The sequence below is a fragment of the Cryptomeria japonica genome, chromosome 3, assembly GCF_030272615.1.
Source record: "Cryptomeria japonica chromosome 3, Sugi_1.0, whole genome shotgun sequence".
NCBI classification, from domain to species: Eukaryota; Viridiplantae; Streptophyta; class Pinopsida; order Cupressales; family Cupressaceae; genus Cryptomeria; species Cryptomeria japonica.
Genome location: NC_081407.1, coordinates 195,397,714 through 195,686,071, shown reverse-complemented (window position 1 = coordinate 195,686,071; position 288,358 = coordinate 195,397,714). Strand labels below are relative to the sequence as shown.

Below are 288,358 nucleotides of genomic sequence, written 5' to 3'. Positions count from 1 at the left end.
GATGCATGATCAACCACCCCAGTCACAATGATGGCTCCACTCTCCAAGTCTCTAATAATAACTAAATCAGGTGTGAACTCCATAGTTTTCCTTGTTACCCCATGTGTGATTTGATAGATGGAAAGAAGATTATTTGTCAAGTGGGGTACACACAACACATTATTGAAGGAGTTATCCCCAATGACAATAGATCCTTTCCCAATCACATCCATGTATGTATGATTTCCCATCAAAATCTGCGGCATGTGGCAAGGCTCAAATGTAGAAGACATAGACTGCGAAGATGCCATATGATGAGAAGCCCCTGAATCTAGAAGCTATCTCCCTGAATCATGACTTGTAGTAGCACAAAGAGCTTGTCCCTTTCCTTTATCTATCCCAAAAGAGTGATCCTTTCCTTTATCCTTGGAAGAAAGAGCCGATGTAGACATTCTAGAAGGTAGGTTGATTTTGTTCTTCTCAAGAAGATTGTTTAACTCATCAATATCCTTCTTGAAACAATGATGTTCATCATGTCCTAACTTCTTGCAATATCCACAAAAAAGATTGTCCTTATATGATTTCCTCTTAGGTGAGAATGGTGAATCACCTTGTTGTGGAGAGGAAGATTGTGCTCCATCTTGTTGTGGTTTTGACTTAGGTTGCTTTTGATTGTTGCCTTTTCTTTCATTACTTTGATTCCCTTTATTAGCCACCAAAGCTTGTGACTTTGAAGATTTGAGAATCCCCATCATGGTCAACTTAGATTGCTCAAGTATCAACATCTCCGTGAATGAATTAAATGAGGGAGAAGTGTATGAGGAACCTTGAGCTAACCTATGGGTGTGAAAGCTAGATACAAAGGCTGCATACTCTGAAGGAAGCTTGTCCAACAAGTTATAAACCAATTGAGCATCCTTTTTGTCAATTCCATAATCCTTAAGCTTTTCTCTTAGCTCATTTTCTTTTGTGACATAATCTTGGATTGTATCAAAATCCTTGGGATCCAAAGTTGTGAGTTCACTATCAAGTAGCCCTTAATCTCATCAACTTGACCATACAATTTTTGAAAAATATCCCAAGCCTCTTTAATTGTGGTACACTTATCAATGTGAAAAATGAGGTCATCTGATACATACTTTCTAAGAGTTTCAAGTGCCATAGAATTCTTAGTAAGTCATTCAATTTGAGCATTAGGATCAACCTTAGGATCAGGTGGTGTTGTAATAGTTTCATTTACATAATGAATGAGTCATTTTTCTATTAGTTTACTCCATGCCTTAATGTTCCATGATGCATAATTATGAGGAGTTAAAGTGGAAATTTAGGAGAACCCATAGCACCAAAATGAAAAAACACAAGATAGAGAGAGGCACAATCACACAAGACACCCCCCCAAAATACTCAATTAAGAAACCCCCCCCAAAATGGTGATTTGACACTTTATACTTAGTGCGTATACAATGGACCACTTGCAAAATAAGGCAAATTGGACTTCTGATTTAAATTTACAACTTCTCAAAATGAGATATAGGAGACTTCAACAAATACTGCTAGTGATCTAAACTGAGATCCAAGCGAAATACAAGTACCAAATAGGCCAAAAAAATGACCAAATACTGAAAGTATAATTTCTACTCAAAATCACTACAAAAAAATGATAGATTATGTAAGTATACAAAACATTATGCACTCTAAAAAAAATGACACCTGAAAAGGAGTCCATATGAGCCCAAACGAAGCCTCCAAAGTTGTAAAAATTGAGATTTCACGATTTCCAAAAAACCTGTATCCAAAAATCAGAAAACTCCTACACCATTGTATAGATCACAAAATTCTACCCCAAAACAAAAAAAATTGCTCGAAAAAAGGAGTCCCGATGAGTGAGATATTGTTGGCATTTTTGATGTTCATGTTGTGTTTGTCATTGATGGACACACACTTGTATTAAAATCCTCTTTATATGTGTGAGTTAGAGCACAACTGGTATTTGTTCCAACCAGTATGTTGTATTATAGTCTTTAGACTATTGATGTTTTGCAGAATGTGTTTACCGGTCTAAAGCGGCATGTCGACCCCAAGTGATTCGTGGATACCAAGCGGTATGAGGGATTAAAGCAGAATAACACATTTTTACCACTCTTCATTTTGACAAACCGGCAACCGATATTTTGTATGAACCGGTAATACTCTGTGATGAGCAACCAATCGACATTTTGTGATGAGTTACCATCCACCAATCGTTTGACGGTGTTGACTCTCTGGCGGTGCTTTTTGTGTCGTGTTACTAGATATGTCCAGATGCATTGAACCTAGGAAATTGTATTGTAATCCTATTGGACCCACATGAAATCAGATTCCTTATAAGGACATCATGTCTAGGGTTTTGAGGTTGTTGTTGTTGAGGTTGATGTTGTTGCTAGGGTTCAAGGTAACTGAAGAGTTAGAGAGAGTATGAATGTGTAGAAGACTGAAGTGATGCTGTAATGCATTAAGATCGAGCTATCAAGGATCTAACCAAGCAATCTGTGCTATTTGCTAGATCACTCACTTGTTGATTACTCACATCTTCGACAAGTCTATAGCCCTTAATCGGGTAGGCCCAAAAGCCTCTTGTAAATCCTCTAACAAGGTGGTTCACATCTGTGGATCTAAAATCCTCTAGCAAGGTAGTCTTTAATTGGACTTATGTCCTAATAGAGGTTGAGATTCCTAACAGGATCTGTTCTGGTAAAGAATGTTGTAAGACCTTAACCAGTCTAACCTTAACCGGTCTGGTTTCTATTCTGCAGATAGTTACTTGTGAGTTCCATCTCACCGTGGTTTTTCCCATTTGGGTTTCCACGTCAAAATCTCTTGTGTTATGGTGTTTGTGCTTCTGTGGGTGAATGCATTATCAGCTATTTGGTTTGCATGTTTGTTAACCGGTTTGTTTGCTAAATTGTTTTACCGGTTTATTGTCAATCTTGCAAAGTGTTTAAGTGCAAATATTTTTGGCATACTAATTTACCCCCCCTTCTTAGTATTCATCAGATATCACTATTTGAAAATTGCCTACAAAATTATATTTTTTGAAAAATTTCCGCCCCAGCTTCAAACTTCAAACGCCTCTAGATTTGGCCTCCGAAGTCTGATTTAGATGAAACAAAAGGCAAAACTAACTTTCTTGGACCTCCTCAATCCAATGGTGACCTCAGATTTGACCCATAAAGCTTCAATAATAACCTGCAATAGAAAGCTCCAAAATGCAAACCCCAAATAGCATCAAATTTCTCTCAATTAGCAAACCAATGACACACTAATGGCTTTGATACCATGTGAGATTTTGCCAAGATCAAGAGGCAATGGAAATCACAAATAAGAGAGAATAAAATAGATGATAGAAATAAACTGTATTCTATCAAGATGAAAATATTGATCAACTGGATCATTAATTGTTGCATACAATAAATATGAGCCTACTTATATAGGTAAGGCTATATGGCTATGTGAGCACACAAACATGACATGTGGTTCAATAAGAAACAAGGGTAGGTAGGAAATAAGTGTGGGTAGGTAGGAGAAACAATATAATATTCCACATCAGGTGGATCACCCACTGAATGTCGAATGTAACAACAAGATAAGTCCACAAAAGGTAGAAATTATCCTACACACACTATTCCAAAGTGGAACAAACACCCAAGTGTCTCATAACCAAACTACTATGAGATGCATTTCCTAAGTAAACTTAAGCAAAGTGTAATAATATCCAAGATGAATAATTATTTACACCAACATATACAAATGTTGAATATATAAAAAAATTGGTCCTTGAATGAACACAACTACAACTATATGTCTCTATCGGTATCTATGACTGTGGCAAATCATCAAAATTGAGCCTCTTTGAAGCAGTACATGGCTCTGCAGGTGGTTGCACAAGGACAGTTCAAATGTTGAATAAAATATATTTTCTCAATATAACATCAAAATAACTAAATACTGAACTCTAAATTGTTTGAAGTTGAAATGTTGATTACCTCATCTCTGTCTTCTGCAATTGGATGAGGCTGAGGATCCATGGGAAGTCCTAAAGGGGGTTGTATTTGGTAAAACAACATTAATAACAGTTAATAACATATATGTCAAATAAAACATAATAACTAAAAATGAATAGACTAAAAAAATAAAGCATACCAGAGCTTCAGATGGATGTGCTATGGTCGTAGGAGGCAAAGTCATAGATGAATCAATTACAATCATTTCCTATATCCATGGTAAGCAATCCAAAAGGAGTTAACAAGAGGGTTTCAACTCCGTTGTGAACTTAGTGAAAAGGAGCTGATCTAAGACAAACATACCTTTCGGGACATCTAATGAAATGGAATGGTAGAACATCAGTAGGAAGTTTGGAAGGGGGCTATAATAGGTTAAAGACAACTATACAAGTTAATAACCCAAAGTTGTCGACAAACTAGATAGAACAAATATTTTTAACATATGTAGAACAAATGCACACCGAAGCCTCGTATAGTTCTTCTTTAACCTTAGGAGGCCTAGTCGAATCTGATGTAGCTACTACCATTTCCTGTATGAAAAATGATAACATATGATATAGACATAAAAGGATTTAGTTATTTCAAACAAGCATGAATGCAATCCAAAGTGAATATGAGGATATCACCTCTTCCCTTTGCTGAACCTCATTGACATCAGGTGCATTCATTAATTCTGTAAACCCCATATGTTTCTGTATATAGAACAAATAAATGAAGTGCATTTATCAATATCTACATATACATGTTTAATCATAATACATTTCAACAAATGAATTTAAATTGTACTGAATTACCTTCTGTCGTTTGGGTGTTAGGGAGGATATCTTTTCGTACCTCAGAGTGCTAGAGGATGACTTTCTCACACGAGATGTCCTCAAGGCAGGTGGGGTAAACTAACAAAAAAAAATTAATATAAGGGAAAAGAGCATGCATTTAATATATCACCTAAGTCAAAAATATATAAATCTAAATGGTACCGCATAGCTATCTAGGCCAAAGTTAATGGCCGAAAGCGTGATATCATCAAGTTGGGACATCTCAGCCCCTGAGAAGCCCTATAAAACACCAAGTAATGATAGATATATATTAGCAAAAGATATTTTGAAACCAATATATTATTATATTTTTAACAAATTTACAAATCTTTACCTTTGGTGGTGAAACTACCTGTGACCGTGGAGTCGACTGAAAAGTATGTGGTGTACTCCCACCGCCTATTGCACCCTGCAATGCATTTTATTTATATGTCACTTTAAATTGTTCTAAAAATAAAAATTCATTTCTTTTTATAAGATTTAGTCACTTAATTGATAACATCTCATAAACAAAATTAAACGCACCTGTGTTCGATGGTGAGGGAACAACATACTCATCAGGTCATTGGTGAGGGCCACATCCTCTGTAGTAGAAGCATGGCATCTACCCCCACAACATGTACATGAATGAGATGTTGAACCATCCTCATCCACGTCAGTGTCTACACTAGAACATACACCTTGATAGGTGGCACACATATGTTGAATGGGCAGGCCCGTGCCAAATGATGCATGAGGTGACATTGATGGAGGTGTCACAAGTGCTGGTACATCCTTTTCTCTGACCAACTATGTGCCATGCTGAACAATAACATCAGTCAATGATGCAGCCGCTTGAAGATTCTGTAATTCCATAGACTCCTTCAAGGATATAGGGACAATGACATGAATCATGGGTTTAGGAGTTGTACATCTCTTATGCTATGGCTGTACCACCCTATGGGCCCCAGGTCTATCTTGCACAGAGCCTCTCCCTCTACCTTGAAATTGTCGGATGTCAAAGTAATTCGACTTCTCACCGAGGACAAACTCACAATACAACTTTCTCAAAAAATATAGAGGCACCTCCCAATTATTACAAGGTGGTTGGTCAAAGACCATATACCACCTATCCCAAAAAGATTCTTTCAACCTAGCATGAAGACACCAATGTATAGGAAACTGAGTCGTATTTAGTTCTAGGTTGTTACTGGTAATAGGATTGGTGAAAAGAGAACATATGTCAGCTTTAAGTATGCCCTTTTTTTCACTTGATCATATGACAACCCATCCGCATAAAATGCTAGACATCTATCCCTCCATGAACCCCATTTTGTAACCTCCCTAGATACCTCATTTGCACTATTGGCCATTGTTTCTAGCATTGTGGTGAGGCTTGAGTGGTGCTCAAGACTAGAGGACCTCAACCTATTCACCAATATAGAGATTTGGGTACTATTTTGTGTAAGGTGATTGATGAGATCCTCTTGTGTGACATATACATGATCTAATGGAGGACATGGAGGGTTTTGAGGTGGTGGTGGCTGTTGAGGAGTAACATTTTGAGGATTTTGTGGTTGTGGAGCATTGTCTTGAGGGTTTTCTTGCTGCTCATGTGCAATGTTTATAGGGTTTGCTTGTGTTGCTTGTGCAAGAGGAGGTCTTTGTTGTCTATTTCATTTTTGGGGATTGCTTGTAGAATCTGACATCAAATTAATAAAAACAAAACTTAAATCAATTAAAAAACCCTACTTCAATTTAAATGCAAACAAAAATAATCAAACCAATCAAATCTTACCTGTTTGACGGGGTGCCATTGTTGAAAATTGCTCTTAATGTTGGAAAAATCTAAAATGACTCCAAATCCGTGCGAGTTCTGTGGTTTTTTGGCTTCCTCTTGCTACTGTTCCACAAGTTTTGGCATTGAAAATGGCTAAAACCTGCGGGTTACCAAAAAATATAATGTTCCTCAAAACCCGTATAAAACATAATGTTCCTCAAAACCCGTACGGGTTTTGAAGAACTTTTTATTTTTTAATTGTTTTTGGCTAGGCAAGCCTAGCACATTTTCGAATTTTCAGAACACACACGGGTTATGAAAAATTTCATTTTTTTTGCATGTGGCCACTTTTCTGTTCACCATCTTGGTGCACTTACCCTATATATATATATTGTTGGCAAGAGACACTGTATCACTAGAGATTTGTGCATGAGAAATGATTTTAGGTTGTCATTGATGGCAACTCAGATTAGATATTCTATTTGATATATGCAGATTTGTTCTACTGGAAGTGTGAGAAGTTTGATATTCATTTATGCTTTTAAGTTTGGAAGGTGAAACATAGTATGCGACAAAGTATGGATACATTGTGTAGATCTTCATTTTGGTTGCATTGTTTTGGTTTTGGTGATAGAGTTAGTTGATTGGATGTTAGAAGTAGCTTATTTCACAATCCTAGCCTTTGGTATTGATTCTCGGGCAAGATTGAAGATACGGTAACCAGTAATTCAAGAAGAACGAAGTTATTTTGGTGTAATGTGTTATGCAGAATCTTTGGGATGATTTCGGTGATTAGTTTTGAGTTCGAGGTGATTGGGCTGACATGTGCGAAGCTTGTTATCAATTTGTTTAGGTCCACATATGGATTGGTAATCGGATTGAACCGACTTATGGTTACATGTTTCATGTTGTGTGTTATACGGTTTTTGGAAGCCAACATGGGAATTGATTTATTTTGTTAATGCGGATATATAAGACCAATTCATTTGAGCATTTTGTGATATGGTATGAGTCTGGGAAGATCGTAAGAGTGATTGTGCAAATTTTTTATGTGTGTGATTGACGGTTTTGTGCTTCAGTAGATGATTGAGAAGCAGAACAGAGCAGAGAGATAGAACAAAGGAAGAAGACTATTTGCACTTAACCAGAATTGGCGCAATTTGGCATATGTAGATTCTATTCTCCAATTCAGACATTCTTGTTATCATTGGTAATCACTTGTAAGGCAATGAGCCTTCCTTTGAGTTGTAGTCCTCTTTTGTAATTGAGTAATGAGCTCTAGGAAGTGTGCCTAAATGCATGTGCATTCCCCTCTTGTAATATTATTATACTCTTGATCGTAGTATTATAATATTGCGGGTTCCAATCCCACCACGATTTTTCCCTTTCCAGGTTTCCACTTAAAAATTCTGGTGTTATGGTTTTGTGGCTATTTGCTTTCAATTTCTGCACTTTACTTTAATTCATTTGTATCTGGTGGTTTAAGAATCAGGTTAAGAAAATTGTGAATTACAGAACACTGATTCAACCCCCCTCTTAGTGTTCATTGATTCTAATATATATATGTATATATATGTATATATGCATACATGTATATGATGATTCATGTGTATGTGAGTGTTAGATTGTGGTGTGGGATGTGTGTGTAAGTGCGAATATGTGTATAAGTATGGAAAGCGTGAGTGTAGTTACAGTGTTAGAATAATCCCTTATCAGATCTGCAGTAAGAAGTTTGATTGATAGATTGAAGACAATTTTGTAGTAATCCCTTATCGAATTTGCTGCAAGCAGGTGGATTGACATATTGAAGACAATGTTGTAGTAATCCTTTACTAGATCTGTTACGAGTAGTTGTGTTGACAGGTTGGAGAAAGTGTTGCAAAGATCCCTTACCAAATCTGTTGTAAGTAGTTGTTTTATCTAATCTTATCTTTGAACTGACCTCATGCATTTGAAGATGCAATTTTCCTTAGTTCACTTATTTGTATTGCAATGAGCATTCCAACAGTAAGTCTTGTTGTAATTAAATAGTAAGCAGTGTTGTAATTAGGTAGTGAGCTATCTGATAGTGAGCCACATTTTGTAAAAACCATATAACTAGTTATATTATCTTGAGAGTTAACCCTCTTCGTGGTTTTTCCCATTTGGGTTTTACACGTATAAAAATTCGGTGTCTATCTTGTGATTATGTTTTTCATTCATTCTGCACTTGCTAATTCACGTTGGTGAGAGAAATTACTAAGGTTAAAATCAGTGGAAGGTTTTTTTATTGTTGTGAGAATACTGATTCACCCCTCTCTCTCAGTATTCTAGACCATTCAACCATTCAACACCTTGATATAGTTCAAAATAAATTTAATCATGTCTTCATCTGTAAACCACATAAATTCACTCCAAACATCCAAATCCTTACTCTCTCCTGCAATCTTTCACTTGACAAAGGATTTCCCAAATTTTTTATTTTCTCATGATTGTATTCTTTGAATTGCACTTTTTTCAAAATTTCAAACACTCTTACTATTGGATTATCCTACAAGTGATTTCTTTGAATCCATAGAGAAAAGATGTGATAAATACCTTTTGTGAAAACTTTTCTCTGAGTCTCCTACTCTCCAACTTGTTTTCTCTTTAACTTCTTCAACACACAATGCACAAATTGACCCAAAAATTAGATATTTACCTTGTTTGGTGTACTTAGGGTTTCGCCACCAAAAACTATCTTATCATAGTGACATCAACCAATCTTTACACTTTAGCATACACAATCCACTGGACCATATAACAACAACAACAACACCAACAACATAACCTGTCGCATGCATTTCTTTCACTCAAGGGGGTACAAATACTTTTTTCTGTAAAACTCCCCTTAAGACGAAGCTACCAGATCAATTTCCAGAGGAAGAAGCACCAACACCAGACTCAGGTGCAATAGACTCAGGTATTTCTTTCTTTCTTTATACCATAGAATTATTCTTCTTAAGTTCATTGGATTTCACCAGAGCACTCACATTCCTACATTTGCTAGCAAAATGTCCATACTTGTTGTAATTGCAATATTTTACATTCCTTTGTCCTAAATTCACTGATTTTGCTCTAGATCTGCACTAATTAGCTTTATGACCAAATTTATAGCACATGTGACAATAACCTTGAAAGGTTTTATTCATAAGTGATTCATTTACTCCATTTCAAAACTATCTATAGCCTCTACTCATGACTCGATTGTTGCATTATTAGACTTGTGTCCAAAACTTCCACATGTAAAGCATTGAATATTCTATTTTACATTGCACCTACAATCTACAACTTTATGTCCAAAATAATTTCATTAAAAACAATAGCCCTTAAATGATGAATACCTTTGAGCATTAGGTTGCTGAATCAGAGGTCTATTTATAGAAAGTCCAGGATTTCAGACTTTGTTTGAATCTCTAGGTTTCTTCTTAACTTCCAACTTTCCTTTTCCTTTACTTTGATCATTCGATCATTCATCAAAAAATCTAATCCTTCCTTATCCTTGTGAGATTTTTGCGTGGATAATATTTTGTCCAATTATGCACTGCTTTCATTGACTTTTTCTTCAACTTTCAACTTTCAGCTTCAATAACTCTTGTTCCAGCTTCCTATTTTCTTCAGTGTTTAGATTGATTATATCCTTCAAGATTTCTTCCACCTTCCTGCTTTATTCAACCTGCAACTTCAGATTCACAATAGTCTCTTTCGCTTGCTTTGATTCCTTGTTAACATCTTGATGCCTTACTTTGAACTTCTGGATCTAATTTCTTAGCTTTTGCACACATTCATTTGGTACCTTAACATTCTCTTTCAAGTCCTCATTCTCAGATTTGACACTCTCTAGATCTTCAAGGGTTGTCTTCAATTCTTCATCCAAATAATATTCTCCATCTAGATCCATAGGAGCCATCTGTTAAAATCAAGATCTTCCTCAAGTGGTTAAGCTAGCAACAAGGGATCATACTCTAATCAAACCAAAATACTAAGAGGGGGGTGAATTAGTATTCCCCAATAAGAAAAAAATTGCTTTGATAATCTAAAACTTATCTTATTCAAGAAATAAAATATGTAATAGAAGTAAAGTGCACAACATACACAACCACAAGAGAGACACCATATTTTTATATGTGGAATACCCAAATGGAAAAAAACACAAAGAGGGTTAACTCTCAAGATAATATAACTAGTTATATAGGGTTACAAAAAGAGTCTCACTATTGGAGGGCTCACTTTCAGAAAGAAAAGAAATGAACTAAAAAATTTGCATCTACATATGCATGAGATCAATTCCAATTAAGCTTAGACAACACACCAATTGTTTGCAGTAGATCTAGTTAAGAAAACTCTACAAAATACTTTACTATATGCTTGCTCCAAAACACTGTTGCAATAGATCTATCCTTCTCTTTTACTCATTCAACATCAACTTCTTTGCTTTGTCAATTACCATTGCAATTCATTCACCTTATATTATCTCATATATCTCCCTTTCATACCATGCCTCAAGAATAGTGTGATCATACATATATATGGGTGTAACAATGAGAATATTTATCAAGTCGACCTCAACAATATTTTCCCAAATGATATTTCAAAAGTCAATTTACATTCTACAATCACCAGAGCTAAACATTAACATAATCTCTTAAGGTCACGCTGACCCAAAATAATAATATCCTTGACTTTCCATAATAACACGCTACCACAACACAACAATCATGATCTAACTCAACATTATGAGGTTAAAGACATAAACAATGAACCATCAAAAGATCATTATCAGAAATCAAGAAACCAGAACATGAATTGTTGCTCAATATTGTGTAATCGAATACACTTCAAGAGAGAAAAATTCAGAGCATGAATTTTGGAGCACCAAAATCATGAATACAGTAATCTCAACTGATGACAACAATCATATAAAAGAAAATATTCTACCATATCTACATCAAGACACAAATGCGGAGGACTGCACTTTTGGGATAAGCCCACTACATACAATCAAACTACATGAATGATTGAAGCACAAAACCAATTTCCACAACCAACATCAAATCTCTCTCATCATGATGAATGTATTCTCATACTGACAATATATATTTTTGAAGCAATAAACATGTCTACAACATATCATCAACAACTAAGATCTGCCATCTGCAACATACATACCTATCTTCCATTATTCTGCATCACATCATACATACATATCTTCTATTTTTATGCATCGCATCATACATACCTATCTTCCATTGTTCTACATCCCATCTAGAGCAATATGGATCACCAAGTTTGACATCAATGACAACTAAGACAAGCATTTCTTTAAACAACTTGATTACTATCGCCTTACCAAAGATCAAATAATAAATCTCAACCTGGTAGATGTTCCTGATGACTTGGTCGATGATGGTAATGTCCTAGATCCTATATATGAAAGAAATAAGATTTCTTATACTCCTCTTCCTCTTATATAATGGTCCCAAAAGGAGGTGGTTTCCATAAGAACTAGATTTCAAAGGATTCTTGCAAATACAAATGTTTGGCTAACACAAAAGGAGTCTAGTTGAAGCAATTTACCACCAGATCAGAGGATGGTACTATTAGACCTATTGGAAAAAGATTTGGAGATAAGAACAAAGAATAGGAAAGATCCTATTGCTTTTCCCAAAGCTCGCAAATACAAGGTCATTGTAGGAATAACTAAAGGGAAGGAGTGGGAATTTTTATTTTATTTTAAAAATTGCCCCATAAGAGAAAGAACATGAATCGGAAGAAGGGGAGAATGATGATGAGCCTATTGATGTATACCCACTAGAAGAGGAACAACAACATCACAAGGATTAAGAAGAAGAAGAATTTATTGAAGAGGGTCTACTAGAGATCCCAAGGGGTGCTAAACCTGAGGACATAGAGGAGCATTTTTCCTAGGTATCAAGTCTTGTCTTAGTTGCTACATCTTCACAGGTTCATGTTTTTGAGTTCATACCATTTGGGTCCACTATTTCATGTGTCAGATACTCCTAGTGTGATTGTTCTTATTGTGTCTTCTTCTACTACTAATGAAGTTGTCTTGGATACTCCTCAAGATAACATTGAAAATGTATTTTCCACTTTTCCAAATTTTTTCAAAGTGTCTACAACCATATTTGGGGACTTTGACAAATTTATGTCAGATATGGGGTCCTTACCCAATGTGTCAATTGTAGAAAACCCATCTTCTGTTATTACTTCTACTACTCCTATTGTAATCACTATTGCTCAAGGCCAAGGAAATACTTCTCAAACATTGGTTATGGGTACCAAAGATGACCCCATCCTGCCACCTTGGTTGAATTATAACACTCCCAAGAGGAAGAAGAAAACTATTTCTCCTAATAAATTGATTTTGGTCAGCTAGTGTTTTTCAAACCAAAGATCGTTAAGAAAGATAAAACTATCTCAAGGGTTAGGGTGGATAATTCTAAGAACAAACATGCAGAAGTGATAGAGTCTCTTCTCGGTAAATATATATATGAATTCCAAGCAAAGGACTACATAATAAAAAGGATTGAACTTGGGAAAAAAAAACCATGAAGGTACAATAGAAGATGCTCAACCAACTTTTGATGCTCTTGTGGCAAGATATAATAAAGAAAAGGACAAGAAATATAAGCTTAAGGCACAAGTGGAATAAATCACCTTTTTGTTAGTTAAGATAACAAAATTTTCAGAAGTAATCGAGCCATGACTTCATTGGTTGATGAGCAGGTCATAAAACAAGTTGAGTAGGTTACTTAATGGGGTAGAGAAACGAGTGAATGGGTGGATTGGATGCTCAGCCAAGGAACATGCCTTTTGAGTTCTGCTTCCAAGTTGATTAACAATATGGAAAGTATTAAATCTAAATTGGATGCGACATTAAATATATTCTTATAGGAAATGACTACACATGAAAATAATTTGGATTCCTAGTCAAAGATTAAGGATTTTTCTTTAGATGTTTTGGTTGACAATGATGTGATTCCTTCTAGGAAAATGTATGTTTAGTACAAGAAATTGTTAAAGCATTGTATAGAAGTTCTAGAGAAACTAATTGAAGATCTAGAGGAAGCAAAAAGCCTAGGTGAGAAGACAGTGAAAAGGATTATTGACAAGATTTATGAACTTCCTTGTGATTTACTTGATCATGATCACAAGTTACTACCCCTAGATCCAGCCATACAAGAGTTCAGTTTGCTTGTTCAAGCCAAAGTTGAAAGAGAAAATTTCACTCTTTCCTCAATTGACAAATTGATAGAAATCCAAGTTATCTTGGATATTATAGGATCTATCTTTAAGAAATCCAAAGAAAACTACTCTAACTTGGTAGACTCAATCACATGAGCTCAAGTTATCTCAGGCCATGCTGATGAACCAGAGGACTCAGAAGTACAAGCCACTCTCTATAAGTTTGAAGGTTTCTTGAAGAAAAATGGAGATGATGATGTGCAAGATGAGTCTCTAGATACTTAGTCATTTTATGCATCTCTAGTTTAGAGGCATTTTGTAGTTCCAATTGACACTTCAGGTGTCTTTTTGTATATACAGTTTTGCATGTAGGGTTGCACAAGTCCTAAGTCAAATCAAATTCTACTTTGACTTAATTATAATTAGTTTTATTTTTCTTAGGTTCTCTCTCAACCCCTCCTCTATAAATATGATGTTTCCCTTTGTAAATCAGATCTTTTAACTTTATGCAACTAGACTCTACCGAAGTGAAGAGCAAATTGAAACTTTTTAGTTCATTTGTAATTTTTGCAAATTCAATAAAAAAGGGAAAGAATATTTGGCATCGAAACTTTGAGTTGAATTCATTGTGTTTCTTAGTGAGTGTTCTTATGTAATTCTTGTTATAGATTCTAATTTGATTGAGTAAAAGCAGTGTGTAGAAGCATTGTTGGAAAGTAGAGTAAATTTAGTTTTATAAACTTTGTGTTACAATTCATATTTTGCAAAGTAAAATTTGTAGGTGGGTAACAATTTGAAGAATTTGAGCTTTGTTTTCTTATTAGAGTAAATGTTTATGTAATTAGCAATATAAATAATTTGAGCTTTATTTTGTTATTTTGGAGAAAGTTCATAGTTGGGTTACATACGTTATTCATAAAGAGATTGATAAAAAAGAGAATGAAATGGTGTAATGCCCAAGCTTATAATAGGATTAATAATTAGAGTTTTGTTTTGAGATAGTTAGAGTACTAAGAAAAGGAGGAACCTTCCCTTACAAGTAGGAGAGATTTAATCTCACAAACTGTGTGTGAAATCACCATTTTGTAAACCTCACGAGTTTACAAAATTTTCAACCAACAAAATAAAGTCATTTGAACTTGCATATATGTTGGGGCTCTAACTACTAATCATAATGAAGTTTCCATACAAGGTAAGCAAAATGATTTTGTCTTCCAATTCTAACCTCACCTCCATCCCCTTAGACACCTTCTACCTCATTGCAAATTCTTCCAAAAGAGGAAGATGAAGGGAAGGTGGCCCATCACATACAAATGATAAAGTTCTTATAACCATCTTAAATAATTTCACCTTTGCAAGGGGGAAAGAAAGCAAGGATTGAAGATATATGCTTCCATTTTATGTCTCTTTTCTCTCTCCATTTTCTTGCAATGGTGGCTCTTAGAAAAGTGACCTACAATTTAGATGTTGTGATGTCTATTCTTCTTAATACTCCTTTACAAGTATTGTAAGTTGATGTCCAGTCTTCATTCATCATTTTTTCATTGGCCTTTTCAAGTAGACATACAATATTCATTAAAAAATTGGCAATGTGTCTCATGTCGTTTAGAGCTCTCTTGACATTCACCCATTATACACAAATAATTTCCATGGCTCCAACTTAACTATTAGAAATTTAAGACCACCCACTCAATTACTATTTGCTTGGGACATAATATTATTTAGAATAAAAATATTTGAAACAATAAATCATTAATTTTTCCATTAAACACGATAAGTAGTTTTATATTTGACAATCATAAATAATAGAACTTAACGACACAAATTACAATTCTATAATTTTCATTTGTATTTTTAACTCCTATTAAATTTAGTATAAGAGAAATTATATACACTATTTTTTTAATTAGCCTAATAGATCTCACAAAACTATATAAATGCCTCAAGAAAGTTTATAATCAATATGAAAAATTCATATTTTATATAGTGAAGTGTGTACCTTGAAAAAAATAACATATATCACTACTATATTTTTTAATTCTTTAAAAAGGAGTTAGATATTCAATATTAAGAAACCATTTTGAGGAAACATTAAAAATTAGAACTATTCAACTTTAATAGATTGTAAATAGCAAGATAAAAATATGTGTGGAAAAATTTAATTTATAATGTCAATTGTCATTCCAAAGATGACATATCTTCTCTATAAGAAAAAGCAAGTAAATTAAAGATTCTTTCAATATCTTAAAATTTAGAAATAATCACTAGGCATGTACCACTAGTAATCCTTTTGACTTTTTTTGTAAATCTAATCTATTCTCATATATTCAATTTAAAAATGACACCCATGGATTCGATGATGTATGAGATTGTATGAAGAAAATTAAGTTTTGAGGAAACAAAATCACACTAACAAACACAAATTAGGAAGGAGATCTAAGTAGTTAGAGCTATTCAAACCTCACACCAATTAGGTGTATACAAATTAGAGTCTTCATGCTAAGCTAACATTTCTTGGCCTAGAGATCCCAAGAGTGAACTAAATATGCCCATATTATTATTTTTATGAAAGTAGCTAGACTATATACCTTAACCATTTTGTAACTCATCAAGATTTACTATTTTTTAATTTTGACAAATTTTTTAATGTTTATGCTAATGATTTCAGAATATAAGTTGTAATTATATCTTGTATCTACTGGATGATTTTGATAGATTGGTCATATTTTTTTTTTTTATATTTTTAATTTAAATAAAATATCATCCTAATGATGATGTTCATGTTGTAGAAGGGTCTAAAAATATTTTCTAGATTACATTTTTTCCTACAAGAAAAATATATGATATAATGTCTTATTTCTTTGATGACACTAAATTACACTAGAACTTTCTCCCTAACATACTAAATTATAATGTCCTTTTCTTTAGCTGTTGTTTTCTCTGCTAGTCTTTTGCAGCTTTTCTTTCCATGTCCTGTTCTCTCTAATTTCTTTCATGCTTATCTTCTCATTTTGTAAGCGGGTTTCAGATCCCTTAAAACCTGATTTTCCTTAATAAAAAACATACTTATATTTACAATCCATTCATATTTCATACTTATATATCACTTCTGTCTCACAAATTCAATTAATAAAAAATAGATCTTCCTTCAAATAAATACCAAATTTATTTTATTTTCACATATAACCATGATTGGGGGAGTAAGTAGTCAACATAGTTACATGAGCTAACATGTATTGTAGTTTATATTACATCATCACCTTACTTTTTGATCCAAAGCCTTTATAGTTATTGGTTTTCTAGCTATACATGTTTTACTTTAGAATTATTTGCCAACAATTATATATATAATTTATTTTAAAATTAAATTATTTATTAAGAATTTGTGTGAAAACTATTTTTATTTTAGTTTGAGACTTTTCAAAAATTATTTTTATTTGTTTAAAACATTTAATTTTTTTTTTTATTAATAGTTATTTTATTTTACTTTAAAACCATTTAAGCTGTTTTTATAAATAAATTTGGCAAGGGGACCATTCTCATTAAAAAATTATAAGAAAAAAAATTGTCAATTGTTTCATAAATGGGTTATTTGAAAAGATTTTTTAAAGAAATATATTATCTATATTATTTGATTACATGCCAAAAAGGACTACATACTACTTTATATTAACTATATTGTACATAGAATGACTACCAAAATGAACATTGTGTTATGCAATTCATGTTTGTAGAACCTCTATTACTTTTTCATTTTTATTTTTTTGTATTAATAATAGTATAATCTAGAGTACATATCAACAAGTTCAGCACATCACCAAGATATACAAAATAGACAATTACTCTTTTTAGCCATATAGGCCATCTACCCTAAATTTGTTGCTCCTATACAAAATGCAACTTATAGAAAACATACATCATTGCATATTCATAAGCATATATTGAGGAATACAAAATTTTATCAACTACATCATATTCCTTTGTGTATCATATGTACTTAGCAATTCCCACTGTAACTAGGAAATTCAAAATAAACATCAAAGCAATATAAATTAGCCAACCAGGAAAGCTAAATTGCAATGAAAAAGATCCTAATACATTCAATAGAGGAAATGAAAACAAGATTTAAAATTGAAGCAAACCAAAGCACATGAACCTCTTCATAACTCCTCCATTGTTCTTCTTTATTCTTCAAATTGCGTGGGTGTCACCTACAAATGCAAATGAACAGCAAGCAAGATGATTGCAAGAAAACAATTTGAAAGAACCAACATAAGATTACTCAAAGCGTAGTTGTTGAAAATGAACAATGAAAGCTCAATTTATAGAAAAAATTGGATTGATTGGATGACTAAGATTGAAAAGATTTTTGGTTAAATGGACAAACTTGATTGAGTGCACAACAGAGCTGCCATTCAGGGAAGAATGAAGATAGAAGAAAGCAAATGGGAAGATATTATGAGAACAAATAATAAAATCTTTAATTATCTTCTCATAAAAAGCATATTTTTGAAGATGCATACCTCATTTTGGAATTTAAAATTAAGATTAATGAGATATTGTCAAAAAGATTGATTTTTGAAAGTCAAGAAAATATATTAGTTTCCAAATTCTAAAATTAGGAGGATTTTATGAAAAGATTTAATACTTACAAATTATTTATCTCCATATAAGAAGATAAAACAGAAGAATGAAAAATAAAATAAAAGCAGGGAATATTCTCACATGAGGATAATTAGAGATAATTAATAGATCTTATTTATTAATTATCTCCTCACAAAAAACAGATAAAGATGAATTAATAAATAAAATTTATTAATTATCTTTATTTTGGAGAAAGATAAATATAATAAATTAATAAAAATGATTTATTAATTTATTGCTCATATTTATGAATTAGTTAATTAAATAAGTAATTATTTAATTAATGGACAAAGGGGACAAATAAATAAATTATTAAATTTATTTATTTAGGACTTAGAAGAATTGTTAGTAAAAGGGGGTTTGATTAATTGATTAAACGTAAAAGGCACTATGCACATGATATGTTAAAAAATAAGAGATACAGGTGTTGACCATTTTTTAGTGTCTACACTCACTCTTACTATATGATTCCTAGCTTCACCACCTAATGGGAGGTGAAACCATAGAGACATCCTCATTTCAAGTTACTGCTTCGATTCCATCAACACTATCTTCTTTCATATGACCTCTCATACCATGCAATGGTTTCTTTGCCTCTCTATTTGTTGTTGATTTATCATTATATTTTTGAAACTCTTTTAGCTCATTATGGAAGGTGGGTTTCTCCATCTATTTGAATGTCCAAGTGTACCCATGCTTGACTTCCTCTTTATGCACTCTAATAGTGTCATCACTAATTAGCTTCTAAAACTTGTCCTTTGATAGTTCCATGGTAATTGTTACCTACATAGCAATATTAAAATCTGTGAATCTTTTAGTTGACTCGGTAAGTAACCTCTTGACCCCATTGAACTTTTCATCATTTCTTGACTTCCATAAAATCTATAGAATTTTAGAAGAAAGAGAAAGCCAAAAAATATATATGTTTTTAATCTAATTTATTCACATATTCTGTAAAAAATTCTAGCCAGTTAGCATAAATATTTATATCCCAATTAATCATTCTAGTACAAAAAAGATTCTAGATTTCCTTTGCAAAAAAACAGTCAAAGAATATTTTTTTGATAGTTTCAAGTTTCCTGCCAATAGAGCATAGATCTAGGTCAGTATTATTAACTTTATAAGGTGAACTTTGTAGGATAAGAAACCATCTGAAACAAGCCTTAGGCTCAAGAAAATTGGACCAAAACACTTTGAAGCATTTTTGCCATTGTTTCTTCTCTTGATTGACATTCCATCTATTATTAAGGCAAAAAAAATATTGACATTGTTAGTTAACATTTTGTCAATTACTTTAATTTTAGTATTGCACAAAGGAGTTCCATCAATCCATTTATAACTTTGAAACTACTCAGTATCTTGAATGCACTCTAGAGGGAATTCTAATCCTTTACTAGCTTCCCTTAGGATAGTGTAAGTCCTCTAGTCAAAATATGATAAATTACATTTATAACTAAGGGAGGACCAATCATTGAGATATCCATTCTTAATGATATTGTTTAAGCATTGAATACCTAGTTGATTCCATTTCTTAGAAAAACACCCCTAAATTAGAGCAAGGGGTTTCCCTGTATGTTCCAAGTTCTACCATATAAATCTATGGACACACATCTTCTTCTTACTATCTTGAATGAACTAACAATTAATAACCTTTTCCTTAATCATTTCTCATGCCTTCCACAAAATTCTAAATACTATAGATCATGTAAGAGTTATAGCACACTTGTTGGAGAGTAGGTCACAGATAGATAGAGAGTCCCATTTTTTTGGGATTTTTAGGCACAACAAAATCTAATTATGTTCCTTTGTTTTTTGATCCGTAAAACATATATTGTATTAATTCTTGAAAAGATTTACAATCAGTTTTTAAGCCCTTAATCTAATACTATTCCTTACTAGCACTTTCCATGGTTCTTACCATTCCAGGGATTTGACAATCCACTTCACAACCAAGGAAATTCCATGTTTTTTTAGATCCTTAAGACCTAACCTCCCATGGCATTTGTCCAAACAACACCAATCCCATTTTAATGAAAGCTTCTTCCCTTTACCTTTCCCATTTGACCAACAAGAAACATCTAATATTTTTTTTAATATCATTCACTTGATAAATATTGAATAGATCGGAAATAACATAGTGAAGGCTATAAGAAGATGAGATTTTTTGGCAAACTTATATCCTATAACCTAGGGACAAGTATTGCTTGTTCCACCCATCCAAATTTTTATCAATCTTGGTCTTGATACACAACCACATTTCTTTCAAATTAGGACTGACAACAAAGGGGATTTTCAAGTACCTAACTTGTTTATTGGGGACCCCCACTAAAAGTACATCTTGTTGAACCAAACTGGAGGTTCATCGGTCCTTCCAAGCATGATGGATTTGGAACTAGAAACCTTTTCCCCAGAGGCTAGATAAAAAATATTGATTAGATTTAAAACATTATCTTCTTCCAATTACAATAATATTGCAGTATCATCTCCAAACTGATAAGTAGATCATCCTTGTTAGGGTGTGTGATTTGATTCTAGGGATAACATCTTATTCCCTTAACAAGTAGTTGGAGATTTCTTTTCCAAGAGGTGGGGCAAAAGATATCCTTAAATGGAAAGATATCTAATACTATGTTGTAGGAGAAGCTTTCTAGTTATTGAATCTAATTTGCAAGAGGATCCCTCTATGAATCCCTAAATGACGAGCTAGTAAAAATCAAATACAATTCGAGGAAATTGTAAATTAAAAAAATTCAAGGGTTAAAGGTGAGATTTAAAATGAATTGGTTGAACAATGGCGACAAAGGCTCTAAATTCTTCTTTAACTACATAAAGAAGAAAAAGGCTAGGGATGAAATTGGTTCAATATGGCTTGAAACAATGTATGTGATTGATTCTACTTAAGTCATATTAAAATTCTAGACCTCCTAGAATAATCTTGTCTCTTTTGACTTGACAATAATTTGTGTTAAATCCCAAGAGCTTTAAAGAAAGATCATTCCAAAGAAAATTCTTGAGGATGATTATGACATTCTTGTTAAAGACATTTCTAAGGATGAGAGTAAATTCTATTATAAATTCAAGAATGATAAATCTCCTGGTGTTGATGGACTTCCTAGTGAATTTTACAAAATAAATTTATTGAATCAATGGAGACCTTTTGATGATCTATTTTGAAGCTTTTAGTAAACATTATTTGGCTAGTATTATTAAAAAGGGAACCATCAAGCTTCTACTCAAGGAGGGTGATAAAGCTCAAATCAAGAATTGGAGACCCATCACATTATTGAACGTTTCATATAAAATTTTAGCAAAGGTTTTGGCTTTGAGGCTTATTAATATCCTCCCCTTTTGTTAGCAGCACCTCAACTATTTATACTAGAATGAATATCATGAACCTTGATAGAATGGGTCCTACTCATCGTGTGTCCATTTTGAACCTGACTTTCACCCCTCGGTCTGTTTTGCAATGAGTATTGATATGGTATCATCTAACTTGCCCCCTACATGCTCTCATGTTGGGATTGTGCTCTCTGGTTCCACAGTTGGGTTGGTGCCCTTAACGAGTTTTGCATCAATGACTGATACCATAGTTTCATCTAACTCCCCTTATTCCTTTCGTGCTACGATTGTGCCTTCTACTGCTATTGTTGGGTCAATATTACTTGCTCCCCCAATGTCTAGTGTTGGGGTCCCTCTTCCAAGGCCTTCTATTGCTGGTGGATGAAGCTTTTCTCATGTTGTCATACTTCCTCCCAAGGGAAAATATCATCATCTTACTTGTGCCAAGACCTCCCTTGTTGTGGTTTGTGGTCAAGATGTCGTGGAAAATTTGGATTTATACTAACATTCTAGGTTGGTGTATAGATCTGATAGGTTTTGGCCTTCTCTCTCAGACCTTAATCATTGGGTGATTGATTCTTGGAAACCTTTAGCTAAGGCTAGCATTAAGATTTTCCCTTATGCTAAAGGCTTTTTTGTTACTTCTTTTGTTTCTTTTGTTGACCATGATTTGGAGTTGATTAAGATATAGGCTTGGGTGATCATTCTCTCAGCCAAACCATGGACTAAATCCTTCAACCCTCTTACTGAACCACTCACTGTGCATCCATTGTAGGTTTATATTCCCAACCTTCCCCTTCATTTTTGGGAAAATTCTTGTTTTGAGGCCATTGGCAACTCTATTACCCACTTCTTAAAGGTTGATGATCCCGGTTCCTCCATGGGTCTTTCTACATTTTCCCACATTCTGATTGATATTGACATATCCAAAACTCCTCCTGGGGATGTGGTTCTCATGATTGGGGATAGGCCATCGACTCAATTGCTAGATTATGAGGCCCCCCCTTCCATTATCGTCATTGCTTCTCTACTAGTCTCCTGGCCACATATTGTTCTCTCTCGTACTAAAAAGGCACTACCACTTGGTGGAAAGATGCTCATGATGATCACCTGAATATCCTGGCTTCTGTTTCTTCTTCTGATAATTCATCATAGGATGGTGATGATTCCTCATAGGATGATGTTGTACCTCTTGCTATTAGTGTGGCCTCCTTGGGCCCCGTGCATCCTCCTTCACCTCATGCTACTAGTGTGCTCCTATCTGGACCTGTGGACCCTTCTCTACCTATTGCTCTTGTTCAGATCCAACCTTTAGTAGTGGATTTGTCACTTGGTCAACATCCTACTCCTAGTGTTGACAATTATACTAAGGGGGTTCCTCTTTCTCCCCCTTGTGTTGGTGTTCCAAATGATAGTATGGCATGAATTATCATTCATTGACTAAGGAAAGATCATTCTTCCTCTTTTTCTCAAACTATTCCGTGAGTTGTGGGCGAAACTTCTACTTACCCTTGAGGTGGGTCACTAGCTAATCTGCTAGTGTGTTGTAAATGGGTTGTTTGGCCTTTTCTTTTATAGGTTTATTCTTGACCAATTATTTGTAGCCTTTTTGGCTTATCTTTTTAAAGGGTCAACACCATTGTTGTGCTGCATTTTTAATCAAAAATACCCAAAATGGTTCATTAAGGGTGGTTATTTCTTGGAGAATCTCACAAGCAACTATTAAGGTATGAGGCGGGCTAGAGCTAAGGATCAAGAAATCAACATGTTTTTACTTGATTTTAGGAAGGCCTATGATAGGGTTGAGTGGTCTTTTGTTATCAAGACTTGAAGATTTTGGATTTCTTGCTAAAATTTGTCAAATGGTGAGAACCCTTTTTAATGATTCTATTGCTCAAGTAGATATAAATGGTTACTTCTCAAAACCCTTCCAACTGCAAAGGTCAATAAGATGGGGTATCAATTGGCTCCTACTCTCTTTTCAATTACTTTTGATGCTATCTTTTATTTATTAAGAGATAAAACTAATGGAATGGATGCTAATGGTCTCTCTTCTAAATAAGGATAAGGTATTGAACATTCAATTCATTTATGATACTATAATTTTTGTACAATTAGAGAAAAAAATATTTGAGAATTTAATGTACAAACTTGATATCTTTTTGTCAAGCATTTGGTGCTAAGATTTCCAAGAGTAAGTTTGTGTTGCTAAGCTAGAAACCATCCCTTCGTAACTGGTTTAGGTAGTTTGAGTTGAGTTGGGGTGGTCCTAATTTGCAGTACCTTGGTATCCCATTTGTTATCAATCCTTCACTTAAGTTAATATTGGATAGGATGAAAGGTAAAATTGAAAACAAAATTTCCAAATGGAATAGGTACTCTCTCTCATTGGTTGGTAGAAATAAAGTATGTTAGAAAATTCCAACATCTTATAGCTTGTACTGTTCTTTTGTTTAGTCCATTTGTAGATATTAGGTCAATGAAATTAAAAATTAAATAAAAAAATTTCTTTGGTTGAATGGGAAAGGGAAGAGAAAAAGGTTTGTTGGACCAAATGGTATTAGTGTTGTTTAGACAAAGGTTGTGGTGGTATGGGTTTGAAGAATAGGAAATTGCAAGATATTGCTCTAGCTGTTAAATGCACTATGAATTTGATCATGAGTAATAAGCCTTGAAAGATATTAATAAGGAATAATATTCAATTGGTTGTTCCTAAACAAGATAGGGTCTAGAGAGGCGTTCATCGTCATGACACTTTATTTGGTAAGATTGCATTTTCCCCATTTGGCTCTATTTTCTTTAAGAGTATCTAGAAATATTAGGAGTTTAAAAAAAAAATATTTCAATGGTGCTAAGGCATATGACAAGATTAGTAACAAAATGTGTAGCTTAAAATCTTTATGGTGGAGCCTTCAATGGAAGAATAAACCTTTGGCCCTCGTTCAAAGATTCTTTTCTAAGAGTTGGGATGATAAACACATTAAATAATTTGGCAACATTTTATCTGATAATAAAATCAAGTCCTAAACCTCTCTTAGTGATGACTTCAACCTGCCTTTCTCTCATAAGAGAACCTATTCAATCCTAAGGAAAGCCTATGATTTCTTTTATTTTCTTTCTAAGCTTTGTTTTGAGTCATACTCCAAAAGGATTTATTACTCCCTCACTAACTCTTGGGACGTGTCTTCATGCACCTTAACCTTAGTCATGAGTAATGAATTAAAATCCTCAACTGTTCTAGGTCTTGTGTGATTGAACCAAAGAAATCCTATTTCAAATGGTTATTCCTTTTAGCAAACTCCATGTTAATTTAAAACATACTCAATCTAATGACAACCTATATTATATTTGTATAATCTTTGTAATGGGTAGGATAGTAAATGTATTTTTTCTTTGCAAGAAATCTTGTTTGGACATGTAAAAGGCTTGAACAAAAACTCCAATCTTATTTGGTTATTATTGTCTAATAATATTATTTGGGTTATGTGGAAAGCAAGAAATGGGGATTGTTTCCAAGGTAGAAAGAGACAACTTACCAATAGTTATTAAAAAATCATCTTTAATTCCATTGCCATATAAATTTCACTTACACTAGAGGTGACTAAAGAGTTTTAGGCACTTTGTGATACAAGTCATGTCAATATTCAATTGTCTGAAGTTGAAAGTACCAAATAATGGCCCTATGACAGAGAGGTAAATGAACAATTTTTAAAAGATTATTTAAAGTTTTAGGAAATAAATAAGAACTATACCTATGTGGTGCAAGAGCACCCAGTTTTGGTTGCATTTTCAAAGTTTTCAACAATTTTGGTGTGATTAGGTTAAAATGTGTGTTTTCTCAGTTTGAAATAGCATCCCATAAGTGCATCGGGATAACCTACTCTGATGGGTTGTTTATTGTTGAGTCATTGGGTATCAGAAGGAGCCAATTCAAGTTACCTCAATGACCCGATGAGTTAGCATTGGCTTGGAGCGGAGCCATCGGGTATCGACAGAAGTAGTTTCAAGCTACCCCAATGAGAAAACATAGGCATGTAATATTATTATCGGCTATCGGGGAGAGTGGTTTCAAGATATCCCGCGAACCCGATGGAAAAGTGGACCGACCAAAGTAACTCATCGGCTATCAGAGGGAACGCTTCAATGTTACACCGATGACCCGATGACAAAGCATAATGGTTTCTTGTTATCCCGCGGACCCAATAGGAAAGTGCTAGTTGAGGAAAGAGTTATCAGGTATTGGGAGGAGTGTTTTCTTGTTACCCCGATAACCTAATAACAAGGCACAAGCGGAGGAGGTCGACTTTGGAGACATCGGTCATTGACAAAGAGCAATATCATGCTACCCAATGACTCGATGGAAAGTGTGAAGCAAAAGTGTGAAGACGTTGGTCATCAGTAGCTCGTTTTGATGTTACATTGAAGACCCAATAGGAAGTGCGAAGAGTTTGAGGTTGTCATCGGACATTGGTAACCTTGTTTGGATGTTACCCCAATGCTCCGATAGAACCTGCCCGATAGTTGCCACTGGAAACCGTTGGTAACGAGATCAATCTTGTGACAAAACATAGAAAAGACCCAATGGGAATCTGTAAAAGGGTTGTTGTTGTTGTTGTGGTTTTGAATGTGGATGGTTGATTGCCACGAAGAACACATCTGTTTTCCTGAATAATAAAGAGAAGTCTATATTTTTGGTTTCCATTCAGTGTTTGATTCCTATTTGTGAATTGCAGTAATGTTTTAGAATTGTTAAGTTCACTTATGCAGTCAATGTAAATGCTTCATTTCTCTATTTTGTGAGTTATTGGGTTGAACCCAGAACAAGCTCAAAATCTGTAAATAAGTTTTCCTTTTTCATTTTTGGTTCTTTGTTTGTAAATAATAACAACATGGCTTTGGCTTCAAACTCCACATGACCATTGGAGGTGGTCAAGCAGAGCCAATCATGTACAGTGGGTTTTCATTTGTGGAAGAGATGGCATTAGCTATTCCTGTAAACTGTCCCTAGGCGATCTTGGTGATAGTCCGACTAGGTGTCAGTAGTGTGAAGGAGATAACTTGTAGGGGAGGAATCTATTGATAACTGGAAGAAGATCCAAAAGGCTATAAACCCTGGAACCTAGTCATTTTGTAACCGAAAGGTGAGAGTTTTCCAAACCAAACATGAAGGATGGTTTTGCAGAAAAGAGAGAACAAGTGTTGACTGTCCTGCACCCTTGCAAGAATATAGTAAGCAGGCTTACCTTATGATCTTGAGGAAGGTGAAACAAGAAAAATACTGGTAGGGGAGTACATAGGAGAAGACTACGGGCCCTAATAGTGAATAGGATTACACCATCAAAGAGCTCCAGTTGGTGATAAATTAGGACTCTCCCTATCACTATGATATGTTGCTTCAAGACACAAGGCTTAAAGAAAACAATAAAATTACTGAGGATGATCCAGACCTAGAGGCTATTAGACCCAATGATAATGCTCCTAAAATCTATCAACCCATTGGGTCCTATGACATAGACAAACATACTGAAAAATTATAATATTTAGAATGTTTCTAAACCATACTCTAGCTTGTATGTAATTTTGTGGATTTGTACTTGCTCCTAGATTGGGTTTGTTTCTTGTGAGAAAATACTCTTCAATGTAAGTTACATTTTGATTAGTAATCTATAATCATTTTAGAAAAAAATTCTTATGATGTAAATGATTCATAATGTCTTTAGTATTGTATAGTACATATTAAGGGAAGAAGACTTAGTAGTTGAGTATGTAACAATAGTTGTGGGGATATTTTTTATACTTTGATCTATTAATAGAACATATTGTTATTATTATTTAAAATTAAATTAGAAATCACACCTTGGTGTGCAATGGGTACGCTGAAAAGGCATAGAAGGTAAATTAGGGAAATTTTTGGTCTATTTTTTTTGCATACATTTATGCAGTATATGGTGTCAATTGGTAGGACATTTAGAAAATGATTTTGTTTGTGCAACAAAGGTCTCAATAGAAAAGTGATAGCTTCAAGTCAACTATGCATCTAATTATAGGTCCATCCAAACACAATTTTAAAAAAGACTTTGAATAAAAAGATAAGTTTTCATTACCAACATGCTCATGTTATGTTTATAATGGGGAGAGAGGGGGACAAAGGGGGAGATATATAAATACAAAGAAGGATAAATAGAGAGAGGAACAGGGAGAGGAAAGGAGAAAGAGATGAGGACAAAGGCATAGATGAAGATAGAGAAGGAGAGGGATATGGAGAGAAGGAGATGGAGTGATAAAGAGAGAGGGGAGAGAGGGATAGATAGATAGATAGATAGATAGATAGATAGATAGATAGATAGATAGATAGATAAATAGATAGATATGGAAGCGATAAATATATAGAGAGAGGGAGAAATAAAAAGATAAATATAGAGATAGGGAGTAATAAATAGAGATAGGTAGACAAGGAGAGATATAGGGGTAGACATAGATAAAGAGAAGATGGGATAGAAATAAAAGGAGAGATGGAAGAATAAATAGGAGAGATAGAGATATAGAGAAAAGGAGAGATATAGAGGTCTAACAAGAGGGAGAGAGATGGAAACATAGCGAGAGGGAGAAATAGCAAGAGAGATATACATAGTGAGATAGAGTGATATGAGAGATATAGACATAAGGTGATATAGAGAGAGGGGAGAGAAAAGATATATAGAGACAAAGAAAAAGAAAATAGAGATAAGACCATAGAGATGAAGAGAGTGAGAGATAAACAGTGGGAGATAAGGGGATAGAGAAAGAGAGAGATATAGATATATTGGGAAGAGAAAGAGATAGATATATAGAGAAATATATGGGAAGAGAAAGGGAGAAAGAAGTAAAGATAGAGAGATAGATAGGGAATATGGATGGAGTGAGGGAAAGAGGTGGGGAGAGATAGAGAGAGAGAGAAAGGGAGAGAAATATGTAGAGGGGGAGAGGGAGAGGTGAGGGGGAGAGAGGGAGAGATATAGGTAGAGGAGGGGGAGAAATAGAGAGAAGAGGGGGAGAGGGGAATATATATATATATATATATATATATATATATATAGAGAGAGAGAGAGAGAGAGAGAGAGAGAGAGAGAGAGAGAGAGAGAGAGAGGTAGTAGTCTCCACCATCTTGGGTTGCATTAACAAATATGACAAAGAAAAATAACAACTTAAGACCCGATATAGAAAACTATCTACTTATGTAGAGTACCTTGTAGGCCTTCTGGACTTGAATGCATGTATTCTTATGCTTCTGGTAGCATTAAACAAAGGTTTGTAGATTGAAGGGTAGATGGGAGGAGTGGTTCATGCCACTAGAGCTTCAAAACACTTTTCTATCACAAGGGAAAAAGTTTGAGCAAAGGAGCCATAAGATGTATTCTTAATTTGTGAATTATCATTAAATGTATTCATAAATTCAAATTATCATCAAATTTTTTATAATTGGTAGCTATAATTGAGAGAAACATTGATTTACACATCTCGTTTTAACTGAATATTAAGACATACATTTATACTATTAATGATGAAGGTATGGTACAAACATAATATATGTTTCCATTACTTAATAATCTAGATGAATATATTTTTCATCCTATGATTTCCTCATATTCTTAATTTGTGAATTATCATTAAATGTATTCATAAATTCAAATTATCATTAAATTTTTTATAATTGGTAGCTATAATTGATAGAAACATTGATTTACACATCTCATTTTAACCGAACATTAAGACATACATTTATACTATTAATGATGAAGGTATGGTACAAACATAATATATGTTTCCATTACTTAATAATCTAGATGAATATATTTTTCATCCTATAATATATATTGTTGGCAATATTGCATTATAACAGACAATGAAAGATTGTTGGCATTTCATAAGGATATTGAGAAGGTTGTTGATGATTACGGATATAACTGATTAAAGATGTTTACTATTTTGATATTATTATTTTGTCATTGATGTCAAGAAATTGATTTTCTAATTCAGTATGATGTTGCCATATCTTGAGAAGTATGATTTAAAGAATATAAAGATGTCAAGGAGATTAAGCGGTTACCTAATTGTTTATAAATAGGAAACTGTTGATAAACAATGTATGCGGGCAAGTGTATGCATAGGGATGCTACATAGTGATTACTGAGCACAGAAGCTTGAAGACTTGTTTGAATAACAGAGTATAGAATCCCAACAGATAGATAAGATTAGTTCTATGCTTAGATTGTATTGAACAAATAGGAATCTGCTTTAGCATTTTAGATGTGAAGTTGCAGATAGAGTTTTATTACTGTTATTGTGTGAAAGTGACAGAAAATCTCTTAACCGAGTGGACTTAACAGTCTTATTTGTAAAACCCTCTAGCAAGGTGACATTCTGATTGAGTGTTTGAAATCCTTTAACAAGGTCACTTCTAACAAGGTGAAGATCCTAACAGATGTGAGGGAAATCCCTTAACCGGGTCACATCTAGCAATGTGTTTGTAATCTTTAACAGGATTTTCTTTTAACCAAGCATACTCTAGAAGAGTATATTTCTTAGTGGGTCTGAAATCCCATAGTGGTTTTTCCCTATTTGGGTTTCCACGTTAAATCTGGTGTTATGAGGTTTATGATGTTTATATGCTTTTGAGTTTGCATGTTTGACAGTTTTGGTTATATTACTGATATATATGTTACCGAGGTTGAATCTGATGTTTTTATGGATGATTAAGTTTGTATGATTCACCCCCCCCCCTCTCATCTTGTTGGCTATCGGATCTATACTTATATTAAGTATTAGAACTATCAATTCGTATCAAAGCTTTGGACTCCAGAAGGAAAAGTTTAAAGGCACTTGAGTTAAAGATCCAAAGATGTATAAGAGGGATGCACCGAAGCTGAACAAGTCAAGTTTCTCTACATGGCAAAAAAGGATGAAGCTACATCTATCAGGAGTTGAAGAATATGCTGTATACTATCTGGAGAATGATTTTGTTACACCGAGCACCTATCCATTGACTATGGAAGAGATAAAGGCAAAGCAAGAACATATTCAAGCAATGATTGAAATAACATCTGCATTGACCGATTCAAAGTTTAATGACCTAGAAGGCTGCAATGATGCAAAGGCAATGTGGGATAAGCTCATATCAGTATATGGAGGAGATGAACATGTTCAAAGAGAAAATGTAGATATCTAAGAGGACAACTTGAATCTATGAGGATGAATGAAGGTGAGAACATAACTCAGTACAGTACAAGACTAAAGGAGATTGTCAATCAAATCAAAGGAGCAGGTGGAACTATTGAAGAAAAGGATATAACAAGTAAGTTGTTGAGAACCCTTCTACCAGCTTATGCAATCCGAGTCTCTGCAATCAATGAATTGAAGTCTGTACCTAATATGCCAGTTTCTTTAGATGCTACTGTTGGTAAGCTACATGCATTTGAATTAAGTAATTTTGATAACAGTGGATCTTCGATAAATAAAGTTGAATCAACATTTAGTTCTTTTCATCTTGATGAATCTAATGATTACAATGAAAGAAAGTATAAGTACTCTGAAGGAGAGCACAGTGGAGCAAGTGAAAGATTTCGCAAGAACATGGAAGAAGTACACAAACTGTATGAGAAAATCAGAAAGCAAGAAGAGTTTGAAGCACTACTAGCCAAAAGGTTACCGAGAGGCAAAGGTAAGTATAAAGGAAAACTACCTTTGAAATGTTTCAATTGTGATAAGATAGGACATATGGCTTCTAACTATCCTGACAAAGATTTTACTGAAAAGAGAGATTATCGAGATGACAGACAGAAAGATAATCATTACAAAGGACACCGAGACTTCAGAAGAAGAGATTAAAAAACATGCTTAATAGCTGACGAGGAATCCAATGATGATAAATCAGATGATATAGATATAGAGGAAGTAGTTTATGTGGCTATCAAAGATGGATCAGATGAAGAAAGGTATGAAGAAAAAGCCCTAATATCTCACATAAACACTAATGATTCTTGGATTATAGATAGTGGATGCTCACATCATATGATAGGAGATAAACACAAGTTTGTTATATTAGAAGATTATGATGGAGGCTTTGTTAGATTTGGTAATGATGCACCATGTCCGGTAAAAGGTAAAGGATCTATAACACTTCTTGACAATGCAAGATGCAATGATGTTTATTGGGTTGAAGGTTTGAAATACAATTTGTTGAGTGTAGCACAGCTAAACAACACAGGTTACCTAATAGAATTTCAGAAAGGAATTGTCAAAGTTCATGACAAGAATGGAAAGTTAGCTGCTACCAGGACACAAACAAAAGGTAACACATTTCACCTTGACTCAACTCGTAAAAAGTGTTTGTATGCAAAGATAGATGATACTTGGTTATGGCATAAAAGGTTTTGTCATCTCAATTTTGATAATCTGATCAAAATAAGCAAGAAGCACCAAGTAAGAGGTCTACTGAGTCTTGAAAAACCTAAGAATGCTATGTGCTGAGGATGCCAAATGGGTAAGATGACAAGATCAAGCTTTACAAGTAAGTCTTACACTTCTAAGGGAATTTTAGATCTAGTGCACACTGATCTTTGTGGTCCTATGAAAGTTCAAAGTTATTATGGTGATAAATATTTCATATTATTTGTGGATGACTATTCAAGGATGATGTCAGTAATGTTTTTAAAAGAAAAATCAGAAGCTTTTCAAATGTTTAAATGGTACAAGGCAAGAGTTGAAAATGAAACAGGAAGACAACTAAAATGTCTTAGATCAGATAGAGGAGGAGCGTTCACATTTGATGAGTTCAACTTATTTTGCAATGATCATGGTATTAAAAGACAAGTCTCTGCACCGAGAACTCCACAACAAAATGGAATAGCTGAGAGAAGAAATAGATCTATTGTGGATTGTGCTAGAACACTGATGATTGAAAAGAAGGTGCCACAACATTTTGGAGAGAAGAAATAAGCACGACAGTTTACACCTTGAACCGAGTTCAATTGAAGAAAGGTACTTCGAAGACACCATATGAAATCTGGTATGATAAGAAACCTAATGTAAGTTATTTTAAAATCTTTGGAAGTAGATGCTATGTCCACAAAGATGATAGAAATGGTAAGTTTGATCAGAAAAGTGAAGAAGGAACATTTCTAGGTTATTCTTCTAGAAGCAAAGCATTTAAATGTCTGGTCAAATCATCTAACAAAATAGTAGAAAGTGCAAATGCGAAAATTGATGAATTTGCAGAAATAAATGATGAAGGAAATTCCAAGGAACCAGAAGACTATTATGAATTTGTCTATGTTCAACCGAGAAGTCTTACCGAGAAGATTGTTGAAGAAAATGAAGAGAATATCCAGTTACCAAGTGATGAAGAAGATCATATAGAGCCTACCGAGCCTGTATTAGCCAAGTATGTCAGAAGACACCATGCACCAAGTCAGATTATAGGAGATAAGGATGATCCAGTGATGACAAGGAACAAACTGAGACAGAACACATGTTTGATATCTGAATTTGAATTGAGAATAGTGAAAGAGGCATTTAACAGTGAAGATTGGATAAATGCTATGACAGAAGAGATTGATCAAATCAAGAAGAATGACACATGGACACTAATCCCAAGACCAAAGGACAAAAATGGATATCAAATTTGCATTTCTGAATGGAATATTAGAAGAAGAAGTTTTTATTGAAAAACCTAAAGGATTTGTTGAAGACAATAATAAAGATCAGGTATGTAAATTGAACAAAGCTTTATATGGTTTGAAACAAGCACCTAGAGCATGGTATGAAAGATTGCACTCTTATTTGATTAAGATTGGTTTTATAAGGACAAGTGAGAACAACAACATGTACATGAAGAATGATGAAAATGGAATACTGATCTCAACCATATTTGTTGATGATATTATATTTTGTGGAAATGACTCTTTATGCAAGAACTTTGGAAATGAAATGAGCAAAGAATTTGAGATGTCATTAATCGGTGAGATAAAGTATTTTATAGGTTTACAGATACTGTAAATGAAAAATGAGATTTTCATTACTCAATCCAAGTACATTAAGGAAATCTTGAAGAAATTTGGAATGGAAGATTCAAAACCAGTAAGTACTCCTATGACTACCAACTGTAAATTATCAAAGAATGATGAATCTGCATCTGTTGATGAGACACTTTACCGATCCATGATTGGAAAGCTACAATATGTTATTCACAACAGACTAGACATAGCACATGCAGTAGGTATAGTTGCAAGATTCTCTGCAGATCGTAAGGAAACACACATGACAACAATCAAAAGAATTTTTAGATACTTGAAAGGCACTGAGGATTATGGCTTAGTATATCAAAAAGGAAATGATTTTGATTTAAAAGCTTATACTGATGCTGATTGGGCAGGCAACATTGATGGCAGAAAAAGCACAAGTGGAGGAGCTTTCTTTTTAGGAGAAAGACTTGTGAGTTGGCCTAGCAAGAAACAAGGATGTGTTTCACAGTCAACAACAGAAGCTGAATACGTTGTTGCAGCATTGAATTGTACCAACATTGCATGGATCAAACAACTATTGGAAGGTATAAATGAGAAAGTTACCGAGCCAGTAACTATATTCTGTGGCAATACTAGTGCCACTAATATTTCAAAAAACCCTGTTATGCACTCTAAGACAAAGCACATCTCTATCAAATATCATTATCTTAGAGAAGAAGCTCAAGAGAAGAAAGTGGTGTTGGAGTATGTTAGCACAAAGGAACAAATAGCAGATATCTTCACCAAGCCACTACCAAGGGACACTTTTGAATATCTCAGAAGTAAGTTAGGGGTCCTACCCCTATCTTCTACTCACTGACTGAGTTCGGGGAAAGCATCAATCCAATGACTCTATTGAATATCTTTTAGGAGTTGATGCTGCATTACACACTTTAGGATGTTTTCTAAAGGTGTACAGGAATTATTACAGGAAACAAAACAGGGAACAGGAATTAAAGACAAAATGCTTTGACCGAGACTCAGTTGATACACAACAGCAGGAAATCACTTCATACAAAAAGAAATTATGTTTGAGTTCTTTACTTTTTGGCATTGTTGTCAAAGGGGGAGAAGACTAAAGACTAATATAGGGGAAGAAGACCTATCAGGGGAGAAGACTAAAAGAAAATTGAGCAGACTACAGATTGGAAAGAAGACTAAAGAAAGAGGAGAAGTCTAATGTATGGGGGAGAGCATTTCAGCATTTCAGAATCACAACTATCCAAATCTTTTAAAGGTCAAATCAATTGGTTTTGCCATCAATGCCAAAGGGGGAGATTGTTGGCAATATTGCATTATAACAGACAATGAAAGATTGTTGGCATTTCATAAGGATATTGAGAAGGTTGTTGATGATTATGGATATAACTGATTAAAGATGTTTATTGTCTTGATATTATTATTTTGTCATTGATGTCAAGAAATTGATTTTCTAATTCAGTATGATGTTGCCATATCTTGAGAAGTATGATTTAAAGAATATAAAGATGTCGGTAAAAGACACAGGAAAGAATATGATGAATAAGGGGATGAATAAGGTATTCAATGGGCAACTACTATCGAGTCAGACAATGATGAGATCATGATGTTTAGATTGTTTTAACATCATACATATGTTGTAAATTGTGAAGGTTAATACTATACTATGTTACCAAGCAAAGAACCTAGTCGGTAAACCCTAAGGTTATTGCTATCGGTTAATGAAGGCAGAATCTCTATCGAGTGAAGTTTAGTATTCACCAAGTTATAATCGAGTTGCTACCGAGTTGTAACCGAGCTATAACAGAATGCATTAAATGTTTGCATGCGTTATTTAATGAAGGAAGTTGATGAGCTAGAACTGATTAAATGATTGGTGAGCTGTGGATGAATTTTGTTAATGAATCTAAGGCAATGGAAAGTCGGCATGGAGATCTACAGCGCAGATTGAACCGCAATACCCTAGCACAAGTTCCAAGACTAATATGCAAGTTCCAAGGCGGGGTAAAACATTTTCAGATCGAAAGATGCACTGAACCTGGACAAGATTGAAGATCTGATGGCTATGATTGATCATGGGAAATGTGATCAAGGAGATTAAGTGGTTACCTAATTGTTTATAAATAGGAAACTGTTGATAAACAATGTATGCGGGCAAGTGTATGCATAGGGATGCTACATAGTGATTACTGAGCACAAAAGCTTGAAGACTTGTTTGAATAACAGAGTATAGAAGCCTAACAGATAGATAAGATTAGTTCTATGCTTAGATTGTATTGAACAAATAGGAATCTGCTTTAGCATTTTAGATGTGAAGTTGCAGATAGAGTTTTATTACTGTTATTGTGTGAAAGTGACAGAAAATCTCTTAACCGAGTGGACTTAACAGTCTTATTTGTAAAACCCTCTAGCAAGGTGACATTCTGATTGAGTGTTTGAAATCCTTTAACAAGGTCACTTCTAACAAGGTGAAGATCCTAACAGATGTGAGGGAAATCCCTTAACCGGGTCACATCTAGCAATGTGTTTGTAATCTTTAACAGGATTTTCTTTTAACCAAGCATACTCTAGAAGAGTATATTTCTTAGTGGGTCTGAAATCCCATAGTGGTTTTTCCCTATTTGGGTTTCCACGTTAAATCTGGTGTTATGAGGTTTATGATGTTTATATGCTTTTGAGTTTGCATGTTTGACAGTTTTGGTTATATTACTGATATATATGTTACCGAGGTTGAATCTGATGTTTTTATGGATGATTAAGTTCGTATGATTCACCCCCCCCTCGCATCTTGTTGGCTATTGGATCTGTACTTATATTAAGTATCAGAACTATCACATAATATATGTTTCCATTACTTAATAATCTAGATGAATATATTTTTCATCCTATGATTTCCTCACATTAATGACATGTGTGAACAAGTATAGATGAAGCATTAGGAAATTATCACTTGTTTCAATATCATATACATGCATATATAAACACCATATAAAAATTAAGTACATAAATAACAGGTGTTTTTTTTTTCATTTATCTTATCTCATAAAATAATCTCCCAAATCTTCACATAAAGACAAAAGATGTCAAGTGTGATTTAAAAAGTAATAATTTGCAAGCTCCACTACCTAAGTGCCAAAAACCTATGTGGCTACCCATCCTCTCCTTTCAAGACTTTTTAAGATTTAAACTAGATTTTTTGTACATTATTTGGCAGTAGCGGACTAGACGAGAGGGGGCTCATTTAAGAGATTTTACATTCACATGGTATGGTAGAGGGCAAACAGTTAGGCCATAAAAGGGTAGAGGGACAAAGGAAGGGTACCATGTCAGATCACAAAAGCATTTCAAAAAGGACATTCAACAAGGAATATTATTAATTAATTGCATTTCGAAAAGGACAATACACTAGTCTTTTTGGAATCAAACGCACTAGACCCACCAATTTACGAACATACCTTCCATGGCTTGCTTGATGTGTTGGCTTTCTTCAATGAAGAACAAAGGAAAATGCACAAAGAATATTATTAATTGCAAGCAGATGGTTACGATTCATTCAATCGTCTTGCATGCTTTTCTTCAGATTCGAACCATGGAGTTTAAAATATAGATCATTCATCTTAATATAAAAGACACCTTCATCATAAAAATTTAATAAATATTTAATTTATTATCAATAACTACTATCTAATTAAAGATTTTAAATTTTACTTAACGTATACTATTGATACATTGAAATGTATCCAACAATCTATTAAACAATACTAAAAACAAGAACTAATGATTAAAACCTAATTCTAATATGATAATACAATTCATTTCAAATAGATATTACATCTAAAAATATAATGGAACTAAAATAATTAAATCTCAGAAATATTTTCCTTGCATTTTATATTTTCCATACTTTAGTTATAGTAGAAAGACCAAGCGTTCAAATTCCTTTAGGTTGTAATTGGTTGGATAATCAATATTATTTTATGAATGTGTATAGAATGTTCTATGTGTTAGTTGTTTAGTGGGGTCTTCTTGAAATAAAACTCCTTAGTATAGTAATATGTATTTGCATAAAGTATACGGATAAAGATAATGACACCACATATGTTTTAGATGATGGGGAAAATACCATTCGTAACAAGTAAAACTTACTTCTAATATGTTAGAATTAGAACTAAAATAGTTTCTCTTTTTAGTGAGATATATGAAAAAAAGTGTTTTGTAATTTTTTTGTTAATTTAGTTTTAAAATTTGTTATTTCATTATTCAAAATTATCATTAGTATTTTGGCTGAAATCTTTATTTTTTTTGTTTTAAGTATTATTAATAGAATATTGATCATCTAAAAAATCTATATCTAAATACAATAGCATATTACTTTATATGTACTTATGGTTTCCATTTGATTTATACTAATCAATATATTTAGATGAGTTATTTGCTTCAAACATAATACACAAATCCTAGCTCTTTCACATGTCAACACAATCTAGATATCATGATAATTAAGCCTTGCAAACTAAAAATCTGCAATACACGCCTTGAAATTGTTGTCTAAGAGCAACATCTAGTATAATATTGTGTTTCTCCTAATATAAAGGTAACATCGTAATATTTACATATGAGCAATAGCCCCAAAAGCTCATTATGAAGGAAAAAATGTAATCCTAATATGATGCACATAACTCTTTATAGGTGCACTTTTTTGCTACAAACATGTGTCTTTGTTGTCATTGATGTCAAACCTATCATTGATGATTGTTGATGGTCCGGTTGTTGGTGGTTTGTTTGGATGTTGGTTTGATTTGGATGTAATGCGATGATAGTATGGATGTATTATGGTTCGGTAGTATTGTGATGTTGGTGCTAATGGTTTCTGGTACAAAGGTGATGTGTAACATAAATGTATAGTGCAATATTTTGCTTGGTAGTTTTCTATCCTTTATGTTTGATTGTATCCGGTTTTTGGTTCGAATGTCTATCTAATTGGTTATATGCTACAGAGTTATTTACAAATTGATGTTGTGATTTCTAGATGGATTTGGATGATGACATGGGGTATTTCCAGAGGAGTAATGCTCCTTGTTTAGTCTAGAAGTAGTGGTGTTAGCTTTGCTGACTATTTTGGTGAACAATATCATAGTTTGGAATATGTGTTTGCACTGGATATGTTTCAGATGACTATGTTGATTTTTGTAGAAATATTTTTAGTAGCTTGATTTTAGATTCCCAGTTGATTGGATAAGTTGTTCTTGGGTGACATTATTTCTTATAATTAGTTTTAGTATTGTTTCAGGAGTGTGCAAAGGTATGTGTTGCTTGCTTCGTCTTGATATTGATTCAAGGACATTATGGATCAATTATTATTATTCCTAAGGAGTTGTATTTCTTCTATGGTGGATGGATTACTCTATTGTTGGGTTTGGATTAAGATATTTTGTGTAAGACAGATTGGTTGTACCATTTTGGGTTAGTGTGGTCATGCATTATGTTTATATAATTCTTTTAGGATGGTGAGTTGACATGGTGTAGGTCCTTACATGATTTTGTGTGTTTTGCATTTGTTGTATCGATTATTTTGGGTCAATGGTAATATACGTGCTAGATCTATTTGTGGCTGACCTTATGAAGGATAGTGTTGATCTGGATGGTATATAATGAAGAGTTCAACTGGGTTCTGGTAACATAATGGTTTGTAGATAAGTGTATGTGACTATGAGTTGATTTGTGGTGTGAGTTTGAGTGAAGCATTGGTTTGGAAATATTGTAGAGTAGTTAGATGAGTATTGATCTGTGAACTATCAACCGCATATTGATAGATGCTATTTCCTATGTAGTTCAATCTTTTCATATTGTATCTAGACAATAATTTTTTGTATCTTACCCTAAAGAAGTGATCTTCATTTGGGCAAGCCCTTCTAATGTATCTTGCCCTAAGGTAGTGCGCCCTAGCCTGCAAGTCTAGAGCATTCAACTTTGTGGCTTGTGGCCTAAAATATTGTAAACAATGAACACATATTGTGAATTATAATCTCACCATGGTTTTTCCTAATTTGGGTTTTCCACGTAAAAATCTTGGTGTTCTTGTGTAGATACACTTGTTATTTTCGTTGTTTACTTTCATGCACACTGATTTGAATGGATGTCATGGTTTAAGTAGTTTAATTAGATCAAGTTTTAGGGTATGTTGATTCACCACCCATAAGACTTTGGTAGTGTTCAACAATTAGTATCAGAGCTTTCGTTGCTAAAGAGACAGATTAACCGTTGAGGTAGATCTTGGATTTCCAACACTATGTTTGGAGAAGAATTGAATAAAATGGATGCTCCTGATCAAAATGACGGGGATGATGTTTATGTTGTGGTTGACATGGAAGGTGAATTGAGATTTTCTTTGGCAGACCTGGTTGACAATAGAGAAAAGCTTAAGAAGGTAGTGAAGAGGGGAAAACAGATTTGAAGGTCAAATGATCAAAACATAACGAAATAAACATGCAGAATGCTAAAATATCATTAAAAGACCATTTCACATTGCTATTTTACCTTCTCCTTCGGATTGAGCTTAATGAAGTGAAGGCGCCCCTTGATAATGCTCCACTTGATGTGCTCCTTTGATTGCTGGATTTGGATGGCTCTCCAATGTTGTGCACAAATGGAATGGATTTGAAAAATGATAAGGATGAGATGATCAAGTTGCCAAGATGATTTCCTGGGCTCAAAAGGGCAGCATAAACTTACTGGATTTCAAGATGTTTTGAATGAAGGGATGGAGCCCTATTTTATAGGAAGAGGAGAGGAAAACAGACGGCTAGGATGAATTCGAGATGAAGGGCTAAGATTTACTTGTGAGCTCACACAAGGTCCAAGAGAGGGTCTGGAGACCAAGAATTATGCCTTAAAGGCATTTCGTATCTCCACACTCCACAAGATGCATTGGAGGAATTAAAAATTCTCCAAAAAAGGATATCATGGGGATTGGAGGAATAAAAAGGAATTAAAAATTCCTTGGGAGAGGGGATGCCTAGAGGAATGTGTGATTTCGAAAATCTTACATTCACCTAGGAAAAGAGCATTTAAAGCTAGTGGCTAGATGAAAAGGACAAAGAGTTGACTTTGTGACTAATCATGATGATTAACCATTAACGACTCATTAGGAGGGGGATTAGAGGAAATGTTAGGTGGGATTAATATTTGTAGGAGAATTTGACTAGGAGAGAGAATGAGTGGAGGGAATAAAAAATTAGAAGAATAATGTTAAGTGAGTTTAGTGAGTTTCTAGAAGAATGAATTAAGAAGATGATTTGAAATTAATTAGCTAAGGGGAAGAATTGTGAGGATTTGATTTTTTTAGAAGAATAAAGAAAGGGATTGATTTATAAATCAATCATATGCTATAGTGACAATATTAATTATATTTAATTAATATTGAGAGGAATTTGAATTAACATAATTAATTAATTAATTATGCGAGGAATTAAAAATAATTAAAATAATTATTTTTAAGTGTCTACAGGTAGTTGAAAATATTTCTTTCTTAAGAAGGCTGATTGATAAGGGAAATAAGGTCATCGATGAATTTGAGACAAAGCTTGATGAAAAGACTAAATATTGTTCAAGACTCGAAGAAGAGGTAACCAGACTTAAAAAGGAATTGAAATATGCAAAGGATCAGATTGAAAGAGGTGGTGTTCTTGTGTAGATGCACTTGTTGTTTTCGTTGTTTACTTTCATGCACACTGATTTGAATGGATGTCATGATTTAAGTAGTTTAATCATATTAAGTTTTAGGGTATGTTGATTTACCCCCCCTAAGAATTTGGTAGTGTTCAACAATTGGTATCAAAGCTTTAGTTGCTAAAGAGACAGATTAACCGTTGAGGTAGATCTTGGATTTCCAACACTATGTTTGGAGAAGAATTGAATAAAATGGATGCTACTGATCAAAATGATGGGGATGATGTTGATGTTGTGGTTGACATGGAAGGTGAATTGAGATTTTGTTTGGCAGACCTAGTTGACAATAGAGAAAAGCTTAAGAAGGTAGTTGAAAATATTTCTTTCTTAAGAAGGCTGATTGATAAGGGAAATAAGGTCATTGATGAATTTGAGACAAAGCTTGATGAAAATACTAAATATTTTTCAAGACTTGAAGAAGAGGTAACCAAACTTAAAAAGGAATTTAAAGATGCAAAGGATTAGATTGACAATGGGCCGAAACACAGAGGTGGTAGTGAAGTGCTAGATGTTGTGATCAATTCTAAAAACAAAAGTAAAGATAAAGGTGGACTTGGCTTTGAAGAAGGTGAATGTTTGAAGAAAGACAAGATCAAGGATGGTTTGAAGAAATCCAATAGAGATTAAAGAATTTCAATTCAGACCAAAAATCAAAAAGTGTTAGGAGACCTTCTCTCGTTCCCTCTATGTATTCATCTTTCAGTGGTAATTATTTGACATGCAATGGAATTGGACATAGAGCTAGTGAATGAAAATATCAAATCAAAAATCAACCGTTTAGTGAAAATTGTCACTATTACAACTTTGGACACAAAGTAAATGAGTGTAGAAGTAGGTTGAATTGGAATGCAAATTTAGGCTTTGGCAGAAATGCTCAACACTTCAATGGATATTGTTATTTGCAATGCATATGGATATAAAGCTGTTGAGTGGAGGACAAATAAGAATTTTGGAAGAAGTAGACCTTAGAAAGGTTCGATATGCTACAAATGTAATAAGATGAGACATTGCGAAACATTGTAGAAACAAAACTGAGAAATCTAATGGTCCAGAAAAAAGAATTGATATCAATAAAGAAAAGGAGAAGATGAAGATGGCATGGGTGAAGAAATTAAATAATAAGATAGAGGAAAATATTGAAGATGGATCCACACCTACTGTGGGTGTTGAACCCTCTTCCGGTAACTAACTCAAACAACATTGTTTGAGGGGGAGAGCTTAATGCAGATCTTTTGTCCCCTCTTAGTTCAATATTGGGTTGTTCTCAGCATGAAAGATTCTTGGAAGGTGTTTTTGATGGATCTTGAGTAGTTTTGGTGATCCAAAACTTTTTTCGTGGTTTCAAGTGTACAATGCATTATCTTTGAAGACCTTTCAAAAGCCCTAAGTGGCGATTATATATTGATTTTTTGAATTGATTTGTGCAATTGCGATCAAAGAGTTGCTGAGTGTGAAGAGGTGCAAAGGCATTCATTCAAAAGGTATTTCTCAAAATTGTGATCTTTCAATGACAAATTCTAGAATTATCAATATTTCTAGTATTTTCGAAAATCATTCGTTTATTTTGGTAATAGGAGACCCTATTGGTGGATTTTTTTGTTGCTCCTGATAAACTTTTGCATAGAGAGGATGTCTATCATTATATTCATGTTCCTTTGGAAGAGTACAATCATAGCAAGATTAGTGATTTTAAAATAATTCATCTAGTTGGTGGTGCATAGAGACTTAAAGAAGGCTATGCTAGTCTAGGGCATATAGGTTTGGATACATGGAGAAATTTCCCTTTGTTTTATGATGAAGAGATAATTAAAGATCATGTTGATTAGAATTCATGGAGATTTTATATGATTGGATCAACCATACTTGATCTCTAAGGATTCCCTAAGGGATGCGACCGGATTGTGTTCCTTTGGAAAGGTACCTAATCTAAAGGTAGTGAAGAATGAAGAGGTGAATAGGTTAATTGGTGTTGTATCAGATAAGAGATCTCTTAGAATTGATAACATTGTTGATATGGAAGTTAGATATGTGACAATGAGAATTTTGTACAAGGTATATTACAGGAATCAAGAAGGTCCACCTTCTTATATTGTAATGTATATAGCTTATCAAATGGTGAAGAAGAATGTTGAATATGATTTATGTGAGCTTTTGAGGTGTCAATTATTTGACAACCTTTGATTGACAAAGGATGAGATGTAGCCCTTCTAGTATGGTTCTCTTATTGTTTGCTTGGTTTTCTACGTTCTTAATGCATTCCCTGAAATGAAGAATGTTGTATGGAGAAGAAATGTTAATGTTGGTACTCAAATTAAGGAGTATTTGGATAATTTGAGTGATAGTGTTGTGGTTTGTCATAAGTTCATTGTGGATGTTCGGAAAGAGATGGGTATGAGGAATCAAATTCCTCCAAAGATCGTGGAATGGTATAAGGATGATATTACTTTCTTAGTTGATAAGGATAATTATTTTATTGAAGCTGTTATATCGAGGACTTCATGGGTGTTAAAGTTTCCCTAAGAAGTGTCAGAAGATGAATGTTTAAGCATTATAGAGATGCTTATTAAAATGCCTAAAGACTTGAGTGAAGAAAGATTCGAGACATATGATGAGATTGTGGGGATGTTTGGTGAAAAGAAAGTAAAGTTGAAAGTGTATCAAAAGGCAAAAGACCTGGGAAATCATTTGCAAAGGCTTCTTCCTCTATATCTAAGGTGTTGAAATCTGAGCATGTGAGTCTAGAAAGAATGGAATGTGTAGAAGTTGTAACTATGGAAAGTGATTATGAAGAAGTAAGAAAGGTCAGTGTGTACATGGATGTTATGATTGAAGAAAAGATCATTTCTTCCCCTACTCATACTAAGAAAATCTCTCTTGATGTTGATAAGGTGCTTAGCTTGATTGGTCGACCTACTGGTCTAAAAAATGTTGGTGAGTTCTATCTTCATGTTTTGACATATGATCAAGACATTATTGAACATGCATGTGTGACATATTTTCTCTAGAACAATCTTGTTCCTAGTAGAATTATCGATTGAGCATATCGCTTCAACTAGAAGTGTTAACAACGAATTGAGTGAACCTTGTACAAAGACAAATTTGACAAAGAAAATGACCTAGAAGTGCCTAAGGGAACATCTTAATCTTAAACATGACTTTCTTGAGTTTAGGAAAGTGATGTATAAATTGTTTGAGGTGGCTTGCTGCCACAAATAAATTTAAGTATGAGATAGACTCTATTGAGTCTCATCTTGTTGAGTTAGCTCATTCATTTGATATCTACAAGGATGCAAATGGTGCAATGAGATCTAAGGTTTGAGATCTTCACTTTAGTTGCACCGAAGGTAGAGACAAAGAGATGAGTATATGAAATTATTCTATGGTCTTAAGGATGTGATGGAATTGTGATTATCTACATTTATCAAGTTATTGGTAGAAGCTGAAAAGGTAGAATGAAGTGTGATGAATGTAGATATTTTTGACATTGCAGTCACTCTGGGTCTTCAGTGTGAATTTCAAAGTAATATTCTTTCAACCACTATTCGCTCATGGAACTCTTCTCTTGTGGGTTTGAAGAATCAATTCAAAGATATTTGGCCCGATAGCCATGACAATTTGTATGGAGGTACCTGTATTCAGTTTCTTTCTTTCTATTGTTTTGTTAGGGAGTTACAATTTTGATCAGTCTATTTTGGAAAAAAAGTTACCCTTTGCCTTTGATGTCAAAAGGGGAGAGAGCTTGGTGATAGGGGGAGAAGTTTCTAAACAAAAATATTTTTGTTTTACCATCAATGACAAAGGGGTAGATTGTTACACATATGTGTTTTTGTTGTCATTGATGTTAAACCTATTGTTGATGGTCCGAGTGTTGGTGGTTTGGTTAAGATTTAATGTGATGATAGTATGGATGTATTATTTTTTTTTAGTATTGTGATGTTGGTTTTGATGGTTTGTGGTGTAGAAGTGATGTATAGCAGATATGTATGGTAGGGTATTTTGCTTGGCAGTTTTGTGTTCTTGATGTTTGATTGTATTTGGTTTCTGGTTTGGATGTCTATCTAATTGATTATATGCTACAAAGTTATTTACAAATTGATGTTGTGCTTTTTGGATGGATTCAGATGATGTCATGAGGTATTTTGTGGGTATTTCTAGAGGAGTAATGTTCCTTGTTTGGTCCAAAAGTAGTGGTGTTTTCCCTACTAGCTATTCTGGTGAACATTATTAGTCCAGAATATGTGTTTGCACTAGATATGTTTCAGATGACTACGTTGATTTTTGCATAAATGTTTTTGGTAGCTTGATTTTAGATTCTTAATTGATTGGATAAGTTGTTCTTGGGTGACATTGTTGCCTATAAAGAGTTTTGGTATTGTTTTAGGAGTATGCAAAGGTATGTGTTGCTTTCTTCACCTTGATATTGATTCAAGGATGTTAAGGATCAATTACTATTATCCCTAAGGAGTTGTGTTTCTTCTATGGTGGACCGCTTATTCCGTTGTTAGGTCCTAATTGAGATATTTTGGGTCCATGCGGTTATGCATGCTTTGTATAGATTTTTTTTTTGAGGGTGAGCCAACATGATGTAGGTCCTTACATGATTTTGTGCATTACCCATTTTTTGTATCAATTATTTTGGTTCGACATCTATTTGTGGCTAATGTTATGAAGAACACTGTTGATCTGGATGGTATATAATGAACAATTCAGTTGTGTTATGGTAACAAAATCATGTGCGAAGAAGTGTATGTGACTATGAGTTTATTTGTGGTGTGAATTTGAGTGAAGCAGTGGTCTAGAAATATTGCAGAGCAATTAGATGAGTATTGATCCATGAGCTGTCATCTGCATATTGATAGATGCTATTTCCTATGCAATTCAATCTTTTCATACTATATCTAGATAATCATTTTTTGTATCTTGCCTTGAAGAAGTGATCTTCAGTTGAGCAAGTCCTACTATATCTTGCTATAAGGTAGTGCACCTTAGCCTGAAACTCTGGAGCAGTGAGCTCCCTAGCCTGTGGCCTAAAATATTGTAAACAATGAATACATATTGTGAGTTAGAACTATGGTTTGTCCCCAATTTGGGTTTTCCATGCAAAAATATTGGTGTTCTTGTGTGGATACACTTGTTGTTTCAGTTGTTCACTTTCATGCACATTGATTTGAATGGATGTAATGGTTTAAATAGTTAATCAGACCAAGTTTTAGTATATGCTAACTCACCCCCCCTCTCAACATCTGATAGTGTTCAACCCTTTTACCTTGTTATGTGTGAATCTATTTAATCTTATATTTATTATGATGTTGCTTGGGCTAGTTCTATAACTTCTTAGAGGGATGCAATATATGAAAAAATATTGCTATAATCAATATACCCAATGCAAAGATACAAAATTTGAATCTCTTACTCTTGTAAAATTGAATCATAATTTAATAGGCTGGTTAAAAAATCCTAATAAAATATAAGATGGCCTGATATGGATAACTTCAGTACTCAATTCCTCCACAACACAACAATGATAAAAGAATATAGCACAACACACACACACACAGATATATATATATATATATATATATATATATATAGAGAGAGAGAGAGAGAGAGAGAGAGAGAGAGAGAGAGAGAGAGAGAGAGAGAGATTACTTTTCTTATCTTTTAGAGTATACAATTTCTATTTTTTTTTGTGTAGCATACATGTATCTAAAATGAGAGCAAGGTTTAAGTGTTAATGTAGATAGAACACATGTATCTAAAATGTGAGTACAAGTTGTAAATATGTGGAGAGACCATACACATGTTGTAAATCAATATTAACTTCATTGTGTATATAAGCTTAGTGATTTTCATAGATTAGTTTTAAACCTAGATACCTGTTCCTTATAATCCTAGTAGATAAATTAAGATCTATATTATCTTAGTGAATCTTAAGGTTAAATACTAAATATCTCAGTTTATTTATTTTTTAAATATAGATATATACTATATGTTTCATATGTGATTGTTTATTAGAGACTATAGACATTTATTCATTGGAATATAGTCATGCAATGAATTTTGAGCATCAATATTTTTTATCACAACCTATGATCCATCATCAAGTTGACTTGGAATAATTTTTTTGTCATCATGATGATGGATCAGGAAGTGTAATCTATAGCATTGACCTAAAACATTATTACATGTTTATGTTGGCAATTTTTAATTGGTATTGTTTTGTATAGGCATTATGACAATGGGATTCATAAGAACATATTGACCCATAAGGACCCATATATTAAGGGGAGTGAAATTGAATATAGTTGACATTGATAAAGGTGACACTTCAATCAACCCACCCAAGAATTACATTGGCTATAAAGTCCAAAATTATGAATAGTGGATATATTATGAATGTCCTTATAAATTCTACTAACTTGCATGAAATAAAGAAAAATTGTAATAGAATGGAATGGGCATAAAAGAAATGAATGGTGTTATGCAAGTTGTAGAGGATAATATATTCTCATTAGAGTAGCTACAAAAATTTAGGGCCTCCCTTCTAATAGTTTGATTGTCTATTAAGACTAACCACCACAAAAAGGAAGAGGCCATTGATTATTCTCTCATGGAGGAAAGATGAAAGTAGTATAGTAGTGCTAAGATATGGCTCAACTTGGTCAATATCTTGATGTTATTCAATCAAAGTCACACATACCACACATCAAATCCTTCAACAAATTATGTGTCAAGTACGTCATGGTACAATATTGTCTACAAACATCATCCAAGTTTGTCAATTAAGATTGTTGAAGGTTTTAATAGATGCTCGTGTAGCGAAGGGAATTTACTATCCCAGGGATGATGAATCCTTAAGAAAAAATCCATCCTCTGATACCTCACTTGAACTAGCTCTAAGGTGAGCCACGAGATAACAAAATTATGCTAGGGCCTTAGAAAGTTGAGAGGACTCCCTAGACGACTCTGCTAAGCCTTTGTCCTTGGGATGAGTGCACAAAGATGGGACACCAGTGCGATGCACTGACGTCCTATACGAACAGAGCATAGAGTCAAGGTAGAAAAATCAAGACGAGCTGGCATAACTTAAGTAAATGCGAGAAGAAATAATGAAATAAACAAATAACATGAAATACGTATTAAAGTGGTAAAAAGTAAAAGAAGGAAAGGAAGTCTTACAAAGTGTCCACACTATGAAGCCTATCACAAGATGATTCCTCCTCATGATAATGTACCTACACACATGCAAGAAGGAAAATATTGGGGGTTATGTTTTGGAGTTTACCTAAGTCAGGCCCCCATTTTGGTGTTTCCACCTCCACGGACAACCCAAATAAAAGCCACAGGGAAAATAAATGATAAAGAGAATTGGAAAATAGTGTGACACTAAGGATAATAATATATAAAATGAAAGGAGAAAAGGATAAGTAAACTCCCCTTTCCAGGATGCTTATGAATATGATGTCATGAGCTATTTGTGAAGCTACAATAGTGAGAATTCACAAGAGAAACTATGAATGTTGTGCAAAGAGATTTCCAAGAGATCCAACCTGCAACAAGTATACTCAAATGGCCAAAAGGTCCCCAAAATGCTCTCGAACAGGAGAGATATAGGCCTTGGAAGGGAAACTGATGTTGGTGGGTTCATGCAAAAGCGTTACGATTCCTTCTAGGTATAGGCGTAACACTCAAATGATCATTTGCAAATTGTCAGATTCATGGGACGATAGTGCATCATGCGGACATCTCCGTACCATGCCCTAGTCCCTGAAAGTGAGAAGTTGGCGGAGTTGGAAGAGACTAGTTTGGAGCTAACAAGGCAATCCCGAGTGGACAAAAGGACAAAGGTGGCGATGCCTGACCTTTGATGACATGGAGGAAGTCACCATTTGTCGCGTTGAATCACAAAGGGAGATATTTTTGACACTACATTTTGCCTCCACTTTAACGAGCATGTCTTTGTCAAGAGATGTGAAGCTAAACTAGAGAAGATAGAGAGTCACGATAGGGAGATAAATTTTCCTTAATTAGACGAGGTTGCCCCCAACAAGAAGCAGATGGGATTTTGAATAGATATTGCTAATTATTACATCACAAACATGCTAGCTACAGTCTAGCACATTGGGTGGTGAGATAAAGGATAGATTTTAAAATTGGTAATATATAAGATAGCGTAACGGAAACAAACCTTTGGAGGAAAGCCCCTAGTTATGAAAAGATATGAGATAAATGACTAACGTGATATGAGATACGCTGGTATGGATAGAAAAGTGCATTATGATAGATAGCCATACAATAGGAAGAGATATATGCCAGTATGGATGACCATATGATAAGGCGATGATATATGCCAGTATCGATAGCCATATGATAGGGCGATAAGATAGATAGATTTTTGTCGGCATGGGTAGCGATACACTAGATAGCCATGTGATTAGGTGATTAAAGATAGATTTGGTAAGTAGTAGATTCGCCCCTACCAAGGCAAACAAAAGGGATAGATCAAATGATTTGGCCCCCATCTAGGCAAAAAAGATAAAGCAACAGATAAAGTGGTTTGGCCCCCACCTGGGCAAGCATGAAAATATGATCAAGAAATGCTAATGTAAAATACTAAATGACAAAAGCAGATTATGCAAAATTGCAGATATGATGGCCCCCCCTTAGAATGATATGCATGAAAGACATGTTATTCTAAGGAGAAGAGAAGGTGTGACACATCAACATAACAAGATGTTTTTGTGGAATGTCACTAGTAGGTGGTGACACATAAGTATCCACAAAATCAATACTGAAATGCAAGAGGACAAGGGGATCCGATAGGATGACATCAAAACCCATGGTAGTGACAAAATTTATGTAATAGATCTGAAAAATAGGTATATTGTCATAGCGCCAGAGTTCTCAAATCTGAAGAAGAGCACATGAAGAAAAAGATAAAATAAAAATTTGGGTCAACATGGAAGAAGGCAAAAGATGCCCCCAACACTTTGCATCGTCCTCGAATATTGAAAAAGCAAGATACAACAAATAGAGGAAGTAGAGAGACAAATAGAAGATGTACGATATAAAATCTCCTATATCCAAGAGCCTACAGAATAACTCTGGTCCTCAAGGAGAGCACAACGGATAAAGACAGTCAACCTCCCGTATCCAAGTACCTACAAAGTAACTTGGGTCCTCCGAGAGGGAACAAACATGAAATGCAAGCACGAGGGAACACAATCAAGCACACACACACAAAAAGAAGGAGGGAAGAGATAAATAGCCTAAGATCATCATCCTCCCAATCTCTATCATAGGGAGGAGGATGAGTTCGAAGAGGGACAGCAACAAGAGCTTTACCAAGCGCCTCACTAACAGTGAGGGCAAGGGACGAAGCAACAACAATGTTCGCATCCACAAGCTTGAAGGAGGTAAGATTCAATGATTGTGTGAAGATCGTAGACAAGGTCGGGATGTCCTCCAAGGAGTAGAACATGCAAGCCTCTGTAGAAGAAGTGGGTGACTCACTTGGAGAAGATGAAACAAGGACATGACTGCTAGCCTCTGGAAGAGGGCATTGACAAACTTAGGAGAAGGCGGGGCCTTTTCAATCACACAGACAGAAATAGGAAAATCGACAGGCACTGAAACAGGCATAGAAGAGGGTGAAGAACATACCTGCGAGGATTTTCATCATCGGAACTCTGGAACAAGACCCTGGTCAAGTTTGCATTTAGGTCACATTGGAGAAGCAGGTCTCCTCTCAATCGTAGCAAGTCGAAGGACTCCAGGAAAGCTTTGCTACTGAAGTGGTCGTGACATAGGAAGAGCAGATAAAGCTGCACTAGACAACACCTATGTATGTAGCATATTAATGGGCCAAGACAATGGGGGTATATCTAATAAAGAGGTGATAAGAGGTAGCTCTAGAGAAGGAGCAATGAATATCTATACCCATTTACGGGGAGGTTCATCAAGAGGCCTCAAAGTAGCTGGAAGAAAAAGCAAAGAAGATGCAAAAATATGAACGCTAGGCGAAGAAGGAGTTAATGCGATAGGGCTAGGTGTCGCAGATACAACAACAGCCTGCAGAATGACATCACGCTCTCAAGCCATGACCCATCGATAGTGTTTATGCTCGTGCACATGCTAATTACGATGAAGATGAGGGCCACCAACTGAAGCCCAAGAGGATTAATGAGCATCAACTCCATAGGAGAGACCTCTGATTCCATGTTAGGGATAAGAGAAGGCCCAACTGATGGAGCAGGAGGTGCATTTAGAATAGGCACAAGATTCACGACAATGGGTGCCCTACCCCGCTTCCCTCGAGGAGAAACCAGGGGAATGAAGGGTACCAACACAGACTGTGAAAAAAGAGCGAGCAATGACAATTGAGTATGAGAAGAGTGCTTCCCTTTCTCATAATGAAAGGGTTGATGGATATCAACCGTGATTTGGAGCTCGAAGGGAGGACGGGTTGCAGACTTTGACAACATAGGCACCTTTTCTTTGTTTGCGTTAGGTGCAGTCGCAAGAATAGAAGACACCACTGGAGTTTGCGCAATCCTAGGAAGATATAGATGTATATTTGGAGGAGAAGGCTTAGCCTTGACCCCCGACGATGAGGGGACATGAGGTACCACCCGATCCATCACTGGAATAGATGGAGTAGAAGTTGACACAGGGAGAGGCAACGAAAAACTAGGCTACACCAATTTAGGAGTTGACTCCCTCATTGTATTGATAATACACATGATACATCAAATCACCATAGGGAAGCATGGGCCCCACTAATACAGGCTAAAAATGGTCTAACAAAAAGTCCCCGCGAGCTACCAAGGGTAAATATCCAGTGTCCTAAATGACATGTACCAAATCCTCATTGGGAAAATTAAGGAATTTATGAATCACTGATGGGCCCGCCTCCATATAAATTAACCAAGGAATACCTAGCTTAGCTTTGAAGAGGTATGATCCAGGAATGATTACAAATGTAGAAGATATAGCCTTAGGTCCTACAAGGACCGTTAAGGTGATATTACCCAAAGGAGGGACAAAGAGCCATCATGCATTCTAAGGGTTGCTTGACACTCATCATATGCAGGCCTATGCCAACCATTCACAATAGAGTCTCCTCCATAATGACATCGACTATGCATGATGGGTCAACCATCACACTTGTGACAGTTTGGCCATTCAGTTTGGTAGGGATGTATAAAGGAGTAAGCTATCCACAATAAGGGGCATCCAAAGGGGTGAATGACAAGGATAGATCATACAACTTTCCCCTTTGACTAGGAAGCGAGAAAATAGGAGTGATGGTGACCATGTTCACAAATGGACCACCATTTGAAGAAGGATTTGATGTAGAGATAAAATTTGTTGAATGTAGGGGAAAGGGGTCGATATAGATTTGAAAATTCTTGTTAGGTTAATAAATAGATTTGTTTGACTTATGTTTTCACGCATCAACTTTGATTGCACCACTATCAATGTGGTCTTGGACTATGTGCCGAAGATGATAACATAGCTCAGTGTCATGACCAGGCACATGATGGAAGTGATAGAACTTTGACCCATCATACTATCGCGGATAGGGTCTACTATCAGACAATGGTTTAATCTCTAGAAGGGTTATTAAGTTATCTTTTAGCAACTGTTGCATTATGCTCAAATAAGAGTGATTCAATTTTGTGAATACCCTATTTTGTTGTGATCCTTGTGTGGTAGCTATCGGAGGGATAGTCACAACATTAGCTACAACTTTATTCTTCCTAGACCCTTCCATGGATGTTCCTGCAAAGGACCCACCGCAAGGGTTCAAAGTAGAATCTCCGAACTGCAACATGGTGTGCTGATAGTCCGTAAGCGTGGAACATGTGTAGTGTCATAAAATTGTGACCTTGCAATTTTTAACCACATTTGGGTCTTCACATTGGCAAAATGAATCCCTAAGCCTGACTGGAGACCCGAGACATGCTCATACCTCTCGAAACATGCATTTTCTTGCACCCCGCACTGACTGTTCTTGCTTTCTGTCCTGGATTAGGGTAGGACAAGGGCGTGACTCCCCTATCCTTGCCCTATTTTGGCCCCCCTCCACTTAAACATTACATTGGGCTTTCCAATCATGAGCGGGAAAAGGTTTTCCTATGTTGGCCTAAGACGAAAAATTGGTTACAAACCCTAATTGACAAGTATATAAGGAACATTTTCCCCTCCTATTGAGGACAAGTAAGTGGATGATAAGTGAAAGTAAGGTGAACAAGCATTATCGTCAATCGAGCATTCAATCATTGAGCATCTCCAATCTCCTTTCAAGGCTAGGTGTTACATTCAAGTCAAGGATTCAACCATTGAAGAGGAGATCTCTTTTGACATCCTACTCTACATATCCTTTCAAACCACACTATCTACATTTAAATTGCATCCTCTCTTAAGGTGAATTCTGCTTCATACATTTCCTTTCATTTACTTGCAAGTATTTTCATCATTTGTATAATTCCAAAATGGGGTTTGACCTAAAGGTAAACCCCCAATCCCAACAACATTTTCTCTCTTTTCTATGTGTAGGTTGTAGGTGCGTAGCTGTATTTGTAGGTTTAAGATTCATTTTTAGAGATAGAAAAACCCTTTTCGGCGAGTGGATTTTTCGGAGGACCAAGTACACTTTCAACCCAATTCCAACAACTTTTGCTCAAATTTATAGGGGAACTTCGTCTCGGCATTTTACTGCTAATTCTAGGTGCACAACTTAATCTTGCATTTCTATCTCAAGTTATAATATTTTTTTACCATCTTTACACTTAGTCTTAAATTGCTTAATTCAACTTGTCCATTCTAAAAGAGGGGTTACTTTACTTTTCAAATGCATTGTCAATTAACTTAGCATTCAATCTCTTTCCATTGATATTGGATCTAGTGAATTCAACCCCCTCTTTCAATGTAATGTGCGTAAGAGGTTGAAGAAGATACTTTGTGAAACTTTCACTCCTTTCTTGAGTAGGGTAAAGCTTTCCACTTGATCTCCTCATCACCCCTTTATCTCCATTACAACATGTTAGCAAAGTTCTGATATCGATTAAGAGATAACGTTTCCATCAATTTTGGCTATAGATTACCGATAAACATCCTTTGTAGATCACTATTTGGCAGGGCAAAGGGGATTTTGGTAGAAATCGATTGATATCTTGAAATAAAATCTGAGACCTTCTCATTGGGTTTTTGCTTGTAATGAACAAGGTTAGCAATAGTGACCTTGCTACCAATGTTAGCCTGAAATCATCTAAGGAAAAGGTCCACAAGCTGATCAAAGGTGCAGATAGAATGGTCTAGCAAAGAGCTATACCATTCTAACGTAGTACCCTTAAGGGACTATGAGAATAGTTTAAGCAACACAAATTCCATACTATGATAATCGTTTCACATAGTCATGATATAATCGATACAGGCATTGAGGTCCCCATCACCATTGAAACTGTCAAACTTCAGTGAAACAGTTGCAGGAGGAAGGATAGTGTTCAAGATGGTGATGTTGAGGGGACTCTTCCTATAATATGCATGCATGGATGACTAACCAAAGGTGGAGGCTAAGTTGGTTAGCTGTAACTACAACTGACCCATATTTTGTAAGATGGTGTTCAAGACTGGATTAGTAGGAAAAGGAGGTGGAGGTGGGCTAAATATGCCACCACCTCCACTCAAACCTCTAGAAGGACCAATGCCACCGATAGATGTAGTGCTAGTGCTAACCGTATCCATCTGAGCTATAATAGAGAAAAGGTTGAGCCACTAGAAATACCCATATAGCCCATGGGGGTAGATGAAGCAGTGATACTAGGAATAGTAGGTTCAGGATCAACCATGTACATTGTCGACCCAAGCATACCAAAACTCAGGTGAGGTCCATAGGTAATGGACTAGCCATCCTGAGGAGGAGCATCAACCAAAGGCATATGATTTTTGACAATCATAGATAATGCCCTCAACATCTCTAGGCCTATCCTGTCTAAGATCAACATGTCTCTCAGTATGTTGACGACATTTCCATCCCAGGGGAGGACATTCTCTTGATTTAGGAAACACTCAAAGTCTCTCAAATTCTGCTCAAGCATGTCAATTTTCTCAAAATAAATAGTGAGAGCAAAGTCATGATCAACAATAGGAGGAGAAGATGGAGTAGAATTTCTCAAAGAATTGATCTGAGAGTTGGATTGCGAACCAAGTGGAGATGAGCCCTCTGTCAAAATGGAATTAAGATGAGAAGCGAAGAGATCATTTAGGTCAGACACTTGATCATTGAACATTGTGTTAGGTAAAGGACTATAACGTTAGGAGGAAAACTCTGACCTAGATGACCTCCTAACTACGACTCATATGGCAGTCTGGGTTGTAAATCTCATTGACGAGTGTTCCGACACTAAGACTACACTACAGGGACACAAGGTGTTCTGTCTTCGGATAGAGTCTTTGTTAAAAGATGAAACTAGACTAAGCACAAATGAGCTATGCTATATGTAAATGCTAAAACAAAGATGTAAACCCCCCCTTTTTTTTAATTTAAGTTTGATTTTAACTAAATTAATGCAATGATCTAAATGAAAAACACACAATACAAAAGGAAAGTTGGTTCACATAGAGTTCACCAAAATGTAGCGGAGGGAATTTGCTACCTCAAGGATGATGAATACTTAAGAAAAAATACACCCTCCGATACATCACTCGAACTAGCACTAAGGTGAGTCAGGGGATAACAAAATTATGCTAGGGCGTCAAAAAGTCGAGATGACTCCCTGGACAACTCTGCTAAGCCTTGTCTTTGGGATGAGCGCATAGAGTTGGGACACTAGCACGACACACTGATGTCATGTATGGACAGAGCATAGCATATGACACAAATACATTTGGTGTAGAATTCCGACGGAGGTTTCCAACAGAGAAGGTATATTGTGACCAAATTTGATTTTTTTTTGAAAAATGCCCAAATTCATTGGAATTCCAATGGTAATTTCACATTTGGTTTCGACAGAGAAGGCATTAGCAATGAATTTTTTTTTTTTCAAAAAAGTGGCCGCTTTCATTGAAATTTTGACGACAACGAGCATTACTTAAAAACAAAATAGGGCAAGTCATTTGTGCATTCAATCCCGCGCAGGCTTCCGCGTTGACCTCAACCCCTGGAAAGATCAAACAACACACTCACCATTCAAGGTAATTTCGCACACTCACCATTCGAGGTAGAATCTTCACCTTCATTTCAGATTTACATAATATGAGGAATTGTTGAATCTTCACCTTCATTCATTGAATCCTTGAATTTGCATAATATGAGGAATTGCTTGGGTATAATCTTCACCATTTGAGGTAGCTAAATATTCACCTTCATTCATTGATTTGCATATATGAAATTTCGCACACTCACCATTCGAGGTAGAATCTTCACCTTCATTTCAGATTTACATACTATGAGGAATTGTTGAATCTTCACCTTCATTCATTGAATCTTTGAATTTGCATAATATTTGCATGAGGAATTTCAGATTTACATAATATTTGCATAATATGAGGAATTGCTTGGGTATAATCTTCACCATTTGAGGTAGCTAAATATTCATTGCTTGATCTATCCACTGCATTTCACAACTACCCATTCTTTTCTGTTCCTAGGTCAACATCATAAGAAGTCTTTTAATGTTACCCCCATGCCTCGACTATCGATGTTCAGTCTTCCCCTTTCACCACCATGAATTCTATATGGCTCAGAGGGCAATCGACCTCTCTTTCTCTTTTCTCTCTCTCCCACCCTGCCCCTACCATGGCACTATGATGTATATCCACTTTTCGTTCCCCGTCATCTTGCAATCCTCTTCCTTCTCCCTATTTCTTGGTTTCCTTGTATTGATGCACCATGATAGGGGTAAGAGGTTACAATAGGTTTCCCTAGAAGCCATCTCCTCTAGGCCCAAGGGTAGTATGCTTTGTAACCCCTTTCCCACACACAACCATCTAGTCCCCTTATAGAGGTGACATACCTAGAGGAATGCCTCATCACCGTACCACTCTTGCAAGCCTACTTCCCTTCTACCATGGTTGGAAGTACTCAAAAAGTATGAAAGATTCTAGTATCAGACATATACTTAGCATAAAATAAATAAGTTGGAAAATTTCACAAATTAGATGCAATTTAATGGCTATTGTGGATATAATTATAATAGCAATGTATTTCTCAATCATTAGTGTGTAGAAGAATATTCATTAATGCAACATCCATTCTATTATATACAAAGGAATTCATACCAAATAGTATTGATTAATCAACTTGTTTTATATTCAGTGCCTTATCAAGTATTAAGTGCTTGGTTTGATGATCTTCTAACTATTGGGCATGCGTTACTTATATCTCTTCATTGGGTGTAGAAGTGGTGACCACTCAATAAGGGGTCACTGTTGGAGTGGTGGTGTCCCCTCCTAAACCATGATGCCTCCTCCTAACAACTGGCATGCCTCTTCATATTATTACACACCCTTAATATGTTATCACTCTTAAATATTCACCTTCACTAGAGATTAATGGTGAGGGTTGATCTTTATTGTCTTTAATCCATATAAGCTTGACTATATTAAATCAATGATTTCCTCCATGAAATTGTGAAGTCTTACCGTGTAAGACAATTTTATCATTTGGACCTTCTGTGAAGAAATGTTAGTTGTTCAAATCAGCGGCATCATAGTCCTCCCATCCCAAATTTGCTTGTCCTCAAGCAACTTTAGGTTTAGATGATCAAATATATCAGCCCCCTCCCAAGGTTTGTAATATTAAGACAAGTTTTCTCTCATCAATTGTAATCATGAGACAAAATAAGGGCAAAATTTCCATATATTTTTTAGAAGCATGCCACACATCTATGACCTTAAACAAAATGTTCTCTTCTGAATAAATTCTTGTTTCCTTTTATTCTCTTAGTTGTTAAGCATCATTCTTGAAAATACATTGAGCATGAACCAAGTACGAAGTATACACATGCCAATATATGTACTATTATTAGATCCTTCTTATTTAGTAGAATGCATTCACTCTTTACTTAACAATGAAACCTTGAGTTTCTATGAAGAGGTTTCTTTTTCAATATTTATGAGGGTGTTGTGATTATTGGATTGGTTCCTCCACAAAAATCCATTCATTAATTATCCCCTCTTCTTTTGATGGGATTCTCTTATGGTCTCCTTCACCATATCTTTCTTTTTTTCTCAGGTTTCCTTTTGCTTCTTAATAAGACATTGCCTCTATTTTTCATAGTTGGCCTCCACATATATGTCCTAATTCCCATTTTTCTTTCCATTTATAACATAATTTATTTCTTTAAATATTTCTTGCATTACATTTATGCTTGGGTGCCCATGGATATTTGCACATAAAAACACATCTTTCCCTCTTGTGTTTCATCTTGTTTACAAGTGTGTCATCTTTCCCATTTCTTCCTGCAATCAAAAGATAGACCTTTCTTCCTTAGTTCTTCTCATTTGTTATGAGAGAGTTTCATATTCTTGTGCTCTTCCTTCTCGTAGAAGTGCTTATCTCTTGATTCTATTTTCTTAGAGTGATCCATTTACTTTGCTTGGGTGGAATCTAGCCAAGTGGCTTTAAGGATTGTCTCTTGGAGTGTAGCTAGATCCAAGGAACTTACTAGACCTCAAGTGACATGAAATATTCCTTCTTTAAATAGGAAAGTGAGTCTCTCCTTAGCTATTCTGGAAACCATAACAACTAACCTTTGGAATTTCCTAATGTAGTCTTCAAGGGTTCCCTTTTGCATTATTCTTTAGTTCTTTGATTTTTTTGGGGGAAGAGTTTGGTCAGATATTTCAACGAGTCTTTTCTGTAAGGCATTATAGATCTTTATACCTTCATGCTCTTGAGAAATTAGGCCGTGATATCACCAATCATGTGCCTCCTCTTCTAGATATAGTATGGTGAATGTAATGGCAACTTTCTCTCTCATGAGGCAAAGAGTTAGGTACGTCTCTAGCTTTTGTAACCATGCACGAGAGTAATTCTTCCCGATCCATCAAAGTTTCAGATGAATGATTTTTCCTTTTTATTTTTTATATCTTAGTTAGGTTGGTTATTTCTCCTATGAATATTTTTTTTGAATTGTATGTCTATTACGAAAGATAATATCAAAATATGATTTGGTACATAGTTAGTAACCAAATTGGTCACTCATTTATAACACAACTAGTAATCCTTTCATTTTTTTTCTACATCATATAGAGCCACATGAAACAATTCAATCCATGATAATATATACTGTAGTGACTAGATCGTGAGTTTCCATGAGCCATAAAACATAAAATATTGTCAAGGCACAAATAATTTTCAATTCCAAAACTAGATAAAACATCAAACTAGGTTAAACATCTTAATCTTCTTCATTTTCTTCTTGTTTATCTTTTTGGTTCTTTTCTTCCTCTTCAACATCTCCCTCTTCATTAACCTTCTTATTTCCCTTGTCTTTATCCACCTTCTTCGGCTTTGTTCAACTAGCCTGATAAGAGTCAAATGGCTATCCCAATAAGGGGGAAATTCTTTCCCAGCTAGTTGTATCATAGTTCTGATGTATTATTTCAAGGTCCCTGACTGCTTCATCCCTTCTCTTTTCATATTGATGTTCCTTGCACAACTTTTTTTTAAAATCAATTGTACTCTTCCTGGAATTTCTTGTCAATCTATCTTAAATTCCGTGGACAAAAGTTTGCTTCTTTTACATCTTCCTTATAAATTGTAGTCCCTCCTTCAATCACATTCATGAACCTTTCAGCCAGTAGCTTTAACCTGAAAGCTATTTGTTCCACAATTAAGATCAAAGTGAGTCTACATATAAACTAAGTAAGAACCCTCTCTTTCCTTTAGTATACATGCCCATTCCTTCTCTTCCATAGCGACCAATGGATTTTAGTAGACACCAATATCCAAAAAAAATTAGAAACCTTATCCACACCTTAAACAAAGCCCAAAAGAGTTTTAGACCAGCAAGATTTAGTAATAGCCTTATACCACATTTTTCTTATCCAATATTGCTAACATTCTCAAAAATGCTTTGTGTATGAGTAAGGATATTATACAAACCTTTAGCTTTAATCGTGAGAAGAGGGATCCCATCAACCCACTTAGTTTTAGGGTTGAAGTCACTTTCATTAACATTCTTGATAGGTCGTTTAATAAATTGAATATATTTAGTCAATGTAGAATAAGTTCTATTACTCATAATTACTCAAATTGAATTCTTCCTGAAGTAGTTCCCAAGTTTTTAATTGACTATTTATGAACAATTTTTCTGTATTAGTCACTTCAAGAGAAATAATTCCTTGACAATGAAGATTTAGACTTACAACAAATAGAGAAACCTATAAAATATAAAATAAATGAATAAAATACAAATAGACAAATACATGAAAGACACAATTTACCTTGTCTTTTACCTTCTCATCTCACAGATTGAGTGGAATTAGAGGTATCCTTCATCACTCGATTTTTTCCTTTAGTGTTGTGTAGTTGGGAGGAATGTGGTTGCACAAACTATATGTGGGAAAAACGGGTCTATGAAACTCAAAAGGTGAAAAAGTGGTCTCAAAGAGGTTTGCTCACACACCCACAGGACTTCTTGGTGCAAGTTATGGAGTCATGAAGAATGACTCAACTTCCCAAGGTTGGTTCCATGGTTCTCTATCTCACAAGGTCCCTCAAGCCAATGCCTTTGCTCTCAGATCACTGAGCAAAGTGACTTAGGGATGGTTAATGCAAGAACGAGGGATGCTTTAGATTGATTTAGTTATGAAAATGCATCCTAAGCTATGCATTATTATACAAATGCAACAAACTAGATTATAAGATGACAAGATTAGTAGAAACACTATCCTAACATGATATACTAGTTGATGTTCTAAGATAATGATAAAGAAAATACTTTAAAAATGCTTATTTAGACTATTTCCTAATACAAAAGAGGCTAAATGTGTTGATAAAATTGAACATAAATGAGATACTAAAGCTTGCATGGATCTTTAAAATGGAGGAAGGAGAGCTCTATTTATAGTGAAAATAGGGCAATGGATGACCAGGATTGAAAGAGTTAATCAAGGGTCAAGTTTGAAAGTTGGCAATCCATGTTTACAATTTTCACCAATGAAATGGTGACAATTGTCAACATAAGACCAGTTGAGAGGAGAGGTAGGAAGCATTAAATGCTTGAGAAGACCTCATGGTTACCCTAGGGGGTAAGGGTTAAGGTTAGGTTAAGATTATCCATTGGATAAAGCTTTTACCCAAAGGATAAACTCTTGTGCAAGGGTTAAAGAGATAACCATGGTCAAAGCAATGAATGCTTGAAGAGACCCCTGGGTTAGATGTGGGTTGAGTTTAGAGAAAGTCTCTAATCATGCTGGAGGGTTGAGTTAACCATTAATGGTTTGGAAGACTTTCAAAGTTAAGTTGTTGAAGCCTTTAATGGTTTTCAAAGACTTTGAGGGTTTGAGAAGTGACTTCCCCTTGCTTAGGGATGTGACAATATTTAGGAGATGGGTTAGGCTAATTTAGAAGTGATTAGAAGAGTCTAGAAGGGGGTTTATGAGGCAAGTGGGAGATGTAGGATTTTGCAAGTGGATGAGGAATAAAAGGATTTAATTAAAATAAATTTTTTTATTTCAATTTAGTTGCAATTTGGGGTAAACTATTAATTAAATATAAATTTAATTAAAAGTAGAGAGAAGGGGTTTAATTGAATAAATGATTTATTCAATTAAATGACATAAGTGAATTTAACTAAGTAAATTGAATAATTTACTTAATAAAATAGAAGAATGTAGGTAATTTAATTAAATTAGATCTAACTAAATAGAGGAATGAACATAAAATATTCATTTTAGGAATATGGTCATTTTTATACGTCTGCATTTTGCCCCTCTTTGAAGTGACGTGTGTGCACATGTTAATTCAAAGAAAATGATGTGTTGTCAAAATTTGATTATGATCAGTGTGATGTCGTTTTAAGATTTTCATGTTGTGCCCCAAATTTGATAAGTGATGCCCCAGATTTGATAAATGATGTTTGATAATGCCCCCTCGGGAGATGAATCAAAATTTGAAAAATTTGATTTAATTTGATAATTTTGTTTCCATTTTAAAATTTTGTCAATGTGGAATGTGAAAAGTTGATTCATCTCCCGATAATAATGTTTGTTAGGGTTAGACGGAGACCACGAGCAAGATACATGCCCCATCTCCAAACTCTAATTTCAATTCACCCTATAAAAGGGGAAAAGTGCATTGTTTTGTCTCATTTGTGCTTGTTGGCCTTGGAGAGAGAGACTTTTGGAGAGAAACACAAAATGCCGGTTCCCTTCTCTTCTCATCGATTCGAGCGCGTTCGGAGGTATCGAAGGCCTGCCGCGTATGGACCACCGGTAAGTCAACCTTTTTGACCCCTTTTTGATTTTTTATTTTGTCGTTCTTGTTCATGTTTTTAATTTTGTCATGTGGATTTTACATTTTAGCGCGTCGAGGTTGTTTCGTAGCGCATACAATAAATTTCATAGCGTGTAGGGTTTGTCAAGTTAAGTAGCATCCGAAAGATATAAGGTAGCGCATAGGTCAACTAGATTAGCGCATAACAATAGTTTAGCGCATTAGGTGTACAAGGTAGGACATTGAATAAAACGGGTAGTGCATCGGATAGACCTAGCGCATAGGGGGATGAGGAGGTCGCATGGGTAGGGCTAGATAGCGCGCCGATGTACCCTAGCACATAGGGTTAGATAGGTAGCGCAAAAGTGGGATAGGGTAGCGCATGGGGTAGTTTCAACGCATAGGGTAGATTAGATGGCGCATTGGAAGAAAAGGAGAGCGCATAGGGTTTGTCTAGCGCATAGGGTAGGTTGGGTAGCACATGAAGAGCACAGGTTAGCGCATGAGTATATTTTTAGCATGTAGACAAGTTTGTTTAGCGCATAGGGAAAATTTTTGTGGTAAAGTGTGATTTTTTGGATGAAGAAAATTGGTAGGTTGAGTTTAGTTCTACCAAGATAGGTGCAAATTGTCCGTCTATGTGTCTGCTGTCATAAGTTGTCCAATATAAGTTCTGACATAACTTGATTGGATTTGCGATGTTTCAAGTTATTATAGATTTGATGTGGATTTAGATATGATGTGAAACTTGATTTAGATTTATTCAAAGTTTTCAAGTTTTGGATATGAATGTGTTGGATATGAATTGCGGAGCTTGAGTTATGTTACAAGCTAATATGATTTGAAAACTTGAGTTGTATTACAAGTTGATATGATTTGAAAACTTGAGTTGTATTACAAGTTGATATGATTTGATGGATTGATATGATGTGAAACTTGATTTAGATTTGTTCAAAGTTTTCAAGTTTTGGATATGAATGTGATTTTGATATCTATGTTTTGATGAGGAAACTGATATTGGACTTGTTTTGCTTTTTGACAGGAGCGTCTTGGAGTGGTGCAGTTGCGTGAGCATTTTCCTAGACCATGGGCATTGATACCACGATTGACACAGGCTAACAGAGACATTATTGATATGTGTGGCCTGACCTCCTTATTAGATATGCCTCGGTTTATTGTGAACCGGGGGTTATTGACAGCGTTGGCTGAGAGGTGGCACAGTGACATGAATACCTTTCATTTGGCTACAGGTGAGATTATAGTGATGCCAAAGGATTGCTACCGGATTCTTTGGATTTTCGTGGTAGGTTCATTGCTACCCTATGAGCAGTCGGAGGAGCGTGGGATAGAGGCACTGCGCTGGATCTTTCAGGATGATATAGTGTGCGGATACGAGATCCCTTGGCAGGAGTTTTTGGATTTGGATTATGCTCCTCTTCCATCAGTACTAGCAGGTTTCATAGGTGGGTTCTTATGTCTGAATTGGAGGTCGAAGGGACTGTCCGTAGGATGGGGATTGGTTTTGGAGGAGATGGTGACACAGGGCTGCCGATTTGCATGGGGGTCGGCTATGTTGGCCCACTTATACAGGGATTTGCATGAGGTGGTATATTTGGGGTATGGTAGTTTATTAGTGGGAGTGACACTGTTACAGGTATGGTGTTGGGAGCATATTCCCATAGCTAGGCCATTGGTGAACAGAGATAGGCATGTCGGGTGCGCGTATGCATATGAATATCAAGGGATAGTTGTCCAGCGTAAGCTGGGCAAGCTAGAGCACTGGAGGAGGGTTCTAGATGATATTGATACGATCGTCTAGAGACCCTATACAGGTTGTGAGGTATGGGCAGAGGATGGGATGGAGATGCCTTATGTCTTCATGACCCAATATCTGATAGGGCGGACGCCCTTTGTTATTGAGAGATTTCTAGCCACTCGAGTTTTGTGACAGTATGGACGACAGCAGGGGATACCACAGAGGACCTGCTTATATGCTTGACGGAGGTAGGATATATCGGATTGGGGACCCACTCTTGATAGTGCGGTGGCGGTAGAGGAGTTCATTCAGCTAGCTGGCCAGATATGGGACTAAGTCCCTGAGATATTAGATGTGGGCATGACGAAGGAGTTTGCCAGATTGTTTGCAGCTCGTGCAGTGGCCAGGATATTAGATCCAACGGAGATGCATCTCGCTTTTGATGATGATGAGGAGGAGGGAGGTGGTGACAGAGGATTTGATGATGGGGGAGATGATGGAGGAGAGGGCCAAGGTCGATGAGGGAGAGGAGATCGGGGGAGGATAGGAGACAAAGGTAGAGGTGGAGGGGATAGAGGGATTCAGGTGGAGAGAGTGGTACGATGGGCTATGATGGATAGAGGGAGAGGAGGCTTGGCAATTATGGAGGGGGTTGAGGAGAGAGTAGGAGAGGTGATAGCAGTGGTGGGAGGGATTGATGAGTTGAGATGGCCATCTCAGAGGAGGAGGACTGATGTGCTACCCCCACCAGTACCGAGGTCAGGGGGAAGGATGGGGAGTACTTCTTCCTAGGTGCCCCTTCAGATTCGGATCCCGAATCATCAGGAGGATGCACAGATTAGGGCCCTACACCTGTCAGTACAACAATTGCAGGCATAGCTATTGGTACAACAGCAACAGATCACACAGCTGACCACAGAGTGGGATACAGTTTTGGAGCGGTTAGGCCGAGCTGAGGAGCTTGTAGGGAGTTTGTAGAGAGCAACAACATGTGGCCCAATGAGAGACACTTTGAGAGAGTTGGCTTTGAGAGCCAAGGAGACAGAGTACTATAGGAGGCACTATGAGGATGCAGTGCCCAGGGAGCGCCAAGTTCCGAGTTATATAGCCTCGAGATCGAGTCAATCCTCAGAGATGGGGTTGAGGACAGAGAGCAGAGGCGTGATAGGGCCTATTCGGTAGGATCCACCTGGAGATCCAGGTGCTGGGACATCTGCTGCGAGACCATCACCATCTAAAGATAGTCACACTTGAGAGATGTTGTCTCTATTGTATTTTGATCATCTTGTTGTGTTGGGCACATATATGACATATTTTGTACATTTGATCATTTTGATATATATATGATGATGCAATGCTTATGTGATTTTATATGTCATGAATATGATGTGATAATGTAGGATGTATGAGATGTATCTTGAAAATGAGACGTAGGATATGATATGATATGAGATGTATCTTGAAAATGAGATGCATGATATGCAACTAATTTATAATATGATATGCAACTAATTGTAAAATGATATGCAACTAATTGTAAAATGATATACAACTAACTTAGCATCCTCATTCTGCATTGGTCATCCTGATATAGTCACATGTTTTGCTTTCTTTTGGAGATGTCATCATTGAGCATTGGTTTGTTGGGATATGTTGAAAATCTATACAAGCATAATGGTATAATTGAACCATAATGACCTGAGAAAAATTTACATGATTTTTGACATTGCAAGATAGCATAAGCGTCAAGGTATAAGTGAACCAGGACGACCTGAATGTTGCTTGCGGATAAACAGACAAGATTAAACCATTTGTATGTGCAAAGTGAAATCATGTCTTCAATGATGTGCTTTGAATCATGTCTCGAGACAAGTCTTTGTACAGTACAAGTGATCGCCTCCCAGATAGAAGACTAAAAAGATATTGGAGTCCTCGTTACTTTCTCTAGCTTGATACATCGTTGAGAAAATGTAGAGGATCCAATAGTTCAAAAAGACTTCAAATGCAAAAATAGTCAAAACTTCATGCAAGATGCAAACATTTGTTACTTCAGAAAATCATCCATCATGTGTTGTGAATCCGTTAAATGTATCCGTGTTTGATTCTCCTCATGTTTTGTTGAATTTTGGTTTTGACATGATTTGCCTAGTTTGCTGCAATGCGTGATATGTTGATAGGACATGATGCAAATCGATGTTGCCCCTAGCTAAATGTATTGCCCAACGTGGATATGTACAGTGATTACCAAGCCATGGTGGGATATGATGAAATGATTTGTGATAAACAAGGACAGTGACTACGCTAAGTATGTCCTGGATAATGCTTAGTTTGATAAAGGTGTTGGTCAATGGCTGATAGGACTTGGATGCATTGATACAAAATCTTGATAAGAATAGATGGAGGAGCTATCCTCTCACAATAGCACCTGTTTGCCAGGTTTTCACCATTTGTTTTTATTGCATCTTTTTCTTTGCTTTTTCTAATTTTTTTGATTTTATTGCATTTTTACTTTTTTCGTGCATTTAGACTGCTCAAGTGCAGTATTTCTTCAAATGAATGTTGTTGGTGGGTTCGTCAAGCACATCTCCTTCTGAGGTAGTTAGTTGATAGGCACCTAATCCATAGGCTGAGATGATGACATATGGACCCAACCAGTTAGGTTCAAACTTCCCTTTCTTTTCCCGATCCTGTTGATTTCTAGGATTTTCTTTGAGTACTAGATCACCTATTTTGAAGTTTCTAGGGATGACCTTGTGGTTGTAGCTTCTGCACATGCGTTGCTGATATTCTTTGAGATGAGTGTAGGCACCTTGGCATATTTCATCTAGAAGTTCAAGTTCTTGCAGTCGGTTAACTCGATATTCTTCATCTGGAAATAAGCCTTTCAAAGAGACTCTGAGAGATGGAATTTCTACCTCCAGGGGTAAAATTGCTTCTGATCCATACACCAATGAATATGGTGTATCTCCTGTCGATGTGCGGATGCTAGTTCTATATGCCCAAAGTGCTGGATTGAGCTGTACATGCCAATCTTTGCCTGCATCATTGATTGTCTTCTTTAAAATTTTCAATATCATTTTGTTGGATGCTTCTGCCTGACCATTTCCCTGTGGGTAGTATGGTGTAGAGAAACGATCTTGGATTTTGAATCATTCACATAGTTCTCTCACATCTTGATTTTTGAAAGGTCGCCCATTGTCTATGATGATGGAACTTGGAATGCCATATCTGGAGATCAGATAATTAAGGATAAAAGAGGCAATTTGTTTCCCAGTCACTGTGGTCATGGGGACTACTTCAATTCACTTGGTAAAGTACTATGTTGCAATGATAATGAACTTGTGCCCATTTGACGATGAAGGATGAATTTTGCTGACTAAGTCTAGTCCCCACTGACAAAAGGGCCAGGATGTTGTGAATGACTACAGTTCTTGTGCTGGTGCATGTATAAGATTGCCATGGATTTGGCATTTAGGACACTTCTTTGCAAAGTGATAAGAATCTTTTTCCATTGTCAGCCAGTAATATCCCATTCTTAGAAGCTTTTTAGAAAGAATAGTACCACTGGAATGTGTGCCATAGATACCTTCGTGAAGCTTGTGTAAAGCGGAGTCAAATTCATTACGATCAAGGCAACGAAGAAGAGTACCATCTATTGGCATTATGTGAACCAGTATGAGGACATAATGACATTGTATGCTGTCATTGATGTCAATATGCTGAAGAGAAGAGAACTAGTATAACACTGTGAACTGACATTTGTGCCAAAGTGAAGCAGTGTGTTTGTTTAAGGTGAACCGACATGTGGTTATGGGAACCGGCACATGGAAGCTTTGTATGACTACCGGTTGGTAGTCTCAACTTCAGGGTTTGTGGTTTAAGTGCTTCAAGCCTATGTGGCTCAACCAGTGACTTTGTGTGATGAGTTAGCATTGTAACAAAGAAAAGATCATGTTTCCACGTCAGCCTTATGCGTATGAAGGATCTTACATGAAAGGAGATTGTTCCCATCTACCTTGGGAATGTGCGAAGCCTGTAAATGGTGATAACGCGTGATGGGTTATTAGCCACCATGAAATCGATGGAAAACGAACGATGGAGAATGTCTTGAGATTGGATCAAGATTGTTGCATTTAATGCAATATGCTCAATGGTCAGGATTGAATTGTTTGAATTCCTTAACCTAACAGGTTTAGGGTTTAGGGTTTATGCTACCGACCTATCTGTTTCCTATAAGGTCGATGTTGTGTTTCTTTCTGAGGTTGTTGGAAAAAGTTGTATGTGTGTATCCAAGTGAAGAGATACATGATTCTTGCCAGACCAGAAGAGAGAAGTGATACCTGCAGAGTGTAAGTGCAGAAGGTGAAGACGAGCTAAAGCGGATCTGCATTGGCATTGAGTATTGTTACTAGATCATTGTAATACCTATTGATCTCTAACCACTTCAATAGTTGGGAAATCCCTTAATAGGGTAGCTTTAACTGACTTTCTGTAAATCCTTTAACAGGGTGACTCAAAACCATTGAGTTCTTGAAATCCTCTAACAAGGTAACCTTTAACAGGGTTTAACCCTTAACCGAGTATTCTAGCCATCGCTTAACCGGGTGATCCCTAACAGGATCGGTTCCTAACAGAACCTATTGTATCAGTCCTTAACCAGACAAGGCTCCTAATAGAGCGGACTTCTAAAGAGTTCAAAAATAGCTTGTGGGTATTCATCCCCACCGTGGTTTTTCCCAGTTGGGTTTCCACATGAAAAATATGTGTGTCATATGTGATGTCTTTTTCATGTGATGCTATGTTGTTTTCTATCAAGCAGTGAATCATGTTGATCTAGCTATATATATATATATCTTTGATGATAGATTACCTGCTCATGCACTAGGGTGAAATGGAATGAAGTATTAGATTGTATGAAAAGATAAGTGTCAACCGGTTTATGCTTGTCTCAGTTATTCTGGGTTTTGCCAGTTGTACTCTGTTCATGACCGGTGTTACTATTTGTATGCCTAAGCACAGTGTCTGCTAACAAACCGGTTTTGGATTGTGTTTTTGTCTGTACTGATTCATCCCCCCCTCTTAGTACTGGTTTGGTACTATTCGTTCATCATTGAGTTATCACCATCTAGACCTCGACAGTACAAAGTATCAACAGTAAGGTTATAACGGGCAACTTGTCGGATAAAGTTACATTTTTAGTTTCGGGACAAGTCAATGGGTAGGATATTGGTCTTAAGATACTCATATATTGTTCCATATAAGGGGGAGTCTGAACCAATTAAGGCATAGATGACCTGGGATGTGGAATTGTCATAGGCTGGGGAAAACAGTTTCTCTACCAGGAATTCATAATGAGACTGTTGCTCTGGAATTTGCAATAGTGAAGTGATAGTAGCCATTGCATCGGTTGCTCTGTTGTCCAACCTTGGTATTTGTGTGAAGCTGATGTGTACAAAGTACTATTTGAAGTCATCCACCATTCTTTTGTAGGGTAGCAACTTGTCATCTTTTGTCTGATAGTCATCATTGATTTGATTGATAACTAGTTGTGAATCTCCGTAGACCTTTAGTTATGTGATTTTCCATTCTACAACTATCTTGATTCCTGTGACCGGTGCTTCATACTCAGCAATGTTATTTGTGCACAGAAACATAAGTCTGTATGATCTTGGTATGGTGTGTCCTTCTGGAGTGATGAATAAAATGTCGACACCTGAGCCGTGTTGGGTAAATGATCCATCAAAATATAGGTTCCATTGTTTTGTAGAGATAGCAAGAATGTCCCTGTCTGGAAATTCAATCTCCATTGGTTGTTTACCAGGTAGTGGTGCTTTTGCTAGTTGATCTGCTATTACTTGTCCCTTGATAGCTCTTCGCTCCGCGTAGTGGATATCAAATTCACTGAGAATCATGACCCATTTAGCCAATCAGCCTATAAGAGCTGCATTCCTGAGTAAATATTTGAGAGGATCAATTTTTGCGACTAGCTTAATTGTGTGAGCTAGCATGTAGTGGTGAAATTTTTGAGAGGCGAAGACCACAGCTAAATAGGCTTTCTCAATAAATGTGTAATTGAGCTCATAGCCGTTCAATGTCCTATTGATGTAGTATACTGTTCGTTCCTTGCCTTGTTGATCTTCTTGTGCTAACAGTGCCCCCAGAGATTTATCTGTTGTCGAAATGTAGACAATAAGTGGCTTTCTTGCTATCGGTGGTACCAGAACTGGCAGGTTCATCAGGCATTGCTTGATTTGATAGAAGGATTCTGCACATTTGGCTTCCCATCTGAACGGTACATTTTTATGTAGTAGATGATTGAAGGGTAGACTTTTATCTGCTAGTTGAGTGATGAATCGCTTGATTGATTGGAGCCATCCTTGTAGAGATCTGAGTTGGCTAATATTCTTTGGTGGTGTCATTTCCATGATGGCTTGTACCTTTGCTGGATCCACTTCAATTCCCTTTTCTGAGACTATGTAGCCTAACAATTTTCCTAATGTAACCCTGAAGACACACTTCTTAGGGTTGAGCCTGACTTGGAATTTTTCCAATCGTTCAAAAATCTTTTCTAAGATGCTTAGATGTTCTACTCTGGTGAAGGATTTAGCTAGTAAATCATCCACATAGTCTTCCATGAAGGTTTGCATCATATCATGAAAGATTGTTGTCATTGCTCATTGATAAGTTGCCCCAACATTCTTTAAGCCAAAAGGCATGACATTCCAACAATATGTTCCCCAAGGATAGGTGAATGTTGTTTTATCTTGATCTTCTGGAGTGATCTTGGTTTGGTTATATCCTAAAAAACCATCCATTAGTGATAACATTGCATGGCCTACTGTGAGGTCTACATTTATGTCGATACTTGGTAAAGGAAAGTCATCCTTTGGACAGGCATTGTTGACATCTCTAAATCTGTGCATATTCTAATACTGCTATCTAGTTTTTAAACTGGCACAATGTTTGAAATCCATTCAACATAGTCAATAGGTCGAATAAATCCGACATCTAATAGTTTCTTTAGTTCAGCTTTGACCATGAGTGCCACATGTGGATTCATCTTACGCAGTTTTTGCTTAATTGGCTTAGCTCCTGGAGCCATAGACAAGTGATGCATGATTAATTGTGGATCAGTTTCGGGCATATCTACATATGACCAAGCAAAGTTGATTTGCTTTTCTTTAAATTTTTTTATAAATTCTAATCTTTCTTCCTCTGTTAGAGAATCTGTCAGGTGTATGTTTTTGGCTGCTTTTGTAGTGCCAATGTTGATTGATTGATTGGACTCAATCAATATGGGTGATCGCTCATGATAATGTTCAGGAAGAGTGTCAAGTCTCCCATCGTTAGGTGCCTTAAAAAGGTTTTCACCCTTAGATGTGTCCTTTATTTTTACTTTTTTGTGATCCATAGCTGCCATTGACTAGTTTTCAGCATTAGATCCTTTATTTGGTTTCTTTTTGCGACTGAGAGACTTGGCACCCTCCTGATTGCAGACATCGCTATTCTATTCATTGGTAGAGTCTGTTTCCAGGTTGATGGTACATAAGTAATGGAATGGATTCATCATTCAATAAAATTGGTATATCATGAATTTTGGGCTCGTCCCAGTCTATGAGGTCCAGAAAGACAAGTGGTAAGGAATTGTTTGGTGGATCAAGTTTTGCTGCTGTAAGTGTCAGGATAGAGGTTTCATTGTGATTGGTTTGGGTGTTAAAGAAGTCAAGGATTCCGTTGAGGTCTCCGATGGTATCATCTTCTATATAGACTTGTTCATAATGTTGTTGCTCGCTTTCCTTAACGTCATAGATATTCTGTGGTCCAGATTCAAGTAGTCTAATTTATGTGCTATGTTCTTCTTGAGAAAGGGATATAGAACTAGTATTTTCAAAGGTATCTTTAGTAGCATTTGAGCAGCTACCCCATTCATATTCATTGGAATCAATCTTAGAGGTATCATCCCAGATTCTATTAGTGTTGTGAACTGGTATGTTATATGGTGAGAATAGGTTTTTGATGATTGAGACAAGTTTAATAGTTTTCTCTGATTCTGTGTCAGATCCTGCTTCAACTTTTGTATTTTTTCATATACTGTCCCTCCTTGGGGAGGAATGATGTTATCAGGAGATGATACTGCTATGTTGGATATTTGCTCTTGAATATGATTGACTTTTGTAGATGTTGTCTTCTTGTGAATGATGGACTCCCCTTGATGTTGCTTCCTTTCTTGATGTTCACGTTCCTTACGGATTGTCTCTGCTGACTCAAATAGTGCTTCTTGCCAAGATTCTTCTTTGTACTTCTTCTTTGCTTTCCACTGAGGTTTTTGATATTTGTGTGGTACCTTCTTTGGTAGTAGAGTGAGTTCAAAGCCCAATCCCTTTTTGTCTTTACTAAATTGTGAAGGAGGATCCAATGGTTCTGTGACACCTTCCCGACGCTTACCAATAGGTCCTTTGCCATTGTATCCCATTTGCTGCATTATTAAGTAGCTTTTTCCATATAGGTGTGTGGGTATAGCTACTTCCACAGTAGCTACTCTTTCTTCTTCCTCATCTTTGTATAACCAACTAAGGATATCCTTTTCCTCAGATTCATGTGCTAAAGTGTCGAGTTGATTGAATGTGCCATCGAACTTGGTGATGGGCTGAGTTGCTTGATGTGTTGATGTTGTAGGTAAACTATGAGATCTAGGTGACGTGGGTAAGTTAGTCAAACACATGGGTTCCAAAGAGTATTCCCCCATGCCTTGTTCTTTGATTTTCATTTTCTGCTTGAAATATCTAGGTAATGATTTAGACTTCTCTTGTTGAAGATCTTGTGCTGAGGAATTTTGTTTCTCTCTATTATGTGGAACCAAACTATCCTAGGCTGCCCCCATTGCATTACAATATTGAAATGAATTGTGATCAACAAATATAGAAACCTCCTGCCCATTATAGGGGAATTTGACACACTGATGATACGTAGAAGGCACTGCTTGCATTTCATGTATCCAGGGTCGACCTAATAAGATATTGTATGTGAGGTCTATGTCTAAGACCTGGCACATAGTATCTCTTTGTATCAGTCCGACTTGAATCGGCAACACCACTATTCCTTTAGAGGATCTTTCTTCATCATCATATGCCTTTATAGTAATCTTTTTGCATGGATCAATAGATTCCTCTGAAAAGCCTAATACATGGATAAGTATTAAGGTACATATATTAAGTCCAGCTCCTCCATCTATTAATACTCATTTTACTCGGTGTTTATAGACTATGACTTCAATATGGAGAGGAGTATTATGTGGATGACTCAACGAGATATTATCGTTCTTAGAAAAAGTGAGATTATGAGGCCTTGTCATATGAGTGACCATGGCTTGGAATTTGTCAGCATCCAGATCTTGAGGTACATTTGTTTCTAATAGCGCTTGTTCCAATATGTCTTTGTGTTTTGGTGAAAGTTTCAGCAACTCTAGTATAGATATTTGAGCAGGAGTTTTGCGCAGTTGGCTGACTAGATCATATTAAATTTTGGGTACAGTGTTTGTATTCGACGTATGTCCCTTTAAGACATAATTTTGAGTTTCGGTTGTTACGTTGACAGATTCATGATCACGTTGATCTTAGATTGTGATGACATTGACTTGATTGTCCTCAGCTGATATATGATTGATGGTGTTATTGTAGATGTGATTGATACGAGCTCCATGTGTATCATTCAAGGTTGAAGCTCCATCCTTGTTGTAGTTTGGAAGAGGATTCTTCAAGGCTCTATGGTCACCATTTGTCTTGAGACCATCGACCGTTAAATCACCTCTATCAATCATGTCCTAAACAATGTTTTTCAGTCTCATGCAATCATTTGTTTGATGACCTTTGTTGCGATGAAAATCACAAAAGTGTGAGTCATTCCACCAAGGTGGTTTGATTTGTGGTTCATAGTTGCTGATTGCTGGTAAAGAGATAATTTTGTTTGCCAGGAGTTCTTTGAATGCTGACTCTAGTGATTGTCCCAGTGGTGTGTAGACACGTTTTTGAAAATTGTTGGTGTTACCTCATGAATCGTTATTAGGCCCTCGATTTGTGTGATTGTTTTGAGCATTGTTGGCGTTGTTGGTGTTGGGTTGACCTTGATTGGTATTTGGTGTGTAAGTATTACTGCCTTAGTTAGCACCTTTGGGATTCTTTATAGCCTGAGTATTACCTGATAATGTGAGCACGAGTTGCTTAGATTTTGGATCATTTGATTCATTGCCTCCTTCATTTCCATTGTTTTTGTTTCTGGTCCAGAATATGGATTTGTCCAAGTTGTTGTTGTTTTGGTTATTGTAATGGGATGAACTTGTTCCTTCTTTGAAGAATTTTAACATTCCTTTCTTGACACATGCTTCTTCCACTTGAATTCCATTCTCAATCAATTTAGCGAAAGATGGTATGCATTGGAGCTTGAGTCTGTAACTCATCTCACCATTCAAGTTGTCTATGAAAATTTCCATTTTTTCCTTTTCAGGGTTATCTCGAGGATATCTTGAAACCATATGCCGCCATTGTTGAAGGAAAACCATGAATGTTTCATTGTTTTTCTGTTTGGTGTTACAGACGTCTAACATGGTGATAACATGTTGAATGTTATAGAAATATTGAGTTATGAATTTGTTGACCAGTTCATCAAATGATCTGACAGGAGGTGTGATTTTGGATAACCATTCCATTGTTTGTCCTCCCAAGCTTCTTGGGAATAACCTCATCAAATAGGTGTCATCATGAGAAAATTCAAGACTCATTGTGCAAAATTCTCGAACATGATCACAGGGATTTCTTTTTCCATCATATTTGTCAAATTTACGAACGTCTGAGTTTGGAGGAAAAGGTATCATGTTCAATCTTCTGTCAAACGGATAAGGACAAATTTCATTTAATGAATACCTTACTGTTGTCCCTTGTTGTATGTCCTGCATTTGTCCTTGTAACATTTGCATTTGTTGAATAAGGGCAATCAAAGGCGCATTATTTTGCTGAGGGAAGAGTTCTTCCCTTGCATTAGTTCTAGGTTGAAATGGTGTATGGAATAGAATGTTTTGCTCAGGGATGTTTTGTCCTCCTCATTGTCGTTCTTGATATTTGTAATGTTGAGATTTTGTTCTAAACATGTCTGTGTCAAAGTCTTCAGGAAGTTTAACCCCTTTTCTTGTGAGCATGAGTAGGTATTTTTCTTTGTCATTTTCCATGAGTCTTTCCACAAGTTTTTGAAATGAAGCACTTTCTTGACATTCTTGAAGAAGTTCTTCAGAAATTTCGGCATCCTCTATATTCGGATGCTCGAAAGGATTTGATAATCTCCGATTCATGCTGGATTTTGATTGCATTTCACTTTGTTTGTTTTGTTGAGAGCGAGTAACAATAGGCATCTAGTAGAAGCTTTCTGTGACAAAAGGAATGAACTCTTCTTCAATGTTTTGTTCAGGGGTTTGTGGTTAAAATCTGGGGATGTTATAAGTGATGCACTCGTTGGGAAAGAATGCTAGATTGATCTTTCCTCCATGATTTATTTGTTGACTGAATGCGGATTTTTGACAAAATGCTCTAGTCTTCAAAGGTTCCTTGTCAAATTTGTTTGATTTGTTCTGAATATATAATCGTACATGATGAAGGAATGTTCGATGAGATACTAAGAGTTGACAATTGATGTATAAAAATTTACTTCTTTTGGCAAGTTTCGAAGAACTTGGTTGCTGTTTCTTCAACTTAATGTTACGATAAATATTCTTTCTTTTCAGAATATGAGGATTAGTCATGCACAAGAGATCAATGGTTTCCTTTGAGTTGTTTTGGATTTAGTTTATCTTGTTTTGGAAACTTAAGCTTTACTTTATCAAGTGAAGGTTTAGATGCCCCCTCATGACAAAGTGTGTCAAATGATACGGAATACGAGCTTTCCCAATATGGAAACTCAGTTTGACAACTTGGAGTTTTTAGAACAAGTGTGTTTTTGGGATGAAAATCCATTTGATTGAAGGACCTATTTGATATCTGCGATGATGTTTCCTGATTTTGATAGGATAGATATGCTTATCGTGCGACCAGTTTTATATTTTGGACAACTTTTGTTTGATGAGAAACTTACTTTGGAAATAACTTTTGATACTCTGTTTTTGGTATTCTGATTTGATGAAGCTCAGGCTGATGAAAGGAGGTTTCTAAAATTGTTTTCAAAATTTGCCAATTTGACCTCTGTTTTGCCCCCTATTTTTCTAATTTCTGTCACACGCTAAAACAGAGATGCGATGCACTATAGAAAGTTCTCAATGCGCTAATGAAAAGACCCTACGCGCTATGCTACCCCCTTCTACGCACTAACTAATTTATATTGTTTAACTTTGTTTCAATTTTTGCTCAGAAGGTCATGTGCTAATATGGGCCTTCTACGCGCTAACAGTTAAACTTTATGCGCTGAAGGTTGACTTCAACGCGTTAAGCTGATGCTTCGACGTGCTATACTATTTTCAGAACCTGTTAACTGCTACTGTTGATTTTAGGATTTTGATGAAGCATTACTGTTAAGACTTTACACGCTAAAGATAAGATCTAATGTGCTAAAGTATGGTTCCAATGTGCTAAGATGTTGTTCTTATGCGCTAAATTGCCCTGACTTGATTGCTTTCTGCAATTTTAGAGTTTTTGCCTTGAGTTTTTTAGTGATAGATGATTTTCTGAAGTAACCAATGAAAGCATAGCACCAAAGAGACAACAATTTTGCCTAATCTAAACAATAAGTGTATGTTTGGCGAGGATGTGTTTAAATCCCCAATGTTTTTAATAGGTTTCAGATACAAAGAATACACTTCAAAAAGACTCTTTATTCAAAGGTCATAAGCAATATCATAGCTCACTAGTCTCGATACTCCGTCAGCTCAAACAGTCGTGTCACCCCCTAGGGGGCGCCCTTTTTTTGCCTTTTGCCAGAAATTAACTCAAAGTGAATTGCTTCACAATTGAGTAGTTATCTTGGGAGATATGTGGTGAGTGATCTTGGGGGCAGATTCTTCCCCACCCTTGCACTATGATATTACAAATGTCTAGTTACTGACTCGGCTCAAAGTTTCTATGCTAAGGTTCGTAATCAAGCTTCCTATTTGATCGTCAGTGATAAACTCCCTCAAGAGGCTTCCCAACCTTTAGAACAAAGGCTTTACGTATCTTAAGGATACTGGGGGAAGGCTAATCACTGCGCGCAACTATTGAAAAGGACTTTCCTCGCTTTCCACATTTGATTATAATGGGTTGGAACACTTGGTGTCAAAGCTGTTTCCCACTTAGGTTGTTCCCTTCACACCGGCCAAAAATGGCTTTAAGAGTTTTTCAACCCCTCGGGAAGGCAGGCCTGCTAAAGGATTTAAATGTTGTATGACTAAAAGCGTAAGAGTAGTCTGACTTTTTGATCACCCAATTAAGGGGAGAGCATATACCTTCTACTTTCGAGACAAGGAAAACAAGGTTCTTTTTACCTTTTAAGTCAATGATTTTCTAAGATCTATATGGAGATGTTGCTCCACAAAAACATGGTGTTTATTTCAACCTTTCATGGAAATGATTTTTTGATCTATTTGAAAAGAAAAGGTCAACAAAGTAAATCCGACGTTTCGTCAACAAAATAAATCGATTATTGGTCAACAAAATAAATCGATCCAAAGGGGAAGATCTTCCCTCTTTGGTCGCAAATGACCTTGGGACTTTGTGTGATTCTTTACTTTGTTAAAACCTAAAATGGATCCTTTTATACACCAAAGGATGGTGAAATTCTTTTTAAGCCCTTTGATTTTGCAAAAATGAAAATTTGTTTTGTTCTTTTTAGAACCCAATTTGAGAATTTTTCTCCTAGAAAAGCAAGAAAAGATTGTTGTTGTGGTTCGTTTTACAACCCAAAGTAAGGTGAGTTCAATTTTATCCAGCAAAAATTAAAATGACTCTAAATTTTAACTAACTTAACTAAGTTAGTAAAATTTAAAACTATTTTAATTTTACAAATAAAATCCAGCTCTACCTACAAGAAATTGTCAGAGTCCTGCAAAAGGTCCAATCAAACAGTTAGAAAAATCCAAGTTTTGGTGGACTTCTACAAATCTAAATTTAAGTTCGGTTACAATTTTGTTTTTGTTTTATGCCTGTTATGCGCTACAGGACAGACTGTATGCGCTACATGATGAGTTGGATGTGCTATCAAACAAACCTGAGGCGCGGCTCTGTTTTCCGAATGCGCTGCTCTATTTTTCAGATGCGCTGCTCTATTTTCCTTCCACGCCGAGACCTATAGGAAAAGGTCAATTAAAATGATGCACTAAGCTAAGGACTTGACGTGCTAGAGTATAAACCGCACGTGCTAAACAGTGTACGGGATGCGCTATAATGTTAGCGAGATGCGCTAAATAATATTCTCCATGCACTGATTCATGTTTCCCGTGTACCTGTAAAAGTGCTTATTTTTGAAAACCGATTTGATTAATGGGGTCATGGGTTTGGGCCCCACGGTGGGCGCCAAAAATGTGTGCGGGAAAAGCGGGTCTATGAAACTCAAAATGTGAAAAAGTGGTCTCAAAGAGGTTTGCTCACACACCCACAGGACTTCTTGGTGCAAGTTATGGAGTCATGAAGAATGACTCAACTTCCCAAGGTTGGTTCCATGGTTCTCTATCTCACAAGGTCCCTCAAGCCAATGCCTTTGCTCTCAGATCACTGAGCAAAGTGACTTAGGGATGGCTACTGCAAGAATGAGGGATGCTTTAGATTGATTTAGTTATGGAAATGCATCCTAAGCTATGCATGATTCTACAAATGCAACAAACTAGATTATAAGATGACAAGATTAGTAGAAACACTATCCTAACATGATATACTAGTTGATTTTCTAAGATAATGATAAAGAAAATACTCTAAAAATGTTTATTTAGACTATTTCCTAATACAAAAGAGGTTAAATGTGTTGATAAAATTGAGCATAAATGAGATACTAAAGCTTGCATGGATATTTAAAATGGAGGAAGGAGAGCTCTATTTATAGTGAAAATAGGGCAATGGATGGCCAAGATTGAAAGAGTTAATCAAGGGTTAAGTTTGAAAGTTGGCAATCTATGTTTACAATTTTCACCAATGAAATGGTGACAATTGTCAACATAAGACCAGTTGAGAGGAGAGGTAGGAAGCATTAAATGCTTGAGAAGACCTCATGGTTACCCTAGGGGGTAAGGGTTAAGGTTAGGTTAAGATTATCCATTGGTTAAAGCTTTTACCCAAAGGATAAACTCTTGTGCAAGGGTTAAAGGGATAACCATGGTCAAAGCAATGAATGCTTGAAGAGACCCCTGGGTTAGATGTGGGTTGAGTTTAGAGAAAGTCTCTAATCATGTTGGAGGGTTGCGTTAACCATTAATGGTTTGGAAGACTTTCAAAGTTAATTTGTTGAAGCCTTTAATGGTTTTTAAAGACTTTGAGGGTTTGAGAAGTGACTTCCCCTTGCTTAGGGATGTGACAATATTTAGGAGATGGGTTAGGCTAATTTAGAAGTGATTAGAAGAGTCTAGAAGGGGGTTTAGGAGGCAAGTGGGAGATGTAGGATTTTGCAAGTGGATGAGGAATAAAAGGATTTAATTAAAATAAAATGTTTTATTTCAATTTAGTTGCAATTTGAGAAATTGAATAAATTAGATTTATTCAATTTGGGGTAAACTATTAATTAAATATAAATTTAATTAAAAGTAGAGAGAAGGGGTTTAATTGAATAAATGATTTATTCAATTAAATGACATAAGTGAATTTAACTAAGTAAATTGAATAATTTACTTAATAAAATAGAATAATGTAGGTAATTTAATTAAATTAGATTTAACTAAATAGAGGAATGAACATAAAATATTCATTTTAGGAATATGGTCATTTTTATACGTCTACACAAACAAGTAGCATGATATTGAGATTATGATAGATTGGATAAAAAACAAACAACATGTAGGTAGAATAAGTATGTATAGATAGAAAATCTGACAACATACAAAACGGAGAACAAGCTAACCGGTTAAAGGATCAACCTTTTGCGGGTATAATTGATGAGTTTCCAGTTCTCATTAGAAGATAGAGTAGGAGAGGCCATTATCAAACTATTTTTGTAGTTATCAACCACACCCCCTCTAACAGTGAGGTAGTTCCAGATAGTTACTTAAATTTTTCATGTTTTATGTTAAGGTCTTTAGCTAGAAAACCATCTTCCTTTTCTACTATTTTTTTTGTCTATTGTGTTTCCTTGCACATTTACAAATGTGCGTGAGAGTCATCTTGAACCAGTTCTAGGGAGCTATTTAGCAGAGGAAGCTTCATAACATTAGAGTTTGTGTTAATATGTTCCAAACGTAAATGTAAATAAAAAATTGACCAATATACCTCAATTTTGAAATGCTTGGCATGAAGTTCCACACAAGCCTTAATGTTTCTAGAACATGTTAGTGTATGCTTTCATCATGGAAAAACATAATTTAGTTGATCATAACTGATGTAACAAAATTGTATCTTTGAATGCCTTGTTCCTTGATTATAGATCTATGCTCAATTGAAAATTTGGTAGATGTGGGTTGGAGTTGACAGGGGTTTGAAATGAGAAATAGAGTTGTATCTATATGAAACTTGCACCTTTTCAAATTGAACTTTTGGAAAAGTCCAAATTTGGAGAGAAAATTCCTACTATTTGAGAATCCAACATTCATCTTTCAAATTTTAGGTCCAATTTCCATGAATAAGGGTTCCCAAGACCCTAGTCCTAGAAAATTGAGCCATGAGGAACATTTTGAATAAGGGAATGAACCAAATTTATGGAAACATTCTCAAACCTAAGTACAATTAGGCATAAATAAGGCACAAACACTAAAGTGAGTCCAAACCTAGTGTATATTTATAAATAGATACAACTTATGATGCAATATTTAGCCCCCTCTTAGCAAGAGTATGAAATTATGCTCATGTACTCTTGGGAAAATATGGAGAAACCAAATATTCTTTCACCAAGATATTGAAGAGTCAAGATGACTACAAGTTTGGAAATGTGGTAGCTCCCAAGACATGATATTGTCAATCCACAATATTGAGATAAAAGGGAAGTACAAAGTGAGTAATATGAGTAACATTGGTAACACACACAACGAATGTAAAACACAAAGTTATGACATTTAGAACTATTAAGATTCATATATTCTCACTAGGAACCATATCAAAAAGACAAGGCATAGATCTAGGACTATTAAGATCCTTATATAGTTACTAGGAGTCATGTTAGAGACACATAAAAGCATAATACCCAAGATAGTAAGATCCTCTAATACTTAGTCATAGATCACATTCTAACAACAAATAGAAGGTCATAGCTTGGTAACCTAACTAGTCCATGAGTAGTAGGTCAAAATGTTATCAAAGCTAGGTTAGGTTAGGAGCCCCAAGAACCTATAATGTGTCTTATAATGGGTGTTGAAAATAATCTACACTCAAGTGAACAATGGAATGGTAAGAAATGGGGTAGTAGCTCAATGGTAGAGAAATTTATTAACAAATAGAAGGCCTTAAGTTGGATTCCTAGCTATTTTATGAGTATTACCTTAACATTTTCATGCGTAAATAACATCTACTCCCACCTCTACCATAGATCCAACTTCCACCATTTCTCCTTCCACAACCTCTAGTCACCTTCATGTACCAAAGCCACTAGTGCTACACCTTTAGTACTTACATCCTCCACTTATCATCCACTATATGGCTTATTTATCAAATTTATTTCTTCTACATGTAAAAGCCATATGCACAAGATGGAATGACAATTGGTAGATGTAAAAGCCATACTCCACAACCTTTTCTAATATCCTTGCTGCCAGTGACAAAATGTGAGGCTGGTAACAAGATGCGACATCTATCAAAGAATAATAGAGAGGAGATTTCTAACAAGATGGCAAATCAAACAATGTAGGAAAGCATCGATTAAAAATAAATACAAGATTGCAGTTTATAAAGTTTAGTAAAAGGGGCAATGAATAAACATAACACTACTTTGGAAGGCTGCAGAGATGGTGCATGGCATAATATAGAGACATGCTATGCAAAAAACAAGAATATAAAAGATGCAATGTTGAGCCATACAGTAGGGTATGATATCCATTAAAGTGTAAAGGCTTTGAAACTCTACCATAAATATAATTGCCATGTGTTTGATCAAATCAATAACTATTAAAAAAAATGAAACTCTAGGGAGATACATTAAATGTGAAGAGGATTGATGTGCATGGAGATTGTTAATTGCATATTTGAATAAATATTTAATTGTAATCTTTATGTTAGTTCAATTTGTGTGCAAGATTTATCCTCTTTGGAAGATTCCATACCATTCAAATATTCATGTATTGGGACCTAATTGTGAAAGTTTGAGGTCCATTGGGAAAAAAGTTGTCATTTTGCCATGACAACTTTTGCATTTCTTGTAGCAAATTCTTAAAAATATGGTTGGAAAGTTAGTTTATGGTGGTTTGAGGTTGTAACCCACTTGTATGGGAATAAATAGGCCTTTGGCATGCCATCCAAGAGTTTTGCTTAATGAAATTAGGGTTTTCTATGCATTTTTCGACATTTCGGTCTGATTCTCTTTATTTTTCATTATAAAAATCATCATAATTTGATGGGAAGTCAATTGGATGTGCTAGAGAAGCAAGTTAACTTCATTTTGTCTTTTTGTGGCATTGAATTTCATTGTGTTTTAAAGAAGATATCATAGTTTTTCCAAAAAATGTCAAAACCCTGCCTAGTGTTTACCGAGAGGAGTAAATAATGTATAGTTTGGTCTCCCATGCATATAAACTCACCCAAATGTGTGGGAAGACCTGTGTTCATTCTATGTATCATATTATGTTGTGCAGGGCTCCAAATTAGATTTGGTACATGTTTGCGCATGAGGATAGTCTGATATCTCTATGTATTAGACAGTAAAAGGCAGTAAGAGTGAAGAATTTGGTGGGAAGACCAAGTGATTGGTATTTTGAAGTGGTTGATGGCAGACACTACTACATTCAAAGTTGATTTCCAATGGTCGTTTGTCGGATTTGTGATGAATTTTTGTTGGAGTGCTGACAAAATCAATCGTCAAAAACTCGGCATCAGATTGGTTGACGATGCCATGCCCGTCGGAAATACGACAATCCAATGGACTCTACCGACGGTCAAAGAAGTCATCGGAATCAGTAGATTTCATCGCAAAGCCGACGATGATTTGGAACTTCGCACCGACGGTGATGCTGTTTATCCGACGCTTGTGTCGTCGATCCATTCGGAGACATCGACGACCGTCTGACTACGAAGTGTCATCGCACGTACAACATCCTCATCGGATGTTTATGTGGTTTGAGTGGGAAGTGCGATGACTCCAAAACATTTCACCGACGAGAACATTGTATGTCTTCCGATTACATCATCGTTCGAAAGCTTGGTATTCGTTGTAATTTCGATGATGATAATTTTTATCAAATTTTTTTTTTTTATCTAGTCATTGATATGTACAGCGAATGATATTCTATCCCCATCACCTACCAGTAGGGGCATAGGTTTGAGGATAATATGAGGCACATGGTTTCAAGATAATATGATCAGGTGCACCATGGTTGAGATGGTCCAACTCCCTAGTCTCACTCTATGACTAAGCTCATGCCATATCTAAATCAAAGACATCTCAAATACATCGTCGGTGGAAAGCTGCAAAATGCCATTTTCATACATAAGCAAGACATACACAATTGGGCACAATCACCAAGAGAACGATAAAAAGTGTGTTTGAGATCATTGTCCTAATTCTGGTGTGGTCACGAAGAGATCACCGTAAATTTGTCAACCTCTTCGTGACCACACCACAATTAGGACAATGATCTCAAACACACTTTGTTCTCTTGGTGATTGTGCCCAATTGTGTATGTCTTGCTTATGTATGAAAATGGCATTTTGCAACTTTCCACCGATGATATATTTGAGATGTCTTTGATTTAGATATGGCATGAGATTAGTCATAGAGTGAGACTAGGGAGTTGGACCATCTCAACCATGGTGCGCCTGCATATGTATATAGTTTTGTGTATTCATTAAATATTTTCATTTAATTTTGAGTATTTTGGTTAGCAAATCAGGGCTGCACTTTACATTCTTGTTGTTATCCAATTCACTTACTTTAGATCCATTTCTTTCTTCAGATTTGGGGTCTAGAGCTCCTCCCTAAGTAGAGATTGTTGTTTTTGTCTCCGCTGCTTTGGTTGGAGAGTTTCTTGCTATCTTTGGTAGTTAGACCACAGAGTTCAACATTTCTCAGATTCATTAAGCTTTTTATTTGTTGTGTAGTGTCTTTCTTGATATGCTTGATTAGGATAGTGTTTAATCTTTGATTTGCTAACCCTAATGACTAACATTTATTTCTTGTGCTTCTCTTCATGTGTGTAGCAATTAAATAGGTTTTTCTAACTATCCTTCTTTTTGCAGAGCATCATATACATATACATATTATGTATATATCTATATATCTACATATGCATATATGACCAAATCCTATATATCATTTGGTTTGATTTTATTATTGGTTGTTTTCACATATGATATTATTATAATACCTAATGTTATATCCCTATTTATTTTTGTTATCCAATTTTCATTTATATGTCAATTGCATTTAATAGGGGTTTTTTTGTTGTTAGCATCTTCATGCTTTGAGTCTAAATTTTAATATCCTGAAGCTTATTCCAGTCTTTTCTAAGGTTCTAGGTCCTTGTTGTTTTGGAAATCTCATTAAAAACTTTAGAAAAGAAGCACATTCATGTGACTTCATGAAAGCAAAAGTTTTTTCCAAAATAAAATACTTTGGAGGGAAGGTCATTCAAGTCTTCAAATGCATTTTCTACATGTGACCAATGATTAAGTTGAGTATGAAGGAGTCAAACTCGGGTTTGACATAGCTGGACTTGGGTTTTCATGCAAATACCCTATTAGGGAGAGGGACCAGTAGTTGTGAGGGGTAACTTTGTTAACATGTAGCCATCAAGTGGAATATCCTAAGACCTCCAATTTTTTTAGAAATGTAAGATGGACATATAACTATCTAAAAATTAAGGTTTGAAGGTGTGACTTTGTTACCAATTTTTTGACTTCAAGAGATAAAAAATAGAATTATTATATACCTCATGTCTTATCATGAATTTAGGAAAGTTTAGAGAAATGATTTATTAAATACCTTGAAGGTGTCTATAAGGTTGAGCTTATTTAAAAGGTTGAGATTTCACAATGCAAGGTTTGGAGGGAAAATAATTCACTTGAAAAGGCATTTTAATTCAAAAGATGTAAAGACAAATAAAATTCTTTATTTATTTACAAAAGTTTTCTAAAGGCCTCCTTCCACGTGATTATCAAGAAAATCAATTGCATGCATAGCTTGGAGGGAAATAGAAAGCTAAAAGTATAAGATTTCATGTGATTTTAGGGTTTGCATTCTGTTTCAAATGAAAAGAACCATTTATAGCCAGTTTTTAGAAGTTATGCTAGGGTTCAGTTGGGTCTCAAATCAACAAATTGGATAGGTTCTAAGGAAATGCCAACTCCTATGATAAAACCCTCCAATTGACTTGGCCAACTTATAGAGTGAACCTATTTGGTTACTAACTCTCTCACTTTAGGCTCTGCAGGACCTAGGCGGGTATACCTACTCACTAGTTGTTCCTTCAACTAATGCTTTTTATAGCAGATTTAGTGTCTTGATCTGACTTCCCCCTATCTCAGAATGACATCAGTTCCTAGAATGGAGATATAGAAGATGAGTTCAAGATTTTTTTTGTAGAAGCTATTCGATCTTGGTGCCTGAAATTTATATATACACTATTGCTAATTTACCCTAGAATTCCTACTCAACTACTCCTATTATTCTTTATGTGAAAGTATGAATTGATGGGTTGTGTTTTATAGATGACCAGTGCCTTTCTTTGTTGTTTGGGCTACAGAGTCTTTATATTTCTTTAGGACTTATTGTGTAAACTTATGAGACAATTTTAAAACCCACCCCCTCTCGATGAGTCTATCAATTACTGTTTCTTATGAGCTCTACTTGGATGTCTTTATTGTAAATTGCTTGAATGGATTTAACTCTAACCTTAAGAGACCATCCAAGGAAGAAATACGAGGAACAATTACAATTCGCAAGTAAATCTTTTATTCAAATTTACAATATGAAACACGGAGTTTTACTGGAAGAACACAAGTAACCTTATCTTCTTTAGATAATATCACAAGCAACTGCCTGCAGAAAAATGCAGTAATCCGCAATGGTTCGAATCCACTTCTAGGATTCACTAAAATGCTTCATTTCAGTTTTCTACCTTATTGTTTATAGGTGGAAAGCCTGAGGTTCAATGTCAAACTTGGTTGCTCTAATACCATATGTAATATTCATTAATTCTATACTTAAAGAAAATAAATTGTGATCTATATTAAGATAAAAATTTGAGCATTTCAAAATAAAACATAACTACTTCAGTTGAAGGAGAAAACTAACTAAATGTTCTTCAACATAATAAGAATCTAACTAATTTATCTAAAAGGAAGGTAATCTTTTAACAATAAAAAACATTGAACAAATATTATTAAGCTAATAAATATGAGAAAGGAATTCAAATGGCAAGTTTCATTTTTGAGGGAAGAGATAAAGGTTCAGAGGTTACAATTCATTTAACTTTCCAACTAAAACTTTTTGTATCAAGCCTCGACATAGTTTGGAATAGTGATAGCATCATCAAGGGCTTCTTCATTCAATCGTAGACTTGCCAGTCTCCCATGCCTCTTGGAAGAGACCCAACCCTTCATGAGGGTGCATTATAAGGATTGGGTCTCTTTTACATCTGGCCATCTAATCTTGGTGTTCAAAACCTACATGCAACTAGTCAGTCACACACTATAGGTAACCCCTAACTACTATGACCATCTAACTAGTAGGTGTATCTAGTTCATGTGATCTAACAATCACTTAGATAAAGCATCACCATCTTGGCCAAGGTTTTAACATTGCAAGCACCAATGCGTTGTTAGTGTTCACCTCCCTTGCTTGACTTGTACATCTAATTCTTGAGCTCAACAAACTCACTAGTTACCAACCATCTTAACAAGCCATTTGATTAATGTGTACTAACAATAATGGTTATTAACGACCATCATATGATAAATAGCATACACTTGAGCCAACTAACTCACTGGTTTACTAACCAACTATCTAGCGAACTGCTTAATGTCTACTAAGAATAGCGGTCATAAATGACCATCATAAGATAATTAACATACACTTGAGTCAGATGATTTATTGGTTACAAAACTTCTAGGCTTAGCTGATCCAATTCGTTACATAACAGTCTCATTTCTACTGACATTAATGGTTTACAAGGACCTTCATGGGATTGTGACATAACCTAACAAGCCAACTGCTACAAATCCCCTATCTCTAACAAGCTTCAACTGTCATCATGAAATTAAACCTAATACAACATCGGTTCCCTTATTTAGCTAAATTAACACATCATATTATGACTCAACAAAAAATACGATTCTAATAATTTTTTTTTGTCTTTGTATATTCCCCAAAGTATGCATCTAATTGATGATAAGAATCCTTCTTCAGGTCTTGCAACCATGGAGACTGGTTATAATCTGATTATAACCGATGTGCATTGATTCCAAGATGAACCATATTCAGTTGAACTATGAGTTAAGAGTGGAAAACAAATAAACATAGAATAGCTGCAATACTCGGCTATTATGCCTTCATGGGCTAGCAATCATATTCTATAGTGAATGCTCCGAGGTTGCTACTCAACCATACTATGCACAAGATATGAATGCAGTATTCAATTTTCTTATGAATAAGGTAAGACAATGTATTCGATGAAAAGTAATAGAATATCGTCATGATTTATATTTGTGAATAAATTTATCTTCCTTAAGTTCAAGACTTGATAATGAATGAGTAAATCATTTAGGCTCTACAATTAAATTTAAAAAAGAAAGATCATGAACATGCAATAGCTATACATCAGCTACTCAAGGTGGAATTTACACGGCTATGCAAGACAGAATAATCACAGTTAGGCATGATAGTATGTTCACAGCTATCAGAGAAAGATTCTTTTCAATTCATTTTACTTTTTCTTTTAATGAGTAATATTTCCACAGTCAATTAGTGATACACGATTAAAAACTGCATTTCAGTCGGATATGAAATAGATACATACCTGATGTGAGAGGAAACAAGGAAGGAAATACCCCTCGAATGCAATATTTGCACGACTATGATAGAAGAGAATCTAGAACAGTCTTTGTTTCCTCCTTCTTTCCCCACTACTAAAAGTTCACATATGCAAAGGAAAAACAACTGATTATATTATATATATTCGCCAAAATAGTACAGTGGTAAGCCTGAGGCTATAATCTACTCCTTTCTCTAAATTTCCTCCATATTACAAAAACTCCCTCCTTTATATGAGAGTATACATTATCACCAAGCGTCGTGGCTTTTCAACATATAACTGTCAACTAACACTTTTGTTTCGAACATTACTTCGACTAGGTATTTTCTCCCTTCATCGAAATACTGTATTCAGTCATTGTGGTTGTCTCCTCACTGATACCTGTCTGATATCCATTGGGTTTTTATGTCGAAGAAACCTTGGGCTTCAGTGACCTCCTTTATTTTTCCACCGAAATACCTCTTCCATCGATATCACTATGCCCCGTCGATGAATGGATCTATTGTCTCACCGAAGCCTTTCTTTATCCTCTCTTGTCATCTTCCACCAATAAAGTTATATCGGCGAAACAACGCATATCGGAAACATGCCTTTTAGCCTCCTCAAAACCTATTTCCTCATTGATATATATCTGATGTCCATCGGGTTTCATGTCGAAGAAACCTTGGGCTTCGGTAACTTCCTTTATCCTTCCATCGAAACACTTTTTCTATTGACATCACTACACTCCTTCGATGAATGGGTTTATTGTTTCATCGAGGCCATATTTCTTTTGATGATTTGTTTCCACTATCATCTTTCATCGATGAGCTCATTAGTAATCTTCCTTGATAAAGTTGCATCGGTAAAACCACACATATCGGTAACATGCCTTTTAGCCTCCTCGAAACTCATATCCTTATCGATATCTTTAATCGATGTAGCTTCCTTCTGTTTGATCGATATCATTCTTTCGATAAGAACGATTCTTACGGTAAGTTTCCTTCATGTTGCGCCGATGGTATTATTTCCTCGAAATCCTTTTCCCGTCGATGAAAACAGTCAAAGAGCATCAAAGTTAGCATCAAAGCTTCTGGAGAGAAATTGTCATAGTCATAACAGTAGATATCCACATTTGGAGGTAGGGTTTTCAAAACCCTATTTTAGAATTTTTAGTATCTTATTGTTTAAATCATGCATTGGATACGCCTACAGTAATGATTCAAGAAAAAGTCGGGTTCAAGGAGAAATTTGATTATCTATAAAAAGTAATATAGTTTCAGCTTTGTGTTATGACAACATCTATAAGTTTGTCAATGCTTTCTTGCTCACCATAAGGGTTCCACATATTATTTAAAAGGGTTGATTGTCTTGCTAGATTTTCTTTTTCCTTGAAGTGAGCAAATCCCTAGGTCTCTTTTGTTCCCTAGGATAGCTTAGAAAGTACAGTCATGCAAAAGTCATTTAGTGAAATCATCAAGAGTTTTTAATCCCAAAACAAATCTCAATCATAAATAGAAAAGGTGCAATAGTAGGATTGACACAAACTAGATAAAGATCAAGTACGAGAAGCAGTGAGCAAAGTCTTTTACATATAGGGTAATAAAAGTAATGAATAGTGGCCCAAAATTATTCAAAAGGTCAAGAAATAGAGCAAGCTCAAGAGTCAAATTCAAAAGACAAAGACATCATATGATCATTGAGCAGTGATCTGAAATGCAAATTATAGCAAGGTATTGTGACTATAAGATAGAAACCATCCTGGGAGCCTCCAATATATCAAAAGTTGAGAAAGTAGCAAGCTTACTGTACAAAGACAGTGATCACTATAAAGTTGCAGTCAAGTTCAAAGCATTGATTTGTGGGAACAAAGGGTCTCATGAAATATCATGACAGTCATAATCATAATCTAAAGAGTAGTCAAATCTTCAAGATAGATTGGTGATAGTGCAACCATTCATTAATTGTTTTGGACATTTCAAGATATGTTTTCCTAATAGATGGTCAAGTATAGAACAACAACACTCAGAAAATACAGCCGAGAGAGATTGTAGTCTACAGTAAAGCCAGTAGGTAGTCATACCTAGTACCAAATAAAATGATAGTAATCAAGTCTATTGAGTAAAAAAGAGCAGGGTATAATTTTCTAAAAGGTCTTTTCAAACCTTAACAACATATAACACGTTATTGTTGCAGCATTGTCAAAACTTGACAAGAACAACACCTTATAACCTCAAGAGGCATAGCAGTCATAGGGCAACTCATGTCAAATGTGTAACTCAATACAATAAATAATCTTAGTTTGTAGCCCTATAGCATCATAATGCAGTCCTTGACAAAGTATGCATACAAGAAACATCTAGTTCTATTAAGGCACAAGCATCAAAGTCAGTGGTTATGACAACTAGTCAAAAACATCAAGTACAAAAAGGTTAGTCTCAGTCACTAGAACACAATTTGCAACATGCATTAGGAGTTGTCCTCCTTACAAATAGTGCAACATTAAAAAGGTATTATCAAGCTACAACCACAATTCAAAGAAGAAGCTTACAAAGATAGGACAAAGCTAGGTACAGTCATAAGTCAAGGCAAATACATAGTTGAAACTCAGTCCAAAATAGTGAAGAAGTGCAACAAATGACATGAGAAGTCTAAAGAAGTATCATAGCAATCATGAGTCAAGGATTAATGAAGAGTTTTTTTGCATCCATGATACAATCCTTAAAAGCATCCATGATACAATCTCAAACACACTTTTTATTGTTCTCTTGGTGATTGTGCCCAATTGTGTATGTCTTGCTTATGTATGAAAATGGCATTTTGCAGCTTTCCACTGACGATGTATTTGAGATGTCTTTGATTTAGATATGGCATGAGCTTAGTCATAGAGTCAGACTAGGGAGTTGGACCATCTCAACCATAGTGCGCCTGCATATGTATATAGTTTTGTGTATTCATTAAAGATTTTCATTTAATTTTAATCAACTAAAGAGAAATATTCATGACTTACAAGGATGAGGCATATTCATTACTTACAAGTAATAAAAAAACTTACAAGGATGAGGCATATTCATTACTTACAAGTAATAAAAAAACTTACATGGATGAGGCATATTCATAACTTTTGTAGTCCTACCTTGGATATCAACACTAGAAGCAACTCATATTGTTCGTGTACAGACAAGACAATATGGGAGTTCATTATACCCAGCAAATTGTGGTTTTGTTGTTCGTGTTGGCTCTGTTGGACCCTACAATTAAGATTCAATATACATTATTCAATAAGATTAACTGTGCAACATAATGAAATATTGAAAAGTGTATTATCTTGTTGAGCTTCGCTTGGTTTCGAGAATAGTTTAATATTCTCTACTTAACAGGGCTAACCACGTGAAGGTGGAAGCTCATTTGGCCCCTTCCCCCCTCCACCCCTAACATCACTCTAAATTCTCCGTTAACATCTTATAACATTCATTCATTCTTTCTTTCTACCATTAATAAAATATAGCATTCATTCATTAATATCACATAAAGTTCATTAACCCATAACATTGATTAACATTAATTAACACACAAAATTCATCAATATTAATTAACACATATCATCCATAACCATTAATTAGCACATAATTACATTCACTAACACATAAAAATCAGTCATTATCAAATAAGTTAGATTACAATCATTTCTTTCTTTGTTTTTTCTTTGAAGCTATGAAAAGACTAAGTGGAACATCGGTTTCTTCATCATTTCCCCCCTTTGCAGATGTTCTGCCAACTGCTCGTGATCTTGATGTATGCCTAGTCCTATACTGAGGACGAGGACACTGAAGCGAAGGGGGGTCCTCTGTAATAACAAAGAAATGGGTTAAATTCAAAAAAAAAAATTATTATTGTTACAAGTATTTCATTAATTTAGAGAACATAATTGTTGTGCTCTTTACCTGATGGGGCCACATCATTTTGTGTAGCCTCAACCTCAACATGCTGAACACCCTCTAGATCATCTGGAGTTGAAATACTAAAGGTTAAATTAATGTTGAACACCAATTGCAATTCTATTTGTTTAAAGCAATAATAGTGGTCCTCTTTAACTGACTGGAGAACATCACGTTCTTGATGTTGTGTACCCAGATCATGCTCCACTTGCTCATCACCGACTACATGCTCTAAAATATTAACAAAAAAGGTTACATTAATTACTACTCTAATTACAAATTAAGATGTTTAATTGTATTAATAGCTAAATAAATAAATTTGAATAGCAAATGAATACCTCCACTACTGGGATGCACATCCGGACCTTCATGTGCAAGTGGTGTTTCACAATTAGCAGGCTGCATTCCAATGACATGCACATTGTTATCATTGCTTGCTTATTTAAAACAAATATAGTCACTTTATGTTGGATCTCAACAATCAATTAGATTATTGGTAAAGTATTAAATTTGAAACAACTTCCATTTAGCATATTTACTTGTGTGATGGATGCACTCGAATGTTGTGTATTCCCACTCAATTCTCGTAGCCAATCAACCATGGTTGAATAGCCTTGCTGGTAGGCAATTCTCTTGTCATCTTTTGTGGGTGCTCTATTGAATTCAGAGCCTTGCATTTTTGCTTGGTACCGTGAATTTTTCTTGCATTGTTTGGTAAAAAAAAAAACGTTTGCAATTTATTAATATTTTGATGCAATATTTCGTTTACATGAGATACTTACAATTCATGCAACAAGTTTCATGTAACCACTAGAGCCGAGTTTGTGTTTCCCGTGCTTTTCTTGCCTTTCCTTGGTTGCCTTTGATGTGTCACTCAGTCTATAAAAAGTTTGAAATATGTTAGATTATATAAATATAAAGAGTAATTAACTAGTACATAATTACACTCTTAATAGTATCCCGTACCTTCTTCTGGCATCTAGTGGTGTATTTCCTTTTTTCCTTTCAATTTTCTCTGACATCCAAAATTAGGTCCTTCCACTCCCTCTCTGGAATCATGGGGGGACGCTCGTACTTCAGGTTCCTCTCCAAATGGGTCCTGTATTAGTCCCTCACATACTTTAGATATGTGCCATCTTTTTCAAGGAGCTTAGTTTTGTCAAAGGTGTCATTTCCAAACCACTCAACCATTTGGTTTGTCAATTCATCTTTTAACCTTTTTTCTTGGTCATTCCACCTTTCAAAGCAAAAACAAACCTGTTAGATTCATAAATGAACTGAAGCTACATTTATTACACTTCAAGAAATGGATCAAAGGAAAACTATTCTAGCAATGATATGAAATCAAAAGTGGATTAGGGTTAGTTCACATATGATGTACCACCTTTTACGTATGGTGGGCCCAAATATCTGCAATGCAATGTCACTAAGATGTTTATAGAAAATATCATTGCCTGTAAAAAATTCATGGGATCATTAGTCCAAAATGAGTGTTCATAAAGTAAATTACAATTAGAGTATATATAATAATAATTTTAAAGTACCTGGAACATTTTGTATCTTTAAGGGAATCATTTCTTCGTTGCTCACCACCAATGTGGCCTGCAACGTTCCCATACTAGCAATACGAGAAGATCCAGGAAATGATGATATGTTATCAGCAGTAGTCACCTCTGGCACATCCTCATGTGCATCTCCTCCTACAAAAAAATGAATCCACTATGAAATGGCATTAGAATTCAAGAAAGAACGCTTGAAGGGAAATAAACACATGACAAAAGATAGAGCAAAAGAGGGATCTACCAACAGTGGGCAGGCCAATATGATGTGCACTACAGGATGTTTGCATGATACGTGTTGCCGACATTGCAGTCAGTAATACAGGTGAGGGTAACCTCTAATGAGGTGGCAGCGACATTTGCACAGTAACATTGACAACACCTAAAGAATAATACATTAAATATATCAAACATTAAATATATGAAAAGTGCAAGAATTGTAAACAAGGATGAACCTTTATTTTGAAAATTGACAGTATCAAGTATGATGTGTTTTGGGTACTCAGAGTGATAAGCCAAGCAAGTGATAATACAAGAAAATCGTCATCACCTGAAGATCCTGCAATACCCTGATTGTGGGAACGACTTTGATGAGGGCGGATAAATTGTTGTAAAAACAATACGTACATATTTTAGTTAATGACATAAAACAGAATAAAATATAAACCATTATTGAACTTTTGTTATAATTAAAGCTTTCATTACTGCTTACTTGCAAGTTTTCTGCTGTCCGAAGCAATAATTCCACCCTCTCTCGTATCTCATCAGTGATAGTATGCACGGCTGCCAAATCAACAATCTCTTTTCTAATTTTTATAAGAGGCATTTTAAAGAATTTCATAAGGTCTGTGGGATCTTCAGGGTCATCATCGCTTAACCCTAATGATTCCACATCCCTAGAAAGGTGCTTAGGTACTGCAAATCCCTTTCCCTTTCCCCGAACATCCGTCTATGTCAAGAATATCATTAACAATTATAAAATTAGTATAAATCACTAAAAAAAAGAACATAATAATGTAACAGTTTGCTTCTATCCAATTTGTACAATTACAATGAGGTTTACCTGCTTGGTAGAAGTGTCGCAAGCTACATCTCTGTCTATGATATGTGATGGATCCATATCGGCCTGTGACAAAGAAAAAATATAAAAAAATGTTAGCGAAATTAAACCAATAGACTTAGCAAAAAAACTTCATAATAAAATGGTATATTGGATTCATTAATTGGAGGTTGGTCAATTTAAATGGTATATAGTACGTACCACCCCTATGATATTAACTTTGTTTGTATCTATATGATTCAAACTGTAATTGATTAGAAGCTCTTCGCCTGCACTTATTGATTTTATCGCACATACAAATACACGATTTTCCTCGCGCACCTCAAATATGCAATTGGGTTGTTTATTAGTTGACCCAGGTCGCGTACTATTTATAAAACCTGCAATATTCCTTGTTGCTTTTGGCCGACCATCAATGTATACAGCCACTCATTTACTTTGATCATTATTTTTTGTTGTATATAATTTGCTAACAGTGCATACCTACGCATACTTTTTTTATATTTAACAATCTGCATCCAATGTTTGTAATTGTAACAAGGTCCAACAAACTCCATCAATTCTACAACTCTATTGTAACAGACCTTTATGCCATCCATGGAAAATAAGCCTAAATCATGTAACGACGAAGGTGCTATGCAATATATCCTATCGTTAACAGAAAAATCGGTGTTTATTGGAGGAAGTTCCTTGGGCACCCATTGTTTCTATAGATGTTTGTACCTCAGTGGCACCTCAATGTCACTTTTTGTCTCATCATCATAACAACATGACCCCCCTTGAGCAAGGAAAAATTTCATGTGTTTATTGAATTTTCTTCTAATCTTTTGACCTCTTATTGATCTCTCTATTGTAGACCTACTACATGTGTCACTTTCATTTTCTATTACTGCATTTCCTCACTCGACGAAGACAGATCTGACAAATACCTATTTGGGGGTACCTGGACTCCATGAAATGAGAGAGTTAATTGGTAATGAGAGAGAAATTTTGCAAATGAGGGTAATGTTGATGAAGAAGTCAGCCCTAAAGTTGATTTTGGGATGAAAATTGGAATAAGTCCAACTGGGGCCTCAAGTGTTGATAACTGTATTAGATTTGCTGCTAATGTCGAGGTTTGGAAAACTGAGGAAGTTTGTTTTCCAAGTAATTTTAAAAAAATAAACTGTTTCTATAGAGTGTATTGACTAGTTATACCTGTCCATCCATGAGACTGTGCATGAACTTGAAACCCCCCTATTTGCCAATAAAAATGCTGACCTACTTCCACACCAGATATCTCGTAGAAATAATTCAGCATGTTAATAGGAAATTGTAAAATATCCATATTACCCTTTATATAGAAAGATGAACTTCAAAAAGAAATGATTTTGGTTCAATGACCGATTCCTCAATTATTTACACTATCATCAGTCAGGCTACGAAATAAAATAATGGAATGATTATTTGATTGATTAAGAAGATTTCTTTATTTCTATCAAAATAGATTATCTTAATCTATTCTATAAGATTTGGGAATAGTAGCCAACTTAGTTATAGCTTCTCTTTTTTTATTTTTAATTCAATTTTTATAGTACAATTCTCTACCCGCGCAAATTGCTAAAATTAATTTATTTAGGATCAGGCGGATTGGTCCTCTACCATCATCATTGGCTGGGATTGGGATATCCACGAGATCTGGGTCACAATCTGTATCAACTAAGCAAATTGTTGGAATACCCAAAGTTCTACATTCCCAAATAGCAGTATATTCTCCTTTTTTATCGAGAATTATTACAATATCGGGCAATTTTGTCATGTATATAATACCCCCTAGATCTTCCTGCAATTTGTTCAATTCTCTCTTGAGTATTGTTGCTTCTTTTTTCGTAAATCCATCAAATCCTCCCGTATTTTTTTTTTTCGTTAAATTTGTGAATTTTTCAAGTCTTGCTTCTGTAGTAAACCAATTAGTTAACATACCCGCGAGCCATTTTTTATTTACATAATGACATCGACCTGCTAAAGCAGCTAATTTAGCAGCATCAGCTGTTTGATGTTTTGTACCAACTATCATAAATTGTTTTCCTCTTTTTGCTCAATCAAACACAAAATCACAGGCTTCTGATAAAAAACGAGCGGTGTAAGTTAAATTTATAATATGATTATCTTTACGTTCTTTAAAAATGTAAGGTACCATTTTAGGATTCCATTTTCTGGTCTCATGACCAAAATGAACTCCTACTTTTACCATCTCTTTCAAATTGATGTTCCAATTTTTTTTCGTCATTTTTGCTTTTCTTTTTTTACTATGTGTAATATCTACATTCCAATGGAATGGGTTAGATTGCTTGTCGTAGCGTACTTGGTACAAGTATTCATTTCATTTTTTAAATGAAATCTAACAATTTGCTTTGCTCGTTTTGATTTTTTATTTTTTATTTTTACTAGTTTCTTTTTTATTTTTACTAGCTTCTTTTTTATTTTTACTAGTTTCTTTTTTATTTTTACTAGCTTCTTTTTTATTTTTACTAGCTTCTTTTTTATTTTATTTTTTTTGTTTAAGAGATAAAATCGAGACTTGATATTGATGCTCAAAAAAAAAATCTTCGACTTTATTGATAAATAGACTTTTTTTACTCGTTCTCGAATTCATTTTGCTCCATTTTACCAAACGGTTGAATCCAGTACCGACAGGTATCATTCCCCTGAGAATAACATTTTCCTTCAAGCCCTTCAACCAATCAATGCAACCTTGAAGAGCAGATTTAGCTAGGACCTGAGCAGTCTCCTGAAAACTCGCTTCTGACAGAAAACTTTGAGTATTCAGAGATGCGTTTGTCATTCCCAATAAAATGGTTCGATAGTTTATTCTTTTTTCTAGAGCGCGATCCATTCTTTGTACTCGTGATAATCCAACGAGTTCTCCGGGTAAAAAAAGACTACCTAGTCCATTTTCCCAATTTTTATTTTCGGACCTGTCGACATCTACAACTAAAACTTTCGATGTAATTTGGCGAACAATAATTTCTATATGTTTATCAGAATTTTGAACCCCCTGGGATCGATAAACCCTTTGAATTTCATCGACTAACTGGTTTTGACTATCCTCCATAGTCATTCTAACACTGGTGAATGACCCCCAAAAGTTTCCAAAAAACATTGCTAGGTACTGTTCAATTTTTGAAATCTTTTTTTTCGATTTTTTGATATTGAGGTATTTGAGCGGACTTCTGACAATTGTTTAACTTTAGGAAGACCTTGAATTATATCATCGGATTTTAATCTTTCGTATAACAGAGTTAATAATGTATCTCCTTGGTAAAGAATTTTCCCATAATAACTATTAAGAGTTGCTCCTCGAGTACCCAAATAGGGTTTAGCTAATCTAATGACGAAAGATTCCTCATGAACAACTACAATTTGACCAGATCCTTGGAGTTGTTTATCTTCGGATATCCATATACTTTCGGAAAAAAATTGTCCAAGGCTGACTACTGGAAATGTTTTTTCAAAAAAATTGGATAGGCAAAAGTACAAATTCAAATTGAAGAAATTGAAAATAACATTCCTGCATGAATCAAATTTATAGATTTCCCTCTTTTCGTCCATAAAATAGCATTTAGCTAATTGGAAATTATTCGAGTCATTGTTAGAAATTGAACGTTCAGTTAGTAACACTTTTTTATAAGTCATGAAATGAGAGTATGGGAAACGATTAGCAATACTATGTAAATGACCCAGGAGACCTGACAATTCAATTCTTTTTTTATTTGCATCCAACTTTTTTACTGTATTAATAAAAATTGGGAAAATGGACTAGGTAGTCTTTTTTTACCCGAAGAACTCGTTGGATTATCACGAGTACAAAGAATGGATCGCGCTCTAGAAAAAAGAATAAACTATCAAACCATTTTATTGGGAATGACAAACACATCTCTGAATACTCAAAGTTTTCTGTCAGAAGCGAGTTTTCAGGAGACTGCTCAGGTCCTAGCTAAATCTGCTCTTCAAGGTCGCATTGATTGGTTGAAGGGCTTGAAGGAAAATGTTATTCTCAGGGGAATGATACCTGTCGATACTGGATTCAACCGTTTGGTAAAACAAAGCAAAATGAATTCGAGAACAAGTAAAAAAAGTCTATTTATCAATAAAGTCGAAGATTTTTTTTTTGAGCATCAATATCAAGTCTCGATTTTATCTCTTAAAGAAAAAATAAAAAATAAAAAAGAAGCTAGTAAAAATAAAAAAGAAGCTAGTAAAAATAAAAAAGAAACTAGTAAAAATAAAAAAGAAGCTAGTAAAAATAAAAAAGAAACTAGTAAAAATAAAAAATAAAAAATCAAAACAAGCAAAGCAAATTGTTAGATTTCATTTAAAAAATGAAATGAATACTTGTACCAAGTATGCTACGGCAAGAAATCTAACCCATTCCATTGGAATGTAGATATTACACATAGTAAAAAAAGAAAAGCAAAAATGACGAAAAAAAATTGGAACATCAATTTGAAAGAGATGGTAAAAGTAGGAGTTCATTTTGGTCATGAGACCAGAAAATGGAATCCTAAAATGGCACCTTACATTTTTAAAGAACGTAAAGATAATCATATTATAAATTTAACTTACACCGCTCGTTTTTTATCAGAAGCCTGTGATTTTGTGTTTGATGGAGCAAAAAGAGGAAAACAATTTATGATAGTTGGTACAAAACATCAAACAGCTGATGCTGCTAAATTAGCTGCTTTAGCAGCTTGATGTCATTATGTAAATAAAAAATGGTTCAAATGACCTTGTTTTAGCATTATAAAACTATTATCATGTTCAATAACAGTTCTATCAGGATCATTTTTATTCAATCATAGTCTGTACCATTTGACAACGAACAAAACTAATTTGAAGGAATTAAAGTCACACTCAAGTATATCATCCAAAATGCCATAGTATCGATTTTGAGACTGTTGAGGATGAATGTCATTTCTTGATGAAATATTTGTCACCTCAAAGACTGCAGTAATGCCAGAATCACAAGTTTTCTTCGTGTCATCCAACTTTTTTTTGCGAAATTTATGACCACTGCAACACATAGCATTGTGGTGTTTGACTTGCGATATGTCAAACATGTAAAATTTATTGCATTGTGAGTTGATAAACATATGGGTGATTAATAAATTTATACGTACCTATTTATCTCTTAAACCATATGCTAAATCAATTTCCCTTTGCGTAACATTGGAATCTCCATTACGATGTACTTCTTTAACCAATGAAGCCACACCTTCCCATGTTAACGTGTGTCCAGCATGTTGACAATGTTCAATCCATACCGTCATACAATCAAGGTTGTTTGCAATATACAAATGTAGTGCATCCCACTCTCGACCAACTGTACAAAAAATAAATAGACATCTTACAATTGATTTATTTTGAAGATTAAGAATTAATTAACTACAATTCAATCTACCTTTCCCCGTCAAGTACTCCCCTTCAAATTTGTTAATGGTGTTGGGATCCCAAATGCGATCCACGTGGATCTTTGCTGCAAACTTAGGAAGATATTCAGAAATGTACACCATAGTCTGGCATACCATATATCCCTCCACCATAGAACCCTCAGGATGTGCTGTTTGTCGAATCAAAGCCTTAAAAAATTTCAAGTGCCTCTCAACCATCCACATTGACCTAGTGTGTATAGGTCCACATAATTCAATCTCCTCAACTTGGTGTATGAGGTAGTGTTCTTGTGCATTGAAAAAAGCTGGAGGTAGACACTTTTGCATTTCACACATTAAATGAGGAATTTTTCTCTTCCAATATATTATATCATCTTTGTGGATTTCTTTACATGACAACCACCTACAAGGTATTGAAGACGCAAAAAAATATATTACATAACAAGTAAAACAAATCGCAAATATAATATCTATACAACGAACTAAACAAATATCACTACTTACCTCATGTATTTTCCAAGATCATATATGACTTTCTTGACATTATTGTCGAAGTCGTCTGGGAGAGATAGAGGTAGAACGTACTGCAACAATTATAAAATTATCTTTTCATTTTTTTCTAACATAATGAAAAGTACACGTACGCGCGGTACTTAAATACATACTAAAAACACAAGAACATGAATTAACTTAATGAAGGTATGCCAATCATGTGTTTTCATCCCTGGCCCAAATTCACTTTTCTTTGATATTAGATTGTTTATGTTCGCAGCAAATCCCATGGGAAATCAAATTTTTTCGTATGACTTCTTTTATAGCATTGCTTTGCTGGTCCGTTAATAACCAAGGAAGCTCACTTATATTAATCTGGTCTCCATGGCTATTTGATTGAATGACATTTATCATTGCATGATTGGAATCCTGAATGTCACTACATATTTTGACAATTTTTTCTGTCACGCCTTCCATCCAATATTTTCCATTCTATCTCTGTTATATTCTTTCCAATATGCATACTATCAAACAAATGAACAATTTGTAACTGCTCGTAGTAGGGCAACCTACTAAATTGTCAAGGATAACTTTTTAGTCCCTTAGGAAGGTGGTCATTTATGCCTTCACGGCCTTCATGATCATCAATCACATCATCAGTAAACAAAACAAAAGAGAAAAGATGTTTTATGACAAACCAATAGATGGAATGACATTACCTTGACGATTAATTCTATTATATTCCAACTTCCACAGGTGAGGTGTCATTCTTCGTGGCTTTGATGTATTCTCTTCTTTCCCATTGAAAAGATGTTTTTCAGTATTTCGATACTTATGATTTTTGTGGAGAAAGTGCCTATACTCATCAAACACCTGCTTTCCTAAACTTTTTGAATGACGAGATTTCATCTTTGGACCACAAACAGGACATGCAAATTTTCCCTTTGTTTGAAGACCTACAAGATAATATATAATTGGATTAAATATGATAATTTGTTGAATTATAATGTTCATGCACAACTTAAACACTATAACATACCACAAAAATGTGTTAGCCTTGGGGCATCGTGTATTGTCCATAGAAGCGTCACATGGAATTGAAATTATCTTTGTCCTATTGGTCTAGAGATGTCATACATAGTGACACCATTCCATAACTCCAACAACTTGTCGATAAGAGGCTCGATATATACATTCATATCTTTAACTTGGTACTTACCTAATCGAATGAACAAAAACATTACATAATTATTATGACCATTTTACTGCAATATTTATAATTAAATTTAGACAACTATATTTAAATGATAAAATACCTGGAACAATCATTGCCAACATTATGTGCTCCCTCTTTATTGACATCCATGGAGGAATGTTATTGTTGATAACAAAAACAGGCCACACTGAGTAAACAGGTCTCATCTCTCCAAATGGATTGACACCATCCACTGCCAATGAAAGCTTGAGATTACGAGGTTCTTCTTTAAAGTGTGGCCACTTTTCCTTTATGTCCATCTATGTTGAACCATCCATAGGCATTTGAATAATTTCATCTTGACTTCTATTGCGTGCATGGTAATCCATAAATTGTACCAAGCTAGTGCACTTGAATAATCGTTGCATACGTGGAATAATGGGAATATAGCGAAGAACCTTGCGAGGAACCCTTTTTGTTATTTGATCTGTTCGATATCTATTGATATGACATTCAGGGCATTTAGTTCAAAATTCATGTTGTTTGTGATATATAATATGATCATTGGGACAAGCATCTATTGCTTGATACTCCATTCCAATATCTTTCATAACGGTAGATAATTCTCGGTATGAGCGAGGTAGAATATTTGATGGTGGTAACAAAAACTCACCTATCAATCTACAACAAAAAATATAATTTGTTATAATAAAGAATATTAATGGTACAACATGATTCATAGTTTATTATGACATATATGACATACCTTAACATACGTGACATTGTTATGTTGGATAAATCATTCATAACCTTCAAGTTCACCAACAACAATACAACGGAGAGAAGATTTGTCTGCGAGCCTTCGTAAAGGGCCTCAGATGCCTTCTCAAGTAGAGGGACATCATGAACAACATCAAGGTCATCTTCACCATCATGATCAGCTGTGCGAGTACTAAATGAGTCATGGATCAATGTATTTGTATCATTATCTTCAATTGTGTTTTCTGGCTCATGATCGTCATCTTCCATGGGATCATTATCTTCAGCTTCGATATTCACACCTCCATGTTCATCCACTTCGAAAACCATATTCTCAGGGTTGTGTTGATCCATACCATGTGCTCTGGGGTGCTCGACCTATATAAAATTGATAAACATAAATAAACCGCGATCATGATCTCATCATCACGTGATTTATTATGTATATAAATTGTCAAAACGATATAATGAAAAACTTACCAATGGATGATAATCATGTCCACCTTCAATGTGACCATGCAACGTAAAATGTTTCTTCGTTGTTTTGATTAGAAGTCTTCTAGTCTTTAACCCCTTACAAATTTTGCATGGACAATAACATTTTCCATCACCTTTTCTTTTCAAGTTAGACCACAATCTAGCAATTGTCTCCTTATTTTGTTGTTCGTTGATATTGTCTGACATGGTCTTTCTTCACAGGCAAAAAAATAGAAATTATCATCATTGAACAAAGAATCTTATTGAATTTAGATTTCTAGTTTGCTTATGGTACATCACACAACATGGAAAACAAGAAATACTCAATAAATAACAGGATTCATTGATCTAGTATTATCACAATCTGCACTTGGCCTTCAATATTTTCTCCTCCTAACACTGTTTATCCATTACCTATCAAGTACAGAACTCTAAAACCCATGGCTATTAAAATACATAAGACAACATTGTAGCATCTTATAATCATCTGTTATAAAACCAAACACTTGGGAGTGATTGTTTTGTTTGTCACAGTCCAGGAAAACGATGTTTATTGGATCCTTGAATAACTGACTAGAAAGATTTTTTATTCCTTTTCTTTTTCCTTCTGATTTTTTCACTGTCACTTCCATCCTCCAAGTTAGATGCCCTCGCCCTTTTCTTTCTTCTTGTTTTTTCATACTCATTGTCATGCTTTGAATTTTATATCTTTCTTGGTGACTCCTTACTACTCTCACTGTCAGTTTCACTCTCAGAATCTGAGTCTGATGTATCAGAATTTGATGAGCCTGATGAACTAGAAGAATCGTCATTAGAGGTAGATTCATCTGACTCAGGAATAGACTTTTGTTGTTGCATTACAAGCCTTGGCATATTCTTCAAATACTCAGGTAAACTCTTAGTGATACCATCAAGACCAATAGAAGTAAAGAAATTGATAGAAAACTGTAAATTTTTGGGATTGTCCTTTGGAGAAATTGAATCAAAAGACTCTTGCACTGTTGGATCATTCAACCTTTCATTAAGAAACAATATACCAAGCTGCTCTACCAGCTCCTACAAGAGAATCTTCATAAAAATACGGGAAGAGGAAGTAGTATCTTCCTCTGTCAGACGTATATAAGCAAGACAATGCCATGGAAGAGCACTTGTGCTAAGTAAGTGGGCAAAAAACTTTGCAACATTACGCAGTTTATTTGTTTCTAGTCTGTGTATCATAGAATACTGTTGTACAAAACACATCAAAAAATTCCTCATAAATTTTATTGATCATACATAATCTTTGCCCAAGAAGACTATAATAACAAAGGTATGTTCTCTCTTGACCAGGTTCAAGCTTGATCTTTAGTAGCTTATGACCAGCTTCCTCAAAATCAACACTTGACATGATTGTCAAATAAATTATACATCTTAAATTGACCAAGTTTGTCTTTGTCTCATCCTGTATTCTCAGTGCTTCCTCACCTTCCTCATCATCATCATCATCATCATCATCATCATCATCATCATCATCATCATCATTCTCCCCTTCCGCTTCATTTGAAGAAGCATCTCCAAGGATATCTTTCTTCAGTTTTTCATAGGTTGCCTCATGCTCTAAGAAATCAGGATCTAGCTTGAAAACATCCAAACTAGCTTCTTGATCAAGTTCAACTTATAGGAAAACTTCATGTGTTAACTGGTCTAGACGCACAGCTAGATGACCCTCGAACTTAGCTTTGCGAATTGCAAAAAGGCCTTCAATTAAAAACTGTACTCGTTTGTCAATTTCCCCCCCATGGAGAATACCTCTAAATCTTTCAAAAATCCCATAGAGACCTTTGGGTGAAAGGTCTTGCAACAAAGAACCACATTCTTTCATGAACCCAACAACAACCTCTACACTGTCATCTGTGGGGATCTCTAGTAAAAGGGTGAGAAGTTCCAAGGCAATGATCTCATGTGCAACTTGTTGATTCACTAAATGAGCTATGAATTTGGTTGTTGCTATCAACATGTGCTTGTCATTGCGTTTGTATGCCCTCTTAAGCTGCAAAATAATTCTTTGCAAAAGCAGATTGCCAACTTCAGGAAATTTTGTATTTACCACAGCAACCAATGTAGAAAAAACATCTGTAAATCTAGGGGATGCCATTTGGGATTTCATACAAGACATACAAAATAGACCCCTCCCATGGATGAGATTCTTTGCAAACAACTCTGGAATGATGTTCTTGATGTTAGATGCATTTACCTTGTTTACTAACCCATTGATACTCTTCCGAAGGGCATCCCATGTCATGCGCTAGTATTCCACACTGCTCTTGTCTTCCACATCTTTCATCATTTGAGCCAGCTTAAATGGGGGAATGTAAACACCCCCACTTCTTCCAACACCCTTCTCAGCTCCTCTTACAACACCTTCGCCATTCCCCTTCTGAGATGGAGCAGACACAACACCAGAAGTTTTCACTTCCACTACCTCTTTGTCCCTCTTGTTTCTAGAAGCCCCTTTACCACTTAATTCTTGCTTATTTATGTACATAAACCCATCAGGAAGCATGAGTTTTTGCATATAAGCTCGCCCAAATATTTTATAGTTATTTTTCATCAAGATTCCCTCAGGAGCTGGCAGATCCTGCTTCCATACTTTAATTTTGTTTTCTCAAAGGACAATCCTAAAAATCCATGCATTGCAAACAACTTTTTACACCTATGTTGTTTGTGGTGGCGTCATAGAGAGTTTACATCAATAAATGAAGAACATGCCAATGCTTTTAATGCAGCAGTAGAAGTCTATCTCTTATTCAATATCTGTAGTGAAACCCCCATGATCTTTTGTTGGAGTAGAATTTGTTATATTCTAGAAAGGGTCTTGTCCTTTGTTGATGGGATATTCATCTACCTCAACAAATAACTGTTCTTTTCTCCAACAAGAAGTGGAACTAAATGAAGATCTAGCACCATGAAATGAATCCTCAAAAGGATTACTATAGTTAGTTTTGGTAGATAATGATCTGGGTAAAATACTAATGTGACTTTACGAAACATTATGTACTAACTTAGCATACTCTAACAACTTTGGTGCGACATGCTACATCCAATTAAGTCTCCATAGGTATCTCTATTGTGTTTATGGATTGGGATTCAATGTACTCTTTTTATACACAGATTTTACTTTCAACTGAGGAGGTTTGTATGTACTTACTTGTCTTTCAATTGTATCCCTATTTCAAGAATTTCTTCTATCAACAAATCATTTGTTGTAAGTTGTACAAGTGGAAGATTGAACATGCCTTCCATGCTAGCCTTGTTGATACGTTCAACACCATCTTGTGCAATAAATCTTTAGAACTCCACTATTTCATTGAAGAGTGAATAGTAGGGACAATCTGGAACACTTACAGAGGTTTTGTAAGAGAGATAAATAGACCTAAATATTATGGCTTAATAATGATCAATAGGTAAACAGATAAGAAACTCTCAATATCAAAATGACTTTCTCAATTGTCTTTACTAGAAATGGATAGATTTGCTAATAATGGCTTTATGACTGTATGTCAATTTTAGACTCAATCCAAGAAGAGCTAGAACTAATATGCGATATCTAGATTTATGGTCTCTATAATATAACAATCCCATAATTATGTTTCCATGCATCTATACCACAACACAAACATCATGCTAGTGTTCAGCCATATCAATTGATATCCTAATTATAGAATGTGAAATATGCACATAACTATGAATAAAGATTAAGAAAAACAAAGAAAGATGTTTATTGCAAACATAAATGACTAATGGACAAGAATTGAATTCATTGTAGATAGTTTTGAATATCAAATTCACTTATTTGTGTGCATTTAGTAACTCATGTACTTGTGGCCAACCATTTATCTCTTCCATAAATTAAACACTTATTAATAACATTAAATGGCTGAGTAATTATGTTTTAGTTGAAATTGAAAATAAAATATTTTATTTCAGGACAACTCACACTATTCCCTATCATATTTTAGACTCTCGGTTTTGTTAGTAGTGGTTTGATGTCTTTGGAGTTGATCATTGCATTTCTTTAGTTACGTTTGCCAGCGTACTCCCAGCCTATGCCAAAATGGGAGCTTTGGAACAGGGTATGGACATCCATCAAAGCATAAAAGATAGAGGAATTTTGTCAGATGTAGTTGCAACTGCTCTGTTAGCATGTATGTAAAATGTGGAAGCATAGACAAGGCACGGGAACTATTTGACAGATTGCCTCAAAGAAATGTGGTTTCCTGGACTGCAATGATTGTCGGATATGCACAAAATGGATTTGTTGAGAAGGCTTTACAAACTTTCAAGCAAATGCAATCGGCAGGTGTAAAGCCAAATTCCATGACCATTGCTACTATCCTCCCTGCCTGTGCCAAAATGGGAGATTTGGAACAGGGTATGGACATTCATTGAAGCATAAAGGATAGAGGAATTTTGTCAAATGTTGTAGTTGCAACTGTCTTGGTAGACATGTATGCAAAATGTGGAAGCATAGACAAGGCACGTGAACTGTTTGATAGAGCACCTGAAAGAAATGTTGTCTCGTGGACTGCAACGATTGTTGGATATGCACAAAATGGATTTGTCAAAAAGGCTTTAGACACTTTCAAGCAAATGAAATTGGAAGGCATAAAGCCAAATTCCACAACCTTTGCTAGCATCCTCCCTGCCTGTGCAAAAATGGGAGCTTTGGAACAGGGTATGGACATCCATCAAAGCATAACGGATAGAGGAATTTTGTTAGGTGTTGTACTTGCAAATGCCCTGCTTGACATGAATGCAAAATGTGGAAACATGGACAAGGCTCGTGAATTGTTTGATACGATGCCACAAAGAGATGTGATCTCATGTGAACAATCAACATGCCCGTATACGGGAGGAAGGGATTGCTGCTACAAAATTGAACGCTCACTCCTCAATCACAGTTCTATGGTTTTACGAGATTAAACTAGGGCAATTAACCACCACATGTATATTTTTTGCAACATGAAATTAAAAACTAGGGTAATTTGAATCTATCTCCTGCACGGGATTGCAAGCAATGCCACAAATGCCTTCGACGCGGGTTTGATGTTCTTGGGGGTTGAAGTTGACACGAACGCCTACGTAGGATTGCAATGCACAAATGAATTCCCCTCTTCTTCTTTTTTAAGTAATGGTCGTTGTCTTCGGAATCACGACGAACTCGAGCACTTTTTTGAAAAAAAGAAAATTCTCATTGCTAATTCCTTCTTCGTTGAAACCAAATGGGAAATTTCCGTTGGAATTACGACGAATGTGGGTATTTTTTCAAAAAAAAAAAGTTGGCCACAATATACCTTCTTCGTCGGAAACCTCAGTCGGAAATCTAGTCCAAATGAATTAGTGAGAGAGAGGGGTGAGGGGAACCTATGCAACCTTTGAAAGGGTTTTTTGGATCAAAACCAAATGAAATAGATTAAATTTCTATGACTGTCCTAAGGGTATTAATTGTCACGGTCATAGATTTACTAGTGATATTGTTTTTGTTTTCACAGAGTTGTGTTTGTAAACCCAAGTGTGGACATGTAATGGAGTCATGAGATATCTTAAGGCTACATCAATACTTAACAACATAGTGTGTAGGCACCTAAAATATGAAAGGACTACATATTGGAAGGAGACAATCATCCATACTTATCACAAGCTTCTGCAACTCATGTAGACTCAAGGTGAGTTGCAAAATGACCATCAATGAGTGTTAACCCTGTCTTCACAAATTATGATCATTTTCCATGATACTTGACCCTATCCTCATGGTGTTGGCTCAATTCATATTATTTTTCCCAAGCCTAGAAGCCAATTAATGTATCCAAGGGTGTCTAGAAGAATGGACTGTATGATCATTGACTTTGTATGTTGAAACCATTATACATGCCCCTACCTCTGCATCATACACATGAGTCAAGGATGATAGTGTGGTGTGCAAACATCCTATATGGATAGGACACAAGAATCTGTACCAGATAGTGCTAGGTGAAATGTATTTAATTTATTAGACTTACAGGGACATGTGGGGAAGTTTGCGTGTGTGATGATGCCATGAAAGGTCTGATATCCCTATGTATCAGACTGAGAAAACCCGTGAAAGACAAAAAAAAAATGCATTGAGAAGGCAAAAGGCTGAATTGCCTAATGTTTGGTGTTGAAGTGATGTGTGGGGACCCTGCCAAGTCAAATACCTTGTTGTAGTTTGAAAGGGTGGAAAAAGAATAAGCATTTAATTTACTGTCCTAATAGACCATCCATCATAACAATGATTACCAATGATGTGTGCATTGCTAAAAAGGTTCTAGAGGAAGGCTCTTTCTATTGTAATACCAAGTGAGTGTTCATAGACCTTGTGTAGGGTCCTCCAAGCCTAGAGTAAGGAGTTCGAAGCCTAGATACATTGATTTGGCCTTGTGGCCATCAATGAGTGTTGACCCAATAGGAGAAGTCTTGAGACTGATAATTTTGGAAGTGTGGAATTGTTGAGAGCCAACACTTAGGTGTGAACCCCATCTTCACATATTATGATTAGTTTCCATGATACTTGACCCTATCCTCATGGTGTTGGCTCAATTCATATTAGTTTTCCCAAGCCTAGAAGCCAAATTAATGTATCCAAGGGTGTCTAGAAGAATGGACTCTATGATCATTGACTTTGTATGTTGAAACCATTATACATGCCCCTCCATTGAGGGTATTGAGGAAGATTGGGATCAAAATAGTGTGTTTTGTTGAAGAAACATGATGTGAGAAGTTTGATGCAGAGGCAAGGGTAGAACTCAGTATTTCATATTAGGAAAACAACCACATTGATTAGGAAAGTCAAATAAGGTCTCTCCAATGTTTAGGATACACAAGGGCAACATTAGTCATGTAAGTATGCATGTGCATGGGAATGAATAGTTACTTTCCTTTTAGATTGATTTTGACAGTATTGAGAAGATCCTATAAGGATGACTATCACCATACTCTCGATGACTTCACAACATTGATAATGAATTCACATTAGACACTCATGGATTACCCCAATTAGACATTAGTCAACTTAAGATATGATACAAGGATTGCATACCACAAAGCCATTAGCATATCACTCGCTCTAAATCACCACAAAGCCATTAGATATGTTTTGAGATGAAAAAGAAGAGTTAAATGGTTTTGGTTCAATTTGCATAATTTCTATGTTCAAGTAATTTAATTTGGTCTATTATACTGAAACGTGATTTCATAACTAACATTTCAACTTCTATATAACTAGTTCATAATTTAAAGGAGTATCAAGCAATAGATGCTTGTCTCAATGATCATATTATATATCAAAAACAAAATGAATTTCGAACTGAATGCCCTGAATGTCATATCAGTAGATATCAAATAGATCAAATAATAAAAAAGGTATCTCGCAAGGTTCTTCGTTATATTCCCATTATTCCACGTATGCAACGATTATTCAAGTGCACTAGCTTGGCACAATTTATGGATTACCATGCACACAATAGAAGTCGAGATGACATTATTCGACTGCTTGCGGATGGTTCAACATTTATGGACATAGAGAAAAAGTGGCCACACTTTAAAGAAGAACCTCGTAATCTCAAGCTTTCATTGGTAGCGGACGGTGTCAATCCATTTGAAGAGTTGAGATCTGTTTACTCAGTGTGGCTTGTTTTTGTTATCAACAATAACATTCCTCCATGGATGTCAATAAAGAGGGAGCACATAATGTTGCCAATGATTGTTCCAAGTATTTTATAATTTAATAGTCATCTACATTAAATTATAAATATTGCAGTAAAATGGTCATAATAATTATGTAATGTTTTTGTTCATTCGATTAGGTAAGTACCAAGTTAAAGATATGAATGTATATATTGAGCCTCTTATCGATGAGTTGTTGGAGTTATGGAATGGTGTCACTATGTATGATGTCTCTAGACCAATAGGACAAAGACAATTTCAATTCCATACGATGCTTGTATGGACAATACACGATGCCCCAAGGCTAACACATTTTTGTGGTATGCTATAGTGTTCAAGTTGCACATGATAATTATAACTAAAAAAATTAACATATTTAATCCAATTATACATTATCTTGTAGGTATTCAAACAAAGGGAAAATTTGCATGTCCAATTTGTGGTCCAAAGATGAAATCTTGTCATTCAAAAAGTTTAAGAAAGAAGGTGTTTGATGAGTATAGGCACTTTATCCACAAAAATCATAAGTATCGAAATACAGAAAAACATCTTTTCAATGGGAAAGAAGAAAATACATCAAAGCCACGAAGAATGACACCTCACCTGTGGAAGTTGGAATATAATAGAATTAATCGTCAAGGTAATGCCATTCCATCTAATGGTTTATGTCATAAAACATCTTTTCTATTGTGTTTTGTTTACTGATGATGTGATTGATGATCATGAAGGTCGTCAAGGCATTAATGACCACCTTCCTAAGGGACTAAAAAGTTATCCCTGACAATTTAGTAGGCTGCCCTACTACGAGCAGGTACAAAATGTGCATTTATTTGATACTATGTATATTGGAAAGAATATAACAGAGAGATTATGAAAAATATTGGATGGAAGGCGCGATAAAGAAAAAATTGTTAAAATTTGTAGTGACATTCAAGAATCCAATCATGCAATAAAAAATGTCATTCAATCAAATAGCCATGGAGACCAGATTAATATAAGTGACCTTCCTTAGTTATTAACGAACCAGCAAAACAATGTTATAAAAGAAGTCATATGAAAAATTTGATTTCCCACAGGATTTGCTGCAAACATAAACAATCTCATATCAAAGAAAAGTGAATTTGGGCGAGGGATGAAAATGCATGATTGACATACCTTCATTAAGGTAATTCATGTTCTTATGTATTTACTATATATTTGTATACTGCACATGTACTTTTCATTGTATTATGTTAGAAAAAAATGAAAAGATAATTTTATAATTGTTGCAGTACGTTCTACCTCTATCTCTCCCAGACCACTTCAACAATAATGTCAAGCAAGTCATATATGATCTTGGAAAATACATGAGGTAAGTAGTGATATTTATTCAATTCATTGTATAGATATTATATTTGCGATTTGTTTTACTTGTTATGTAATATATATTTTTGCGTCTTGAATATCGTGTAGGTGGTTGTCATGTAAAGAAATCCATAAAGAAGATATAAAATATTAGAATAGAAAAATTCCTCATCTAATGTGTGAAATGCAAAAGTGTATACCTTCATCTTTTTTCAATGCACAAGAACACTACCTCATACACCAAGTTGAGGAGATTGAATTGTGTGGACCTGTACACACTAGGTCAATGTGGATGGTTGAGAGGTACTTGAAAGTTTTGAAGACTTTGGTTCGACAAAGAGCATATCCTGAGGGTTCTATGGTGGAGGGATATATGGTATACCAGACTATGGTGTACATTTATGAATATCTTCCTAAGTTTACAACAAAGATCTATGTGGATCGCATTTGGGATCCCAACCCCATTAACAAATTTGAAGGGGAGTACTTGACGGGGAAAGGTAGATTGAGGAAAGTGAGAGGTAATTATAAGATGTTATTGTATTTAATTAATTCTTAATCTTCAAAATAAATCCGTTGTAAGACGTCTATTTATTTTTTATATAGTTGGTCGAGAGTGGGATGCACTACATTTGTATATTGCAAACAATCTTGATTGGATGACGGTATGGATTGAATGTTGTCAACATTCTAGTTGCACATTAACATGGGAAGGTGTGGCTTCATTGGTTAAAGAAGCTCATCGTAATGAAGATTCCAATGTTACGCAAAGGGAAATTGATTGAGCATATGATTTAAGAGATAAACATGTACGTATAAATTTATTAATCACCCATATGTTTATCAACTCATGATGCAATAATTTTTACATGTTTGACATATTGCAGGTCAAACACCACAACGCTATGTGCTGCAATGGTCATAAATTTCGCATCAAAAAGTTGGATGACATGAAGAAAACTCATGATTCTAGGATAACTGCAGTCTTTGAGGTGACAAACATTTCATCGAGAAACGACATACATCCTCAAGAGTTTCAAAATTGATACTATGACATTTTGGATGATATACTTGAGTGTGACTTTAATTCCTTCAAATTAGTTTTGTTTGTTGTCAAATGGTATAGGCTACGATTGATTAAAAATTATCCTGATAGAACTGTTATTGAACATGATAATGGTTTTACAATGGTTAATACAAGGTCGTTTGAACCAGTTGGGGATGAGCCCTATGTTCTTCCAAGCCAATGTGAGCAGGTATTTTACTCAGAGGTTCCACATAAACCGGGTTGGTCATTTGTTGTTAGACATGATCCAAGAGGAAGGCCGATAAAGTATAATGTGATGGAAGAAGAAGATACCGAAGAAGTAGAAGATGATGTAGATGATGATCATGATCGACAGTTACTCGATGAGGATGATGATGATGATGATGATGGTGATGGTGATGGTGATGGTGGTGGTGGTGATGGCAATGGCGATGGTGATGGTGATGACGATGATGAAGACGATGATGGTGGTGATGGTGGTGGTGGTGATGATGATGATGATGATGATGATGGCGATGATGGTCATGATGATGAGTTGGATGAAGAAAAAGATCAGTGACATGAATGAAATGCATGAGGTATACGATTAGTATATTATCTATTTAATATTTATTTGTTGATAAAAATTTATTTGACTTATATGGTTACATAATTAATTCATTGTGTTTTGAATTATAATGCCATTACATAATTAATTCATGATGCACCTTTTAATGTTTTTAATTTATGTTCCGCCTCTACAAGGTCCTGATAGTAGAACTATGCCACCCCGAGGAGATGGAGATAGGGAGAGTGACTATTTATGTGACATTTTTTAAACTGTGTTTATTTATAGAATTTGGATTGTTTATTAGCTATGTTATGGATGTTGATTTAAAATACATATGTGATGGATTACATGTTTATGATGATACATGTGACATTTTTTGGATTACATGTGACATTTTTTGAACTTTGTGTTTATTTATAAAATGAGGATTATTTATTACCTATGTGATGGATGATGATTTATGATACATATGTGATAGATTACATATTTATGATGACACATATGTGATGCTTATGATGCTCAATTAAATATATGATGATACATATGTGATGCTTATGATACATATGTATTTATTGTTTATCAACTTACAAGTGTAATGCTTATGATGCTCAATTGATGGTGTTGATTTCATGTATATATTTTGTGTGATGTTGTCACCCTTGGTGGGAACAGGTCATTGACTACAGACATCGTCAACCCTTTAGTTGAAGATCCTGCATAGTCTACATAAAGTAAAGGTAAGGAATTAAAATTTTTACAATGATTATGATGACAACATATTTTTTTTATTTAATACTCTTTTTGTCTACAAAGTTCATGTTGTTCATGTTGTGTACTATGTAACTTTTAGCTAACATAAGATAATTGAATTACATGTGCAGGAACTTGAACCCCTTTGATGAGGATCCTGTACAATCTCATGGATCGACAGGTATAAGTCAATACACCCTATAGAAACAATTTATTTTTAAAAAATTACTTGGAAAACAAACTTCCTCAGTTTTTCAAACCTCGACATTAACAGCAAATCTAATACAATTATCAACACTTGAGGCCCTAGTTGGAATTATTTAAATTTTAATCTCAACATCAACTTTAGGGCCGACTTCTTCATCAACATTACCCTCATTTGAAAAATATCTCTCTCATTACCAACTAACTCTCTCATTTGATGGAATGAAGGTACCACCAAATAGGTATTTGTCAGATGTGTCTTCTTCGAGTGAGGGAAATGCAGGAATAGAAAACGAAAGTGAGACACGTAGTAGGTCTACAATAGGGAGATCAACTAGAGGTCAAAAGATTAGAAGAAAATTCAATAAACGCATGAAATTTTTCCTTGCTCAAGGGGGGTCATGTTCTTATGATGATGAGACCAAAGGCGACATTGAAGTGCCCTTGAGGTACAAACATCTATAGAAACAATGGGTACCCAAGGAACTTCCTCCAATAAACATTGATTTTTGTGTTAACAATAGGATATATCGCATAGCACCTTCATCGTTACATGGTTTAGGCCTATTTTACATGGACGACATAAAAGTCTATTACAATAGAGTTGCAGATGAAGTTTTGGTATGTCTTCATGATTATTCTTGTTCTATATTTGATTTTAAAAATGTACAGTAACACTAAGCACATATCTATCAAGAAAGCCACTTTATGCAATGTCAAAGTACATAACTCCCAACACAAATGACATTTGATTTTTCATTTTGCTGATAGTTTCAATTAGTAGGAAGGGATGAGTCGTGACGAGCAAAAGACTTGCTCATTTGCACAGTTTTATTATTTATGTACCAAACACAATTTTGAAATAATTGATGGGAAGTTCTTGAATGGCAACTGGATTCTGTGCCTGAAAGGACTTCCATGCCTTCGACAATAATCCACTTATTACAAGAATGCAGTGGTAAAATTTTGGATAACCACTTTAATTCATTGCCATAAAGTGTCCATCATGGCCCAACACTCCACAAAATAAAAGGAATGCACCTATACTTGTTGATAGGTAGCTGAATAGAACAAGAAAAGCAAGGACTGCTAAAAATTATTATGTTTCTGTTCCAACACATCATGAAAACAATTTCAACTCCAACCTCGTGCAAAAACAAAAAGCATCTAAACTCTTGAAAGCAGCAGAATGCAATGGCGAAATCTTCAGCATCTCAAAGAGCTTTGCTTTTGTTTAGGCCGCTGTTCTTTTTTGCCAGAGTTAGAAGTCTGCAACTGCCGATCATTCATTTGTGTATACTCAGGTGCAAGTTCTTCCAGCCTTTTTGAGACCTGACATAAAGAAAATAATTAATAAGAAGACAAACATCATTATTTAGCTTTAAATTATGGAAGTCATAATTTCAGAGCCTGCTACTAAAGGATGGCACGAGCACTTGATGTTTTATAAAGGTTCTCTAAAAGTAAATACAATAGTGAAGTATAAGGGTTTCATATGATCTTGATTTACGTCTTTGCTTTTAATTATCTTAAAACATTTACCAATTTGGGCATACAAGAAGAAATACTGAGTTCAAAGAAAGAAATATAGTATGCAAGTAAACTAGCAAATCCCTAAGCCTGATGGATCTTGCCAGTGAGTAGCAGGCATTAAGGAACAACATTATTGGATACTGACAGGCATTAAGAAGCAACGTTTTTGGATATGGGGAGACAACAGGGACGGGCAGCACAGACCATGCTGATAGCTAGCACGAATCTATTGGTGATATCAGGAAAAGTATAAAAATTTTAACCCTACATAATTGTTAATTGGTTATTGATGGAACAAAACTGCTTTTGAGCATTCAGAGGAGAGGGTATCATGCAATCCAACAATAGCTCTAGAATAAATGGCAACTATTTTAATAGTCATAATGCAGGAAGGACAAGTGGATGAATAGAGCTTAATTTAATAATGCAACCATGTACTGTCCAAAGGTTGTAAGCAGAACTCAATAGTCAAGGCATATAATATAATATTATAAGGCACGTTCCTTTAAAGTGTAGAAAATTGAAATCACTGGGGTATATCTTTCTGAACCAATATTTTGCATACACAGATAGAGAGAGACTAACAAGACACTATTATTCAGATAAAATTTTCTTAATGTCGTAGGCAAGGGAATATTTGGCTTTATTCTGAATAATAAAAACATCATACGAACTACAAATAGTTGATTTTCTTTGTGATTTAGTAAAGATATCAAGCAGAAGAACACAAAAACACACAGAGGGATGAGTCTACAAGTTGAAGATTGAGGGGAAAAAGAACTGTGCTAGCATGTTGAATATTAGCAACGCAAAAGTAAATTGTCAAACACAAGGAGTAGATAAAACCTTGATTGAATATGCCAGTGGTAATAGCGTGTCAGGATTCAAAGCATCCTCTGGGAAGTTGCGCAAAGCATGTACTAGTTTCTCGAAAGGCAATTTCACCTGTGCATTTAATGGACCATTTTAAGATCAAACGCATATGCCAGTTCTCCAATGACAAAGAAATCATCCATTAAGAAAATAGAAAGGTTTTGAGATTTATATGGTACCCACCAAATCATCTTGACAATACTTCAGTAGTGCCAACCCTACTTTGAAAACAACTTTCACACCCTGTAACATATAGAATGCACCGAATTTATAAATGTCAGAGAATACTAAATTATAATTGGAAAGGCACTTAAAAGATAAGTTGAATTTTACATATCAGAAAACTACAAATGCTTCACACAATTTCCTGCTTTACCCTTAACATATGTTGATGGCTGTTTTTTTAAATAATTTTATCCATAATGTTAATCCAAAAGTAAATACAATATTTTTTCTTCACTAATGTGCCTAATAAGTAATATATTATTATGAATACAAATTCATTGTATGTCATGGGTGTTAAGATTTAAGGCCCACAAGCACATGTGCCTTACTTTTCATTTGATTTTGACACCTGACCATACCAACAGTAAAATATACCATATAGGATAAGGGTTAATGAGTGGTGGTATCTACATGGTCAAGGCTCCATTTTCTTGCAGCCTCTTGCAATTAAAATTCTCTCCAAGTATGAGTCTTTTTATTTTTTATTTTTATCGTTTTTCATTTGATGTTATAACTTATATATTATATTAAATTATTTTTATTTTATAATTTATGTTTTAAATTTTAAGTTTTGATTCTTGAATTATTAAATCATATATTGAATGTTGTATGCAAACTCAACAGGTTGCAAATTCTTTAGCTGAGTGTTATTGGAGTACATACTCCATCCACTCAGCCAAGCGCAACCGTTTGGGTGCAAGAAAAGTAGAGGATTTGGTTTGCAAACACTCCAACCTTAGACTCTTGTCACATAAGAAACCTGAATACAATGAGGGTGTGACAAAGAATTGGGATCTAGCCCTTGAGTGTGCTGATTTAGATGCTCGAGTTGTACAACTTGCCCAAGTCTCTATAGATGAGGCAACTTCTACACTTGACACAGCTAGTGGGAGTGGCAATCCAATGGATTGTGGTTCAAATGAAGTTAAACCGAGTGTTCACCTTGATGCTTCTGATGAGGAAATATGAATATTACATATCAATTGTAATTTGAATTTTCATTATGTAATGCCATTTTGAGACTTGAGTATTATCATTTTTGCAAATTATGAATATGATATTACGAGGTATTGGAATATTCTATTTATTGACAATTATGGATTTGTGAGTATCATTGTTCTTATAATTTATAACTTTGAAAACACACACACACACACATATCCGTACCCGTACCCCAGGAAAAAATTGTTGAAACCTTGTATCGAATTCCAATTCCCGTACCCAAATCAGCAACTTAGGTTTATAAACATAAAATGTTTGAGTTCTTTGCATGAGATTGATTAACTCCTGCTTGTGTTGTGTTCACATGATTTTTGAACATGCCTAATATTTCTTTCAAAATTACAAAACTGTAATTGAGTTGAGAGAGATTTTTAATTTGTGGAATAATATGTATTCTTCTGCTCCTTGGGGATGTGTCCCCTACAAAAAATGACCCTGTCCCTCTAGGGGACATTTTGAGGATGTAGGGACAGGTAGGAAACATCCCCACCCCATCCCCTATAGGGAATGTTTTGGGGCTGCAAGGATGAGCAAGAAATGTCCCCACCCATCCCTTTTTTTTTGAAAAATTTAGAAATGTCCAAGGGATGACCTTTTTTTAGGGGATGTTTGGGTAAGACATGACAGCTATCCATCCTCTATGGTCTAGACACTTTTTGAGGCCTTTCTTTTAATAAACACAATTTTGGAGAAAAAAGGGGGTAGGAGAGCCCACAAGGACCCCCGCACCCTTTCAAAATAAACCTAAAACTAAAACAGCTCCCGAAACAACTAAAAACAAAATAGAATCATTTTGACATTTTCCAGTTTGTGAAGAGAAAGAAGAGCAGTGGTGAGAAGAGAAGAATAGTGGAAAGAGAAGAATAATGGAAAAAAGGAAATAGAACATCAAATCCACATCATTTGAGATAAGCTAAACCATCTATAATTCGTTGGTTCAAATTCCTTCACATATTTTTTCGATTTTTTTAGAAGTTCCAAATGCATAGGGAGGGATTTTTTGTTTTATGTTTGCACTTGCGGCTATACCTTAAATTTTTAACAAAGAAAAACATCGAGCAGCAATGGGAGTAGAGAAAGTGAAAAGATTGAAGTTGAAGTATGGTTGCCATTGGGGGTTCTTTACGGACTATGGGTTCAAGTAATCCATTGGAATGCCCTTCTAAATTCCTCAAAACCTATGCAAAAGACCTATTAAATCCCCAAAAATCTCTTTTACAATTTGCAACATGCATAGACAAAGATGACAAATATCCAAGGGGGAGTACTAGTATGGCTGTCACTTGTGCAAGAAAGACCATAGGGGCAGATATACGAGAGTTTCTTCTCATCTTTGTGCATAAGCAGACTAAGGGTAGAATGCTGTGAGGCTACAACCCTAGTTGAGAAGGCCAAGGTAACTAGATTGCACATGGAGGGTAAGGCACAAAATAAAGGAATTTCAATGGAGACTATGCAACCTAGTGTGTCATTATCTACTGAAACAATAGATGCTGAAAATCAAGGGAGAGGGTTTTGCTTCTACCAAGAGAGAGAAAATAACTACTACCATTGCAGGATTGTTTAATGCACAACCATGAGAGGTGGCCAGGTCTTCCATTGCTGATATTTTTTATGTCTGTGCCATAGCATTTCATGTGGCACATTCTCCCTATTTCAAGCAAATGTACAAATATGTAATAGTGGTTGGTCCCTCATTTTTTCCACTTGGAGAACATAAGCTAAGCACCAACTTCCTTGATAGAAAACATTCTAAGGTGTGTGTGTTGATGAAAGAAATGAGGAAAACTTGGATATAGGATGGTTGCTCCATCATCATGGATGGGTGGACTGATATCAAACATTAGCCACTCATCAATATCATTGTCACATGTTCAATGGACACTTATTTTCTTAGAGTTACTGATTATTTAGGAAAATAAAAAGGATGAAAACTTCCAATTTCAGATTTTGAAGGTGTGATAACCCCCATGATATCACCTGCAGGGTTAAGGATATGGTAAAGGAATAAATTGAAATAAATAATCTAAAGGAAATATATTTAATTTATTTAATAAAGGGAAAGTTATTTAAATAGTTAAATGGAAAGGTATTTAAATATAATCTTGATATGTAATATCGAATATATTTAAAAGAAATGTATATATTTAAAATAAAAAAAAGAGAGGAAATTATATTCTTTTGAAATGTAATTAATATTTAATATATTAAAAAGAAATAATGTATGAAATGCAATTAATATTTAATATATTAAAAAAGAAATAATATATTATGCAATTAAAAATTAAAAGGAAATATGTTATGAAATACGATTAAACTTATATTTTATATATTAAAAGGGGGGGGACGTAGGTATCCCGAACGGACTGGGTACCTCCGCACGAAGTGGTGTGTAGGTAACCGCAGCCTAGGCTACGGTTACCTCCGCACCCCTTCATGCGGAAGGGGGCCCGTGGGGACACAACCCCTCACAAACTATAAAGGGAGGCTGCGGTCAAACGAGGAGGGAAGCAGCAGACAGGAGGGAAAAAGGAAGGGTGACGAGGCACTGCAGAGAAGGTTACGGGCAGACAGGTAAGGGATTGGGTATAATAATGGTTGTTGCATTAATATATAAAAAAATATATATAAATGCTATTCTATATATTATATAGGTTTATAGGAATAGTATGTATTAATAGATATAGAGATATAAAGATAGGCAATGGATTATTATATATATTAATAGGAACAATTAATATATATACATTAATAAATACAAATGCATAAAGATAGACAGTGACATTATATATATACGTTAATACATAGAGGAATAGATAACATATATATATATATATATATATATATATATAGGAAGGAAGAACTTGTTGTAAGCATATATAATGAATGATTCTTAAATAGTAAAGAATGATAGGAAAAATACATATCAGGGTAATAGGAATGTATGTTAAGGAATACATGTGAGTAATGGTTAATGAACATTTTATGAATATAGGTAATGAATACAAGACTATGTACATGTGGATTATGAAATAGGAAATAATAAATGAAAATGCAACGGAATGTATTATGAATGAAATCGCATGAGGGAGGCTATAGGGAGGAAACTCTCTTAGTCTAAGGGGGGATTATGATAATCCTTAGGGCAGTATATATTGAATATCTATATGCATATATATATGGCTTGGTTGATTAAGTTCAACCAAGAAGAGAAGGATCTGGTCAATCCCCTTTGAGGACTTGGATGATGGAGGCATCGTCCAAGCCAAGGAAAGGCAAGGGTCTTCCTTGGTTGGCTTGGGTGTAAGAGGTTATACCCAAGACAGGACTCAAGGGTCGAACCGATCCCCTCTAAGGACTTGGATGATGAAGGCATCACCCAAGGCAAGGCAAGGCAAGGGTCTTCCTTGGAGGGCTTGGGTGTAAGAGGTTACACCCAAGACAGGATTCGAATTCATCTTCGATTTCCTGGACGGCTTGGGACCAAGGGGTTCCAAGAAGGCGAGCTTCATAGCCGCCTCAGGACATACTTTCGTATGGCATTCGTATCCTTTTTATTAGATGAAAATTATGATTATGTTAATTAAGTATCTATGTTAGATTGCAGTTTAGATTACTTATATATATATATATATATATATATATGTTGTTGTGTTCTAACAATCTGTTTTGCAGGTTAATGATCTCTAACTAGTAGGGACATTACAGAAGGATGGCATAGAAGAGGTTGGAGGTTTTAATGTGTACACGTGGTGACCGATTCAGTGCATGTATGCAAGTTAGTTAGCTTGATGGCGGGCGGTGCTTACAAGCACATTGTTTCGACCCATGTGTTCATGCATTGAATAACTCATTGAAGAACATTGAGAAGATAGAATAGGTGAAGGAAGTGGTGGTTGAGATACCGAATACTTCATTTTGTTCAGAGGATGGTTGAGGTGCAAAAGCATCTACAATCAATGGTGATTAATTTAGAGAGGGGCAAATGGCCAAAGGCAAGCACATCTAAAGGAAGAGATGTGAAACAAAAGATCCTTGACAATGATTGGTGGTCCAAAATGAGGTAAGTAATTGCTAGTTTTATTATTAAATTTTTAAGAAGTTAATTTATTAATGTTTCTAACTTGTAAATTATTTTCATTCTTTGTACTAGCATTCACGTTTTGTCATTTGATTCTTATATTTTTAATCTTTTATGAAATTTTAATGTTTACAACTTGTTTGCACTTGTCGATACGTTTGCTCCTTCATTGAACTTCTTTAAGTCATAAGATATGTCGATACAAATTCTCTTAGCCTTGGGAGAGATTTATGAGACATTTTATAACAAGCTTGGGCAAATGAAGCAAGTCATTCATAGCGGTGATCCTACTTTGGAATTTTATGTGTGTTGGACCCATTATTATGTGGCGATGGAACACAATGAACACCCCACTTCATATAGCAAGCTATGTTATAAATCTCAAATCGTATGCAACTATCCTTGGAAGAGAGTGCCTCCATCTCATATAGAGGTGAAAGAAGGGCTCATGAAGGCCCTTTGAAAAATATACATTGATGAGGAGTCTTCAAAACTTTGCACACAATGACTAGCTTTTGCCAACCTCCGTGGTCCAGCCTTCAACAAACTAGAGGCATGGATAAATAGAGCTATATCCAATTAATCAAGAGGAAAAACCTTACCTCCAGTAGATTGGCAAGTTCATGGCCATACATAGTACCTTTAAGCTACGAGATCAACAAACCATTGAGTATTGCCAAACTGTAGCCTCACATTGAGATGTTTATCTTGAAGATGCTACACGGATTGATTAGGAAGCACAAGTGGGATTGCTTGGGGTTCCATTGGATGAGGCAACCCCTCATAATGAGTGACTTAGAATTGCACTTCGATTTTGATGTAGGTCTATTGGAGGAAAATGTTGATTAGGGACAGCTACATATTTTCTACGTTTGGTCATTTTGTAGCCAAAAGTTGCAGCCTTTGGGCATTTTGTTGTTATAATTATATAATATGTATGCACATTGACAATTAAAGCAATTAAATTTTGTCAATTTGTTTGTCAATTCTCATATGAAATCTTAATTCAAGATTAATGTTAAGTATTAAGGTTCTATAATGTCTATGATGAATGCTTTAAGCCTTTAACAATGTTACCATATGAATATTTTAAATTTCCTTATATTTTTATTTTATTTTTATTTTTTATACTTGTTTGCCATCCCCTTAAAAAACCCATATTGGAAACGCATCCCCTCGTCCCTTGCCATCCCCACTCAAAAACTTGGGGGAGCATAGACGTATTCCGATAGAACAAAATGGTTTATCAATTAGCAATGTGGCATTTTGCATAAACCTTGTGTTATGTTCCTAAGGGCCGTATTGAGTATTTTGGCATCCTTGATGTTTTGAAAATGAGGCTTACAATAGGAATGGATTGCACATTCCATCCAACCTAGCTGAGATGAAGTAAAGGGTTGTGGAACACGAGAGATTAAAACTTTACAAGTAAAATTGAATATGGTTTTAAATATGAAATAAAATGTAATCAAGGTTACCCACACTTTAGTATTGAATTTCCTTATGGGTTCGTGGAATGACCACAAGGGGCATTATTTCCAATCCTTCAGTATTGGAATTGTTGTTGAGAACTCCCTATTGTGGTGGATAGAAGCACACTTCCAACTCCACATGGTTTTAGTGCCACAGTGATATCATTTCATAGTTCTATGTTTAATGCATTCTTCCTTTGGTCCATTGAATAATTTGCGACCAATTGATGCTACTAATTCCCATGTGTGTGCTTTTAGATGGTGTTATGTATGTAATGTGTACGATATGAGTGCATGTCCAACTTACCTTGTTTTGCATGTGTGTTTGACTACCCATATTTGATGGCCTTCTCATCTAAAGTGATAGGCCTCAAAATCCAATGTGGCTAGGTGGTAGACCAATCATTGTTGGTGGCTAGTCAAATCTTTGGTGATGCATCTTGGAGTTCACGCAAGGCTTCTAAAAGCTCCAGTATTGGTTGTAGCTTTTCATTCTTGTCTATAAAAAAGTTGTAAAGTGAGGTCATTTGTGATGAGCACACGGTTATATTAAGAGGTGGGGAGGGGAGGGGGGTGGGGTGGGTGGGTGTTTAATTTGTATAACAACTTTTTTTATCAATTTAAATTTTATCAATCACAATAGCATCATTTACTTAATTTCAACAATCATGCACATGAGAACACAATAACACAATATTTACGTGGAAACCCTTATGGGTGAAAACCACAAAAATTTACTTTCTTACATTATGATCTTACAAATTTTGTACTTAATCTATTAGAGGCACCAACCCCTCATTCAGTTTGTGAGAACATTCCCACCAGAGGCACCAACCCCTCATTCAATTTGTGAGTGCTAACCCACTAGAGGCACCGACCCCTCATTCAAATTTCCACCTTATCAATGTTGCTTCAACAATAGATGATGGATAAACTTTTTCTCCACAACTTTTTCTATGAATCTCTTCTTCAAACTGCTATAATCTCTTCCGAAAATCTGCTATAATCTCTTCCACAAATCTGCTATAAATTGATCATAAGCCTGCCACAAAATGACCACAATCTCCTCTTCAAAATCTGCAACAAACTCCTCATATTATTCTCCTCAAACCTAAGATAATATTCTCATACTCTTCTTCATTAAATCTGCAATCTATCTTCTTAAACTCTTCTTACCAAATCTGCTGTCTATCTTCTCATCAATGGTCCTTGGTGCATATGCTTTGTTGTCTTTGAAACACACACCACACACTCTTCTCATCCATTTCCAATGTCTATATATATACCTTCTCATCTCCTTTAGAGACATCTCCCTTCATATCAAGTAGTCACAATTTGAAAACTAATCGCACTTCTTCAAAACAAATTACTCTTCTTTAAGAATCGTACCTCCTCTTTGCAATCTAAAAAATCGCCCCACTTGTATAATTCATACTCTATTTTGGCCAGCATATTAATAAATCACATTGCTTGAAGATATTAAATCACACCTCTTGGCTATAACAAAATACATTTTCAAATTGTACCACCTCATTATATCATTATCAATGTCTAATCAAACTAATTCTGATCACTGTATTTGCTGTGTGTTTAGTGTAAACAAATCTTGTTTAAATCGCCTTTGCTGCATCTATTTTACTGTCATATGAATCGGTTTTGTCAGACATAAAAAACTGATTGCTGCTTTGTCTTTCTTCAAAATAGATTGCCATCTTTATCATGATCACTGCTATTATTATAACTGCTATCTCTATCATGAGGCATATTAATCGTTGCATCTGATCACTCCTCGCTACTAGAGATTGATGTCTTAACATAATCTTAGTCTGTCCATAATCATGCATCGTCTATGTCCCTTGTAAAACATTCAAATCTGCAAGTGGTAACAGTGAGCATGAGTTTTCTCCCACATGCTGCATGCAAACATGTATGCCATATTGTAGCTCACAGATTGGATCAGACTTGAACTTATCCATGCGCTCTTCTTCTGTTTCACCACAAAATCCTGATAGGATTCTCCATAACCACACTTACTGCATGAGCTGAGATAGTTCTAGTACTGATCCTTATTTCTCTTTTTCTTGGAAACATCATAGAACACAATTTACTCAATCCCATGAATATGTATCCGCTAGATCCCATGACTAGATCCAAGATATTATTGGCTTTGTTCAATCTGCTCTTTGTAACGATTTCCAACAATCGCTTTGACATCAATGATAACAAACCTTGCCAGTAATCTCCTCACGCTTTCTCTGACATTAATGATAGCAATCCTCATTTATATGGCTTTGACATCAATGACAGTTTAAAAACCATGTTGCAAGTTGTAATTGCAATATTGAACTATCCTTGTAAACCATGTATAATCCATTCATGTTGGGGATGTGAATATCTCATTGTAAGCATTTAATGTGGTTTTTGTATTTGATTTAGTAGTATGATTTGCAATGGAAATCTTTTGTAACAAGAAGACGTCAATATATGTTACTTAAGCCCAAATATATGTTTTTTCTTTCTTTTTAATCCAATTAGAAAGTGTAAATGTTATTTTTTTCATTTATAATTTATTGCAGCTTACTATTCATTTATAAATTGATCCAGATTTTCAAGAATAATGCCTACCCCAGTTAGAAAGGATCCTAGTTGGAAAAATGCTATCCCTGGGACAAAAAAATGTGAAATAATATGTCTTCATTGCAAAACGAAATACAAAGGGGGAGGTGTTAATCACTTCAAGTATCACCATGCACACATACCATGTCATGATGCTAAACCATGCACATTAGCACCCCCTGATATGTGAAGTGCAATGTCAACTTGAGACTTTTGAGCAGCAAAAAGAATTAAAAAGAAGGCAAAAGAAAGAATTGGCAGCCATTGGTGGAGAGAGTTCTTCAATTCCTCCATTTCTTGGATCTATGAGTAGTGGCAGACTGGCAATGGTAGTGCCAGTGTAAGTATTGGGCCTTGGAATCGTAAATCTTCATCCAAATTATATTCATATTTTGTTTCACATACGACTCTAGGTACCCAACTATCACTTGAAAGCATGGGTTGAAATAAGGACAAGCATGGCGATACAAAAAGTGTGATTGGATATTTCTAGTTCCACTGCACCATTCCATTTCATGCAGCCAGGTAATTATTATTATTTTTGTTTTAAAATACATAGTTTGATTTCTACGTCTATTGATTTTTTTGCTTTCAAGAGTATGTGACATTGAAACTTTTAAAGTTAATACTTATTTTGTTTATTTCATTTGTTTTAGGTCTCCTTATTGGCAAAATATGATAGATCCCATTTGCAGTGTCCCCATTTTGAAATAGGATTTAATAATAAAATTAAAAGAATAAAAATAAAATTAAAATTAACACAAAAGAATAAAATTAAAATAATTAAAACTTAATTAAGTATAATGAATGGTCAAAAGGCATGAAATGAAAAGTTGTGACTTCCTCAAACATGAGGTATAAAAGGGAGAAGATAACTTCATTTGAAACAACAATGTTAATCTACAATTAGAAGTGCAATTCTGGGTCAAGTAGTAAGATAGGGGACATGACCTTTCAAAAGGATGTCTCTTTCCAAAGAGATGTGTCTCCTCAATTAGATATGAGGGTATTGTTGATGTGTTTTTTATGCACATGCAAACACAGAATAAAATACCCAAAAGTATCTTATCCTCTCTTGAACAAAGTTACTCAAATGCTGAAGATTCGCATAAGGATCACTTGAGACAACTCCAAGGTTTATAAATGTCGGGTCACGACGTGTGGATAGGCTCGTTGGTTTGATGTGATTATGTTGGAACCACGAGGGGACTTATGTTGAATTGTTGAATGTTTGAATTGCTAGAACTTGATCACTTGATGTTGCAATCTTGTGATGCTTTTTATCCTAAGCTAGTATGAGTTGAAAAAAGGACAAAAGAGAAAGGGTTGAGGAATTCTATTATAATGCCTAGAATGCAAGAAGATGGGTGAAAGATTCGATGGAATCCTTACTGGGCGAGGTCTCACCATCAATTTGAACAATTTGACAGAAGCTCAATGCAATCTTCTAAGGTGAAATTCAAAGATATTCAAATCATTACCATTTACCATTGATTACCATTCAAGTTAATGCGTAAACAATGGATGTATAACAATTCGAAGTTAAGCTCATATCATTCCAGTTGACCACACAAGGAACACTTACAATCAGCAAGAGGCTAGTGGTATGGACTAAACGGATTCCATATAAATGCATTCAACAAGTTCTTCCACTCAATCTAATCAACATGAAAGTAAATTGAGAGGTAGAAACCATGAGACTTGTTGAAATAATACATTTCACCATAACTTCAATGAAAAGAGTATCTCGTTTACAAGTCTTTAACAACAATTCCTTCTTCTAATCTATTCTAACTTCTAGCTTCTACTAAACTATTCTTGAGCTACTAACTCTTCTTCTATTCTATTCACCATTAAACTATCTATTAACCTTTATAAATGAAGAGCTTTAGCCTTTTATAATTCTCTCAATACGATTCAATGGCTCAGATCAATTTGAGATCAATGGCCGAGATTTTACAATGAAAACCCTAATTAGGGTTTGTTACAACAAACTCTATTATGGCCAATGAAATAATTACAACATTTTGACACGACCAATAGATAGTAAGGGTAGGTGCCTCGAAGTTTGTGCCATCATGGGCGAGTTAGGTACATTGCATCTAGACGTGTTGATGTGGAACTTCTTGGATTGGTGTAGTGACTGGAATGATGATTAGGATGCCACTTCAACTCGCACTTGTAGACTTGGTAGATTATCATGAATGAATATCATTATCCAGCTTCAACACTGATGATGATGATCTTCTAACTTTAATTAACTCTTCTGAAACTATCCTCTTGAATGCCTCAATCATGGAGGTGCAAGGTATAGATTTTGAGTTCCTCTTCATTTTGAAGTATTGATGTTGCCTTGGAACGAACTCTTGATGGCATAACTGCTTCTCTACTTTGGAATTCCTTCTCTGTGACTCCCTTCATGTTGTTGGTGTTGTGGATCATGTCCTCGTGTAAGTAAATGCTTCTTGTGTAATCACCTTCTTGTGCTTGTCTATGAAGTTTCCTTGAGGATATCTTCCTTGTATCTTGATCTTGATATTGAAATTTTCTCCTCGAGACACTTGTTTTGATCCTCCTCTAACGTGATCCCCTTGATTTCTTTCTTCATCTCCTGCAAAACAAACAAATGAGCATCAAACACACGATATATAGCCTCTATAATCTCTTAATTTGATATGATTTCTGATTTCATGTGATTTGCAGGTTTGATAAGAGAAAAACCGCTCTCATGAAGGAGCACATGAAGTTCACTCCAAATCACATGCACTTGAAGTTACTCTCATATCTCGCCTTTCATCATCTTAACTCAAAATTATTCTTTTCTAAGCATCAAATCGGCTCAAGGCAATGATCTTATAAGCAATCTCACATCTTCTCTTGGGCAAATGAGGCAAATTCGCTCTCAATTAGGAGCACCCTAAGTGAAATTCGCTCCAAAACCCATGTACTTGAAGTTCATTTCAAATCAACACTCTAACTCTCCTTTGCCCACTTACACTCATCTTCACAACTTCAATACGTCTAAGCATGCTCAACATGAGGTCTTAGGAGGAATTTCGCTCTAAGTCTTGAGCACATGAAGCTCGCTCCACAAGAGATGCACCTGAAGTTCGCTCTAAGAGTGGTGCACCTGAAGTGGATTGAAACTTGATACTCAGTGATTTCTCGCTTACTCTCCTTCATTCCACCCATTCGAGTTTGTAGAGACTAGGCTTAATGTGCATTCTAAGATCAATTTCTCTTTCAATCAAGGGCATTTGAAGTTCATTTCGCTCCAAAAGAGGAGCACTTAAATTTTTGGCATACTTAGTTAAATTTTGCCTCTAGAAGTCACCTCTTATTTGGAATGCATATACGCCACTTGATGATGAAAGAAACACTTGAATGGTTGATTGGGCTTGATTAACGGTTTTTGTTGCCCGGAATAATCATTATGTTATGTTGTCATATTATGTTTATGTTGTCGTCGGTAATAATGAGTTACGGCGGTCAGCTAGTTAGCCGACGAGTAGGTAGTTGGAGTCGCGACAATTGTGTCGCACCCCTTCGGCTGTTATATATTGCACTACCTTTCCTTCTTAGAGAATCATCATGATAGTCGTGTCAAATGTAATGTTATAAGCACTTGATGTACATGGACTGTTGAATTAATATAGAGACTGGTTATTTAATGTATTTCCATTATGTTCTGTGCATTTACTTTCTGCATTTAACCGTTTACCCGAGAGGGCAAACATTTGGCGCCATTGCCTAGACGTACTCGGGAATGGAAGACACGGATGGCGCACAGACACAATGGGCCTACCCGTTGGTGAAATAAACCCAGAGGCCGACGAAGCGCGAACAGAACTTTACACAGGAGAAGACACGGCAACGCGAGAATTTTCAATTTTGCTCCAGGTAGCCATTTAGATCTACGTCCGACGAGAGGCGGCAGAGGCAGAAATCCCACCAAGTGTCGTGTGGACAGCGCTGGAGGTTAGCCCGGCAGTAAACCGGTTGATGAACCACCTCCCCCGATTGCTTGCACAGGCATCGTTGGCACAACCGGCCCGCCTGGAGGAGATTGCCTAGGAAGAGCGACGACAACAAATCCTGCAACGCTACGAAGAGAACAGCCGACGGGAAACGGAACGAGATGGTGCCAGGCCAGGAGGGAATTGAACCTTGAACTTCTTATTTTCAAATAAAAGTGTCATTGACACGAGTTGTATTTGAGCAGATGAATTAATAAAGACATGTTTTGATTTATGTATTGTGAGTTATGGGAATGTGCAACAATTAATGCCAAACCTATTGAATAAAGATAGAAATAAAAAACTAGAAATGAACGAGTGGGAGGCCGCGCAGAGGGCCTTGATTCTGGAGCAGCAAGTAGAACGTAGACGGAGGCTGAGGCAACTTGCCGAAGGACGACCTGTCGAAGGGGGGCCCGAGGGGAACCAAGGAGGTGTCACGGAGGGTGCAGAGGCCGACGAAAATTTCTACGCGTCGCCAAATCATCGTAGGACGTGGAGCCACGAAGAGTTTTTGGAAGAAACAAGGTTACGGCAAAATCTAGTCAAGAAGACTCGGGATCAGTTTAGAAACTTATCCCTTACGCCACGGAGTGAAGATCACCAACGGGAAGTAGGAGTGGGCGCATGTGAGAGCGAAGGGGAGGGCAACCGTACGGGTGTAGGTGCCACACACAACAGGCAAAACACCGTACCTCCAATCGTCCACGCAGGACACACCACCACCGCCACCGGAGGAAGCAGCGCAGGGCCACAGACACAGACACAACCGCCACCAGGAAGACGACCAGGTATGGCGAGTAAACAAAAATTGCCAAAGTTCACAGGGGACGGCAAGGAAGACCCCTTACGGCACTGCCGTACATGTGAAACCATTTGGTCTGCCAACGGAGTGACAGACCAGAATGACTGGGTACAGCAGTTCCCAGCCACGTTACGTGGAGTTGCCATAGATTGGTACTCCAATGTAGATAAGCAAAAAGTGGCCACGTGGGCCAACCTATAGAAGGAATTCACGGAGGAGTTTTGGTTGCTCCGTGATGACAACGAAATTGTAACAGAGATATACAGTACCAAACAAGGTACCAAGGAGACAGTACAGGCATACAGCAGGAGACTGAAGGAATTGCTGGGTAAAATGGAAAGCCAACCACCAGAGGGATTGAAGAAACGATGGTTTGTTGAAGGATTGAAATCCTACCTACGAAAAAAGATGAAAATTGTACCCCCGACATCATATGACGACGCCTATAATAGGGCGATGGACCTAGAGAGTGAATACAAAACATCAAGGAAGAAGAAAAATAATAAATATTCATCTGACGATGATGAAGATTCTGACGGGGAAAGCAGTAGCGGTGGCGAATCGAGTAAAAAGGTGCACGCTCTCCAAAAGGAAATGGAACGAATGCTGAAAGAATTCAAAGCCATGAAAGGGAGTACAAGTAAGATGGAAGAAAATGACGTGCGGTGTACCGACTGTAGGAGTGACGGACACACCAAGGGGTCCTGTCCCAAGAAGGCTTTCTGCGACATTTGTCAAATTGCGGGACATATGACAAAGGAATGTCCCTACAATATGAAAACCAGAAGCCAACAAGTTCTCTTCACGCAAGAGCAGCCGGCCGTCGGAACTTCGCAAACCAACACAACGGCATCATCTGGAGGTTACCGGGACAACAGACGCGGTGGCGGAAGGAATAGCAACAATAACAATAACGGAAGCCATATCCAGTATGACGCCAAGGGCCGGCCAGTTATCCAATGTAGGGCTTGTAATCAGTGGGGGCATTTCGCCTGTGATTGCACGAAGGAAGCCACCCCTCAGCACCTCTGCCGATGGTGTGGGCCAGGCGACCATGAGGACGCAAATTGCCCACAGGCAGGGGTTAATCTCCTCAACATTGAGAAGGCTGAGAAGACTGGTGAGAAAGAAGTACTGGCGATCACCCGCGCCCAGACGAAAAAAACCACTTATCCCGACCCCCGTACGGAGAAGGAGAGATTACGAGAGGCAAAGGCCAATATTGAACATGAGATAACAGCTGAACGACGGGACAATGAGGTGGCGAGTACATCATCCCGTACAGAAGCAGAAAATAACATCATTGGGCAAGTACTGTAGATGGAAGTACCTATAAGGGTAAAGGACCTTCTAGAAACAATGCCACAGTTAAGAACCGCCATTTTTAATTCCATACAAACCACTGCGCAAGCACCTTTGCGTGCCACACGAGAGGAAGTTCCGGTCAGCCCCTCAGCTGACCCAATGTTGTTGGCCTTAAATAGTGGTTGGCATCCTGCTATAGTAGAGATGGGAATTCTTGGGGCTATCCTCAAAGACACCATCGTGGACAGAGGTTCAGGGGTGAATGTACTGCTAGAGGATACGTGGAAGAAGCTGGGGAAGCCAACACTATGGCCACCCACGTTCAACTTGGTAGGTGCAGACCAGCACGGCATCAAACCACTCGGCACCCTGATGGCCCAGCCGGTCACCATCGGCACGCAACCTTTCATACTAGATTTTGTGGTAATCCCACTCAAGAAGAAGGGGTACGATGCCATCTTAGGTAGAGGGTGGCTAGTTACAGCAAAAGTGAACCACGATTGGAAAAAGAACACCCTTTCTATGGAGAAAGGGGGGCGGAAGTACACCATTGATCTGAGGACCCAAGTTGTTGACGAGGAACTGGCATCATCTTCGGAATCGGAGGGTGAAGGAAAAGGCTACCCGAGGAACAAAGTACAAGGCTACAAGGAGCCCAACGACGAAGGGATTCTCAAACTAGGAGAATGATCCGAGGATGAGACAAGGTCATTGAACGGGCTCTTCCACTGGCAGATGGAGGATTACGAAATGTTCCAGAGCTACAGGCTCGAAGTAGAGGAACCAGAGCAACCAACAGAGGTGTACCTGCCGGAATATAGAGAATATTGGAAGGGAGACGCCCCAAACCCTAGCGACGTAGATAATCCGAAGAGTGTCGGCAACGATTGGAACCCTGTGTGGAAGGCCGCAGCCTTCAAAATCTTTATTATTCTTCTTCTTATGTACGGGAAGGAGACCGTGGTCCCTGTAGAATTTGTGGTTCTAGGTCTTCGGATGGCCATGGAAAATAAACTTGCCACCAATAGGTTCAAATTGAAACCCTACCACGAGAAGCACGCAGGGGACCCAAGAGGCCGAAAGGACACCCGAGAGTCCGGAGGGGGACCCGAGAGGATGGAAGGGGACCCGAGAGGCCGGGCAAGCGACTCGCCAGGCACAGGACCAAAACGGGAGACTCTCGGGCGAGGCAAACCGAGAAGGATGAAGGGCGATCCCAGAGATAGGGGACCCAAGCCGAAGACTCTCTAGACAACTAAATTAGGAAATCGAAAAAAAAAAAAAAAAGAGAGTACCGTATGGCCGTACAGATCCGTACGGCAGTTGACCGTACGGCTGAAAAAAAGTTATATAAAATAAAATATATAAAAAAAAAAAAAAGACAAGAAAACAAAAGCGCCACGGTGGAAACACCGTACGGTGGGACCACTGGCGGTGGCGACACCGACAGTGACCACCGTGCGGTGGGCCACCGGCAGTGGTGACCATCGTGCGATGGTGACACCGACGGTGACCACCATGCGGTGGTAACACCGACGGTGGGACCACCGTACGATGGACACCACCGGCGGTGGTAACCATCGTCGTGCAGAAAGGCCAAAACACAAAAACGCAAGCAAAGACTAAGACGCGCAGCCACACAACCACGTAGCCGCTCCGTCGTCAGTGGTCCGCCGTATGGTGGAGGGGTGTTGACGACATGGGAAAGTGGCCGCACGATCGGAGGTGCCAGTGCTGTTGTTGATCGTACAGGGAGGTTGTATGGCTGGGGTGGCATCGGGGACATTACAGTGCAAAAAAAAAAACGACGACGACCAGATTTAAAATGATTCGATGACATCTAGAGCCTGGACACTGAAAATATTGGAGTGTAGAAGAAGGGTTTTGACATCATAAAATATCACAAAAATGATGCGCGCCATGGACTTTCGTGGGGTTCTGAAGGTTGTAAATTGGTGTTGGCGCTGCCCCCGGACCCCGCGAGGGGCACTGCCCCAGACCCCACGGGGGCGTTGCCCCTCAACCTCGCTGGGGGCGTTGCCCCCAGACCCCCAGTTTATTTTTGAGCTGCAGAATACCACAAGAAGTCCGTATTGTGAGAAAGAAGCCTACAGCTAAGCATTGGAGGGGAAGCCATAAGCCGTAGAGGGAGACGGATTTGGAGGTTGCGAACAAACAGAGTTTGAGGGAAGGCATTGCAGGTCTGCGCGACACCAGGGAGTTATTCAGTTCAATTATCAGCTCGTAGCCTTTGTGCCAACGGGTTGTGGCCACCTCCAAGCAGGAATGGTATGCTTTGAGGAACTTGGAGTATGTTTCGGCTGGACGTGCGGTTGCCTTGGTGGATGCACAGAGGGCTCGGGAGGAGCTGACCACCAAGTTGGAGGCAGTACTAGCGTGAGACTTAGTTCAGCGTACCCAGGAGTTGGATGCCGAGAGGGCAACGCCGGTGGCTATCGAGGACAAATTGGCTAGGGAGACAATATCATTTGAGTAGCAGTTGGTGGAGGCTGAGACTGAACCGCGTGTTTTGCAGACAAGTTTGGTTTAGGCACAGGAGGACTTGGATGTCAAAGGAAGCAATAATGGTGAAATCCGCACTTGAGCATCGAATGGTAGCAGAAAAGGATTTTCAAGCGAGGACGCAGCAGGTGTATGAGTTCCGGGCTCAACTGGCGTCAGCAATTCCTGCAGTTCTCTACCTTGGTTTTGTTTAATGTCATCTCTATTTTGTATTAAGTCGTCCGGAGAAGACTTCTTTTCTTGGGGGGATGATGTTGCCCAAAATAATCATTATGTTTATGTTGTCGTCGGTAATAATGAGTTACGACGGTCAGTTAGTTAGCCGACGGGTAGGTAGTTGGAGTCGCGACAGTTGTGTCGCACCCCTTCGGCTGTTATATATTGCACTAACTTTCCTTCTTAGAGAATCATCATGATAGTCGTGTCAAATGTAATGTTATAAGCACTTGATGTACATGGACTGTTGAATTAATACAGAGACTGGTTATTTAATATATTTCCATTATGTTTTGTGCATTTACTTTCTGCATTTAACCGTTTACCCGAGAGGGCAAACAGTTTTTCCATCAATACCTCTTTATTTCAGCCCTCACACAAGGCTATCCACCTGACTCCTGGCCTCTTGACCATCTATACCTCTTCAATGCAAAGGCTAATAGCTAAGGACTCTACCCTAGAAAGCAGAAAAAAAGTGGGGGTCCCCATTTGCAATGGGGCAATGTGTGAATACCTCACAACAGGTATAAAAAGAGTAAGCAATTAATATGGAGAGGGGGGTATGGAGAAAAGGAAGAAAGAATGGAGCATGGGGATTAAGGAAGGATTAATGGAAGAAGAAAGGAATGGGCAGAAAATAAGGAAGTGACTTTTAAGGACAAAAATGATGAAAGGTCGTAACCTTTTGAAGGGATGGTAATTGTGAAGGGTTGTGACCCTTGCAAAGGGAAGGCATGATGAAGGGTTGTGACTCTCCCTCACATTGGAAGTTATAAGGGGGAGAAGGTTTCATTTGAGAAGGGGAATGGAAGGTGATTCCATTTTAGAGCAGACAAAAGGGCAGAAAGGAGGATATGGGATGCCATCCTAAAATGCAGAATTCTGAGTGTAGGCAGCAGACACATAAATATGTTATCAGCAGATTTGGAAAGGGGAGTATATGCAGTCATCGATGGCATAGAGGATTTGATATATCTTAAGACATAATCTCAGGCAATCTGTCTAACTATTGTTGTGTGGTATGGTCATTCTGTGCAAACCCTTAAGCGCTCTAGCAATATTATATTTATCTGTTTCTGCACATCACTGTCTGCATAGCTACTTCAGCATCTTTATGATTATTTACATATTGTTGACATGACTATTTATTTATATACATCACAGCAAATATAAATCAAACCATTATATTATGTAGTTACTTCATGTAATATATATATCCTCATACATTCTGAGTGTTTTCCATGCTGTGATAGAAGGAAGAGGGTCTGCCAGAGGGGTACGGTGATGAGGCATTCCTCTATGGTACGCCACCTCTATGAGGGGACCAGATGGTCCCATGAGGCCAAGGGGGTACAATGGGTACTGCCCTTGGGCCTAGAGGAGATGGTTTTCAGGGCACCCTATTGCAACTTCTCTCTCCTATCATGAAGCATAAGTATAGGGGAACCAATCATAAAGGGAAGGAGTAGGTTGGCAAGATGAGGGGATAACGAAAAGGGGAAACCTCACTGGGTAGGCCATCTCATCTGGATGGTATGGGCCACATGAGGTCAATAAGGATGGTATATCCGCTTGTGGGCCTAGGGTAGAGGGTTTGAGACAACCCATCGAGGTCACTTTCCCCTATGCTCTCCTGTGGTTGAGCCTCCAAGACATTTAGAGTATTTTAATGGATGAATCACTAATTCTGTTACTGATTATGATCTAAATATATATAGATTAAGTCTTAACAATGCTGCTGTGAATTCACTAATCTGATCTCTGTTCTGCTAATCTGATTATTGTTTTGCTATGATTTCACAAATCTGATTTCTAGGATTATTGTTGTAAGAAGTTTCTAATCTGCTGCAGGGTTTCAATTGGGTGAAAGGTATTTCCTAAAACCACTTATCCACTTGGAAATTAAGAAGTTAGGGAAAACTTAAGGCATACCCAACTAGGGGACATCACACCATTACTGTTTGTGGTGCAGGGTTCAAAGCCTGTAATGATGAGGAGATGAAAGGTGCTATTTTGACTCAAAAGGTCGCTGATGTTAAAGCTACAATTGATGAGCAGTGCGAGATATGGAGGAAGAAGGGTTGCACCATCATGAGTTGGACTGATAGAAGAAGTAGAACATTGTTGAATTTTCTTGATTCTTCCTCAGGTTATTGTACTTTGTAAAGTACATTGATTTAGTGATTTAAGATTTTTTATTTTTGTTTTACTGAATCACTGTTTAATTTTCTTTCTCAAGGGGCAGAGTGATCTTTAAGTCAATTGCTATTTTGAGAAACACAAAAAATGTTGAATTCCTTTGTGAGGCCTTGGAGGAAATGTTGACCGAGGTGGGTGAGGAGAACGTGGTACAAATGGTTATAGATATTGCAGCAAATTATGTTGCTGCAGGTAGACTTCTTATGGATAGTCACCCCTCCTTATTTTGGACTTCTTGTGCTGCTCATTGCCTTGACCTCACGTTGGAAGATCTTGGCAAACTTCCTTGGATCAAAACATGTATAGAGCACACAAGAAATATATATATATATAAAAACCATACTTGGGTCCTCAACCTTATGAGGAAATTCACAAGTAAGAAAGAGTTGGCTCGTATAGGAATTACCAGCTTTGCAACCAATTTTATCGTGTTGCAATATTTGCTTCAGACCAAGACCGCTTTGAAATGCATGTCTGTAAGTGAGGATTGGTATACATCATCATATACAAAGACCAATGCAGGTTGACGTGGTTGATTGGGTTTCTGATGAGCAAAGTTTTTCACAATTGGCCAAGGAGATTGTAGATGTAACTTTCCATTATATTTTTGTTCTTATTTCCATTTCATTTGCTTATTTTTGTTCACACTTATTTATGTTCATTGTTAATGATTCACAATGATTGCAGTTCACAGAGCCTTTACTATTTAGTTGTTCTCCTATGAGTTGCTAATGGAGAGAAGTCTGCAATGGGCTATATATATGAGGTTATATGTAGGGCAAAGGGGGCCATTAGATTTATTTATTCAGGGGTTGAGACTAAGTACTGTCCCATATGAGAGATCAGTGATCGACAATGGAACCTTCAACTTCACAAGCCTTTACATGCAACTGCCTACTACCTTAATCTGATATTCCAATTTAGACCAGATTTCAAGGCTGATGAGGAGGTGTTGAGTGGGTTCTACACAATTGTAGAGTGAATGTCAACTGGTTCATCAGTTGAAGCATAGATAGTCCTTGAGATTGAGATCTCTAGGCTTGCACAAGAAGACCTCTTTGCATGGAACATATGCAAGTGAAATTGGATAGAAATGCATCCAAATAAAAATCTATTAAAAGCATAACTTAAATTTAAAAATTAAACTTTTCTTAATAACTTAATGTTGAAAGTGAAATGTGAAACTCAAAGTTATAGAATAGAATTGATTTATATTTTTTCTCATTTCAGATGTAAGATGAGAGATGTTTGGTGCGGAGGTGCCAAATCTATAGAGGATTGCAGTTCGTGTCTTGAGCCATCCTTGTAGTGCTTCAAGATGTAAGCACAATTGGAGTATGTTTGAGCACATACACTCCAAAAAGCACAATAGGTTGTTAGTGCAAAGGTTGAATGATCTTGCGCATGTTTATTACAATCTTCGTTTCCGTCATAGATAGATCTTAGGCATTGACTTGTCTCCTATCACTTTAGGGGAGGTTGATCTATAGAGTGAATCACCAAGGTTGATGATCTTGTTTTTAACAATGATGATTTGGCATGGGTTGATCAGGTGAATCAAGAGGCAAAGGCAATAGCCATGGTAGAGGAGGATAGAGCATAGGGAAACCCATTGGATGGTGGTGTGGATGTCATTGAGCTTGAGACTGCAAAAACAGGCAAATATCATGGCTGTGTCATCATCCAAGACCTATCATATACACACGTAGGAGGACCAAGGTACTGAGTGATATAGGCTCCTCTAAGCAATACACTTCTAGCTTTTGTTTTGATATTTGTTTGGAACTTCTAATGCCATGGATTTCATATTCCATAAGTTTTGTAGACATTTAACACTATTTATATATCTAATGTGATATTTCCTTTAGCTAAAATTTACTTTATACTTATGTGATCAATGTATATTTGTGTATGCGTTCAAAGTAGCTTCTATTTGATGAGATTATTGTGTCTTTAAGGTTTATTTAATAAATGGCGCATGAAACAAGTTTCAATCCTTAAAAACCAGCTTGCCGAGTCTAGCCCGAATCTGAGTCTTGTAACAGCAGTCTAAATTGCATAAACCTGAAAGCATTAGAAAGACAGAGCGAATGAAAATTAGATTCTTTAAGAAGCTGATTTACAGCTTTCCTTCAAAGGAAAGGGGCATTTAAGAAAATGTTCTCTGTTGTTAAAGCATGTGCCCGCTGAAGACTTTTAAATATAAACTTATGGCAGGCTCATATTGCTGAAGAGCAAGATGAAAGCAGCTTGTGATAATGTCATCAGAATTGCTAGAAAACTAAGCATAGAAAATCAAGGCAAATTTTCTGTAATTGATATATAGATTATAAAGGAGAATGAGAATAAAAATTTAGAAATGTGACCACAATTGACAATCCACTTTACAATGAAAACTCAAACAAGGATGTTTGCTGGTACAACTGGTAAATTAAATACATGAAGTAATAATATACATGACAATGCATACCAAACACGGCAGTAAAATATATCTTTATTCACACATGCAATTATTACAGGGAAGAGACCAGAGATGGTCGGCCAAGGATTCCAATAGATCTGACTATCTCGTACTACCTTACTTGGCGGTACACAACATATTTAAAAGGACCTGACGGTTGCCGAGAGGTACAAAACCGTCAACCAACTGACACCTAACTACCGAGAGTGACAACCCAATTAATACAATTAATTAATACACTGTCAAGTAACAGAAATTATCAAACATAACAATATGCATTTTATGCCAACTACATTATCCCCCAAAAAAGAAAAAGTCGTCTTCCAGACGACAAGTAAACATCAAGTAGTGCCTCGAAAGACTATTGACAAGAGTGTAGGCCAAGACTTGTACTGGACAACCCCAACATGTAGTGTACCTGCCAGATCAAAAGCGGGTTTGGGGTCAACACCCCCAATGGGGTCAAGGGGCAGCACCCCTTGCGGGGGTCTGGGGGCAGCGTCCCCAATGGGGTCGAGGGGCAACACCAAATTACGACCTTCAGTTCACACGAAACTCCATGGCGCACATCATTTTTCTGACTTTTTGAGATGCCAAAAATATTGTTGAAGTCAAACAATAGTCTCCAGTGAGAGTCTATCCTGCACGACTCAGGTGGCACCTCCATGTACAGCTCCCAACTTCCTCTCCGATGATTATTTTCTGCAATTTCTGCCTCAAAGACATACAGTGTACGATATGGACTATGTACAGACCACCTCTCTCTGTACAAAAATCCTTCTTCAGTTTGTGCGTACACAATCCTCTCCGTCCACCCCTGGCAGTACGGAATCTCTCCTGCTTGTTCGTACGAAATTTCTCCTATTTGTCTGTTCGTCCACCCCTGGTAGTACGGAATCTCTCCTGCTTGTTCGTACGGAATTTCTCTTATTTATCCTTCCGTCCACCCCTGGCAGTACGAAATCTCTCCTGCTTTTGTTACAGCAACGTCCTTCAGGGTAGCGTGTCGTACTACTCCCTCGGCCGTAGTCGTGACATGACATACCATTCCCTCAGCTATTTGTCGCACCAGTCCCTCGGTCGTAGGGGTAATCTATTGTACCACTCCCTCAACCGTAATGGTGACTTGTCATACCACTCCCTCGGCCGTAGGGGCATTCTTCCGTACCACTCCCTCGGCCACAAGGGTATCCTCCCGTACCACTCCCTCGGTGATAGGGACTTCTTCTGTACCTTCGCCAACCTCTTCGATCGCCCTGATTTCCAACATATTACAGCTCGAGTGGAAGACCTCAGTCCTCCATCTGCCAGTGAAAGAGTCCATTGAGGGAGATCGTCTCATCGTTAGAGCAGTCTTCCAACTCGAACAGCCCTTCGTCATTGGGTTCCATGTCTTTCCTACCTTCATTCATACCTAACTCTCCACCCTCAGACTCTGAGTCGAAGGATGCCAATTCTTCACTCACCGCCTAGTTCCTCAAGTCAATAACATATTTACGCCCTTCACTCTCAATGGAGAGTGTGTTCTCCTTCTAGTTATGATTTGCCTTCGCCATGATCAACCAACCTCTTCCGAGGAGGGCATCATAGGCCTTTTTCTCCAGTGGAATGACGATGAAGTCAAGGAAGAAATGTTGGGTGCCAATAACAACTTTTTGTGCCATAAGTGTTCCCAAGGGTTTGATACCATGTTGGTCGGCACCTACAAGTTGGTGGCCAGAGGGTTGGTTTGCCTAGGCCCCTCCATGTTTCTTTCGACAATACATGACTCTAGAGCCACCATCCACGATGGTATTGGTCAGCTTTCGTCCCATGATCTCCATTTCTACTACGGCTGGCTCCCGATCAATACTCACAGTGAGCAACATGGGATTTGTGGTCGATGTCCTAGATGGTTTTGCCGGCTCGCGGCGTTCCTGGCCAATGATATTGTCGCCACTACATTTGTGAGGGCCAGTTTCAATTGTGGCATAGTGTGCAGAAGGTCGGAAACCAATACTGGTACGGTAGCCTACAACATCTGTTTTATGATAGTTTTATCGGGCTCCGACTGTGGTGTAGTGGCGGCATCATGTGAGGCCCTTCGCTCCTCCGCCATCGCCCGTTCAACATCAACCTTTGCCTCTCGAAGTCTTTCCTTCTCCGTACAGGGATCGAGGTACATTTCTTTTTTGCTTTGTAACCTCGTGATTGCGAGTACCTCCTCGTCTAGTTCTTTGACGTCCAACATATTTACCCCTTTTTGTTTTGGACAGTTGGTGTCTTCATGGTCACCTGGTCCACACCATTTGCACAATGATTGTACGTTGTCTTTCTTGTTTTGGCAGTCTCTCGCAAAGTGTCCCCATTTGCTACATTGTCAGCACTATATGATAGGACGTCCTCTACAGTCATACTGTATTTGGTTTCGCCCTCGTTGATTTTCATAACCGCTTGGCAATACATTTTGTGATTTTGATGGGCTGGACTCTGCCTGTGTGAAGAGTACTTGTGTACTTCTCATCTTCAAATTGTACGGACACTCCTTGATTGAATGCCCCAACACTTGGCAAATCTCACAAAACATATTTCTAGGACAATTACCTTTCGTGTGCCCCTCACTTTTGCACTCAGTACACCATAGTTCATTACCTTCTCTGTTGGTTTCTTTCTCAGCCTTCAATTCTTTCATCATTCTCAACATATCCCGTCGAAGGGCTCGTACGGTTTTGGATTCTTCGTCACTGTTACCTTTGGTGCTCTCATCATTGTCGATTTTCCTCTTCTCTCAAGAGGAGGTTTTGTTTTCACTCTCGATTGTAAACATCGGCGTATGAGGACGGAGGCACTACTTTCATCTTCTTGCGCAGTGAGGGTATCAATCCCTCAGTGAACCACCTCTTCTTCAATCCGTCAGCTGGCTAGTTCTCCATCTTGTTCAACAATTCTTTGAGCCTACGGTTGTAAGCGCGTACACTCTCATTTTTGCCTTGCTTGGTATTGTAGATCTTAGCCACAATCTCGTTGTCATCCCTCGGGAGTTTAAATTCCTCCTGAAAGGCCTTCTTCAGATTATTCCATGTTTTGTGCTGGGCGTCGAGGTCCCTGTACCAATCAATTGCAATCCCCCGAAGGATGATCGTAAAAGCCTTCAACCAGTGATCTTGGTCATCTTGGCCATTTGCCTCCCAAATGGTTATGCATGTTTTGCAATGTCGTACGAGGTCCTCCGAGCCGTCTTCCGTGAACTTCGACAGTTTCTGCTTCTCTTGGGTGTTCAACATTGTTTTCACTCGAAAGGTACGTGTGTATTCACCTTGTGTGCCGGACCTAGGTGGACTGTTTCAACCGCTATGTTCCAATGCTTTCCCTGCACTCTCGGCCTCTACACATCCACCTTCAGTGTCCCCAACACTCTGAGTACTTCCAAGTGTGTCGAACCTGAGTGAACTGTTCTGACTACTACGTTTCGGTGCTTTGCTTGCACTCTCAGACACGTGCGTCCTCTACACGTCCACCTCCAACATCCCAACACTTCGAGTACTTCCAGGCTTCGACTCGTCTTTGTGCTCCCTCCGGCCGAGGGTCGGCAGATCACCTAATCGCTTGGTCTTGACCACCCTGTGGCCTCTTCTCACCTTTAATGGGATCTACGGACATGAATCACTCAAGGCTGACCCGATTTCTTTTAAGGCAACGACACCAAAATGTTTGCTGGTACAACTGGTAAATTAAATACATGAAGTAATAATGTACATGACAATGCATACTAGACACGGCAGTAAAATATATCTTTATTCACACATGCAATTATTACAGAGAAGAGACCAAAGATGGTCAGCCAAGGATTCCAATAGATCCGACTATCTCGTACTACCTTACTTGGTGGTACACAACATATTTAAAAGGACCCGACGGTTGCTGAGAGGTACAAAACCATCAACCAACCGACACCTAACTATCGAGAGTGACAACCCACTTAATACAATTAATTAATACACTATCGGATAACCAAAATTATCAAACATAACAAATGCGTTTTATGCCAACTACAAAGGATTGAACCAGAACAGCTGATTCGGCTCTGTGTGTCCTGAACTCCCTTACAACATTGAACTTTGGTCAAAGCCTCAAGGTATGGTCCTCCAGATACTAGAAAGGGAGATAGCACACTAAGTCTTCTCAAATTGCTTCAGTTCTTATGAGCTTATTGATTGTTTTATTGTTTTCTCACAGCATTCATTTTTCATCCAATAAGGCATGCTTCATACTTGGTATGATGGTTAAATATCTTTTCACTTCAAAATTATTTATGCACTTATCAAGACTAGGAATCTTTGGAATCTCTTTAAAACATAATATGGTTCTCATTTCAATATAAAACAATGATTAATAAAAAGTGCATTCATATCAGATGGCTAAAAGATAAAAGTCCATGCAATTAATATTTATAAAAGGTTAATATTCATTGAGAATAAAATACAATGGTAACAATACATGCCCTAGAAATTAAAAAACTAGATTCTCAGACAAAATAAAAGTCTTTATCCACTAGCAACACGAAATTAATGTTGTAGTCAAATACTGGGGAATGACAGTGCTTATGGGGGGATGCATAAAACAAAGCAGAAATATGGGACACAAAAGCCTTTCAAGATCATGTTCTTGGTACAATTTAGAAACGTAAGCATCAAATTTTAAAACAACTAACATCATCATTTAGTAAGGAAAAGGATGATGTTGGTCCAAATGTTAAATTCTTCATCATCGTCATAATAGTATAAATATTATCTTATTTCACAATTTCAAAAAAATAATAAAAAGGCCCAGTAAATAGATACATAGCTCAGAGTCTCAGACATTAGTTCAGATACAAAGAGAGACACTCATGAGTTACAATTCTTAGTTGAAGTAAAATTAGCCACATTGATAAGTTATACAATTATATCTTTCTTGTAATGTAGTTAAACTAAATGAAATAAAGCAAAAACAGGAGATTTGGTAACAAACCTCATGAAGAAAAACATCCCAAATCCGAAGAGCTAATGGAAAAGGGAATGAATAGGAGAACACAGTTATAAACCACTGGCTTGCATACATGCTTGGATTTATCATTTCCTGATCAAAATGTGCTCCTAGCCTTGGCAGTTGTTCCTTAACCAGTTTTTCAAACTGAAAGAGATATTGTTGTACAAGAGGCAGTCCAACCTGTTTCACAAAAATGCACGACAATAAGGCATAGAGAAAACAGAATACAAGTACACATTCAGTGATATCTATCAAGGGATCATAAATGATAATCCACAATTAAAACATCCTTCCTAAAACTAGAACATTCACAGGAACAATAACCATACAAAAGGAGGTATAAACTAGCCAAGGAATAAAGAAGCAGGATAAAGAATAAAACAATCCAGACCATTTATGGAAGGTGGGTAGCCAAAATTAAAACCAGAATTGAGGATTTCTAGGAAGGCCCAAGGGTTATTTCATCATAAATTATACACATATATGTATCATTGTAAGTTGCAAGTTCCAACATTGTAGGTAAGAAGGGAAGACATGCATGAATAAAAATAAGTTACATACAAGTTACAACCTATTTAACTCACATAATCATACAAATATAATGATATTCAATTTTTATGGTTCTACAATTTTATATATGAGAAAATGCAGTCCATAAGTCCAGTAAAGATTATAGATCAATTGTACATTTAACTTTTTGTTGGGAAAAAAAATTGGAATCAAATTAATTTTATTAAATTAAGTCTGTTCATAGACAGTTGATTCAATTTTATACAAGCCACACAACTTGATTAAATGCACACTGCAAGGCAGTAGGAATGCACAGCAAAGTTGGTTGATGAAGTTGATTGTTGGTTTAACTGACTATCTTTAATGTTATAATCAATGCTAGATTTCTGGATTAGATTGTGTGATAGTTTTTGCATCAATGTTTCGGATCACAATCCGTGATCCATCATCTTATGTCTCCTTGCTCTCTACTATCCTGACAATGGATCACAGAGTGTGATCCAAAACATTGATGCAAAAACTATCACACAATCTAATCCAGAAATCTAGCACTGATTACAGTTATGGATTGTGGAAATCTGATATCATTGATCTTTGATGTTTTTGCATGATATGAGGAAAGAACTGCTCAAGTTCCAAGCATCTCAGAATCTAAATTACATTTTGGCCAAATCACATAATGAATTTGCTAACAGATTTAGTTAAAACATCAGTGTTAGAAGTCACAATAACCGCTAAACAAGAATTGCCTGATGCAAAGAGAAATTAATGAAAGCAAATCGATACAAATATAATTAAGCATTTCAAACAAAAAATAAGCTTGACAAATGGCACTAGAAGCGAGCTATAATTGAGCACTTGGGAAAAAGATAAATGTTTTCCTTGAAGCCAAGTGGTACAAATTTACACTTACTATGAAGCTAAGATTGAGGTGGAAAGAAATTACTAGGAAGGTATAAGAAGCAGTAGAATGCACAGGTGGAGTTTATATAATGCAGTGCTGAAGTCATATATAGCTTCAAAAGGCCATTGGTGTATTCAGTTAAGATTTGAATCCCCATCAACTTCAGTTGGATTTACGGGGTTTGCTACTCATGCACAAGGGTAACCAGTACTGACTTTGTCGACTCTATCAATGATATAAGTTACATTTACAGCTCAGGATTCATCTTCACATATGGAGCTACCTCCTGAGTCTACTCCTATATTTGAACAGCATACCAGTGCCTAATGGGTATTACAGGGATGACGACTGATTTAAACAGGAAGAGATGTAGGCAAAGGTTTCGATTCTATGTTATACTTTTCTTATATTTGTTCATATATCTTGTCCACAAATTAAAGTGCATGGTCTAAATAAGAGGAATGATCAAACAAAGCACAATGTACTTAAATGCCTTATGGCTTATAGTTTTATTTGTCATAGTTATAACTTATAGTATGCCAACATACAGAATGGTATGCTTATCATTGTTCTACGCTGTGTCTTTGACATTAAGCCTTTGTGGATCTCCATTAGCATGAAGACCTGATTGTAAACTTAGTTACATGTAAATTGCTAAGTAGCGATTAAAGCATTCATATTTTCCTTGTCTGTGTATATCTGTGAAAACCCATTCTCACATTGTATTAGATTAATTAATTACTACATAATAGAATAAACTACAGAGGAAATATATAGGTTCTTAAGCTATGTTTTCTATTTGTAATAGTTTTGTTACATATATCATCAGATTATTCACTTAGCATAATTGTTACTGTCAAACTTAAGTACAAGATTGTTTTTTGTAACCCTATTGGTGACACTTTGAGTAATTTAACTTTGAATATATAACAATCCTTCCTAATTATTTAAATCAGATCACTGTATTGATTTCGACATTTGGTATCAGAGCTTGAGAAAGAAGCAGAGCACCACTGCATTCTTCTCTAGTTCTACATCAGTGTGAGGAGCTCAAGACCACTCTCAATAGAAGATCATTGTCCCTAGATTTCTTCAAAACACAGACTTCTGCTATATCAAAGCTGGCACTTTAATAAAAGGATTTATGGAAGGAGAAAAGAGAGTGGCAGTGGACACAGTAGATCCAAAGAAATCTGCAGTGATTTGCACAAATTCCTCCTCCTCCTCCTCCAATGCAGTACCCTTACAAAAAAATCACACTAAAATCCTTTTCGCATGTTTGGTCAGGTTAATTGTCAGTTTGACACATAAAGATGTTGAATGCCAAATTGTGCCATTGTTGCTTGTATTTGGCTTGAGTAAAGTTCATTGTTTGAGGGAAGTGCTAATCAATTCGTCAAGTTGATTAAAAATATTTCTTCAGAAGAGATAATGATGGCTTGAAAAAGGTGGAGGGCTCAAATAATCATTAAGCAATTAACTTGAATGGCAATGACCAACATAGAACTACCTATGATGAGTACCCCAGGTTTACAAAATACGAGACCGTTGATTTTGAGAGGCAAACAGAGGAGGGTGTAGCAGAAGTAAGAAGTATTGGATCAACTTGGATTAGTCAACATCATGGAGGGACAGTTATAAAATGTTGTAACTTGCATGCAACTACAATTTTTTATGATGATTTTCAATCATCATGAGATTCATATCATAATATTGATTGTTGTATTTGCTTGTTCATGAGACATTGTACCATTTTGTTTTCAAATATAATAGAAAACACTTGCCCAACATTCTATAGACTCATTTCATATGCTTTGTAACTGTTTTTTGCATTAAATTTATATTTTCCAAGGAATTTAAATATATATTTTTAACTTGTTGAGGTTTTGGCAAGTTTTTACCAAATTACCAAGTTCAAGCTTTTGAACCAACACCTTATTGCTCCAAAACACAACACCCCCCTATCTCTCCACTTACACAAAAAAAAAATCCTTATTACACCAAAAAGACAGAACTACTAATTTGCCTATCAAAATTATCCTAGTGTATTTTTCTAAACAAAGATTGCTGTAATATATAGGATTTTACCTTCTAATTACTTAAGTCTCTACATAAAATCAGTATATCAGTCCTCCTATGCACTCCATTTAAAATATTAAGACATTAAATGTTTTGAATGTAAAAGATTTACATCAAATCCTAGAAATGGATTTTACTTTTGCTGGATCTGCAGATGGAAAAATATTTGTTAATGAAATTGACACTGGATTGCAGGATATTGCTGATGTGTATAGAAGATCAGGTATCTATGTTAATGGGCCATAGAGAATCTATTTCAGCTCCACCTTCATGATAAATCCATCATGGCTAGTATCTGCTGCAGAAGATTGCAATTCATATTGTTTGTTTCAGGAAGAACTTGAGCACTATTAGTAAACTTGTTTGTTTGAGGAAGAATTTGATAGTGATAAATTTTTTTGGGGGGCGACTTGTTATACGGTGGTTTCATATATGATCCACTTTGACCAAGTTCCCATGCTTGCTTTAGGTTCCTCCCCTAGTGCAAGCACTAATAAATTTCCTAACATTTAATAAGTGCACTAGGGGGGGAATTTCATAGTGCATAAATTTATGCGAATTGAGCACTAATAAATTTCCCAACGTTCCCCCCCTAGTGCAAGCATGGTAAAAACTTCCACACTTTCAACTGCAGTATGCCCAACTCTTATGGCTCATGATCTTGATTCATATGAAAGGCATGTGTCATCACCCTTCCATGGTTTTCATATAGACCTCATATGTTTTCTAGGATTACTACTAACCTTTTGAAAATCCATGAACTACATTACACTAGTGTTTTTGTTCATTACAATATTTAATATATAAGGAAATACCATACACATGAATAGAAATGGCCACTGTTGTTGATAGTGCCACTTGATCTCAAACAACAAAGGAAATTATAGAGTTGAGACTACTCCTTCAAGGCTAATGTTTACCTTAATTAATGTAAACACCATACCAGACATATTCATAGGCAAACTATTTAGATGTATTGCTTTGACATCATCATCCTTTACTTTCTTATTAATGCTAGCTGGCTGATTTAGGGGAGAGTGGAACTTACTTATATGATCTGCCATGTTTGCACCTTTATCCATCTTCAATCCATGGAGTCTGTGCCTCAATGTAGTCTTGGCACTTTTTGCTTCAGATCTGAAAAGCTTGTTTAATGACTCCCAGATCTCTTTTGTAGACTTCATGAAATCTACATGGTGTAGGTACGCTTTTGACAAGCCAAGGCCAATAGTTCTCAATGCTTTTTTATTTTGATAGTTCACTTGGCAAGATCATTTGCATTAGTTGGAGGGATTGAGTTAGGTTTGACAACATCCCAAAGATCTTCTTCGATCAAGTGCAACTACATTTGCATTTTCCAAGTATGAAAATCTCTACCTTCATATTTTTCAATGAAACTTATACATGACTAACCCTTAATCAAAAGAAATTAAAGATGTCAAACTCCACTGATAATTCACCTTAATTATAACATTTTAAACATTGACAAACTTAGACCAACTTAATAATAAAAAAAAATTAAACTTCAAAGTAAAATAAAATTCCCAATTGATCAAAAACACATCCAGCAGCTACTAAAACGCCTCTTTTCTTCTATTAACAGCTTTCACATTTTAAAATAATTTTCTAAATGATTTCTGGGTTTTCTTCTCCTATTATTCACCTTTCCAATGAAATTTGAATTTTTGTGAATCTGTTCCAAACCATTTGTTCAAACGCCCTTGTCAGAGACTTCACAAAAGTTGCAAAACATGATCTCCTTCCTTCAGATCCCTCACGCCTTGTCAATTTTTTTTATTATTCTCTTTTTCTAGGATTTCAAAGTGTTAAATAGCTCAGCAAATTTTCAATTTAAAAGTGAGAACACAATTCTTGAATAGCAGCAAGTAGAGGAAAATACGACATAGTCTTAGCAAATTATATTTGACCAAACATAGAATTTCAATGCCTTCTAGATACTTAGCCGCCTCTTTCTCCACAGGCTCTCAACTCTCCATCGCTGGTCATTTCTCTTCCCACTATTCAGTAACTGTCTCCAGGGGATTTCTGGTGCTTGTGAGCTCAGCAAAAATTTTCAATCAGATTTGATGATCATAAATCCTGTGCTGATACCATGATAAATAGTATTGCTTGTATTCACCATACCAAACCATCCAGGACAATACATTTTTTTAGGAATGAATCATTCTAAAATTTCCCCCCTTGCAGTTTTACCTAATTCTAGAATTAGTGAGTTGTTAAAACAACTCGTAACAATTAACAAGTTAAGCACTAACAAATTTCCCAACATGCACCACCTTATTGGAAAGAGAAAAAAAATTGTAGAGACATCACTAAAACCAATTAGAGATTCAGGGATTAAAAATGCAGTGTCCATTGTTTTTGAAGGCAACTGATTGAGGGGCAAGTCAAGAATGCAAAATTCATTTCCAAAATCCTCATTGAGTCCATAGACATGGTCAGTGTTGTGTTGTGCAAGTCATTATGGACAACGAAAAAAATTGCAAGGTAGCAAGTGCTTTGGTTGAGGAAAGCTACGTGCATGATTTTTAAATACCATGTACTAGACACTCCTTGTTAATGCAAACAATTCGCACTCAAATAGAGTTGGTGAAAACTATATACACTAAGAGCGAGGATATTCAAATGTTTTGATAAATCATCATATGCCACAAGGCATCTTAAAGACTTGCTTGAATTTAGAATTGTTTAAGGTAAATTTAATTTATGCCATATTTACTTATATTTTAATGTGTTATTAGCATTTTTTACACACCATTAAGTTGTTGAGATCCAACTTGCATCACACAATCGTTTTGAGATGACTTGTGAAGGTACAAGAAGTGTTGGATGTCATGGTCATTAGCCACCAATGGAGTATTTAGAAGCAGCCAAGTTCAAAGAGAGCCCAAAAGGTCAAGTCATTGATCTTGGATGATGATTGGTGCATTCATGTGGACTATGTTTTGAGTTTCACCGAGCTTGTAATGAGTATAATCAAGTTTGTTAATACAAATGACCATGTTTAGGGGAAATCTATGATGGCATCAACTCTATGATAGAAAAAATAAAGGTAACAATAGCATAGGAGACTGAACTCAAAGAAATATTTCTCAAAGTGTGGAAAAAACATTCATGAATACTAAAACAAGATGAACACACCCTTGCACCTCCTTGTATATGCATGGTCCCCCAAATATATAGCATGGAGGGATACTTTCTTTTCCAAGGAGAATGCCACCATATAGAGATAGTGAAGTTACTAATGTGTACCAGATAGCATTCCAAAAAATATTTTCAGATCCAAAAGTGGTGGATAATGTTAGAAAAGAATTTGGCAATTTCATCTCAAGACAAGATTATAGTACTTGTACTCTTCAAGATCAATACAAGAATGATTCTCCTACATGGTGGTACCTCCTTGAGCAAGATTATTTATTCCTCCAGCCTCTATCAAAATTCTATCACAAGCATTTTTTATATTTTAACATTCTTAGTACTTAACATTTTTTGCATTTTTTAATTTTTAAGTAGTACCGAGTCACTGACTCTCTCCAATTTTAATAGGTTGCAATTTGTTCCGTTGAGTGGTATTGAAGTGCACAATCTTTAATCCACTTAGTGAAGCATCACTAGTTGGCTGCAAAATGCGTAGAAGACTTAATCAAATCCAATCCAACTAACATCTATCACATAAGGAAGTTGACTACAAGGGGTAGTAAAGAATTGGGATATAACCCTTGAGTGTGCTAACTTGGATGCATCCCTTGTAGAGCACTGCACATGATGTACCTAGTGAGAGTGGCACTCATTAGCTTGTGGTTCAAATGATGTTGAACCAAGCAATGACTTCAATCTAGATGCTCTTAATGAAGATTGAAGACCAATATAGAGTTTTTAGTCTATTATTTTCAAATTTTATAATTGTAATAATTTTCATTTGAATCTTGATTCTTGACTCTAGAGTCCAAGACATATATAATATAAGACATAGTATTGGAATTTTTAACCATCAATTGACTATTACTATCATTTTTATCACTATCATTGATCACTTATGATCAATTCTGTATATATATATATATATATATATATATATATATATATATATATATATATATATATATATATATATATATATATATATATATATATATATATATATATATTATCGAAATCGTGTACCAAAACTGGCACCTCAGCCCTAACCCAATTAAACTGTGATTTTTAGAAAAAATCTATATCTTTTGATTTGCTGATTTATTCCGAAGACCATTTTTGCTACTTTGAATGAAATAATCAAATATCAGATCACAACTGAATAGATTCTTCTTGATCTAATCTAATAAATCTTGGCTCCATGTTCCATCTCCTCAACCATTGTCACACCACATCTTCTACAGGCCTCAAATCAGAACCACTATGATAATGCTTGTAAAAAAAATTTTTAGGATATAACACAAAAATCAGCAGCAATGCTTTAATCCATTCATTCAATCATCATACATAAATAATACAAGGTTGAAAAGGGGTATTTAATCACCTGACAAACAACCAATACTAACAAATAATTTAGTTAATAAATTAACTAGAAAACCACAGGAAATATATGAGTGAAAAGTGGAAAGACTTTTTGTCTTCAATGAACGGGCATAATTGAGAAAGGATGATTGGCAACTATATGGTGAGTAATGAGAAACCATTGAAACCTTCAAAATTATATGTTCTTCAATCAGCACCAATCATGACACAAAGTTACTTCAAAGACCTTGGCACAAAATGCATAGAATTGCTCCAAGTGACCCAGAAAGATAATGAATAGAAAGTGAATGGCCTTCTTTCTCCAATGAATGAAAAGAGGAGAACTTCAGAAACCATCGACAAATCATGGCACAAATTTCAAACTTCCAAACCCTTGGCACAAATCCAGTCGGATTCCAAATAATTTGCAAATGGAGCTTACCATACTAATGTAATCTCTATATTCTCATTGAACAAACAAAACTTGAGCTAAAGAAAAATGAGCCCAAATATACACATCGATAAAATATGATAGGTCACTATAAACAGTCTTCACATTTAATCCCAACGAACAGTAAAACACATCTTAAAAGATAAATGAAATTAATAACATATTTGAAATTACACATATTGATACATGTGACAATTTATATACGTATTTATGCATCCTTCTTTGCTGGTTAATTTTTTATTTTTAGCATTTACTCATTTTCATATTTATTGCATGCATTTATCTACTTATATACATTCTCCTATTTCTATTATATAATTTCATCCTTTTACAATCATACACATTCATATATTCTTTCTTACACATATATAGTTCAATAATTTTATTTATCAATTTGCTTATTTATTAATATGTATATATTCTTTTTTATATATTTGTATTTTTTTTCTTTTCTTCTTTCTCTCATCTATCTTTACCTCCTCTTCCTCCTATCATGTTCCTCGTTCTCCAGTCCTCCTCCCTCCCCTTCACTTTTTTTTAATTTTATGTCTGTAATCTAAATCTTCATTATCCTCTTACAATGGATCACTGAGTGTGATCCAAAACTTTTTTTTATTGAATGAAAAAATATAGACAGTGAATCCAGAAGCAATCTTAATATTAATACTACATAGACTGGAAAACTCATACCAACTATGCAAAAGGGAAACAATGATTTGCAGCCCCTTCATTATCCTCTTACAATGGATCACTGAGTGTGATCTGAAACTTTTTTTTATTGAATGAAAAAATGTATACAGTGAATCCAGAAGCAATCTTAATATTAATACTACATGGACTGTGGAAAACTCATGCCAACTATGCAAAAGGGAGACAATGATTTGCAGACCCTTCATTATCCTCTTACAATGGATCACTGAGTGTGATCCAAAACCTTTTTTTATTGAATGAAAAAATGTAGACAGTGAATCCAGAAGCTGTTTGCCCTCTCGGGTAAACGGTTAAATGCAGAAAGTAAATGCACAGAACATAATGGAAATATATTAAATAACCAGCCTTTATATTAATTCCACAGTCCATGTACAATAAGTGCTTATAACATTACATCTGACACGACTAACATGCTCCTCCTTTGAAGAAAAGGTACACAATATATAATACCCGAAGGGGCGCGACACAACCGTCGCGACTCCAACTACCTACCCGTCGGCTAACTAACTGACCGCCGTAACTCATTATTACCGACGACAACATAAACATAATATACCAACATAACATAATGATTATTCTCGTCAACATCATCCCCCCCAAGAAAAGAAGTCGACTCCGACGACTTAATATAAAATAGAGATGAACGGCAGGAACTACTGACACCAGTCGGGCCCGGATCTTATACACTTGCTGCGTCCTCGCCTGAAAACCCTTTTCTGCTACCATCCGATGCTCAAGTGCGGAATTCACCAATATTGCTTCCTTTGCCATCACAGTCCTCCTGTGCCTAACCCAAACTTGTCTGCAAAACCCGTTTTTCAGTCTCAGCTTCCACCACTGCTACTCAATTGATACTATCTCCCTAGCCAATTTGTCCTCGATGGCCACCCGTGCTGCTCTCCCGGCATCCAACTCCTGGGTACGCTGAACTAAGTCTCACGCGACTATTGCCTCCAACTTGGTGGTCAGCTCCTCCTGAGCCCTCTGTGCATCCACCAAGGCAACCTCACGTCCAACCGAGACATACTCCGAGTTCCTCAAAGCATACCAGTCATGCCTGGAGGTGGCCACAATCCGCTGGCACAAATGCTAGGAGACACCTCAAATCCTCCATCACACTCCCCAAAGGCCAAAAACTGAACTGAATAACTCCCTGGTGTCATACAACTGCGCTGACCTGCAATGCCTTCCCTCAAACTCTGTTTGTTCCCAACCTCCAAATCCGTCTCCCTCTACGACTTATGGCTTCCCCGCCAATGCTTAGCTGCGGGCTTCTTCCTCACAATACGGACAACCACAACACTTCCCGTGGTCTTCTGTAGCTCAAAATAAACTGGGGGTCTGGGGGCAACGCCCCCAGCGGGGTCGAGGGGCAGCGCCCCTTGCGGGGTCCTTTCTGTGATATTTTATGATGTCAAAACCCTTCTTCTACACTCCAATATTTTCAGTGTCTAGGCTCCAGACTTCAGCAAATCATTTTAAATCTGGCCGTCGTCGTTTTTTTTTTTTTTTTGGGCACTGTAATGTCCCCAATGGCACCTCGGCCATACAACCTCCCTATACGGTCTACCTGTGGCGGTCGGCCCGTGCTTTACCCTTCACATCACGTGGTGGCGTGGTGTTCGGCGTCTTCTTCCCTTTACCCCTTGCTGTGCGGTGATGGCGGTGTGCGGGGTTGTTTTGTTCTTCGTCGCGGTGGTGTTGTGCGGCGTCTTTGATGTTTGGCGGCGTTTTATTCTTCCGCGGGCTGCTTGGTGACCGCCTTCGGTGGCTCCCACCGCACGATGGTGCCACCGTCGGTGGTTCCACCACACGGTGGTGTCACCGTCGGTGGTTCCACCGCACGGTGGTGCCACCGTCGGTGGTTCCACCGCACGGTGGTGCCACCGTCGGTGCTTCCACCGCACGGTGGTGTCACCTTGGTCCCACCGTACGGTGGCCATTTTCCCCTTCTTTTTCTTTTTTTACCGTACGGTCGCTGTCGTACAACCGTGCGATTTGTTTTTTTCAAATTTATTTATTTATTTATTTATTTATTTTTAAGTTGTCTAGAGAGTCTTCGGCTCGGGTCCCCTGTCTCTGGGATCGCCCTTCATCCTTCTCGGTTTTTCTCGCCCAAAAGTCTCCTGCTTTTGTCCCATGCCTCTCGAGTTGCTTGCCCGGCCTCTTAGGTCCCCTTCCATCCTCTCCGGTCCCCCTTCGAGCTCTCGGGTGTCCGTCCGGCCTCTCGGGTACCCTGCGCGCTTCGCGTGGTAGGGTTTCAATTTGGGCCCGTTGGTGGCAAGTCTATTTTCAATGGCCATCGGAAGACCTGGAACCACAAATTCTATAGGGACCACGACCTCCTTCCCGTACATAAGAAGAAGAAGGATAATAAAGATTTTGAAGACTGCGGTCTTCCATACAGGGTTCCAATCGTTGCCGACACTCTTCGGATTATTTATGCCGCTAGGGTTTGGGGCGTCTCCCTTCCAATATTCTCTGTATTCCGACAGGTACACCTCTGTTGGTTGCTCTGATTCCTCTACTTCGAGCCTGTAGCTTTGGAACATTTCGTAATCCTCCATTTGCCAATGGAAGAGCCCGTTAGTCGAGCATACCTCATCTTCAGAACATCCCTCCAATTCTAGCACCCCTTCACTGTTCGGCTCCATCACGTTCTTGCCCTTGCTTTCATCGGGACCCCCTTCCCCTTTATTAGAGTCCTCTGAGTCTGAGTCTGAAGAGGCGAGCTCTTCGCCGACATCTTGGGTGTGTAGGTCTGGTATATTTCCGCCCTCCCTTCTCCATGGAAAGGGTATTTTTCTTCCAGTTGTCGTTTACCCTCGCGTTGATCAACCACACTCTCCCCAGGATGGCGTCATAGCCTTTCTTCTTTGAGGGAATAACCACGAATCTAACAAGAATGGTTGCGTACCAATCGTCACTTGCTGGGCCATCAACAAGCCGAGTGGCTTAATGCCGTGTTGGTCCGCTCCCACCAGGTTGAATGTGGGTGGCCACAGGGTGGGCTTCCCCAGCCGCTTCCATGTTTCTTCTGGTAGTACATTCACCCCAGATCCACCGTCCACAATGGTGTCCTTCAGAATGGTCCCACGGATACCCATTTCTACCACAGCTGGGTGTCTACCACTGCTCAAGGCTAGTAACATCGGGTCAGTCGAAGGGCTGACGGAAACCTCCACCTGTGGTGTACTCTTCGAAGCGGTGGCGGGAACCCCTACCTGTGGTGCACTCGACGATGCGGTGGCGAGAACCCATACCTGTGGTGCACTCGACGCTGCGGTGCTTTGCACATTGGTGAGGATGGCAGTCCTCAATTGTGGCATAGAGTCTAGAAGGTCTTTTACCTTTATCGACACCTCCATCTGCAAGATTTGCCCAATGATGTTATTTTCCGCTTCCGTACGGGATGATGTACTCGCCACCTCGTTGTCCCGTCGTTCGGTCGTCATCTCACGTTCAATATTGGCCTTTGCCTCCCGTAATCTCTCCTTCTCCGTACGGGGGTCGGGATAAGTGGCTTTTTTCGTCTGGGCGCGGGTGATCGCCAGTACTTCTTTCTCACCAGTCTTCTCAGCCTTCTCAATGTTGAGGAGATTAACCCCTGCCTGCGGGCAATTTGCGTCCTCATGGTCGCCTGGCCCACACCAACGGCAGAGGTGCTGAGGGGTGGCTTCCTTCGTGCAATCACGAGCGAAGTGCCCCCACTGATTACAGGCCCTACATTGGATAATTGGTTGGCCCTTGGCGTCATACTGGATACGGCTTCCATTATTGTTATTGTTGCTATTCCTTCCGCCGCCGCGTCTGTTGTCCCGGTATCCTCCAGATGATGCCGTTGTGTTAGTATGTTGGCCGGTACCCGCTGGTGCGGATGTTGTGGCCTGCTCCGTGAACAACACCTGGTTCGTGCTTCGGGTTTTCATATTGTATGGGCACTCCTTGGTGGAGTGTCCCATCACTTGGCAAATCTCACAGAATGCCTTCTTCGGGCAAGTACCCCTTGTGTGTCCGTCAGTCCTACAGTCTGTACACCACACTTCATTTTCTTCCGTCTTACTTGTACTCCCTTTCATGGCTTTGAATTCTTTCAACATTCGTTCCATGTCCTTCTGGAGCGCGTGTACATTTTTACCCGATTCGCCACCGCTACTGCTCTCCCCGTCAAAATCTTCATCATCATTAGATGAATCTCTATTACTTTTCTTCTTCCTTGATGTTTTATATTCGCTTTCTAGATCCATCGCCCTGATATAGGCGTCATCATATGACGTCGGGGGTACAATCTTCATTTTTTTTCGTAGGGAGGATTTCAATCCTTCCACAAACCATCGTTTTTTTAAGCCGTCAGCTGGCTGGCTCTCCATTTTACCCAAGAGTTCTTTCAGCCTCCGACTGTATGCCCGTACTGTCTCCTTAGTACCTTGCTTGGTACTGTATATCTCTGTCACAATTTCGTTGTCATCACGAAGCAACCGGAACTCCTCCGTGAATTCCTTCTGTAGGGTAGCCCATGTGGCCACTTTTTTCTTATCTACATCGGAGTACCAATCTATGGCGACTCCTCGTAACGTGGCTGGAAACTGCTGTACCCAGTCGTCGTGGTCTGTTACTCCAGTGGCGGACCAAATGGTCTCACATGTACGGCAGTGCCGTAAGGGGTCTTCCTTGCCGTCCCCTGTGAACTTTGGTAACTTTTGTTTGCTCGCCATCCCTTGTCGTCTTCCTGGAGGCGGTTGTGTCTGTGTCTGTGTCCCTGCGCTGCTACCTCCGGTAGTGTTGGTGGTGTGTCCTGGAGGTACGGTGTTTTGCCTGTCGCCTATGGCACCTACACCCGTACTGTTGCCCTCCCCTTCGTTTTGACACACTCCTACTCCTGCTTCCCGTTGGTGATCTTCACTCCGTGGCGTGAGGGATAAGTTCCTAAACTGATCCCGAGTCTCCTCGACTAGATTTCGCCGTAACCTTGTTTCTTCTAAAAATTCTTCGTGGCTCCGCGTCCTACGATGATCTGGCGACGCGTAGAAATTTTCGTCGGCCTCTGCACCTTCCGTGACACCTCCTTGGTTCCCCTCGGGCCCCCCTTCGGCAGGTCGTCCTTCGGCAAGTTGCCTCAGCCTCCGTCTTCGTTCTACTTGCTGCTCCAGAATCAAAGCCCTCTGCGCGGCCTCCCACTCGTTCGTTTCCGGTTTTCTATTCCTATCTTTATTCAATAGGTTTGACATTAATTGTCACACATCTCCATAACTTCTCAATTCTTAAATCAAAACATATCTTTATTAATTCATCTGCTCAAGGACAACTCATGTCAATGACACTTTTATTTGAAAATAAGTTCACAGTTCAATTCCCTCCTGGCCTGGCGCCATCTCTCTCCGTGTCCCGTCAGCTGTTCTCCTCGTAGCGTTGCAGGATTTGTTGTCGTCGTTCCTCCTGGGCAATCTCCTCCAGGTGGGCCTGCTGTGCCAGCGATGCCTGTGCAAGCAGCTGGGGGAGGTGGTTCATTAACCGGTTTACTGCCGGGCTAACCTCCAGCGCTGTCCACACGGCACTTGGTGGGGTTTCTGCCTCCGCCGCTTCTCGTCGAACGTATGTCTGAATGGCTACCTGGAGCAAAATCGAGAATTCTCGCGTTGCCGTGTCTTCTCCCGTGTACAGTTCTGTCTGTGCGTCGTCGGCCTCCGAGTTTACCTCACCAACGAGTAGGCCCATTGTGTCTGTGCGCCATCCGTGTCTTCCCTTCCCGAGTTTGTCTAGGCAACGGCGCCAAATGTTTGCCCTCTTGGGTAAACGGTTAAATGCAGAAAGTAAATGCACAGAACATAATGGAAATATATTAAATAACCAGCCTTTATATTAATTCCACAGTCCATGTACAATAAGTGCTTATAACATTACATCTGACACGACTAACATGCTCCTCCTTCGAAGAAAAGGTACACAATATATAATACCCGAAGGGGCGCGACACAACCGTCGCGACTCCAACTACCTACCCGTCGGCTAACTAACTGACCGCCGTAACTCATTATTACCGACGACAACATAAACATAATATACCAACATAACATAATGATTATTCTCGTCAACAGAAGCAATCTTAATATTAATACTACATGGACTGTGGAAAACTCATGCCAACTATGCAAAAGGGAGACACCAATTTGCAGCCCCTTCATCAAGCAGAAGGAAAAGAACCCCTTATGAAAATCTGTGTCTTTTATTCAATTCATCACATTGAATTAGTAGCTGCATGACCACTTCAAACTTCTAACCTCTGTTACTAAAAAAGCTTCTTGACCCAACCCTCTAGATGCATCTCAAAACCTTGTATTACATAGCTCATTCATATTTGCAACTTCAGTATAAATTAATTCATTTAGCTCATGAATTTATTAAACAATATGGCCTGGTAATCCTAAGACAAATGACATGACACATGTCTTGGCCTTTTTGACACTTAATTCTGAAGTATTATGATTCCAAATTCCAATGACAACATTCTAAGGTGGCATAGGATATCCAATAAATGATACAGCATTGATGAATTAAGGGTAAAACAATTGAACATTATGAAAATTATGTGTTCCTTTAAGACAATGACAGATTGGATCAATTAATACAATATTCAACCATTGGTAAGATTCGAAGAACCTGAACGCTTGAGCAATCTTTGCAAATGCATGAATATGTTGATGAGGCAAGGAGAAATCCCTTTGTTTTTAAACATTTTCCTTGTGCTAACCGAAATGAAAAACAGTAATATAAAATTGGGGTATAATAAGCCCATCCAAAAAAAGTTTAAATTTCAGTCCAAATCACAATGTCTCCTAAAATTTCCTTACGCAAGTAGAATCAAAACCTGGAAAAGAATAAGTCTGATGTCGAGCTTGAGATTTATCTTCTATCCAAATTTCAGGCCAAATAAAGAGCTAAAATGACTATTGAAAAAGATAAAGTTGAAGTCTCTACAAAATGACAGAATCTACATAATGAGATATTCCTTTTCACAAAATTTCATGTTAAAATGAGAGAACGTGAACTATTGATGAAACCCAGGCGTTGGCTTCAAGCATTCACTAAACTCTATGTTGCTAAAGATTAAAAGCCTTCTCCAAATAAGAGTGTCCCATGCCCTGATGCCATACAGTCAGAACAGGTAACAAGAGATTTAAAAAGAAAATTAAAAGCCAAGAGATTGTAGTCCTGTTTGTATAAGTTTAAGTTATTTATAGTCCTTTTTATTTTGGAATTGTTTTGCACCATAATAAGGGTTAAATTCAAGTTCTAATGTAATATGCTTTGTGCCGGCTTTGTGAAATGATTTTAGTCTAATACAAATTCTACAATAGAAAAAATTATGGAAGTTAGGTGTGTCAATTAAAGATAGCAACTAGTAATAAAGAGAAGTTCCATTACCAAATATAAACCTTCCATTGGTGCATTAACAGCACCTTTCAGCAAGGCAACCATCAACCAAAATGCATCCTCCTCGCTCATATAAAGAAGAAGTAGACCTGCTAGAAATCCCATTCCCTGAATGATATATGCTTAAGTCAATTATAGGAGCAAACACACATACAAAAAAGCAGGAAAACATGTCTGAAAAATTTTAACATTATTGAAATTTTAATCCAATAAAATAAACCTATTTCATCCTGCTCCAATGCCATGCACACCTGGACATAGCCCACTTCTCTATCATACACAGAATAAGCCTTCAAAACATTATACAAAGACCTTTGGCCAGGCCCATGTCTCTGTTGAAAGTACACATGGGATGGAAAAGTGCGTGAAATATCCCTGATGATATCTAGTTCTGATGCTGACGTCTCATACAACACCAATTGCTGCAAGATAAAGTAAAAAATGTCAGTAGTATTATTCTCTTTGTCAGCACTAACTAATTCTTCCTTCAGAAATTTATATGGACAAGAAGAGGATGTATTGGCCACTAAATTTACTTTAGTGTGGCAATCAAGATCTCAACTTACTACAAGCACTTTTTGCCCAGGATATAGCAGATATAGATTAGCAAAATACTCAAGAAGAAAAAGGCATGCCCGTAAAGAAGCAATAAAAATATAGTCTTTAAGGGCCATCTTACGACTTTAAATAATGAGTTCCTATAAAGCCTTGCTACAAAATGACTATCTATTTTTACTAGTCACAAAAAGTCAACTTAGTATTTAAAGCCATTGCTATTTTGGTTGATTTGACACTGTTTTTTATTATCCATGATAAGAGTTTAAAACTGAACAAAATCAGAGTTTGGTCAGAAAACGGATTTATGCAGTTTATTCCAAACTCTCATAAACATAACTTTGCCAATGCAACCTCAAAACTCCAAAACTATTGTCACTCGTTATAAATGATAATGCAAAATTATCAGAGTATGTCAACATGAGCAGATGCATAGAAAAGTGATTCCCTCAATAAAATAAAGGCAAATTATAGAAAAAATTTATGTACAAAATGCAAAATTATGTAGAATTTCTAAAACATAAGCGCCTTCAGTAATGCAACTTCCAAGACTTCCTGGAAACGAGGAAACAGAAAAGCAAGTGTCTGCTATGTTATAAATATAAACAATAGAATTAATTCAGTACAAAGCAAAACAGGCAGACATGAAAATCACATTTATGTTTATCTAGAGCATGTTTTCCTGAGATTGTCCTATCACTGTCTAAATATGAAAAATTAGATTATCATATGCATGTTTCAAATGGGAATGCACATTTGGATGCTTTCTGGGAGAGAAGATTCAAGGGTTCAGAGGTATATCTTTTAGTTTTACACATTATTGTGAGACTTTTAAGAAAGTGGAGAACAGAAAGTGATTTTTTAACTCAATTCTGTACTGTCCCCTAGTTGGGGTATGCCTGGATTTGCTCAAAAGTAACAATTCCAACATATATTTCATTCTACCAAGAGCCTTCTATAATTAACTCATCTTATAGTTATTGAGCTTATGAGTAAATGAGTATTTAACACTAAATGAAATGATAAATGATATTGCTACTTGGCCCTAATCAATAGTTCATTCCTCAAACCAACCATAGTAGGGATTGGAGAAAAAGGAAAGGAAAGGGGCTTTTATAGTCCAGGATGCCAGTCATCTATGTATGGGTCTATAGATGGGTTAGAGAAGTATGGGACTACCTCGCACTCCTTGCAGGAGGTACCTAACTGCACTAACAAACTGTTGTGCATGTCGCATGCACACCCCATTTTCTTCAAACAGGGACCCCCGTTGCTCTATGTGAGAGAGGAGCATGTGACGTTGCTATTTCCAAAAGCCACTGAGTTTGGTGTTTTAAGAGCAGAACCATTAGGTATTGGGCCAAATCGAACAAAATGAAGAAACCCCAATAAGTTGCAAGCTTCACACATAGCCGAGTTTTGGCCTAGGGCAAAACCTGATGTTGCATTTCGGGTCAAAGCCAGTGAAATGTCGGGTAAAAAAAACCCTCGATTTGCCTTGAAATAACCGGCGTCTAAACCCATTTTGTGAGGATAAAGATGCAAGAAGATAAAAATCGCACATTTTCTCTTAAAACCCCGAGTTTCTCCTAAGTCGAAAAGAGCAAAGGTCAAGGGAGATGTTTTAATTGCCCCAAAAAAATAATACATTTCTAACAAATGGTCGAATTCCATAAACAAGTGATTTTGGCGTTCAGAACAAAGTTCGGCATTTTCATAAACTTGGAGAGATGAGAAGAATGAAACAAAATCGCACATTTTGTTTAAGCATCTTGAATTCACTGGGCGTTCGTCATCCACCAAACTCGGCCTTATCTTATGATTTGCGAGAAAAGAAGGAACCCTAAACTTTGCGCAAATCATCCAAGGAGCCCAAATTCGCTATGTAAACCAAGTAAAGCAACAAAAAATATAAATCAAGTGTGTTCTTCAAAAAGGCCGAAAATGTTCTAAAATAAATCGCGCAATTTCATTAGAAAGCCTAAGTTCTAGCTTACCGGGTTCGCCCCTTGACACCCCTAGTACCAGTCCAGTCCGGGTCCCTGGTTCGAGTCCGGTCCAACCTTGGTTCGACCAGGGTTCGCTAAAATCAGAGGTGGTTCAACCTGACTCGAACGCGGGCGGACCAAGGTTGAACCAGGTCGAACCCGGGCAAACCCAAGTCAAACCTGGGCAGCCCAAAAAGCCATATTTTATGCAAAATTTAATTATTTTTTGGAATCTGCCATGTAAAAAGTGAATTTTATACCCTAAAAGTGACTTTTAAAACATAATCTTGGCTCATTTCTCCTCATTTGTGTTGCAAACAAAAGTGTTTTGACAGCAGGTTGAAGAAAGGGTGAACAAAGTTTGGCTTCCAAGATCAAATAGGAGGAGTTGAAGACTAATTTTTGAAGCTTCAACAAGTGTTGCAGCATCATTTCCATACATTTGCAAACTCCCATTGGCTACAAGAGGTAGGTTTTTAAACATTTTTTTCCAACTATTTTTGTTACACAAATTGTCAAACATGAAACATTAATTGTTTTTGTTTTTTAATATGTTTATGTTATTTCTTGCCATAGGAACTAGAATGGCATCTACCTCTTCCTCCATTGGCAATGAACAAACAATTACAAAACAAAGAAATGATCCAAATTCTCCCTTATGGAAGTATGTTGACATTTTAAAGCCACTTCTAGGAGGTGGGGGATTCCGTTGGAGATGCCAAGGATGTGGTATTGAACGTAATAGTTCATATTATCAGGTGGTAGGCCATTTGTGTGGAATAAAAGGAAGAGGCATCAAAAAATGCCCTGGAAAAGATGGTAAACCTATACCAGATGCGACAGTGATGAAATATATTAAGGACCATGAGGAGGCAAAAGAGAGAGAAGCCCGTAGATTGAATCAAACCGCACCAAAGAAAACAAGGGGTAATCCCTATGTTGTAGTAGAAGACCACCCCTTCTTTTCCACAAATGAACCTGAAAGTGATCCACCCTTGACACGCAAAAGAACAAAGGGGCCTTTAGAAACCGCATTTCAAAATGAGAGTAGAGACATAGCTGACCAAGATGTAGAAAGGTGCATTTGTGCAAATGGGTTGGCTTTCAATGTTGTTCACTCCCCATATTGGAAGCAAATGATAAAAAGTGTTAATGAAGCTCCAAGAGGGTATAAGGGCCCAGGTTATGAGAAGGTACGTGGAACATTATTGGACAAAGAGGTGAAGAGGGTCGAAGATGCATTGAAACCCATAAGGGATTCATGGGCTGAGACAAATGTAACAATTGTTTTAGATGGGTGGAAAGATGCTAAAAATCATCCCTTGATCAATGTCATAGCAGTGTCCCCTAAAGGGGCAATGTTTTTGAAAGTTGTGGATTGTGAGGGCTAAGTAAAAAATGGCCAATTATTGCATAAATTCTCATCTCTGCCATTGAGTAAGTGGGACCTCACAATGTTGTCCAAGTCATAACAGACAATGCAAGAAATTGTAGAGCTGCTGGTTTGTTGGTTGAGGAACGCTATGATCACATCTTTTGGACACCTTGTGCGGTCCATTCACTTAATCTTATCCTACAAAGGATTGGGAATAAAATAAAATGGATCAGAGATGTATATGCAGAGGTTGAGGACATCCAAATGTTCATCACAAACCACCACATGTCTCAAGGGATTTTTAGATCCTTTTCGAATTTGGAGCTATTGAAGGTAAGTTAAATAGTAATTTAATTTTACATTTTCTGATTTCTTTAATTTCAATGTTCATAATATCATTGTGTAAGATATATTGTTTATTCTTCTTTAAAGTTTGGCTTTATTTTTTAATCATTTTGGCATTAATTTGTGTTATAGGTTGTTGAGACTCGTTTTGCATCAAACACAATAGTCTTAAGACGACTTGTGAAAGTTAGAGTGGCACTATGCAATATGGTGATCAGCAACAATTGGATTGTATGGAAGCAGAGTAGCAGTGAGAGGGCAGAAAAAATTAGGGAGAAAATATTGAATGAGAAATGGTGGGATCTTGTTACATATTTCCGAAGTATCACTGAGCCCATTATGAGCATGATTCGCTATACCGACATGGATAGGCCTTGCATTGGTGAGATTTATGATGGCATTGACTCAATGCTTGAAAAAATAAAGTTCACTATAAATGCAAAAGAGAATGACCCCGAGGAGAAGTTCTTCAAAGAAGTGAAAGCAATTATTGTAGAAAGGTGGAATAAGATGACCACTCCTTTGCATCTTCTTGCCTATGCCTTGACACCAAAGTACTATAGCAATCAATTTCTTGATAAACCAGGAAAGATTCCACCATGGAGAAATCTAGAAGTATCTGATGGGTACAAGGCAGCATTTCTTAGACTATATCCTGATGATGATTTGCGAGATATTGTTACAAATGAGTTCATAGAATTCGCAAACGGGAATGGTCTAAGTGTTGATGCACTTCGTCATAGATCCAAGAAGGATGCTCATAGCTGGTGATACTTCCATGGTGCATGCTTCCAACACCTACAACCCCTCGTTGTAAAAGTTTTATCACAAGTTTAATTAATTAAAATTTATCACAAGTTTATTTGTAGTTTACTTTGTCTTCATAGGTTGCTAGTAATTTTTAATTTTACTTTTATTAATGTATAGCTTTAATTGTTTACTTTGTCTTCATAGGTTGCTAGTTCATCTGCTTCAAAAAGAAATTGGAGCACATACTCTTTCATCTACTCAGTAAAGCGCAATAGGTTGCTATCATCTGCTTCAAAAAGAAATTGGAGCACATACTCTTTCATCTACTCAGTAAAGCGCAATAGGTTGCTATCAAAAAGAGCGGAGAATTTAGTATATGTGCATTTCAACCTACGTCTTCTTTCACACAAACAACGTGATTACACACAAGGGGAAACGAAGATGTGGGATATAGAGCCAGAGCATACTAATTTGGATGCTCCCGCTTCTCAGCTTGTTGCATTGACACTTGATGACTTGGAGAGCGAGCAAACTTATAGCGCAAGTGCAAGTGGCATTAGCTCATCTAATGTCAATGTCAATGATGATGAGGAGGAGGAGGAGGAGGAGGATGAATTAGCTAATCCATTTGATGATTAAACTTTATATTGTTGAAAGTTGAAACAATGATACTTGAATATTTTGTCATTTTGATATTAAACTTGATATATATGATGCTATTATGGTATGATCATGATGCTATGATTACAAGTTTATGTTTGTTTTGTTGTTTATATGATGCTATGTGAAATGCTAATCTTAGTTCATGCTTATAGGCTGCACAAATATTAATATATATATATATAAAATTTACATGTTTTTGTACTAATGAACCCAAACCCCTTTTCAAAATTTTGCCGTACCGACGTACCGATTCTTAGAACCCGAACCCGAACCGGCAAGCTAGCCTGAGTTTTAGGGGGCAAGTACAAATCTAAAAATCGCACCTTTGGGGCAAAAATCCCGAATTTCATAAGGCATAAAGGTTCACGTTTTTAATAAAAAATGCCAAGTTTCAAACTAAAGAAGCAAAAAGTCGCACATTCTGACTAAAATAGTCAAATTCTTCCAAGGACAGGTTAAAAGCTAAGTCGAATGAAAATCACACATTTTTCTTAAAATTCCCAAATTTCTCACAAAATGAAAGAAAATTGCACTTAAATAGGGGGGGGAGTTCGGCATTTTTGTTTAAAAGTCACAAAACCAAAGATCTGTGTTTTTATAAATTTCGCGAGAAATGCAGAGGGTTCGCCTAAACTTTGTAAAAGCATCTTGTTGTTCATATTTGATATATTTATAGAGAGAGAGAGATAATTTCGTGCTCAGGGGAGATGATAGCCTTATATCATCTATGGTTGGGAGGGCAACAATGATCTGAATCATTGCCCGTGGTTAATCGAGCACACCCTATGATTACTGTGCATGGTCATCTTCTTGTGATCCTAGTATTATAATGATATTCAACATGGTTTCAAAGCAGATTCTTGAAGAGCCATTGCCATAGTTAGTGCATCCCCTCTGTCTTGAGGAGGAGCTTGAGCTTAAGAGTGGAATGATATGACAGGGGATAGAGTTCATCTTTAGATTGAGTAGAGAGAGATTCTTGGATACAGGTTATAGTTAAGGACGTTGCCAAGAATAATAAGAAGGAAGTTGGGGCCACTTCTTTCCAGCTAGACTTTGATGATTCTCTTCATAGAAGTGACATTTCTATCTTCAGCCTTGGAAACTTTGTAGATTTGCATCTGTCAATGGCAACTGAAATACGAGATCGAGAACTTCATTGGATGATAGGACCAAACTGATCAGAAAAGTCTTCTCCCTACTACCACATTTATCTGATAGTATATGGTGCATTGCTTATGATCATGTTATTTGTCTATTGTATGCATTGGACTAATGGTTGCCTTCATGTTCATGAGACTAGAATTGCCCATGTGTAAGGTTGAGTCCTGTAGCCCTTAGCTATGATTACATACAATTTAAGACATCTAATTTATCCTTATCAATTTTTTGTTATGAACTATGTTTAACAACATATTATTACAAGTGTATGTGCAAGTGTATGTGTGATTGCAGGGGACAATTGAAGACCTTAGTAGTTAAGGTCGGCCTGTTGTTATGCTCCTTACAAGGGTTGCAAGTTTATCCAAAGCTAGATGGAGCTTGGATAAAGAGATAAGTATTTATCTTGGTCATTATCTCTTGAGTTTTTTTGCTTATCATAGTCAGCCTCTTATTTGTATTCCTATATGTACTATAAGAGTTATTTGCCTCATTATGCTCTTGTTCTTTTCCTTGGTCCTTAGAATGGGTTTTGTAGGAAAATAAGTATGATGCATTACGAATCCGGCCGAGACATTTGTGCAAGGCTCGATCTTATGAGATTGATGATTCAAGAGGGAGGCCTATATAGCTTGTCAGGACGCTCAACCCTAGCGTTGATATCTACTTATGACAGCTATGACATCGGAAACTTGTCGCCTTGCCTATCTTGAGAAAGACGGCTACAGATCTTTCTAAGAGCACAAGTGCACTTATAGAAGTTGTGCACTTGACAGGAGTGTCAAGAATTCCTTGCCGAGCTGTGACAGTAGGTCAAAGGTGGTCTTGAATCCAGCACATTCAGCCATGTGTGGATCATGCCAGATGATGTTATGAGTTGAGATACTCGGAGACATGGGAGTCTCTTGGAGCAATATGTCTTCCATAATTGGGAGCATGTGAGCAGGGTATGCTTCTGTGACATAGGGAGCAGCTAGAGGATCTACTTCAATTGACTTCTGAGGATCTTGGTTATATTTGTTCAAAGGGAGTGGACCATGTCGAGATGGTTTCTCTAGTGATCAGGTTGGAAGGTTTTATGTTGCCACCTAGGTTGTGATATTCCTGGATATATTGATTCCGATTGGGCAAGATGTGTCACTGATCGGGAGAGAACCTTTGGTTGTTGTTTCAATTTGGGTTCAGCTATGATTTCAAGATGTGTCACTGATCGGGAGAGAACCTTTGGTTGTTGTTTCAGTTTGGGTTCAGCTATGATTTCTTGGTGCAGTAGGAAACAGTCTTCAATAGCACTGAGCTCCACAGAAGCCGAGTATCTTGCAGCATGTGTGGGAGCACGAGAAGCAGTGTGGCCTCGGAAGCTTCTTGTAGGATTGTTTGGAGAATCCTTAGAACCTACAATTATCCATTGTGATAATCAAAGTTGTGTAAAGCTTTCTGTCAATCCTGTATTTCATGACAGAATGAAGCATGTGGAGATCAAGTATCACTATGTTAGAGACATGGTGGAAAGGAATGCTATTCAGTTGAGATACATTAGTACTGATGAGCAAACAACAAACATTCTCACCAAGCCTCTCTCCAGAGTAAAGTTTGTGTACTTTCAAGGTAAGCTTGGTATGGTGGAGAGTGAAGCCCTAGCCGAGATTGAGTCTCAGCTTCATTGATTTGTTTATATATATACTAATGTATTCTTATCTTCAAAAGATGTTTAAAGTGTAAACTCTCGTTAATACATTTCTCCTTGAGAGAGACTTGAGGTGTAAGCCCTTATCTCCACCCTCTGATATGGTTCATGGTGGATGTCATGTGTGTGACGGCCATGACAACACCACGTGAGAGAGTTCGTGGTGATCTTCTTGTACTTGTGTGTTTACCCTCTAGATGAGCCATGGTGAATATCATTGTGAGGTGACGATCTCACAATGATGAACACTTGTGCATCTTACCATCATTGTGAGGTGACAATCTCACAATAATGGTTGATATCTCGTGAGGTGATATCTATGGATAAGCCATAATGGTGGATATCACGTGAGGTGATATCTATGGACAAGCCATAATGGTGGATATTACGTGAGGAGATATCTATATATAAGCCATAATGGTGGATATCACATGAGGTGATATCTATGGAGAAGCCATGATGGTTGATATCACGGTGAGGTGATATCTATTCTTCACCATCCATGGGAGAAGCCATGATGGTTGATATCACGATGAGGTGATATCTTCCCTTTCCACATATGGGAGTAGAAATTGTGGTCAAACATCATGATGAGTTGATATGCTATCACAATGAGATGATAAATTTCTTTCATACACATGAGTGTAGTCATTGTGTTAGTCATCACATTGAGGTGATGTGACTTATAGACATCTAGAAGGATTCCTCTCTAGCTAAGAGGAAGTGTTGAAGTTATAGCTATGGTTGAATCCTTCCCTTGGCCGACATAGCAAACATGATTGTCTAATTGGCCTATCGGCCTTAGACAATCATGAACCCGTGTATACTCCAAAGAAAGCGGGTAATATACATTATGAAGCGGTTTTGTTTTAAGTCCTTAACTAAGCATCAGTTAAGACACACACCCATCACCCATGGTTAGACACGTCTCCTCATTGATATTGTCCACCACCCCTTGATGAAGGACCATGTTGACCTTGAAGAAGCCAACTCTTCATGAAGAGTCACCATGGCATGTATAAGAGGGGTGCTACCTCTTTCATTTGGTGAATTTGGAAGATACTCCAATCATGTGGAAGATTTCCTATATACAGTCTGTGTTTATCATCAGCAAGTTCGTTCATCATTCACAGCAAATCGACTTCCACAGCAGATTGACTTTTATATATCTCAGATCGAATTAAATTATCATCAGCGAAATCATTCCTTGGGAGAGCGAATACACTACTTGACAGATCGTATTCTTTCTTGGCTGGTCGAACACATTCTTCATAGGTTGGATACATTAATGCAGTGCCGACTGCATACACAGTTGTGCATTATAAATTGATTTGAGCATATAGCTTCAAGGAGTGAAGCGATTCACATTGGCCTTTGTACTTGATCATTGTAAAAGCATCTTGTTGTTCATATTTGATATATATAGAGAGAGAGATAATTTTGTGCTCGGGGGAGATGATAGCCTTATATCGTCCATGGTTGGGAGGGCAACAATGATCTGAATCATTGCCCGTGGTTAATCTAGCACACCCTATGATTATTGTGCATGGTCATCTTCTTGTGATCCTAATATTATAATGAAATTCAACATAGATGAGTATCTCCGGTCTGAAAATCCTTCATCCCCGTGAAGATTGCACTATCCTTGTCAAGTTGTGAGGGTGTTTCTAGCAAAACAAGAATCGATTTGTGGAAATTTGTCTACCCGTAGCACTAGTTATTCCTATCATTGCACTTAGGATCCCTAAACCCTTCTCTTTTGATTTTATTTCCCAACTTGAGAATCACCATCGTTGGATGCAAACCAGCTTGTTGTAAACGTAAGGCCCCTTGTGTTACCAACAAAACACATCAACCGTTGAACTATCCCACAGTCATGACCTGACATTTGGAACTTTGAGGTTGTCCCCTTTAATCAACTAAAACAGCATTAGGGATTCCTTACACAAGAGAGGATAGGATACTCAACAAGAACATTCTATTCTCCATTGGCCGGAGGGAGTTGGTTATCCGACTTTAGCAACGTCAACACAAACGAGGCGTACATACCTTACCCCCTTGTGGGATTTGAACTTGTGACCTCTCTTTCAAGAGCACAAGTTCTCCACCACTAGGCCAACTCAGGCTGTACATGAGAGGGAAGCATAATAGAGCGCTTGGAGACTATTCAGCACAATTAACCCAAGAGCGTGACATAGGACCCCTTGGCCCACAAATGGCAAGAACCCTTATCCATCCAACATGGGATGACCTACTTAATTTGTGGAAACCAGTCTGCTGCCTCTCCCAATTGTGTCTCCTTATCCATATATGATTACGTTTAGGCTATATTTTCACTTCCCACAACCAACCATCGTAGGGATTGGAGGGGAAAGCACGATACGGCATCTGGAGATTGTTCATCACAAGTAAGCCCAAGAGCGTGTGATAGCACCCCTTGGCTCACTACTTAATTCGTGGGAACTGGTCTGCTGCTTCTCCCTAACATGTTTCCTTCTAATCCTTACATGATTGTTGTAGGAGAATTAGTATATTGAATAAATAATTAAAGAGCCTAAATAGATTAGAAAATTTCATTATTAATTATGTCCAAATATATAAAGATTATATATTAAACCAAATCATCACACTGCATACCACAGTCACTTGCTAAATTATAAGACTGCTATTTTTCTGAAGGCTGATTATTTATCAGATCTGACCTCCTTCAATGAGTGCAGATTATCTATAATGACTTCTGATTCTTTTCCATGCCTTCTCTCAAACGAAGATCTGCCTTATATATCTCTCAAGACAGATGGAGGGACACATCTCTTTGCCAAGATCGCCACCCTTCCAAGTGGTGTGTCCCTTCCAACTGACTGCTACCCTTGTTTACATATACAAATTTCTTTATATGAAGAAGGAAGTGGGCCATGATTCTTTTCATAATAATTGCTGTTTTGCTTACCTAATTGATAAATACAACCTTAATTGCTCCACTCCTTATCATGGTCGGCCTTATTATATAGTGATCACCTTTTATTATTTAAACTTCTATATTGCTGCACTTGACTTATCAAAACCCTAGTCGGCTCCTGAAAGGAGTTAATCCAGGTCGGCCTCCTATGTTGAAATGCGATTATTTTATTTTTATTTTATTATCTTCTTTCTTGGTTGGCCCTTACGGGGACATGACAAATTCTTTTGTGGTTACAATGCAAAATAGAAAATGAATTTTTAATTCAATTTGGCTATTGTTGTGAGGTATTCACACATCGCCCCATTGCAAATGGGGACCCCCACTCTTTTCTGCTTCTTAGGTTGTGTTCGAGTCTTTTTCTTTTAGCCTTTGCATTAGAGAGGTATAGGTGCTCAAATGGCTAGGAGTCAGGTGGATAGTCTTGCATAAGTGTGTAGTAGGTTTGCAAAGTCTAGGCGTGATGAGTACAATCATGAGTAAGGAAGAATTGTCAATTTGCAGGTCACTTCAAGTGCTACTCTTGATGAGTGAACTTCACTTCATGAACACTCCTTGTGTAGTGAATTTCTTACACTTCTCCCACAGAGCGAAGACAGTCTAAGATCATATGTTGAGCAAGTTACAAGGTATTGAAGTTGAGAGTGTAAGCGAAAATGAACAAAAGGGAGTTTGGTTCTGGTTTGAAATCCACTTCATGAACTTAACCTCAAAAGCAAACTTCATCTTCAAAGCCTCAGGAGTGAATTTCACGTTCAAAAACTTCATGAACTCAGGGTTTGGAGCGAACTTCATGCTTGAGAGGATTGGAGCGAATTTTACATAAAACGAACTTCATGACTTGCTGACTTGAAGCGAACTTCATGCTTGGGATATTGGGAGCGAAGTTCTTCATGTTGGAAGTGGAAGAATGAGGGAGACTTGAAAACAATTACTTCATGTTCAAACAATCAAGGGCAAACTTCACAAGTTGGGAGATTAAAGAGAATTGCATGAATAAGCACACATGAATGAATTTCAACTTCAGAAGTTCATACTTTGGAGCGAATTTCATGAGTTGGGGCACTAGAGCGAATTTCACTTTCAAGATTTCATAGGCAAGATTAGCTATAAAGGAATGAAGTGAAGGAGTTGAGAGCACTTACTTCATGAGTTCACCTTCTGGAGCGAATTTCTAACTTCATGATTTAGAGTTTTGGAGCGAACTTCATGACTTTGTGTTTTGGAGCGAACTTCATGACTTTGTAGTTTGGGGCGAATTTCTAACTTCATGAGTTTTTCTAACTTCATGAGTTGGTAATCTCAAGCGAACTTCATGACTTGAGCAAGAGGAGCGAAATTCTCTACTTCATGATTTGCTAAGTTGGAGTGAAATGTATACTTCATGACTTGAGTAATTGAAGCGAAATTCTAACTTCATGAGTTGCACTTCTCAAGCAAACTTCACAAATTGCCTTATTGGAGCGAAGTTTGAACTTCATGACTTCATGTAGAGGAGTGAACTTGAACTACATGACTTCACGTAGAGGAGCAAACTTGAACTTCATGACTTCATGTAGAGGAGCGAACTTGAACTTCATGACTTCATGTAGAGGAGCGAAGTTGAACTTCATGATTTCATGTATTGGAGCGAAGTTGAACTTCGTGAGTTGCAAGAGTGGAGCGAAATTACAACTTCATGACTTTGCCTTTAGGAGTGAACTTCATGACTTTGCATAGTGGAGCAAAATCCCTACTTCATGATCTCACATTTTGGAGCGAACTTCAAGATTGAGGCTTTTGGAGCGAACTTCAAGTTCAAGAGAGTTGGAGCAAAATTCACACATGAAGCTACTTCATGACTTCAAGGTTGGGAGCGAATTTCAGGAATCAAGAAGGAGGAGCGAATTTCATGCAAGATTGAACTTCATGAGTTGATAATCACAAGCAAACTTCAGGTTGGAGACTTTTGGAGCGGATTTCATGTTTGAAACAGCTTCATGACTCCATGCATAGGAGCGGACTTCAGGTTTGAAGGGTTTAGAGCGAATTTCACATTTGAAGCAACTTCATGAGTTACTGTTTTGGAGCGATTTTATAACTTCATGAGTTCAACTTTTGGAGCAAACTTCATGAGTTTACCTTTTGAGGCGAACTTCATGACCTTAAGATTTAAGGCGAATTTCACGAGTGACATATTTGAAGCGAATTCCATGATTTCACGAAGATGCAAGGTGATCAAAATGAATTTCATGCTTGAAGCCTATAAGAGAATGTCAACTTCATGTTTGAGCAAATTGGAGCGAACTACTAAGAATGAACTTCATGAGTTCAAGAAGGAGAGCGAATTATTACTTCAAGATCAAGCCTACAAGAGCGAAAATCATCTTCATGAATTGAGGTAGGAGAGCGCACTTCATGAAGTAAGGTAAAAGAGGGAACTTCATGAATCCATATAGATGAGCGAATTTCATGAATTCACCCAAGACAGCGGACTTCAAGATTCATGATATAACAGTGAACTTAGAACTTCACCTTCAAGCATATAAGAGCGAATTTCATGTGCAAGAGCTCAAGAGCAATTTTTTACTTCGAGATGATTCAATGCTTGAGAAAAGTGATTTGGGAGTCAAAGTGATAATGAAAAGTGAGATTTGGACCAACTTCATGCACAATGAAATGAAACGAATTTCATACAAGTGAACTTCATGAATTGAGAAAGACAAGCAAGCAAGGTGATTGAAACAAGCTTCGAGTGCACGCCACTTAGAGTGATCTTCATGATCAAGCCCACATAAACGAATTTTAACTTCATGTTTGAGATAAGCGAACTTCATGTAGAGAGCTTCAAGAGCGAAGTTCAACTTCAAAAGTCAAGGTATATGAGCGAGGTTGAAGAAAATGAAGAAGAGTAAGATTCAAGAGCTCCTCTCTAAGAGCGAAAATCAACTTCAAAGTGCTCCTTCATGAAAGCGAATTCCTCTAGATCTTCTTATCAAACCTGCAAAACACATAAAATCAATGAATATATCAAGCTAAGAAGAACTATCAAAGTTATATATTATGTATTTGATATCATGTTTGTTTTGTTTTGCAAATGGGAGAGTATGGTGATTGCAAAGCGAAAAGGAGAAAGATTGTAAGACCTACACCACCATGCAAGAGGAGAAACTTCACGCCCAAGAGGAATTTCAACCTTCACCGCACCACGGAGACATGAAGAGATCAAAGGAATGCGAAATAGAAGTTATACAATCACTCCAGGGTAAACAAGTGAGGATGAAGGAAGGATTCAGTTACCTCAATATATCCCATCAGCACTACTTCGAGCAAGCTTGTAATGTCAAGAATCAAATCTTCCAAGTATACAAGCGAATTGAGGTGGCGTCCCAGTCATCATCCCAGTCACCACTCACCAAATAGAGGGGTTCCACATCAGCATGTCTAGATGCAATGTACCTGACTCACCAGTGATGGCACAAACTTCGAGGTACCTACCCTTGTTATCTATTGGTCCACACTTATTGAATGTAATTTTCTCATTGGCTAAGGAGAGTTTGTTATAACAAACCCTAATTAGGGTTTCATTGTCAAATCTTGGCCATTGATAAAAATTCAATCCTGGCTATTCATTGTAAATGAGCTCTCTATAAAAGCTCAGACTCTTCATTTGTAAAGGTTAATAGTGGGAGAATCACTAATAGTTAGTAATAGGAAAGAATAGAATAGCAATTAGAATAGAAATTAGATTAGGAGAAGGCAAAGATTGTTGCCAAACCTTGTTGTAGAGAACAGTTGATTTCATTGAAGTTATGGTGAATTTGATTTGTTACTTCAACAACTCGCATGGTCTTGCTTCTTGATTTGCTTTCATGTTAATTAGATTGAGTGAAGTGATTTGTTGAATGTATTCATGTGGAATCCGCCTAATCCATACCACTAGCCTCTTGCTGCTTGTAAATGTGTCTTGTGTGGTCAACTGGAATGATATGAGCTTAACTTCAAATCATTCTACACTCATTGTTTATGCATTAACTTGAATGGTGATCAATGTTTGATGGAATTGATTCGAACATCTTTGGAATCCCTTTAGAAGATTGCACTGAGCTTGTGTCAAATTGTTCAATTTGATGGTGAGACCTCGCTTAGTAGGATTCCATCTTATCATTCATCCATCTTCTTACATTCTAGGCCTTAGAATAGAAGAAAAGCATCACCATATTGCAACATCAGATGATCGAATTCCAGCAAATCAAGCATTCAAGTATTCTAATGCAAGTCCCCTTGTGATTCCAACATAATCACATCAACCAACAGAGCTTATCCACACGTAGTGACCCTACATTCATGAATCTTGGAGTCTTCTCAAGTGATCCTTAAGCTAATCTTCAGCATTTGAGAGATTTTGTTCAAGAGAGGATAAGATACTCTTGGGTATTTTATTCTGTGTTCGCATGTGCATAAAAAACACATCAACAGCTATCTAATCAAAAAATATTTTGCATAGCTATATTTATTCTATTACTGACATTGACAGATATAACTTCTTGAAATGTAGTACATTGCCATGCCTCCACTTGTCTTCACTAAAAAAATTCTAAAATAAATCTTCACTACTCTTTGTCCCATGTAAGTGATGGAAAGCAAAGGAGATACAGAGTGAAATAAACGTTGAGCAAAAACCACAGGTAATGGAGAGGTACCACAGGAGGTAGAAGCAACTTGGCAAGAAGGTATAACAAAGAATGCTCCAGATTTTGTAATTAATGATTCCCTCGTAAATGAAGATATTGGAATCATAACAACAAGGGATCTGATAGTAGATATGGTTGAACATGACAAGTAATAGATTTGCTAGTAGCTTAAGTAAAGGACACGGGGAAGGTGTTGGGACTAACATAAAAAAATTCTACTCATGGAAGAAAAAAATGGACATTTTCTTTGGCAATCCACAGTTCAAGTGAAATGACAGAATAGCCCTAAACAATGTGTTATCCCTATTTCAGTCAAGAAATGAAGTTGAACACTTATCTAGGTTATTTGTTTTGGTCTACCAGTCAAATTATAGAATATGGTAATTTGAAGAACGGAGAGACATTCTGGGAAATTTTATACCAGTGGATGAAATTACTGCCCAATGGTGATTTTCAACCTATGTACAGATTAGCGCAAATATGGATTTTTCTAAGCCCCCAACCAAATTGATAAATCTCCAATCCAAACTTGGTTTTTTTCTCAACCTTTAGATTTGAAAGTTAATCCTTAAAGACATTATGTCTGCCTCAAGGTGGGCACTTGGATCAGAATCAATCAAATAAAGAGAGGAAAGAAAATTACCTCGCTAGGGCAAAGAAAGTAGAGCATAACTTTCACATAATATCAGACATGGAGCAAGAAAAATTCTTTGAAAAAATGAAAATTATTTTACCAAAGGAATCACCTTTGGTTCTCTATAGATTGATGTCGATTCAGCCTGTGTTTAGATTAGTGTGAATATGGACATTTTGAAGCTCAATTTTTACTCAACCTTTGAATTTCAAAGGTAAACCTTTCAGACATTATTCTTATTTCTGCCACATGTTTGGACCTCTCAATTTGGCATACTGAAATAAAACAAGAAAACAGAAAAATTGTATATGGGACAAATAAAGTAGGGCCAGGCCCACACTCCATTGTTCATTAGGGGTGGAATAAGAAAGTCACTTCAAAATAAAATGAGGATTTTTTTTACAATAGGAATCAACCCTGGTTCTTTGTAGAGAACAATGCCAATTTTCAACCCTTGCACAGATTAGCATAAATATGGATCTTTCTAAGACCATATGCAAATCGGTAAGTCTCAAATCCAAACTTCATCCTTTTTGTCAAACTTTGGATTTCATAGTTAATCCTTTCAAATGTTATACCAGCCACAAGGTTTGCCAATTGGGTCAGAATTGCTCAAATAAAAAGAAAATTTTGTTAAAGCGAGGCCCAAACGCCCAAGATCATCAAGTATGGAACAAGAGTTTATTTTTACCATGGGAATCAATTGTTGTTCATTATAGGAAAAAAATTATCTCCATCTGGAAAAGGATTCAAAGATAAAAAAGAGCTGCTCTTACTATTTAAGGTTGAACAGCAGATCAAACTTCTCCTCTTACAAATTTCAATCAAAAAGAAAAAGAACCACTTTGGCAATAAAGTAGTGAACCGCGGGGATGCATCCCCACCCCTCACAAAACTCCATGTTTTTGGGACAAGTGCATCTCTGGGACATAGGGATGGGGTGGGAATGTCCCCTTGCCATCGCACCACTGCTACCAGAACGCAAGAGATGCCTTGGAAACACCTAGATGTCTCTAGGATGTTCGGGGGACCCCGGAGATGTATGGGCATCTCTTGTCACCGGGATGCGAAAAAGCAAATTTTTATAATTTTTCCTTGAAAATTGTGCCCTTGGTCAAGCCCTAAAAGCATGTTGACCCCATCCAGCTCCTCCATGGTCAATAAAACAACCATATTACTTCATTTTTCATTGACATTCGGTTTCCAGATTTGTTTGGCAGCAAAGTGCCAAGGAGAGAAAAGAGTGAGTGAAGGCTGAAGAGTGAGATTAGAGGGTTTTGCAAGTGCATGAAGAAAAAAGGAGGATTACACAACCGTTTAGAAGGATTTTTCAAGCAAAAGGTTTTTTTTTACTGTTTTTTCAATTTTATTTTGGTTTCTTTTTTTTTTTTTTTTTTGTAAGTTGCATTTTCATGAATCTTGATTCAAAAATGAAAAATGAGCAATGCTACATTGAAATGAATGTATGAATATGCATTTGCAGCCATTAAATTCATACATTCATTTCAATGTAGCATTGCTCATTTTCATTTTCTCATCAATATTCAAATTTTATTTTCAAATTTGTTATTTAATAAATAATAAACTAGGCTGAAACTTGGCACTTATAGAATTTATATTGTTTATTGTAGTGTCACAATGAACTTTCATGACATGAGTGAGGATGAAATAGAGGTTCATTCTCATACTGAAACTGATTCAAAATACGAACCTCAGGCTGAGGTGGGTGACCATGAGGCTGTTCCTGAACCCCAAACTAGTTCCATGGCAAGTGCAGCAGCTAGTGTAGACTCCTTGTAGAGTATGCTAAGGGTCCATATGATCCTAAGTCTCCTCTCAAACAGTTTGCAGCAAAAATACAAGGGAAAAGGTGTGGGCATAAGTGGCAAACATCAAATATAGAGCTGAGATCAACAAGCTTTGGGGTGTTCACGGTGATACAGCAGCTGCAATGCCTACTACTTTGTCTTGTAGGACACATATTCAGTAGAGCCAGCCACAAACTTCTAGTTATACTTTGCAGACAAGAGTAGGAGTGGTGTCAGGACCTTCTTCCACTTCTAGTTCCATGGCTTATGCAGGAGAGGGTAAGGGGAAACACATGTTGCAAAGTAGCCCCATAGCTGAATTGTTCAATGTGCAGCTGAAGGATGAGATAGATGATGCCATTGGCAAGTTCTTCTTTGCCAATGGCATCCCATTTCATGTAGCTCAATCTCCTTATTATAAGGAGACGATATCAATGGTGCAAAGGGGAGGACCATCATATGTGCCGTTAGATGAGATCAAATTGAGGACCGCGATCTTGAATAAAAACTATTCCAAGATCAATGTTTTGATGGAGAAGATGAAGGCATTGGTGAAGATTGGATGCAACATAGTCATGGATAGGTGGATGGACATTAGCCATCGTCCACACATCAACATCATGCTTACAAGTACCAAGAGCCCATACTTCCTTAGCGCAGTTGATTGTACATGGCATCACAAAGATGCTGATTTTCAATTTGAGGTCCTAAGGGAGCCGATTGTGGAGGTTGGGCCACAAAATGTGGTCCAAGTACTGACAGATGCAGCACATGTGTGCAAAGCTATAGCAAAACTTGTTGAGGCATCCTACAGACATAGTTAGTGGACTCCATGTTGTGTGCATGCCATGAATAATGCACTCAATGACATGGGGAAGATTGAGTAGATTAGAGGAGTAGCTAGCGATGTGAGAGATGTGCAGATGTTTATCTACAATCACCACACTTCACATGCACTCTTCAGGAGCTTCTCGAAAGAGTTCTTGAAACCTGTTGAGACCAAATATGCATCCCATTTCATGATTGAGTTGCAAGAGGCACTGCAACTCATGGTTATTCTAGTAGATTGGAACTGGTGGGCCCAGTCCAAGATAGAGCAGGGGAGGAGGGTGAAGGATATAGTGAAGAGTGATGTGTTTTGGACTAAGGTGAAATACATAGTCTCCATCATTGCTTCAATTTCCAGGTCATCAAATATGGGGGATGGAGATGCACCTAAACTTGGAGGGGTGCATGAATGCATCAATTCTATGCTTGACCAGATGAGGGTTACTGTGTGAAAAATTGGACTCTTACTAGATTTGACAAATAGAATCATGTGCAAGACATGGGTGGATAGGAAGAGGCAAGGCAAGCATACAAAATTCAATAAACTCCAAGAGGAAGCCGAAATGGTGACTAGGACAAGTACCCTGGAAATAGTATTGAAAATGTTCAAATGCTAGAGGAGAACCACCCTCCACAAGGAATGATGAAGTGCTTCCCATGGAAATTTCAAGACATGAATGCCCCTGACAAGAAGTTGATCCGACACCAACTCAAATTAAGAAGACCAAATGTATTTCTCTTATAGGAAACCAAGCTCTTTTGAGTCAGAAATACAAGACATTCTATTGCTCCAATAGAAAGCATGGCAAGGAGAAGCTGCAAGTGCAGCAATTGCCTTAGATGACCTATGCATGCATTGGAATCCACAAACTTTAAAAGACTCATTGTAGGCTAAAGGTAAACAATTGACTACTCTACAAATGTGAAGCCAAGTTAAAAAAAAGAGTGTTTATCTGTTATCATCAATGTGTGTAGCCCTAATAGTCCCATCAGAAAAAGCTAGAATGAAGAAAGAGATATTACTAATCCTAGAGCATCTCTATGGAAATAGAGTTGTTCTTGGAAGAGACTTCAATGTTATCTTGACGGAAGCTGAAAAACGTGGTGGACTAAGCAATGTACGTGAACCCAAAAAGAGTTAAAACTTAAAAAATCTTGTAGATGCCAACAGCCTTATAATATCCCCCAAGTCTGTAATTTCTACTAGTCTAATCGGAAGAGTAGTTTCTGCAATGTAGCAAATGTCAAGTCCCCTTTTGAGAACTAAAAGAATTTATAATATTTTAAGTTGGTCCCAATCACTTTATATTCAAATGGGCAACTTAAGTATTAATATAAGGCCAACAAGATATTTAAATAAGTGATTTTGTCACTTAATTCAAAATATATTTCAAAAAAGGATCCTTCGACGTAATTTAAAAGTATTTTGAGATACTTGGAGGGAAAAATATAAGAAAATAAAAAAAGAGGGCCTGAAATAAAGCACATATAAAAGAGATGTCAATGCTCACATCAAAACATCCATCCTTCATGGTCATTTTCGAATTCGAATTTTAAACTTGCGTTCAAGGACAAAAACCTTTGATTGGCAGTTTTCCAAGAATAGGAAGGCTTGGCTGGCAATTTCTAAATGATGAAAAACGAATTGGAATGTCTCCAAATTTGAAAACGGAAATCCCCAAATTCTATACAAGGATCATGCTGTGCTTCAGCTGGAAAATGATTAAGATTTGCAAGCCAATTCCATATCAGCAACATTATTTAAAATTTTACTTTCATATTTAGCAAATTTTATTCATATATTGTTGATTTTCCATATTGTTCTAGTTGTGATAGATCTAAGATTATTTGTGAGATTTTGATATTATTTTTACTAGATATTATAGTATTATTTTATTGCTAACAGATATCATACCAGATTATATATAAGATCACAGCATTCTTTTTTCAACTACTATATAATCCTAGTGCAGTCCTTGGAATTAATCGCTGAATCGTCAATAATTTTAATTTTTTGGAGTCTTTGAAAATAAATCACAGCACATAACTTTTTGTGGGAGCCACTATGCCAAACTACAAACTTAAGGGCTGCTCTTGAGGAATGTTTGGCATGATCACAACACATCAAGGTAGTATTAGATTATTTGATATTTGGACACTTTTTGTTAATAAAACCTGGTTTAGATCCAAGAACCAACAAAATTAGGGCCAACTCCAGTGCCCAAGTCATAAGCATATATAGGCTGACTTGTTGATGAGATATGAAAAGAACAAACCCAAAACCCAACATACCACCCTTTCAAAATGGTTGAAGCCAACACCATAGCCAACCTCAAACAAAGACAAGCATAAATATAAAAATGTCTAAGAACCTAATTGGTGCACTCGGAGAATTACACACACCAAGTACCCCCTATTGAACACATTTTTCACATATTGATTTTTTGCCCAAGGCTTGATTACCTTCACCTATGATCTCAACCTCCTCTGAATCACAACAGTCAAAGAATTGTGGAACTGCATTGATTGGTAGAAAAACTTTCAAGTGCCTCGCAATAGTTTCCACACTGCCTCACAATAGTTTCCACAAACACTTGCAAACACATACAAAAAAGTAGTCAAGGCCACATGTTAGCCCAATCTTATTCTCCTTGATACAAAGCCCAGTGGAGATCTTTGTGGGCATCTCCCAACTCTTAATGGATGGTTCTATACAATCCTAGACATAATCCACCTCCCTTTCCTTATCAAGAAAGATTCTTTTATTCCTCTCCACCCAAATTTTCCATACCAACAAAACTGGAAAACAATCCCAAACAAACTTCAACTTGGGACTTTTGATCTTCATATACCATCTTGCCAGAAAGACAAGGGCAACTAGGTGGAGTAACCCAATGTAATACCCATTGTCATATAAAACAAATTCATAAAAAGTGAGAGAACTTACAATGCAGAAAGAGATAATTATTGATGTAGACACATAAACCTGTCCACTTAATTAAATGAATATTTAGTATTTATTTGATTATTTAACCATCAATCATCAATTAATTAAATTAATATTTAATTAATTCATCTTGAACCTCTTCTCCTATTAATTAAATAAATTATTCAATTTATTTAACATAATTCATTAAACCATACTCCAACAATTATTAAATGAATAAAGCATATTTGTTTAATTAAAACCCCTTTCCTCATTTAAATAAATATTTATTTAAATTTATAAACCCCCCCTCCCCCACTTGCATTCTCCTACAATTGCAAGTTACACAATTTTCGTTGAAATAAATGAATTTTATTTTAATTAAAATCCTATTTTCTCTCACCCACCAAACCCACGTGCATCCTAAATCCCCTTCTAGATTCTTCTAATCCATTCCTAATTAGCCTAATCACCCTCCCTAATTATTGTCATGTTCCTAAGCAAAGAGAAGTCACTTCTCAAAGCCTCAAAGTCTTTAAAATGCATTAAAGGCTTTATGTCTTCAACAAGTTAACCCCTAAAGTCTTCCAAACCATTAATGGCTCTTACATAACCATTAATGGTTAGCTCAACTTGCCCACATGGTTAGAGGCTTTCCCTCTAACTCAACCCCCATTTAACTCATGGGTTTCTTCAAGCATTTATTGCAAAGACCATGGTTATCCCCACTAACACTTGCACGAGAGTTTGTCCATTGGATAAAGACATTAATCATTGGATAAAAACTTTATTCACTAACTCAAGCCTAACCAAACCCTCCCAAGGTAACCTTCATGTCATCTCAAGCATTTAATGCTTCTTCCCTCTCCTCTCAAGCCATCTCTTGTTGACATTTGTCATCAGGGGATTGGGTTGAAAGCCCTCACATGGATTGATTAACTTTCAATCCTGGCCTTTGCTAAGACTACTCAATCTCAACCATCCATTTCTCTATTTTTCCTATAAATAGAGCCCATCCCTTTATTTTCAAAAACCAGAAACCTTTGTGCATCAAACTTATAGTCATTTTTAAGAGAGCATTTAGAAGCATTTGTTTTGTTATTTTGCTAAAATTAACATAGACTAATTAGGTGCTTTCTCATAGTAGCTTGTTTACACTTGCATAGGTATTTGTTCTCATTTTCAAAATTATCTTGAATCTTCATAAGTCATCCATAGATAGTGTTAAAAGTCGAGGGCTACACTCACGTGGAACTTGGAGAGGAGAGGAACAAGGGAGGAGCAACTATGAGCATGTTGGGGAGCATCTTAGGGGGTTTTATTTCCCTATTTCGTTTGTGTATGCTTCTTGTTGTATGCTTTTTATCTCTCTTGATATGCATGTTTAGGTTCATAAGTTCGTTTGTGTTTCGTTTTTGTTGTCACTAACATACTAACGATTTGAACTTGTGTCTTGTGCCTTCCTTTTTAGTATGCATCAATTGCTTTCACTATTATCTCTACGTATGACACAAATATTAGGGCCAATCCTACCAAACTGTTGAAATCTATCCCCAGACCATGTCTTTTAGAGATGGTCCAAAGAAGCATTGGCTTTGGAGAATCCTTTAGGAAACCAAATCCTCCTATCATGATGACAAGTAACCTCCTTTATATCCCTAAAGAGATGAATAAAGCATTATGAATAGAGACTCTACCACATTCGTGGTCACCCCACTTCATCACATCCTCTCTATCCTCCATCAAAATAGGCCAATTATTATTTTTTACTCCTCACAAGCTTCCTTCAAATCAGGCATAGGAGGTGCTAGAAATTTCCATTTAGATTTGTTAAGACCTTTCTCCCAATAATTCCTCACCCACACCCCCATAGTTTCTTTAAAATACAAGACTAAAGGTCTAAAAACATGACTATCTTGTGGTGCATTATCATCAACCCAATAGTCCTGCCAGAACTTTCCCTTGTCCCCCTTACCCAAATTCCATTTGATGGTTGAGATATCAGATTGCAACAATATTTAATGAAATTCCAAATACCAAGACCAAGGGGCAAAGAATCAACATGCAAAAGGAGTTCACCAACCCCAAAAGCAAGGTACTTGGACTAAAGAACCTTACTCCATAATCTGTCCTTCTTCTCATAGATCCTCCAACTTAATTTTGAACCTAGAGCAATATTCATCATTTTGCATTGTCAGAACCCTAATTCTCCCAACTTCTTACTTTTGCAAGCATCATCCCATTTGAACAAGTTGTATTTTTGTTTATTCTCACTTCCACACCATAGAAAATTCCTTTGCATATCTTCTAAACTTTTTGCCACTTTGCTAGGAATTTTAAAGACAAACATAGTGTAAACAGGAATGGAGGCAAGAAAAGACTTAATCAAAATAATTATACCAGCCAGATTACCATCTATCTTTTCAAGAGGTCAATCTAGCATGCACTATGAATGACATTTCTCCAATCCATCTCTAAAGTTCTTTTCTCTACCACAAGCATTCCCAAATATTTTTTGGGTAACTTTTCAATCTCATACCTGAGAATCCTTTGCAATTCCAAACTCTCTTGGCATCTTTCTGTTAATAAATAAATTCTAGATTTATTGCCATTCACCTTCTAACCAACAACTCTCTCATAAAGTTCCAAATCTTTCTTTATTGAATGAGCTTCCATGGTTGTAGCTTTACCAAATATCAATGTATCATCCACAAACTATAGATGTGTAATATTCCTAACCCCTAAGGTAACCTAGAGTGCTCTCAGATTATCAATCACCATTTCATTCCTTAGTGATCTACTCAGCACCTCCGCAACAACGAGAAATAAAAATAGGAATAATGGAGCCCCCTGTCTCAAACCTTGCTCAACCAGGAAGAACTTCATGGGGAGGTGTTGATGAGCAAAGCAAAAAACACCGAGGAAACACAGTTATAAACCCATTTACACACGTCTTCAGAAAAACCAAAATTTCTCATCACTTTAATCAAAAAATCCCTTGAAACTCTATATGCTTTGTTCATATCTAATTTAATAACCATAATTTCTTTTCTCTTTAGCTAAATAAGAAGTTAAAATTGTTATAATAAAATTGTTAAAAGGAGCCAGGTTTTTAGGGGCAAACAAATCTTGGACGACATTATAATAATGCATGAGACCGAGATCAAAGAAGTTATGGTTACTAAATTATATATGAACAAAGATAGAATTATGAGTCTGAATAATTAGCATACTTGAAAATTTAATAGAATTCCACATAACAAGAATACTCCCTACCAAACCATATGCATTCACCATCAATCTTTCACCATTCCTCCATATCCAACGCAGAATCTCTTTCACACCTTCCTTTGTCAATTTGATCTCCTAAATCAAACAATATTTTGAATTTCCTTTTTTATAAGCCATTTCAAAAGGTGACATTTATTCGGGCCATTAAGGCCACGAATGTCCCAACTAATAACCTTCATTTTTTCTTAGGGCTAGAGAGGCACTTGCCTCCAAAATTGACTAATCTCCTTATAGAAGCCTAAGAGCCAATTTCCAAATCCTCCAATGCCTTTTGCTTCACCTTGCTGGCCTCTGACTTTATTCCCTTAAAATTTGCACCACTATCATCAATCGATATGGGGGGGGGGGCTTCAATTTGTTCCTTCTTCCTCTCCTAGTGGCAATGCTCTAGTTTTCTTCACTTTCCTTGTTCTCCAAGATATTGGCTAATACCTTTGTATCACTCCAATAGGCTCAACTTCAAGTATCCTCTACAATAATTGTGGAATCCTTAGTAGGACTCAACAAACCTAGCACTCCTGGTTCAAATATCTGGTCCTTATATTATTAGCCTCTTTGAGTGCATTTTGATCCAAAGAAGGAGCCTCCAAATGGTTGATCTCCACCTTATCCAATCCTCTTTTACCCCTTCTCTACCCAATTTCCTCCTAAACTCAAGAGTCGTCTCTTCATTACTCCCTAGCAAGATGGCCCACTTTCCATAATCTGAAGCAGCTTATGGGAAGACACTCATAATCCAATTATTGGATCCACATCCCCAAAGTAGAAGACATTTTAATAGTGTTTGATCATTCGCTAAGATTGATCCTAACACAAGTTCTGCCATAAGTTTTCAGTTGGTTCCCTTCTATCGCGCTAGAGAAAAAAATACATTCACTAAGAGAATCCCTCATCGTTTTGAATATTCCTTTAGACCATAATTATTGCAATAGCTTGTACAATCATATCCACTAGGGAGCATGTTTCCACGCTCGAATATACAAGCTCGCATTCCCCATGAACTACGGCCCACCTTTGATGATAGAATTTCTATTATTTTCAGATTGAAAGACAATCTGGAAAACACCTAGCACAAGAAAACTCACTTCCAATTTGGGGCAATTGCATTTATGACTGAACCAATTCTTAATTCTTTCCATCAAGGCCTAGAATCCTATGAACTTAGCGATCATCGCATTCTTCTTCAACGATTGCACCTTAAAATTCAGAAGTTCATATGGGATGCATATACTCGGAACCTCCTTGTCAACCTCTACATTCACATTTTCACCTGCAAATCTTCTCTCCACATTCTTCACATGAGGCAGAAAGTCTTCCACAATTTCAGTTTCATTTTCTTTGCCCTGACTCATATCAATAGCGTTGCTAATCTTTCCATTCTTCACCAGAGAAAAAGAGCCCTGTTTCGTTCTCTGCTCCTTGTTGGACCCCTTCTTCCTAGCCCATTTGATATTTGGAGTTTTTCAAATAATATTTGAAATTTCTAACTTGGTGGTCATAAGAGAATATGTTGGTAATTTATGATTAGTCTGCTTCTGCCTTATGGACATTTCATAATTAGTAGTGATAAATGAATATAATAACTTATTTTATTTATGATTTTAAGAATTATCATATGTATATAGGGTTTAGCTAATTAATTTATTGCTGGTTAAAATATTTATTTCTGAATATTTGTATTACGTAGTGCTGTTATTATTCTAGTTGGCATAATTTTGAAAATAAAAAGTATATTATAGAGTTTAGCTAAAATTACAATTTTCAACTGTTGTAGATGTGATCTGAGAATGATAGTTTGCCTAGGATTTGGATTCTAATTTTGTATTCATTTTAGAATTTAAAATAAGTGTTATATTCTGAAAATTATCAGCATAGTATATAAAATTTTTAGCGTTTATAGATAAGTATTCTGGAAATTACCATAGATGATCAGCCTTTTTATATTTGACTTTCAGTTTACATATATACAGAAAATTATAAAAATTGCATATTATGTGAGATCCAGATTTGGGCACATTACAGCAAACATGCTTGATAGATTGTCTCCCCAAAATGGTTTGAAAAAACTTAGGTGTCCGAATCAGCAAGTTTGAAAGCCTTGGCTCAAATCATGCCCCAATTTGACTCTTTCTAAAAAATGATAGACTGCCCATTCAAATTCAAGATGATGTTGCTAAACAACCCCTTATTACCAGGATTGATGAGAAATTGTTGGAAGACTGTACTGGAATGCAAGGCTCTGGTATGCAGAAGCTTGTTTATAAATCGTATTACATTAGGATTGGAAGTCCAAGCATTTCTGGAACATTTTCCTAGAGAAAGCAAGGCTAGAAGGGAAATTAAAAAGTTTATAGATGCTAGCAACCAACATCATAAGTACAAAATCTGTCTAGGAAATCTATGCGCACTGGCTATGTAATATGGAGATATTCTACTCCCAAGACTTTATGGGCATGATTACAGACTGATTGCAATTATTCATTTATCGTACTTCTCTTGATGTGACTCTTCTAGGAGATACTTGAACAATCAGGGACAGCTGCAAAGATTTTGGCATATTCTGTGAGTAATTACAGTGGTGGAGAAATGTAAGACAAGCTTTAAAAAAGACACTTCCCCATTCAATCTGGGAGAATTAAACTTCTTCAAAGGAAACTTGCTTTTCCAAGCCAAAGCAGAATTTCCCTAATTTTTAAAAGATGTTGATCCCTTATCCATTGAGCTCAAGGTCAGGTGATATCCCTCTTCTCCTTTGTAGGGGCAGATCTTCCACATATGACTGTTTCTCAGTTATTGTAACCGTATCAATTTTAGAAGTTACATAGCATGCATTTCTTCCTATGTTACCCCGAGTTTCCAGGATGGGGGGATGGGGGGTGCATTTCTGAGTCCCCAATTTTTTGAACACAGCTATATAAAGAATACAAAAAAATTTTAACAAATAGGAAAATTTTAAATATTCGTATGAAAACATGGATAAAGCATGCATATATACATTATAGAACCTTAACATATAATGATTGTGTTAAATTGAGAGATCACATGAGAGTCAAAGTCAAACAAATCAGCTAAACTCAAACCTTAATTTAAATCGCTTTCAGAATTCATTGTCAATATGCATGTGATATTAAAAAATATCATACAAGTTACAACAAAATGCCCATAGACTACAGGTTTCACTTCAAATACGATATAAAATTACAAAAAAAGAACATTGCTGCTCCTAATCAGCATCTCTCAACACTACATCAAAATCAGAGTCCTCTACAACAAAATCAGAGTCCTCCTTTGAGTCAAACCCTGCTGCAAGCTGCAATATGTTTTTGACAAACATAAAATGAACTCCAATGCATTGAAAAGGAGCTGTTTTTCCCATAGATGGAAAACTCAGACTCACTGCAGACTCGGCAACCCAAAAATTGGACTCGGACTCGGCAAAAACTCGGTAAAGGACTCGGCAGAAAAGAAAACCATAGTTGTACAAAAAAACAAAAAGAAAATGCATTTAGAGAACATAAGAGCCATAATTGAAACATTACATGTCATATGATCTCCAAACACTCAATATTTGAAATTTTGTCATTCATACTCATAGTTTTAACCTTTAAAACATATAACAGCAGCATAAGTTTATAAATGTTTACAAAATTACATATAATGATATGTCCAAATGTGAAAAACAGCAAAGTGCAAACTAACAGCAATAACAAATGACAAAAATGATGAAAAGTGAAAAAAAAACATGTTTTAACTGTCACTGGGCATTCTCAGCAAACGATTAGAGTCCTGACATCAGACTCGCACGAGTCCTCAGAGAAAACTCGGGAGTCTTTGGCTTGGACTCTCTTGGACTTGGCTCGCGGGTCCGTGGCGAGTCAACTTGCCCCGCCAATGGACTCTTGAGTCCACAGAGCCTTCCAACTATGAAATTTCCCCATTTAGGGTGACTTGAGGAGTGGGGGCCCACCAAAAGGAAACAAAATAAAATTTTTTTAATCATTTGAGTGTTTTTTTGTTTTTAACAAGTACTGGAAAAAGGGGAACGGCTGGCTGTCCCTAGGATGGTCAGGGGATGTCATAGACGTCATTGGTCCCAAGGATGGCTAGCCATGCCCTTTGAAAGTCCCCAACATCCTCACATTTCCGAGGCATTTCCTAAGATCTGTTGAATTTTGGGGATGGCTAGGGGATGCCCCCAACATGTTCCACCATCTCCAGGACATCCCGGAAACAGGGACACGTCCCAGAGTAGCACTGATTTCTTCACAAACAGAACATGCTCAAAGGCACCCCCACCTATCGTCTAAAACCTTCAATCTTTGGAATTTAGGAAATTGGTGATGGAAAGAAATTCCATGTTGATCCTCAAAACCTTGTGGTTAGGATGGCTTAATGTTTGGTGCTTAAACCAAAGTTGGACAAAACTTTGCTGTATTCCCTTCCTTTGAATCATCAAATGGTGCCATTGTTTGCAAGAAGACAAAAGGCAGTAGATAGCCTTGTTAACCATAGAACTGAATCTTATTAACTTTAAATTCACTCTAACCGAGATCTTTGAGATGGATTGAAGATCATAATAACCCTTTTAATAGATGTGGTCATCATTTTACTTCATCATTCTGTTATGCATTGTAATCACTCATTCACTGATCAAATCAGATGGCAATGGCTCCCATAATGGGTTTTGCTTCCATATATCTTCTCCTGATGTCAAACACTCTCTTGTTTATACTTTTCTATTCTTCTTTTCCATGCTTACAATCTTTCATTCCTGTTGTCATGCATGAGGTGTTTTCTAGCAGGTGAGGAGGGAGGGAAATCATGATGTTTTGGTAAAGGAATGTCATATCTTTAACATGTCCAGTGCTTTGGGCTTTGTTCAGACTTTGATGGGAGATGAAATCCTCTCATCTGTACTCAAATCGATGGTCCTGCATATGTTCTTCATGGAGCACCTGTGCTTCAAGATGGACCCTGCATCCTTCAATTTGCAACTTCAACTCTTTACACTTACTGAGATTCCTAACTCAGTAGAATTTGAGAATAATCTCTCTGACACCTTGAAATTGTAAAAGTCAAGCTTCTAGCATTGGGCACACGCAGCATCTGGTCTAGTGGCTTGTAAATTATGCTGATGTCATTCTCCCTGTGAAGAGGAATAGAGTGTACAACAAAGGAAATGACAGTCCAGTGGCATATTAAGGCCTAGCCTTCCCTTGCAGAGTAGATAGCGACAATGTCAACGAATGAACTGGATAAATTATGAAACAAGGATGTTGCTCTGGCAGCAATTAGAAGAAGGAGGATCCTAGCTGGGCCTTTGAGGGCTTGCTTCATGTTTAATAAATTAATTCAGTTTGGCTGCTGGTCTGTGTTCAGCAGTGGTTTATGCTGTTAATATTTCTTGTTCAAAGCAAAGCTCATGGCCCTTTCTACTAGCTAGGCTTTCTGCTGGTTCAATTTAGAGCGTTAGTTTACTCAACCAGCATTGCTGGTTGTGGACCTATTTTGTCCCGTTAAAGCCCAATCATTGTATGGTGCTCTGAATGTAAAAGTTATTATGATAATACATCAGCATAATTTCCACAAATTCGCCTATGTGAGGTTTTTGTCTTGAGGACCCCAATTTCAACCCCCATTTGATTAGTCAATAAAAAGCTAACCACCACAATTTATAATGATAATCAATAGGAATCCCTCCAAAAAAATAAACATAAGGAGGGGGCAATGCTTGATCTAATGATAAGTGATCTATAATTTCTCAAATAAAACTTGTAGAAATTAATTGAACAAGTAATTAAACTACTGCCCTGCTTGGTTGAAGAAATTGGCAGTCTTAGAGGAATGAACGATGTGCAAAATCAGACATAAACTCATAAAGTGCAGAAAACAAGAGAATTCAAAACACAAAACTTATAATTTATCCTGGAAGACCCTCAATGGGAAAAATCTGGCTTGGTGGCAGCAATCGCACATCTACTTAGATGTCATTAATCACAAAAGAACAAGTACAAAGAGTAGATACAACTGATAGCCATTCTGATGGCTCACTGTCAAGCTCCAAATAACTTATACAGCCGACTTCTTATATTTTTGATCACCACAACATTCACACATTCTCTGGTGTTAAAGTGAAGCTCCTCATGTCTGTATATAGGTGTTAGAATAATCCCCTGATGCACTAGAGAGACTCAGAAGCAGAATTGGAATGAGAAAAGTTGGATTGTTCAGCAGCAGGAAAGTTGGACGGTTCAGGGGAACCAGCAGTTTCATGATAACCTCCTGCACAGACCAGCTGTGAATAAAACTCGGTGTTTTCTGCTGCTGATCTTTTCTTGGAAACCTCATACTTACAAAAAATTAACATTTCCACGTTCTTCTGGATCTGAGTTACCGGGTTCGGCCCCCTAGACCCCTGGTACTGGTCCAGTCCAGTCCTGGTTTGGGGTTCGGGTCCGGTTCACCTGTGGTTCGGACAGGGTTTGTGATTCACAGGCCTGGTTCGAACCAGGGCGAACCCAAGAGGACCCAGGTCGAACCCAGGGGTCTGACAGCCCAAAAATGGATTTTTTTTTTGCAAATTTTTTTTTTTTTAATTCCACCACATAAAAAATTAAAATATGACCCTAAAAGTGAGTTTTAAAACATTAACTTGGCTCATTTCACACAAGCAACATGACTACAAGCAAGGGGAAACAAAGATGTGGGATATGGAGCCAAAACATACTGATTTGGATGATTTCACTTCTCAGCTTGTTGCATTTGATGACTCAGATAGCAAGCAAACTTAAAGTGCAAGTGCAAGTGTCATTGGCATTGGCATTGATTCATCTAATGTCAATGTCAATGATGAGGAGTAGGAGAATGAGGATGACGAATTAGAGAATCCATTTGATGATCAAACTTTAAATTACTGAAAGTTGAAACAATGATACTTGAATATTTTATCATTTTGTTATTAAACTTGATGTATATGATGCTGTTATGGTATGATCATGATGCTATGATTACAATTTTATGTTGGTTTTGTTGTTTATATGATGCTATGTGACATGCTAATCTTAATTCATGCTTATAGGCTGCATATATATATAGTTTACATGTTTTTGTACTAACAAACCCAAACGAACCCGAACCCCTTTTCAAAATTTTGTCGTACCGGCGTACCGGTTGTTCAAACCTGAACTGGTGCCCGAACCCGAACCGGCAACCAAGTTCTGGATTAATAAGACTACCTGCTGTCGTGACTTGCAAGCTTTGTATGGCTCATAAAACCAAAACTTGGCATTGATGAGTAATTCAATACCAAGTGGATGACCATAAATGCTGAGAACTCATGCTTTATGTTCTAAGTCGTGTGCCCTTAACCATAGAGTTTCTATGACATACTTGCCGATTATCATTCAAGGCTTTCCCAGCAAACTCAATCTAGTTAAAACTGGTATTTTGGACATCCTATACTTCTTCAGCAAGCAGACAAAAGGCTAAATTTAACAGACAATTATGGATTCAAAGGTTTCAATATATCCTTTTTCAACTTATTTTTGGAACAGTCTATTTACTAGCTTCTCGATTCATGCACAGTTTGCATCAATCTTATGATATGTGACCCAGCCTGTTCCTTTTTCTTTTCCTTTGGAAAAGCAAAATTATATATAAAATTTTAAGGTTCTATAAGGAAATGTTGTATTTCTTATTTTTATATTTTTATCGGTGACCTATAAACTCAGATTTGTGCTGAACTCTTACTTCTTAGGAAAGAAATATTAAAGGAAAACTGATCGTGGAGCATAATTTGATATGCTCTCTACCTAGTTTAATGGGGGGAAAATCTCACTTCTTCTGGGAAAATATGACCTGCGGAAACTAGATTCACATCTCGATTTTATTCAATTCAAAAAATTCTTAGCTAAGAAATAAGAAATTTCCATTGATGATGCATCTTAAAGTGGAACTTTTGGTTATCCATATAATAATAATAATCAGGGTCTGCATGTTGTAAACAATTTGGTTAACCAAGATCCTTGCCAGGATTATACCTTTTTCTGGATTTTCCCTTTAAATAAAAGGCTCAGATCAATTTTCACATTATTAGAGATTAAGACCATATTTATTATATAGATTGTTTAATTTAAGTGTTAATAAAGAAGAAACAAATCCAGTACTTCCAACTGCATTTAGGAATAAACAACCAACTAGCATGATATCAAATGTTTAACTCATCTATGAAGGAGACATGTTCAATACTTGAATTAAACTAACAGAGCCATGGTTTATCTCGGTCCTAATAACTCTGAAAAAACCTTTGGTGCAAATATCATGGACAATAAATTTAAGAAAATGATAAAACCCAAGAATATTGCCTCCAAAAGCATATAACCAAAAACCAAACTGTAAAATTTCATATGCCAGGCACCAGATGTGAACCAATCCTTCACAATTTTTAGTTCCAGTTCAGTTAACTGTCAGCATACAATTCTGGATTTTAACAAGAACGGCATACATAAAATTAAGCAATACCTCATAAACACCTTGATGCATAAGCAAAAGGTCACGACTTCCAGATATAAGTTGCCAAACAAGACCCCTGAGGCAATCTGGGATGCCCTTTCTGATACGTCTTTTAACAACATTTGGTTTTCTTCTAACATAGTGCTTCCAATCAGTTCCACCGACTCCAATCATTTTCCTCCACTTTCGGACCCTCCTTTGTTCCCTAGAAAAATCACCATTATAGTAAATCAGCTTTAATCGTAGAGCTTGATCAAAATCTAGAAAGATATAAGCTCTTCTTAATGTTGAAAGACTAATTCTAAAACATGTTGAAGGCATGCACCAGAAATTAACAAATTCTAATTCGTGTTCAAGAAAAAGCAAAGAATGGATGATAGAATAGTGTCGCATTAAAAACAAGAAAATCAAAACCAATAGCATGCAATACATTACAAATTAAAGACTTCAGTCTCGTACAAGGTAAAAAGTAACGTCAAACCAAAATTATAGAAAAACACCAACTGCTGAATGGATAGATTATTATCGCAGTCATTAAAAATTAAAATTTACTATAAAGTATATAAAGGTAATATGTCATCAAAATTTTAATTGTTGACCATAACTTTTGGCAGTTCCCCTCTTTTCGTTGGCAGTTGTGTTCGTAAGTCCATGCCAATCAAAACTAAAATCAGGATATCAAACAGGTGTACGAAGAAAATACAATTAAAGGATATCCCTGAGCTAGTATGCAAAGTTACTAACCCTTATGCTTATTAGGGTTTTAATTCATAAACTTGAACAGATGTATCCAGTGCTTCAAGCACTATATTTGTCACAAATAATAATTATATAATTGACAGGTCTAAAATCATTAAAATGTTCATCTGATCTTAAAAACAAAATGTATACCAACCAATTAATTTTACAAAACTAATGGTCACTATAGTATTGCACTCCAAAAACAATAAATCCACGTAATCACAAACCAACACATTGCAGTGTTTTTTCCTGCGTTTTAAAAAAGTGGTTCTGAAATATTCTTATATATATCTAGCCTTGTTTTGACTTATTTTTCCACTTAGGTGGGGTAGAAAATTTAATGTATACAAAAATTTTAAAAAATAAGTTTAGAATTAAGGCTAGGGTTTCTTTTGGGGTTCTTTTCATAGTGTGTTGGTTAAGTGGTGATGGTGTTGTTGTAGCCACCAAGGTTCAAACCCCTGCTGGGCCATTGTGATTGCTAGGCTTGTACCTTCACTAATCCAATGTGCTCGCAGGTTTGAGCCTTAGCATATATGGGGATGAGTTCCCCCATTTGTGACCTCACTGGTTCATAGCTCGAGTCAAAGGCATTTCATGTGGAGCTGGAGGGTGTGTCGTGCCAGTATCACCAGTCACATTAATAAGTTTACCAGGCACTTATTGTAAAAAAAAAAAAAAGAAGGCAGGCTAGGGTTTTTTTTTTTTAATTTACTTTCACTTCAAATAATTATATACTAATGAGGGTTTTTCTTCTAATTTATACCTTTATAACAGTTTAGGTCAAAAACATGGAGATGCAAAGAAGTTGTGCTCAATGAACAAATTTGTTGGCCCAGTGATGCAAATTCTAGGAACTGACATGAGCGCAATAATTCAAATTCAGGATTTGAATAGACATGGTGTTGCAAGAGCCTAATAATAAACAACAGCTATAGTGCAAACTGCAAAGACAATTGCAGAATCAAGTCCAATTTAATATATAAGAAATTATTGTTTAAGTATGTCCCATCACAGAGTGCAGATGATATAAATGTAAACTGGTCCACAAGTATAATGCATAATAATAGAGCTTAATGTAGAGAATTGTATACTGCATCAGATGAAAATGAAGAAACACGATGCAATGTAGAGATCTCCAAACATGAGGGATATTCATATAACCCTGCACTCACTCACTGAGGACGGGCTTATATGTGCGCACATTCGAGCTTCTCAAATGAATGTAAGTAGAATCCCTATACACAAATGTAGGATGCATATGCAAACGGTAATGTGACTAGGGAAAAGGGGGCAGGGAGCGTGGAAGGAAAGAGGTAATTATGAAGGTATAACCCCCTGTCTACTCTCTTAATGGATTTATATAGGGATATGTAATGTGCAGTAGAATTGTCTCTAATTAAAAAAAATTGACTCGTATCACGAATATTAAGAGCCATCAAACAAGTGTCTCGTTCATGATAATCACAAGAATCAACCCAAAAAAGCACGCCATACGTCATCGATTTGAAAGAACAGGACCACTGGAGATCAACTTAAAAGAATAAAACGGTATTGATATTATGAGATCAAGTCAAATAAATAGAGGAAGAATTACAAGCATATCCATAAGTCCAGATGATGCTTTCTTAGAAAAAGATAGCATGAAAATTAAATAATTTTATGCCATTAGCTTTCCAAGTCTAGAAAAAAGATCTTGGCCCCTTTGATTAACACTGAATACTGTGTAATGGAAGAATCATAACTAAAAGCTGAATTAACTTTAACCAACACTAACAAAAACATACTTGAAATCCATTTACAATAAGCAGCACATGAGTTTATTTATGCCTGTCTGTAAAGAACTCCAGTTTTCTTAACTGGTGAGAAAACCCAGCAGTAGATTTAATAAGCAAACCTTTTGTAATCGTCTGCTGCAATTGATGACTTCATCTTTCTTGAAACTACATAATTTTCCCTTCTTCCAATCAGGACAGTCCAGATATTATATGAGAACCGTTTGTTCTGTGCAATACCCTAGAATAGAATGTCAAAGTTTCTCGTTTCATTCAACAGCCTTCCTCATTTTACTTGTTAGATGGTACAGGAACGAAATCCAAACTACAGTCTAAAGATTTTTTGTTTGGTAGTTCCCAGTTTCCTCCTTTGTTCATATATTTTACTATGTTTAAGAAAAAGTAGCACACGTGTACAAACATTAGCTACCCATAGAAGTCGTTTGAAAATGAAATTGCTTTCCAATAACCATTCGCTGGACAATGAAATAGCAATTGGACCTGAAACTACAACTGTCCACCGCACATAATTATCATGGGTTCAATTTATTTGTTGACGCAAGCGCTTGTTTACAACTTATTTGCTCTGTTTTGCTGTAATACGAAGTTCAGAATTTTTTTCGAGTGAAAAATTTCTTGAAGCCCACCACGCAAATATCAGGAAAGTTCAAATTTGTTGTTTAAAAGAAATATTAAAATTAATTTAATAGTAAAATTATTCAAATATTTATAATGAGATTATACGGAAAAGTTCCAATATAGTAAATATGGTTCTTAATTTTTATTAACATGCTTTTTAAAGAGGTTAACAAACAAATTCTTATTTAAATTTTTATGTGATTCATTGTAACACTGATTTTAAATTTTATTTTTATAATTTTTATTCAAAGAAGAAATACTCTTCATAATTTTCTTTTAAGTTAAATCTTTTAAGTTTGAAGCTTAATTAAAAATTTAATGTAATTTTTTATATTTTGTATAAAGATATAAATTTGAATAATTTATTTTATAAATTAATATTTAATATTTTTATAAAATTATTCACTTTGATAGTAAATTTAATTTTAAATTATTGATTATAAACTTACAAATTAATTTAAAATTGATATTTTTATTTATTACAATCTTTACTACCTTTTTCAATTATAATTTGAATATTATAAAATGAGAAATAAATAAAAAGGTTTTGTATGATATTGAAAAGGGGACGTTTCCTTACTAAAATTCCATGGCGGGTATCTATTATATTGTTTGAGACCATATTCTTCTCTTTCATAAAATGTGATCAATATCTATCTTTTATTGTAAGCATTTTTTAATTTTTCATATAAATTATACAAATATGATTTTCTTTATGAATATTATATTTTATTTATAATATTGAATAGAGGTGCATTTGAAGTATTAATTTCATGTTTATAGTGAAATTTGTGTATTTATATTATTTTTAAGTTAATTTTATATTTATTTAAAGAAAATATTTTATATATAATAAAAGATGTCAATTTTTGTTAATATTTATTTTCTTAATATTTTATTCATTTCTATATACACATTTCTTTCTTAATTTAGTCTTCATTTAATTTTAATTTAGTCTTCATTTAATTTTAATTTAGTCTTCACTTAATTCTACAATACATATATTACAATAAAATTATCATATAAAAATATTTATCTCGCCTATTCATATGGTAATTGGTTACACCTAAATTTCAAGCACTAAAAGAATAACACATATATGTTCATCATCATTCTAGGGGCCTTCTTTGTTGTCTTCCAAGTTTTGTACATATTTCGAGCGATTTGGATGGTGCTACAAACAAGGCATACATATCTTACCCCCTCGTGGGATTTGAACTTGTGACCTCTCTTTAAGAACACAAGTTCTCCACCACTAGACCAACTCAAGTTGTATTACATGTAAATGAATATGTAAACCAACAAAAATCACACAAAAATATAAGTTTAAAATTGCATATATGTAAACCATAATTACTAGGAGACTAGTCTTGGTATCACTATGAGAGATGGGGTCAATAGCTGTAATGCTTAATACAATATTTTGTTCAATGGATATCAAATCTAATTTCATTAGTTATTGATAGGTATGCATTGGCAAAAGGGAGTTAGAAATTCACAATGAGGTATGTTCATTGTGGGAACAACTTAAATTCAAAATAGGAATTAGAATCTACCCTATAATTTACATTATTAAAAGGAATATATAATTGAAAACTAAAAAGTTGCAAGGTTGTTATCAATTGTTTCATCATTCAATCCTTGTTACTTGTGCTAATCAGTATTAAATCATAAACGATTGGCATTTGCAAACTAAGTTTTTATGCCTTTTACACTTTTAAAGTAGGGTTGAATGAATGAATGAAAGATTTTAATGGCGTCCACGAGACTAAACAGTCTATGGGACCAAAGATAGCATCCTTAATTTAACTTCAAATTCTTTTCAATGTCGGATCTCCTACTATTGATTTTGACAATCCATTTTCATGTTGATTGTGAATATCCTCATAAGTTGTGCACTCCATGATGTAGTGTCATTCTATTTCCATTGCCCCCTTATACATATAAATTACAAATGATATTTGATTTAATTATAATATTTAATGTAATAAAATATTAAATAATTTAAAATTATGATTAATATAATAATAGTATATCATCATCTATTCATATCTTTGAGATAAATTTATTTAAGATATTTACACTACTTATATAGAAATTTAATAATGATGAAGATCTCAATTTTGTTGGGTAATTGCTCGAATATGACTTACTCCTAAGTAAAACATGTCTTTGCATGCTTCTCAAAAAAAACATTCATAACCACCAACAAATTTTTTTATTAATATTTCACCAATAACATTACAAGCTTTTTCACTAATACAAGGGGATTACTTCAGCCTTATATGTGATCCTAGGGTGAGTTTCCTACTCGACCCTCCCTGATGAGCAACACCAAATCTTGTATTGGTTCTTTCACAATGATCGATGATAACACCAATGACTTCAACTTTTCTAGTCCAAATAATGATACCTGATGATCACCAACTTACCTTCGCATTTTCTCTTTGGGGTTTTTGTCCCCCTTAGCTATATTGACTAGTTTCTTGCCCATTTATGTGGGTGGACCCTTATTGTTTCACATTTCTTTGCTTTTGTTCTTCCCCTTTGTGGGGCCTTTCTAGGTTTCTCTTCCTAGAACTTTCTATTGTGCATTGTTGTACTCTTGATTCCCATTGACCCACTTTTGGTCATCTTCGGACATTAATATAATTTCTTTCTTTCTATGACTATTTAGAAAATGTATTTTCTTCCACTAGTTAAAGCTAATGGGCATCTTTGTGAAAATGTATTACTATATGAAGTTTGTTGTCTTCATATTAGAATTATTTAATAGCTATTTTGCTTCTACCTACTCCATTAAGCACTCTAAAGCTATTAACAAATAGCAACATTGTCCCCTTCATGATGGATGTTGAAATGGTCCTAGAAAGTCGGGGCCTCATTCTACAAATAGTCTTTGAGAATTAAATGGATGTATGGGATAGAAATTATCTTTCACAAACCTACATTTCCTTTCAAATGTATAGCATATTTTTAACCATTCTCGCAATCCTTAAGCATGGTGGGCCTCCATGGCCCAACTAGGATGATCTTTCTTGTTGCATCATGATTTACATGTCCCCATGCTTCCCCTGGGTGCATCTATCTTAGAATATATTTATTTTCCTCATGCATCAAACATCATGTCATATCCTTCAACATATATTATAAGTTTAGGAAAACCTATTAACTATAATGCAAAATATTCTATTTGACACACATCTAGGGTGGATGGTTAGTAGAAAAGTATCCCCCACTATCTTCATACTATTGTAAATGCCACAATCTCAAATAACTATGCATCTAAGGATTCATTATTCACTATTCCAGTTTGTTCTCTTCTTTATTCTTGAGAGTTGATAAATGGTCTACAATCACATTGCTTTTCCATTTCTCACCATAATTGAGAATGTGAATTTTTGCAAAAGTGAAGCTATACTAGCAATAATTAAATACATTCAATCATTTGTTTAATATTAACCATTTATCCCCATTTAAGCAAACAAAAGAGTAGAGAGTTTAGTTGTATCAAATTAAGCTAATATTAGTCATGAACACTTTAGATTATAGTAAGTCTTAACATTATTTTAAAATTTCATACATTGACAAGCATGAACACTACGCACATAGATTCACAAGCTGGATCATAACAATTTTGGACCAAAATAACTCCGTACCTTTCCTGTTCATTGGTAGGCTTAAACTTGGTTGAGACTTCAACAGTAGGATTTACTTGATCTGACTTCACAAATCCATACTTATCCACTGGTCTGTAGGGAGGTACAGGGCCAGGTTCAAAATCAGCACCAATCTGTTTCCTATCAATGTCATCTTGGGTTGTGGCTCCCCTCATTTCAACCTCAAAAACAATGGCAGTGGGAAAAAAAACTGGTTAGAGAAATTTCTCAGTCATATAAAACTGGTCTTGGTTATGGAGTCCACTAGAAATAAAAGCCAAAAAAGAGCTTTCCCAATAGAAACTCACTATTCTTGTAGGAACTTTACAAGTCCACTGTATTATTGGTTATTCATACAAATGACTCGACTTGCCAAATCCTTCTCAATTTAAACTCCCATGTTAATCTCCTGCACAAGCAAGAAATAATCTGTATATTCAGAGAATTCAAATTACCACCGATGTAATCACCAAAAGATATTTGATAGCACCCACAAATCAACATGTCAAATTTCTTAAAATCGTTTGTGCCCATAAATCTTAATATCTCATTAAGATTACCTCTGTATGTGATGTACATATTTGCTACACAAAGTAAAATTCCTTAAGTGCAGAAAATACATATGGCACATATAAATAATGTTTGACGACAATTTAAAGGATTACAGAGAAGGGCATTACTCCGGTTCAAAGCAGCAACTTGAACAGAAATTGTGTTAGCTTATACATATACATGAATATAGGCCAATACATATATTACCATTCACAATATACACATTATTATTCCGTAGCCATCTGTTAATAAATCACTGCTTACCTAACCAGTGATAAAACAGCATTCATATTTTTATTGTCATTGTCTGACCAGAATTATTTAAATAATAACACTAGATACTACAAATGATAATAGTCAACTCTCTTTAGATTTTTAAATGGGTAGCTCAGCAGCACATCAAAACAAATGAACCTGAATTATTTGAATAAATGTTCTTTATTCAAAATGCTATATTAAATAAGCACCCGTTCATTGATCAATTACTATGAGCAGGAAAGCAAACAAAGAAACAGATAAGTGTTGTTACAAACACTAATAATCGCAGATCCTCAGTTTAACAGGGAAATTAGTAGTGGTATAATTTTAGAGATGAAATAGATACAAGTAATTTGGACATCTGTATTTATTTAATTTAGGAATAAAAGGAGTATAGCTATTTTATTTTTTTGCATTGATAGTATGTTCAGTGGAAAGAAGTAGTGCAAGTGCTGTCCAACCATCTGCCATCTCCCTGCTAACAAAAAGATTCTGCTCATACACTTCGGGGACAGTTGATTACTACTCAAAAACATGAATGATCCATGTAAATAGAGAAAAATAAATATAATTATTTTTCTCAATTGTCATCTTTTATGTATCCATGTTGTCTTCTAAATGTAGATAGCATCTGGTTTCTCCTTTATATGATTTTATTTTACTCTCTCATATATCTATAAATATTATGCTCAAAAAATAGAAGAACAATGTACATATCGATGTCTATTCAGCCTATCGCACATTGCCCAATCAACTATTTCGAAATTTTAGAATATAAGTGAGATCAAAAGCAAGCATCATCAGAAGCACATAAGGAAACTTGAGAAGTGATGCAAGAGTTTATGTAGCTCAATCAAAAGATGAATCATCAGATGAAGAGGTTTCAGTTGAAGTAGAGGAGGGTAAGAGTTTAATGTTGTGTCACTAATTGAGTTAGAATTATTGATTCAAATTTAAAGTAGTGTTTGAATGTAAAACTTAAAAACATAATTAGCTAATAGTGGGAAGTTGAAAAATGTGATGTAACCACCATTGACTCGTGCCTGTATAAATATATAGATTTTGAATTAAAAAATGGCTTCTATCTCCATCCAAAAGGGAGGTCTGCTAATTTTATATTGTTATCTTCGTGAGGTTGTATGTTTTTTGTTTCAGCAAATATGTGTGGAGCTTTAATTACATAAGCTGTTATTTGCAGATCTGATTTTATTCAGATACTTGTGATTGCATTGTATATGGAGATCATTCTTACCATAGATGAACATGTTTATTTTATTCATGGTGAAATTCATGTGAATACAAAGTGGATTAGCGTGAATAATGTTCATGACTTCAATATTGGCTGCATGTGGGTCTTTGGAGCTTCTGATGGACTGTGTCAAAGGGATTATAAGGAGTGCAGTTTGTCCCATCTGTGTGCCTCTGGTATTCATTAAAAAACTAATCTTTATTTGTACATATATTTAGTAACTCTGTTGGATTGTGTATCATCAAGGTTGCTGAGATGAGATTTGAACTATACATATGCATCTTTGATTGGTTGACAGGACTTTGAAGTTTTAAAGTTCAAATATTTTCAGCTGTTTTCACCAAATAAATTTCATTAAACCAGATTCCATTCTACATTATTCCATTGATGGAAGTGTGCCTTCTCAAATTCATTTTCTCTCTGGCTACTTGGACTGATTCTCAGTCATAATCTTTCTTCTGCATTTCCCTTTTTCACATTTTCAGCCATATTTGCCAATTTTGCCTTTTCTCACTTTTTGGCACGAGTTAAAAACCTTAAAACACCAAATGCCACAAGGGAGACACTTCTCTCAAATGCAAAGGAAAACTACGGATTCACAGGTCTAGTGCAGATGTTACATCTAACCTTTGTCACTATCCATTAGACAGGAGTGGAAATACTGAAAGGGTCTTTAGTGATAAATTTCAGGCACAATAGTATGTTCCTGCTTCTATCACAATTTTTTAGTTAAGTGGGATGAAACTACCAGTATTCAACTATCCACTGAGGAAGGTGTTCCAAATAAATTATCTATCAAGAAATGATTGGGAACTCATTTAATCTTTTGCCAAACCAAGGACATTCAGCAATTGGATTGCACAAAACCTAGAATCTAGGCTTGGAATGTTGGAAATTCCAGTTTGAGTAGAAGTTATTTCAAATACCTATTTCCTTTTGTTTCTTTCAGGAAGGCTACTTTAGTTCATTGGACAACCAATATTTTCATTTATAGTTTTCTTTTCCAACAAATTTGACTTTTTGGGTGAATCTACCTTTCTTGCTTTAGCACCCATGAAGTCAGACATCACTTCAAAACACAGTAATATTTGTAAATGAGTGATATAAATAATGGGCCCATGATACTGGTAAGATACAAATTAAACACTGGTCCTCTTGAAGTGAATGGTTGCTACACTTCTAAAAGTAAATGTATGTATCTAGAGATGGTGAATTGCTGGAGTTGGAGATGGCAACAGCTGAGTGAACATTATTTTGAATTTGCACATGCATATGGATTTAAAGCGACCTTTTAATAACCAGTGATGAGGAGACCCATGATTGTCTATATTTCTAGGTGCTTGGAGTGCATACAAGTGATGGTGGTGAATGATCACCTCATTGGGATCTTATACCCACAAGTTATTGGAGTTAGAACTACAGTAGGGCTATGAGTTCTTCTAAGATATCAGACATCTGCAGAAGTCATATACCACGTACATCTTGCTTCTCAAAAGTACAAAAGGAAGCTACATCCCTATAGGTACAGTATATCTATTACGGTGACAGAATAGTTAATCATTAATCAGGCTAAAGCAATCATTTAACATCCTTTGTCAATTACAAGGAATCTGGAAATCTGAGAAGCTCTGGAAAAATGTATGTGGTACCTAGAACAAAATGGAAAGATGAATTAGATTATATACTAAATTATTTTAATCGATGCAAGAGAGAAATGCTCAACTGGGCTATAGATGGTATGTACAAAATCTTTAATCTCATTAAATGATTGATTCACAGCAATAATCTTCTAGTCTAATGTTTAGATTATAGAAATTAGAAAAAACAATGTATTGGATTAAAAGAAATCAGCTTCCTAAAACTAACACAAACACCAATAAGATGTTAGTCAAGTGATTTCCGGTACTTCAGCAAACTACTATGCTGGAGTTGAATTTCTGCATGATTTCATTACATTTAAAAGAAAATATTTTGCATACCCTAGTGCCAGAGTTTTATGATTATTCAAAAGGCTCTGCAAGAAAAAAGACCTTGACAAAATATATGAAAGGAGAAATTGATAATGTTGCAGATGATATGAAGAAGCACCATCAGTCTAGCTACTCCTCGCATGTCTTAAAAGCTGAAAACAATGTACATTAGATTGATAATTCTTAAACAATACAAGTCCACAAGCTACTCCACATGTGCAATGTGATGAATCCACTGCAAAGAAATAGTCTTTCATTATTTTTATATTTTTATGGTTCGGCTTGCAATAAATCCCTTGAAAATTATGATCAATATTATGCAGGGGATGTGTCTAAGGATCTGGGACATGTCCTCTAGATTTCTTGCATCTAGAAAACATGTGGATGCATCCCCAAAACACAAGGAGCACATCTTGGATATCCCAAATATGCTTGTTCACATGATTTCTTTAACAAGTTTGACAAGATTATGGACTCAACTACATGTTGTGACATCACATCGCCCCATTGCAAGTGGGGACCCCCACTTTTTGCTTGTTAGTTTAGTTGTTTTGCTTAGTTTGCTTAACATGGCAATGATTTCATAATTTTTATCCTTTGTTTGTGTCTTGTCAATCCGAGAAAGAGTGTGTTGAGTGACCCTTGAAGCAACTTAGAGTGCAAAGTTCATCCTTGAAGGTGTGACCCAATCAAGGATTCAAGTTTCAAGTCCAAAATCCATGGTTGAGCATCATGATTGTCAGTTAAGGGCAAAATGGTGAGGAATGAAAAAGGTTGTCAATTTTGTTAAAAGTTGTAAAATCTTGTAAATGTTGTCAAAATTGTCATTGTTGCAAAATGTTGTCATAGAGCAAGAAAAGTTGTCAAAGTTGTCAAAGTCATCAGGACAAGTCGTCAAGAGGATTGGAATTTTGAAAGTGCTAAGTGTTGATAAGCAATGAAATATTTAAGGATGAAATTCAATGCCTAGACAAGGAAGATTCCTTGTCAAGCTTGAATTTTCCGACCTTGACGGGAGGGGAAATAGGAAAAAAAAAAAATTAAATTCCTTAGTCAAAAGGTGCAAAATTAGTTTCAATTCCTTATGTGAAGTGTGAAATTCTAGATTCAAAAGGTTCAATCCTGAGTTAAAGTATGGAATTCCAAAGTTTCAACGTGGATTCACAAATAAAAGTTATTTCTTCCTTAGGAAATCCACAAGTTTCACTTGAAGTTTCTTCACAGCATCATTTTTGTCCATGCATAGCTAGGATTAGTGCTCCACATGCCTAGCATACTTGATCCTAGCACTCAACTTTCCTTGCACTCCTCATTTTAGCACTTGCAACTTCATGTGTAACCTTAGTCATAGCTTGGAAAATTACAGCACAACCTCTAATTTGCGCCCTCCAAACTTGGAAATTCCTTGGCAAAATAAGAAATGTGCTCCTCATTTCTTGCCTTAGGTGGAAATGTACTTGTCATTTCTCCTCTAGTGTGGAAATGCGCTCTCAAATTCTTGCAATAGGAGGATTTGCGCCCCAATTTCCTTGGCAACATAAGAAATGCAATCAACATTTCTTGCAATAGGTAGAATGGTGCTCTAGATTTCCATGCAGGGTCTAATTTGTGCCCATCCTTTACCAAGGAAGGTGGAAATGCACTCCACCTCATTCCTTCTCCCCTACGTTTTTGTGATCAAGGAGATATTTGTAAACATGATGTCAAGTCGGCCTCCCAAAGAACAAGCAACATTTGAGACTAGATGTTAGCTCGGCCTTGATAGGGATGAGAAAAATAATTTAAATTCCAAGTAGGCCGACCTGATTAAGGAATATTGATGATCATATATATATATAGGAAGTTAATTGCAATTCATTTCAAACATTTTCAAATGTGAATCAAGCCAGAGCTACGTGAATACAAGGAAGACCTGAAGTGAATAGAATCAAACCTTGGAGCGAACTATTTATACCAGCTATTGAGGTGAATTACACCAGGTTTCCAGGCAATTTTTCTAGCAGATTGGAGCAAATAACATCAGCTTGGAGGTACAAATTGTAGCAGACCTGGGTTGGAATTTCCACACCCTAGTGCAATTCCACCCAAGAAATGAATTTCTTCCCTATGCTCTAAATGCACACAGGGGATGAAGAAGATGGAATGGCATGAAAGACTCAAACAATGCAAGCATACCTTTCAATCCTGTCATCCACCTTTCTTCTCCATGCTCAAAGTGCGCTCAAGGAAGCTTAACTAAGCAAGGTTGGAATTTCACCTCCATGCTGCAATTCTGCTCCCTCAAAGAGGAAATTTCCTCTATACATCTAAATTTCACCCAAGATAAGATTGGAAAGAGCACTAAGGACGGTGCAATTTCCATTCATAAGTGCAATTCTGACCTCATTATTTCCTAGCAAGGAAATCCACTCAAGCAAGAATCCTTTCCCCTTTCTAATTTCTGCCCGTAGGGGTATGATGAGCCACATTTGCAAGCCAAAACATTAAGTCATCCTTGAGAAGATAAAAGGAAAAAATAATTTAATGGCAATTGGGCCAATCTAATTGAGGACTTTAGGATGCATGATTTATGTCCTTCATAATGTTTTAATTTAGCATCTATTTGTTTTGCAGGCCTAAGATAAGAGGAGAAACATGAAGATTTGGACTTGAGGAATGAAGACAAGAAGATATATAGGATGAAAAGACAACATCGGGACTTAGCACACTTCAAGGCTCAAGGGAATGAATTACTCCAAGAGAGGGATTTGCAATGATCTTGGATTTCCTTTGGAAATCCAAGATCAAAATGGATAATGATGAGAAAGAGAAGCACTTCAAGGAGGGATAAAGAGGCAGCTGTAAGATTGAATAGCATCAAGGGTTCATTCCAAGGCAAAAAGGAAGAATACCACTTCATCAGCATGAAGGAAGAAATTCATCACAGCATCAAGAAACAATTACTACAAGGGGATCAAAGACATCAAAGACATTCCACATTTCAAGAGTTCTAAAAGTGAAGAGAAAAGACAAGCTCAAGAACATGAGAGAAAATCGAAGTCATGGATAGTGATCACAAGAAGGAGGATTCCCAAACATGAGAATTCAACAAAATAAAGAAGGACAACATTCACAATTCGAGAATGGGACGTCAAGATGCACATACATAAGACAATTGCAACAAGAAGTCAAGAACTACATCATGAAGAATCAAACAAGAATATTCAAAGTGAAAAATTCCAGAGTTGAGGATGGAAATGCATCACAAAGAAGAAGGATTCTCGAATGTGAAGATTGAAAAGTGAAATGTGATCGAGGAAAATAGTTTCAGAAGAGTTAAGCAAAGTTAGTGACTTGATCATGATGATGCAACTTGGGAATATGACCCATCACATTTGTCAAAGCATTGGATAATGTTGAGTATCAAGAGATATTGCTTGCAATGGGATATCAAGTCTACATGGCGTGCAAGTAGCTAAGATGGCAACAACTCACCTTCATGCACCAATCAAATCATGACAAGTCAATGCGTCCAAGTGCATTGAACCTAACTCATCTACAACTACACATGTAGAAGTAACTGAATTCAATATACTTAACTTCATTTCTCATTGGTCCAAATTCAAAGAAGGACATGTGTCCAATACATTGAAATTGTCTCATTGGTCAAGTAGTTGAAACTAACCCTATATAGGGTTTCATCTTGTAATCTTGGCCATCGATTCCAAATCAAACAAAGCCATTAATTTGTAATTGAAGAGCAATAAAAGGCCCAACCTTCTCATTTATAAGAGTTAATAATAGACTAAGTTACCAAGTCCTCCTCCTAGGCGCCGAAATCTAGTACTGGTACTGGTACGAGTCGGGTCCCAAGTTGATCCAAGTTCACACCAAGGTTCAACCTGGGTGCATTCCCAACACTCAGGTTCTTTGTGGATTCGGTTAAGCCGAACCCACAAAGAACCCGGCCACCGGGAGTGCACCCGGGTCGAACCTAGTGCGAACCCAAGCATACCCAGTCGTATGGGCAGCCAAAAACGTCCCCACCAAACTAAAAAAACATTTTTTTTGCTTTTTAAAATGACCTAAACCCTAATTTCACCCATATGATACATTTTTCACCCTCAATTTGCTCATTAACAGACTTCACTAGCATTTTCACCATTTTTTCTTGAGGAGCTTGTTTTGAAGGTGGTTGCATTTTTCTTCGAAGGTGAAGGCTATGGAGGTATGAGACGCATCAAAAGCTTAAGAATCATTAGAGAAGGCAGATTTAGCCATCAAAGGTGAGTGAATCCTCATTGTTTCCCAAGTTTTCAAGTTTTTTCAAAAAAATCGAGTTTTTGTTTAAATTTTTATAAGAGGTTTTAAATATTTTTTTACACTTTGCATAGTAGGCTCTACAGCGAAACTAGAGGGGAGGGAACTACTATCCTTTTTGACCGAGCCACCCGTCTACAGGGGGTTGGTTCAAACCTCGTCGGGTTGGAAGGAAGGTTCCCCCGGTTGGAGAGAAGTGAACATTCTCTGGGCTTGCCTGTGGGAGGAAGAGGGAATTTTCCCAATCAATACATCCATATAAACAACTAGATTGATGCTCTGGATCGACCTTCCTTTCAACCATCCATGGAACCTCGTTATTGACACCGGGGGAACCTCGCTCGTTATTGACATACGGCTCATCCCCCCGTAGGGCAATCTAACTACCGGGCCCTTTAGAATAGTAGGGGTTTGTAGACCGGATGGATGGGCGGAAGGGAAGGCTTGCCCACACGGCCCCTACTATTCTATAGGCAACGATGCTATCCGGGGTTGGTCTCACGGCGGGTAGGGGGTCATAATGCCAAAAAAAATTAATTTTTTTCAGTAATGTTGAGTTTTCTATTTTTTATTTTAGATTCATTAATCACACATAATGCCTTAGTCTGGAAGTGCAAATGCAAGCTCTAGTTCAGTTGCCCAGGGCCGAACTCAACAAAACCCTTTTAAAATTGATGCCAATTCACCACTTTGGCATTATACAACAATGATCAAGCAAATGTCTAGTGATGGGAGTCATCTTTGGTAGTGTGACATTGTGGCAAAGAGCATGCCAGCTCATACTATCGAGTGAAAGGTCATCTTTACTTCATCCATGGATGTGGAATAAAATTTTGTGAGGGGTTAGATGGCAAAGGGCTACCAAAAACTCTAGTTATGCAATATATTAGAGAACAAGAGGAAGCCGATAGGAGAAGTAGAAAATCAAAGATTGATCATCCTCTTGTCAAGGCAAGCTCAAATAGGCCTCCTAGTAGTAGTGGCTCCACAAGACCAACTGGCCCACATCCTTTCATGCCAATGCCACCACCTTCTGAACCAAAGAATGTTGTGGTTACACAAAAAAGAGGCCCATTGGATACTGCCCTCAAAAATGAAATCAGAGAGGTTGCCAATCAGAGCATTGCTTGTTGCATTTATGGAAATGGGCTTCCTTTCAACACTGTTAGATCACCTTATTTTCGGGACATGGTGCATACCCTTTGCAATACACCTACTAATTATGTTTGTCCTGGATATGAAAGGGCGCAAACCACCTTATTGGTAAAGAAGAAAGATTTTGTAGAGATACAATTGAAAGTCATAAAAAATAAATGGCTGTAAACAGGTGTGTCCATCATTTCTGATGGATGGAAAGATTGTAAAAATAGACCATTGATCAATGTTATAAACTTATAACAGTGTGCCCTAAAGGGGCGATGTTTTTGAAAGCGGTGGATTGTGAGGGGCAAGTGAAAGATGCAAGTTTCATTGCCAATATCCTCATAGAATCCATTGACATGGTGGGGCCTAAAAAATGTTGTCCAAGTCATAATGGACAATGCTAAAAATTGTAGGGAAGCTGGGACTATAGTGGAGGCTACATATGGTCACATTTTTTGTACACCATGTGCAATCCACTCACTCAATTTAATCATGCAAAAGATTGGCACGCAAATTGATTGGGTGAAACAAGTGTACATGGAGGGCAAGGAGATTCAAATGTTTGTGACTAATCATCATATGTCACAAGCCATATTCAGGACAATCTCCAAGTTGGAGTTGTTGAAGGTAATTACTAATTTAAATTTTTTTATTTTTTTTTATAGTTGATATATGATGTGTATTTTTTATGCCATGTTAGGTTGACGAAACACAATTTGCATCTCACACGCTCATCTTAAGTTGATAAGGTGCAAGAGGCCTTGAGTTCTATGGTCATCAACACCTTGTGGAGTGTATGGAAGTAGTCCAACACAGATTGAGCTCAAAAAGTAAGAGCATTGATCCTTGATCATGAATGGTGGGATCACGTGTAATAAGTTTTAATTTCACTGAGCCCATCATGAACATGATTAGGTATGCCAATACTAATCACCCATGTTTGAGTGAAATTTATGATGGCATGAATTGCATCGTGGTGAAAATGAAAGAAATAATACAAAAAAAGGAAAATGACCCAATGGAAACATTTTTCAAAGTTGTGCAACAAATTGTTGTTGACCATTGAAACAAGATGACCACCCCTTTACATCTCTTAGCATTTGCTTTGGTGCCAAAGTTTTATAGAACAAAGATGCTTGCAACGCCAAGGAGGGTGCCACCATAAAGAGATGAGAAGGTTGCTACTGGCTATAGGGTTGCCTTTAAAATAATATATTCAGATGAGAAGACTATAAATATTGTCTTGAGGGAGTTTGGCCAATTTGTATCTAAAAAATATCATGATGATGTAGCTCTTCAAGCTAAAGACGGGATGGATGCAAATGAGTGGTGGTATGTACATGGTCAAGGCTCCATTTTCTTGCAGCCTCTTGTAATTAAACTTCTCTCCAAGGTATGTATCTATTTATTTTTATTTTTTATAGTTTTCCAATTCTATTCGATGCTATCATATTAAAATATTTTTATTTTATATTTTATAAATTTATAATTATGTTTTAACAGGTTGCAAGTTCTTCTTCAGCTGAGCGAAATTGGAGTACATACTCCTTCATCCACTTAGTCAAGCGTAATCATTTGTGTACAAAGAAAGGCGAGGATTTGATCTACATACACTCCAACCTTCATCTATTGTCATATAAGAAACCTGAATATAATGCGGGTGCAACAAGGAATTGGGATCTAGCCCCTAAGTGTGCTGATTTAGATACTACAATTGCACAGCTTGCCAAAGCCTCTATGGATGAGGCAGCTGTGGAACTTGAGAGAGACATAGCTAGTGGGAGTGGCATTCCAATGGATTGTGGTTCAAATGATGTTGAATTTGGGCTTGGGCTTGATGCTTCAGTTGAAGATGAATATGGAAATTAAATCCCATATGGCTTGTAATTTGAATTTTCATTGTGTCATGACATTTTTAGACTTGAAAGTTGAATAATATCATTTTTGCAAATTATGAATATGATATTACATTTATGATATTATGAATTTATCATTTACATATGGGAAAGTTACATTGTATGGATTGTATCATTGTAATAATGGCAGTGACAATATATTTTATAGTTTTGATGTTTGAACATATATATATATATGGACGTACCTATACCTGTACCCAAGGAAAAAGAAATTTGTCGTACTCGTGATTTCGTACCTGAATCCATACCCAAACCAATAACTTAGATAATAGACACTACGAGAATAGTTCGGTAGTAGAAGAATAGTTGGCTAAGTAGGAGTAGAGTAGAAGGGAAGACACAGATTGTTGCCAAGGCTTGATGGAATAAACATACTACTTTCATTGAAGATATGGTGGATCTTTTGTGTTATTTCAACATGTTGCATAGTTTCTACTTCTCTAAGTTTAGTTAAAGTTCATTGATCTTAATGGAGAAATGTGAAGATATTTAATGAATTCCTTGGTTCATACTTTTTGTGGTTTGCTGATTGCAAGCTACAATATAAAGTTTGTCTGAGACAAATTATTGTTGCTAAGTTCGATTGTGGATATTTGTTCAAGTTGCGTCAGTATTGGGTATTTGAATGAATGGTTCGCATTATGAAAATCTTTCATTACCTTAGGAGATTGCATCAGTTTTGTGTAGTTGTTGTTATTATGACGAAGCAAAACTTCTATCAAAGCATTATTCATTATCATCATTGTCCTTAGGATTAGTATTATTTTCTCTAAAATTCTTTCCCTTTTGATATTTCTTTGTTTGAGAGAAGTTAGTTTTGAAGATTCCAGCTATGATTCATAAGCGTAAGTCCCCTTGTGATAACAACATATCACATCATATACACTGAGTCTATCCAAATTTCAAAGTCAAGACCTGACTAAAGAAACCTTGGGGTTATCTTATTTGATCACAAAGTTTAGCATATAAGGTTTCCTTGTTCAAGAGAGGATAGAATACTTAGAGTTTTATTCTGTGTTCGAAGTGCATAAAAAACACATCAACACTAAAGATGCACAATGACATGAATGTGACTGAAATAAAAAAACCAGCATGATGAAAGACCTCAATCAATATTTTTTTTCTCCACAGCCACGAGCCTGAGTTTAACCAGCACTTTAATAACCCATGTAGCTATGCTTCATGGAGTTCCTTTGAATGTGTGCACCCATGAAAGATGATGGAAATAGAGACCTCCATTCTCTATTTCTAACTAAGCTTTCTACATTTTTCTTTAGAGTCGTGATAGATGAGTCAGACACAGCCAAGCCCATTGTAGTTTCAACTAAAGCCGCAATAGATAATGCATATGCAAGTTGAGACACCTGCTGCAAAGGATGCTTGGCTTCTTGTGGTTTTCTAAACCTTTCATGACAGATCCTGCAAATTCAGTCAGGATCTCAATCCCTAGAGTACAACCAATAAAGGTGATTTCAATGTAAACACAAGCAAGGATTTTCCTTTCAGTCATGCATAGTGAATACAATATCAACCTCAATTACCTCGCTTTCCTTTACAATAAGAATGAGCAGCATAAATGCCACTGGGACCTCAATCACCTAAGGATCTCAGTTTTTTGGTTTTTTTCTTACAATCATGGCGGATGGGACTGCAGACACAATTAGAGAGAGAAATTATCTATGGACTCTACAATTGCCATGATGGTCTTCAATACAATGCATGCCTACGTGACATGGAGTATATCAAGGTCAAGTGCCCTTGCTTAGGACATTTTATATAGTCATGACAGATAAGTTACAATATGAGGAATGTCCTCTCCTGTGTCACATGATGGCATTACTTCCTGGGAGGTCATCCGTTCAGGTTCTACAGATATAATTAGACTGCGAAATATCCTTTGAAACGATGCAGACATATACAATGCCCAGTCCTCTTCCAAACGATGGCAATTCTTCCAGAAGGGTCACCCACTCAACCAGTACTCATTTAAGCACCTTTCCAATGTTCCCAACAGGTATCACAGTTATTTAGTTCATCGTTTGGATTTCTGCAAACAGGGGAATGAGCATCAATTCCATCAGTCTGTAAAGATGAGTGAAACCGAGAGAAGAGAGATCATCTATGCCACTCCTATAAATTGGAAGTAGATGAAGATTAACCTGAGGTAGATAATATTAAAGAAGCAGGTACTTACATTGTGTTTGGCATAATTGTAGTGGGAAATTAGAAAAAAAAGTAAAAAAAATACATTTCTGATTGCAATGATTTTCTGGGTCAACGGGATGTTTTGATTAGGTCCCGACATTTGGATCTCCCTACGAAACACAACTATTGTTTCTGCAACTTTCTGTGCATAATCTCTCTCTTTCTCATGTATATGAATGGAACGTTCCATCTCTTCAAACGCGATCAATCCGATAAAATCAATATGCGTGGCCTTGTATAAAGCCTGATATTTGAAGAGGCATTCGGCATGGCTTGTATGAATAAATTCTACACGATGTCGGTAATTTGAAACAGAATTAACCATACAAAGATTTGTATTTTCTTCAGAGGATTATGGCAATTTCAACAAATTTTAATTTCTGTTTAGGCCGTATGATCTACATTCAGCTACACGGTACGAGAAGATTGACTTCATAATCTAACCTTTTCATACATCAATACATAATAAAATCCCCAGATTGACACCCAAAAGAAAAAACTAAAGAATTTCAACTTCTATTAATCCTGAAAAAAAAATAGAAATGATCTCTGACCATAATTCAACAGAAAGTATGTAAAAGCCAACAAATTCAGGTTTTCTAAATTTAGACAGATAAAAATAACAAAAGATAGAAGAGAAATCGGCAGAATTTGGACAAGAACTGACCTTGGGCTGAGAACGTATGAAACCTGTTACATTTTAATCAGAATGAGCTCCGAAGAAGGCGCTGCTGCTCAGACGAGATCGAAGCCCAGAACATGGAATACGACAGGGCAAGCCAGTCGGATGGACATCTTCTTCGTCGCTATTAGCTAATTAGTCTGACGTGTTTTAGGGAGAAAGTTGATTTCACGTTTACGTTTTACTGAAAATTTTATGCTAACGAATAACATGGTCTGTGATGGGATATAATCGCATTCTAAATTGCTTAGAAGTGCATTAGGTGTATTCTTTAGTTTGTGGTGGGCCGCTGGATCAAGATGTGTAAGAATGGCCGCCAGAGCTTCTGTATATGGACCCCAACGAACAACCTAAGCGGAGTTACTCATAAATCATTTTTTTAGTTAAATTATGATATTTTCTTGACCATTTATCTTAATGTAAAGATTTATTGTTTTTGTTATTTTTTTTAAGTTGGTCAATCAGTTCTTGTCCTTTTCCAAGATGAATGGTTTTGAACGAGTCAATTAGGGAACAAATCTTGTTGAATGTAAGGTTTCGAGACTTTGAAGAATGAGGTCAAGATCAATGCCTTAGATGTTTTTGGTAGAATGGATATACCTCAATACTTGACTCTTAATTTAAAAGGTTTCAATCTAAGGTCATTTTTATGTGTTAGATAGCAAAAAAGATCTTATAAATGATATAAAATCTTTCGTCAAATTTTTTTTTTCTTCTATAAGTAATATTTATTATATGGGATTCAATTATTATGTTAACAAGATGAAACATGATAATATTATGAATAGGTAGCAAAACTTATTATATTAAATTATGAAATAATGTGAAACTAAATGTTGTTTGACTTTGTTTAATCTTTATAATAAGGTCAAGGTATAACTATAGTGGATACATTTATTTACAAGTCAAATTTTTGTTTCTAAATTAGAAATTTATGTGCAATAATTGTAAAGTAAAATGTAAGGAATTATAGTAGAGTCAATTGAGTAGGTCTTGGGATTGTCATTGCTATGAATGGTGGTAAAATGGTTAATCTTCTTTTGGTGTTATAACAATTAAGACATTATTTTCTATATCTATTGTAGTAGTTATGCATAGCAGAATGAGTGTTTGTAGAAGACTGTGTCTCTATATTGTCTTTTTGAAGTAGTGATAACTACACAATTTGAGTACTTTATTGTCTTCTTAATGACAATTCAAAGAGATTTGCATATCTTTTTTATGGTTTCATTATATGACATGTGGATCTATTTTAATCTCTATAATATAAGAGAAAAACATGCTTATCAGATTTATATTTTTTTATCGTATAGGTGAGACCCATAAATAAAATATCACCTTTAATTTACTCTTTAAATCTTTTTTTTATAAATTTTATGAAAATGATAATTAAAACATGTATAAAATGTAAGAATATCATATAGCTACTAAAATAAATGTACAAATATATAGTCCATGTATTCTTTACAACAATTAGTTATGAAATGAATGAAGAGAGGTGTCTACTAAATTTTTGTATGATCATCTTATGTTTTTCCTTATGGCCACACTAGTGACACATGTTAATATTCTTACTTAGGTTATTTGCATAAAAGCCAAAAACAATTGGGATGCAACATGTCAACAATCACTTGATCCTTCAAATATCTAAGCTATGATTATCCATGCGATAATAATTTTAGAATCATTTATTGTCACTTTAGATGCATAATCCTGACAAAGGGGGTAAAACTCAGTGCACTTGGCAAATCATAGTAATATATATCCATGGGATAATTTATCAAGGATTCACATATTCTTTGTGAAAAATATTGTTAGAATTCAATCAAAGAACCTATGCATCACCTTTTAGGAAATATTCATAGTGATCTACATGATTAGCTAGAGGATGCCTTAGAAAATATATATGGTCTATTAATCTTATAGAATAAAAAATTAAAATTATGTTTATGTTTCTTGTAGTCCATTGTTCTAGCATAAGATGCAATACAATAACATTTATACAATATTCACTCATTACATGAATTGTGAAGGGAACTTATTTTAGTCCCAAAGTTTCCAATATGAAATAATTGTATCCTTAATATTGAATTCTCAACTATTGAATATGAGAGTCTTGGTCATTTCTAGTCATCAATTGGCATAATTACTAGACAGTAACATATTTTAAAATTGTATGAAAGATTTAGTGGATCATCTAGGTCTACTTTTGTAGTTAACATAGGAAGCTTGAAATTTTAACCTATTGGAAGTCTATTTATAAATTGCATGAAAAAGCAAAAAGATTTAAAAATGGTTCAGAGCATTACAACAAGGATTTGTGATTCTATTGTAAAATACACTACATTTATAGATTAGACATCATCACCTCATTTTATAAGCACAAATCTATGCAAATGGGAATCTTTTCACTTTAATTAATTTAAGTCAATCTATATATTTATACAACATGCTTTTTTTTGACACATCCAAAAACTTATAACAAGAAAAACTTATTGAAATGAAGATACATTTGTATTGCTAATATGAAAGTTACTACATAAAATCATGAAACAATGTAAAGTACATTTTTTTAATTTACAGATTATGTTTTTCATAGTTATTGTCCATATAATTGTAATGGTGGAAAAATTAGGGTTAGGGTTAAATTAAGATAAATAAAACCACTAAATGACCTAATTAACCATTACATTAGTGGCGAGAAGAATCTAATTGATCTAACCTTGATAGATTAAGATTCTAACCAAATTCCAACCTCCTTGGATTGAGGCTTTCTCCTCCTTAAGTTAAATTGAATTGGATTTGTGAAGATTAGGGAAAATAGGTGTTAAATGAAGTGATCTGGCAGAAACAGTCACCTACAGATGTCGTACGGATCCACCAACCTAGATCTAGGCAAAAGAATGTGTTTTGGATCTATTCCCAGAAGTTTGACCTAATTTTTCAGGGCTAGGTAGTATCAATTCATCATGGTCCTTCAAATTTCTTGTCATCAAAAGTTGAACTTGTTTGTCTTTGTGAATTATGTCATTTCTCCTTAATCTGGCTCTATACTTGTTTCCTGCACACAGAAAGAAGGGGAAAATTGTTGGGAATAGGGGTTTTCCTAAGTCAAACCCCAGTTTAGGAATTAACCTTAAATGAAATAATGTAAATACTAAAATAAATACTTAATAGATATACCTTAGATCTGCAATTATTGATGATTATTCTTTGCTCTTTAAATTTAATCACAAATGTTGTATGAAATGGCATGAACATGACAAAACCCTAATCACACATGCATGCTTGCATAAGAATTGACATGACTTAGCTCCACAATGCTTGATGATGAATATACAACCTTAAATATCTCTGAAAGATGCTTGATGAATGTTTCACAGATGCATGAATACTTTTGGTAGATAATGGATGGAATTTTTGATCTAAAATAAATTGATATGATGTCTTTATATAGGGGTTTCTAGGTAAATTACCAATTAGGTCGACCTCTAATGGTCATGTATAGCCTCGAGGATGAATTCTTGTCAGGTAAATACAACACCTACCCTATTTCAAATTTGGGCCCCTTTGAGAGGGACCATGACATTTTAGGACCCCATGGTCTAGACTAGGACGTACCATGCCCTGGTCCCACCGCAAAGGGGACAAAAATAAGATGTCAGGGAGGTGGCTACCACTATATGGGACCCACAACAGGTTGCACATGACATCAAAGTTGGGTAGTTAGCACAAATCGGACCTAGAGATGGGATGAGGATAGATCGCGCTAAAGTTGGAGCACAAACATGAGGTATAAATTGGACCAGTGACAATTTACGATGCTACATTTAGCCCCCACTTTAACGGGAGTATGAGCCTATGTAAATATTCATGGTAAATCAGATGAAAGATGAGAGAGAGGAGCAATGAGGAGCATAATCATAAGGAGATAAGACATCACTAATTTTGAGGAACCAAGCCCCCAATATTAGGATCTTAACTCACACAATCACATGCAAGGGAACACAAAACAAGAAAAAGACAAAAAAGGCAAACAAAGACCAACAAAGACAAAAAAACATGCACAACACAAAAGTTAAAAACCAAAACAAGACCTCAAGTCAACTAGTCGTATAGACCTTGATAAAAAAATGTCTCAACCATAAATATCATTATTGAAATGACATCACAATTACTGAAGCGGTCACATAAAAAGAGCAAGAGCATGCATCTAATCATGAACTACAAATAGAAAAGCTATGAGCTCATGAGAAGAAGAAAAGAGAGAGGCAGGGATATCACATTCTAGTTGTGTTTTTCTAGGTGATCCATGAGAATAAGAGATAAAGAGAGAGAAGACATGGATATCACATTCTAGTTGTGTTTTACTAGGAGATCCATGTTGGGGAGGAGAGTAGGAGTAGTCTAGTTGTATTTTGCTAGTTCCACTCATCCTGTTGTGTATGCAATTGTCTAGTTTTAGGTTTTAAGCATCTCGTATAAGAGTTTATTTTCTTTGGTTTTGAGAATGCAACAACTTGTATAAGACATGGAATAAAAATGTAAATATGTGTCTTGTTTTGTGAACATATTGTGTAAGAGTTTGTTTGCTCTGGTTTCGAGAATGTGTAACCTTGCATAAGAAAAATATATGCCTAGCTTTGAGGAAATCTTGTGCAAGAATTTGTTTGCTCTAGTTTCGAGAATGTGCACCCTGTATAAGACATATATGAATGGTGTGTGTGGTTTTGGTCATGAAGAATCTCATGTAAGACTTTGTTTTGTCTAGTTTCAAGAATGAAAACCTCGTTTAAGACATGCAAAAAAATAGTGTAATAGCACAAAGAGGGTGATATGCTCTACACCCCCTTAAGATGTCAACATAGTCCTATGTTGATGTCTTAAGGAAGCTAGAAACAAGGATACCCACCTTCAACACTGTTGTTGTGTAGCTAGGTCGGATCCCTTCTAGGGCTAATCTAGTGCACAAAATGCCAAGTGGCTTGTCAGCCTTGGCATTTGGATATCTTAGTTGTATGAGTCTAATTTGGGGCAGGCCCTATTTGGGCGAACCACTTGTGTGTAACTTGTGATCAAGTTAATTTCAACTTGCAACTAAGGGAGAATCATATGTAACTTGTAATATATAGGTCTAGCCCTATCGTTGGCGCCAAAAGTATATGGCCGACTTGAGGTCTATTAGGAGGTATTGATTCATATATATGCCAGGTCATGATTGCATCAATAAATATAAATTCGATAACATGAAGGAAATATAGTGTTCTCGAGGGTGATGATAAGAGCTTATCATCTATGGTTGGGAAGGCAACAAATCTAATGTTTGCCTATGGTTAATGAGCACTACCATAAAATCAACATGGTATCAAAGTGGGTTCCTTCTATAGAGCCTAACCACTTGAAGGTAGATCCTATGCTTTTGAGGGAGTTCAATCAAAGTAATTTGCAAACTGAGAAATCTAAGTGCAAGAAAAAGTCGATTATCGAGCCTCTCAACTCAGATGTGAGAATCACATATGCTCTGTGGTGAGTAATTACCATTGAGGGATCAATGATCGCCATAGATCTATCATTAGTACTCAATGACAGATTCAGTCTGATGCCTTGGTGTTGAAAGTCACCAAGACTGGTATTGAAATGTTGACGATAAGTGGAGTTGCTATGGACATCTCTATCCATTTTAACATTCTATATTTGAATTCAAATTCGGAGAGGAGAACATGTTGTGGAGGATTCTCTCTAGCGATCGTAACATTTTACCAGCAAATTATGGAGATCGCTCGCTTCACGACGCTCGTGGCTAGAGACATCGACAAGGTGGTAGCAAGCATTCTGAGGATTAAACGAAGCGACACGAGTCGATACACGTGATATTGAATGCTCAATGTAATGGAAGGTTGAGATCGAGAAACACCATATTGGTGAGTTTTATGATGATCACATTAAGTCGTACACAAATGTGAAATGTGTGTGTATGGGGATGAAAGAGAATGGAGGCACCTAACAATTAGGAATGATGGAGAAGGCCTCCATGCAATAATGCCTTGCAACAACTCTCACATCATCCTAGAAGCTTCAAGAGTCACATGAAGCATTCGTTTCATTTAAGCTTGCATAGGCATAATTGGATGGGGTTGCGAATCGGATGATATTGCAACTAAAGGTCCAATTATTTGAGTTCTTACGTATGTCGCTCTTGAAGATCATCTGATGTTTGTCCTAGGATGGGCACTGCAGCTTAGCATTTTGGCACACCCTACTACAGGTGGATTTTTGACGCATTTATGTGGTTGGTCCATCACTTTGTTGTGAATGGTATTAAAGGCAGTTCTTTAGATGATTCTTAAGCTATGCACGAAGCATATATTGTGGATAGATGATAAGTGATGGCGAGGGCAAAAGGCCATGTAACCATCAGATCATCACTAGGTGCTTCAATGTGATCAATCTAAGTGAATGGAAATTCCATTTCTGAGCAAAATTATAAAAGGATGAATCAAAGATTGCATTCTAGGAAGGAAAATTGCTTGCATTTATTCACAAAGGAAGAATCAACATTCAGAGGGACTCTGACATTTCATCAGAAGTAACCTTGGGCAAAGAGATCAAAAGGTTGATATCTACTTCAAAGGGATCCTAACATTTCATCTTCAGAGGAAGCCACATCATAATTAAGATTTGGTTAATGCATTTTTCTCTGTGATGGAGAAATTTGAGGTGAAAGCCCTTGTTAATGAGTTCTTCTCTGTGAGGGAGAAGTTTGAGGTGTAATCCCTTGTTAATGAGTTCTTCTTTGTGATGGAGAAATTTGAGGTGAAAGCCCTTGTTAATGAGTTCTTCTCTATGAGGGAGAAGTTCGAGGTGCAATCCCTTATTAATGAGTTCTTCTCTATGAGGGAGAAGTTCAAGGTACAATTCCTTGTTAATGAGTTCTTCTCTATGAGGGAGAATTTCGAGGTGAAATCCCTTGTTAATGAGTTCTTCTCTATAAGGGAGAAGTTCAAGGTGCAATCCCTTGTTAATGAGTTCTTCTCTGTGAGGGAGAAGTTTGAGGTGCAATCCCTTGTTAATGCATTCTTCTTTGGGAGAGTTTTGAGGTGAAATCCCTCATTCCACCCTCTACGAGAAGGCATGGTGGAGATGCATTCTTCTTTGGGCGAAATCTAAGGTTAAAGCCCTCATTCCATCCTTTGCAAGTAGGTATGGTGGATCCACCCTCTGCGAGTAGGCATGGTGGTAATGCACCCTTATCTGGGAGAAGGTTGAGGTGAAATCCCTCTTCCACCCTCTACGAGTAGGAATGGTGAGCCCACCCTCTACAAGTAGGTATGATGGGCATCATGGAAGAAATTCCATGATGTGCTTGTTCACCCTCTAGGAGTAGCTATGGTGAATGTATTATTCATGGGAGAAGCCATGGTGGTAGTCACTATGTGACTTGGTTATACAGAAGGAATCCTCCCTAGCTAAAAGGGAGTGTTGTTGTGTAGCTAGGTCAGATCCCTTCTAGGGCCGACCTAGTGCACAAAATTCCAAGTGGCCTGTCAGCCTTGGCATTTGGATATCTCAGTTGTATGAGTCTAATTTGGGGCAGGCCCTATTTGGGTGAACCACTTGTGTGTAACTTGTGATCAAGTTAAATGTAACTTGCAACTAAGGGAGACTCATATGTAACTTGTAATACATAGGTCTGACCCTATCCTTGGCGCCAAAAGTATATGGCCGACTTGAGGTCTATTAGGAGGTATTGATTCATATATACACAAGGTCATGATTGCATCAATAGATATGAATTCAATAACATGAAGGACATGTAGTGTGCTTTGGGGTGACGATAAGAGGTTATCGTTTATGGTTGGGAAGACAACAAATTTGATGTTTGCCTGTGGTTAATGAGCACTACCAGAAAATCAACAAACACCAATGAGATATCCTTTTAGGCAACAATGTTCATAAATCTAAGCTAAAGAGGCAACACTCTTGCAAGTGAGGATAAGATAGTTGAAAAAGAGATATCTTGCATCAAGTGTAAAGGGAATCCTTGGAGGAGAAGAGATCTTTTCTCAAAAGACATCTACCTCCAATAGGAGTTTATTTGAACAAACATGACATCTTCTACCAAAAGAAGGAAAAGGGGAACAAGAATTCCTACCTTCCCCTTATTGCTAAGTGAAAGGGATTCTTGATGAAGGATAACACACTTTTTGACCCAATGTGAGGGGTGTGTTCATAATATATATACATTTCCAAGTGTAAAAGAGGTTGTAGTCAAGGATACACACCTCTTGCATAAGAGAGAATTCTTAAGAAAACAAAGAGCTTCACAAGAATTAACATTGAATCATAAGAAAACACCAATCAACAAAGGAAAAAGCCAATCCTTAGAAAGGATAGGAAAAATCAATACCCCCCAAGCGTAGGGGCAAAGAGAAGGATTAAAAAACCTCTAAAGAGATATTATAATAAGAAAATGCACTATTCCAAGCAAAGAAAGGTCCTAAACAAAGAACACACATGTACTTGTATGAAGGAATATTCAATGCAAGAAAAGACATCAAGATATGCCAAATTTGCAACTCTAAAGAAGATCTGTAATCATCAAAAAGGAAAGATATAGAATTAAGATGAAGGATTGTGCAAACCCCCTAAGGAGAGATTATTCAACCCATGAGGGAAATATTGAAACCTTAGATAGAGAGTATCTAGAGATAAGATATTATTCTTTCTCCTTAATCATAGACACACAAATGAACTATGTTTCTTCTCCAAGGTGATTGTAATTGAAAACGGATCACCTCTTATGACAAAGAGCCCCCAGTGAAGTTATCTACTAGTGTCATAGGGTGAGGAGCAACATGGAGGGTGAATGGAGTGCTAAGGCACTATCTCTTCACCAAAGAAGAGTGCAAGACTAGTCGTAAGAGCTATGTGAGCTCTATCATATTGGTCTTCAATAGATGTTGTAAATATTTTATAATTTCCAAGAAAGTGAGAATAACTATGATGAAAACTAAGACAATGTTCATCACCTTCCTTATGCTTATAGTTGTAATTAAGTCTAATGAAAGGAAAAACAACATTCATATCATACTTCAATCTCCAAAAGATTCTAGTAGTTAATTTCTCTTGGTGATCAATAGGAATAGGTCTTGTCTCTTGAGATGTAGGACAAGGATTGCTAGAAAAGATGGGTTGTTTTATATGACTTTGATTATGCCATTATTAATGATTCCTTGCATTCCATTTTGAAAATCCGGACAATCATTGGTATCATTATCATTAGTTTGATGTTGTGAGCAAAAAGGAGTGTTTGAGGAATACGCACCTTTATATGGATGATAAAGTTTATTTCTGCAAAATACTCCCTAAGATTTTGTACCCTAAGGAGATCACCCATAGGTGAGTGATGAGAATGTCCTAAACCTTTGATACTATCTTGTGTAGGAGGAAAACATGGACTTTGATTTCTTGTTCAAATTTTCCAAGTCCTTGTCCTCTATAACCACAGGGTCTTCACTTAGTGAACCTGGTTTATATTGTGTGCGTTCAAGGCATATGAAATAATCTCCCTATTTTCAAAAAATATTGCCCTAAACTCCTTTATTTCACCAAATATTGTATTTTTCTTAGCCTGAATTAAAAAACTCCCCTATTTTCACTAGCCTAGTCAATGAAGCCCCCGTATCTATAACGTTATATTTATATTATGTTATAGTCACTCCTATAATATCTTTTTAATTGAGAAGAAGATAGTGTATTATAATGATTTGTTTTTAGAGTTTGTAGTGTAAGTACATCTAGAAGGAACAAAGGGAGAAGTAGATGAAGAAGGAATATCCTTTGTAGGAAATTTTTCCTTTCTATCATCATGCATATTATCTTTGATAGGTTGGGAAGGAAGATCCTTATCTAAGGCCTCATCTTTACTAAATGTTATGTGGGGACATATACATTAATGAAATGCATAACATCATCTTCTCTACAAATGTTTTGATGGTTAAGATAAGCTCTAGGAAAATAACGGGGATCTAGAGAGATTGAAACACCAATATTTTGACCTTGCTCCCCTTGCACTAGGGTATGTATATGAGAAGAAGATGGTGTGATGTTGCTCTTCGATGCTTTCTCTCCATTATAGAGATCATTGATAGGAGTATTAGTTCTTTCTTCATTCACATGAGATACCCTAGGAGAGGTACAAATGTTAGGTTTTCCACTAACATCTCTAGGATTATCATTATCTAGAAAAGATTTTATGTGATCTATATATGTAATGCATTTTCCTAAAAATATCACCATAAAACAACATGCATCATGGATAAAAGCTTTGAGATTTAATTGATTAATAGAAAATATTTTTGAAATTCTAAAAATTATGCAATATGTCAAAGTGCTACGAATGAAAAGAAGCAATGTGAAGTGAAAGAAACAATTATCAAAGAAATCATTTTGATAGATATAAGTGAAAAGCAAAATAATCATATGTGAAATGACAAATAAATTAGAACTATTAAGTGCCATTATGAATGCCTAAGATCAAATCCGAAAACAAAAGCTACAAATTAAGCAACTCACAAATCAAATTAACCAAAATAAATTAGGGTTTTTATGAATTTTGCCTCTAAATTTATGTATTTTTTATTAAAAATATAATCTATGAGTGCAAAATTGAAAATAAAATTTGTACAAATCATATTTGAGAACACAAATAAAAAATAGTAGTGTAAGAAGTCAGGTTCACCAAAATGTAATGGTGGAAAAATTAGGGTTAAGATTAAATTAAGATAATAAAACTAGTAAATGACCTAATTAACCATTACATTAGGGAGGAGAGGAGCCTAATATCTATCTAGCCTTGATAGATTAAGATTTTGATCAAATTTCAGCCTCCTTGGATAGGGGCTTTCTCCTCCTTAAGTTGAATTGAATTGGATTGTTGAAGATTAGGGAAAAATAGGTGATAAATGAAGTGATATGGCATAAATTGTGAGCTACAAATGTTGTACAGAGCCACCAACCTAGATCTGGGCAAAAGAATATGTTTCAGATTTGTTCTCGGAAGTCCGACTTGATTTTTCAAGACCAGGTAGTATCAATTTGTCATGGTCCTCTAAATTTCTCACCGTCAAAATTTGAACCTGTTCGTCTCAATGAATTATGTTAATCCTCCCGAGCACAACTATGTACCTGTTTCCTACACATAGAAAGAAAGGGGAAATTGTTGGGAATAGGGGTTTGGCTAAGTCAAACCTCAATTTAGGAATTAACCTTGAATGAAATCATGTAAATACTGAAATAAATATACCTCAGATATGCAATTATTGATGATGATGATTTCCTCTTTGAATGCAATCACAAATGTTGTATGAAATGGCACGAACATGACAAAAACCTAATCACGCATACATGCTTGCATAAGAATTGACATGACTTTGCTCCTCAATGCTTGATGATGAATATATAGCCTTGAAGATCTCTAAAAGATGCTTGATGAATGCTTCACAGATGGATGAATACTTTAGGTAGATAATGGATGGAATCTTAGATCTAAAATGAATTGAAATAATGTTTTTATATAGGGGTTTCTAAGTAAATTACTGATTAGGTTGACCTCTAATAGTCATTTATAGCCAAGTGTCAATGAAATAAAACACCCACTCTATTTCAAATTTGGGCCGCTTTGAGGAGGACCATGGCATTTTAGGGTGCCATGGTCCAGATCTGGATGTACCATGCCCTGGTCCCACTGCAAAGGGGACCAAAATAAGATGCTAGGGAGGTGGCTACCACTCTTTGGGACCCACAACAGGCTGCACATGATATCAAAGTTGGGTAGTTAGCACAAATCGAACCTAGAGAGGGGATGAGGATAGATAATGCTAAAGTGAGAGCACAAACATGAGGTGTAAATTGGACTGGTGACAATTTATGACATTACAACAACATTGATCAAGCAAAATCTTTGGAAATAAAGAGGAGTGAACTTTTTTATAATTTAAGTTAGTACATAAAACCTTGAATTTTTAGAAAATGGATAAGTAAAATTAACCTAAGATCTACACCTTTAGATTTTAGCAATAGTCAAATATGAATTTCTATAATTCAATCTTGCATCAATTTTTTAATCCTCACAAATTTTCAAATTTTTGAAAAAAAATTAAAATTTTGTCCAACAATTGAATTATTTTAAGAAAATTAGTGGAATGTTTAGTACTTTACAAAGAAATCAATGAGATAACATACATAGAAATGTATCTGACTAGCTCAATTACTCATTAGGTTGTGATTAACCAAGTATATATACATATGGAATGAATAAAATGAAATGTTTTCTCAATTATTGCATACTTATATTGTCGTTAGACTAAATACCCAAATTTGCAACCACCAATAGACTATTTGAAATAAAATGAACTCAAACTTTAGGTTCATATCATTTTTTAATCCTTCTCACAAATTGATAAAATTTTGAAAAACTTTTAAAAATATGTCTAACAATTGAAGATGATTAACAAAACTAGTCAAACATTTGGTGCTTCTCATAGAAATAAGTGAGAGAACAAGAATAGAAATGCATTTGATTGATTTAGTTTCTCATCAAAATGTTAGTTGAAATAGAGTCATTATCAAATTAGTTAGCTAATCACCTTTATATTTAGTGATCTATTCATACTTAACTTAAGTTTTGTTAGACTATTTCATGATTTTGTCTCACTTCATAAAATTGAGACATGTGCCCTCATCACTTGAGACACCTATTACATGCATACTTGCCACTTGCTCACACACTTGTCAAGTGAAATCACAAGTGTTGCACCCTTGGAGGGATAGTCAAAGTTTCGCTCCTACCTTCTCACATCCTCATCCTTACTTATATATGCAAGGTTGATCATTGTATTATACACTCTTCATTTTTGTATATGATGGATCTATTAATGTGCTCATATTTGTACACTTGTGGAAGTTTAGTAATTTGTGCTTTTAGATCTTGGTCAATCCTAACATGGTATCAAAACCATGAACACATGTTCCTTCTTGTATTGTGATTTATGCACATAACCCTATCATTAGAGTATCATGGAGCCAAACGAACACTACCACCACGTTCGAAAGGCTTAGAAAATGAAAAGTTTTGTAAATTTTGATAATTTTCAATTTGTTTCAATAAAAATTAGTATAGAGCCATTTGACCCTCTTCCATCTATCATTTTGGTAGACACTTTATTTTATGTAGTAATTTACGGCCATTTTGGCTCCTTCGGTAGAGATTTTTTTTTATCATTTTTGGTCCCTTTGGTAGAGATTTTTTTGTCCTTTTTGGCCCCCTTGGTAGATATTTCTTGGTCATTTGCAGGATCTTATCAACAAAGCCACATCCATTGATAAGTTTGGCTTGATTATTGTGTGACATGGTCTTTTCATTTGTAGGTGATTAAGAGGTGTTTCATTATAATTGCATGTATTTTCAATGTTTACTAGCATTATGTTTCCTTCGCCTTCTTTTAAAGGATTTACATCAAATATCATCTTGATGGCTTGGTTCACAATTTGTAATGTTGTAAATTGTACTCATTTAATTATGATTCCAATTTCACACTCTCTAGCACTCATTTTAGTTTTCCCATTCCTCTAAGCATTTGAGACCATTTCTTTCCTTGAATTAATCCTCAATTCAAGAATATGAGTCCTATTATATTTTAAAACTTCAACATGTTCTTATTTGGGCCCTTACTTTAAGTGTACCCTTTCTTAAGTCTATTTGGGTTCTACCATATTTTAGTGTTAAAATCACTTTTCCCCCACTTAAATGTCATCAATCATAATATAAATTACAGATTTGGTAGTAGGTCCCTATTATCTCTCCTACGTTAAAATTCGATCCTATTTTGTTGGGATTTGATGCTTTTTGGCTAAAATTTTCGGAGGATAAAGTGTCAGTCTTGGAATTTCCAGATCTATCCTCAAAGCTGGGATATGACCATTGCAAGTCATCCAAAAAATGAAATTACCATAAGAATCCTATATATAACATCATTCCTAATTCATTTCATCATCTCATTCTTATTGATCAAGAGCAATTATTATTCTTCAAGAGCATATATGAGCTTAAGGAGCATAAAGGTACAACAAGGCATCTTCAATTATATTTCCATGATTGATTTGGTGATAATTTATCATGTTATTGCATCAACACATTGAGGACTTATCCTAAGAGAATTACATCATCAATATCATTAAGCTCGAGGTAATATTTTTTTAGTCCGGTACATATTACTTTAGATTTATATTTATTTCGTAATCATCATCATTATAAGGTTAATTCTAACTTGGGGTTTGGCTGAGGTAAGGCCCTATACAACTCAACATAATTTTCCTCTCCTTTTGTGTACTTACAAGCTTATAAACAAGTTTCAGGTTCAATCTAAAGGCACAAGATCACTCACGACTTAAAAACATGATCTCTTTGCAATTTTCATCAGAAAACATGCGGACAAAGTTAACTAGTTCCTCAGTCCTCTAGGACTAGGGTGCCTAGTGCGATAGTCCTCTCTTTTTAGGTTGGAATATGATAGGAAGATAGTGCAGAGTCTCAAGGTTCCAAATTTGATTTCCATTTATCATCTAGACGAGGACTAGGGCACCTACCCACAATGTCCACCCAATTTCAGCTCAAAACTTAGGCATAGGTTCCTCTCTACATCTTCTTTCCAATTCTATGCATTTCAGTTGATTTTTTCAGATTTGCATTTGTCTTTATGCTGATTATTATCACTTTTGTGCTATTTATCTTAGTTCTTTGCACCACTTCTAATCCAATAAATCAAGTCACTCAAGAAGATTAATCAATCATTGTGCCTAGCTCTCCCACAGATTTGTAGTTGGGCCTATTGATTCATTCTTGAATGTATTGTTAGTGTAAGGATTTTGATTTCTAATTTACATAACTAGACAATTGAATCCCATTTACCCACTTTATATTTTGGTGAACCTAACATGTCTTAAAATTACATCTTTTCTGATTTTTATTTTTATATTTGGGTTGTATGCATTTAATGGTGTAATGTAGTGGAAATGGGATTCACTAACCTACATAAGTAAACTTGTTGGTATTTTGGTATGGTTTTGTCATTGATGTCAACACCTACTGAAACACTAGCACTTTGGAGATCCAACAACATTCATCGGCAAGCAAGTAACTATTGCACAGTTACTGGTATATGGTTCAGTGGAAGGATATAATGTTCACCGACACTTGGAATGATATGGAAGACACTTGGTAATGTCAAAGACATCATGTGGACACTTTGTTTTGAAGAATTAATCATTGGTATATTCATATTGGCATATTTGCTTTTACCAGCAAATAGGTCCAGGGTTATCTAGGGTTACACCGGTAGGCTTATCTTTTTTAGATCAGCATGGAACGCTATAGAGATGATTTATTATTGTTGTAAATGCATTAAGCCGACATGTTCAATCGGTTATTGCATCGGATATTATATTATTTGTAAAATGTTCTTATTATAATATCTTGTAGAGCCAACCTACTAAAATTGGTCTTAGGGTATGGTATAAATGTAAGATCTTATTTGTAAGATCGAATGTGGAATGCGAAGAAGAATTGTGAGAAGGTATATGCGAGATTAAGCAGAGGTATACACGAATACATCATTTGAAGGTGAAGTTAGGTTTTTGTAGAAGCATATCAGCATTACACCGGTACTGAATCCAGCATATGAAGATGCTATTTTGTACAGTACATTCTTATTGGATTTAACCATCCAACTGTAGTCAGTGTGACTCCCATTTTGTGATTGAGTAGTGAGCTCTAGGCTGTTGGCCTTTCTGCATGTGCAGACCCCATTTATGTACACTTACTATCTGTAGTAGTATCATCTGATTGTGGGTAAGGTTTCCCACCATGGTTTTTCCCCTTACAAGGTTTCCACATACAAATATTGGTGTTATGTGTTGTGGATGACTTTATGTTTATGTTTCATGCATTAATCTTTATCGGTATAGCAATTTACTATTAACATTGTCTACCGGCATACTTAACTGGTTTACCGGTATTAAGCATTAGGTTGGTTAAATGGTTTTTGGTTTGAATTTATTAGACAACTGATTCACCCCCCCCCCCTCCCCTCTCAGTTGTCTCCGAGACCTAACAAAACTAGGAACCAAAACCAATCCCACATTTTTCATTGGAGAACAACCAAAAGGACCAACTACAAACCCTTCAGAAAATTGGGCACAATGAGTTAATTGTTCTTTTTGTATTTTGATTTGATTAGATAGGTTGGATGCAAGAATTAGGCTAAATGGTTCAAAATTGGCAATAAATAACATTTACAAACAAATGTGGATATGGAAACGAACTAACATTTAGAAAACTAGAAAAGGGGATGCAAAGAGAAACATGTGCCAAAAATCTAGGCTATAACTAACTCAACATTGTAGCTAGGTACCCTAGTCCTGACAATTATATAGGTGTAGAGCAAGGGTCAAACCGATCTCAGGGGCTTCCAAACTTCCTTCTAGTCAACCTTAAGGTCAAACCACCTATGTTATGGCACTAGCCACCCTAGTCTTGGTGAAAAAGGTGTTGATATGTGGCGACTGATCAGGAAAGTACTGTACATTCATCATGTATCCTCATCGGGGTTTGAGGAAAAAAAATTTGGCATTTTTTGTTGAAAAACGACGTTGTAAGAAAACCTTAAAAATAACTAACTTTGAGTGTTGCCCTAAAAATTGCTTATTATAAGCGACTAGAATGTAAAGGCATTATAATGATGTTGTATTGATTTACTGGATAATAAGAAAAGATTGGATGGTTGTGTTTGGTGGATGTAGCCCATCTTGGGTGAACCATGTTAAATCTTCATTTTATCTATGTTATGCATTTTTCTTCATCTTTTGTGTTTGTATCTGCATATTATTGTTAATTTGTATTTGCTCAGGATCTACCTAAACCCTAACAAAAGGGTGCTAGGTGCTCTAGTCCTCCTCTTTTCTATTGAATTTTGTCTCTTTTGACCTATCTTTGTCTACATTGTGCTCATTTGTTTGAACTTGAAACCTATTTTTGAGCCTAAATATGCACAAAAGGAGAGAAAAATGGTGTTGGATTCTTACAACAATGATCACTAGGGAAGAAATAGAAATATGAAGTAATGTGTTGAACTTGAAATAATATTACCTCAAGATTAATGATATTGATGATGATATTCTCATAGGATAAGTCCTCCATGTGTTGATGCAATAACATGATAAATCATCTTAAAATCCATCATGAAAATATAATTAAAGATGCCTTGTTGTAGTTTGTTGCCCCTTGTAATCAAATCCACTCTTGAAGAATAATGTTTTCTCTTGAATTGGAATGATAGGATAATAATGAGATGATGAAATGAATTAAGGGTGATGTCTTATATAGAGTTCTCAAGGTAAATTCACTTATTGGCTGACATAAAATAATCATTTTCACATATCACGAATAGATCTAGAAATGGCAAGGACAACAAATTATCCTACAAAAGATTAAGCCAAAAAGAATCAAACACTATTCAATGATTGTTATAGTCAGGAAAAAATTGGATTGAATTTTTAGGGTCACGACAAAATAGGGTACTGATATTGGATCTATAATTTATATGAAAAATGATGATAGTTAAGTGGGGAAAAAAATGAATTGAACTTTATAATAAGATAGGACTCATATATAAGCTTAAAATGATATAGGAGAAAGTGCAAACTTAAAATAAGGTCCCAAATAATAATGTGTTGAGGGTATGTGCAAGATCATGGTAGGCCAAAAAGTGGCAATAGGGAAACAAACACATTTTCTACTTTGCCAAACACGCCAAATTCCGCTTTGACTTTTTGTATGGGTCAAACAAAATTTGAATTTGGTTTGTTAATACCAAACTAAAATTGATACCCATTAGTAACGGATACCCATTTCCTGACATCACCTTGTGATTTCATGTTTTCCAAAATGAATATATTTTTTTGTTTAGCCTAAAAAACATACTTTAGTAAAATGGGCATAACTTTTGCATTTCTTATCAAAATTTTAATTTTTTTATAGGCATTGGAAGGGTGATTCAGAGACCTATATAATGGACAAGGAAATTATATTAGATTATACACCAAAAATTAGTTATATAATAATTTGAAGTTAATCCTTAATTTGTAAAACTTTAAATACTCACAAATTTTGCATACAAAGTCTTTGTTTTTTTCTTTTTTTTTTCTCCCAAAAGAATTGAAACATATAAAAAGTGGTAAATAGTGATTTTTTATTTGACAAATTAATGAGATTAAAAAAATTACATAAATCATCATAGAATAATTCCTTGTTGTCTTTGATCCTACGCACACCTTTGTCGAAGTTGACATGGGAGAAAATTGAAGGAACACAATTGGACCATTGAGAGGGGGGGGTGAATCAGTGGTTACTCAAAACTTGAACTTTCTCAAGGATTAAGACTCTAAAACAAAGATCAAGCAACAATGAGTAAAGATATTAAACCAATTTGCACACACACACACACACACACACACACACAAAAAGAAAACCCACAACACAAGATATACGGGGAAAACCCAAGATGGTAAAAACCTCGGTGAGAAATGCTACTAGAGTCTACTGCTCTAATCCAGCCTCAAAGTGAAAAAGTCTGATTACAAAGTTTATGGGCACCAACCCTTGAGTTTTATGGGCACCAAACCAAAGGAGCACCAACCCCTGATCTGAGCACCCACTCAGATGATTAAAAAAGATTTATAACAACTACAAATTGAATGCCTCATTACAAATGATGTTTTGTAACACGTCATGTTTTCCACACCTGAATCTAAAACTACTCTTTTCAGCTTACAGGCTTTGTCTTCTACTTTGTGATCTCAGCAATAACTCTCTGCACTATATTTTGTCTTTTCACCAACTCTTTTGATCTCTACAATAGCTCTCTGCACTCTATCTTGTCTTTTCACTAGCTCTTCTTATCTATGTTCTGATCAGATCCCTGCTCTATGCTTATCTCTTACTCTACTCTGCACGATGAGAAATACACTCTATTTTTTTACTTCACTTTTGTCTGCAACAAACCACTTCAGTTCGTCTTCAACAACACATGCTCAACACTTAACAATTTCTACATCATACATACTTCAAATTGACCACACTCCTTTTACTTCTTAGAATTTTTCCCTCCAAAAATGGATTTTCTCTACAAAACAAATTTTCCCTCCAAAGGAAAATTTAAAAATTCTTCTTGACATCTAGAGCTTAATCTTCCTTAATTTTTGTTTTATGATTTTTTGCCTTTCTCATACTATCTTTGTAATTTGATTCAATTAAGTCAACATTATGTCATGATCTTTGCATGCAACACTCATTCTCGTAAATGAAACTCCTAGTTGTCATTTCCTGAACAACCATATCTTGTTAGAAATCTCTAATTGGTCTTGTACATGCCATGTCCTCCACATATTATTTTAAATCATCAGGTCAAACTTGGTCAACACTGAGTGCATCACTTTTGTGTCGGTAATTTGTAGAATACCCATCATGTTCTCAACTGCTCAATCAACACTTGCAGGATGGTGGGACTGAGCACCTTATTCCTCTTAATTACCCCACATGATCATTTTTCATTAGACTTTCTTTGTATGGGCTAACGGGGTGTTGTGCAAAACACGTCATTTAATCTACTGTGCAAGAAGTACCATTTTCGCCAAGACATCTCATGTGTCGTAGCAAAAAGATTCATATCTCTATAACACCAAGGGTCAGCAAGAACAAAATTGCATTTTGCCAAAAAACAAAGTCACATCAAATAGGAAATCTTTATCAGTGTGACCCAAGGGTGTTGAGGAGACTTGCTGAATCTCTCACTAAAAAACACAGTCACACTGAAATCCTTGGTGATAAACATGATGTGATTTGCAATAACTATTACTTATTGGTGTGACCCAAGGGTGTCAAGGAGACTTGCTGGATCTCTCACTGAAATACAAACTCACACCGAAATCTTTGGTGATAAACATGACGTGATTTGTAATTTTTCATTTCGCCAGGCATCTTTAGTCAACGCAAACATGTTGACCTACAAAACAGTGACCACCCTCTATTCTCTATCTATGCGTGTGGTGATAATCACTTGGGTTGCCACAACATTTTTCTAAATCTTTATTGACAAGACTCGATTGATCTCAAAAGAAGTCAAGACATCTTTATGAAATGAAAACTCTCATCAATAAACTCAAGCGTCATGTTGCATGTAGATAACACAATGGGATTTCTGCACTACAACAATACATTTTCTGAGCCAATCCAATTTGCCCAGTGCTTTCACAGTTCTATTGCCTTTTCCTTTGTCCATCCAATTGTAGTTCTGAATAGATGACCTCATTGTCTTCTTTATCTTTTTAGTGGATTTTGACTACATGCGCATTCCATACTTATTGAGCTTGCTTGTATACAATAAGATATACTTAACTCTAACAACATGAATTACTCTGCTCTTCATCAATGCCAAAAAAAACACACCTTCAACCAATCTGATCTTCCTTTGGGATATGCATCATCCAACTTCCTTGTCCAATCTTATCTCCACTCTTGAGCATGCACAATTGCTCAACTTTTCCAATCTAAGACCACACTATCTCAACCAAACCTAATGTTGCATCTTCGTCTAATGGATGCCTTTACAATTGTCATTGATGTCAACAAAAATATCCTTCTATACCTATCTGGCCTTCTCTCTACTTACTTAGGTATATCTCACTCTCTCCGTCTTTCCTTCTATCGCTCTTTCAATTTTGTCTCTCTCCCTTTCCCTTACTCTACTTCTATCTATATCTTTCCTCTATCTCTTCCTTCTCTACTTATTTCACTTCTTTTCTCATCCCATCTAGATCTATCTCAAGTTATATCTATCTCTACATATATCTCTCTCTTTCTATTCCTATCTTTCCCTCTCCCACTCTATTCATATCACTCCCTATTTCTATATCTCTCTATTAATTTCTCTTCTCTCTATTTATCTCCCCCTCCCTCCCTTACTCTACCTATACCTATTAATTACTTGTCTCAAATACCTCCTTTCTCTCCCACTCTTGTCCCCTCTATCTTTATCTCCCTATAGATCTATCTTCATGTCTATCTATATCTCATTATCTTAAATCTCCATTTTCACTCCATCTCTCCCTCCATTTTTCCTACTCTCTATCACTTTCTATTCATATCTATGTTTGCCTCCATCTTCATATCTCTATCTCTTCACTATCCATCTCTCTTTCTATATCTTCCTCTATAAATATATCTCTTTCTCTATACATTATTAATCTATCTCTTCGTCCCTTCCTTTATCGTCCTCTCTATGTATCTCTCCCTTTCTCTACCTTTATCTCTTTATTTACCCCCTCTCTAAATATCCATCTCTAGCTTTCTCCCTCCATCCTTCTCTATACCCCCTCTATATCTCTTTATCTCTATCTCTCTTTCTCTCTCCCTCTATATCTATCCCTATATATAATCTCTATTTTTCTCTTTATCACTCTATCACACTATCTACATCTCTGTCTATATCCATCTTCCTCTTCCTTTATATCTCTATATCTCTTCCTTTTTGTATCTCACTCTATGTCCCCCTCTCTATTCATACCTCCCTATCTCTATCTATATTTATCTTTGTCCAAGTACCTCTATCGTTATATATATATATATATATATATATGTATGTATGTATGTATGTATGTATGTATGTATGTATGTATGTATGTATGTATGTTATTTCTATCTCTATATTCCTTGTCTCAATCCATTCATGACATTAAAGAACCATTGATAGATCCATTTACTAGAACAAAGATCTTCACCGATGATATGCAAAAATGAATGCATTCCAACCATCCCTTGTTGAATCTGAACCAACTATGCACCAAAATAAGGAAGTCCCAGATAACTCTATCATAGGCCTCGCTGATGTCCAGTTTAACCACCATTCCCTTCGAATTCTGAGATTGCATCAGATGAATAATTTCTGAGGCTAGAATGTTACTATCCATGATCTCTCTCCCTGGAGTAAATCTATTTTTCTCTTCAGAAATAAGCTTATTTAGGATCAACTTCAACCTATACTCCATTGCTTTGGAAATGATCTTATATATCGAATTGCAAAGGGAAATAGGCCTAATAGTCACTCATAGTTTCACAATTCTGCTTCTTCAGGATTAGAGCAATAACTGTATTATTAATCTCCTTCACAAACCTCCCTTTTTATCTCTGAAATCCTCAACAAATCCAAGGATATCCTTACCCATAAATTCCCAACACTTCTGAAAAAATTCCATCGTCAAGTTGTCTGGCCCTGGGGCCTTGTTAGGGTGCAACATAAAAGTAGCATTGCTAACTTCCTCAAGTGAGAAAAACTGTGAAAGGAACTCATTATCCTCCAGTAACACCTCATCCTTGATGATCCCAATCATCTGTTTTGGATATTTGTTACATCTAATCAAACAACCCAACAAATTTTGGAACTATTGAACTACTATTCTTCCAACGCCTTCCAAATCAATGCACCAACTATCATCCACCATTTTGATGACGTCAATCCTATTGATTCCTCTCCTTGCCTTCACTGAAGAATGAAAAAAATTCATGTTATGATCCCTTGAAACAATCCACATTTCCTTGGACTTGTCTCTCTAATAAATTTCCTCCCTTGCCAACAATTCAACTAACTTTTCCTTCAACTCCTTTTCCTTCAATTAATCGTCATTGTACATGCCTTCGAAAATAATTTTTTTCATTGAGAGCCTCCAGTTCCTCCTCGGTAGCAAGTTTCTCCTAAAATATGTTCTTAAAGGTCTTCTGGTTCCATTCCCTAATTTTTTTTTAAAATGCAATCTTTTGACAAAACAAAAACTAGGCATAGCTTTAAAGATATCACTCTCCACCCACCAAGTTTTGATGGCTAGGAGAAAGGAATCATCCTTCCACCACATACTTTGGAATTTGAAGTAGCCTTTAAACTTCCTAGAGCCAATGTCAACTTCTAGCTGAACAAGAAAGTGATCTGAAATGGATATTGGGAGAATATTTGTGGAAATTTCTTGAACTCTAGCTAGCCAATCATAACCCATAAAAAAGGAGTCCAATCTCTCTGAAATATAAGTAAAATTCAATCTACAATTGGTCCACATGTATGTTCCCTTCTTAGGGACGACATCAATTAAATCATTATCCAATATAAATCTCCTAAAGTCTTCCATCACTCTATTTACTGTAGATAATCCTTCACTCTTTTCCTTAAGGTCAAGGATCGCATTGAAATCCCTTGCAACAAATATCTTTTCCTTTTCTAATTGAGAAATTTGAACAGATACCTCCATCCACAACCTGACTTTATCTTCTATTTTAATAGGACCATACAAATTGATGAGAGGAACTACTAACCCAACATAAATATCTCTGATATTACAAAGCATCCAGTGGCCTCAGAAGTGATAAGATTAACATCCACCACCAGTGGGTTCCATAAGATACCTAAACCTCTAGATGAGCCACAAGCCTCCTGGAAATATCATTTCCACTTACCACAAAATTTTTAAAAAATTCCGCCTTCTCCAAATTGAGCTTGGTTTCTTGAATAAGGACCACACCATTAGACATGAATTCTAATGAATGTTTAACCAAGCATTTGTTGTCACCGACATTCCATGTTGTGATTTTCATTAGCCTCTAAGGGAGGACTTATCTCCCTTGTATTTCTTCAAAAAGTCGATCACACTAATAATTCCTTTCTCTTTTGCTCTATCTTCCCTTAATTGTTTATTACTCCTCCTTCCTCTATCCACTTTCGATCTCCCCAACAAAACATTTGAGGATTGACTAAGACTACAAGTATCTATAATGTCTAGTTCATCTTTCATACCTACATCACCTTCAGAACCAAATTTTAGATCCATCTTTGTATCAAAGACTCCTAAAATCAGATGATTATCTCCAATATCCCTGCCTGTATTTGTTGAATATTCCTTAGAGAAACTCGCCACTAAAGGAACCAAAGGTAGTTTCCCAATATCACTCTAACTCAAGTCCTTCTCAGAAACATCTTCTTTTACCTTGTTATTGTCCTGCGTTGAAATAACTGATTCGGTAACCGTTTCCTACTTTCTCCCCTTTGGAATCCATTTCTCAGATGTTTTAATATTAACTTTACAAATGCTTTCCATGTGATTTCTCTTACCACACCGCAAACAAAACCTTTTGATTTCTTCCACTTCTATCTGTTGCATCCATTTCCTCCCTTCCAACATTAAACAAATTATGTTTGGAATCCTTCTAATGGCCGCTAATTGAATCCTAGCATATAGGTATGAATCTTTTTCCACCAAATCTTCATCTATTCCTAACATGGTACCAAGAGAACGTCCGATTTTATGACAAAAATGGGGTTCATTTCTAACTAAGTTTAACATGGACAATTCAAAAGTTAATGTAGAACACTATATATGTATAAGAGTTTATTTATTTCCACTTAAACTGATATTTTTGAAACAATATTATAGAAATTAAAAATTGCCTACCTCGTCTTTGTCTATAATATCTTTGCATTCTTTTTTCATGTAATTTTTTTTGACTTTTTGTTGAATGTGATCATGCAGTCTTAATTTTACCTTGATAATTGACTTGATAAAATATGACTTATTATTGGAAATATGTTGGATTTGGTTAAGTGTTTTCATTGATGTCAACACTGTATCCCAGTTGGAGACTATCCCGGTTATTCTTGGTGATCATTTTGGTTTTGGTTGTGATTCTGATTCGGTATGATCAGACCTCTGGAATCGGTTTTGGATGCTTATTATGATGGTTACATGCTTTCTATATTTTGGTGGTTTCATGGTTTGGTTATCGCTTTTGGTATTTTCGGTTACCGGTTGGTTTATGCCTTTATCAACTAGCTTTTGGCTTTACTAACTTCTGCCGATACCGGTTAGATTTACCGGTATGATGTTTTGGTGACTTGGTCAGTGGATTTTGGGTCCGTCTCATGGAATCGGTTTCTTTCATGTTGTTGGTGCTCCTTGGTCCTATACTGAGCATTTGGCAACTTTTCTTTGGATGGTGTGCTTTTATGGTGGTCCTATTTGGATCCAGTTAAACTTTCATTGAGGGTTTCTACCAACAAGTGAAGTGTGTTGGATTTTGATCTTAGTGGAATTTCCGACGAATATAATTGTTTGGTTACTTGATTTAGGTTCATGCCATGTAATGTAAATCATAATATTGGTTCGATGGTATCATGTGATGTACTTTTGTAATGATGAGTTTATGGGTTTAGGGTTTAGCCGACCTTGTCAATAAGGTTGATGATCTATATTTATAAGTGACCTATTGATGTAAATGGAGATGTGATGGTTATGGTTGGTTAAGTCTGCATTATCAGAGAAGGATTACATGTGAATAAAGTCATATCATTCAGGTGAAGGTTGGAAAGGTTTTGTATTGCAGAGAAGACATCAATGCTTAACCGAAACTATATCAGGTATCAGTAGATGCTACTTTCACAGTTCATTTTTTTTTGGATCGTAGTCCGATGATTTTGTAAGTCAGTGAGACTTCCATTTGTTATGAGCAATGCGCTCTAGGCTGTTGGACTTTCTACATGTGCATACCCCGTTGTAATTATTCACAATACTACTGTAGAGTATTCATCTGATTGTGGGTGGGGTTTCCCACTGTGGTTTTTCCCTTTCCGGGTTTTCCATGTCAAATATTGGTGCTATGTGTGTTATGCTTTCATGCTATATTCTTCATTGGTTTGTGCTCTGGTTTAAGGTTTATAATTGAATTGATTGATGTTATTGTTAGTAAACTGATTCACCCCCCATCTCAGATTACTACTGGTATTAGTGCATTCCAACAATATATATATATATATATATATATATATATATATATATATATATATATATATATATATATATATATATATATATATATATATATATATATTCATTCTTCCTTGCCACATAAGCAACCACTTAAGTATGATTAATACACTGACAAAACTAGGGTTCATTTCTAACTAAGTTTAACATGGACAATTCAAAAGTTAATGTAGAACATTATATATGTATAAGATTTTAATTCTTTCCACTTAAACTGATATTTTTGAAACAATAGTATAGAAATTAAAAATTGCCTACCTCGTCTTTGTCTATAATATCTTTGCATTCTTTTTTCATGTAATTTTTTTTACTTTTTGTTGAATGTGATCACGCAATCTTATTTTTGCCTTGTCTTTTTATTTCCTCTTCTTTGTAAAATATGACTTGATAATTCCTTTGCCAAAAATTGGTCCTCAAAATTCTCCCAATAGAACAAAAGTGTAAAGTTGTCTTGCCATTTTTATTTTTAATAAATGCAAAAAAAAAACCTCTTATATATAACTAATACAAAATGCATAATAAATTTATTTTTTAGGTTAATTGGCCTCGAATGAAGGACGATCATCAAAAAAATTTCATCCTATTTTATTCAAGGACCTTTGTTTGAAGGTCACCCATTAAGATTATTTAGTGTGCAAAATGACCTTCATTCGAAAGTTCCTTTGAATGAAAGTTCATGGTCATGGCTCCCTACCATTCATCTTCAATTTTCCTCAGAAATTTATTTTCAAAGCTAGGGCTGGACCTCCAAATGGAATGATCTTTAAAAAATTAATTTTCAAGATCGTAGCCCTCAAGATACCCAGAATGTATAATTTTAATATAAATTTACTTTTTATGTTTTATTGAATAAAGGTTTTTCACCAAACATCAATTTCTCTCTTCAACAATGGAAAAATAGTAAATTAGTGAAAAAAGTTAAACAATATCTACACATTAAGTATTGATGTCCTTGTTCCAACCAAAAAAATAAAATTTTGATGTATACAAAATAAGCTATGCAAGACAAAATACATCTATGTCCAAATTATTATTAGTTTGAATTCAAAACTTAATTAAAAAAATATTCAACTAAACATTGCAATCCCCTGTTCTTCCTAACCCTGACCTCCCTGAACTTGTATACCGATAATTACAAAATGGAAGCCCCCTTCACAAAAAACACATTGACAAAATTATACACATAAATTATTAAATTTGAATGCTTGGATCTGACTCCAAAATCTCTTTTCCATGAACCTTCACTACCCTTGTTCCCGCTTGCACATTAGTTTTTTCATTGGGATTCACCATGCTTGACGAGGATTAACCTCCCTTCAACATCCATCTTTTCTTTGCGTTGTACGAACCCATAGGTCGTCCTCATTTTATTTCTAGAGGTGACAACTCCTCCTCTTACTCTCAAGTCTCTAGTCATGGCATCCATTTTGCCACCTCCTCTCTTACCAGACGTGCTTCCCTAGACTTAAGGTAGTCCTTGATTCCTTGAAGCCCTATCTAGGCTAAAGCCCAACGAACCTCCTTATTGCAATTTTTACTCCAAAGAAGGAAAGGCCTCAATGGTGGTGTAAATTCACCCATGTGCATCCAATCACTGCCGAGATAGACAAACCCTTCCCCTTGTCTTGCCATGCCAATAAGATTTTCCAAACCCCAATATTAGTCATCTTTAACATGATTGTGCATGAGCCAAAACACCATTTCACTCGCCTCTAAATCTAAACACCAAGCCATGAACAAAGAAGCGATGTCAATATTTGTATGATACCTATATTGTGCATTTAGATATTCATCCCCCAACACTATCTTCACTTGTTAAGTACACTATCTTCACTTGTTAAGTAACAATTGTTTTACCATCTTGAAAACATGACTCAGACGCTCCTTCAAGATCTTTCCCCAAAAAACCACCATTGGTTTAGTGGTTCGTAAGGATAAATTTGCTTGCATGTTGCCTCCCACCTCTGCTCTTGGGCTCAAATGACTAGCTCAAATGATAGTCTGGAAACTTTTCAAACTTGATGTCTTTCCTTGATACATTTTTAGCAAGCTTCCATCCCCATCAATTTATGACCCATTGGCAATACCCATCAAATGCAACACAATTAATACAACTATTTTGGCTATTTACTTCTCCTCTGTTGTATGATCATAGGCTAGCTGTTACAGATAGAGATGATCTCCTTCGCATGCTTCCTGACCATGGGATTGTAAGGCAACTACAAATGCATCACATCTGCATTCAATACTAGTTCAATTTTTTTGGCTACGCTATTTTTACTGCCACCTGAACCTATCCATTCTAGAAACAATCCTCATCCTTGCTTCAATACTCCCACTTTCCTTGTCGCATGAGTCAAAGGTCAAATCTAGCTTAGTTAAACCAACTTGGCTTCCTGGGCTTAAAGAATCATCATTACCACCTTTCTTCCTTAGCCTCTCCATCACCTTCACTCATTACCACTTCCACCTATCCTATCTGACCCCTAAGGCAACGCACATGTGAAGTTTGCCAACTCATCCATGTATTCGATATCACCTTAATTCACCTCTTTCATGACATCAAGCATTGCATCAAACCATTTGACCTCCCTGATTTAAAGACTGATTGGCACATTGGCTTGTTTGATAGCTTCCATGTTACCATCCCTTGATATGTGAAATAATTTAAATTTGCTAAATGTGGTAAGGAGTTGTTTGATATTCTAGATGATCTTATCAATTTTCTAGTTATCGTCTTTCCCTTTCGAGAGTGCATTCACAATAATTTGCAAGTCCCCTTCAAGGTGAAGATTCTCCACTACCAAAAAATTTTCCATGTGAACTTCGAGGATGACTGCATTTACTTTTGCTTTGTCATTGGTTGCCCGACCTAGTATTAGACTGCATCTAGCAATGATTCTACCTTGATAATCCCTAGCTACACAACCTACTCCAAATGGTCTCGGATTCCCCTTTGTAGCTCCGTCAAAGTTCACCTTAATCCAATCTTGGTCTAGGGGTTTCAAGGATGTTGTTCTTGTTTTTCCTTCCAAAGGACGAATCCAATTTGCCCCATTAACAGGCCAAAAATCTATATTTTGAAAAAAATAGAATATTGTAGATTATATAAAAAAAAAAATGTGTGATGATATAAATGTCACTTTTCAAAAATGTTGTTTACTATAAAAACAAGTTATTAAAAGTTACATTAAAAAATTATAATTTAACTCCAAATTTAAAAAATATATATTCAAAATCTATACACAAAATTTCATAAATCACTAGGTCGCATCATCTTCAAATTCTTAACAATTTAGTTGCTAAAGGTGTCAAAAAGTGGAGATTTAGTTAAAAAAGTTGAAATCAATGTCTTATTGTTTCCAAAAAGTGGGAATCATTATCGTGAGGTTATCCATATGTATATATTTTTAATAAAGATTATAATTTGTTTTTAAAAATTTGATAATATAATTTCGCGATCTACAATGGCATCCATCTTGTCCATAAACAAAATGCTTTAAAAAATAAATTGACGTTTGAATGCATGTCTTTCCAAACCTCGCATGGTAGTTGGTAGTGGCTCCAAGGCAGAAGCAACATCGTGGTTATTGCAATTGTAACACCTCCCTTAATGCACCCTCACATGCAATTGTAATGCCTCCTATGCAGCCATAATCTGCAATTTGTACATGGTTATTTCAATAGCAGTCATGAGTATACATTGCAAATTCAACAAAATGGCGAAACCACAGAAGAGGGGAATAAAATCTGTCTAAAACTGTTACAAAAAAGTGAACACCAAGAAAATAAATTGTGGATCATGGCATTATATATTTAAAAGCAAGTAGAATTGATGAAAGGGTCCGCTTATAGCATTTCTGCAAAAAAATTCTCACATTTCTCTAATTTTTTTCTCTTTGGCATCATTGAGAGCAGGTAGGGCACCACTGTGCCATGTATACTAATTCTTGTCACAGTCTTTTCCCTCACAACAAATTTTTAAGTGTCCAAAGCAGCTCAACATATTGGCTTTGTGTATATCCCTATGACTGTGTGAGAGTGAGAGAGTTTCTTTTAGGCGCTTGATCAAATACAATATGCACACTGATTATCACTCTATCTTTGACAATAGTTGTTACTTTTTAATATGGTTTTGTGTTTTGCATTTCCCATTGTTGGAGTATAGAACTTCAATTTTGTAGGCAGTGAGGATGTTGGCAAATGTTGTGGAAATTAGCTTTGAACCTACCAAGTGTGTTTGCTTGGAATTTTATGAAGTCTTTTGAATGATTTGATCTTGTGCATTCTCTACAAATATTTTAACCATTGTGTTCCATTCAATGACATCTCTTTGTGATATTTTGTCGAACAGTTCACAATATTCACCTTTGTGTGCTATTAGTCGCTACATGAACTATTAATCTATCTAACAAAGTTCTTATTTCTCTTTCAAAGTATTCTACCAAGCACTCTAAGATTTCGTTTGTGTGAGACATAGAGCACAACCGCAAAAAAGAAAGGTAATTGCTTCATCAAGCTTCTATATTTTAGCAGGGATATGGCTATCTAATTGCTTCACATGCCTTGCCAGAGCACATAAGAATCTCAACAACTGAACACAATGGTCACTATGGTTTGAAAATTGTTCGATGAAAATCGTAACTAAAAGGCGTCTCAAAAAATATTTTAGAATTTTTTGATGTAGGATTTAAGGATACAAATGCATCATGTTGCAGGTTACAATTATTTTATGCACAAGTAGAATATGCAAAGATAGCTTCCAAAATTTGTTTTGTAATGATACAAGAGCATATGTGTCTAGAATAGAACCCATCTAAGAGAAAAAATCTATGCCATTATGCACCAGATTTGGAGTGAATATTCTTCCTTTATCCATCCTTTTAATCTCTCTACATTGCTCTTGGGAAATAATGCTTTGGTTACTAATATTGGACAAACCCTGTTCCTTGACAACATGATTGCATTCTACATATGATTTAGTAAACACAATTCAGTTGATTCAATAATTTTCTTGAATATAGAGCCTCTTTTCAATTTCTTTTATCAATTTTTTTTAGATATCTTTAATAAAATTATTATTACTTTTAAATATAAAGGAAGTTATAATTGAAAGATTGAAAAAATAAGTTTATAAATGATTATATTAAATAATAATAATGCTATTTTAAGAAATATTTAAGAAATAAAAATCAGTCTACAAAATTATTATATTGCAATGATACAATAAAAAAAAAAATCAATTATATTTTAGTAATATGGTCGTTTTGTTCATTGTAGGATTTAATTCATAGAAATCATCTTAAAAATATATTATTAATCAACCTTGCTAAAATAAAGACAATAAAAATAGGTTTCATTGTTTCAATTAAATCTCTATATAATTTTGATTTTAGATATCAAAGTAAACCCGCTAAAATAAACAAAATAAAAAATAAGATGAAATTAGTGCATTCCAAAATTAACTGGTATTTTGATTTTTTCATTGTTTCTAGTAAACTTATATAGAATTCTTCTCAACAAACTTACTAAAATGAACAAAATGTAAAACATGAAAAATTTAGTGCATTCCAAAAGTTAATCTTTATTATGATTTCTCAATATTTTAACTAAAGTTAGAGAGAATTCCTTTTGACAACAAACTTGCTAAAATGAACACAATGTAAAAAGTGAAGAAATCGGTAAATTCTAAAATTAAACATCATTCTATTTTTCTCTATTTTTCAATTAAACCTATATAGAATTCTTTCTTAGGTGGGGTCCCATGGAGGGGGGCTTCCTAAAAAATAGAGCGGGTGTTGTTGAGATTTTTTAGGACAACTTTTAAGCTGGTGATCCCATGAATTTTGTAGTGTAGTCCAGCTTAAAAAATTAAGCTCCTCAATTTAAGGAGGTTGGTGGTCTCATAGATATCTTTTATAGGATGTGCATAATAAAAACAAATAAAAATAATTTATTTCCTTATTCATTTCCCTCCAAAACTATTTTTTAATAGAAATTAAATTTAGATTTTTGACAGGTGGCAGATAACATCCCTAAGCTGGTGGGGCAATTTCTAGCCCCACCCCTTTTGCACCTGCTCAAATTTGCATACCTAAAACATAGGGGCTGTTATTTTTTCGAAAAGATTCAAAATAATTCTGTAGCACAAAAAAAATTTCTTCATGGGACCACCTCTTCGACAAAAATAGAGCCCAAGCCCCTCCCATGGGACCCAACCTTATAGACATCAAAACTACTAAAATAAATAAATTGAAAAGGTAAAGAAATTGGTACATTCCAAAATTAATCCTCATTTTAATTATTTTAATGTTTCTATTAAACCTATATAAAATTCTTATTCACAATGAACTTTCTAATTGAACAAAATGTAAAATGTGAAGAAATTAATACATTCTGAGATTAATATGGATGTGTTAAACAAAGGGAAATATCAATTTTAGAGGTAATTGGATAATGATAAATGTAATCTCAAACCATAGAAGAAAGACAAATGAACAATATTCAATTAGGATTAAGATTAGGGTTTAATTAGGGTTACTGTTAGTGTAAGAAACGAAATTATGAATATGTTTATAATTATCCATAGAGTTAAATTTTAAAGTTAGAATTAGAATTAGAGATAGGGTTTAGAGTTAAATTATGGTTAATGTTAGGGTTATAGTTCAATTAGTATTAAAGTTAAGATTAGTATTCAATTTGATTAGAATTAGTTTGGGGTGTAATTATGGTTAGGGCTCAAGTAGAGTTATAAGAGAAATTTTTGAGTTAGGGTCATATTATGATTATAGTTCACATATGGTTATGGTTAAGGCTAGGGTTCAATTGGGGTTAGATTTCAGGTTCAATTAGGGTGATGGTTAAAGTTGAGCTATGGTTCAATTTGGGGAAATTATTGCACTAGGGTTAGAGTTGACTTTAATGTTAGTTTGCAATTTGGGTTAGGTTTTAGTAAAGGTTTAAATCATGGGGTTTAATTAAAATTAAGATTAGAGTTCAATTAGTGTTATAAAATAAATATCCAATTCACTTGGTTAGGGTTAAATTATTCTTAGAATTCAAATAAGGTTAGGTTTAGGATTCGATTACAATCATAATTAGAGCTAGGATTAGAATTAGAATTTGAGATATGGCTAAAATTAGTATTGAATTATGGTTAATTTTTGGGTTAAGATTTAATTAAGCTTAAATTTAAGGTTATATAATAATTTGGGTTAGGGTCCGATTAGAGTTATAAGAGAAATATTTGAGTTAGGTTTCAATTAGGATTAGTGTTTAAGTTTAATTAGGGTTATTATTATGGTTAGATTAGGGATCAACTAGGGGAAATTATTAAGTTAGGATTAGGGTTTAATTAGGGTTAAAATAATGGGTTTTAATTATATTGAGTGAGGTTAGGGTTAGTGTTAGTTTAAAATGCGATTAAAGTGTAATTAGGGTTAGGGCTAGATTTTAGCTAGAGATTAATTACGGTTAAGCTTAAGGTGAGATTTATGCTTTAAAATAGGGTTGTAATTGTTATTACAGTTTCTCTTAATGATATAATTTTATTATAAATTATAGTTCACTTATCAATAAGGTTTAATTAAGGTTAGTGTTAAGTAGGGTTATTGTTTAAATAGGGTTGATATTGGTGTAAGTGTTAAATTAAGATTGTGGTTAGGGTTCAATTATATAATGGTCTAAATAGGGTTAGAGTTAAATTATTAATCATAATCTTATTGTTAATCCTAATTCTATCTCTAATAGTAAACCTAACCCTAACCCTAATCATAACCTAACCCTATCCCTAATCTTAACCCTAATCCTAATTCTATTTCTAACCATGCTCCTAACCTATCACTAAGCTCAAAATTTAATCCTAAAACAAACCATAACCATATTGTTAACCCTATTTCTATCTTTATCTCTAGCCCTAACCCTAATCCTAATCTATCCCTAACCCTAACCCTATCCTTGATCATAGCCCCAACCCTAAGCTTAACCATATCCGTATTCTTAACCTTAACCTTGACCCTACCTTTAGATCATTATTCTATTTATAACACTAACTATAACCCTAACCCTAATTAATTTAATATATTCTATGTTGTGTCAAGAATGCTACTACCATATATATATTTAATAATATATATAAAATATGCCAAGAGATATCTTTCTCGTAGCACCTATTTTTAATCAATTTCTCACATAAAAGTCAAATAGGTGCCCGAAGTTACATATATATATATATATATATATATATATATATGCTAGCATATCCTAACCCCAATATTTGCTTGCATAGCTTTTGTTTGTAGGTTGATTTATTCATATTTATGAATGTTAAAATATTTTAAAATTTGATATCTCTCGGCGAATTTTACATAGATTTTTTGAAATATATGTATACTAGTTTATTATGTCAGAGGCATTTACCAGCCATACAAGCATGTAATCAATATTTGTAAACAAAATCCTATTTCAAATAAATTTGACATTCAAATGAAGGTCATAATGTATAATTGTCTGTTTATAACAATAATGATAGTTATCTTTCAAGAATTAAGATTTTTTAATCACCATGAAAATAAAAAGAGTGTGGGTGGATGGTGAGATGTGAATCCTATTGCATATATATATATATATATATATATATATATATATATATATATATATATATATATATGCACACCTACACACACACACACACACACACACACACACACACACACACACACACACACACACACACACAGATATGTACATATACATGCATATGTATATGTATATCTATATATGCACACATACATATACATGTACACACACACATGTATGTATGTATGCATGTTTGTATTTATATACATATATATACACACATGTATATATATGTCTGTATATATATACACATGTATATATACATGTGTGTGTATATATGTGTGTGTGTGTGTGTGTACACATGTATATACATATATATGTGTACATGTATATATAAATATATATATGTATATATATACATGTACACACACACATACACATATACATACATATACATATACACACATATATGTATGCATGCATGTATGTATGTATGTATGTATGTATGTATTGTCAACCCAATTTTACACTCTTCTTGGCAGTTTGCTTTAGATTTCATTCCCTTAGACAATTTTAAGACCATTTCTAGCTTTGAATTTACCCTTTACTCAAGGAGACATGTTCTTTTCTATTTCAAATCTTAATTATCTTATTCTACATTTAATCATCATGTAAAACTAAAATCAGGACCGAATCTAACATCATAAGCCTAGATTTTTCATCTAGAGATACAATCATGATGATAGGTTAGCTCTACCAAATTGATCACACAAGTCTACATATTTGAATTTGTAGTGTTTTAAATTGCATCCTCATACAATTCACACTCATTTGGGGCTTACTTTGGTGTTTCTCACTTCATGCTTCTGAATCTAACTGATTCTACTCAAGCTAGTGTTAAATTTGAAAGCTCAACACCTTTCTAGGCTCCCAGACCTTGACTTCAACCTAGGAGATCAAGATTAAGGTTCCTAGAATCCTATTCTCCTTGGACTATGGTGCCTATTGGCATGGTCAAGTCAAAAGGGGCCTGAATTTGAATCCTAAATAATTAGAAAAGGTTAAGCGGTAAAGTGCTTCTTTATGTCGACCTTTTTAAAAAAATTAACATATTTCATGAAGTTGAATATAAGGGTAAGTGCACCAAGATGGTGAACAAAAAAGTGACCACATGCAATTTTTTTAAAAAAAATTTCATAACCCGTACGTGTTCTATGAAATTAAAAAATGTGATAGGCTTGGTAACACCAAGCCTAGCCAAAAATTAAAAAAATAAAAAAGTTCCTCAAAAACCGTACGGGTTATGTAGAACTAGGAACCAAAGAGGAAGTGGGGAGGGAGAGAGAGGGTGATAATAGGATTGAGAGAGAGAGAGAGAGAGAGAGAGAGAGAGAGAGAGAGAGAGAGAGAGAGAGGAGAGAGAGAGAGAAGAGAGAGATGAGAGAGAGAGAGAGAGAGAGAGAGAGTAGGGGGTAGGAAGAGAGGGATATAATAGTATAAGGAGAGGGGAGGGAGAGAGAGTTAGAGAGAAAGAGAGAAGGGGAGAGAGAGAGAGAGAGAGAGAGAGAGAGAGAGAGAGAGAGAGAGAGAGAGAGAGAGAGAGAGAGAGAGAGTAGGGGGAGGGAGAGAGAGTTAGAGACAAAGAGAGAAGGGGATAGGAAGAGAGGGAGAGAGATAGGGAAAGAAAGAGAAGGGAGAGAGGGTGAGAATGGGATTGAGAGAGAGAGAGAGAGAGAGAGAGAGAGAGAGAGAGAGAGAGAGTAGGGGGTAGGAAGATGGATAAAATAGGATAAGAGGGGAAGGGAGAGAGTTAGAGACAAAGAGAGAAGGGGATAGGGAGAGAGAGAGAGAGAGAGAGAGAGAGAGAGAGAGAGAGAGAGAGAGAGAGAGAGAGAGAGAGAGAGAGAGAGAGAGAGAGAGAGTAGGGGGTAGGAAGAGGGATAAAATAGGATAAAGAGAGGGGGAGGGAGAGAGATTTAGAGACATAGAGAGAAGGGGATAGGAAGAGAGGGAGAGAATATGAGAGAGAGAGAGAGAGAGAGAGAGAGAGAGAGAGAGAGAGAGAGAGAGAGAGAGAGAGAGTAGGGAGATGGGGAGGGAGAGAGAGTAGGGGGTAGGAAGAGAGGGATATAATAGGATAAGGAGAGGGGGAGGGAGGGACTGTTAGAGATAGAGAGAGAAGGGGATATGAAGAGATTGAGAGAGATAGGGAAAGAAAGAGAAGGGAGGGATGGTGAGAATAGGATTGAGAGAGAGAGAGAGAGGGAGGGAGATAATATGATAATAAGAGGGGGTGAGAGAGATATTTAGAGAGAGAGTAGGGGGAGAGGGGTAAGATAGAGAACAAGGGATAAGAAGAGAGGGAGAGAATAGGATAAGGAGAGGGGGAGGGCGAGAGAGGGGGAGAGAGAGAGGGAGAGGGAGAGGAAGATAGAGAGGGAAAAGATGGGGAGAATAGGATAAAGAGAGGGAGAGAATAGGATAAGGAGAGGGGGGAGGAGAGAGAGAGAGAGAGGAGAGAGAGAGAGAGAGAGAGAGAGAGAGAGAGAGAGAGAGAGAGGCTCGACAAAGAGAGAAGTGTGAGGGGGAGAGAGATGAGATAAAACTCAAGGAGGATAATTAGGGCTCAGAATAGACAGAGACGGTGATGGGGGAAGGAAGACGAGAGAAAGGAAAAAAAGAGAGACATGCATGCATATATATATATATATAATTATAGATATGCATATATACATACATAAACACATATTATATATGTATGTCTATACATATGTGTAGTAAATGCTAAGTTTACAAGCATACATTTTGATGTCTTCATAACCCGTATAGGTTTTGTGAAACTCAAAATGATGTTTTCATAACTCGTATTGGTTTTGTGAAACTCAAAATGATGTTTTTCATAACCCGTACTGGTTTTGTGAAACTCAAAATGATGGTTTTTCATAACCTGTACGGGTTTTGAGAAACTCAAAATGATGGTTTTAGTTCTACATAACCCGTACGGGTTATGTAGAACTATGAATGATACTTTTTTTTTTCAAAACCCGAGTGGGTTATCTTTCACATCAGAACCCGTGTAGGTTTTGGCTTGGTAAGAGGGTTGGAAAATGACCCTAAGGCTTGCAAGCCCATTTTCCCTCCATTTTTGTTCCTTTACACGTTTTTTCATCTTCCAACATGATTTCTTGATTTCATCATCATCAAGTTTACAAATTATCAAAAGGGTATCTCTAAAATTACCACCATAATCTCACACGTCTTCTTAGCTTTCTGACCATATACATATTTCTATTTTTGGACAACATTAGCATAGTAAACTTTAATTTTCTTTACCAATGCCTTGATAGTCCTCACAGATATACATCTACCATTTTTTTAATAACTTTTGATATACTTGACCAAATTCAAATAAATTACATATTATTGTTCTACACTAAATTCTATACAATTTAAAAAAAAAAAAAATTCATTTTTTGATTCTTTTGATGCAAGTTATGCCCAGTGCACGAACAGGTACCAAATTTCAGGTTGCAGTCACTTCAAAAAATCATAAAAAAAAATACTCAACAAAAAATTACAATAAAATACACGACTTCTAGATCTCAATCTTACCTATCATCATACCAAAGGATTTTTCAAAATACTCAATCTAACTATATATTTTGTGTAGCGCACAAAAACAACTATGTTATGTTTTTCTAAAAAAACTAGGAACAATTTTTCATGCGAGAGAGGTTTGACCCTCTTAATCTTATCCAATTTTTAAAAACTTTAGTACTTTAGAAAGTAGATTCAGAGTACTATAATTATTATTCTTTTCTCAACTCCTAGTTTTGAGTGCATGACCTTCAAATATCTCTTTGAAGTTCAAGTTTACCTATTTTCAGGAAAAAAAAAAAAAAAAAGTGGCCACTTATACCCCCTTTTTAATTCACCATCTTGGTGCACTTACCCATAAAAGAAAGTCTCACCCCATCATTTAAAAAATCTCTCAATTACATCTCTTCATAAGCAATTCAATTTCAATTGAGCAACTAATTAGTCATCGTCAAGGTAGTGAAGGAGAGTTCAACCATTCAAGAATTTAAGATGGCATCCATGATCATGTTTATATGTTTCTTCCATAAGTGAAGACATGCATGAACTCCCACTAGAAACATCAACCTTTCATGAACCTTTAAGGCAATAATATCATAACAAAGCTATAACATTTTATTTCAATATTTCTTTAAGAACAACTATTATGTTGCTAGCCAAGTATGTTTGCACATGAAATTATACCACTACTAATGACAAAGAGCCCCCAAAAGGTAAGCTAATAATGTCACATAGTGAGGAGCAACATAATAGATGAAGTATTAATCATCTATCATTTTAATAGTATGATTAGATCAATGAGTCTTTGTATTTCATTTTGTAAATTAGGACATTCATTAGTATGATGACACTATACTTGATGATATGTACAAAAAGGACTTATTTTGATTTAGCTTATAAAATTTTCCTTCTTTGCAAAATAAAGACAGATTGCTTAAGCTTTAAGAAGGTTGTCCATGCATGTTTCAAGTGATGAGTGAAAATATTGTATACCTTCTGTAGAGCATTGTGAGTGGGGATCTATAGGGACTTTGATTCCTTGTTCTAACTTCCCAATACCTTCTCCACTGTAGCCTTGTTTATAAATCATATCATAGCCAACTTCATAATGTGTTTTTAATTGTGAAGGGGGAATAATTTCATTATGGAGTTATTTGTCATTTGTTGTGTAAGGACATATTGAAGGACCAACGGGATGATAGATGAGGAAGGAAAATACTTTGTAGGAATGTTTTTTTTTAGATCACCACTTTTCATATCCACTTTGTTATGTTGGGAAGAGGTACATTCTCATGATCATATTTTCTTAATGTTATGTTAGGAGATAGGTCATGAATAAAACATAACATCATTTTGTTTCAAAATATGTTGGTGATTAAGATAAGCTCTAGGAGAATAAGGAGGATATGGAGGGATAGTGTTGAAATGTGGTGACTGATATGCAAAGTATTGTACACTTAGCATGTATGAAATTTTTTTTTGCCATTTTTCGTTGATGAAAATCGACATTGTAATAAAACCCTAAAAAGGCTGACTTTGTTTGTTGCCCTAAAAATGCATGTTATAAGCGGCTGGGATGCTTAAGGCATTGTAAGGTTGATGTACTGTTTTTGCTGGATAATAAGAAAGATTGGACGACTGTGTATGGTGGACGTAACCCATTCTGGGTGAACCACGTTAAATCTCTGTGTTATTCGTGTCCTGTTTTATTTCTTTATCTTTTGTATTTAAATCTGCATATAATTGTTAGTTCATATTTGCTTCGGATCTGCTTGAAACTCTAACAATTGGTATCAGAGCGAGGTTTTCTGTAAATTGGCAGGACTTTTAGATTTGAGTGGGAGCAATGGAGGATTCCAAATTCAAGGTTGAAAAGTTTAACGGCTAGAATTATTAGTTATGGAAAATGCAGATGGAGGATTACCTGTATCAAAAGGATTTGTGGTAGCCATTGGAAGGAAAGGCAAAGAAACTGACCACAATGGCAGATGAAGAGTGGGACATTTTAGATAGAAAGGCACTAAGATCCATTTGATTGTGCCTTGCACCGTCTGTAGCATTCAATATAACAGAAGCAAAAATGACTGTAGATTTGATGGCGACATTGGCTAAGTTGTATGAGAAACCCTCAGCTTCGAATAAGGTATTTCTTATGAAGCGTCTGTTTAATTTGAAAATGAGTGAGGGAGGATCTGTAGCGGAGCACTTCAATGAATTTAATACAATTACCAATCAATTGTCTTCGGTAAAAATTACTTTTGCAGAAGAGGTTAGGGCTCTCTTGATTTTATGTTCTTTGCTAGAAAGCTGGAATAGCTTGGTTATGGCTGTAAGTAACTCTGTCTCTGGTAAAAATACTTTGGTATTTGATGATATTGTTGGTGTTATCCTAAGCGAGGAAATGCGAAGGAAAAGCATAAGTGAGACTCCAACATCATCAGGTAGTGTTTTGAATGTGGAGAACAGAGGAAGATCAAAGGAAAGAGGAAAAGGCCCTAGGAATGAGAAGTCATGAGGGAAGTCAAAGAAAAGACGCTCTCAATCTAGAGGAAAGAAAGATTGTTGATACTGCGGAAAGCCTGGTCATCTAAAGAAAGACTGTTGGTCTTGGAAAAACAAAGAAGGAGACAAAAATGAAAATGACAGTAAGGAAGCTAATATTGCAAGTAATACTTTACAAGATGCTTTAATCTTATGTTTGGATAATGTTAATGATTCCTGGGTAATAGATTCTGGGGCTTCATTTCATGCTACACCCCATAGAAAATATTTTCTAGATTATGTTCAAAGTGATTTTGGACAGGTATATTTGGGTGATGATGAGTCCTGTCAAATTGTTAGAAAAGGAAAGATAAAGATCAAGTTGCAGAATGGAAATGACTGGTTTCTGCAAGAGGTAAGACATGTTCCTAATTTAAGAAGAAATTTAATTTCTGCAGGGCAACTAGGTAGTGAAGGTTGCATAGTTACCCTTTCAGACAGTATGTGGAAGGTTGCTAAAGGATCATTAGTAATAGCTAAAGGTGCAAAGGTAGGCACATTATATCTGTGTACAGGTAACACTTACTCTACCCTAGCTGCTATAGATAAAGTTACTGCAGGGACAACAACAATAAATGTTGCAAGAATAGATTCGATTATGTGGCACCATAGGCTTGGGCACATGAGTGAGAAAGGGATGAAAACCCTTCACTCCAAAAATCTATTGCTAGGACTAAAGAAGATTGATTTAGAGTTCTGTGAAAACTGTGTTTATGGTAAACAAAAAAGAGTCAGATTTCTCAAGGTTGGGTAAGAGAAGAAGAGTGAGAAGTTAGAGCTTGTACATTCAGATGTATGGGGACTGGCTCAGGTATCATCTCTTGGTGGCTCTTGTTATTATGTTATTTTTATTGATGACTCAACCAGAAAAACATGGGTATATTTCCTAAAACAAAAATCATATGTTTTTGAAACTTTTAAGAAATGGAAAGCTTTGGCTGAGAATGAGACAGGAAAAAAGTTGAAGTGTCTCAGATCAGATAATGGAGGTGAGTATTATAGCAAAGCATTTGAAGATTACTGCTCCTTAAATGGGATTCGAAAGTAGAAGACAGTTCCAAGAACTCCATAGGAAAATGGTGTGTCAAAGAGAATGAATAGGACTATCATGGAACGTGCAAGGAGCATGAGATTGCATGTTGGATTGCCCTTACATTTTTGGGCAGATGTTGTACATACTGTTGTCTATTTGATAAATAGAGGACCTTCAACCCCTTTGGATGGTGGTATTCCAGAGGAGGCATGGACTGGTAAAAAGGTAAATTATTCTTTTCTAAAAACTTTTGGTTGTGAAGCTTTTGTCCATGTTGATAAAGAAAACAGAACCAAGCTTGATGCTAAATCTTAGAAATGTACCTTCATTGGATATGGGATAGATGAATATGGCTATCAATTATGGGATTTTGAAAATAAGAAAATAATTAGAAGTAAAGATGTTATATTCAATGAGAAGGTTATGTATAAAGAATAGATGTAGGAAAAGAAGCATGAACAAGACAAACAAGAATATGTGGTGTTGAATGAGATTCCTAAAAATGAAATGCCATAGGTACCTGATGCTCACCAACAATAGATTGTCCCACAAAATCCTACAAGTGTTAGACGTTCTACGAGGACAAGTAGACCCCCTAAAATATTTTCTCCTTCTTTGTATTCTATTTTATTAACGGATTCTAGTGAACTAGAAGAATATGAAGAAGCAATGCAGGTAGATGCCAAACAACAGTGGGAGCTAGGCATGAAAGAGGAGATGGACTCCTTGATGAAAAATAAGACTTGGGACTTAGTCCCTTTACCTGCAGAAAAAACAGCCTTGCCTAACAAATGGGTTTATCGATTGAAGGAGGAGGAAGGAGGTCAGAAAAGATATAAGGCCAAACTTGTGGTAAAAGGTTTTGCACAGAAAAAGGGTATAGATTATGATGAAATATTTTCTCCAGTTGTAAAAATGACTTCAATTAGAACTGTACTTAGTCTTGTGGTTGCAGATGATTTACATCTTGAACAATTAGATGTCAAAACAACTTTTCTCCATGGGGATTTGGAGGAGGAAATTTACATGTTGCAACCACAGGGATATGAGGTCAAAGGTAAGGAGAACTTGGTGTGCAGGTTGAAGAAAAGTCTGTATGGCTTAAAGCAAGCACCCCGACAATGGTATTTAAAATTTGATAGTTTTATGGCTGAACACGGTTATCATAGATGTCATTCTAATCATTGTGTATATTTTAAGAGATTTGATAATGGCAGTTATATTATCCTGTTGCTTTATGTTGATGACATGCTTGTTGCTGGGTCTAACATGCAACATATAATGATCTTAAACAGAAATTAGCCAAGTCATTTGCTATGAAGGATTTGGGTGTAGCTAAGCAAATTCTTAGTATGAGGATTACACGGGACAGGAAAAATAGAACCTTGAATTTGTCCCAAAGTGAGTATATAAAGAAGGTGTTGAAAATATTTAACATGCAGGATGCAAAAGTAGTTAGTACACCTTTGGCTAGTCATTTCAAATTGACTAAGGAGACGTGCCCAAAGGCATAGGAAGAGGTTAATAAAATGTCTAACATCCTGTATTCATCAGCTATTAGCAGTTTGATGTATGCAATGGTATGCACAAGGCCAGATATTGCACATGCATTGGGAGTTGTGAGCAGGTTTATGAGTAATCCGGGTATGGAACATTGGAATGATATGAAATGGATTCTTCAGTATTTGAAAGGAACTACTATGAAGGCATTATGTTTCAAAGTATCTAATGCTGCTCTAAGTGGATTTGTTGACTTTGATCTGGCGGGTGATATTGATTCACGGAGGAGTACTACAGGGTATGTTTTTACTATAGGGGGAACTACAGTCAGTTGGATTTCTAGGCTGCAAAAGGTTGTTGCACTTTCAACCACTGAAACTGAGTATGGTGCTACTACAGAAGCCAGCAAGGAGATGATTTGGTTGCAATGTTTTCTGGAGGAATTGGGTCAGACACAAGAGGATAGCCCATTGTATACTGATAGCCAGAGTGCCATTCATCTTGCGAAGAACTCTACTTTTCATTCAAGGACAAAGCACATTCAGCTCAGGTACCACTTCATCCAGACTATTTTGGAGGAGGGTCAGTTACGGGTTGAGAAGATTCACACAAGTGAGAATCCTGCCGATATGTTCACGAAGGTATTTCCACAAGAGAAGCTAATTTCTTCATCAGTTTTTGTTGGTCTTCTTGATTGATAATTGTGGAATTTATACCAGTCGAGTGCTAGTGTTTTATCCAGCGGATGTTGCATGTACAGTGGTGTTGTGTAGTATCAGTATCCAAGTGGGAGATTGTTCGATGTGGAGCCTGATCAGTCTCCAAGTGGGAGATTGTTGAAATGTGGTGACTAATCAACAAAGTACTATACACTCAGCACGTATTAAATTTTTTTTTTGCCGTTTTTTGTTGATGAAAACCGACATTGTAATAAAACCCTAAAAAGGCTGACTTTGTTTGTTGCCCTAAAAACACATGTTATAAGCAGCTGGGATGCTTAAGGAATTGTAAGGTTGATGTACTATTTTTGTTGGATAATAAGAAAGATTGGACGACTGTGTATGGTGGACGTAACCCATTCTGGGTGAACCACGTTAAATCTCTGTGTTATTCGTGTCCTGTTTTATTTCTTTATCTTTTGTATTTAAATCTGCATATAATTATTAGTTCATATTTGCTTCGGATCTGCTTGAAACCCTAACAGATAGATGTACTAATATTAACATGTTTACCTTGTCCCTCTTGCACCAAAGTATCTTTGTGTGAAGATGATGGTTTTTATGTTACTCTTAGATGTTGCATCTCCATTGGAGAGATCATTGATAAGAGTGTTTATTCTATCGTTGTGAATAAAAGATACCATATGAGAGGTACAAGTATGACTCATTTCAATATCATCTCTAAGATTAGCTAGGGTTTCATTTGAAACATCTATCAAATCTTTTATGAAATCCAAATATTGCATTAATTTCTTTTAAAATATCATCATATAGCAACATGAAATATGTATGAAAGATTTGAGAAATGGCTCAAGAATATACGAAAAATATTTGAAACCCTTTTAATGCAATACATTAAAGTTGTATGAATGAATGCAAACAATGTTGATGTGAAAGAAGCTTTTATCCAACACATGATTTTGATAAAAGTAATTAATGAGCAATTTAATCACATGTGAAATAGAAAACCAATCATATTTTGTTAATTTCATGATAAAAAATCAGATTTGAAAGTTCACTGAATTAGAAATATGCAAAATGTTAAAAGTGTCGAGTTCACCAAATGTAATGGTGTGAAAATAGGTTATTCACTGGTTTAGCTATGTAGACAAGGAATGAGCCTATTTCACAAAAAGATTACATTAAAGGGATTGATTAAATCAATAGATTTTCCTCCAAAGATGAATGTTGATTGATTTCAAGTGGCCCATTTATTTGAGTTGAAATGGATAATGTAAAGGTGTTAAATTGAATGCTAGATCTAGGGCTAAAGATGAAAAATTGACATAAATTGACACAAACTAGCAGTTTCAGATTTGATATCTTGACATAAACATAGATATGGAATGAGTAAGATGAGTAAACCCTATGTCTGGAATGTGAGCTTGAAATTCAAGACAATAGTGCTCTAGGTAACCTTATCCCTAGAATGTCTAATGCAGACAAAACAAAACCTTTTCCAAATTAGAATGTGGTGTAGAGAACCTAAGGGTTGAAATGCCCTTAACTAATTTTGGCATGTACATACTATGGACTGGCTCTAAGTCCTTTTGTTTGCACTTTTTGAACTCGTGAACCAAATTAGTTCAAGGTTCAAAATGTCTTTTGTAAGCCGCGGCAATGTGTTCTTGTATAATGAGCAGATGTCTCTGTTTTAAGTTGTTTTTCGTACTTGAACTTTGAACCAATTTTCAAAGCGGTTCAAAAGATTCAAGCAGTTTAAATGGTTCAAGGAGTCTACTTAATAATCTTTGTTGTTTCTCGTTCCCAGTTTTGTTGTATGCCGCTTGTTCCCTATTGTCCTTCTTTAATGAGTTGAACCGTTGAAATCTTTGTGAAATGGTTCAAGGTTCAAGAGTTCACTTCTAAGGCTCTTGATGATAATGAAAGTGGCACGAACCTGTTTGTATCGGTCATCGGGAGGATTGCTTTCATTTTATGCCGACGACTTGATGACAAAGCACAAGCGGAGTAGCATCAGACGAAGGGATTTCTTGTTATCCTGATGCCCGATGGAACATCTCAAAGTGGGGCATCGACCATCGAGTTAACCCATTTGGCGGGTCCTCAATGACCTGATGGAAACGCCTAGAGAGCGGAGATAAGCATCGACTATCAGATGAAGAGATTTCTTGTTATCCCGACACCTGATAGAAAAAATGCAAGTGGTGGACAGAGTCATCGGACATCGGTGGATCCAAGTTGATGTTACGCTGAAGCCCGATAGGAAATGCAGAGCGTGACAAGTTGCCAACGGGCATCGGAAGCCAGGTTCTGAGGCTACGTCGATGACCCGATATGGAACTGTTTTCCTTGCATTTTCTAATCGTCTGTGTTTCCACGATGGATGGATGAGCTATAAGAGTCTGCAAAGATGAATTGTAAGGGGTTGTTGGATCATTTTGGAAAAAATAAAAGAAATAAATACAAGTCTGTTTTCTGGTCCCGATCGCTGAATACTATTTTGTTTTGTTTTGCTAAATTTTTCATTACAGTTTTGTAGCTAGAGTTTCCTTTTTTGTTGTTCGTTCTTTGTTTGAATCCACATTGTCAATATGGCTTTGTCTTGAAAATCTATCGTGGGATCCACATGGCCATTAGAGTGCTTCAAGAAGAGAAAAAAATGTACAGTATGAGTAAAATAGCAGTAGGAGGAAACCAGGAAATGGCAATCGCCGTTTCTGCATACTGAGCCTAGGCGAGCTTGGAAGTAGTCTGGCTAGGTTTCAGTAATGCAATGAAGATAACTTCCAGGGAAGGAATTTGTTGAGAACTAGAAGACATTCTGGGAAGGCTACACCCCTGAAACTGTGACATTGTGAATCCAAAGAGAAAAGTTTGCTAAACCAAACAAGATGGGTGATGTTGCAATGAGGGAATATGTGTGTGTGTTTTGCATCCCTGCAAGGTTTTAGTGAGAAAGCTTACCCGATGAGCTTGAGAAAAGTGAGATAACCAAACAAATGGTAGGGAAGCCCTGCTAAGTCTGGTGAGATAGATGTGAACTCGGGAAGGGTTAGAAACAAACCATTAAAGAAGCCTAATTGATGGTAAGCTAGGTAGCCTCCCTATCATATTGGTATTAGAGCAAGTTTAGACTTGGGAAGAAAGTAGTTGATGTCAGACATTGAGTCAGTGGGAGAAAATAGTTCTAGAATGGTGACCAATGCAGAGTTAGCTAAGAAGGTAGAAGACCAGGAGGAAGAGAATAGACTCTCGAGAGAAAGATTAATGCAACCAGAGAGCAAACTAGACAACGTTGAGGATAAAAATGAGAAAGTAGCAATACAGGTCAATGAAGGGAAGGGAAAAGAATCAGTAGAAGAGGATAGGATACCTGCCCCAGACCCTGTTCTACCTAAAGAACCTTTCCTGAAAGCCATTAAAGCCTTAGGAGGAAAATCCTTGGAAGGAGTGCCACTTTTCTATGGGAAAATGGAGCCTGAAATAGTCATGGAATGGATTGAAGGATTGGAGAATCACTTTGAGTGTGATGGAGTTAGTGAAGCCAAAAGGTGAAGGTAGCTAAGTCTATATTGAGAGGAGCAACCTTGACTTGGTGGAAATTTATCCAAGAAGAAAGGCAAAAAGAAGGTAAGAACCAAATAGCCAATTGGGCAGGAATGGTAGCCAAGGTGAGGGAAGCCTATATTCCTGAAGATTATGAGATCCAATTACACAAAAAGAGACAAAATTTGAGACAAAGAGACTTGGATGTGAGCAGCTACACTGAGGAATTTCAGAAGTTGTGTCTGAGATCCAAGGTGGTAGAGGATGAGAGCATCAAGATAGCCAAATACTTGAATGGCTTGAGATGGAATATTCAAGAGGATTTGAGTTTGTTAAGCCCTAACACCATGCATAAGTGCTATCAGTTGGCACTAAAGGTGGAGGAAAAGAGCAAAAAGAAGCAAGAACAAAGCAATAGAGGAAGAGGCAGAGGAAAACATGGTAGAGGCCAAAGAGGTAGTTTTGGTGGAAGAGGAATAGATCAAAGGTCCCAAGGAGAGTCCAAACTTATAGAGAAAAGTAAGGATTCACATAGCAAGAGAAGCTATAGAGGAAGAGTATCATCTAGCAACCTAGGAAGAGGTAGATCTAGTGGACCAAAAAGAGGGTCCTACTTCTCCACCATGAAGTGTTATAATTGCCAAAAGTTGGGTCACCCTGCCTATAGATGTCCAGAGAAATCCTCTTCATCTCAAGGGAGTGAAAGAAGAGTGACATGTGCACAAGAGGATGCAGAAAATAACAAGACACAAGATGTGAGCTTAGCTCTTGAAGATGGAGAAAATTTAATGATGAGAAGAGCCTTGATTAAGGAGCCAATCAAAGAAGAACCAACTCAAAGAAGAGCCTTGTTTAGAATCAAATGCAAGGTACTTGGTAAGGTTTGTAGAGTGGTGATAGACTCAGGGTCTACTGACAACATTATTTCAGAGGAAATAGTAAGTAAACTAAAGTTGAAAATAATTCCACATAGTAATCCATATAGGGTCACTTGGCTCAACAAGGAGCAACATGTGGTAGTAAATGAACAAACATGGGTTGAGATCAACATAGGTAGCTATAAGGATAAAGTCTTGTGTGACATCCTGCCAATGGATGCTTGCCATCTACTTCTTGGTAGACCATGGTAGTTTGACAGAAAGTCCATTCACAATGGAGAGAAGAACTCTTATTCTTTTCAAAAGGATGGAGTTACATACCATATTCAGTCTCTAAGTGATGAAGGAGAGAGCAACAAAACTAACGTCCCAAATGTGTTATTGGTGAGTGAAAATGAGTTCATTAACACTCTTAAGGAAGGAGAAGGAGTGGGGTTTGCTCTTATAGTAAAACCAAACGAAGCAGAGCAAGAAAAGAAGGTTCCAATACCTCATGAAGTGCAACAGATATTAAACCAGTTCAAAGAAATTATAAGTGATGGAGCACCAACAACCCTACCTCCTGTTAGAGCCATCAACCATCAGATTGATTTTATTCCTGGAGCATCATTACCCAACAAAGTAGCCTATAAGATGACTCCCGAACAAAACAAGGAAGTGGCTAGACAAGTCCAAGAATTGTTGGACCAAGGATCGATAAAGAAGAGTATAAGTCCTTGTGTCGCACCTTTAGTGTTAGCACCCAAGAAAGGAGGAATGTGGAGGCTATGCATAGATTCAAGAGCCATAAATAGAATCACTATCAGGTACAAATTTCCTATCCGAAGAATTGAAGACTTGATGGATAGCTTGGAAGGTGCGAAGTATTTCACTAAGATTGATCTCAAGAGTGGATACCACTAGATCAGAATAAAAGAAGGTGATGAATGGAAAACAACCTTCAAAACCAATGAAGGACTTTATGAGTGACTTGTTATGCCATTCGGTCTTAGTAATGCTCCCAGTACATTCATGAGACTCATGAATGAAGTGCTTAAATATTTTATTGGTAAATTTATTGTTGTATACTTAAATGACATCTTGATTTTCAATAGAATTAAAGAGGAACATCTAGCGCATCTTAGTATTGTATTGCAAAAATTGTATGATGAGAAACTAACAATAAACTTGGAGAAGTGTGAGTTTATGAAGCAGGAACTTGTCTATCTTGGATTTGTAGTTTCAGGAGGAGATTTGAAAATGGACACATCAAAGGTGGAAGCCATCACAAATTGGCCAACACCAAAGACAACAAATGCAGTAAGAAGTTTTCATGGTTTGGCACAATTCTACAGGAAGTTTATCAGAGGGTTTAGTGAGATTTGTGCACCCATGTTGGATACCATCAAAGGAGAAGTTAAGACTAAGTTTTAGTGGACCAATGCAACAAACAAAGGGTTTGAACTTTTGAAACAAAAGGTAGCTACACAAATGGTACTCATTCTTCCTAGTTTTGACAAGTTGTTCACAATTGAATGTGATGCTAGTAATATAGCAGTTGGTGCTGTTTTGAGTCAAGAGAATAGACCTGCAACTTTCTTTAGTGAGAAACTCAATGATGCCAAGAAGAAGTATTCATCCTATGATCTCAAGCTGTATTCTCTTGTTAAAGCTCTTAGGAAGTGGAGGCACTACTTGTTACCTAAAGAGTTTGTTGTTTATACAGATAATCATGCTTTGATTTTTCTGAATTCACAAGACAAGTTGAGTCATAGGCATGTTAAATGGGTTGAGTATTTGAAGTCATATACATTTTCTATTAAGCATAAGAAAGGACAGTGTAATAAAGTAGTAGATGCTTTGAGTAGAAGGCTACTAATAGTGCAAGAAGTGCAGATTCAGAGTATTGGAGTTGATTACTTCAAAGATTTGTACCCCAATGATGAAGATTTTGCAGCCATTTACAAGGTTTGTCAAGAATTTCAGAATCACTTTCATAGTGAATATGCTAACTTTACTTTGCAGAATGGTTTGTTGTTTAAAGGTGGATAATTATGTGTTCCCAAAGGATCGATGAGGAAAAATCTAATTCAAGAAAAGCACAATGGATGTTTGAGTGGTCATTTTGGCCTTAATAAGACATTGGAACTTGTTCAACAGTTTTACTATTGGCCCAGAATGTAGAGGATATCAGAAGGTATGTTGACAAATGTATGGTTTGTCAGACAACTAAAGGTACAACTACTAATGTTGGACTTTATCAGCCATTATCTATTCCTACCAGGCCATGGGAATGTATCAGTATGGATTTTGTGGTTGGTTTACCCAAAACAAAGCTTGGTTGTGATAGAATTTTTGTTGTTGTTGACAGATTCAGTAAGATGGCACATTTCGTTCCTTGTAAAACTACTCATGATGCTAGTCACATTGCACACTTGTTTTTTAAAGAGGTTATAAGAATCCATGGTTTGCCGGTTAGTATTGTTTCAAATAGGGATGTCAAATTCCTTGGACATTTTTCAGAAAACTCTTTGGAAAAGACTGGGAACTAACTTGTCTTTTGGTTCAGCCTATCATCCCTAAACGGATGGTCAAACATAGGTGGTCAATAGGACACTTGGAAACCTTTTAAGGTTCTTAACAAAAGAATATGGGCAGAGTTGGGATCAGGTTCTTCACCAGACAAAATTTGCCTACAATGACAATGTCAACATGTCTACTAGGAAGAGCCCTTTTGGAATAGTGTATGGTATGCACCCATGAGGTGTTCTAGAATTATGAGATCTTGGTAATCTGTCACACAAAAGTGGTCAAGCTGATGATGACACTTAATCTATGAAGGAAGTTCATGACCAAGTTAGGCGAGTTCTCCAAGATTTTTCACAAAAGGTTAAATCCAGAGTTGATGCCACATGGAGAGATGTGCAATTTTCTGTTAGAGATTTGGTGATGGTACATTTGAACAAGGCTGGATTGCAGAAAGTGATTCCCAGCAAGCTACAAATGAGGAGAATAGGTCCATGTAAAGTTTTAGCCAAGTATGGCTCTAATTCCTATAAGATCGATTTTCCATCTAATATTGCTTTGTCGCCCATCTTCAATGTTGCAGATTTGGTTGCCTACAAGGGGAAACTTCCCAAGGAGGATGCATGAGTTTCAGAGGTTCAACAGGCACTTGTCGATCTGCCCTTACCTTCTTCTACCATGCCTCAGGATGAGAAAGTTTTGGATTCCCGTGTTTTCAAGAAGACTCGACACCAGGTCTACATGGAATATTTGGTCAAATGGATGAATACACCTTGTTCTGAAGTGACCTGGGTCCCTAAATCCGACTTTGTCAAGTCGGGAATTGATCTCTCCCTACTGCCGCGCACAGTCACTTGACTTCTTTGTTTTTGGGGGAGTATGGTGCAAGAGCACCTAAGGGTTGAAATGCCCTTAACCAATTTTGGCATGTACATACTATGGACTAGCTCTAAGTCCTTTTGTTTGCAGTTTTTGAACCCGTGAACCAAATTAGTTCAAGATTCAAAATGTCTTTTTTAAGCCGTGACAATGTGTTGTTGTATAACAAGAACATGTATCTATTTTAAGTTATTTTCCATACTTGAACTTTGAACCAATTTTCAAAGCAGTTCAAAAGGTTCAAGCTTTTTAAATGGTTCAAGGAGTCTGCTTAATACTCTTTGTTGTCGCTTGTTATCGATTTTGTTGTATGCCGCTTGTTCCCTGTTGTACTTCATTAATGAGTTGAACCATTGAACTCTTTCTAAAATGGTTCAAGGTTCAAGATTTCACTTCTAAGGCTCTTGATGATAATGAAAGTGGCACGAACCTATTTGTATCAGTCATCAGAAAGATTGCTTCCATTTTACATTGATAGCCTGATGACAAAGCACAAGTGGAGTGGCATTCGACGAAGGGATTTCTTGTTATCTCGATGCCCGATGGAACATCTCAAAGTGGGGCATTGACCATCAGGTTAACCCATTCGACGGGTTCCCGATGACCCGATGGAAACTCCCAGAGAGAGGAGACAAGCATCAGCTATCAGATGAAGGGATTTCTTGTTATCCCAACGCCCAATAGAAAAAGTGCAAGTGATGGACATAGTCATCGAACATCGGTGGCTCCGAGTTGATGTTACATCACAACCTGATAGGAAATGCGGATCACGACAAGTCACCAACGAGCATCAAAAACCAGGTTCTAAGGCTATGCCAATGATCCGATATGGAACTGTTTTTGTTCCGTTTTGTAACCATCTGTGTTTCCATGATAGATGGATGAGCTATAAGAGTCTGTAAAGATGAATTGTAAGGGGTTGTTGGATCATTTTGGAGAAGCAAAAGAAATACATACAAGTCTATTTTCTGTCGCGATGGCTGAATACTATTTTGTTTTGCTTTGCTAAATTTTTCATTACAATTCTGTAGCTAGAGTTTCCTTTTTTGTTGTTCATTCTTTGTTTGAATCCACATTGTAAATATGGCTCTATTTTGAAACTCCATCGTGGGATCCACACAACCATTGGAGTGCTTCAAGAAGAGCCAAAAATGTACAATATGAGTAAGATAGGAGTAGGAGGAAACTAGGAAATGACAATCAGTCATTTCTACATACTGAGCCTAGGAGATCTTGGAAGTAGTCCGACTAGGTTTCAGTAATGTAATGAAGATAACTTGTAGGGAAGGAATTGTTGAGAGTTGGAAGAAGTTCCAGAAGGCTACAAGCCTAAAATTGTGACATTGTGAATCCAATAGAGAAAAGTTTGCTAAACCAAACAAGATGGGTGGTGTTGCAATGAGGGAATATGTGCGTGTGTCTTACATCCTTGCAAGGTTTTAGTGAGCAAGCTTACTTGGTGAGCTTGAGAAAAGTGAGATAAGAAAACAAATGGTAGGGAAGCTCTGATAAGTTTGGTGAGGTAGACGTGAACCCAGGAAGGGTTAGAAACAAACCATTAAAGAAGTCTAATTAATGGTAAGCTAGGTAGCCTCCCTATCAGAATGCTACTCAAAATCTATCCTAGAAGTTTTGTCAAAAAAATCTCAAGCATAGGTGTGTGGGGAGACTTTTTCATTTGATTTTCACTCCTGTAAAAGCTAGATCTAATCCTCTCTATCTACTCTACCCAATTCTATAATTAAAACTTTTGAACCTCTAAATTGCAGCTACAAAAGAGAGAAAGATGTTGGGAATAGGGGTTTGCCAAGGTCAAACCTTGGGTTTGGAATTAAAAGAGAGAACAATGTTGGGAATAGGGGTTTTCCAAGGTCAAACATCAGGTTTGGAATTAACCCTTGAAATTGAATTAAAATACTGAAGTAAAATGTTCAATATTATACCTCAGATCTTCTATAGATGATTGAAGGTTGAGATGCAATGCTCTTTGAATGTGATCGCAAGTGTTGATGCAATAAATGACATGACATGCCAATACATGAATGAACTTTAATATTAAACACATGTTTGCATGAAGATTGATGTAATTTGTTGCTCCATGATGTGTAGATCTTGAAGAATACTTGAAGGATATGGTGGGATGAAATGTTGCCTTTATGCTCTATGAATGCTTGATGATGGGCATGGTATGAATTCTTGTGATACAAATTGAATAGGAAGAATCCCCTTATAAAGGGTTCTCAAGGTATTTCCCCATTTAGGTCATTATCCAAAGGTCAAATTGAGGCGTCATGATTAGGAGTTGACTAGAAGGAAGCATGCATTAGGATATTCAAATTTGGGATCGATTTCGGGGGACAAGGGCACCCCAAGTGTCTTTGTTTAAGACAAGCGTGCCTCAGGCAACCTTGTCCACCCAAAACAAGGTGAACAAGTTGAGGGTAAGGTGCACACAACCTGAGGTAGGGACTCAAACCATGCAATGCAGACAAATGACATCTTTTTTTAGGTAAACGACCAAAAATAGGCTTGGATGAGAGCTAAAATGAGTCACAATAAGGAAGGGGCACAAAAAGTGGTATAATTGTACAAAGTTATAATTTACAATACTACAACTGTTAACTCTAGTTTTGCATACTATTGGGAGATCCTCATCTAGTTACACATGCCATACACCATGTGTAGTGTTATTTAACATTTAGTTTGCATGTAGCTGATTTGTAGATGCACACGTTAATTTTGCATGTCATATGTATGAAGAAAATCACTCCAATTTACTATCTATATTTAAACAATGTAATCTCTATAAATGATATACCTTGTATTATTTAAAGTAGCTTGGAATGATTGTGAAAGACATGTATACAAAGACAATATGTAATCTATTAGAGAAGCTAAATGAATGAATAGATCTATTTGTGTGTTAAATTGATTTGTATAAATGTTGAATCTATTTGTGTGAAAAACATTCTCTATTTCTGGTTATTCCCCCTATTTTCAAAAACTACAATTGGTATTAGAGGAAAAAGACTAGGACCAACAAATAATTCAAAGGAGAAGACTGAGGGAATAAAAAAGAGCAAGTTGTATTGAAGAAGATCATTGAGAGATTGAGGTATATATTAAAGAAGGAAAACTCAAGAGTAGAGTTGAAATTAAATTGTATGAGGAAACCAAAGAAGGTTAGAGATCATTGCTATTGCACAAAGAAAACATGCATGAATTAAATTGAGAGATTGTTTGTTATGAAGCAGCTACCCAAATTTGACTTGTCAAAGCTACAACCAATGCCAATAGAGGGCTATCAAGGGTTTTTCAGAATGCAAAAAATAAAAATAAAAATTAGGTGCTAGATCGAGGATTTGAAAGAAAGTTGAAAAAGTTGTTTGAATAAAGAGTGTAGCCCGATGTATTTCTCATTAAAGGATTTCATTGGGGCACAAATCAAGTGTTTAGAACCTGTCAAAGTTGTTGCAGATTTAGTTACTAGTGGTCTATCTAAAAAGGAAAGTCAATTTTATTAAATTTGTATTTTAGCTATATAGAAGATTGGATGAAGTTTAAAGTGATAGAGATTGAAGAAGTTGAAGCTTGGTATTGCAAAAGGTAGTTCACTATTTTTTATGAAGTTGTCTAGACAAGTGATAAGATTTTGTGAGGTGAAGGAATGTGAAGCTACCAAATGAAGGTGATCATTAGAATGGAATCACAGTCAATTGCATAGAGTGCTATAAATTTATTTCAATGGCAAAGTCAAACAAAAATGTCAAGAAAGAAAATAAAAGTTTAATGCGTGAAATTTTTTTTTGAAAGATGAATTGGTGAAAATCAAAGAGTGTAATTCAAAATTGATAGAAACTGTAAAGCATTTGAGAAAGGATATCTATTAAAATTCATGTGAAAATGGTATTCTTGAAAAGGAATTGGAGAAAGTCAAGAAGTCAAATGAAGATTTGGAAAGAAAATTTAAAATTGTTGGAAAAAAAACATTTGAGCTTTTGAAATCAAAACCATTAGTTTGTGATGTCTCATGTGGGACAAAGGTTCTCTTGATCAATCAATTAGTGTGGATGATGTAACTAAAGTTTCTTCAAGTGAATAAGTTGAAGTTGAAGGTAAGGATGTGTTTGCATGTGCAAGTGTAGTTTGTGATGCTAATAGAAAAAGTTGGTTTGAAAAGAAAATTGGTTTGAAGATCATGCAGAAAATGGGGAATGAGGGAAGAGGAATAGGAAAGCATTTTCAAGGAAAAAAAAGAGAGTCCATTCAGCTAGTTATGAGGCCCAAGAACGAAGGTCTCAAATATTGTAAAAATGATATATCTAATGTTACGAGTGTTACAGGTTCATGCAGTGTTTGTATTGTCACAGGGAAGGACATTAAGTAGAGAAGTATTCAGATCTTCGCCCTTATTCAATTTGTGGGTTGAAGAACCATTGTAAGAACTCATGTTGGAATAGAAAGAGGAACATACAATGTAAGAATGGTTGTATGAAGATTGATTATGGATGGATTGATTGATCTAGTTGGAGAAAAGTTACAAGTATGTTCAAAAGGTTGTATATGTCTAAATGTTCGCATGCTAAAAGAGATAGTGGTCAAACATAGTTTAAATGTTCAAGTCAAGTAGTTGATGTCTGCTTGCTATGTTTAATATATTGAAGCATTCTTTGAAATCTATATGCAATGATGCAGAGTGAGTTGCAAAGTTTTGGATTTTGCCACATTGAGTTATCTTGTATGACGAGATCACATTGAGTTGCAAAGGTCCAATCAATTGGTTTTGCCATCAATGCCAAAGGGGGAGATTGTTGGCAATATTGCATTATAACATACAATGAAAGATTGTTGGCATTTCTTAAGGATATTGAGAAGGTTGTTGATGATTATGGATATAACTGATTAAAGATGTTTTACTGTCTTGATATTATTATTTTGTCATTGATGTCAAGAAATTGATTTTCTAATTCAGTATGATGTTGCCATATCTTGAGAAGTATGATATGAAGATTATAAAGATGTCGGTAAAAGACACAGGAAAGAATATGATGAATAAGGTATTCAATGGGCAACTACTACCGAGTCAGACAATGATGAGATCATGATGTTTTAGATTGTTTTAACATCGTACATATGTTGTAAATTGTAAAGGTTAATACTATACTATGTTATCAAGCAAAGAACCTAGTCAGTAAACCCTAAGGTTATCGCAATTGGTTAATGAAGATGGAATGTCTACTGAGTGAAGTTTAGTATTCACCAAGTTGTTACCGAGTTGTAACCGAGCTATAACAGAATACATTAAATGTTTTCATGCGGTATTTAATGAAGGAAGCTGATGAGCTGGAGCGGATCAAATGATTGGTAAGCCGTGGAAGAAGTTTGTTAATGAATCTAAGGCAATGGAAAGTCGGCATGAAGATCTATAGCTCAGATTGAACTGCAATACCCTAGCACAAGTTCCAAGACTATTATGCAAGTTCCAAGGTGGGGTAAAACATTTTTAGATCGAAAGATGCATTGAACCTGGACAAGATTGAAGATCTGATGGCTATGATTGATCATGGGAAATGTGATCAAGGAGATTAAGTGGTTACCTAATTGTTTATAAATAGGAAACTGTTGATAAACAATGTATGCGGGCAAGTGTATGCACAGGGATACTACATAGTGATTACCGAGCACATAAGCTTGAAGACCTGTTAGAATAACAGAGTATAGAAGCCCAACAGATAGACAAGATTAGTTCTATGTCTAGATTGTATTGAACAAATAGGAATCTGCTTTAGCATTTTAGATGTGAAGTTGCAGATAGATTTTATTACTATTATTTTGTGAAAGTGACAGAAAATCTCTTAACCGGGTGGACTTAACAGTCTTATATGTAAATGCTCTAGCAACGTGACATTCTAATTAAGTGTTTGAAATCCTTTAGCAAGAACATATGCAAGCAATGATTGAAATAACATCTGCATTGACCGATTCAGAGTTTAATGATCTAGAAGGCTGCAATGATGCAAAGGCAATGTGGGATAAGCCCATATCAGTATATGGAGGAGATGAACATGTTCAAAGAGCAAAAGTAGATAGTCTAAGAGGACAACTTGAATCTATGAGGATGAATGAAGGTGAGAACATAACTTAGTACAATACAAGACTAATGGAGATTGTCAATCAAATCAAAGGAGCAAGTGGAACTATTGAAGAAAAGGATATAACAAGTAAGTTGTTAAGAACCCTTCTACCAGCTTATACAATCCGAGTCTCAACAATCAATACTACTTATCAAGTTGCCATTAGTTTTTATATTCAAAGTCATACTATATATTCTAGTCAGTTAGCACTACCGAATCATGCAGTCGGTATAAACAGAGAAGTCGGTATGCACAGTCTAGTTGGTTACAGAAGAAAGCAGTCATAGAACAGAGTATTCACCGAACTGTTTACCGAGTATCTTTTTATGGCTACCGAGTAGTAAAGTTAACACACCGAGTGAAACGTGTTACCATATACATTGAACCTGGACATGCATATGAAAACGTGTTACAAGATTGAGGCACATCTAACCGTTATTACATTGGAAATTGCACTAAAAGATTGTGTATGATTGTGAGGTCAATCTAACCAATGAAATATTTTGTTTAGTTATTCATTCAAGGAATCTTGTTTGTAAGATCGAAGCAATGAATTAGATCACCGTTTTAAGAGATCTATTTATACAACATGAATTAAGAACAAAGGTGTGTGTGCATATATGTATGAAGGAAGACTGTTACAGAGACACAGAGGTCACCGAGAAGATTTTCAAAGAACAATCGAAGAACAGAGAAAAGATACAAAAATGATAAAGGTTTTATCTAAGAAATTCGGAGAAGAATCCTCCTCTACACCTATCAAAGGCACTCTTACCATTAATGAAGAGGAATCAGAAGCTCAAGAGGCAGCAATAACATTAAATACCGAGTTGCCTAAAGGTAAAGTTTTGAAAAGAAAGAAACAGGACATTTCAAAGGCCCTACCGACTCCACCAACAAAGAGACCTAACACTAGAGCATCAACTGCATCACCGAGTAAGAAAAAAAGAGTGTTACTGTACCCAAAGTAACCAAGACCTATAAGAAATCTACTCAGAGACTCATTTTGGCAAAAAAGTCTAGTGATACAGAATCTGATGATGCAAATGAATTTCAGATTGTAAAAAGCAAGAAGGTAAACATTCATAGTGTTGAAATTTTTTGTGCCACTCTTAAAGAATATGGTGGATTTGCAGGATTTAGATATGTTAAGTATGAGACTAGGAATAATGATGAGAAGGGACAAATTGAAGAAGCTATCATCCTGACACTTCTAAAGTTTCGGCTAGCTCCATTAGAACTAGTAAAGTCACTTCCAAGTGAATTATACTTACATATCGATAATAGATGGAAATATGCAATGGACTCAGAGAAACAAATAAGAGAAAGAAGTCTAGTCCATCTATTTCCTGATATGTCTGTAGCAGAAATTAAGGAGCATTTGACAACATATAATTCAAAATTTCTTGTCAAACAAAGAGCCTTAAAATTGATGAATGGGCTATACATAGATGTGGAAAATGAGACAAAAGCCAAATGGTAGGAAATATTCAAACTAAAGGATGTTGGTGAACAATCTCAAGTTGAAATTGTTGATGTCACCGAGCAAGATCCTGATGTCACCGAGCAAGATCCTGATGCTACCAAGCAAGACCCGGCTGACACTATTCAAATTGATGAAGATGTCATGGATGAAGAAGCACCGGAGCAGGAAATGATTGAAGGCATTACCTATGCAAAACTTGTATCTAGTGAATCTATTTTAGAACAAGTTCAGCCTTATCCGCCAGTGAAGCCACCTGTCTCAACTGAAGCTCCTAAGGATATAGAATAAGGCACTGAAGCTCACAAGTCTGAAGCAGTGGAAGATACAACTAAAGATCAAACGTCTCAAGCATCGTCTAGCACTGAAAATGTTACAGCTGAGACCCCTAGTACCGAGACACCCAAGGACACTACAACGGCTATAGGAACCGACCAAAGTGTTGCATCTACTGAGCAACCTACCGAGGGCCAGCAAGCCTCACAAGCCCTTATCCTGGTACAACCGATCAAAGGAAAAGAGAAGAAGGTGAGAAAGCATAGTTTCAAAGTTGATTTAACTAAACCGATAGTGTTGCCCAATGTGGATATCTCAAAATTAAAAGGACAAGCACTTATTGATTTCGGTGAACTATGCAAAGAAAAGGCCGAACAGGAAAAACAATTGGCCATTCAAAAGAAGAATAAATTACTACAGAAGGTAAAGACACTACTAACAGAAATGCTACCTTCAACAATAGTGTCAACCGATGCAACCATCCACATTCAACTGGATGAACTCCTTACTTAAATAGAAACATCTGGAGTTGATGCATCTGAGCACTTGAGCAAGCTAAAAGATAAAGAGCTTACTGCAAAGATGATAGAAGAGGTACAAAAAGCTCTTGCTATAGGAAAAGTAAAGCTTGTCAAATTCATTACTGAGTTGTCCCCTCAACTCAAGCATATTCTTTATTTATTTTAGAAACTTTGTACATTTTCCTTAGTCATTAAAGATATCAAGAATAAAACTGATGCAATTGAAAAAGAGATCACCGATCTCTCAACTAAGTTGACAACCGAGCCTAATTCAGTTCAGAATTTTTATACCAAGCTTCAACAACTCATGGCTCAACAGGTAGAACTCATAAATGAAGAGCATAAGATCAGGATGGATATAATGACCCTTCAGACATTATTCCTTCCTCATCTCTCATCAGTACAGGAACAAATCAACAGAGCTACACACCTATCAACTAAACAAGATGAAAGCACTCTTGATGGCTTAATATCACTGTTGGCTGATATTCAAGCGCAAAATTCTTTAATGGAAAGTGTCAAGGATGCACTCTTAGTCACACTCACCGATGCCTGAAACAAGTATAAATCTATTTTTGATCAGTTATTGCCCCCAGATGGAAATGAAGTTTTTGATGTTTGTCAAAAATGGGGAGTAATACTATAATACTATATAGGGGAGTAATACCAAACAAAGGGGGAGTGATACTATATTTGGAGAGTGACACAGTTTTGAGTATTGTATACAGGGGAGTATACCGAGTAGAATATACAGAGCATGCAAAATTTGAGTTATGTACAGAATAATGATAAGGGGAGTATATCTGCATATACTATTTCATTGACTATTGTATATATTGTCAAGTGTAGTCATTTTGCAAAGTATATAGATTTTTGAGTTATGACTTTGAAAGTAGTTTTTGTCAAACATCTCAACTAATGTCAAAAGGGGAGATTGTTACTACTTATCAAGTTGCCATTAGTTTTTATATTCAAAGTCATACTATATATTCTAGTCGGTTAGCACTACCGAATCATGCAGTCGGTATAAACAAAGAAGTTGGTATGCACAGTCTAGTTAGTTACAGAAGAAAGCAGTCATAGAACGCAGTATTCACCGAGTTGTTTACCAAGTATCTTTTTATGGCTACCGAGTAGTAAAGTTAACACACCGAGTTGATATTCACCGAGTGAAATGCGTTACCAGATACATTGAACTTGGACATGCATATGAAAACGTGTTACAAGATCGAGGCACATCTAACCGTTATTACATTGGAAATTGCACTAAAAGATTGTGTATGATTGCGAGGTTAATCTAACCAATGAAATATTTTGTTTAGTTATTCATTCGAGGAATCTTGTTTGTAAGATCGAAGCAATGAATTAGATCACCATTTTAAGAGATCTATTTATACAACATGAATTAAGAACAAAGGTGTGTGTGCATATATGTATGAAGGAAGACTGTTACAGAGACACAGAGGTCACTGAGAAGATTTTCAAAGAACAGTTGAAGAACAGAGTAAACAGAAGGGTTTACCGAGTTACTATATGAGTTATTGAGGAATGCTATAAGCAAGGTAATCTTATTTTGAGCACATAGAATCTACTATAACATTTCAGATGTAAAGTTGCAGATATTTGTAATGATTTTATTGTAATATTGAAAAGTTGAAAGAGAAACCTTTAACAGGGTAAAAGACTCTAACCAAGTCTATAAATTGTAAAGCCTCTAACCAGGTGCAACATTCATATTAATGTTGTAAAATCCTTTAGCAAGGTAGATCTAACAGATCTTGTTACTCCTAAGAGGGTAAGCTATCAAAAATAGCTAAATGTAGCTCTAACCAAGCAATCTTTATTATTGCAGTAGTGAAGTTGTGGGTGCCATCCCCACCGCAGTTTTTCTCTCTAACCAAGAGTTTTTGCGTGACCACAATATATGAGTTATGGAGTGAATCATGTATGATTGTTATCTGTTTGTTTTAAGTTTATTTTATGTTACTGCACTATTCTGTTTATGCATAACAATAAGGTTATTATTAAAGAAAGGTTTTGGAGTACCCTCTTAGTACATTAGCTTTCCATATTGGGCCTAACAGAAGAACCATTGTAAAAACTCATGTTGGAATAGAAAGAGGAACATACAATCTAAGAATGGTTGTATGAAGATTGATTATGGATGGATTGATTGATCTAGTTGGAGAAAAGTTACAAGTATGTTCAAAAGGTTGTATATGTCTAAATGTTCACATGCTAAAAGAGATAGTGGTCAAACACAGTTTAAATGTTTGAGTCAAGTAGTTGATGTCTGCTTGCTATGTTTAATAGATTGAAGCATTCTTTGAAATCTATATGCAATGATGCAGAGTGAGTTGCAAAGTTTTGGATTTTGCCACATTGAGTTATCTTGTATACGAGATCACATTGAGTTGCAAAGGTCCAATTTTTAGAGCTTTGAGATCAGATTATGAGTCTCAACATCAAGGGGGAGTATGTTGGCAGGTGATGGTCGAGTCTCGCGATCGTTCAACTCAACCTTACTACCATGCAAATCGTTAACTCTAGTTTTGCATACTGTTGGGAGATCGTCATGCAGTTATGCATGTCATACACCATGTGGCATTTTATTTAATAGCTAGTTCACATGTAATTGATTCTTAGATGCACATGTTGATTTTGCATGTCAAATGTATGAAGAAATCACTCTAGTTTACTGTCTTTATTTAGATAATGAATCTCTTTAAATGAAATAGCTTGGATTGAATGAACAGAGTTATTTGCGTGTGTTAATGATCAGAAGAAAATCTGAAATAGTTGAAAAAATATTTTCATATTTTTTTAGTTTTTCTATATGTTAGTAAATGGCATTTTTGAAGGCCTTCAGGGCATTTTTTAGCTCTTGAAAAGAGCATGGCTAGGCATTCTCTTTCAAATCTTCGCCTACAACTCTTGGAGACCTTTCTAATGAGTTAAACGGCTTGTAATTTCAAATCCTGTGCAGAAAGTTATGCCTAGTTAAAGTTAGGACAAATTTTATATATTTTTTTTTGAAAAATTACATAGTTTTAGATTTTATGATGTAAATAAACCTGAGATGACTGTTGGTTTTTTTATTCTCAATGAGTTGTTGGTGACCCTTGGAATCCCTTGGACTACTATATGTTGGATTTTCGAATTGAATACAATACTTTTTGGCTTGCATCAATTCTATGCTTTCCTGTTGTTGTAAACATAATTTATAATACCGTAGGTTCGCACTCAGGTGTTGTCATCTGAATCCATAATTTGGATCGGTGGTATCAGAGAAAGTTCACTCCTGTATGTCATATCACACGCGATCAACATATCAAAGATTGGGGTTGGAAATAAGGAATCCTTTAGACTACCTTCCTTTGAGACGCACACGATCGCAAATGGATAAGTTGCAGACTGACGATGACATTAAAGCATTAGTTGCATATGCACTAACAAAGAAACGTGAAGAAATGATGGATCACTTCAAGCAAATGCTGGAAAGTCATGGGTCACAAGCAAACCTACCATTCACAGGGTATACGCCATTCAAGGTGCAAGTCAATTTTGATATACCCACATTTCAAGGAAAGATTGATGCAGATGCTGTTGATGATTGGGTTTCAAAATTGGAAAGATATTTCTCTATCAATCAGTTTTCAGATGAAGAGAAGATAACTTTTGCTCTCCTCAAAGCTGAAAATCATGTGAAAGATTCATGGGAAGCAAAGTTAGCATCCAAGGCAGTAGAAAATGGCAGCACTTTTATTTTTGATCAAAAACCCACATGGGGAGAATTCATGGAGCACATAAAGGAAGAATACTTTCTTATTGATACATATGAACATAAATATATGCAATGGCAATTGCTTCGATGGAAGAAGGACCAAACTGTTCAGGAATAAACTAATATGTTTCATGCCTTAGCATCAAAGCTTGACATCAAAGATTGTGAGAAGCATCGAGTTTTGAAATATCAGAGTGGACTCCACAGGTACATCCAAACCGAAATGGAATTCCAAAACATAGAGACTTTACCTAGTGCATATAAATTTGCTATCAAAATTGAGGAGAAATTCAAACAGAAAGGAAGGAGGTATAATTTTGCAAACAACAGATGGAAGAGTGAAGGTGGAAAAACTACATGGAAACAAACCTCTAAGGAACCCTCTCCCAATTCACCAACAAAAAAGACATGGAGTATGAAGAAGACACAAGAGAATGATATGTGGTGTGAATTCCATAAGAGTCCCTCTCATAATACAAAAGATTGCAGAACCATAAAAAGCTTAATGATGGAGATGCATGAAGACAAGGAAAAATCTAAGGTGACAAAAACTTGCACAAAAGGAAGTCATGAACAGGTCATTGAGGCTGATCCATATGCCACAGTAGCTACTTCAAGGATATTGCCCCGAGAGGATGAGGAGAGATTTTTCCATTCACAGATGTGGGTTGGAGGAAAAGCCCTCCACTTTATCATTGATAGCGGAAGTCATAAGAACCTAATATCAGTAGAGACTATGAAGAGACTGAATCTGAAAATAACAACCCACCTGCAACCCTATTCAATGGGATGGGTTAGTCAAGGGAGAGATATCCAGGTGCACCAATAGTGTTGCCTTTCATACTCTATAAAACCTTTCAAAGATGAGGTAATCTGTGATGTGGCTCCCTTAGATGTTTGTGATGTTCTGTTGGGACAACCATATATGTACCAACGACATGGTGTTTATGAGTCCAGGCCTCGCAGCTTGACCATCAGATTAGGTGAGCAGAAATACCGAATACTAGAGGTAAGCTCTGCATACACTACCTCTTTGATTAGTGCCAAGCAATGTAAGAGGTTGGTTGCCAAAACGGGAACATTCATTTTATTGATGATTCATTCTGAAGAAGAAAGGAAATCAGTTTATAATTCCCATACCATCACAAACACCACCACACTGCTAGAAAAAATTAATGGATCAAATTTTGATGAAATATGAGAATCTGTTTAAGTTACCAACTGGGGTGCCTACACACTGCCAAGTGAAACACACTATTGATTTGATACTAGGAACTCCATTACCTAATGAACCAGTCTACCATAGGTCAGTATTAAAGAATAATGAGATTAAGAGACAAATACAAGAATTGATTGAGAAAGGATATATTCATCCAAGTGCATCACCCTGTGGCAACCCCATTGTTCTAGCAAAGAAAAAGGATGGCACTTGGAGACTTTGTATTGACTATAGGGCCTTGAATAAAATTTTAGTCAAAAATAGGTATCCACTTCCCCAGATAGATGACCTCTTGGACCAGCTTAGAGGGGCCCGATTCTTCACCAAAATTGATTTGAAATCAGGGTACTATCAAGTACCAATTGAATCAACCGATGTGTGGAAGGCAACTTTCAAATCTAAAGAGGGATTGTTTGAATGGCTAGTGATGCCTTTCAGTCTAACAAATGCTCTAGCAACATTCATGATAATGATGAATGATATACTTAGACCATTCATTGATTCCTTCGTGGTGGTATATCTTGATGACATACTCATCTTCAACAAAAATTGGGAGGAACATTTGCAACATGTGGAAAAAATTCTCTCAACCTTACAAGATCATGGGCTTTATGCAAATAAAGAAAAGTGCTCCTTTGGTATGCAGAGTATCAGATACTTAAGATATGTTATTAACAGTGAGGGTGTCCATGTTGATCCAGAGAAGATACAAGTGATTAAGGACTGACCGTCTTCTAGAAATATCACAGAGTTACGAAGTTTCCTTAGGTTGGCAAACTTTTATCGCAGATTTGTGTTGGGATTTTCCCATTTGTCTTGGCCTCTAAATTAGTCATTGAGGGGGGGGACACAAGCAAATTTTAAATGGACAAGTGCTCAACAAGAAGCATTCGAGGGGCTAAAACAAAGGTTATGTTTTGCACCAGTTTTATCTCTTCCTGACTTGGAACAGTCATTTAAAATACAAACAGATGCATCAGAATATGCTCTAGGGGCAGTCCTCATGCAACATGGTCATCCAGTTGCATATCATAGTCAGACTTTTTCTGATACAATGCATCGGTATGCCACTTACGACAAGGAACAGTATGCTATTGTTCAAGCCTGTAAGCAGTGGAAACATTACATTTTGGGTAAGGAGACTGTCATCCACACAGATCACAAACCCCTTCAATTTTTGCAAACAAAAGGGAAGTTGCAGAATGATCGACATCAATGATGGTCAACATATCTTCAACAATTTTACCTCAATATTCGTCACAAGAAGGGAAGTACTAACAAAGTAGTAGACTGTTTGAGCAGGCCTCCAATTGCAGCCATAAGTATTGTTTTGAACTCATGTGGTCATCAAACTGAAGCCTGGGATTGCTTGTATGAGAACGATGTTGAATTTGCAGATGTTTATAATCAATTGGTGAAGGGACTGTTAGGTCTCGGAGACAACTGAGAGGGGGGGGGAGGTGAATCAGTTGTCTAATAAATTCAAACCAAAAACCATTTAACCAACTTAATGCTTAATACCGGTAAACCAGTTAAGTATGCCGGTAGACAGTGTTAACAGTAAATTGCTATACCGGTAAAGATTAATGCATGAAACATAAACATAAAGTCATCCACAACACATAATACCAATATTTGTATGTGGAAACCCTGTAAGGGGAAAAACCATGGTGGGAAACCTTACCCACAATCAGATGATACTACTGCAGATAGTAAGTGTACATAAATGGGGTCTGCACATGCAAAAAGGCCAACAGCCTAGAGCTCACTGCTCAATCACAAAATGGGAGTCACACTGACTACAGTTGGATGGTTAAATCCAATAAGAATGTACTGTACAAAATAGCATCTTCATATGCTGGATTCAGTATCGGTGTAATGCTGATATGCTTCTACAAAAACCTAGCTTCACCTTCAAATGATGTCTTCATGTATGCCTCTGCTTAATCTCACATATACCTTCACACAATTCTTCTTTGCATTCCACATTCAATCTTACAAATAAGATCTTACATTTATACCATACCCTAATTTTAGTAGGTTGGCTCTACAAGATATTACAATAAAAACATTTTACAAATAATATAATATCCGATGCAATAACTGATTCAACATGTCGGCTTAATGCATTTACAACAATAATAAATCATCTCTATAGCGTGCCATGTTGATCTGAAAAAGATAAACCTGCCGGTGTAACCCTAGATAACCCTGGACCTATTTGTCGGTAAAAGCAAATATGCAAATATGAATATACCAATGATTAATTCTTCAAAACAAAGTGTCCACATGATGTCTTTGACATTACCGAGTGTCTTCCATATCATTCCAAGTGCCGGTGAACATTATATCCTGCCAATGAACCATATACCAGTAACTGTGCAATAGTTACTTGCTTGCCGATGAATGTTGCTGGATCTCCAAAGTGCTAGTGTTTCAGTAAGTGTTGACATCAATGACAAAACCATACCAAAATACCAACAATCTCCTCCTTTGGCATTGATGGCAACACAAGATGGAAAAACCATCAAAGTGTCAAAACAGAAATGCCAAATACCAAAAACCAACAATCTCCTTTAAACAATAATCTCTCCCCCTAGGAGCAACAGGTGTTTATCCAAAGATTTTTTTCAATACCAATCTCTTCTCAAAAGATAATGTGTTTTTCCATAGATATCTCTCCCCCTTTGACATCAAATGCCAAAGTTACAAAAATCAAGTTCATATACAAAATACCAATCAATTCAATATACCAACTACTCCCCCTGAGAAGTAGCTTCCTCATCAAAGACCAGAGTAAAAGATTTGTCTTTCAATTCTGCCGTTTGATGACAATCATCAATTGTCTAAGTCTCTACCGGTGGTGGTATGACTCCAAGCTGATCTCTGAGATATTCAAAAGTCTCCTTAGTAAAAGGTTTTGTGAAAATATCTGCAAGCGTTCTTTAGTATTTACATAAACCAGTTCTATCTCCTTTTCTTCAACTTTTTCCCTTAGAAAATTCAATTTGATAGAAACATGTTTTGTTTTAGAATGTAATACCAGATTCTTAGATATATCAATTGCTGTAGTGTTATCACAATATATAGTAATAGGTTCTTTGCATTTCACCTTTATGTCTTTCAACATTTTCTTAAGCCATAGTACCTGTGTACAGTTAGTTGTTGCTGCAACATATTCTGATTCTGCTGTTGATAAAGATGTACAACTCTGTTTCTTACTCAACCAAGAAACTAATGTCTTTCCAAGAAAGAATGCTCCTCCAGTGGTGCTTTTTCTATCATCCACATCTCCTGCCCAATTTGCATCTGTGTATGCACATAGATCAAAATTTTCATCTCTAGGATACCATAATCCAAGATTTGCAGTGCCTTGTAAGTACCGGAAAATCCTTTTTACTGCCGATTCATGATTTTCCCTAGGATTACTTTGAAATATAGAAACAATACATACTGCATTCATAATATCAGGCCTGGTTTGTGTCAAATACAGTAAACCTCCTATCATAGATTTGTATCTAGTTGGATTAATAGGTGTAGATTCATCCCTTTGAGATAATTTTTCATTTGTAGTCATAGGTGTGCTTACCAGTTTAGAGTTCTCCATCCCAAATTTCTTTAGTAATTCTTTCAAGTACTTGGATTGACTAAAAAATATATCTTTATCAGTCTGTGAAATCTGCAATTCTAAAAAGAATTTTATTTCTTCAATCATAGACATTTCAAATTCTTGTTGCATTTTAATAGAAAATTCCTTATATAATCTATCTTCTCCTGCAAAGATTATATCATCAACGAATACTTCTATAATAAAGATGTCATCATTAGTTATTTTGTAATATAAATTGTTGTCTGCATTTCCTTTAGTAAAACCAATCTTTAAAAGATACTTATCCAACCTTGCATACCAAGCTCTTGGGGCTTGTTTCAATCCATATAGAGCTTTTCTTAACCTGCAAACCATATCATTGTCATCTGTCAAAGAAAATCCATCAGGTTGTTCAATATATACTTCCTCTTCAAGATCTCCATTAAAAAATGCACATTTAATATCCATTTGATAAACTTTGTAGTCCTTGTGAGCTGCAAAAGCCAAGAATAATCTGACTACCTCAATTCTAGCTACCGGTGCAAAGGTTTCATTGTAATCAACTCCTTCTTTCTGAGAATATCCCTTACACACTAGTCTTGCTTTATTTTTGACAACCTTACCATCTTCATTAAATTTGTTTCTAAATACCCATTTGGTTCCAATTACATTTTTATCTTTAGGCCGGGGAACTAATGTCCAAGTATTATTTTTCTCAATTTGTCCTAATTCTTCTTCCATAGCTTTAATCCAAAATTTATCTTCACATGCCTCATTGATAGATGATGGTTCAATTTGAGAAATAAGACATACCTCTTCATTTGCCAATCTTCCTCTTGTCATAACTCCTTTAAATTTGTTTCCAATTATCTGATCTTCAGAATGATTCAATCTTACATATCGGGGTGTCTTAGTTTGTTGTTGTTCTTCAATTACTGTGGAATCCTCTGATGGTACCGGGGTAACTGGATCTTCATTATGTACTGGTGGATTTAGTGTAGGTTCATTTGTCACAATTTTTGTTGCCGGTTCAGAGTCTATATACCTTGAAGTTCCTCTAAATTGTTCATCAATCTTTACATTTGTACTCTCAACAATTTTCTGCAATCTCTTATTAAAACATCTATATGCCTTGCTCTTAGATGAATAACCAAGAAATATTCCTTCATCACTTCTAGGATCAAATTTGGCAATATACTCATCTCTTCTAATATAACATTTACTTCCAAATTTTTTGAAATACTTAAGAGTAGGAGTATTACCAAACCATAGTTCATGAGGGGTTTTACCGGTTTCACCTTTGATGTGAACTTTGTTGAATGTATAGACAATAGTGCTAACTGCTTCTCTCCAATACACATGTTGTAGATTTGCTTCAGATAACATACTTCTTGTTGCATCCAAGATAGTTCTGTTTTTCCTTTCAACAACTCAATTCTGCTGTGGTGTCCGAGGTGCTGATAACTGTCTTCTGATTCCATTCACTTCACAGAATGTATTAAAGTCCTTAGATGTGAATTCTCCTCCTTGATCTGATCTTAGACATTTGATTTTCTTACCGGTTTCATTCTCAACCATTGCTTTGAATAGTTTGAACTTTCCAAGTGCTTCAGATTTTTCTTTGAGAAAAGTAACCCAACACATTCTAGAATAATCATCAATAATTAACATGAAATATCTATCACCTTGTAAGCTTTTAGTTCTTACTGGACCACATAAATTAGTGTGAATCAAATCAAGAGCATTATTGGATTTTTCTGGAATACTTTTGAAACTAGCTCTAACTTGTTTTCCAAATTGACATTCCTTACAAATTATATTATGAGGTTTCACAATTCTAGGTAGATCTCTAACTGCCTTAGAAGTACTGATTTTTACCATGCAA

General features: G+C 36.1%; 1 protein-coding gene and 1 pseudogene across 4 annotated transcripts; both read right to left on the bottom strand.

Moving 5' to 3' along the window:
• Nucleotides 1–97,165: 97,165 nt before the first annotated feature.
• LOC131051861 (small ribosomal subunit protein uS2c-like) lies at nt 97,166–97,930 on the bottom strand (annotated as a pseudogene).
• Nucleotides 97,931–116,372: 18,442 nt separating this feature from the next.
• Nucleotides 116,373–218,053, bottom strand: LOC131051859 (uncharacterized). Of its 4 annotated transcripts, XM_057986461.2 has the most exons (10): nt 217,743–218,053; nt 203,792–203,892; nt 203,484–203,665; nt 196,679–196,874; nt 162,767–162,937; nt 162,507–162,623; nt 145,891–146,088; nt 118,164–118,223; nt 117,954–118,052; nt 116,373–116,906 (listed from the first exon to the last, which is right to left on the bottom strand). In XM_057986461.2, the coding sequence occupies exons 3-10, from the start codon at nt 203,657–203,659 to the stop codon at nt 116,781–116,783; spliced, it is 1,143 nt and encodes a 380-aa protein (XP_057842444.1). In that variant the 5' UTR covers nt 203,660–203,665; nt 203,792–203,892; nt 217,743–218,053; the 3' UTR covers nt 116,373–116,780. The 4 variants fall into 4 exon arrangements, with proteins under 4 accessions (XP_057842444.1, XP_057842447.1, XP_057842445.1 ...); XM_057986464.2 differs by lacking the exons at nt 203,484–203,665; nt 203,792–203,892; XM_057986462.2 differs by lacking the exons at nt 203,484–203,665; nt 203,792–203,892; nt 217,743–218,053 and adding an exon at nt 199,308–199,699.
• Between the last annotated feature and the right edge of the window lie 70,305 nt (nt 218,054–288,358).

Coding starts and splice junctions, on each gene's coding strand:
- LOC131051859 (XM_057986461.2), bottom strand. CDS start 203,659: ATGAGGGGAGCCACAACCCAAGATGACATTGATAGGAAACAGATTGGT. Junction 196,875..203,483: donor CCTACCAATGAACAGGAAAG/GTACGGAGTTAT, acceptor TGATTTTTCTAG/GGAACAAAGGAGGGTCCGAA. Junction 118,053..118,163: donor AGTATTGTCAAGATGATTTG/GTGGGTACCATA, acceptor TTAAATGCACAG/GTGAAATTGCCTTTCGAGAA.